We start from the raw sequence: 288,358 nt of genomic DNA, 5'->3' as shown, positions 1-288,358 counted from the left end.
GGTGTGTATCCATTTATATTTAGCCAAAGAAGTGGAACTATATACACCACACTCTTAATATTAGTTATTTCTGAAGAGTAGAATTACAGTATGGGAATTATGAATTTTTTATCATTTTAATTATACATCATAATAATCGTTTGTATTATTTGCCTTTCTATTATTTAAAAATGGCCTGTATCCTTTTATAATCTAAAACTCTAATAGACCAGGTGCAGTAGCTCATGCCTGTAATCTCAGCACTTTGGGAGGCCAAGGCAAGCAGATCATTTGAGGTCAGGAGTTCGAGACCAGCCTGACCAACATGGCAAAACCCTGTCTGTACTGAAAATACAAAAATTAGCTGGACATGGTGGCACATGCCTGTAGCCCTAGCTACTCGGGAGACTGAGGCACGAGGATTGCTTGAGCCTTAGAGGTGGAGATTGTAGTGAGCCAAGATCACACCGCTGTACTCCAGCCTGGGTAACACAGTGAGAGCTTATCTCAAAAAAATAAATAAATAAATATAAAAATCTAATAAAGTAAAAAGAATTTTTAATCAGATGGGAGGTAGTCAAAGAAGGCTTCCTGGAGTTCACTGAATAAAGAACCAGTAAGAGGGGTGTTCTCTGCAGAAAACAGTAAGAGCAAAGGCATGAGACTAGACAAAGTTTTCAGGAAATCACAAAAACCTGAGGACAACTCAAGCAAACATGGTATATGTGTCCATCATTACTAAATTCTGGCATCTCTGGGTGTACAAGGTGGTTCTAACCAAAGAGTCGCTAACAAATTCAGCACCCTGTTGGGGCTTTAGAGGCTGTAGACACACCCCTTTTATCCTCACAGAGTTCAGAACCAACTCTGTCCTTTGAAGGATAAGACATAGGGTTTAGGCAGATGGTGACTTTTGTCATGCCATTATGATGGAGAAAGCAATTGAAGGATATGGTTTAAATGTGCAGCCACAGTGGGCTTCCTAATCCTTCTTCATCCCAGCATTTACTTTTCCACTCAGTCATAGGAGGAGAGCTGGACACTGTAGAGCCTGCACGGGATGTTTACCACAGAGTGAACAACAAACCTGAAAGCCTGGTCTCTGCGGGGTGGCCCACCCAGCAGGCAGAGCCCAGAGGACTGGAACTGAGTATGCTCAGTTCCTTCCCCAGACGCTCCAGTGAGATCCGCCACTCCTCTCCCTGGACAGAGAAGCTGAGAGGATACTCCCTAACTTATTTTTCCTGGCAAGCATGTGGAAATTACCTCCCTGTAGAAGCTTGAGGAGGGCAGATAAGTGTTTGTTCTAATACTCTCCAGCTTTACGTTCTCACTTGACCCATTGGGCGTAACATTTAACTCCACAGTCAAACAGCACACGGTTGTCCCAGTGGGGCAAGACTCCTTGCAGTGATTTTAGATTTTAATTCATTTCCTCTGCTGACCTGAGAAGCATAAACCAATGAATGCCAGGCCCATACCACCTATCAAGCATAATGAATAAGGGCTAGGGAGAGATGAAAGGAGAACTCCTTCAATTTGAGACCCTTGCGAACAGGTGAGGCCAGAGGGAAATGGAGGCTCTCCTCAAAAGCAATGTGGTAATGCAAAGATCCTGACACACGGAATCAAATGCTATGGATGGAAAATTTAGGACAAATTAGTACCATGACAAGAACTTCCTTCAGTCTCTTGGAAATCATTTCCCCCAAAGAAATGAAACGTGGTCACTAGCTTCAAGGACGACCCTTTGAGATGGGTATTGTTTGAAACAAAAATATCTCATTTATCCATTACTAATGTTTTTTCTTTTCAATTCAGTCTGTTACTCTTAACAATATACCTTAGGTACTTTATCTCTAGAACTTACTTATTATTTCCTGCTCCATACCTAGCCTTGACCATAAAAAAGATTTTTTTCTGAGTAACAAAATAATTTCAGATTTCAAATAAGGTAATGATAATCTTATGGAAGGTCTGAGCTCAACCATTTGCTAGAAATCTTTTTTCTTGGAATGAAATACTACTGTCACCTGACCAGAAGGTTTGCTAAAATAGTACTTGAGAATTGTTAGTGTACAGAGAAACCTTTAGGTTGAAAAAAAAAAATTGTTAGGGCATTGCCTCCATAAATATTTGGGTTAAAATTTGGACAACTTGCTATTAAATTATTGGCTCTTTGTTAAACAGCTATACCATCACTAGGTGTCACTGTCTAAGAAAAATCCATCAGCATTCATTACCATTCGAGTATCTTTGTCTTTAAAAACAAAACGCTGGAGCTGCTTGTTCGATTTCCATGTAGTTTTGTGGTTTTGAGTGAGTTTCTTAATTCTGAGTTCTAATTTAATTGCGCTGTGGTCTGACAGACTGTTATGATTTCAGTTCTTTTGCATTTGCTGAGGAGTGTTTTACTTTCAATTATGTGATCAATTTTAGAGTAAGCGCCATGTGGTGCCAAAATGGGCAAAGGACACGAACAGACACTTCTCAAAATAAGACATTTATGCAGCCAACAAAAATATGCTAAAAAGCTCAACATCACTGATCATTAGAGAAATGCAAACCAAAACCACAATGAGATACCACATCACACCAATCAGAATGGCGATTATTAAAAAGTCAAGAAACAACAGATGCTGGTGAGGCTGCGGAGAGATAGGAATACTTTTACACTGTTGGTGGGAATGTAAATTAGTTCAACCATTGTGGAAGACAGTGTGGTAATTTCTCAAAGACCTAGAACCAGAAATACCATTTGACCCAGCAATCCCATTACTGGATATATATCCAAAGGAATATAAATCATTCTGTTATAAAGATATGTGCACGTGTATGTTCACTGCAGCACTATTCACAATAGTAAAGAAACAGAATCAACCCAAATGCCCATCAATGATAGACTGGATAAAGAAAATGTGGTATATATACACCATGGAAATACTATGCAGTTATAAAAAGGAACAAGATCATGTCCTTTGCAGGGACATGGATGGAGCTGGAAGCCATTATCCTCAGCCAATTAATGCAGGAACAGAAAATCAAACACTGCATGTTCTCACTCATAAGTGGGAGCTAAACAATGAGAACACATGGACACAGGGAGGGGAACAACACACACTGGGGCCTGTCTGGAAGGCCACACTGGGGAAGAGCAGGGAGGGAGAGCATCAGGAAAGATAGCTAAATCATGCAGGGCTTAATACCTAGGTGATGGATTGATAGGTGCAGCCAACCACCATGGCATACGTTTACCTATGTAACAGACCTGCACATCCTGCACATGTGCCCTGGAACTTATAATTTTTAAAAGGTTAAAAAAAAAAAACTCTGTAAAGAAAATGGTAATATAAACAGTAAAGAAAGCTATGTTTATATTTACTATCATACTGATTAATAGAATAAGATTTTTGAAGCTGGCCACAGTGGCTGACACCTGTAATCCCAGCACTTTGGGATGCTGAGGCAGGTAGATCACTTGAGGCCAGAAGTTCGAGACCAGCCTGGCCAACATGGCGAAAACCCATCTCTACAAAAAATACAAATATTGGCGGGGAATGGTAGTGGGCGGCTGTAGTCCCAGCTAATTGGGAGGCTGAGGTAGAAGGATCACCTGAGCCTGAAGTCAAGGCTACAGTGAGCTGTGATCTCGCCACTGCACTCCAGCCTGGGTGACACAGTGGGACCCTGTCTCAAAAAAAAAAAAATTTTTTTTGAAATATAACCCATGAATGACAATTGCATTCCTCACTAATCCCTATTGTTACCACTGTGTATCCAGTTTATCACTCTGCAAATTGGGGTAGACCTAACTCTAGAAATTTTGCAACAGTTTAAACTCTCTCCAGTAGTAGTGCACATATTTTTGCTAAACTGGGTTTATCATTAAAATGGTAAGCCAAAGCCAGGCACAGTGGCTCATGCCTGTAAACCCAGCACTTTGGGAGGCCAAGGCAGGTGCATCATGAGGTCAGGAGTTCAAGACTAGCCTGGCCAAGTTGGTGAAAGCCCGTCTCTACTAAAAATATTTTTTAAAAAATTAGCTGGGCGTGGTGGCGAGCACCTGTAATCCCAGCTACTCAGGAGACTGAGGCAGAGAATTGCTTGAACCCGGGAGGCAGAGGTTGCAGTGAGCCGAAATCGTGCCACTGTACTCCAGCTTGGGCAACAGAGTGAGACTCCATCAAAAAAAAAAAAAAAAAAAAGGTAAGCCAAAAAAAGGTAGTATCTATTTTTAAAATTTTATTGTGAGATATATATGAAATATATGTATATCTTTTTTTATTTTATACATATGTAAATTTACCACTTAAATAGTTTAAGCATACCATTTTGTGGGATTAATTACATTCACAATGTTGTGCAACCCTATCACTATTTCCAAAGCTTTTATCTCATTAAGCAATAACTCTCCATTCTCCCCTCTCCCAGACTTCCTGTTTACTTTGTCTGTATGAATTTGTCTATTCTAGATTGTTGATATGAGTGAAATCACACAATATTTGTTTTTGCGTGTCTGGTTTATTTCACTTAGCATAATGCTTTCAAGTCTCATCCATATGTATCCATTCATCTGTTATGATCAATTGGGTTGTTTCCACCTTTTGGTTATTGTGAATAATGCTGAACATTTGGCTATTGTGAATAATGCTGAATAATGTGAACATTCATGTACAAGCATCTGTTTGAGTCCCTGTTTTCAAATCCCTTGGATATATACTCAGGAGTAAAGGTGCTAGGTTATATGGTAATTCTTTTTTTTTTTGAGACAGAGTCTCACTCTGCTGTCCAGGCTGGAGTGCAGTGGTACTATCTTGGTTCACTGCAACCTCTGCCTCCCAGGTTCAAGCGATTCTCTTGCCTCAGCCTCTTGAGTAGCTGGGGAGTTGCCTTTGCTGAGGAGTATGCGTGCACCACCATGCCTGGCTGATTTTTGTGTTTTTAGTAGAGATAGGGTTTCGCCATGTTGGCCAGGCTGGTCTTGAACGCCTGACCTCAGGTGATCCAGTCTCCTCAGCCTCCCAAAGTGTTGGGATTATAGGCGTGAGCCATCGCACCCAGCTGCTGGGTTATATGGTAATTCTATGCTTAACTTTTTGAGGAACCACCAAACTTTGTTCCACAGTGGCTACACCATTCTACATTCCCATCAGCAATTCATGAGAGTTCCTGTTTCTCCATATCTTCACGAATACTTGCTATTTTTCTTTCTTTCTTTCTTTTCTTTTTGGCTTTTGGTTTTGGGGTAAATAATACCCACCCTAACTGGGTGTGAAGTGGTATCTTACTGGAGTTTGATTAGCGTTTCCCTAAAGAAGACTAATGATGAGGAACACCGTTTCACATGCATTTTGGCCATTTTGTATACCTTCTTTGGAGAACTGTCTAAATTCTTTGTCTATTTTTATTGGGTTGTTTGTCTTTTTGTGATTGAGTTGTAGGAGTTCTCTACATGTTCTGGATGTTAAACTTTTATCAGATACATTATTTTGTTTTCTCTTATTCTTTTTCTTTTCTTTAAAGACAGAGTCTTGCTCTGTCACCCAGCCTGGAGGGCAGTGGCACAATCATACCTCATGGTAACCTTGGGCTCACTATATAACTCTTGGGCTCAAGAGATCTTTCTGCCTCGGCCTCCTAAGTAGCTAGGACTACAGGTACACACAACCATGACCGGCAAATTTTTTAATCTTTTGTAGGGGTCTCGCTATGTTGCCCAGGCTGGTCTTGAACTCCTGGCCTCAAGTGATCCTCCCACCTCAGCCACCCAAAGTACTGGGATTACAGGCATAAACCACTGAGCCCAGCCCATTTTCTCCTATTCTATAGGTTGTCTTTTCACGTTTTTTATAATGTCCTTTGATGTGCAAAAGTTTTTCATTTTGACAAAGTGCAACTTATCTATTTTTTTGTTGTTGTTGCCTGTGCTTTTGGTGTCGTATCTAAGAATATAGTTCCAAATCCAAAGTTATGAAGGTTTCCCCATATGTTTTTTCTAAGAGCTTTATGGCTTTAACTCTTATACTTAGGTTATCAATCTATTTTGAGTTAATTTTCATATATAGAGTGTGGTAGGAATCCAACTTTATTCTTCTGCATGTGGTTATCCAGTTGTCCCAGCACAATTTGTTGAAGACTATTCCTCTGCCATTGAATGAACTTGGCATTCTTGTCAAAAATCAACTGGCTATAGATGTATGGGGTTTTTTTTGGGAGTCTCAATTATATTCCATTGGCTTATATGTCTATCCTTATGTTAGTATCACATTGTTTGATTAATGTATTTTTGTAGTAAGTTTTGAAATCAAGAAGTATGAGTCCTCTGATTTTGTTCTCCATCTCTGTTTTTGAGACAAGGTCTCAGTCTGTCACCCAGGCTGGAGTGCAATGATGCAATCATGGCTCACTGAAGCTTTGACTTCCTGGGCTCAAGCCTCAGCCTCCCGAATGCTGAGACTATAGGCATGTGCCACCATGCGTGGCTAATTTTTATTTTTATTTTTAATTTTTTTTGTAGAGATGAGGTCTCATTACGTTGCCCAGGCTGGTCTTGAACTCCCAGGCTTATGCAGTCCTCTACCTCAGCCTCCCAAAGTACTGGGATTACAGGCATAAACCACTGCTCCCAGCATTGTTTCTGAAGAATTATTTGGCTATCGTGGGAGGTGGGAGGGGGTCTCTTGCAATTGCATATGAATTGAATGTCCGTTTTTCCATTTCTGCAATAAAAGGCTGTTGGAATTTTGTAGGTATTGCAGAGAATCTTTCGATAACTTTGAGTAGTGTTGCTATCTTAACAATATTGTCTTCCAAGCTATGAACATGGTATTTCTTCATTTAATTAGGTCTCCTTTAATTTCTTTCAGCAATATTTTATAGTTTTCATTACAGGTAGAACCTATTTTAAGTGACTTTAAAATTTTTTTTCTGGAGATACTTGACTTTTTTCATATTTCTATTGACTATCTGATTTTATCTTCTATAATTACTTGTTTGAATTATTTGCCCTACTGCCTCTTGTGATGGCACTTTTTCCTTATTAATTTGCCTTCTCAGTCCTTCTCCTTCAAGTCATTTAATGTTTTGTCATCTGTGGGTTTCATATATGTATTGAGAATATTTCCTCCCATTCTGTGACTTTCCATTTTTAACAATTGTCTTTTGAAGAGCAAAAGCATTAAATTTTGGTAAGTCCAATTTACTGTGTTTTTGAAACCTATTTATAAATCTTTGCCAAATCCAAATTGCTAAGATTTTCTTCTATTTTTTTTCTTGCAGCTTTATAATGTTTGTTTTTACATTTAGGTAAAAAAATAGTCTAGGACCCATTTCAAGTTAAGTTTTATATGGTGTAGGAAGAGTTAAGGTTTATATTTTGCATTTGGCTATCCAACTGTTCCAGCATGATTTGTAGGGAAAACTATATATATATATATATTTAGACAGAGTCTCTGTCTCCCAGGCTAAAGTGCAATGGCACAATCTCGGCTCACTGCAACCTCTGCCTCCTGGGTTCAAGCAATTTCCCTGCCTCAGCCTCCCAAATAGCTGGGACTACAGGCACCTGCTACCACGCCCGGCTAATTTTTGTATTTTTAGTGCAGATGGGGTGTCACCATATTGGCCAGGCTGGTCTTGAACTCCTGACCTTGTGATCCACCCACCTCAGCCTCCCAAAGTGCTGGGATTACAGGCATCAGCCACCATGCCTGGCCTGGAAAAAATATTTCTTTCCATCTAATTGCTTTGGTAACTTCATGCCATAGCTGAAAGAAAGGTACTAAGGTCACCCTTCCCCAAACAGGTTGATGCCCAGCCTGACAACATTCCTGTAGATGTTATCTTAAATGCTCAGAGAAGTCCTAAGCACAGTTCCACTGACATGGTACCAGTGTGCCCTACAGTGTCCGGATCAGCCTCAAGGAGGTAGGGCTTGAGATGATCAGATCAATTTCATTCTTTACCACCAGCTAAATAATTTTCCCTTCCTTAATTCATTCTTTTTCTCCCTTTCTCATTCACTCTATCCCCAACATTGCCCTCCTTTTCCCCCAGGTGCTATGTGGCTGCACTGTGAACATCTGTACCGTAGATGGTCCAGTGATCCCTTGCATACAATGATGGCATGAAAAGGCTCCATAGGGAAGAGCTTCTTTTCCCCAGGATACCCACCCAGTGGGAAGACCTCACTGTGGAGTTTAGTTTACTTCCAGACAGATTAGCACTAAACATACAACAAAGCTGCTATAAACAGTTATATATAGGTTTTTGTATGAACATTTTGGATGGACATTTATTTTCTGTAAATGTCTAGGAGTAAGATCACTGGATCATATGTTAAGTGTTTGTTTCACTTCATAAGAAACTGCCAAACTGTTCTCCAATGTGGCTGTACCATTTTGCATTTCCACCAGCAATGTTTGCGCATTCTAGGTGTTCTGCATCCTTGCTAGTGCTTAGTATTGTCAGCTTTTTTATTTAATTTAATTTTATTTTTTGAGACAGGGTCTCCTGTCACCCAGGCTGGAGTGCAGCGGCACCACCATACCCAGCTAATTTTTTTGTTTGTTTGTTTTTATATTTTTAGTAGAGATGGAGCTTCACCATGTTGGCCAGGCTGGTCTCAAACTCCTGGCCTATGCAGTGATCTGCTTGCCTCTGCCTCCCAAAGTGCTGTGATTACAGGCATAAGCCACTACACCTGGCCATGATTACTGATATTTTAAAAATTGGTTGATTTCATAAGAGTACTGTAAGTTTCTACATTCTCTTAAAAAATCAAATTTCACAACCTTGGACTCCAATTCCTAAACGTCCTCAATCAGGTGGAGATGAGCAGTAGCTAGCCCTTTTAGAAGGTGCTTGAGATCTCCTATTTCCCATGGCCCGCACCACTCCCACATACTCAGCCCAACGTATTTCCCTCCGTGGACATATGAGTTTGTGACTCCTGGTTATGAAGCCATTCTCACAAGGTTAGCAAGAATCCTGGACAGAAATGTACTTTTAATTGTTAATCAGGCTGCACTTTGACCCACTTTTTAAAAACTAAAAGAACACTGGATACTGATCATTTGCATCCCCATTGTTCCTAGAGATAGGATTCCTGATGTTAGAATCATGAGGCTTTTAAGAATTACTTAAGATGTTCTTCAGATCCTGAATTCCAGTGAACAGCTGACACCAAGTTTGAAGATCCCCAGAGAGGAACCAAATCAGGATGAGAATACTGGTTCTTCATCTCCCTGTCCCATGACTTCACCCCGCACTTTTTGACCAGTCAATGATCTCCACACTCCAGCCCACTCCAAAATCCTAGCCCCAAAATTCCTTGAGGAGATGAATGTGAGGTTTCCTCCAGTCTCCTTATTTGGCAGTTTTATGATTAAACCTCTTTCTCTGTTGCAGCCCATATCTCAGCTTATAGATTTGCAATGCACAGAAGGCAATGGATTTATTACATTTACAGTGACATCAGTAATATATTACTACTTAATAATGCATCAACATTTGCAAATTACATTTTCTCCACACTAAAGCAGGTTCAGAGTTTTCCTGTCATAATAGCATTCTCATCCAGTTACATTACAATACATTTTTGACGCAGGATTTTTCTCAGTCGCTTTACTAGCCAGAGATCTCCAGCCAGTGACACCCCTGCCCAGGCCGTGCTTGGACCTTGGTCTGCCACAGGAGATGCTCCATTTGCTTGGCCACCTGGGCTGCACCTGACTTGCATTCCAGTGTGAATTCCATGGCTGCTACGACTGTGGGCTAAGCCCCTGGTGGGAGAGGGTGTGTGAGCAAGTTAAGTGCAGGATCCAGCCAGTCATTCCAAGTGCCCGCACAGGAGTGGGCTCTATGCAGAGCTTGAGGCTGGACCAGGCATGTTGCAAGCCACCTCCACGGTGGACTCCAGCATCCAGATGAGAGGAACACCCAGACAGGGATGCCAGCAACCCCAAAGCCATAGAGTGGATGTTACAGCATGCTAATAACCCTTTCAGTCTCACCATCCACAGCCCAACAGATGGTGGCATGTTAACAGCTGTCAGTTCTGTTGCCCCGCTCTGGCCCATGGCTCTGGGGCTGGCTCTGCCCCGCTGCTGCTTCCCATCACGTGGAGTGGCTGCCTTCTGCTGGCAGAGGGCAGAGGGTCACAGTGATACAGGCTTCTTTGTACCCATGTTCTGTGGGTCCCGAGCTCTTGTCTCATGTCAAAGAAGAATGAGGACAGGCTGACAATCGAAGGGTGAGGAGGGCAGAGAAGTTGTTTATTGAGTGACGAAACAGCTCTCAGCAGAGTGGGGATGTGAGGGTGGCCCCCTACCCAAAGTCAGTTGGTTTCTCCCTCAGTGTGGCTGGGTCCAGAGCTTTTATAGGCTCAGAATGGGGAGTGCATGCTGATTGGTTTGTGAGTTCCAAAAAAGGCTAAAACAAAGGCACCACTCAAAGATGGGCATGACAGTGTAAAAAAACAATTAGAGAAGGGTAGGTATATGTAAAATAGGTAAAGCAGGGGGATCAATCAGAGGAAAGCATGCCAAGTGGGAAGAGGCGTTCTCAATCCAGTCCACGGATTTATCCAAGACTTGTAGCTTGGCTTTCAGGCTTTAAACTGTCTTTGGTCTCACTGGGGGCCTGCCCCTGTCTGCCTCCTGCTGCTATCACTTTCTTAAGAAAGGACTTGAATCACAGCTATCAAACTGAGAGTTTTGCATAATCCTAGATATGCCCCAGATGTGTGTGTCTTCCAAGTGAAAACCATCTGTTAACAGTGTCATGGGAGGGGAAAGAATTTATCTTAACATGAAACAGAGCTCTCCCCTTGGGGCAATTTCCAGGAGAAGTAAGGAATAATGTGTTACCAAGCCTTCTGTAAGCCCGGAAAGCCTCTTGAAATATGTGACCTTTAGACAAGAGACCTTTAGCAGTCACCTCTTAACATCACTGTATGTATCATGCTTTAACAACATGATTGACACTGTCCCATGATACAGCAGAGGGGGCAAGGAGAAATAAATTGCCTGAAATGGCAAGATACGCTCCTCTCTATTGCCCAGAACCATATGGAAACTACACCAACTTCTTCCATATTTTGAGGAAGTAATCTGGTCTAGCTCATGGGTTTTGTAAACCAAAAAGTATCCAAGACAAGTCTCAATTAATTTAGAAAGTGGATTTTGCCAACGTTAAGGACATGACCATGACAGCCTCAAGAGGTCCTGAGGACATGTGCCCATGGTTGTCGGGTTACAGCTTGCTTTTATACATTTTAAAGAGACATAATACATCAATCAATATACGGAAGATTTACGTTGGTTTGATATGGAAAGACAGGACAACTCCAAGGGTAGGCTTCCAGGTATAGGTAAATTTAAACATATTCTGATTGGCAATTGGTTGAAATAGTTATTTTCAACAGGAAGGAAATATCTGGATTAGGAAGATGTTGTAGAGACCTAGGTTTTATCAAGCAGATGAAGTCTCCAAGTAGCAGGCTTTAGAGAGAAGACTGTAAATGTTTCTTATCAGACTGAAGGTCTGTGTTGATGTTAATGCTGGAGGGGAATAATGAGGCATGTCCAAACCACTACTTCCAGTCGTGGCCTGAATCAGCCTTTCAGGTGAAGTTTTAGAGTCCCCTGGCTGAGGAGGAAGTCCATTCAGATGGTTGCGGGGGCCTGCAAATTTTATTTTTGGTTTATGTTCTCTCTCTCTTCATAATATCAAGGGGAATTAAAGAAGTATCAAACAAGTAAGGCAGGCATCAAAAGGTGAATAGTGTTCTTACTGCAGTAATGACTGACCCTACCAGTATCTTTCATCTTCAAAGGACCCACAGGTAATAATTAACCCAAGCAATTATTCCCTAAAATTAGGCACCTGCAAAGTTGCTAGAAGGACTCAACTGCAAGGAGACAGTTTGAGGCAGGCCCAGGAAGGCTGTGTTAAGATTATTTTATCTGGAAAAAAAAAAAAAAACGGATTGGCAGCTTACCTTGAGTAAAAGAGGTTTTAGTTAAAAATATATATGTGTGGCCAGGCACAGTGGGTCACACCTGTAATCCCAGCAGTTTGGGAGGCCGAGGCGGGCGGATCACAAGGTCAAGAGATCAAGACCATCCTGGCTAACATGGTGAAACCCCGTCTCTACTAAAAATACAAAAAAGTGTAGTCCCAGCTACTCGGGAGGCTGACGCAGGAGAATGGCGTAAGCCCGGGAGGCGGAGCTTGCAGTGAGCTGAGATCCGGCCACTGCACTTCAGCCTGGGCGACAGATCGAGACTCCGTCTCAAAAAAAAAAAAAAAAAAAAAAAAAAAAAAAAAAAAAAAAAAAAATTAGCCAGGCATGGTGGCGCACACCTGCAGTTCCAGCTACTTGGGAGGCTGAGGCAGGATAATCGCTTGAACCCCGGAGGCAGAGGTTGCAGTGAGCTGAGATGGTGCCACTGCACTCCAGCCTGGGCGACAGAGTGAAACTCTGTCTCAAAATAATAATTATTATTTTATTTATATATGTGTGTGTGTGTGTGTGTGTGTGTGTGTTAATGAAGATGATGGAAATGTCAAAGAAATACAAGAATATCAGTATAATTTGGGCCTTTTATTGAGTTTGCTTGCTGGGAAGATTGTATCCAGCTCCAGAGATTCTCTTTGACAGAGGAACAAAGACAATTCAATGGAGGAAGGATTGTCTTTTCAGCACATGGTGCTGGGAAAATTGGATATCCAACTGTGAAAGTAATCCACCTAAACACATATCTCACACCTATACAAAAATTAAGTCAACATGGATCATAGGCCTATAAATAAAACTGTAAAACTTCTAGAAAAAAAACTTAGAAGAAAATCTGCATGGCCTTTGGTTTGGTGATAAGTTTTTAGATAAAAATCAAAAGTACAGTCCATGGAAAATATTGATAAGTTGGACTTTATCAAAATTTAAAGATTTTGCCCTGTGATTTACACTAAGAGAATGAAAAAACAAGCCAAAGCTTGGTTTCTAAATACGATTCTCCATTCTAAGGAATTCAGGGTGCCTTAAATAAATGACTAACTCTAGGGCTAGAGCAAGAAAAAAATACAAGATGAACCTGAGCATCCTATAGTGCCAGAAAGTACAGGCGTGCTCAAAATACAAAAGGATAATTGCACAACAATGTGAATATATTTAATACCACTTAACTGTACACGTAAAAATGATTAAGCTAGTAAATATTATGTATGTATATTTTACCACAATTTTATTTTATTTTTTAAAGAATGGTGGTCTGTCAAAGGGACACAAAAGCCAACCTGAAAAGCGCTTCCCATGGTCAAAGCCAGTACCATTTAGCAATAAAATGTTGCATTCCCACCAGCAATGAGAGACCCTATCTCAAACAACAACAACGAAAAACCAACAAAGGACAAAATACATATACATGAACCCATATTGATATATAAATGATTTAATAAATAAATAAATGGGAAGGGGCAAAAATCCTTATAGAATTCCAAATTATTTTTGTCATTGTTGTGTTTTTGTTTGTTTTGTTTTTGTTGTTGTTGCTGTTTTGAGACAGAGTCTTGCTGTGTCACCCAGGCTAGGGTGCAGTGGCGCGATCTCGGTTCACTGCAACCTTTGACTCCCAGGTTCAAGTGATTCTTCTGCCTCAGCCTCCCAAGTAGCTGGGACTACAGGTGTGCGCCACCATGCCCGGCTAATTTTTTTTTGTATTTTTTAGTAGAGACGGGGTTTCACTATGTTGGCCAGGCTGGATTTGAACTCTGGACCTCATGATCTGCCCACCTCAGCCTCCCAAAGTTGGTTTTTTGTTTTTTTTTTTTTGAGATTGGGTCTTACTCTGTTGCAGTTTAGAATGCAATGGCACTGGTCACCGCTCACTGCAGCCTCGATCTTCCAGGCTCAAGTGATCCTCCCACCTCAGCCTTCTGAGTAGCTGGGACTACAGGTGTGCACCACCATGCCAGGCTAATTTTTAAATTTTTTATAGAGACAGGGTCTTCCTATGTTGCCCAGGCTGGTCTCAAACTCCTGGCCTCAAGTGATCCTCTCTCCTCAGCCTCCCAAAGTGCTGGGATTACAGGTGTGTCACCACACTCCACCCCAAATTATTTGCATAGATAATCCCCTTCAGGAGGTGGAGCTTAATTCCCCTCCCCCAACACACACACACACACACACACACACACACACACACACACACTCTCTCAAGGATGCCTAGACACGGTGACTTGCTTCCATAGGAAGAAGGGGAACATAGTAACTTTACTATTAAAATGGACAGCATCTTAATGATCAAGGTTAAAATCACCATTAATAAGTCATGTTAATAGCACATACTCCTGATATGATCTGATAAGCATGGGCATTTCACCTCTGTGGTATTCCTCCCCAAAATCCATAACCCCGGTCTAATCATGACAACAGCATACCCAACAGGAGGTATATTCTTTAAAATACCTGGGCAGGGCCAGGCGCAGTGGCTCACGTTTGTAGTCTCTGCACTTTGGGAGGCCAAGGCAGGTGGATCACTTGAGGTCAGGAGTTTGAGACCAGCCTCACCAACATGGTGAAACCCCGCCTCTACTAAAAATTTAAAAATTAGTTGGGCACGGTGGCGCATGCTTGTAGTCCCAGCTACTCAGAAGCTGAGGCAGGAGAATCACTTGAACTCGGGAGGTGGAGATTGTAGTGAGCCGAGAGATTGCGCCCACTGCACTCCAGCCTGGGTGACAGAGGGAGACTCTGTCTCAAAAATAAGCAAACAAAGAAACAAAACCTGAGCAGTGCTCTTTGAAACTCTCAAGGTCATGAAAAACAGGAAAGATTGAGACACAGTCGCAAACCAGAGAAGACAAAGGAGACATGACAACTAATTGTGATGTAGGCCTGGATTGAATCCTGCAACAGAAAAAGAACATTAGTAGAAACACTTGTGAAATCTGAATAAAGTTTAGAGTTTAGCTAATAATGTACAAATGTTGGTTTCTTGGTTTTAACAAATATACTGTGGTTGATGTAAGATGTTAACAATAGGAGAAACTGGGTAAAGGGGACCTATGAGAACTCTCCGTACTGGCTGCAACTTTTCCTTAAATCTAAAATTATTCCAGGCTGGGGAAGGTGGCTCATGCCTGTAATCCCAGCATTTAGGGACACCAAAGCAGGAGGATCACTTGAGGCCAGGAGTTCAAGACCAGCCTGGGCAAACTAGCAAGATCCCTGTCTCTACCAAATTTTTTGTTTTATTTAAAATTATTCCAAAATCAAAATTTTGTCTAAAAAATAAAGACAAAGAAAAATTTGACAATAAAGGTGATGGAAACAACAAAGATATATAAGAAACTGAGCACAATTTGGGTCTTTGTGGCCAAGTCTGATTGTGAAGAGAATTCCTCCCAGCTGTAGAGATTCTTATTCATTATCTGATTACCCACAAAAAAGCAGAAGTTTATTAAACATTGCTCTAATGGGGAAGTTCCCAAACGTGTGTATCAGAATCACCTGGAAACTAATGACAAATACTGGGACCAGGGTCATCGAAGTAGACTAGCACTGGGACTTCTGTATTTTTACAGGTTCCCTGGTGAACCTGATATATACTCCAGCTTGAGAACCACTGGTCTAGTGCTTTTCTGTTGACATTGTCACAAGGTCCTTAGGGTGTTGCTTTGCCAGCTGGAAACCTCTGTGATCAGCAGCACCTCTGCTTGAGTTTTGCTTGCCCCCACTGGGCTTGTCCTGCCCTCTTGGCCTGGCAGGCTGCACTTACTTGTGCTGCCGGCCTGGATCCCACACCCGACAAGGGTGAGTCAGGTGTGAAGCAGTGAGGGGTATGTGAGAGAGCGAGCACAGGTTCTTGCCTCTTTGCACAGTCAGGCACACTGGCTGCTGTGGCAGGGTGGGCAGCTCCAAGCACTGGCACAGGCGCTGGCTCCATGCAAGGCTGCGGCTGGACCAGATATACCGCAAGTGGCTTCCACTGTGGGCACCAGCATCTAGGCGAGGGGAGTCTGGTGGCACCCAAAAGCTCAGAGATGCCAGGAACTGCAGAGCTCCAAAGAAGGTGTTACAGTGTGCCACAGCCCTGGTTCAGGGAGCCCAGAGGTCTGGGCATCCAGAAGGGCTGCAGCTCTTCTCTCCTTCTCATTGCCTGTAGCATGGTGAGTGGGGGGGCGTGTTTTGGGGGGCATGTTTCAGCCCATTTGTGTTACAGCTCTTTCAGTCCTGCTGCCACGCTCTGGCCCACGGCTCCTGGGCTAGCCCAGACCCACTGCTGCTTCCCATCACATGGGGCAGCTGTCTGGAGCCTGCGGAGGGTGGGAGGGCTATAGTGTTGCAGCCCCTTTAGCTCCCACCATAGCTCGGGGAGCCATCCAGGGAAGTGTTACAGCTCCTTTCACTCCTGCCATTTGGTGGGTCCCGAGTTCTTGTCCCATACCCAGGAAGAATGAGGTTGCATGGGCAACTGGAGGGTGATCAAGGCAGAGAAGAGCTTTATTGGGCAACCAAACAGCTCTCAGCAGAGAGGAGACCCAAAGGGGGTAGCTCCTATCCACAAGCAGGTAATCCTGATGAGTCTCTGAGTCTGGCTGAGTCTGGGGTTTTCATGAGCTGAAAAGGGAGGAAGTACATGCTGATTGGTTCATGGAAAAGTCACCATCCAACTGGCCAAAAGGCATCAAGGAAGTTCTCACTCTGGATCATGAACTCCACCTGGAACTGGCAGCCAGGCCCCCAGATTTTAGGCCTGGCCTGAAGATGGGGTTTCACCGGGGACCTGCCTCTTCCCACCTAGGAACCTGTCTGCCTCCTGCCACCATCAACAGGCCATTTGTGGTGCCCAGGCTGTCTGCAGGCCCATGTCAAGCCATCCTCAACACCCCAGCCTTCCTCCCGTGCTCACTGGTGCCCAAAGTCTGAAGGGAGCCGAGGTAGCAGAGGGCTGGTGTCTCAGTACTGTCCCGAGCATACACACACCTGGTTGGGTTGCAACAGTACCTGGGCTCGGCCACAACTGTGTTCCACACCAGAGTGGGTGCTGGGGATGTGGAGAGGCCAGGGAGTGGGAGCAGGCACTTCTGAGCTTGTGGGGGAAAGAGGCTTCCTGGGCCCCTGAGAGCATAGGGATGCCTGGGTCTGGAGCCATAACTGGGCAGCTGCAGCTGCACCGAGGAGTTGGTGGGCTCCCACCCCACCAACTCGGTAAGGCATGGGAGCTCCCACTGGGATCATCTGTTCCTGGCCCCCACGGGCCAACAAGTGCACAGCCCTGGCCACACTTCCCCCACTACAGTTGGCGTCCTTGCAATGGCCACTCCATACGTGTCACCACTGCCATCAACATAACTACTAACATGATCATTCACACATTCAACAGCCATTTATTGAGTAACTATTGTGTGCCAGCTCTTTGTTAGTACGAAGAGCACAGTAGTAGACACTCAGGCAAAGCCCATGCCCTAACGGAGCTTACATTCTAATATGCAAATAAATATACACTGATGGAGTCTCTCCTTGTATTTCCCAGTTCCAAGTCCCCAAAGTGAAAACCTGATTGGTGTAGCTAGTCACTACCATCCACTTGTGGGGGGAGAACCTTTTCTAAAGGCCACCTCATTCAGTGTGAGTGCTGACTGCCTGTATAACAGGGTTCCCCTCTAGTCCAGTCAGCTGTGACTGAGAGTGCATGGCATGTAACGTGGTCTCTCATGTGGTCTCATGTGGTTTGCTCTCTCAGCAAAACAGGCTAGGTTAGGAGATCCCCGTCTGCCCTATCCAATGTGGCCCTTATCCAAATATGGTTGGAACCAAACTTTCTCAGGGTAGTCTGAAGGCAAAAAGATAAGGCTGCACTAGCCAACACCAAGCTGAGTATCACTAATCTAAAAATCCAAAGTGCTCCAATTGGAAACTTTTTGAGTACTGACATAACACTCAAAGGAAATGCTCATTGGAGCACTTTGGATTTTGGATTTTTGGATTAGAGATTCTCAACCAGTAATGTTCCAAAATCCAAAATCCAAAACACTTCTGGTCTCAAGCATTTCAGATAAGGGATATTCAATGTGTATGATAAAAAATGATCCCCCCATCATGAACCACTTATTTACAAGAACTCAGAATTGGCCAGGTGTGGTGGCTCACACCTGTAATCCCAAAACTTTCGGAAGCTGAGATGGGCAGATTGCTTGAGGCCAGGGGTTTGAGACAAGCCTGGCCAACACGGCAAAACCCCGTCTCTACTAAATATATGAAAATCATCTGGGCATGGTGGCGCATGCCTGTAATCCTAGCTTCTTGGGACGCTGAGACACAAGAACTGCTTCAACCTGGGAGGTGGAGGTTGCAGCAAGTTGAAATTGCACCACTGCACTCCAGCCTGGGCAACAGAGCGAGACTCTGTCGGAAGGAAGGAAGGAAGGTGGGGGAGGGGAGGGGAGGAAAGGAAGGAAAGGAAGGACTCAGAATTAATGTTAATGGAACTCAGAACACACATAAAACTAAGTACTAGATACTTCTTCTGGAAGAATAGATTACTTGTGGTTTTTTAGCCTGTAGACATTTGCTTCTGTTGGACTTCGCTTTTCTGCTGCCTCTGATGTTTCAAAATACCAACCTGCCTGCAGCAGATTCTTACTCCAATTGAGGCTGACTTGACAATAATCTCCCACGTGTTCCCTCCATCATGTTATATTATTTATATTAGCTTTGGCAACATCCTTGAGATTTTACTCTTTGCCTTCTGTTGGAGCGTATTCTCCAACTAAAAGAGTAAAACAACTGGCACCAGGAAAAATGGGGCAATCATTCTCACATTTTTTTCAGTCCCAAACCAGGTGGGCCCTATACCTCACCCCCACACCCCCCACCAACTGCTGCTAAAGAAATAACATGAGATTTTACCATCACCCTGGGAATTAGGAAAAAAAAGAAAAAAGACCCACAGATTTTGATGAGACACAAATAGTAACCACAGAGGTAACTTATTAACTGATTCTGAAAAAGAAAAGGCTTTGAAGCTATTCATTACACACATTCAATTCAAATCAATAAACAGTACTACCATGTTCCCAATACTCAACCAGGAACTGGGGATCTAAAGATGAAAACACATGATCGGCTGGGCGTGTTGGCTCACACCTATAATCCCAGCACTTTGGCAGACTGAGGTGGGAGAATCATGTGAGCCCAGGAGTTCGAAATAAGCCTGGCAGCATAGTGAGACATTGTCTATGCAAAAAATCAAAAAAATTAGCTGGGTGTGGTAGCGCATGCCTGTAGTCTTAGCTACTCGGAAGACTGAGGTAGGGATGATTTTGAGCCCAGGAGGTGGAGGCTACAGTGAGCTGTGATCACACTCCTGCATTGCAGCCTGGGAGACAGAGTGAAACCCATCTCACAAGAAAGAAAGGAAAAAAGGAAGGAAGGAAGGAAGGAAGGAAGGAAGGAAGGAAGGAAGGAAGGAAGGAAAAAGAAAAAAGAAAAACATATGATCCTTGCTTTGAATGAATGGACCATAAATGGTAGAAGACAGACCTGTGATGATGACAGTGATGTTACAGAAATGAAGGAACTAACTGTTTCATGGCGAGGAGAGAGTCACGCTGACCTTAAGGATAAATAAGTAAGATTTGAGATGGGACTTAAAGGATTGGGATTTTTTCAAAGTTAGGATTTTTGTAAGTGGAAAATATAAGGAAAGGCATTTCAGAAGTAGAGAATAGCATGAATAAAATCAAGAAGGTAAGAAAGTAAATGGCTTGTGTGGAGAATAGCAAGCAGCCACTCATGAGGCTGAAACATACACTACAGCTCTAAGGAAGGCTAGACTTCCCCACGGACCACCAATGATCCACAGCCTGGGTTCTACAAGCCATGGCTACCATCAGACATATGGGAGACAACTGGTCCAAAAATTTTGACGACTGAACATGGCAACAGCTTCCATCATAAAGAGGGTTATAATTGCCAAGCAGAACGAGAACATTATAATTAGATCTAGTTCTTACATTTATTCTCTTGCACTAAATTTATTAAATTGTTGAATGAGCTGCTAGGCACTCTGGTAAATATCAAGAACATAAAGACAGCTCCACTGCAGACCCTGTCCTTGAGGAGCCTAATAACTGGAGATTTCATTTATGGATTTATGGATTTATTAGGCCTTCTAAAAACCTGCTATTCACTTGTTGATAGCAAAGAAAATTATTTTTAAATTTTAAATAATATTTTCTTATTACAAAAGTACTTCATGAACATCAAAGAATATGCAACCAGCCAAAACAAAAAATAAAACATCTCTGTCACCACCCAGAGATCACCACTGTAACCCTTGGTTCATATTCTCCTCCCACATCTTCATATGCATACATACGTATTAATCTGTATTTTGAGGACATGTTTTTCATATTGTCTACAGACACATCCCATCTTGTAACCAGCTTTTTAAAAAGACAATAATTTCCACGTTTCCATGTGAATAACTACTCTTCTAATACTCAGTACATATTCAAATTTCTCCAAATGAACCAAAAATGTTCTTTACGCTTATTTCTCCAAGTTGGCCCCCAACTCAAGCCCTTACAGTGTGTCTCTTGGTTATATTCTTCGTGTTCCTTTTAATCTGGCATAGGCCCTTTCATAGGACTCTGACTCAATAAAAAGAACTGGCCAGCTGTCCTGAAGGAAAGCCCACTTCCTGTATTTGCCTGATTCCCTGTGGTGTCATTTTACTTGCTCCTCAATTCCCCTTACATTCTGTAAACATCAAACTCAAGATGCCATAGAGGCAAGTTAACCACCTTGGGCTAGAATACATCATGGGTGATAGCACATACTTTACATTGCATCACATAGGAATCCACATAATACCTGGTTGACGCACCACTAGTCCAACTGACCACAAGGCAACTGGGAGTTTCAGAGGGAGTACATGTAAGGGGCAAAAGCAGCAAAGGAATACGACAACGGAATAAGCATGAATACGACCTGGCTACCTGAAGGAGGTGGGACGGGGAACCGAACAGCATCAGGTGGTGGAATGCCAGGGAAATCCAACCGTGCTTCCCACGCTGGCATCGCTCTGATTGTGACCAGTCCTCTAATCTTATTCTCACAATTACGGAGGCAGAAAAAAAAAAACCCAAACCAAAAAAGAAGTTGGTAGGTGACTCTGTGAGACTACTGTTTTATAAAGGGAGCGTTTCCTTTTATAAAATTTAGCTGAGCAGATGCAGTATGCTCTGCTCATACTGTGCAGTGGCCCCACAGGGGGCCACTATTCCCCTCAGCTGTATAGTCTGGGAAAATACCTGTACACCCGGAGAACAGAGAGCTTGCTGTGTGTGGAGTTCGCTCCTGTTTATCAGCAGCTCTTTCCCTGCCTCTGGCCACCAGGGGGACCTGCAACCTGTTCTTTCAGGCGAGCGGGAACGCGTCTGCATAAATCTGGCCCAATCCAGGGCCCCGTAGCAAGGCGCCAAAGCAGGGGGAAGCGCATTTCTGTTCTCTCGCGAGCACGACGAGGTACCTCCCAGCCCTTCTCCGGCCCTCCCTCTCCACCCTCCCGGCCCGCGCGCGCTCGGGCCCCTTCCAGTGGCTCGCGGCAGATGGCGCTGTCTGCGGCGTCGCAGCGGCCCGGGCCGCAGCGGAGACGATCTCCCGGCGGGCTGTGCGGCCCGGCTCTCCGGCGGCAGCGAGTGCCACGTCCCAAGTGCTACGCGGAGGAGCAGAGCGGGCGGTGCGCGGGGGGCGGGAGCAGCGCGGATCCCGGCTCGGCCACACAGATCGCCCGCCGCCATGGGCTCCTCGCAGAGCGTCGAGATCCCAGGCGGGGGCACCGAAGGCTACCACGTTCTACGGGTAAGGGCTCCGACGGCGGCCGCGGAGCTGCGGGCTGGAGGTGGGGCCGGCCGCGGGGAGGCGGAGGCCCCCATGGGCTCCTTCACGGGGCAGCCAGGCCCGATCCCGCGAAGGAGAGGCTGTCGCGGGCGCTGCCTTGGCCGAGGCTGGTTCCGGAGGCCGCTGGCATCCCGCCTCCGCGGAGCGCCCTGTGCACGGGGTCCGCGGCTGTGGGAAGACGGGCTGGAGCTGGAGGCAGCTGCCGGCGACTCGGCCGGGGGGCGGCCCTGGGAAGGGGGGACAACCTTGCTCTTTTTCCGCACGGCCTTCTCTCTCTTCCACCTACCCTCGTTTTTGGCTTCCAAAGTTAGGAAGGGCGCGGAGGGAACGTTTCCAAAGTAGTGACTGTGAAGGCAGCCTTTGCGCTTTCCTAGGAGAGGGATCCTGACCCGCAGTCCGGAGGCGGGGCCTGCGGCGGCAGGTGTTAAATCACCTCGGCGCTGGCTGAGTGATTTGAAAGGCCAGTGGGGAAGGAGACGGAGATCGAAATGACCTGGAAGTAGGTTCGACGGACTTAAACAGACTTGATTTCGACAAGACTTCTCCTTTCCCGTGCCACTCCTGACCCTCCCAAACCTCCTTCCCAAGATTTCCTGGAGTGGGAACTTCCGTTCTGTTCCGACTGCTGAGGGTGTGGTTTAGATTAAGGTTTAGATCCACAGTGGTAAAGAGGTAGTGCAGAGGAATGTTTTTTTTTTTAAATCTGAGTATATAAAGGAAAACAACCCTAGCTTAACTTCCAGGAGGCAGAGAAACATAATACCTCAAAAGGCGTCAGCTAAGCACCTACCTATGAACGGCCTGGGCCTGGGTGGTACAAAGCATGTGGTCTTTTCCTCATGGAACCGAGCAACTTTAGAAGTAGCGTTGATGGTTGTGTGCTGTGACACCTGTGTGAGTGTTAACGTGAAGAACTGTCAACAGAGTGGCCGCAGCGTGTAGCGCCATTTAAGGGTGTAATAGTGTCACTCAATATTAGCTCCTCACAGGCAAGAACGTTTTCACTGAAAGTAAGAGAATGCACTTCCTGGTGCTACCTTCATTTCCTGCCCTGGGTCCCATGTTTTAGGTGAGACAACATTCTTAAATTGCCCAGCTGTCTAGGTGATAGGGCTGAGACAGATCATCTTTCTGATCTTCAGGATTATCGTATCTATTGCCTTTCCATTACACTAAAAATCCCTCCTCTAGCCATACTCTTGGTAGTAAAGGGTGATTTTTTTCCCCCAGAAAGGAAAAGGGAGCCTATAAATAAGCCATATTATCTTCCTATCCCCTTCAGCTAACCAAACCCCCAAGAGCCATACTGAGAGAGGAAATGGAAGGAGAATTGTCAGTTCCCAAATGTGAGGTGAAAGCTGTGCTTTTCTTTGTGTTATCTGATCTGATTTTGAGTTCTCTACCCTGCGGTGTTACCCAGTATTACCAGCTGTTTCTCACAGTGTCCGATTGTGATCATGAATCCTTGGGGATTCGTGATGTTTTTATAATACATGCACTCAAGGAAACTCAATAAAACACATGAATGTTAATAAGCAAAAAAAAAGTCGAGTGTTTGAAAGAAAGCCATACACATCAAAAGGATTCCAACTTAATGATTACATTACAACATAAAACAAGTTTGTATTTTCTTTATGTAAGTGCAGTCAAATCAGCGTTCATACATATTCAGTAGTGCAGATGTGTTATTAATCTATAAATCTGATTTTTACAAACACTAGGGACAACCTTAGTTACCAGTCTGCATCTGGAGCATTAATGTTGCACATGATGAAATAATTCTTACTTAGTAAGTTAGAATAATTCTTACTTACTTACTTTATTAAAGAGAGCTTTAAAATAGTAATGATCTAGTTTAGGAGAATTTTGTGTCTGCGTTCCTAAGACCCTCTGCCCCTGATTCTGTAATTGGTTTCCTTATCTTTGTTTTTAGAGGGAAAAGTGCTGTGTTAAATCTTAACATACAAAAAGTCTTCCTTTCATTTGTTATTGCCTAGATGGACAGCGATATATTTCATTATTAGATTACCAAGCTTGTAAACTGGAGTAACTGTGGCAGGAAAATTTTGAATAAAATCACCCATATTCAACAAGTTCTAGAGTGATTTAATCAGAAGTTAGTTTTCTTGAATAACCAATTCCCTAGCCATTTCCTGGTTGTAGTAAAAACTTATATGATTGGGTTTTGAAATACCAATTATAATAACATTTATATCCACTGCTGTCTTTTGATTTTGTGAGTCCCTATAATTCAGATAGATTGAACTTTCCATTGTTTTCATTATTTTTCAATATCCATCTAAAAATCTGTAGGGGACAGCCTTGAAACGGATTCAGAAGTTCTGCTATGAGCAGTGTAGTTCCTTTTTATGTATTCTCTATGTATGAGTGCATATTTTCATGATTGGGATCATATTGTGTACCCAACTTCTTATCCCCACTCCAGAGGTAACCACTGTGGACAGTTTCTTATATAGCCTTTCAAATATATTTTATGCTTATAAAAAAGTCTCTTTGGCCGGGCGCAGTGGCTCACGCCTGTAATCCCCGCTTTGGAAGGCCGAGGTGGGCAGATAACCTGAGGTCAGGAGTTCGAGAACAGCCTGACCAACATGGTGAAACCCCATCTCTATTAAAAATATAAAAATTAGCCGGGCATGGCGGTGCACACCTGTAATCCTAGCTACTTGAGAGGCTGAGGCAGGAGAATCACTTGAACCTGGGAGGCAGATGTTGCAGTGAGCTGAGATCATGCCATTGCACTCCAGCCTGGGCAAAAAGAGTGAGACTTTGTTTCAAAAAACAGAGTCTCTTCTCACACCCTTCTCTCTTTGTTTCTTTTTGTTACCTTGGAATCTTGGAATCATATGATCCATGCTGTTGCACACCTCAGTCTTCACAGTTGATGACCTATCTTAACAGTCTTTCTGTAGTAGCAAGTCAAGATCTGCCTCATGCTTTCAGTTAGCTCATGGTAGTCTGTTGTACCATAGATTGGTTAAGGAGTACCTCCTGGTGTTGAACATTTGGTTTTCTGGTCTTCTTTTGTTATATGAACATATTTACAAACTTAAATCCTATGTTTTGTTTTCCCATAACATACATCCTTTTCCCCAATTACTGTATTGAATTTTAATGGTAGCTGTCTGTATAAATGTTGATTTTTCATGTTACTAAATGACTACATTGTTTTCTTATTATCAACATGTGTCCATTAGAGAACATTTGGGGCCGGGCGCGGTGGCTTAAGCCTGTAATCCCAGCACTTTGGGAGGCCGAGGCGGGCGGATCACGAGGTCAGGAGATCGAGACCATCCTGGCTGACACGGTGAAACCCCGTCTCTACTAAAAAATACAAAAAACTAGCCGGGCGAGGTGGCGGGCGCCTGTAGTCCCAGCTACTGGGGAGGCTGAGGCAGGAGAATTGCGTGAACCCGGGAGGCGGAGCCTGCGGTGAGCTGAGATCCGGCCACTGCACTCCAGCCTGGGCAGCAGAGCGAGACTCCGTCTCAAAAAAAAAAAAAAGAGAACATTTGGATATGGTAATAAAGGACAGCAAAGAACCTGAATTACCTGTAATCCCACCATCTAAAGGCAAATACTGTTGAAGTATTTTTCTTAGTCCCCTTTTTTTCGTGGGCCTAACATCGCCCCTTAGCCATGTTTCACAAAGATTTTGAATGATATGACGTATTCAAGGACTATATGGCCAAAAGTTATCTTAAGAGGTTAACATTACAACCAAAATATCCAACAGCTGAGAAATTATTAAACGAATCAGGGCCTAACCACAGATAGAGTGCTATACATTCGCTCAAAATTGTGTTTGAAACACCCTGTGTATGTGCAGGTACATTTGAGTGCTCAGGAAAATAAAGCTGAAAGATAATAAACCAGGTTGTCTAAAAAATTATTAGTGGATAGTGACCTTTTTTTTTTTAACTTTAATGTATTTTCGAGGATTTCTGAAGTGATCATTAAATACTTGTATAGTCACTCAAAGCGTAGATATGCAAAATTACTTTTTAAAAAGAAGTGGACTCCTAGTGGAGGATTTAAAATTTTGTGTAGAAGTCTTTTTTAAAAAAATAACATTTCAGATTCTCTTATACAGTGGGTCAGATTTGTGCTCACTATGAATGGCACTTTTATTTTGGTCCTCCAATCCTAATGTAAGGCGGGAAACATGTTAGGGCTTCTCAGTTTTTGAAGTTATTGTAAGTTACTCCCTACATGTGAACTATGTTTAATATCAAAATTTTGCCTACATTTTTCCATTAATTATCCAGTGAACGCAACAAGACCATTTTCAAAATTAAAATTTTGGAGTGACCTCACAGATGCCTGTTATAGGACCTGCTTCTAAATTAAAATATTCATATTCTGTTCCACACTTACAAACTCTGAGATAGGGGATATCTGAGGACATACTTTCTGGAGCAAGTATTCACACCAGTGTGGAGACATGGAAAATAGCATTTTCATTCTTTCTCATGCTTTCTTCTGGGAGAGATTTCAAGGTGATGGAAGAGTCATTGACATGTAGTGTGTCTCCAGTGTAATAACAGGTTTTTATCTTCTGAGCCATTTGCTGCAGACTGGGCAGCATTTAGGTGTTCTTAGAGAAGCAAGTGACTGCAAGTGGAATTACTTCTATAGAAAATGCAATGCCTAGACCGTACCTACTATCGTATGGAACTGCTCTTTTTAAATATTTTTTTCTGTTTTGTCAGAGATGAGGTCTCCCAAAGGAACTGCTCTCTCTCTTTTTTTTTTTTTTTTTTTTTTTTGAGACGGAGTCTCGCTCTGTCGCCCAGACTGGAGTGCAGTGGCGCGATCTCGGCTCACTGCAAGCTCCGCCTCCCGGGTTCACGCCATTCTCCTGCCTCAGCCTCCGGAGTAGCTGGGACTACAGGCGCCCGCCACCACGCCCGGCTAATTTCTTTTTGTATTTTTAGTAGAGACGGGGTTTCACCGTGTTAGCCAGGATGGTCTCGATCTCCTGACCTCGTGATCCGCCCGCCTCGGCCTCCCAAAGTGCTGGGATTACAGGCTTGAGCCACCGCGCCCGGCCAGGAACTGCTCTCTTTAAGTGGTGCCTAACTAACCTACACGCAATCCTGTTGCGATGGGATTTCAGTTTAGTACTTACTTTGAAAAAGTTAATTTCTAATACTCAATAGTCATTGTTTTCTTCTTTATTCTTCTAACATCGTCTTTCTCAAACTTTGAAACTCATGCCATCTTTTTGTTGTTGTTTTGAGATGGAGTTCCACTCTTGTTGCCCAGGCTGGAGTGCAATGGCGCGATCTTGGCTCACTGCAACCTCCCTAGTTCTCCTGCCTCGGGCCTCCCAAGTAGCTGGGATTACAGGCACCTGCCATCACGTCCAGCTAATTTTTGTATTTTTAGTAGAGTTGGGGTTTCATCATGTTGGCCAGGCTGTTCTTGAACTCCTGACCTCAAGTGATCCACCTGCCTCCACCTCCCAAAGTGCTGGGATTACAGGTGTGAGCCACCACGCCCAACCTCATGCCCTAACACAGAAATCTCACTCTGGCTCCTTTCTCACTCATTCTGGAAACAATGTGTAAAAAGAGAACAGTAGGTTTATTTAGTGTTGTTTTCTATATATAAAGTTATAATTGTGAAACCTGAAGAGTCTGACCCTGCCCCTAAAATTGATCTCTTTTTTTTTTTTTTTTTTTTTTTTTTTTTTTTGAGACAGAGTCTGGCTCTGTTGCCAAGGCTGGAGTGCAGTGGCACAATCTCGGCTCACTGCAACCTCCGCCTCCCAAGTCCAAGCAATTCTCCTGCCTCGGTCTCTCTAGTGGCTGGGATTACAGGTGCCCGCGGCACCATGCCCGGCTAATTTTTGTATTTTTAGTAGAGACGGGCTTTCACCATATTGATCAGGCTGGTGTCGAATTGCTGACCTCAGCTGATCCATAGGCCTCGGCCTCCCAAAGTGCTGGAATTATAGGCGTGAACCACTGCCCAGCCCAAAATTAATCTTTTCTAATAAAAGGCCCAGAAGTTGTTTAATAAATATTCTTTAAAATTGCTTTCAAATGTAGGAATCAGGATATCTCCGTTTATTAAAACCATGGAATACAATGTATATAAACCTTGGCATACTTTTAGGAATTACATCATTGAACATAAACTTTTTCTAATATTAATAGGCCTTGAACAAATTAGTAGTTTCATGTTGTGTATATACACTTTTTTTTTTTTTTGAGACAGAGTCTTGCTCTGTCATCCAGGCTGAAATGCAGTGGCACAATCTCAGCTCATTGCAACCTCCACCACTCCAGTTCAAGCGATTCTCCTGCCTCAGCCTCCCAAGTAGCTAGGATTACAGGCGCCCACCACCACCCCCAACTAATTTTTGTATTTTTAGTAGAGATGGGGTTTCACCCTGTTGGCCACGCTGGTCTAGAACTTCAGACCTCAAGTCATCTGCCCACCTCAGCCTCCCAAAATGTAGGGATTACAGGCGGGAGCCACTGCACCCGCAACGCCCCACCTTTTTTTTTTTTTTTTTTTTTGAGACAGGGTCTCACTCTAGGCTGGAATTTAGTAGCACAGTCTCCACTCACTGCAGCCTCCACCTCCGAGGCTCAAGTAATCCTCCCCCATCTCAGCCTCCCCAGTAGCTGTGACTACAGGCACACACCACCATGCCCAGCTAATTTTTTGTATTTTCGGTAGAGATGGGGTTTTGCCATGTTGCCCAGGCTGCTCTCGAACTCCTGAGTTCAAGCAATCCACCCACCTCAGCCTCACAAAGTGCTGGGATTACAGGCGTGAGACACCGCGCCCGGCCTTATATGCTTTCATACTTATGTGATGAGGTGTGTTTTAATGCCTGTACTATCATCCTCAGGATTCTCACTGGGGGAAATCTGCTGTTAGTAGTTAATTATGGTTTCAGTAAGTAGTAGAGTGTACAACACTGATTCTTCTGCCTTCTGGGTCAGATACTAGCAGGGGTTTTTAATAATTCCTCTACAAATTTTATAAAAATTGAGCTTAGAATAACCATTAACATCAGTGTGTTCATTTTGCTTACTTTAATATTCTACTGAAAGGATTATATATATTGATTGATTCACTAATAAAATATCAATGTAAACTAGGAAATACAAAGTTTGATATGTGCTTTAGAAACTGTGACTTTTTTTTTTTCTTTCTTTTTTTGAAACAGGGTCTCTCTCTGTAGGATCTCACTCTGTCGCTATGGCTGGAGTGCTGTGGTGTGGTCATGGCCCATGACAACCTTGAACTCCTGGGCTCAAGTAATCCTTTCATCTCAGCCTCCTGAGTAGCTTACAGGCATATGCTGCCATGCCCAGCTAACTTTTAAATTTTTTTGTAGAGCGATCTTTCTGTGTTTCCCAGACTGGTCTTGAACTCCTGGGCTCAAGCGATCCTCTCGTATTGGCTTCTCAAAGTGTTGGTATTACAGGTATGAGCCACCACACCTGGTCCTAAGTAGTTACTTTGAGAGACTGTACATTTCCCTGTTGGCATTGCAAATAAATTTACTGTAGCATGAAGATAATTATTCTGGGGTTTTGTTCTCTCTTTTAAGCACCAATGAGAGATGGCTCAAGCACATTGTCAGAAATAAGGAAGCTTGAGCCAGGCACAGTGGTGTGCATCTGTAATCCCAGCTACTCCAATCAGGAGACTGAGGTAAGGTGGGGGCCCAAGAGTTTAAGACCACCCTGAAAAACATAGTGAAATCCGGTCTCAATAAAAGCAAAATTGTCACTTGACCCAAAACTTTGAGGCTGCAGCAAGCTATCCTCATGCCACTGCACTCCAGCCTGGGTAACAGAGCAGCATCTCTAAAATTAATTAATTTGTTAATTTTTAAAAAAAAAATTTAAGGCTGGGTGTGGTGGCTCATGCCTGTAATCCCAGCACTTTGGGAGGCTGAGGTGGATGGATTACCTGAGGTCAGGAGTTCAAGACCAGTCTGGCCAACATGGTGAAACCCCCTCTCTACTAAAAATACAAAACTTAGACAGGTGTGTTGGCGCATTCCTGTAGTCCCAGCTACTTGGGAGGCTGAGGCAGGAGAATCGCTTGAACGCTGGAGGTGGAGGTTGCAGTGAGCTGAGATGGTACCACTGAACTCCAGCCTGGGTGACAGAGTGAGACTCCATCCCCCCAGAAAAAAAAAAAATTAGAGACCCAGTTTTGCTCTGTTGCCCAGGCTGGAGTGCAGTGTCACAGTCGCAGCTCACTGTGGCCTCGACTTCACAGGCTCAAGCAATTCTCCCTCCCTGGTCTTCCAAGTAGTTGGGACTACAGGTGCGTACCACCACGTCTGGCTGATTTTTTTGAAGGGACAAGGTCTCAAACTCCTGGGCTCAAATGATCCTCTTGCTTTAGCCTCCCAAAGTGCTGGGACTATAGCTGTGAGCCACATCCTTGCCCTAATTAGTTAATTAAAAGTAAAATCCAGGCTTTGTGGCATGTGCCTGTAGTCCCAGGACTCAGGAAGCTGAGGTGGGAGTATTGCTTGAGCTCAGGAGTTCAAGAGTAGCCTTAGCAAAATATTGAGAGCTTGAGAAAGAAAAAGAAAGAAAGAGAGAGGGAAGGAGTGAAGGGAAAGAGGGAATGAAGGGAGGGAGGGAAACAAAGGAGGAAGCACCTGGTACAGTGACTCTCATCTGTAATCCCCACACTTTGGGAGGCTGAGGCAGCGGATTGCTTGAAGCCAGGAGTTCGAGATCAGCCTGGACAGTAAAGTGAGACCCTGTCTCTAAAAAAAATAAAGACAGAAGGAAAGAATCTTGTTATCTTTGTGAACATGAGTACATTGAGAAACTATCATAGTCAACCACCAGAGACCACCTTTGGGAACTGGATTCTAGTGCCAGCTCTATCACTTCATTCTATTTCCTTGAGCAACCCTTTGAAATGCTTTGAAAAGCTTCAGTCTTTGTATCTGAAAAGTGTGGATAATAGCAGAGCCACTTCCACCTTTTCCACTGAAAAACACGTTAGATACTGTGTATGAAAATAATGAAAACAATTGAGCATTATTAAATCTCTTTCTTAACACTACCTCCTTGATTATCCTGTGGATTAAATGAGATATTTCATGTAAAGCACTTAACTTAGAATGTGGAATATAATAAGGATTCAAATGTTTGGTGATGCCTTTATTACTAGCATTTGCATTATTGTGTAGAACCAGTATTGTGGCAATACTAGCTAAAATATACTACTGTGGTTGTCAACATTTTTAGTATTTTTATTTAATTAAGCAACCGTTACTTTTTGTCTGTGTACCTAACCTGTACTTTGCTGCTGTTTAAAACATAAGTTTGAGGTCAAATCTGACCCATTAATTTTAGTCATCTAGGCACACACACAAATGGTGCCTGTTAATTTCCTCCTGTCCTCATTTTTAAGGAAATTATTTTTTAATTTTAAACGGGGAGTGCCAGTATCCCTTTCATTGCATTGCTACAGTGTTACTAGACACATTAATTAAAATGGCTGAAAGAGTCTGTGTAATTAAAATGATCTTGCTGTATTTTATTTTTTTCATTGTAGAACCTATAGATAGCTTAGCAACAGTTAGACTTATTTCGTGGTGGGTCATTCAGGCTTACAGATTACCTCCTTAGCCTCCTCATTTTTGCAGTTAAAGAAAAGAAGTGCAGACCTGTAATCCCAGCACTTTGGGAGGCCGAGGTGGTGATCACCTGAGGTCAGGAATTTGAGTCCAGCCTGGCCAACATGGTAAACCTCGTCTCTGCTAAGAAATACAGAAACTTAGCCAGGCATGTTGGTGGGTGCTGTAATCCCAGCTACTTGGGAGGCTGAGGCAGGAGAATCACTTGAACCCAGGAGGCAGAGATTGCTGTGAGCTGAGATTGCACCACTGCACTCCATCCTGGGCAACAAGAGGGAAACTCCATCTCAAAAAAAGAAAAGAAGCACAGAGAAGTTAATCTGATTTGCCCAAGGTCACACAGCAAGTTTTCTTTCCCTAGGAAACAAATCCCTAAGTTATTTGAAGAATATAAAATGCGTTAAGAAGTTGTCAGAGTTTTTGCTTCTTTTAGAGCAGAGTTCAATTTCTTCTAATGTTATTTTTCTAATATACAGATCTTTTCTGGAAAACCATTATGCAATAATGAGTTTTTATTTCCTTTTAGTTGCCATTACAATTTTATTTTAAACTGCTTGCATGTTAAAAATTATGTTAGGATTAGTGTCAGGAGAACATGCACTTTGCTTTGTTTGTGAAGAACGTGGGAAGACAATGTTTTAGCAGGTGAGGCTTGAACTCTCCTGCAAAGTTATTTACCACACATTTGTGTCAAGACCCAAATAAGGAAACTTACCCATTTGCAGACATAGAAAACAGTACTCTCTCCTTATCCACAGTTTGACTTTCTGTGGTTTCAGTTACCTTTGGTTAACTGAGGTCCAAAAACATCAGATGGAAAATTCCAGAAATAAACAGCTCATAAGTGGTAGATTGCTCTATTATTAGTTATTATTGTTAATCTCTTACTGTGCCTAGCTTATAAATTAAAGTTTATCATAAGTATTTGCATATGGAAATAGTATATGAAAATATATAGTACAGTATATGTAGGGTTTGGTACTCTGCAGTTTCAAGCATCCATGGGGGGTCCTGGAACATATCCCCTGCGGATAACGGGGACTACTATAGTTCCCTCACCCTTCCCTACTAAAAAAATGCCTATTATAACTCTGGAGGATTTAGGATTTCTTTTTATTATATCATATTCCCAGATCTTTTCCCATCATTTTGAACACCTGCGCACACATATAGTGCATGAGGATTTATGTTTATAGTTGAGGTGGGTCATCATTTAAGTATTGCTTGGATTGAATTTATTTTCTAGTCTTGTTTAACATCTCTACTGTTTTTAAAAGCGGTACAGGAGGGAGGGTGTTAGAGGAGATGATGGTATAGATAGTCATTCAGTGGGGCTTATCTACATTTTGTGTGTGGAAAAGGAATATATGCTGCAGTAATAAAAAGGAGACAGTTATACATTCTAGTAAGCCGATTTTATGATAACATTTTCATTGTTAGAAAACTTAAGGAAGATAATTTACATATCAGCCAGAAACGTGAATAAGTGTGTCTTTGTATATCATCTAGTGAAATATGTAGTCTGGTGATAGCCTGTATGCTGCAAGTTGCCTTGTGGTTTCCTTTCTTTGTTACTTTAAGGTAGAAGGTCTATATACCTCAGCTGAGAGTATGTAAGTCAATAGACCAATGCAGTTGGGAGAATGCCGCCTGACACCCAAGTCCACCCAAACACTTCTTCCCTCTTACTCTGCCATTCCTCCCTCCCCCAAGTGAAGAATTGAGAGAAAGAGGTTAATGTGAAATGATCCAAACCTAGCATAAGTAGTAGTATTTGAACACTCTTAATCCTGGAAGAAGAGATGGATGCTTCATTGGAAAGCAATAGTTAGGTCTGTGTGGTAAAAGAAAAGTTTAGGCTAAATCTGGTAAAACTTTTAATGATCTGGGATCAGAAGTGGAGGGAAAAGTCAAGAAGTTAATTGCCTTTTTTTTTTTTAAACCGGGAACTTGATGGAGCAAAAGTGTTAATGGTATCTTGTAGGACAGCTTTTCCTAACTTTATTTTTATTGTAGCTCAAAGCAAAAAATGTATTTTCCATTGCAACCAGTACATACTATATTTCATGAAGAATATAGGCCTTTATTATATCATGAATTTTTGACAAATTTTCTATTATGATACTGTGTTTTGATACTTGTCTTTTGTGACACACTAAATTGATTTCAGAACCTACTGAAATCATCCACTGTAGTTGAATGACACCACTTTAGGGATTATTTCTATAAAGTTGGTGATTAAAAAATCCAGCTTCTAATCATTGATGCCAATTTCTTTTTATGTAATAAAGATGCCCCTTTACTGTGCAGTTTCATCATAAACTTCTCATTTTTGCTTGTTGAGGGTAAAAACTGTCTAACAAATATCATCTTGTTTATTGCAGCTGTTTTTCTAGAGTGTTAGGAGAGAAGCATTTCTTTCACACTGCTGTGATTTTTATTTTGTAAGCTAACCTCAGAAGTTTGAACCTTACAACTGCCAGTTAGTGTGTTCATAATTTCTTCTACCTGTCCATGTTTTGGTAATATATCTTTTTATAATTATTATTTTGTAAGCATAATTGCTCTTTAGTATTTTCAGCTGCTTTATTATGTTTCTTAATTGAGCAAAGTAAATCATGTGGCCCTAAGAAGAATTGGAAAAAAGGGCATTGGAAAAAGGGCAACCTCAGTATACTGGTTTTGATACAGGGAGCATCTCTTAAGACTTTATATTAAAAGAGTACACACAAGTGTATAGCTTTGTGAATTTTCACAAACAACACACTTACTGTAACCAGCCTCTTATCCCTTTCCAGTGACATCCTGCACAACCCCCACCTCCACAGGATGAATACTATCCTGATTTCTAACAGCATAGGTTAGTTTGGGCTGTTGTTCTTTGTATAAGGGGAACCATGTGCTACGTACTCATTTGTGTCTGGCTTCTTTTGCTCAGATATTGCTTGTGAAATTTATTCATGTGTATTATTGTAGACCTTTCATGTCATTAATGTATTTGGTGCCATTGAGATAATATGCCAATATTTATTAACCTGTTGATGGGCATTTTTGTAGTTTTCAGTTTGGGACTTTTATAAATAGTAGTACTATGAACAGTATAGTGTATTTCTTTTAGAGAACATATGTATACCCATTTCTGTTGGGTATATACTTAAGGCTGGAATATACAGTCAAAAGATGTGCATATTTTCAATATTAATAGATATTGCCAAGTCATTTACTAGTTTGCATTCTAACCAGCAGTAATTGAGGTTTCTAAATGTCCTACATCCTCACTCACACTTAATATTTTTCATCTTTTTAATTTCGGTCATTCTGTTAGGTGTGTAGTAGCATTGTGGTTTTAATTTGCATTTCCTTGATGACCATTGAAGTTGAGCACATTTTCATATTTCTTTATTACTTCAGTATCCTATTTTGTTTAGTGTTTGCTAAAATCTTTCCCCCATTTCTCTATTGGGTTGTCTTTTTTCTGTTTTAAGCAACTTTATTGTGATAAAAGCTACATACCAGAAAGTTCAGACTTTTAAAGTATACAATTTGGTGGCTTTTTAATATGTTCGTAGAGTTGTACAACCATCACCACTGCCTAATTCCAGAAACTGTTTATTACTCCGGAAAGAAACCCATATGTATTAGTAGCCATTCCCCCATTCTTCCACCCACAACCCCTCATAACAACTAATCTGCTTTCTGTCTCTATAGATTTGTCTATTATGACATTTCATATTAATGGAATCAAACAATATGTAGTCTTCTGTGACTAACTTCTCTCACTTAGTGTTAATGTTTTCAAGATTTTTCCATGTCATAGCGTGCATTAGTACTTCATCCTTTCTTATGGATATACCACATCTTGTTTATCCATTTATCAGTTGGGGGACATTTGGGCTGTTTCTACATTAGGGATATTATGAATAATGCTGCTATGAAATTTGTGTACAGGTTTTTCATGGAGATATATTTTCATTTTGCTTGGTTGTTTGTATACCTGGAGTGGAATTGCTGGATCATTTGATAACTTTGTGTGTAACATTTTGAGGATCTGCCAAACTGTTTTTCACAGCGGCTACACCATTCCCACCAGCAAATGTATGAGTGTTCCATTTTTTCCACATCCTTGCCAATGCTTGTTACTTTCTTTTCAATTGTAGTCATTCCAGTGGAAAAGAAATTGTATCTTGTGGTTTTATCGTCCATCTTTCTTAATGCTTTACAGCAGTTCAAGATTTGTTCTGGATACAGATCCTTTGTTGGATATGTATTATATCTTTTTACTTTCTTAATTATACCTTTTGATGAGCAGAAGTTCTTAGTGTAGTTCACTTTATCAATTTATTTTAGTTTATGGTTAGTGCATTTTGTGTCCAGTTTATTAGGAAGCCTTGCAAACTTGAAGGTCTCAAAGATATTCTCTTCCGTTTTTCTCTACAGGGTTTATTGTTTTACCCTTGACCTTTAGATCTACCATCCATCTGGAATTGATTTGTGGGAGGCAACATTTGAAAAAATGGTTTGTCTCTCTTTCCTGCTAACATTTTTATAAGTCTTATTTTTTCTTTTTAAGAGTAAAAGGTATTTAATATGGTTGCAAAAATAATGATGTGTCCAGGAATTGGTTAGCTATAAAGATTTACCCTCAGATGGTGATTGCAGAGTTAGGAGGATGAGCTTAAGATTTCTTGGCCTTCTATCATAGGCTTGAGACTTAGCTAGGCATTTCATAAACTTAACTCATCGAATCTTTACGACATTCTTGTGAAGCAGATGGCGTTATCCCTTACTTGCAAATGAGAAAATTGAGGCCCAGAGTGGTAAATAAACTTTACCAAGCTCACACAGCTCATAAGTGGACAAAATCATGGCTTAAAACCAACTCAGTCTGGCTCTAAAAGTCTATTATTTTTTCACTGTATATAATCTTATAAAATCTTATGTATTTGTGAGATGGAGTCTTGCTCTATCGCCCAGGCTGGAGTGCGGTGGCGTGATCATGACTCACTGTAGTCTCGACCTCCTGGGCTCGAGCAATACTCCTGCCTTAGCTTCCTGAGTAGCTGGTACTACAGGCATGTGCCAGTAGGCCTGGCTAATTTTTAAAAAAATGCTTGTAGAGACAGTCTCACTTTGTTGCCCAAGCTGGTTTTGAACTCCTAGCCTCAGGAGATCCTCTTACCTCTGCCTCCCAAAGTGCTGGGATAACAAGTGTGAGGCGCCGTGCCTGGCCTTAATTATTAAATTTACAAATTTAACCTGTTCATCGTAAATTGCTTTGATATTTGGCCCAGTAATAAATGTTAAATGGTCTGTGGAGCCAAGTATATATAGACTTTTAGTTAAGATGACTTGAAGAAAGCAGAAGATAAATTAATAATCAGGAGCTCTCATAGGGGATAGAAAGTATTGAAGTGGTAATCTGATGCTTGAGAGATTAGGTGCCAGGAGATTCTTGTCAGTGGATAACACTGCAAGAGAAACTTTGTCAGTGTTTGGTTTGCTATGTTGTAGATCATATTTTCCATGCTACAAAATATAGGAAATTTCCTTTAGGTATATTAGGGTCAAGGAGAGCATTTTTCTAGGGCACCCTCTGCTGACTTCCTAGCAGTAATTAAGATACCTACCTGACGTAATTGTACAGATACTAATGATGTAAATAAATTAAGGAAAGAAGTTAATTTCAAGGGCCATTAGAAACAAAGGAAATCGATGTTAGTAACAAATGAAATAGAAAAATAGAGCTAGGGAAAGGATCAAGTTTATTTTAGAATTCAAAGTTAGCTATTGAATCCTTTTTGAATTATAGGAAAAATACTTCTGATATTGGAAAATTTCCATTTCAGACAAATAGTTTAAGCTTTATACTGTAAAGTTTATACTTTAAACTTTATAAGGGTGGCCTGATAAGAATCAGCACGTAGGGTCAGCTTTCTAAATGAGTGATTACGTTATAAAAGTGCTGTCTTTGGCCCTTTATAACTAAAAGGTAAACTTCTGGCAGTTTTAGTGGCAAAGTCTGAAATTGATCAGTGACCTAGTTGGGTTCTAGATAAAATGCTATTAATAGTTCTTTGGAAACATTCAGATTCAGAGAATTAGATGATTAGATGTGGACTTTATTAGATGAGAAACTCCACTCTGAGGAGGCGCCTAAGGATCTGTGCTGTTCATCCCCTTTCACACCTGAGGCCTTTCACATCTAATTGATAACCAACTAATAGGCATTTCACATCTGGTTAATCTGACTTTGTCCCAAATAGCTGTGACTTGACCTCACTTTTCTTGTGACTCCAGGCAGCCACTTCTTTACCTTTCAGAGTTGCCATTTGAGAAGAAATATGCTATTTTGAGCCCTAGCCATTTTATTTGATAACATGTAGAATATGAAATAACTCCCATAGAAAACTGAGTATACAGCAACTAAAAACTGGGTATGGTGACTTGCTTTGGGATCCTAGTGCTTTGGGAGGCTGAGATGGGAGGATCGCTTGAGACTAGGAGTTTGAGACCTGCCTTGGCAACATAGCAAGACCCCCATCTCTACAAAAAGTTAAAAAATTAGCTGAGCATGGTGGTGCACTAGAAAAAATTTAAAAATTAGCTGGGCATGGTGGTGCACACATGTAGTCCCAGCTACTTGGGAGGCCAGGAGTAAGCTATGAATGCACCAGTGCACTACAGCCTGAGCGACAGAGTGAGACCCTGTCTCAAAAAAAAGAAAAAGAAACTGAAGACATTTAATAAATACCTTTGATATTTAACTTACTTAATTTACAAAAATGATTTGGTCCCAAATTTGCAGGAAAACATAAAAACATGATCAAACAGTTTTAGGGAGTTAGACATTGAACTGTCTATATAGGGCAACTATTCTTTACTGTAACAAAAGAAGAATATCAAGTTTTACTTCTTCTGAGACAATACTATAATTTGGCTTAAAATAATAAAAGGTAACAACATTAAGAGGTAATGAACAATTCTGATTGACACTGGTATTAGAGGGATGTATTTTAGGAACAATCTGGGTTCCATTTTGAAAGTATTAAAATGACTTGTTACTGTATAAATAGCTGTAGCTTTGTGTATGGTTGAATGTATCTGTCATTTGCTGCTGTTATTTGCAAAACTGACTATAGAACTATTTGGACTATTATAGAAAATCAACCTATAAATATCAGTGCAAACTTTTGTTCTTGTAGAATAGGTTTTTTTTTTTTTTTTTTTTTTTCCTATTTTGTTTTGTTTTGAGACAGGGTTTCATCCTGTCGCCTATGCCGGAGTGCAGTGGTGCAACCTAGACTCACTCATCACAGCCTCAACCTCCTGGGTGCAAGTGATCCTCCCAGCTCAGCCTTCCAGGTAGCTGGGACTACAGAAGCACACCCTGATACCTGGCTAATTTTTTTGTAGAAACAGGGGTCTCCCTATATTACCCAGGCTGGTCTCAAACTCCTGGACTCCAATCCTCCTGCCTCAGCCTCCCAAAGTGGCTGGGATTATAGGCATGAGCCACTGTGCCTGGCCATGGAATAGTTTTGACAGCACTTAATAATATCAAGCAGAATAAAAATTCCTTAGGAAAATATTTTGGAAAAAAAATGCAGAATGGATTATATTTGTTTTTTGCTTTTTTGTCATGTTTCTGTTACTAGCTACTAACATTTTACTACTGTACATTTTGAAAATTTGACAGTCCATTATCAAATATGGGATGATAAACATTTGAGTTGTTGAGAAGCTAAGTAATCTTTTTCATTCTATGAACTTATGAATTATATTAAAAGTAATCTCACTCTTTCATTTAAAGGCCAATAAATGTAGCTCTACTCCTTCTTTCTAGCCTTCTGTTGGACTAATAGTTTCAGGATGGACTTTCGGCCGGGTGCAGTGGCTCACACCTGGAATCCCAACACACTGGGAGGCCGAGGCGGGCAGATCACTTGAGGCCAGGAGTTTGAGATCAACCTGGCCAACATGGTGAAACCCTGCCTCTACCAAAAAAAAAAAAATTAGGCTGGTGTGGTGGTGCCCACCTGTAATCCCAGCTACTTGGGAAGCTGAGGCACAAGGATCGCTTGAACCCGGGAGGTGGAGGTTGCAATGAGCCGAGATTGTGCCACTGCACTCCAGCCTGGACAGCAGAGTAAGACTCATGTCTCAAAAAATAAAAATGAAAAAGATGGATTTTTGAGTTTCACTTCCACCATTAGGCAGCTACGGAATCATAAGCAAGACACGGTATTTTTTTTTAACCTATCAAATGAAAGAATTGCACAAAATCCATGGTTTTTAAACCTTCTTGGAGTCATGGAGAAATCCTTTGAGAATCTAATGAAAGCCAGCAATATTAACACCCTGAAAACTGCTTATCCATATAAAAGATTGTGTGTAATTTCAGGAGCTGTAGTATTCCCTGAAGCCATCCACAGACCTCAATTTAAGATCCCTGGATTAGAGGATTTCTGGGTTAATCCTAGTTTTCAAAGTCTATAATTCTCTATTTCTGTCCACTACCCTGTCGTCTAGCTACACATGCTATGATCCTCATTCTTCAGACTCCTGCTTCAGGTGTTTGCTCATATTGTTTTGTCCATTTTCAGATGTCCTTCCTACCCCCTTGACTATCTTTACCTTTGAATGTTCTACCCTCTTTTTAAACCACAATTCATTGTCACTTTTTATGTCTGAAGCTTCTTCTTTCCCTTAGAACCTTATACCAAATAGCCCTTAGCCTGTTTGGTCTTACATTATAGTGATTAGAGGGCTGTGTATGCATTGCCCCTTCCTCTTCTCACCTATTCCTCAACAGATTATAAATGTCTTGACATAGGTGACTATGTGCCTATATTCACTTTGTAACTGAGTGGTGCCTTGCTACTAGTAGTCAAGGAATAATTGCTTGAATTTGTCACTTAATTGTAGTGACTGTCTGCTGTGTCCCCTAATTGCTGAGAGGATTAGCCCCTTTCTCCCCCAAAAAAGGAGAAAGTGGTATGGAAATAGAACCACAGAGGGAAAACCTCGTATAGAAGATGAACTAGGCCCGCTGCAGTGGCTCACGCCTGTAATCCCAGCACTTTGGGAGGTTGAGGCGGGTGGATCGCTGGAGCCCAGGAGTTCAAAACCAGCCTGGGCAATAAGGCGAAACCCTGTCTCTACAAAAAATACAAAAATTAGTCGGACATGGTGGTGTGCGCCTATAGTCATCCCAGGTACTCGGGAGGCTGAGGCACGAGAATCGCTTGAATCGGGAGGCAGAGTTGCAGTGAACCGAGATTGTGCCACTGCACTCCAGCCTGGGCAACACAGGTAGAGTCTATCTCAAAGAAATAAAATAAAAATATAAATAGAAGATGAACTTAAAGAAAGGGTAGAGTTTAGGGAGCTGGACAGGCATTATTGGGGAGAGATGAAGAGAAATAAGAGAAGTAGCGTATACTATATTTCATTATTAATGAAATTGGTCTATTTTTACTGAAAGGAGATACTCGGCTTACAATTTTCACCTAAGCTTTACATTTTTTATTTTTGTTGTTTTTGTTTCCGCAGGTACAAGAAAATTCCCCAGGACACAGAGCTGGATTGGAGCCTTTCTTTGATTTTATTGTTTCTATTAATGGTTCAAGATTAGTAAGTTCAACTTTTTGTAGTTTTGTCTATAGTATTTGTAATATCTCAAAAATGGAATTTTTTAGATGATCTGAGATGGGTGTTTATTAGTTACAATCATTCTATATAGTATGATGCCAGTTTATAGAAATAATCATGTATTAAAAACATTGAAATATCTAGAATATTATACCTTATGCTCCACTGATTATCTTAGGGAAGTCTCCAGAATCAGTGGAGTCTTTTATATGTTAAATATTTAATTTTCATAAGCAGAAAGAAATAAGATGTAAAAGATTGCTTTTTAAAGATGTCAGACTTCTGTTGGTTATTGACAAACGAATTAGTAGAAAGATTCATTCTCTCATCTCATTCTCTCAAATTGTCAGTTCTCTTGGTGCTAAGTTTCACAATATACAAATAATGTTATTAGAACCAGACAGAGAGACATGCTCCAAAGTACAAAATTAAAACCACTTTTTATACCTTTTTTAGAGTTTACCCATAATAAAGTTCTAAGATAAGGAAATTACATAATCTCAGCAAATTCTTAGGACAGTAGCCACTTGGTTTAATTTTTTATAACAGTCTGAAGTTTTTGTTCATTACTTATAACATCTCTGACATACAAATAAAGGCCAGATGTTGGCCTTTATTTATATGTCATCTGGCCTTTATTTATGAAATGAAATACTTAATATACTGTTTCTACTTTCTAAATAAAGTATGTAGTTAGAAATAGAGTCCAAAATTAAGGCCGGGCGCGGTGGCTCAAGCCTGTAATCCCAGCACTTTGGGAGGCTGAGACGGGCGGATCACGAGGTCAGGAGATCGAGACCATCCTGGCTAACACGGTGAAACCCCGTCTCTACTAAAAAAAAAATACAAAAAAAAAAAAAAAACAACAAAATTAAACGTTAACCCCAGTAAATGTTTTAGATTTTTATAATCAAAGTTATCACAACTTCGTTAGTAATGTGACTTTTTATGGCATATTTTGTTTTTACACATTGAAGCCCTAGATCATTCTAAATAATGTTGGGTTGCAAATTCCATAATCCATAGTGAGCTATTAGAAAAAAGTCAGTTTCAAGTTGTTGCTAACATAAGAGTTGTTCTTAATTTCGTGACATTCCTTTTACATAGGAAAATTTAAATGGTGAAACCTTTGTTGAATGTTTTATTTATGTTGATTATTAATATTACTCTTTTAGGGCTATAGGATGCTTAAGCTAACATTAAATTTTTATTTACTAAGGAATGTGATTTCTGTATGTTCACAGAATAAAGACAATGACACTCTTAAGGATCTGCTGAAAGCAAACGTTGAAAAGCCTGTAAAAATGCTTATCTATAGCAGCAAAACGTTGGAGCTGCGAGAGACCTCAGTCACACCAAGTAACCTGTGGGGCGGCCAGGGCTTATTGGGAGTGAGCATTCGTTTCTGCAGCTTTGATGGGGCAAATGAAAATGTTTGGCATGTGTTGGTAGGTATCAACTGTGAACTGTTACTGGAGGTTCATGAAGCAGTGTGGAAAGATGTTTTAACAATGGTTGTTTCTGGCTTAATAAGATTATAAGGATATTATTATTAGGCAATTTTTACCAAAAATCAGCATTCATTGCTTTTTAAATGTGGAACAATTTTTTTTTAAGTTGAGGAAGAGAAGGAAATGTAGAAGTTCAAGAACTTTTTCTAATGATTTATTCATCATGAGATGTGTTAGAGTAGATAGCTACAAAAATATTTTAAATATTAAATATTATGTAATTTTTTTGCTCAGAAGTTTAAAATATATTCTGTAGTTTCTGACATATGACACATCTCTAGCAAGATAGAAGTATACAGATTTTAAAAATCAATATAATTAAAAATTGTGACTAAACCTTGGAAGATTATATATGCTAATTTTAGGGTATGTGTTTGTGTCATTCTAGGAAGTGGAATCAAATTCTCCTGCAGCACTGGCAGGTCTTAGACCACACAGTGATTATATCATTGGAGCAGATACAGTCATGAATGAGGTAATTCGTGTGTTTATTCATAGTGAAAACTATAAAATTTTCTCATCGATGCTTGAGTTGGGAAAGATATTTGCATGCTTTGCATTTAGAGTTAAAGTTTCAGTCTTTGCCGATCAAGAATAACTTATGCCTCAGGGTGTTAAATGGAACATCTGGTAGGTGTCTTATTAGGTATAGCTGTGAGGGAAAACACATACTGTGTGGCAATTGCACAGATTTTGTGTGTAGTATACAGAAATCTCTGCATACCTCAAGTCTAAATCAAATTCTCATTTTCAATTGTTCATTGATTTCATTTGCTCTTCCCCTTTTTGTTCAGTGACAGCATTCGCGCAGCTATAGTAGATCCTTTTCCTTGTCTGTTAGCTAGCAGAAGTATACATTGCTAAATCAAAAATGAGAGAAAAGGCTGGGCACAGTGGCTCATGCTTGTCATCTCAGCACTTTGGGAGCCTGAGATGGGAGAATTACTTGAGCTCAGGAGTTCGAGACCAGTCTGGGACCTTGTAGTGAGACCTTGTCTCTACAACAAATACAAAAATTAGCCAGGCATGGTGGTGCATGCCTGTAGTCCCAGCTACCTGGGAGGCTGAGGTGGAAGGATCACTTGAGCCTGAGAGGTTGAGGCTGCAGTGAGCCAAAATCATGACACTGCATTCTAGCCCAGGCAACAGTTAGAGAGACCCTGTCTCCAAAAAAAAAAAAAGAGTGAGAAATAAGGTGCCCAGACAACCAGGTCTTAATGGGAAGTAAAAGCAGAATATGTAGAACTTGGGTATAAAAGAATTGTACTAAGAGTGCCAACTAGATCTTAAGGAACTGGCCATAAAGCCTTGTATGTAGTAAGTAGGCTTTGCTTGAATTAATATATTGAATTAAACGTGCTTGGTGTATTGCTTTTAAGAAGTGATTTTTATGTCTAGGGCAGGGCCCAGAATCCATATTTTTTTCTTAGGTTTCTCAGGTGATTCTGATAGTAGCCAGGTTTGAGACACACTGTTCCAAAGTACAGTAACATGAAACATTTTCCTCCTGTGACACTTTTGCAGTCTGAAGATCTATTCAGCCTTATTGAAACACATGAAGCAAAACCATTGAAACTTTATGTGTACAACACAGACACTGATAACTGTCGAGAAGTGATTATTACACCAAATTCTGCATGGGGTGGAGAAGGCAGGTAAGGTCATTTTTTAGACTAAGTTATTACTGCTTAAACATACCAGTCAGATATGTTGTAAACATTGTTTTTATTTTGAAAGAAGTTCCTGGTTTATTGTAAGACTCCTCTTAAAAAAGGGAAGAGCTAGTCTAGAATATTGAAATCAATTTTTTTAAAGTACCTATCTAAGGAACATAGTATACATACTATAGTCCTTTTCCTTACTGACCTAAGAGCTAACAGCATTTCTTTTTTAATTTGAGAAATTATTGAACATAAGCCATAATTATAGAAAAGCCTAGAATTTGGAAACTTTCCACATGTTTTCAAAAGTTCTAATCCCATGCTGGGAAAAGGATAACTTAGTTGCTGCAGGCAGGAAAAGCCTCCATTTGCTCACAGTATCTTTACGGACACTACCTGAGATTCTCCAGCTGAATGTTTTGCCACAAGTATTCTAACTTGTTGCAGTTTGAGAAAAGTAAGATAGATGTGTCATCCAAGAGTCTGGCCTATCTGGGGCAGTACTTGATCAAATTGTCATTGTCCATTGCCCAGGTTTGTAAATGCCCAGAAATATGATCTACTCAAGGCATTCAAAATTTATTCATTAGAAGAGGCACTTCCTCATATAAACTAAATTTGCAGAGAAGCTGCTGTATTTATTTGAATAGCAAATTTTCAGTTTGCAGTAGAAAAATACCCCCTCTCCAGTTAGAAGAATACTCAAGTCAGATTAGTACCACAGGAGTGCCTGGTAAGCATGGAATCAACTGGAGGAAGAGATTCTGTGGACAGTCAAGACCAACGGCAAAGAACTCACATATTCTTTCATTTTTAATTATGTTAACTAAATTTGGCTACATTCTTTGGAAGACTTTTTTCTTTTGATGTGTTTAATACTGTCAATTGGCCATTGCATTAGCTAGGCCCATACAGAACATTTTCCTCAGTCTGCCTCTGACCTTGCATCTGGTCTTTTTGTGCCTCTTTAATTCCTTCCTCAGAGGCTGACCACATTTCATTTATTAAATCTTATTTCTCTTAATTTCATTCTTAGGCTATCTTTACGTTTGGCCAGGATCTTGCTGTTGCCTCAAGTGCATTGTCTATTACCACTTAATTACTTTGATCAATAAGCACCTTGTTTTCAAATGTAGCTACCCCTGAAAGGCCATAATTGGTTAATATAAATTATTTAATCTAAATAATATAAATTATTTCTCTAAATCTATGTGAGATCCAGTCTAGTGAGAATTGCAGGGTTTTGTTTGTTTGGAGACAGGATCTTGCTGTCTCCGCTGGAGCACAATCATAGTTCACTGCAGCCTTTAACTCCTGGGCTCAAGCTGTCCTCCTGCCTCAGCTTCCTGAGTACCTGGGACTACAGGTGTACACACTGTACTCGTTTAATGTAGAAACTCTTTTTTAGAGATGGGGCCTTGCTTTGTTTCCCAGGCTAGTCTTGAACTCCTCACTTCAAGCAATCTTCCCACCTTGGCCTCCCAAAGTCCTGGGATTACAGGTGTGAGCCTCCATGCCTGGCTGAATTGCAGTTTTGATTATGAGAGAAGAAGGAACAAATAACCGTAAGATGAAGCATCATTGTGCACGTCAGACTGGTTAAAGAGGAGCTAGGCCTGGCATGGTGGCTCACGCCTGTAATGCTACCGCTTTGGGAGGCTGAGGCAGGTGGATCACTTGAACTCAGGAGTTCAGTACCAGCCTGGGCAACCTGATTAACCCTTGTCTCTACAAAAAATACAAAAATTAGCCGGACGTGGTGGCACGTGCCTGTAGTCCCAGCTACTCAGGAAGCTGAGGTGGGAGGATTGCTTGAGCCCAGGAGGCAGAGATTGCAGTGAGCCAAGATCATGCCACTGCACTACAGTCTGGGCAACAGAATAATAAATTGTCTTGTAAATAAATAAATCAATTAATTAATTAAAAAGAGCTGCAGTTGGCCACTGCCTGCTCACCCAGCCTTTGGTGGCAGTGGAGACAATAGATGGTGTGGCAGGAGAAAGGCACAGAGATATTCATGCATGGCCTACTCCGAAAGTGTCAAGTTGTTTGGGAAATAAAAGCCATCATGATGGAAACATAAGTCGAAACCTGATTGTAGAGAGCCTTAAATACCACGGTCAGGACTTCTGATATATTTTGAGCAGTTGAGGCTGTGATAATTGTATCAGTAGGGAGTTTTGGGTTCAAATGGTAAAAACCAGCTGTCACCATCATAAGCAGGTAACATACTTATTGATATGGATTAGCTCATATAATCAAGGAAACAGCTTAAGAACCAGATGTAGAAAGGACAGGACTCAGAAAACCTCTAGGGATTTAGATAGGAAGAAGTATTTGGCAATGTCATCAGCATTCATTCTACTAAAGCCATTTTTGTTTTTTCTCTGACTCCCAAGGTTTGCAGCCATGGGCAAGAGAAATTGGCCTGGCTTTGACCATGAGCCATGCCCTTGGTTTGGGCAGGGCAGACACTCTGATTGACAGTCCTACCAGCACTGCACACAACAGCAGAGAAGTAATTCCCCAAAGGGAGGAAAGAGAAAGGAATGTTGAGAAGACATCAGACTAGAAAGAAGCAATGTGATCACATCTTACTAGAAAAATGCCTCTGGTGGCAGTGGGAGGATGAAATAGAAGTATGTTCAATCTGGGTTGAACATACATGACTGATTTGTGTCAGGGTTCTGAAAGAGAACTATGGAATGTGTAAATGATGTCATCATGCAGAAGTGCTTAGAGCTCTTCAGTGGAAAGGCTGTATATATGTCATTCATTTAGCAAATAATCATCAAATGTCTGCCATGTGCCAGCAGCTATGGAGGCAGTTAACAGACAAGGTCTCTGTCCTTAAGGATCTTAACATTTTGTTGGGGGAGATAGATAGTAAATAAATATGCAGTGTGTTGGATGGTGATGAATGCTTGAAAAATAAAGGAGTAAGGGTGGTATCCACAGTGGAGGGAAGGGTGCTGTTTTCTGTGGGGTGGTCTGGGACCTCTGCTTAGATGACATTATCTAAAAGAATAGAAATTTGTTTTTATCTTAAAATCTCAAAGAAGGGAGTGCATGTTCAGGGCAACTTGAATCTATGCTCTTGGGTTACCCCCCCTAAAAAAAAAAAACACCTCAAAGAAATACAAGCTGTGATTGATAACAATGTTAAGAAAAAAATGTTTTTATAGCCTAGGATGTGGCATTGGATATGGTTATTTGCATCGAATACCTACACGCCCGTTTGAAGAAGGAAAGAAAATTTCTCTTCCAGGACAAATGGCTGGTACACCTATTACACCTCTTAAAGATGGGTTTACAGAGGTAAGGTCACATTCTTACCTGAATATATCATAAAGTTTTTACCAAAACAAGTCATGTGTTTAGTGTATATGGCAGTAGCACTATGAAATAGGGTAGACGATGAGTTAAGTATTGATTGTGTTAAATTTGAGGTTCCGGTAAGATACCTAGATAGAGGTGAGATACATGAGTCTGGGTTATAGGAAAAAGGACAGGGCTAGAGATGCAGATGTGGGAATCATCAGCAAAGAGAGGGTAATGTAACCCAGTGGCTGTTAGGACAGCTGTACAGCTAGGGACTGGGTCTGGGCGGGTCGCCATCTTGAAAATCTGGATGGGCAGAGATCTAGCAAAGGAACGTCAGCAGGAGGCCAGAGGGAAAACCAAGCTTCAAGAAATCGGACACAGTCGGCCATGTCAGGTACTACAGAGAAGTTAGGTGAAAGGAGTGAAAAAACCATGTCCTGGGCAAGAGCAATTTCAGAGACTTGCCAGGGGACAAATGCAAATTGCAGGTCAGCAGAGTGAATAGGTAAAAAGGTGCTGCTAGCTGTTGCTTATTGTTTCAAGAAACGATTGCGAAAACAAGGAGAGCTATGTGTGTGGGGGTCATGAGGGGAGTGAAGGGGCTATTATAGGATCAAAGTAAGACTTTTCAAGGAATAAGAGAGATTTGAACAGGCTTATAGGGTTTTTGAATGTTTCTTAAGGAGGCATCTCAGGGCAGTTAACTCTTGTCTGCATAACTAAATAAAAACCAAACACCCAAATAAGAAAATGCTGCTGTTGTAAAAACAGGGCTGCTGCCACTGTGGTTTTGTCTACATAGTTTGGCCATCTTCAATTCTAGAGGAAGGAAAGAAGAACTGCTGAGAAGTTTCACCTCCAACATTGGCTCATGGCCAGAGCCAATATGGTTACATGTTCAGACCCCAGCCACCATATCCACTGGCCCTAATCAGGGCTTTCCCAGTTGAACCTCTTTGGGTAGTCTGAGAAGATGAGAGAGTGACTAGCAGCTAGGCAAAGGGTGGGAATACAGGTTGTCTCGGAATGTATTGAAGGGCACTGGAGCTGCTGCAGACGGTGGATTATTCAGAAATGAAACCACCCATCTGTAGAGTCCATATAGACTCCTTTTTTTCTTCTCCTGAAAAGTGGAGATCTGCCTGCTACATTTATTCACTGATGAGAAGAATATTAAATGCACTCATGAGGTTGGAAATCTTGAGAAGTCTATCATGTATTAAGACTTCCAGCTGATTTCTTTCCTGAGCAGTGAAAGTTAAAACAAATAAACCAGCTGGGAATTCAGACAGAAGAGAAAAGCAGTGGTGGTTTAAAGGTTGAATAAAATGATTTCCAGGTGGTAAGGAAAGAGGAGAGAGTAGAATCTCTTCTAGTGTGGAAGTATCAAGAGCAGTGTGTGCAACTTGGGGTAGAAGCCATGTGTCCCAAGACTAGAAGTGACAGGACAGAGAGATGCTTACAGTACATGGGCCGTGACATGTACCAAAATTAGGAGGGAGGGTCTGGAGGCAGATGTGCCAAATGAAGCTTATGACAGCTCATATGTGAACCAAATATGTATCTGCAGGGCAGGTAAGAGCCAATATTTATATTTTCTTTTAAATAAACTTAAGTAATCTTCGTGTTTTTTTTCTCTCTTTTTGGAAGGTCCAGCTGTCCTCAGTTAATCCCCCGTCTTTGTCACCACCAGGAACTACAGGAATTGAACAGAGTCTGGCTGGACTTTCTATTAGCTCAACTCCACCAGCTGTCAGTAGTGTTCTCAGTACAGGTGTGCAGAAAAATATATTCTGTTTTGAGTCTATTTTATGTAATATTACTGCATAGAATTTTAAAAATTGACCAGACACAGTGGCTCACACCTGTAATCCCAGCACTTTTGGAGGCCAAGACTGGAGGATTGGTTGAGCTCAGGAATTCTAGACCAGCATGGGCAATACAGTGGAACCCTGTCTCTCCAAAAAAATTTTCTTTTTAATTAGCCGGTGTGGTGTGCACCTGTAGTCCCAGCTACTCGAGAGGCTGAGATGGGAGGATTGCTTGAGCCTCGGAGGTTGTGGCGGCAGTGAGCTGTGATTGTGCCACTGCATTCCAGCCTGGTTGACAGAGTGAGACCCTGTCTCAAAAAAAAGAATTTAAAAAATTAATGCCAGTGTACCTTGAAAACTACATATATACTCTGTGTTGCCAGGTACTGGCTGTGAAAGCTTGTTCTAAATCACCATGTGGATACACATGGGGCTTAAAAGTCTTCCCTGCATATTTTAGACCCTGAGCTTTCCTTAGATTCTACAACTTGTAAAGCCAGAACTCTTGAGTTGAAATTCTGTTTAACTGCTCTGGTTACTCAACACATTTGCGTGTTTCTGAAGTAGTAGGCACTGGGGATGCAAAAGTGAGTAGGAGCTCCTTTCTGAGGAGCTCAGTCTTGCTTAGGGGACATGTGCCTGTCTCCTTCCTTTTCTTTTTTTTTTTTTTTGAAACAGAGTTTCACTCTTTTTGCCCAGGCTGGAGTGCAATGGCATGGTCTTGGCTTACTGCAACCTCTGCCTCCCGGGTTCAAGCGATTCTTATGCCTCAGCCTCCCAAGTGTCAGGGATTACAGGCACGTGCCACCATACGGCGACCAATTTTTGTATTTTTAGTAGAGACAGGGTTCGCCACATTGCCCAGGCTGGTCTTGAACTCCTGATCTCAGGTGATCTGCCCTCCTCAGCCTCCCAAAGTGCTGGGATTACAAGCATGAGCCACTGTACCCAGCCTCTTTCCTTTTCTTCATCCCTTGTTCTACCTGATATAGTCCTTTTTGTTTATTTTGTGTTTTATTTATTTATTTATTTTTGATAGCTTTCTAAAGATAAAATGCATATTACCATACAATTCACCTGCTTAAAGTATACAATCCAGTATTTTTTTAGTGTATTTGTTGAGTTGTACAACCAATAACCTCAATCAGTTTCAGAATAATTTATCACATCAAAAGAAACTCTGTACCCATTATCAGTTTTTCTAAAGTTTTTAGTTTTCATGTTTTTGTAGGGATGGGGTCTCTCTGTTGCCCAGGCTGGTCTCTAAGTCCTGGCCTCAAGTGATCATCCTGCCTTGGCCTCCCAAATTGTTGGAATTACAGGTGCGAGCCATGGCTGCTAGCCTCATTATTACCTTTTGTTCCTGGGCTCTCTTAAATATTTATATTCACAATTTGTTTATATCCCACTTTGTTCTGTAATGGACTTAAAACAGCCTACCAAGATGCAGTAGTAAGGTTGACAGTTTGGTGTCTATAATTGGTCTCCTAGGTTCTCATCCCAGCTCTTTAGTCCTGGTTTTATTTCTCCAGATGAAATTTAAAATTTCAAACTTATACAAAAGAGCTGGAATTGTATAATGAACCCCATCACCCAATTTTATCAATTATCAATATTGGGATATACTTACCTTTGCCTTCTTTGCTGGTTTTCTTTTTTCCAGCTTTATCGATAAATAATTTGCATGCCATAAATTAATTCACAATAAGTAAATAATTTTTAGTATATTCATAGAATCGTGCAGTCATCACCACAATCCAGTTTTAGAATACTTCCTAGATGAAATTAAATATTAATGTCATCAGTCTCTAATCATAGAGTTGAAAGGGAATTTAGAGTTTATTTCATTCAAGCAGTATAAGTCCTCTTTATGATATTACAATTTTTTGCCTACATCTCATCACATAATTCTCTGGTTTATTCCTGAATAGACTTAGTAAGGGGTAGGGTAGTGTACTTCCCAAGGCAGCAGCCCATTCTGAGTCTGAATTACTCGTATTTGTTTTAGAGTAAGCGTGTTCCAGATGCTTTTTTTTTTTATTATTGTACTTTTTATTTTTTAGATAGAGTCTCACTCTGTTGCCCAGGCAGGCTGGAGTGCAGTGGCACTATCTTTGCCCACTGCAACCTCCGGCTCCCAGGTTCAAGCAGTTCTCCTGCCTCAGCCTCCCCAAGTAGCCATGATTGATTATAGGCATGTGCCACCACACCCAGCTAATTTTTGTATATTTAGTAGAGATGGGGTTTTGCTATGTTGGCCAGGCTGGTCTCAAACTCCTGACCCCAGGTGACCCACCCGCCTCTGCCTCCCAAAGTGCTGGGATTACAGGCATGAGCCACTGTGCCCGGCCCTTTTCTTTGAGGCAGAGTTTCGCTCTTGTTGCCCAGGCTGTAGCACAATGGCGCGATCTCAGCTCACTGCACCCTCTGCCTCCCGGGTTCAAGCAATTCTCCTGCCTCAGCCTCCCTGGTAGCTGGGACTACAGGCGTGCACCACCATGCCTGGCTAATTTTTTGTATTTTTAGTAGAGACGGCGTTTCACCATTTTGGGCTGGTCTCGAACTCCTGACCTTAGGTGATCCACCCGCCTCAGCCTCCCAAAGTGCTGGAATTACAGGCATGAGCCATTGCGCCTGGCCCCAGATACACTTCTGATTTTAGGAGATAGTTGTCATGTCTCTTCAAGCCCCAGTTTCTCTTTGACATTTTAAATCTTTTCTCATTACATTGTAGTTATACTTGTATTGTCTTTTAAGCACATGCACAGAGATCCCTGGCTTATGGCACTGCAGAGAAATGGCTGCTTGACGGTTAAAGACAAATGTAAATAAAGCATGAATTGCTCAAAAGAGACTGAAAGAAATTGACGTCATCACTTTTGAGTAAATAAATTTAAAAAGACTAAAATATTCTAGCATCATAACACGTGAGGAACAACTTTTTTATGGGCATTTTTCCATCTTCACTTTTCGTTACGTTGCTTGCAAATTAGCCCATACATTGTAACATAATGTAATATAATAGCCCATATAATGTAACTGTAGAGATATAAAAGTAACTGTAGAGAAATAAAAGTATATGTCTTTTTAAACTTTTTTGTGGATTTGAAGATTTCTGGATTATAAAATTTTTTAGAAAATGACTACGATTTTGAAGTGGCATTGATCATTGTGACCTGCTTGATTTTTCTGCAGTGTATCACCTTTTTCCTTTTTTTTTTTTTTTTTGAGACGGAGTCTTGCTCTGTCGCCCAGGCTGTAGTGCAGTGGCATGATCTTGGCTCACTGCAACCTCTACCTCCCGGGTTCAAGTGATTCTCCTGCCTCAGCCTCCCAAGTAGCTGGGATTACAGGTGCTCACCACCATGCCCAGTTAATTTTGTATTTTTAGTAGAGACAGGGTTTCACCATGTTGCCCAAGCTGATCTTGAACCACTGACCTCAGGTGACCCGCCTGCCTCACCTTCCCAAAGTGCTGGGATTACAGGCATGAACCACCGTGCCTGGCCCGAGTGTATCACCATTTTACATGCTATGTATTTTACTTATTTGATCTTTCTCCTTTCCTTTTCCTGCCCCTCATTAGAATGGAAATTTCCTGAAGGTTCTGATTTCTGTTTTCTTCATGTTGTAAAGTGCCTCAGTGCCTAGAACAATGTGTAACATACAGTAGGTGCCCCCCAAAAAACTTGAACGAATGACCACACTCAACTGTCCATTCAGCTCCTTTGAGAATCTGATGAAAGTAAAGAACCTGCCTTCCAAAAATTGTTGTATACAATTTTAGGAGCTTCACAGACCTTCTGAAGCCCGTTTATGGGCCCTAGATTTAGAATTCCTGGCTTAGATTTAGTCAGTTATTTTTGAGACTTGTGAATGTATCTATCCTTTGAGAATGAAAAGAGCTGGATGCAGTGGCTCACGCCTGTAATCCCAGCACTTTGGGAAGCCAACGCGGGCGGATCACGAGGTCAGGAAATCGAGACCATCCTGGCTAACATGGTGAAACCCCATCTCTACTAAAAATACAAAGTATTAGCCGGGCGTGCTGGCGGGCGCCTGTAGTCCCAGCTACTCGAGAGGCTGAGGCAGGAGAATGGCGTGAACCCGGGAGGCGGAGCTTGCAGTGAGCCGAGATTGTGCCACTGCACTCCAGCCTGGGTGACAGAGGGAGACTCCGTCTCAAACAAACAAACAAAAAAAAGAATGAAAGAAACTTACGTGAAAGATTTTATTGGGAAATAGAAGAAATTTGCTTAACCAATCCAAGCTGCTTTTATTTTCTTAAAACCGAGATTTCAAAACAAATATTAAAAAATTACAGCATTGCTATTGTGTTTGACCACTTACGAAGTGCACACTCACTAACACTTTGGTACAGACTAGAAAACAGCTTCTTATATTTGAGTGAAATTATACAGTCTGGGAGCTAATAGAGCATTTGCCAGTGTTTCAGTTAGACTTTTTTCTTATTTTTGCTTGCCTCTGAATTCCACAGAAAAGTAGATAAATGAATAAATAATAGACTGCCTGCATGGTTGGTTCATACTTTTAGGCACAATTTATTCCCGCTACCATATTTAAGCAGATCTGTAAGACAAAATCTGGAATCTGTGTGCTAGATAAGTGAAAATGAATGCTAAATAGGTGAAAGATGTGCTTTCATTTATTGTTTCGACATCAGCAAAACCTCGCACTGGGGTAGGTGGTAAACATGATTAGGTGGTATCCTAAGGCTTGTACATGAAGAACATAACCTCCTCAAGCTAACGTTAGTACACATGGAAATGTGTTAGACTTCGAAGGACTGTCCCAGAACCTAAGGTCAAAAGGAAATGGACATTCAGGAAGCCAAGTCATTCTCTTCATCCTAGAGGTTCATGTGCTCTTTTGTCTCTTTCAAGCCACCTATGTCATTCTCTTCTTTCACAGACCAGCATTCACTGTTTCACAGGGCACGTGGTCCCCCTGCAACCCCCGACTTAACATGGCATCTTAGTTTAGGAGCCCAGTTGAGATTGACTAGAATCCTTGTGTCCCATATACAAATGTCTAAGACAGTTTTCTAATCCAGCCCTGCTTGGGTCAGTTGTAAACCTCTTGTCCAGTGAGCTGGGCTGGGGTGGGACTGCACGGCCTCCTGCCCTCTTGTCACAGGCTCTGGTAACAGCCTTTGTTGAGAGCCATGGGCAGAGTTAGTGGATCTGCAGTAAAGGGTGGTGGACAGTCAGTTGCAGCTGGAAATCGGGACCAAATGAAGACCTGACCACAGGGCAAGAAGGGACTGCAGATTGTCCTAACGTGTTCTGTTCATTTTTTGTCAACTAAATTTGTTAGAGATGAAAAGATTGTGCTTTCTTTTTAGGTGTACCAACAGTACCGTTATTGCCACCACAAGTAAACCAGTCCCTCACTTCTGTGCCACCAATGAACCCAGCTACTACTTTACCAGGTAACCACCAGGGGACTAGAGATGTGGCTGTTGATAACAGTATTACTGATATTTGCATCTTTAGAACAATGAAAAATATTCTACCTATGTCATAACTTTTTATGTCTTTTAATCTCAATTTATCTCTGCAATAAGTTTGTGATAAATGAGAGCTAGGGCAGCTCTCCTTAGTAGACAGGCACATGCCACCACACCCAGCTAATTTTTGTATTTTTAGTAGAGATGGGGTTTTGCTATGTTGGCCAGGCTGGTCTCAAACTCCTGACCTCAGGTGACCCGCCCGCCTCTGCCTCCTAAAGTGCTAGGATTACAGGCATGAGCCACTATGCCCGGCCCTTTTTTTTGAGGCAGAGTTTCGCTCTTGTTGCCCAGGCTGGAGTGCAATGGCACAATCTCAGCTCACTGCACCCTCCGCCTCCCAGGTTCAAGCGATTCTCCTGCCTCAGCCTCCCTGGTAGCTGGGACTACAGGTGCGTGCCATTTACCAGCTAGTTAGCTGCCGAGCGTAGTGCTCCTTACCCTGGCCAGCGGCCACCTGCTGCCCCTGCAGTACCACAGTGCAGCATACGCCAGGAATAAGGAATCTGCAGAAGTCCATTCTCCATTGTCTCCTTAGTGAGGACTTCCTGACAGTCATTCGTGGGAGCCTAGAAGAGAAGGCTTCTTATTTGGTCTTTAGTAGCTCTAACATTAAATTAAATTTTTGTGTTTTTCTCTTCATATTCCCAGTGAAGACCAAGTTCCTTTATCCAGCCAATAATAATCAAATATTATTTTAGTGATCAAATATACTTTCATTGTGAGCGCTTTTAATGTATGACTAAAAGTGTCATTATCCAAGCATATTAAGCCATGAACCAAATATGTGCACACACAGAATGATGAAGCAAGTGTGCTGATACATGGACATGGGAATTTGGGTGAAAGGTGGATTCTTTTTACTACTTTTGCAACTGTAAGTCTGCAAATATTTTTCAGAATAAGAAATTTAAAAAGTCATAGAGACTGTAAACCTCAACCATCAAAGAAAAATTCAGTTTCATTGTCTTCTATATCTACTGAAACAAATCAGCCTTTTCTCCAAGTCACTCGGGCCATCATCATTCTTACTCCAGAGTGTTAAGAGTATTATTTATTTTCATCTTTACCCATTTAGCCACCTAATCTAATCACTTAGGTAGAGAAATATATTTCAGTTAAGTGAAATTTCGTTGCATTATGATTATGATACAAAACTGCTACACGTTAGGTGGACTTCTGGTACTGTCACTTAGAAGTGGCTGGGATTGTTTTTAATACACAAGGATTTATTTCTTCCCCAGGTCAAGTGATTTCCCTTTTTTTCTTTTCTGCCTTCTCTTCAGGTCTGATGCCTTTACCAGCAGGACTGCCCAACCTCCCCAGCCTCAACCTCAACCTCCCAGCACCACACATCATGCCAGGGGTTGGCTTACCCGAACTTGTAAACCCAGGTATGTTGCAGATCTCACCCTCCTAGGACTTTCTCTCATAAAAGTTTTATTCAGGAATGCCCATCCTCCTCAATTTTTTCTGAAAAGAGCAAATCAGTTTAACAGATTTCAGCTACTTCGAATAAATATTCATCTTTTTTGTTTAAAAAGCTTAAGAGGATCATGCCTGTAATCCCAGTACTTTGGGAGGCCGAGGTGAGTGGATCACCTGAGGTTAGGAGTTCAAGACCAGCCTGGCCAACATGGCAAAACCCCGTCTCTACTGAAAAAATATAAACATTAGCCGGGCATAGTGGCAAGTGCCTGTAGTCGCAGCTATGCAGGAGGTGGAGACAGAAGAATCACACTACTGCACTCCAGCCTGGGCAATAGAGCAAGACTTAATCTCAAAAAAAAAAAAAAGCTTAAGAGGAAAGAAGAATGTTTCTGAGTCCCTGCTGCCTCTCCTCCTCCTCCCGCTCCTCCTCCTATCTCTGCACCCTGATGGCTTAGCCTCAAAAGCCAGGGTAGCAATAAAGCACAGTGGCGTGGCCCTGCTGCATTGACTTTAATGAAGGTATGCAGGCTGCCTAGTGGAGGTGAGTGAATTCCCCGCCATTCTCTTCATATTTGGAGCCGCTGCCACTGGGGAAGTAGTGGAGCCTTTTGTGCGTAGCCCAAGCCCAGAAATTATGCCATAAAACATCTCCCCTGCTCAGCTGACTGGGCTTGTATTTTTTGTTTTGTGTAGTTTTTTCGAGATAGAGTCTTGCTTTATCACCCAGGCTGAAGTACAGTGGCACAATCTGGGCTCATTGCAATCTCTACCTCCCAGGATCAAGCCATCCTCTCACCTCATCCTCCCAAGTAGCTGGGACTACATGCACACACCACCACACCTGGCTAATTTTTTGTATTTTTGTAGAGACCGGGTTTCACCATGTTGCCCAGGCTGGTCTTGAACTCCTGGGCTCAGGCAATCTTCCTGCTTTGGCCTCCCAATGTGCCCAGCCAATATTCTTCTTTTTTTAAAAAATGTATATATATAAAAACAAAACAAACGTGAATATCTTCCATTATTTATAAATGCTTTTATACTTAAAACTATGGGAAATGTTAGCTGGATATGTCTAAGGTAGCAGATATTCCAAGTGTCTACACTCAGATTTTCTTTCTGAAAATGAAGGAGCAGCGTCCTACGAGTCCGTGTGGTTAATGATCACCCAGCATACCTTAAGCTTTGGGAGGCCTGACTTACTAGGCCATCTCAGTAGTTTGGCCCATCAGTGATGCCAGTGAGTGATCTTACAGCACCATGGTGTGCATCGTCACCGTCTTGTTTCTGTCTAGATGAGAATTACCCCTCTTGTAACACTCAACATCTGTATATATTCCTTAACCTACTTAGTTTTCAGGCCAAAGGTTTAAAAATGAAGTACTAGGCCAGGCACAGTGGCTCATGCCTATAATCCCAGCACTTTGGGAGGCCAAAGTGGGTAGATCACCTGAGGTCAGGAGTTCAAGACCAGCCTGACCAACATGGTGAAACCCTGTCTCTGTTAAAAATACAAAGAGTAGCTGGGCATGGTGGCAGGTGCCTGTAATCCCAGCTGGTCGGGAAGGTGAGGCAGGAGAATCGCTTGAACCCGGGAGGTGAAGGTTGTAGTGAGCTGAGATCGCACCACCACACTCCAGCCTGGGTGACAGAATGAGACTCTATCTCAAAATAAATAAATAAATAAAAATAAAAATGAAGTACCAGTAGTAGTCAAACTACCATTTACTGTCGCAGCGCTCACCCCACCTTTTGTGCCCTGTATTCTTGGCTCCTCCTCTGCCCCTTCCCTAAATTTGACAGACTCTGAGTAGTTTCACCAGCTGGTGGTTGCCCTGAACCTGTGCTTTATACCCTGCCTTTCCTTTGTTTCTTGAAATAATTCTCCTTTCCTTCATTATGCATTTTAATTTTTTTTTTTTTTTTTTTTTTTTTTGAGACAGAGTCTCACTTTGTTGTTCAGGCTGGAGTGCAGTGGTGTAATCTCATTTCACTGCACCCTCCACCTCCTGGGTTCAAGCAGTCCTCCCACCTCAGTGGCGTTGTAGTCTCTAGTAGCTGGGACCACAGATGTGTGCCACCATGCCCAGCTACTTTTTGTATTTTTTTTAGTAGAGACGAGGTTTTGCCGTGTTGCCTAGGCTGGTCGCCAACTCCTGGGCTCAAGTGATCCTCCCGCCTTGGCCTCCCAAAATGCTGGGGTTACAGGCGTGACCCACCACACCTGGCCTTGCATTTTAAAATCATCATAATGAGTCCACTGAGTGTAATAGTTATCAATCACAGGTTTTAAGCAAAGGCTGAGTATCCCTGTTGAGGACAGTGGAAAGGGCAAGAATCCAGGCCCCTCCCTTCTGCCTTTGCAAGAGGGTTGTGGCCTACCTCTCTCTGTTGTCTGTCAGGAATGCAGCTGTAACAGCTTGCAGCTGGCAGGGGTGAGCATGAGTCCCCCTGTCTGACATCCAGTGCAGCTGTGTCACCTGCTGCGTGGGCTGCTATCTGTTCTGACTGGAAGGATCCTATCTTTCTTCCCTGAGCCAGTTTCCCCCAGTGCTGGGCCAGGTCACATGGAGCCTAGAAGCTGAGAACCTATTCCTGCGGGCAGCCGCAATTGTAGGGAATAGTTAACCCTGCCAGCGCCTCTATCTGGAAATCAGACAAGGTTGTGATTTGTGTTACCTCCTCAGCTTCAGTTTCCTTAATGAAATGTAAATAAAAATAGCCCTTTGACGATGCCTGCTGCCCTTTCAGTGCTGGGAGGATGTATGATCTATGCCGTTTTTGTCCTAGGTCTGCCACCTCTTCCTTCCTTGCCTCCCCGAAACTTACCTGGCATTGCACCTCTCCCCCTGCCATCCGAGTTCCTCCCGTCATTCCCCTTGGTTCCAGAGAGCTCTTCTGCAGCAAGCTCAGGAGAGCTGCTGTCTTCCCTCCCGCCCACCGGCAACCCACCCTCCGACCCTGCCACAACTACTGCAAAGGCAGACGCTGCCTCCTCACTCACTGTGGATGTGACGCCCCCCACTGCCAAGGCCCCAGCCACGGTTGAGGACAGAGTCGGCGAGTCCACGCCAGTCAGCGAGAAGCCTGTTTCTGCGGCTGTGGATGCCAGTGCTTCTGAATCACCTTAACATTGAACCGTTCTTCAGAATTGGCGTGGTATATTTATTTAACCACGGGAGTGTGTCTGGAAATGCAAACTATCATTAATTTCATACTAGTTTGTACCGTATCTGTAGGCATCCTGTAAATAATTCCTACAGGGGATACTAAACGAGGACGTGGGTTGTTTCCTGCCAAGTTGAGTGGGGCTCACGCGCGAGGGCGAGATGTCAAAGTGCTTGTATTTTAAACAACCAAAAAGAATTGTAAGGGTGGCTTGCTGCCAGGCTTGCACTGCCGTTGCTGCGGGTGTGCATCTTCGGGAAAGGTGGTGACGGGGCGTCCACTAGGTTTCCTGTCCCCTGCTGCTCTTTCCGTAAGAAAATGAAATATTCTATGCCTAGTACTCACACGCAACATTTCTTGTACTTTGTAAGTCGTTTGCGAGACTGCAGACCACTTCACAAAACTAAACGGTAAAGAGATTTTACTTTTGGTCTCCGTGAGTTGCATCTCTATTAAGGTTTACACAGGAATTCCACCTGAAGACTTGTGTTAAAGTTCCACAGCGCTCACTGTTAATTGAACGTCTTTTTCTTCAGCCTATACACGGATCCTTGTTTTGAGCTCTCTGAATCACTCAGACAACATTTTGTAACTGCTGCTGTTGCTTTCTACGTCCACCTTATAAAGTGGCATTTCAAAAGAAATAAAGAAGGTGTCACAGTTTTAAACCAGAAGGTGGCACTCTGTGGCTCCTTGTAGTATTATAGCTATACTGGGAAAGCATAGATACAGCAATAAAGTACAGTAATTTTACTTTTTTTCTTGTGTTACATCTAAATTACAACCCTTAATTGCCACGTGTGCACTTAACTACTCTCCGGTATGTCTTACTACTCTCCAGTATGTCATGCATCTTTAACTTTTCATGTCCTATGTTTGCTTTCTCCCGTTTTTAAGAGATGGTAAGTTAACTGGAGTTGATTTACTGAATGAAATTAAATGCAGATATCCATGTTTTTGAAATAAGACAGAAGTGGTTCCTCTGTTATTGCCCTGGTATAAGTCTGTAGATGCTGATCCCCTGCAGGGAGGACATGGCTGAGGTGGCAGCACCCTCACATCACCCTCACGTCACTCACCCCTGACTGCCCTGCTGGACACTTGAAGTCAACGCCAGCCCAGCACTCTCCTAGGAGTCTCAGTGCCAGCCAGTTTTGGGGGTAGATCTGTTTCTGGGGCCAGGTTTGTACTTAAAACTGAATGATGAAAGAAGTCTCCAGCCCTAATCATAGCTGCTTCTGTTTACACTGTGTAAATGTTTCTAAAATATTTCAGTTAATCCCGTTTTTTGAAAAGGAGCTTATAACAGGTGAGGAAAGTATTCACAAGCACATTTAAATGTTATAATTTTTGGCTTTCCAGGATAGGAAAACTTGAGAAAGTTACTACTTTCTAAAAGAGTTCTTAAATATTAAGATCTCCTTAATATTTGTTGTTTTTACATTAAAAGACAAATATTAAGGAGATCCCTTAGTGGAAAGCGAGTGAGTAATTTTCAAGTTTTACAAAATGATTTTTTTTAATACATTTCTTCCAAGGCAATGCTTGTGAACTCTGGTGCAGTCACAGCTCTCATCTGGGAATGATGACAGGCTGGGCTCTCTTCCTGGGCAGATGAAGTAGCATAAATGAAACACTAATCTCTAGGGAGATTGAGGGACCTTTTTTTTTTTTCTTTTTTTTTGAAACAGGGTCTCACTCTGTCACCTTGGCTGGAGTGCAGTGGCTTGATCTTGGCTCACAGCAGCCTTGACCTCCTAGGGACTCAAGCAATCCTCCCACCTCAGCCTTCTGAATATCTGGGACCACAGGTGTGTGCCACCATGATAGTGAGGGACTCTTAACACTCACCTAACTAATGGACAGACACTCAGCCTAGATTGGCTTGTTGGATCTTCCCTGAGGTGGAAAATACTTCATTATTTTTTGCTGCCTTCAGACAAACCAGTTTCAGTCTTTAACAGTGGTAGATCTGGTGCCAGGCTCCAGAAACACGATGTAAGAGAGAGTTTCCCTGACAGTAGGCCACTTCCATGGCCTTGTAGGGAGACAGACCAGGGAATCAGTCCTTAGGGCCAAGGCAGAAGGATTGCTTGAGCCCAGGAGTTCAAGTCCAGCCTGGGCAACACAGACCCTGTCTCTACAAAAAATTTAAAAATTAGCTGGGCATGGTGGCATGTGCCTGGAGTTCCAGCTACTCAGGAGGCTGAGGTGGGAGGATCGCTTGAGCACAGGAAGTCAAGGCTGCAGTGAACTGTGAGGAAACTATGCAAGGCTAGGAAAAGTCTTGAGTGTTTGTGTGCATGGGGCTGGGTCTCGTGTGCTGGACTAGGGAGTTTGAGCTTTTGCTTAAATACGGTAGTCACGAAGGCTGGAGGGCAGCGCAGTGGGGTCCAGCCTCAGGAGGGACGCTCACCTGAACCTCCTTGGCTAGCTAAGTCTCTACTTTGAGTCTAGGATAATGACTGTGTTAGTCTGTTCTGACACTGCTATAAAAAAATACCCAAGACTGGGTAATTTTATAAAGGAAAGAGGTTTAATTGACTTAGTTTCACGTGGCTGGAGAGACTTCAGGAAACTTAAAATCATGGCAGAAGGCAAAGGGGAAGCAAGAACCTTCTTCACATGGCAGCAGAAGAGAGAAGCGCAAGCAGGGGAAATGCCAGAGGCTTATGAAACCATCAGATCTCGTGAGAACTCACTCTCACGATAACAGCAGTGGGGAAACCACCCCCATAGTCCAATCACTTCCCACCAGATCCCTCCCTCAACACATGGGGATTATGGGAACTACAAGAAGAGATTTGGGTGGGGACACAGCGAAACCATATCAATGATTTTACCTTTTCCCCTCCGATTTTTCTGTTTTATTTTTAGTTCATTACTAATTGTGCTTACCTGGGAGCAGTTTAACTTAGTTCATTTCCTGAAAATTCTGAAGACCTCGAAATTACCTTGTGGCCTCTTCCTCACCTGAGAGGCACCTACTAAAGCTCAAAGATGGCTCTACCTTGGATGTCCAAACATTTCTGCTTTTGACTATAGTGAAGATGAGAGACTGGTGGGCTGCTGGAGCTACGGTAGTGACATGGAAGCCCCGATCCCACTGTTAAGGAACCTGTGGTTTAGGTGGGAACATGAAGCAACTTCACGCAAACTGCAGCAAGTGAAGAGTCTCAGCTGAGCAGAGACCTGGAGAGTCTGGGTGAAGGGAACATTCTCTGGCAGCTGAAGAAGGCTTAGCCAGACCTACATTTTAGCAGGTCACAGTAGGAAAGCCATGGGCATTAAAGCCTTCAGCAGCAGTTGACTACAGGTGCATTTTATTAGAAAATTAAATACATCTTATTTAAATGATTGATTTGTGAAAAAGTTTTTTCTTCCAGAGTGGCCCTATTTTTTATCAGTAACTTGTGAAGGAAGGTTGGGCCTTCCCCCTGTGACCCTGAAGATGAAGTTCTTTAATTATCTGACTACCCAGCAAGGTTTCAACCCTGTCTTCAGATTAGAATTGCCTCAATTAGAATATTGATTCCTGGACTCTTGGCGTTTTAAAAAACTTCCCCAGGGAGGGTGGACCTGTAACTGCGGGAAGTAATAGGCGCATAGGAAGGTCATCGTTCTTGCTAGGTACCTACTTTTACCACTAAGCAAAGTGCACAGGTTAGAGGAGGGGTCCTTTTGTCACATACATACATATATATATACACACATATATATGTGTGTGTGTGTATATATATATATGTGTGTATATGGGTTTTTTGTTGGTTTTTTTTTTTTTTTTTGCATTAGATTTAGGAAGAACAATTTCCAGCTTGGCTAACCAAAGTGTTCCTTTATAGGCCTTTTGTGTATCAAGCCAGTTGATAAAATGGGGAATTAATGCCACAGCCAATTATTCAAGCACTAGAACAACAGTACGTGGAAGGGCAAGTGGGTCCCACTCCCAGCTGGGGGCTACAGGTGAGGGGAATAGGGAGGGGTGAGGAGAGTGAGAATGCGCCGCAAAAGAGCAGAGGAGTGAGGAGTGCAGACAAGTGCAGATGCCGCCCCACTGCCTCTCCAGGGAGTTACACAAACGTGAGTACTCTGGTCGCTTGACAGTTTAGAGAAAACGCCACACTCCAGCCATTGATGGAGGCGGGCCACAGATTTTCAGTGTTACCAGAGTTGAGGTTACAGTGTATTTCCTGGCAAGATACAAGTCCATGCTCCATGAAGGCTGCTGGGGCTTGGGATAATAACAGTAGCCAGCATTTATTAAGTGTTTCCTGTACATGGGGTGAATAATAAGAGTGCTCTGCCCAGCAGACAAGAGGAAGCAAACCGTTTCCCCCCAGGCATGTTTCCTTTGAACTCCTCTGTATATATTAAAATATGGATTAATTGCCAACATTTAAAAATCAGAAGGTTTCACATAAATCCAGATTTCTGGTTTCTCAAAGTCACAAGTTCTGGCAACAGATCAATCCTACAGGGAAATGAACGCCCCTTGGAGTCTGTGTCCTCCAGTCTCCAATTCCCACAGCCCCACCTGCGTACACCAGCCCCCACGCCCACCGCCCGCAGGTGTCTGAGTTTGCAGAGCTGTGTTATGCTGGTAGTAACACAGCTGAGTCTGGGGAGAGGGAAGGGATGGCTGAAACCGAGGTTTCCTTACAGTTAGCGGGGCCAGAACCCTTGGGGACCCAGGATCAGGAAACAAGGTCCTTCATGGATTTCATTATTTAGGATCCAATGAATCGTGCAGAATGGGCACTAAGGTTAGCAAAATTTGAAGCAGCCACTTAGACGGTAAACCTGAGGGAGAAAATGTCCCTGGACAATGACTGGGATAGTAACAACAATTTGAGTTTCACTAGTCTCTTTTCCTAAAGCCATATGCTGGGTTCCCAACCCATTGATTACCTTAACAACCAACTCTATTAGAATTGATCATCAAGTCTCTTTTCACAACCAAGAGTTGTGAATAAGAGTTCATGAATCCCTGACTGACTTTCTTACCCTCCACTCTCCATGGCCTTGCTTCCTGGGGAGGGTCCTGTTTGCCAAGCTGGCCTGGTTTGAGACCCACACTAAGAAGTCGGCCTGAGGTTCAGGGCAAGACTCTTCCAGAAGCACTTGAATTATGGTGGCTGGGAGTGGGGTTACAGGAACTTCTCATTTCTTATAAACTTGTGTATTGCCAGAATTTTTTAAAAACACAATTACTTTTTACTTTTTTTTTTTTTTTTTTTTTTTTTTTTTTTGAGATAGAGTCTTGCTTTGTCACCCAGGCTGGAGTGCAGTGGTGCAATCTCGGCTCACTGCAACCTCCCAGGTTCAAGCAATTCTCCTATCTCAGCCTCCTGAGTAGCTGGGATTACAGGCACGTGCCACCACGCCCGGCTAATTTTTGTATTTTTAGTAGAGATGGGGTTTCACGTGTTGGTTAAACTGGTCTTGAATCCCTGACCTCAGGTGATCCACCCTCCTCGGCTTCCCAAAGTGCTGGCATTACGGGCATGAGCCACCGTGCCAGGCTTTAAATTGCCTTTTTTTTTTTTTTTTTTTTTTTTTGAGACGGAGTCTCACTCTGTCACCCAGGCTGGAGTGCAGTGGCGCGAATTACTTTTTAATTACTAAAAACAATAGGGTTATTTTGATCTAGGGGGTGGATGAATGGGAGACTTACAGAGCCAGAAAAAGCCTTGTTCTGGGCCGGGCGCGGTGGCTCACGCCTGTAATCTCAGAACTTTGGGAGGCCGAGGCAGGCGCATCACGAAATCGGGAGATCGAGACCATCCTGGTCAACATGGTGAAACCCCGTCTACTAAAAATACAAAATTGGCCGGGCGTGGTGGCAGGTACCTGTAGTCCCAGATAGGAGGCTGAGGCAGGAGAAGCGCTTGAACCCTGCAGTGAGCCAAGATCGCGCCACTGCACTCCAGCCTGGCGAAAGAACGAGTCTCTGTCTCAAAAAAAAAAAAAAAAAAAAAAAAAAAAAAAAAAAAAAACAAAAAACGAAGCCTTGTTCCATCTCTTCTGAAGCCTTTCATTTCAGTCTGTCCAGGACGGCCCCTGCTGCAGGGCTGGGGAAGCGTTTTCCCCCAGCAGCGTTATGACTGATCAGACTAAGGGAGCTCTCTGCCAAAAAACCCCCAACACTGTCCCTAGGTTAGAATTATCCATGAAATTTCCCTGAATAGACTTGTGCTGTGACTGATTTGCAATGCTGTGTTGTGTTTGTAAATCAGTTTGGCCAGAACTGTGTAGCTCAGACAGCTATGCTGAAAGAGCCCGGAAACACAATGGCAAGAGTCCACGTTGTACCCAGGCGCTGTTTTGACCTCTAGAACTCTGGAAACAGTGTTACCATCAGGTAGTGAAGTATGCATGGTTCCAACACGTCCACTCGAGATCAATGGCTAAACAACCTGTGTGCTTCTTGGTGGTGAGGAACAGAACTGCTAGAGGAGCCTCATAAAATCAAGAAGAAACAGGTGCCTGTTGTATGAGTCCAGGAGCTCAAAGCTCATTCTGATTTCAATGAACGGTTACTTGCCTTGGTCTCTGTCAAGGTTTTGTTTTTAAAGGGCATGAAACTTTAGAGACTAATTCATTTTCCCAAATTCAGGTCTCTCTTAGGTAAGTAGTACAACCTGAGAAAAGAGGACAACCCTCTGGGATCTTTGGCACCGTGACGCTGCCATATTCCAGGAGGGGACAGGTGAGGGTTCACTGTGGCTGAATCGGAAGGAGACAGAAGAGGCAGGGAGGAGCTACCGGTCAGGCCTCAGGGCAGGTTCAGGTTCAGAACTTGATCGCGTGGACTGGTGTTACCCAGAGTGAAGAAAACTGTCTTTCCTCCTTTAATGCCTATGTATTTTATTTTAGCATATTTTGGGGAAAAAATAATAGTTGCATTGGATATGGCTAATTTTACAAATGAACTTCAGTGAGAAAAGGGGATGGTTTTAAAGAGAAGTGCTGGGTGAGGTATTGAGTTAATTCCCCCAGTCCCCAGGAAGCAGGTGCGCCTGGAGAGCTCAAACCGAGGCCCCCGCTTCGGGTAGGAGCTGAATCTACGTAGGTCTGTCCGGTCCCACGCCTCAGTTCTGTCCCCACACAGCAGGTTCCTGGAACGACATTCACCTTTGTTCAGGAACTCCGGTCTTACCGCCGCCCACGTGGAGTGGGATCCGAGCCAAAGGGGCCTCCTGAGCGGAGACCGCAGTGCGCACCACGGGCCACCAGGTGGCGCCGGGAGCCTGGGAAAACCGCGCCCCGCCAGCGGCCGCGGGGTCTCCGGGCCGGTCTCACAGGGCCCCTGGGCGGGGCCGGGGCGTCGCGGTGGGGCACTTTCTGTTCTTTGGAAGAAGGGCTTTGGTCACCCGCTTTCTTTCCATCGCCGACCCAGTGCGGATGCGTGGGGGATGAGCCTGGGCGCCTTCACCAAACGAAGCCCCCTTTAATCAGATGTGAAGGCAAATCTCTCCACCGGGGGACCCGTTGGGTGCGGCAGAGACACCCTTCGGTGGCTGAGATACCCTCAGACGCCGTAGAAGCACCAGGGGTCTGAGCGCCCAGTGCGGGAGGTGCGGGGCCGGCTTCCCTCCCCGGGGCTGGAGCCTTCAGGAGCACCGCCCCCACCCGGCTTCCTCCGAGGGCAGTGCTGGTCTCGGGCCTCGCCCCGGGCTGGTTGCTGCCCTTGGCCTCGTCCAACCCACACCCGCGGGCAGCGGAGGCTCCTGCTGTGCACAGGCCCGGGGGCGCCGGGGCGGGGAGGCTGAGTCTGGGCCCAGGTGTCCCGAATCCAAAAGCATCCCACTGGGCTACCTGTAAATTAGCCATTTCGGATCTAGTGATTGAGCGAGAGGACAGAATAGCCCAGAGGCTGGGTAACTAACATGTGCGGGATCAAGGAAGGCGTTCGCGGGCAGCTACTATTAGGGCACTGAAGGATGCATAGAGGTTCTCTTCGGTGGTCAAAGTGGAAGGAAGAGCTTCTCTTAGGCAGAGGGAACAGCTTCTGCAAGGACTCACAGGAATGTGGCACGTGGTGTGTCCCGGAACTACAAACAGCTCTGGTGGCTGGAATGTGAAAAGTATGGAGTGGTAGCAGTTGCCACAGAAGGGGGAGCGGGGCCAGATCGCCAAAGGCCTTGCATGCCACGCTCAGGGGCTTAGACTTCACTGCCCTGGGGAGTGTTTATAAGGGGGGTGTTTTTTGTTCTTGGCAGTGAAGTACCCAGGGAGCTTGCCCCTTACATAGGTCAGTGGTCTGAAAAACCTTTTTTAGCAAGCAGGGGCCTTTCGTTTAAAAAAAAAAAAAAAAAATTCATATGGAACATAGATTCAAAAGCCAGGCCAACGTGGAGCTGTCGGCAGTTTCCCTGTGAGCAGGAGGGAAAGGCGGAGCATCCCTAAGAAAGGAGCCATAGTCATTCCCAGCCTGATGGCGTGGGAGGAATCTCAGGAGTTCATTATCCCCAAAAACTAAAGTCCAGCAAAGTGCCGTGCCGCACCTCATCCCCCACCCTCCACCTGCCTGCTCTAGTTGTGACTGGAGGAGTAACTCACATTTTCCCTGGTCTTGTAGCGGACCTGGAAGAACCAAAAGCTGGATAGGGTGAGAGCGCGTCCTCTTTCTTCTTCAGCTCTTTAGCCAAAGGACTCTTTCAACCCTGAGCTCAGAAAAGCAACGATGGACGAGTACTTCTCAGCCCTGGTGGCTTTGAAAAACACTGATGCCTATGGATCAGGGCAGTAGTGTGGAGATCCTCCCTCTCGATTCCCTCATTTTATAGATGAAAACCGAGAAATCCAGAAAGGTTAAATGTCTCTCCAACACGCATATGGCTGGGGGTAGTAGAGTTGGGGCCATACCTAGTACCCAGGTGGAAATCGGAACCATCCAGGGATTCTTTCAGCAAGCCTGCGACCCGGGCAGGTGTGGGGCGGGGATGCTGGAGCAGAAACAGACCAAGGCTGCAACTGCAGGGCTGCATGGAGGACCTACCTGGGTGCAAGGTCCTTGGGCAGCTCGTGGGGGATTCTCAGAACTCAGCCCCCAGGGCTATTAGTATCTTCATTTTGATCAGAATTTAAAATAACAGTGGTTTAGGGTTTGTTTTACCCAACAAGGAGATGGTGTAGTCAGTGATCAGTCCTCGGTTGTGAAGCCAACTCGATTCAGCCTAGTCAAATGGCCGCCCGCTGCTGGGGGAGCTTGCACCACTGCAGGGGCCACACACCTGGCTTCAGCATTCTTCCTGGGCGCGGGCATCCTTCTGCCGCTGCAGACTGACAGCAGCAGAGGCACAGTGGACGGCTAGGGTGAGAAAGTGCTACAATGCGACCTGTGAGGAGGGGAGGTGGCCTCAGGGGTTACACCCATCTGTCTTCAAGCCTTGGTGTCAGGGACAAAGTCTGACTTAGTTCTCTCCAGCACCTAGCGCCCAGCGGGCATTCACCATATGCCGCATAAAGGCACAGGCAATGAGTGTAGCTCCATTGGGTGCTAGGTTAAGAGTCGAAGGGGTGGCAGTCAGTCCCTGGCATGTGGGCACTCAATGGGGTTCTCTGCCTGGGCCACTCCCTTCTCTGGACCCTGGACAGGGATTTGAGTGGGGAGGGGCCTGCCTTCCTGGGAGGAAGTTACGGAAAGGAGCACGGTGGGGAGGGGAGGAGGTTTCAAACCATTTCCCACCACCCCCCGGGGGGGGCATGGGCTATCTCTGGAGGTTTGCTGTGTATGTGACCCGGTGTGACAGAAAGGCAAGGGCTACTCTGCCTCTAACACCCAGGTCCCAGGCTCTGTATTCTTGAATTTGCCATCCAAAACCACAAAGTTGTTTTTAAAAAAATCCCCACTAAGTTGTTTAAAAGATACAATTTAGGCTGGGTGTGGTGGCTCATGCCTGTAATCACAGCATTTTGGGAGGATCACTTGAGCCCAGGGGTTGGAGACCAGCCTGAGCAACATAGTGAGATCTCCATCTCTACAAAAAATGAACAAAATCAGCTGGATGTGGCGGTTTGAGCCTCTAGTACTTGGAAGGCTGAGGTGGGAGGATTGCTTGAACCCAGGAAGTTGAGGCTGCAGTGAGCTGTGATTGCACCACTGAACTCCAGCCTGGGTGACAGCGCGAGACCCTGTCTCAAAAAAGAAAAACAAAAACTACATATACACACACACACACACACATCATTTGATCCTTAAAGAACAGAGCTGTCAGCCGGACGCGGTGGCTCACGCCTGTAATCCCAGCACTCTGGGAGGCTGAGGCAGGTGGATCACCTGAGGTCAGGAGTTCAAGACCAGCCTGACCAATATGATGAAACCCCGTCTCTACTAAAAATACAAAAAATTACCCAAGCATGGTGGCTTACGCCTGTAATCCCAGCTACTCAGGAGGCTGAGACAGGAGCATCGCTTGAACCCGGGAAGCAGAGGTTGCAGTGAGCCGAGATCCCGCCACTGCACCACAGTCTGGGCAACAAGAGTGAAACTCCGACTCGGAAAAAAAAGGGGGGGGGCAGGGCGGGGGGGGGGGAACAGAGCTGTCTTGCACCCTGACTACATTTACAGACTTCACTCAGAACCAGAGAACACTATTTATACTTTTCCCCAGGTGGGTCTTGAATCCAAAGTGTTTAAGCAAAAAACTGTTCAAAATTCCCCAATACAACTGCTTTTCTGTAAAGAAAATTAAGTATCTCATTAAATAACTATAAATCTCAAAAAGCTGTATCAAACACGATCCGTGGAAGTTAAATGTAATTTATTAGATATTGCACCATGGGCCAGGCCAACCAACATGGCGAAACCTCGTCTCCACTAAAAATACAAAAAAATTGGCCAGGCGTGGTGGTGCCCACCTGTAATCCCAGCTACTCGGGAGGCGGAGGCAGGAGAACTACTTGAACCTGGGAGGCGGAGGTTGCAGTGAGCTGAGATGGTGTCACTGCACTCCAGCCTGGGCAACACCGAGATACTAAAAAAAAAAAAAAAAAGATATTGCACCATGAATTGACTGAATACTCCGCCCTGCCATTTGGTCACTTCAAAGGTTTCTGCATAGTGTGTTGGGGATTTCAGACTCTCAAAACACAAGAACATTGTAAGAATATTTGACATTTAAAATGTATTCAGGCTCACTTTGTTACTTTTATTTTTTAAAAGATGCTGATGGATTATAGAATTAGTGATGTCTAATTCAGTTGAATTTTGGAGTCAGCCAGGCTCGAGTTAAATCCCATCCCTGCTATTTGAGCAAACAACTTAATCTCTCTCCAGTGCACCCCTCCCTTCTTCCACCTACAACATGGCATAATCATAGGGTTGTTTTTGGGGATTCAAGGAAATGTAGGTTACAGTGACTGGTATACCATAAGTGCTCGACAAATTGTCCTTGTTACTCTTTCCTTAAACACAAACCCCTGTTCAAGTGAAATGTTTATTTTCTCCATCTTTGTAATTCCAAGTCAAAGTCTGTGGTAGAGTTGTTGGAAAAGAGAATCTCAAATAATTAACTGAGTCTAAAATAATCCTGGCTTTTTTCTAGAATCTTTTTTTTTTTCACTTAAAAATGTCAATCTAAAATATTCTGTTTTTCTTCAATATCTACACAATAAACCAATCGAAATGAACCACCAGGCAGAGGGCACGGCGTTGAGCTGGTTTGCTCTTATTCTTGGGTATGGTTCTCAAGGTTTTCCCATCCGAGCCTCAGGCATCTGTAACCACCTCAGTGGATTCCTACCGACGAGAGGTTTTCAGCTAAGCTCTTCAGGTTCCTGTTCCACACAGCTCCCAAACTCTGGCAAAAGTCATGAACCACACACTAGCTATGTATGTATGTGAAGTAGAGATTCCCTTTAAAAGGTACAAGCAGGTTACACGTAAATCTGGATTGTCATACGCAAATTCTTGATGGTGACAGAGACATAGTACCTCCTGTGCAGCTGATTTGAGGCCACGACTCAGTTCTAGAAAGGAATGATAAATCTGGTCCAAAGCATTTAAGAACTAGGATGCTCCCTCCCTTCCTGCCTTCCTCTCCTGTAACTACAGATTGATGTGAATAGAACCATAAGATGCAAGCAGCCTGGGTGCCCCAGCCATCACCTGGAGAAGAATTGTCTTGTAAAGTTGCCTAGGAGAGTTATCAAGCTCACTGTGGATTTTGCATAACTGAGAAACAAACTTTGGGGGGGTTAATTTGTTACTGTAGCTTATCCTGTTTTCATTTCACACTTAGGTGCAGGGTGTGGGGCGTGGTGGTGGGGGGGGGACCATGAAGATTTCATAGTTTTGGAAACAATGAAACAAGAACACCACCTAATAACATGTTCATGATGCAGTCTAGGGAAGTAGTTGAGAAAGGTACACAGAAAGCTCCCATGTTTGGCTTTTTGTCAATTAAACAATATTTACTAAAATCTGTTAAATAACTTGTATATGGTACAGTATTAGTCTATCAGAAAAGGGTAAATGGACACAGAATAGTCATTATTTTTTGTAGAGACAGGGTCTGCCTATATTGCCCAGGCTGGTGTTTAAACTCCTGGGCTCAAGCGATCCTCCCACCAGCCTTCCAAAGTGCTGGGATTACAGGCACGTGAGCCACCTCGCCCAGGCCAGAAGAGTAATTGTAACCTATGAATATTTCTTGTAGAGACCAGGATCAGACTTTAATTTTAAATTGTGTGGTAATGGCAAACTACTAAAGCTGTCAGTGTTTCCATCACGATCTTATTCAACTCAGTGACCCAGTGAAGGAAACAGCTCTAGTGCCAAGATGGCTGATTTGTGAGAGGAAAAGAGCTTTTTGAAGTGTTTATATTACAAGTTCAAAACAAGTCACTTTGTTGCCACTTTTATTTTGCAGTGCCAGGCCAATAAATAAATGGGGAAGGCCGGGCGCAGTGGCTCACGCCTGTAATCCCAGCACTTTGGGAGACTGAGGCAGAGGGATCACGAGGTCAGGAGATTGAGACCATCCTGGCTAACATGGTGAAACCCTGTCTCTAGTAAAAAATACAACAAAAAATTAGCCGGACGCGGTGGTGTGCACCTGTAGTCCCAGCTACTGGGGAGGCTGAGGCAGGAGAATTGCGTGAACCTGGAAGGCGGAGCTTGTAGTGAGCCGAGATCTCGCCACAGCACTCCAGCCTGGGCCACAGAGCAAGACTCCGTCTCAAAAAAATAAATAAATAAAATAAAATATAAATAAATGGGGGAATGCTGTTCCTTCTAACGTGGCAATGAGAACTCTGCTTTTCGAAAATTGTGTCTCTGAATATAGTTTTTTACAGAGATGTGGGGAGGAGTAAACTTCATACAATGAATTTCCGTGGTGGAACAGCACTCCCCAACTTTTGTGGCGCCAGGGACTGGTTTCGTGGAAGACAATTTTTCCTCGGACGGGAGTTGAGGGCATCGTTTCGAGATGAAACTGTTCCACTTCAATCATCAGGCACTAGATTCTTATAAGGAGCGTACAGCCTTAGATCCCTTGCATACGCAGTTCACAGTAAGGTTTGTGCACCTATGAGAACCTAACGCTGCCTCTGATCTGACAGGCGGTGGAGCTCAGGCAGTAATGCTCACTCAACAGCCCATCACCTCTTGCTGTGCAGCCAGTTTGCTAACAAGTCACAGACCAGTACCAGTCTGTGGCTTGGGGTTTGGGGACCCTTGCAGAACATGAAACTTGGCTTAAGCAATTTCCATGGTCATTGGTGGAATGAACATCTTCCACAACCGCCACTGGAAAGTCTATCACCTGTCACTTCTTCTAAGTCTTGATCACAAATATGCCAATTTACAATTAAAGGTTACTACTTTCCTTATTGTGTAATTTTTTAAAAAATCAGCAAAGAAACATCTTAAACTGCACTTTAGCATAGCTTCATTCCCCTAAACGTTATTTCACCCCCCAAAACTACAAAGCACGTATTCTTCTAGTCAAATGTAAGGGTAAATATGTTTGAATATTAAAATGCTATTGACATAAGACAAATAACTCATGTTGCTTAAGTGTAAAGTTTCTCATACAAACTTGGTTGCTACATGGCTAATTCTGCATCTAGAAAAATACATGATCTCATTCTTCCAAGCTGAATTTCTTTTAAAGCTTTTTCACTAAAAGCTAGGTACATACATAGTCTATACTTCTGGGAAGGAAGCTCACAGAAATTAAACTTTAAAAATATTTCTACTATGGCCGGATGCGGTGGCTCACGCCTGTAGTCCCAGCACTTTGGGAGGCCGAGGTGGGTGGATCCTGAGGTCAGGAGTTCAAGACCAGCCTGGCCAAGACGGTGAAACCCCGTATCTACTGAAAATATAAAAATTAGCCTGGCATGGTGGCACATGCCTGTAATCCCAGCTACTCGGGAGGGTGAGGCAGGAGAATCACTTGTACCCGGGAGGCGGAGGTTGCAGTGAGCTGCCATTGTACTCCAGCAAAACTCCTTAAAATATATGTATGTATGTGTATATTCATTCCTACTAATGAAGTTAAAATTCATTGTCAAAGTATCAATAAATTTTGTTACATTAGTTCAGAAACCACAATAGTGTTGAATTTTCATAGTGGTTTCAACATAAACACTCTTGGGATCTAAACAGCATCCCCAAAGTGATGAAAACACAGACCAGTTGGGACCCCAACCTGCAGCAGTCCTGTTCCGCCTTGGTGGACATGCACACTTCCACAACAGCTGTGTGTACTGGAGTGGGGAAAGGAGGCATTAAAGAGCGTGCCACAGTCAAGAAGACAGGCAGGGCTCAGACTAAGCAGTTACGCACAGACATGGGTTAAATACAGAAAACTTCCAAGCCAGTAGGTAGGAGACTGCTGCCAGGTCTCCTGAGCAACTCCTCCTCACATCTCCCAACCATTCTCAGGTCCAACCCCCCAAAAATACAAAACACATAATGACCCTCTGATAGGGGCCTCTTGAATCTGTCTTCTGCGTCTGTGGCATTTGTTCCATTTTGTTGCAGCCCGTGCCATTATAAGCTGGGAAAACAACTGAGCCCCACTCGTAGTTCCCATGAGGCAGGTGCTATTGAAATAGTTTACAGACAAGGAAAATAAGACCCCAGAAAGGTTAGTGATTTCTGTAAGGTCACATGTTATTAAGTAACAAAGCTGGGAGGCAAAGCCAGGTCAGACTTCCAAACCCATGCTTTCTTCCACTTTCATCTTTCTAAATATCTCGAGAGGAAGCTATAAATTTGGCAAGTAGCGGACATAAAGAGATGCTCTTAGGATGCAATATGACGTAAGATCATTTGAAACACCGAAAACATGACTCATATTAGTGACAAATCAGTCATGCTCATTCTTTGGATCAGGTAATTTTAGTATCTGAGTTTGATGTCTGTCATATAATAGAAGTAAGACCTTAGTACCCTTGTGACATACCACACACCCAATCAAGAACAGGTGGGATGCTGGTTGTGCACATACACTATTTGACCCAAGGCATATAGTTCTGGGAACAATCTAAGGTCTTTCAGGTGAAAATGGATCACATAGAGAATCTTAAACATAATTACATACAGAAATTTTAAACCCAAGTAGAGTCACCTGATGCAATCAGAAGTACCCATTTGTGATCTTGGTGGTAGAACACCACACATAGGTAATTTCATCAGATTCAGAAGACTTCGAGATACAATGTTCAGGGGCCATATATTGGTGAACTGGCAATTAGTGAAATCTCTCTCCAAAGTTTCAGGACTTCCTTTAGAGGAGTTACTGACTTACTAGAGTCAGTTAAACTTTTTTTTTGGGGGGGGGGGGACGGAGTTTTGTTCTTGTTGCCCAGGCTGGAGTGCAATGGCATAATCTCAGCTCACCGCAACCTCTGCCTCCCGGGTTCAAGCGTTTCTCCCGCCTTAGCCACCTGAGTACCTGGGACTATAGGTATGCACCACCACGCCTGGCTAATTTTGTGTTTTTAGTAGAGACAGGGTTTCTCCATGTTGGTCAGGCTGGTCTCGAACTCCCGACCACTGGTGATCCACCCACCTCGGCCTGCCAAAGTTTCGGGATTACAGGCATGATCCACTGCGCCCGACTTTTTTTTTTTTTTTTTTTTTTTTAAACCAACTGGTACCACTGCAGGAAGAGGAGCCAGGTGTACTTTCTGTGCCTGTGACAGTGGGCAGAAGACCTCCGTGAGGTACTTTCTGTAAGACAGGTGGAATGGGGTAGCTCATCGATGGACCTGATCTTTGACTAAAAATGCAAGGGAAAAAGATGTAAGAACAGAAAAAGGTGCAACCCACTCTCCATCTTACCTAGAATGGGTCTGTGGCAGGGGTCTGCTCTCTAGTGACTCATTCTTCATCTAACACTGGAAACATTCGTAGGGCAGGCGTGTAATTCTAGCACTTTGAAGTGGGTGGATCACTTGGCCCAGGAGTTTGAGACCAGCCTGGGCAACACGGTGAGCCCCTGCAAAAAATACAAAAAAAGTAGCCAGATATGCTGGCATGAACCTGTAGCCCCAGCTACTTGGGAGGCTGAGGTGGGAGGATGGCTTGAGCCCGGGAGGTCAAGGCTGCAGTAAGCTGAGGCTGCATCACTGCACTCCAGCCTGAGTGACAGAGACCCTGTTTCAAAAAAAAAAAAAAAAAACCTTTAGATTTGCTTTTTTAAAAAGATGACAATAATGTTTGTAGCTATTTGGCTGTCACCTTTGAAGAGTCATGATGAGATTTAACTCACTAAGCCATGTTTACTATATACCAAGATGTTAACATAGTTAAGAACCTTGCTCCAAGGCTCCAAAAGCTGTGCTTACTAGTTATGCAGCTTTAGCAAGTTATTCCCCCCTCCAAATCTGTCTCCTCCTTTGTAAAACAGGGATACTGTCATCTGTCCTACCTCAATCAGCTGTTACTGGCAAGGAAACTCTGGAAAATATGACAGATATCTGTGAGGAAACAGCACCAATAGGGCATGGTCCTTTTGGCAATTAGTTCACACACACAGCTACTACTTTTTGTTTCAAATTGCTACATTTCCTCACCTTCCATTTCGGACAATCGAATCATCACTTGTTTGAAACCTCAGTCAAGCACTGTGAAAGTTATTTCTTAAAATAATTAAAATTACCACAGGAAGCAAAGCAGACTGAATTTTATAAATAGGGCTAACAGAATAATCTTGGAGTTTTAAAAAGGGATGACAATAGCAGCTTATCAGATACAGTACCTACTGTGAGCTGGGCAAGGTTGAGTGTGTTACATTCGTGAATTCACTTATTCCTTCCTTGCAGTCACTCTGCACGATGGGTAGTTATCACTCCTAATTTTCAGATGAGGAACCAGAAACACAGGTAGTAAATGTTAGTCAACATTTTAATCCAAAGACTCTGGTTCAAAAAAATTGATATCTTAACCTATTTTATTGCTCTTCTTAAAACAGTCATATGGCCCAGGCACTGTGGCTCACACCTGTAATCCCAGCACTTTAGGAGGCCCAGGCAGGTAGGTCACCTGAGCCCAGGAGTTCAAGACCAGCCTGGGCAACATGGTGACACCTCATCTCTACAAAAAGTACAAAATTAGCTGAGCGTGGTGGCACACGCCTGTAGTCCCAGCTTGAGCCCAGGAGGCAGAGGTTGCAGTGAGCCGAGATGGCGCCACTACACTCCAGCCTGGGTGACAGAGTGAAACCCTGCCTCAAATAAAAACAAAACCAGGCATACGTGTGTACATAATCCACATCCCTATTATTTTAGACAAATGAAGATTTCCAGGTGAAAGCCATGCATTTTTGTCCTAACTATAAATAACTCTTCCACCCCATTCTCTGGCTCTCTGCAAATAACTTTAAAGGTTGATTTAAACACATTTACTCAAATCTTTCCCTTTCAAAAATTATAGAATTCCCGGGGATGGAGTGGGGGAGGGAAGGTAGGGAATCCTCACAAAAGAGAAAAGGAATGAAGGGAAAGTAGGGGAAGGTAAATGGAGATGTTTTTGTTGTAGGAAATACATCTAATTTAAATTGAAAAACAAGTTATACAAATTCTAAAATTGCTGCAGAATGAACTGAAACACAGGAACTAGAATTTCAATTTAATTCTAAAACTAGCTGCTAAAAGTACTTTATTTATTTATTTATTTATTTTTGAGCCTGTCGCCCAGGCTGGAGTGCAGTAGTGTGATCTCAGCTCACTACAACCTGCACCTCTGGGGTTCAAGTAAAACTCCTGCCTCAGCCTCCTGAGTAGCTGAGATTACAGGTATACACCACCACGCCTGGCTAATTTTTTTGTACTTTTAGTAGAGATGGGGTTTCACCACGTTGGTCAGGCTGGTGGTCTCCAACTCCTGACCTCAAATGATTTACCTGCCTCGGCCTCCCAAAGTGCCGGGATTATAGGTATGAGCCATCACTGCCGGCCTAAAAGCACTTTTTGAATTAGATTAAATCTTCAGAACACTGAAATTTAGTATATATATGTAGAAGAAAAATCATCAGATAACAGGACAAAACGTAAGGCAGAGTTAGAGAAAGACCTGTCAATGGACTTTTAAATGTGTAAGTTAAAGTTATAACATTCACACAAAAATCAAACAGCAACGTAATTAAATTTTATGAGTACATTAACAATCTAGGTTGTAAACAGAAAAAAAAAAACAATCTAGGTGAACTGTACTGTTTACCACTAATACACAATGGCATGAGGGCAATCAACATTACTGCATTTAATAAGTAATGATGAACAGCAAAACAACACATTATACTCTTCATATGTTTCACTGAAGCTCTACACCATTTTGACTTCATGTAATGAGGTGTTTGTTCACATTTTATATGCCATTTAAACTGACAGAGTTGTTTTAGAAGGAGATGGCAGTGAGTGTTAAAAAGAAAAGGGGAAAAAAAGATTGAGTATTTTTGAAAAACTACCAAGTATCTCCAACTCCCCACTTACAAATTAGGGTGGTTTCTACACTTACTTCCTCTCAACATGTACACACTAAAGCAAATTCAAATCAAAGAAAGATTTTTTTAAATCATATGCAAAACCATAGATTTTACGCTGTATCAGTGCTGACTCTTAAAAGAGGCCTTGGCTCTTATCTTAGGGATGTAGGACACGTTTTAATTCTGAGGACAGACACCAGGAGACTAGAAAACAATCAAAGCCTAAAAAAACAGTAGTGTCAAAGACTGTCAGAGTGACCTTGAAATCATTTAGCAATAGATACCAACTTTCCATGTGAGGGTAAAAGTAAGTTATTCAATGTGGCTCAATTAGCCATCTTGGACCTGCTGGATCACTGGCATGTTATTCAAAATCTATAACATTTCTTTGGGAAACTTTTAGAAGGAAAACATGGGTCTGTAAGTTGATTCATCTCCTATACATCTTTGATTTAAAAATGATGACCTAAACCCAGGTCATGAAAGCAACTTCATTTCATGGCTTGTTCTTCCCCTTTCCTGCATTCTGACACTAGCAGTCGCTCTCACTCATTTGAAAGTAAAATGGTAAAGCAGTGATCTCTAGGTCTATACTATTAAACTGACTGAACCTCAAAGTTAGATTTACACATTAACTTCGTATCTCCCCAAAATTTTAAGCAAACTGGGCATTTTCTTTTAGTTCAGGAATTTAAATGTTACTTTATGAACACAGGACTTTATAATTCATAAAGATGAAAACTCCAACAACAAAACTGAAAACTTGCAGGCAGCACCTAAAGCACTCAATCAATGCTAAGATTTCATTACCGTGTAGTATTTTTTTAAATAGGATTTCTATCTGCTCTACAGAGGAATGGGTATAGCCGGCCCCTTAAACCACTCTTGATAGTTCTAAGTGTTACTTACCCAGGAGTTGCCTTGATAATGGTTATTAGGTTTAACTTTAACAGCTTGAAACAATTTACACTTGTCTTGAAGTATACTTAAGGAATTTATTCAGCTGATTTTTAAGGAGCTCAGTCAGTCAATATCCTACCATCTTGAAAGCTCCCTTCCAATGTCATTTTCATAGTCTTTACATTTTAACTGTCATTGTTTATTACTGTTTTGGCTATATTCTCTACAATTTCAGCAGCATTTTAAAGAGACAATGTGTCTATGTACAATGAAAAAACAAAATGGCTTGCAACATCAGAAATACAGTTTAACTGTACAATATTAAAGAGAATCCGTGGTAAGTATAACCTCCTTTTTCTGCAACATGAACAACTTACATGTAAGTATCAGCATTATGAATGTGACAATAAAGAAAAAGTCCTTACAGGAGTGAAATACAGCATCCTGAAAAATATGGTTTCTACCCTACAAGGCAGTTAGAAAATGTTCACATTTTAACAAATCTGTACAAACCACAAGAAATTTGTTTATGGGACCATCTTGCTGATAAGAACTTTCTAGAAATGCAGAATAACCATGAACAAATTATAAATCTAGTATCTATGTGCTCCACAGCCCTAGAACCCAATAAACTGATTTAAAAAACTCAATTATGTCCAACATGGATCACTTTTACGTCTTGATTAATGACTGTATGCTTTTTAATATCTCTCTATGATGTACAGTCAACTTGCACCTTCTAGGTCATTTAATTTTTTTAGCAAAGAAGCAACAACATTTAGCAGCAATTAGAGCGCCTTCAAGAAGACTTAAAAAAAATACAATATCCAATTAGAAAAGCCATATTTTAAACATTTGTACAAGAATAAGCTGCTGAAACTTAGTAATTGAAATATGACATCTGTACAACAATTTACAATAGAGCTAGAAGGGAATTTATCATTATCCTGCATAGAACTGGTCTGCATTTGGTTACATACTGTCACCTGTTTTGATGAACAAGGCCTGGTAACAAAAGAAAAATACCTGTTATCAATTCTAACATGTTGAAAACACTGGCAATATTATAATTTAGTGAATTCAACTGATTTCAAAACAAGCAGCTCATTTTGTCAAAAGTGTAAAGTATTTAGAAATAATAGCTCTCCCTTTAATATAACCAGTGAAAGAAAACGGACATGTGATCTCGAGGTACAACTTGGTAAAAGCCAGAATAGGCAAATGACAAAGCCTAACTTTGTCCAAAGATTCTAACTCTCACATTCTATTACTACAAAACACAACTGTCACTGTCATTCAGTTCTTACTTTGGTTTCAGCAGATTAACTGCCAAATGCTGAAGAATGTATCCAGGCACTATAGTTCGTATGTTAGAAATATGTCTCTTATTTTTCCATGTGTTTTTAAATAATGAAAAACTACCCTTCATATTAGAACTCTCTAGTAACAACCAAATGTATTTAAGTATTATAAACGTTATTTACAGTGTTCCCCCAAATAAACAAAAGTTTTTTCTTCTATCTTAACATGGTATTCCTGTTTCTTTGTAACAGGCAGTCATCGTTCACTGCTCAAAATTATAGTCAGAAGTGTGCATTTATTCATTGTCCATGATCCACTCTCATACAAATGATACTATGAGGAACTTCAGTTCACAAACAGTTCTTAACCATGTCTTGTGTAAAAAAAAAAAAACAAAAAAACAAAACAAAAAAACACTCAAATGCTCTCAAACTCAAGTGTGCATCTGGAAGCAATTCAAAGATATCATGCCAATCTTGGAGGAAAGTCAGTAAGTAATTATGCTTGAAGAAGGGGGCGTAGGGGATGCTGTCAGCCCAGCCATGTGTAGGTTTCCTGAAGAATTTGATCTTCTCATGTGTGGGAGAAGGTATGGGTCATTTGCCAGCTGGTGCACATCAAATCGATCTTCTTTTCGATATGCCAAACAGCGTCTTATAAAGGCCTCAAAAAGAGAAAGAAAAAGACAGCAATTAATGATCTTTTTCCCTTCTAAATATCAATCAACTGAATCAACAGAAGGATGGACACATTTAAGACATAAGTAGATCTCATTTTATTGGAAGTTCAAACCTGAAAAGAAAATTCTGCAGCAATAAAATTCTCACTCCAAATGCAACTCACCACTTGAAGTCCCTGCAGTGGTTCACTTTACAGTCTAAATTACTACTGCAACCATTTGAACTTATACTGGAAAGTTATTTCTGCTTACGAAATTCTGAAGACTTCCTTTTCTAGCATTTTTCTTCTGCTAAACAGTCCTCCCACCCTCATCCCATTTTGTTATCACTTCAGTTTAGCAAAGGGTAAGATGCCATTTTCAGCCATAATATTTTTTCCTACTGACATAAAGACTTTCTTTAGATGAAGAGACCACTGAAGTGACACTTCCATTAGGGATATTGTTTCCCAGGTTAACCCTATGCATCATTACACTCCTGGAAAAGCTAAATAAATGGAATATAATCACTTTTTTTTTTCTCAAACCAATTTTACTTAGTTTTTGAGAATAGCCTCTTACAAATAAAACCTTTCTTGAAGTGTAACACATTTTTAGAAATGCACACAAATCCTAAGTGCACAGCACAAAGTAAATACATCTATGTAACTGGCAACCAGATCAAGAAAAAGAACCTCTGAATCCCCCTCATGCTCACTTCCAGGCACTGGCTCTGTCCCCAGTCGAACCTGGGTAACCTTTATCTTGACTTCTAACACCACAGTTAAGTTTTGATTGTTTTGAATTTTATATAAATAGAATTACAAATTATGTTCTCCTTTGCCAGGCCTCTTTCACTTAATATTAAACTTTGAGGTTCATCCTTTTTTTGGGGGGGAGGTGACAACAGATAAAATATTCTCAGGAGGTAACTGGTAATTGTTTCCCTTTCTTATTGCTGACACTAGAAATTAATATCTACCACTAAACAGAAGTATAATCACATTAAAAAGTAACTATTTTGTACTTTCTTTGCTTTGAAATTCATTAGAAGTCTATTTTTCTCTAAAAATATACTAGCTATTCTAATTTTACCATAGCTTACTGTTTATCAGAAGTCAATCTGATCCCTTAGAGGTCTTATCTTTTTTATCTTTAACAAAATTTCAGAGATCACTCTGAAAAATGATTAAGAGGGAGAAAAAACATCAAGACTGATATGTTAGAGTTTGAGGGGTGGAAAGGCTATCAATAGCAAGGTTAAGATTAAGAAGTCTGCAACAAGTAATGTACTTAAAGATGCCCACACCAAGTCAGGAAACATACTCGGCAAAGGTATCTTCTGTAGGGATACAGAATATAGAGAGATTATATATTACATTAAAATATTATGATATATATTATATAACTGTATCTTATTAATATTATATCCCCCCAACAACCCCTTAACCCTTCCTGGATTCCAGATCTCAAAAAGGTGACTGTGGCACCTATAAAGAGCCTAAGAAGAGAACCAGGAATGGCTAAATGAGACTTTGCCTTTGGCAGCTCCATTCCTCCTGGCCTTTTTGGTCAGTATTAAAAAAACAGATCTTGGGTCAACTAAATTCATTTAATTTCTGTTCTCGATGAGGCTACAGACAGAAAATAAGACAAGATTTAGATGCTAGCACAGTTAAAGTATTTTTTAAAGCAGTCATGTTTATCTTACAAAAATAATTCATTTTGCTTTAAAATAAGAATATTTATCTCTTTTGTTTGTTTTTTTGAGACAGGGTCTTGCTCTGTCACCCATGCTGGAGTGCAGTGGTGCAATCTCACCTTACTGCAACCTCTACCTCTTAGTCTCAAGCGATCCTCCCAGCTCAGCATCCTCAGAAGCTGAAACTAAAGGCACAGGCCCCTACACCGTGCTAATTTTTGTATTTTTTTTTCTTTTTTTTGAGACGAAGTCTAGCTCAGTCATCCAGGCTGGAGTGCAGTGGCACGATCTCTGCTCACTGCAAGCTCTGCCTCCTGGGTTCATGCCATTCTCCTGCCTCAGCCTCCCAAGTAGCTGGGACCACAGGCGCCCGTGCTGCCACGCCCGGCTAATTTTTTGCATTTTTAGTAGAGACAGGGTTTCACTGTGTTAGCCAGGATGGTCTCGATCTCCTGACCTCGTGATCTGCCCACCTCGGCCTCCCAGAGTGCTGGGATTACAGGCGTGAGCCACCACGCCCAGCCAATTTTTGTAATTTTAGTAGAGATGGGGTTTCACCATTTCGCTCAGGCTGGTCTCGAACTCCTGGGCTCAGACAATCTGCCTGCCTAGGCCTCCCAAATTGCTGGGATTACAGGTGTGAGCCACTGCGCCTAGCCTATTTGTTTTTTTGAGACAGAGTCTTGCTCTGTCCCCCAGGTTGGAGTGCAGCAGTATCATCATGGCTCACTGCAGTCTTGACCTTCCTGAGCTCAGGTGATCCTCCCACCTCAGACTCCCAAGTAGCTGGGACTGTAGGTGTGTGCCACAATGCCTGGCTAATTTTTGTATTTTTGGTAGAGACCAGGTTTTGCCATGTTGGTCAGGCTGGTCTTGAACCCCAGGGCTCAAGCAACCACCTCTGCCTCCAGAGTGTTGAGATTATAGCATAAGCTACTAAGCCTAGCCCGCCCCCCCTTTTTTTTTAAGAGATGGGGTCTCCCTATGTTACAGCCCAGGCTGTTCCTGAACTCTTGGCCTCAAGTGATCATCTTGCCTTGTCCTCCCAAAGAGCTGGGATTACAAGTGTAAGCCACCATGCCTGGCCTATATTTATCTTTTTAATTGTCAAAATGTTCTAACCACCATTCACATAATTTACAAAAAACCAATAAAGACAGACAAAATGGAATGCTGGACAGTTCTAATAAACACAATCAGTGAGATTACACAAAACTCAGCATATTTTCAATTAGGTAGGTTACTACGACCCCAAACATCTCACAGTATGTATCTGCACTATGTAAGAATAAGAGAATATAGAAACTATATAGTGTTTGTTTATGAATTATTCTTATGGCCTGCACTATTCACACAAGAAAAAAATAGGAGCTTCTTGGGTTTGTCTTATGAATTTGACCAGGTTTAGAAAAGAGAAGCCTACAACAGCAAGTCACAGAGAAAAGAGCTTTGTGATGAATGCAACAGAGGAGTAATAAAAACACAAACACAAAAGGCCAATAGGATGAAGGCAGGAAGATACTGAACACCAAAAAAGTTTTGCTATTAATTAGAAATAGCTATTTCCTGTAATTTTATTATACAGACATATGGATTATACTGGATTAGCTCTCAAGAGCTAATACAGAGCAGCATAGAGGTCAAGGCTGTGGACTTTGGAGTCTGGAGGAGTAGATACTTGTGAGCCGCAGCTCTGCTGCCTCCTAGCTGGTATGATCCTGAACAAGGTCCTTTTGCCATGGCATGGCTGTTCTCCTCTTTTATAAAATGGGAATAACAAAAGTACCTACACCTCATAAGGCTGTTACAAGATAATGTATATAAAAGCACTAAAATAAATGGTATTTATTACTTTTTTTTTCTTTCTTTTTTGAGACGGAGTCTCGCTCTGTCACCCAGGCTGGAGTGCAATGGCATGATCTCAGCTCACTGTAACCTCCACCTCCCAGATTCAAGTGATTCTCCTGCCTCAGCCTCCCCAGTAGCTGGGATTACAGGCATGTGCCACCATGCCCAGCTACTTTTTGTAGTTTTAGTAGAGATGGGGTTTCACCATATTGGTCAGGCTGGTCTCAAACTCCTGACGGCAGATGATCTGCCCGCCTTGGCCTCTCAAAGTGCTGAGATTACAGGTGTGAGCTACCACGCCCGGCCCTATTATTACTTTTAATATTTCTTATATACTTATAATATCTCAGTATTAACATAAGCAGATAAATAATACATAAAAGGTAATGATGAGCCCAGATCTTGTGATTTTTCCCTAATTTTCAAAGTAGCAGCTGATGAGCACAGACAATCAGGGACCATATTTGGCTGCTTAAAAGATAAAAACTGTAGCAACCAGAGGCTGATGCAACTCCTTTTCTGAAAGTAAATCACCAGCTCCTGCTGGACAGATCCCCTGCAGCAGCGAGTCTTGTGACTTTACTTACTTTTGGAAAGTACTTACCTTGTTGTCAGCAAAACTGATGAAAGAAAAGTTACTTCACAAAACTCATTTACAAAAATTTAATACCTTGGCTTCACTGCTTACAACAGGTTTTACAGGGAACTGGACTTCTGTGGCTTTTAATATTGTATTTTCTTGAAGAATGTCTTGTTGAGACTGATTGTGACCAAATGGCTTAAAAAAAAAAAATTAAAGGTTGAGATATTTTTCTCACAAAATATTTAAACACAGATATCATTTCTGTCTAAGCGAATTCCCAAAATCCAAAATCCAAATATTTTGTGTTCCAAAATCTTCCTCAGTTATTTGAAACCTGAGATGAATTCTCATACAAACAAGGTATAATTGATAGCAGGCCAAGAAAGCCTATCTAATCAATCTTCAACATAGATTAAACGCTGTAAGAAGAAGAAAATAATGCTGTTGCAATATAAGATAAAAACATAAAAAGAAATTTAAAACTTTATTCTGAATGCTTAAACAATGAAGTTCAATTAGAGAAGAGATGAAGTAGTAATGAAAATACCTATGACAATTTCCAAAGATCAAATACTTTGTGTATCACAGGCGAATTTAAATGAAGGAGCTCTGGATGTGGAGTGAGGCGATCCCACATAAATCCCTTAACCTCTCTTCCCCTACTGATGAAGGGATGGGGCGGGACGTAGGCTAGATAATATCTATGGTAACCTGTACTTCCAACTTCAATATAAAAATGTTGGGAAATAATTAAGACTAACTTTGATGGTATCTCCCTGACAAGCAACGGGGGGAAACAGACCACCCAGGCCGAACTGTGTCTGTGGGTGGGGTGGGGGGTGTAAGAGGAGGTCAAGTGAATAGTGGACAATGAAAAGTATTGACTCCAGTATTCCCAATGGTAGACAAATATTAGCATGTTAACAGATAGTTACTTCTTTTCTTTAAAAAAGGGAAAGAAAGCAAAAAGCAGGTCAAGTAAACTGGTGTGACATTAAAATAAATTCTGATCCATGGAAATTTTAGGAAGAAATAGAGGAGAAGCCTGGCTTTCTTTAGAAGGATTTAAATTGACTTTGAGTTAGTGAAATTTTGCTTTTAGGAAGGAAAAATTCAACTTAATTTATCAATGTATAGCTGAAGGCTAGCAGAATTGAATTTACCTTTCTACCATAAAGACACTGAAAGAAGATGACTCCAACTGACCATACATCAACCTTGTTGGAAATCTTTGGTGGCTCTTTTCCAACTACAAAACACTCAGGAGGTAAATACCTATAAGTTTTGTGGGAGAGAAAAAAGGAAAGGTTACTACTGACAATCTGTAACTTAAAATCTTCTAAGTGTAAAATCTTAGCACACTAATTTTATCCATACATAAACTCTAGGACTCCCATCAGTGAAAATCATCAACTGAACTTCTGGAGCATTTACATTCTTTTATCATTTAACTCTAGAGCCAATACATACAACATTGTGATAAAGTTCACCTCTATCCTATATCTATCTATCTATCTATCTATCTATCTATCTATCTATCTATCTATCTATCTATCTATCTATCTATCTGTCTATCATCTATCTATCTATCTATCTATCTATCTATCTATCTATCTATCTATCTATCTATCTATCTATCTAATCTGCCTGCCTACCTACCTACCTACCTACCTACAGAAACAAAAACTTAAGAGAGATTACAATGGTCTAATTTGGAGTATCTAATAATAGAAGAAATCCTCTCCCATCCTCTTTAACTACTGTTCAAACTGTAGGCACTTCTCTCCCTAAAATATACACCAGATCATGTGGTTCTTTTGTTCAAACAACCTCGACAGCACTTACTGCCAACAAGACCTTGTATCTCTTGTTTGTAACACAAGACCCATGCTAATCTGGCAACAACATATATTTTCAAAATCTGCACACACTATTTTCCCCCACCCTAACCCGCCAAATTGGCTAATCAAAACCAATTCACTTGCGTCCTCACTCGGCTCTCCTTTATCCTCTGAGCTCTTGAATATCACAATCACTACTCCTTCCCTAATCACTCCAATTACTTAGCATCTTTTCTTCTTCAAGACCCACCCAATCCCCATAAGCCGTTTTTGCTTCTCCCCAGGTGGCTCTGCTTTTCTCCGTGTTACTGCAGAATGGTGCAATGCCTCTATTACGGCATTCAACTACAATCACACCAGACTGTGAGCAGCTCCAGGAACTTATTCACTGCGCAGTTTCAAGCACTAGCAGTGTCTGAAACACAATGGATATTCAAAATTACTATTTTAAAAATATCTATGTCCTATTTATAAATTCATAATTTTTTTTGATACAGGGTCCCACTCTGTCACCCAGGCTGGAGTACAGTGTTACGCTAATAGCTCACTGCAGCCTCACACTCCTGGGCTCACGTGATCCTCTCACCTTAGCCTCCGGAATGCTGGGACTACAGACGTGCACCAGCACACCCAGCTAATATTTTCTTCTTTGTAGTGGTAGTCTTGCACTGTTGACCAAGCTGGTGATCTGCCCGCCTTGGCCTCGCAAAGTGCTAGGACTACAGGCATGAGCCACCGCACTAAGCCAGTTCATAATTGTTAATAGATGAAGGGTAAAAATCAATCTGTCATCTCCAGTTATAAGTAAAGTAAAAGATCCATCAGGGATGCAAGCATCTCACAACTCAAAAAATTTAGATAAACTTAAAATTCTCAAAAGGAATAATGTTGCTAAATGGGAATTTACTCTATTTTTTTAAAATGCAGTTTTGTATTCACTATGCTAAAATCAGTAAGATTTCAGCAGGATGTTGACAGATCTCTTAAAAAACACATGAAACTTCCTTGAAGTAAAACGACCAAAGATAACCAATAACTCACTTGTAATGTAGTAAAAAGCTGGATTTATGTTATCAATAAAAGTGTGTATTTTATGCAGGTGTCTGTGTGTGTAACTGAAACAGGAATGGCTTGTAAACATTAAGCTATACTCTCTCCAGGCACGAGGTGTATGCATGCAAGGAGAGCAACCACAGAAATTGATATCAAAGTAACTTGGGAAAAGATGTCCACCAGAATTTGAGACCAGAGAGACAAAACTAAATATTTTAAGCTTGTGAGGATGAAAGGTAATTTATAAGAGCAATATTATATGTATATTCTAAAATACACGAGTATGTACAGTGCTATCCAAATATATCAAATACAGTTGACCCCTGAACAATATAAGGGTTGGAGGCACTGACCCATGCAGTTAAGAATCCATGTATGATTTTTATTTATTTATTTTTTTGAGACCGTGTCTCACTGTGTTGCCCAGGCTGGAGTGCAGTGGTGCGATCACAGCTCACTGCAGCCTCGATCTCCCAGGCTCAAGCGATTCTCCCACTTTAGCCTCCCAATTAGCTGGACCACAGGCACACACCACCATGCCTGGCTAATTTTTAAAAAAAATGTATACAGACAAGGTCTTGCTATGTTGCCCAGGCTGGTCTTCAACTCCTGGGCTCAAGTGGTCTTCCTGCTGGGATCAGAGGCGTGAGTCAGCCACCGTGCCTGGCCACATGTCTAACTTTTGACTCTCCCTAAAAAGTTAAAAAGTTAACTACTAGGCTGGGTGTGGTGGTTCAGGCCTGTAATCTCAGCACTTTGGGAGGCCGAGGCGGGTGGATCACGAGGTCAGCAGTTCAAGACTAGCCTGGCCAACATGGTGAGACCCTGTCTCTACAAAAAATACAAAAAAATTAGCCAGGCATGGTGGCGAGTGCCTGTAATCCCAGTTACTCGGGAGGCTGAGGCAGGAGAATTGCTTGAACCTGGGAGGCAGAGGTTGCAGTGAGCTGAGACCGTGCCACTGCACTCCAGCCTGGGTGACAGAGCAAGACTCCGTCAAAAAAAAAAAAAAAAAAAACGTTAACTACTAATAGCCCACTGTTGACTGGAAGTTGACTTACTGATAACATGAGCAGTTAATTAACACATATTTTCTATGCTGTAAGTATTATATACTAAATTCTTATAGTAAGCTAGAGGAAAAAAATTGCTATTAAGAAAAATCATAAGAGAAAATCACTACTCATTAAGTGAAAGTAGATTATGACAAAAGTTTTCATCCTTGTCATCTTTAGGTTGAGTAGACTGAGGAGGGGTTAGTTTTGCTGTCTCAGGGGTGGCAGAGGGGGAAGAGATGAAAGGGGAGACAGACACACTTAGTGCAACTTTACAGACATACATCATAATTTGTTTTGCTTTTTCATATAATATCAATCCTTCTTCCACCATTTGCTTTAGTTTCAGTGCCTGTATTATAGAAGGGTCCATGTCATAAAAGTCAAAAGCAATGTCTTGACTAATAGAAACCCTTCTGCCAGGCTGTCTAATGTCAACTTGTTTTCTGGTAGTGTCTCTTCTACTACTTCTTTCTCATCATCTGGTACCAGTTTGGAAGCACTCATCTCCATCAAGTCACCTTAACTCCTCTGGAGGGGTGTCTATTAGCTCTTGAATTTCTCCAAGATCCATATCTTGAAACCCTTCACCCCACCTTCTTTGCCATATCTATAGTCTCTTCCATGATTTCCTTGATTGCCTCTGTCATAAATCCTGTGAAGTCACACGCAACATCTGGACACGGTTTTCTCTTGCAGGAATGTACTCTTTCAGGCTTGATTGCTTTCATGGCTTTTTCTAAAACAATGACGACATCTTCGGTCGTGTAATCCTTGCAGACTTTCATGATGTTCTCTCTACTGGGGTCCTCTTTAACAGCACTGACAATCCTTTCCATAGAGTATCATGTGTAATGAGCCTTAAAGGTCCTTAAGACCTCTTGATCTAGAGGCTGAATTAGAGATATTGTTTTGTTTGAGAACAAGTAGATGGCTTCAATATCTTCAGTGTTAAACTCATGGGCTACTAGGTGGCCAGGGGCATTGTCCAGTATCAAAGAACTTTAAAAGGTGGTCCCTTATTGGCAAGGTACTTCCTGACTTCAGGGACAAAGCACTGATGGAACCAATCCAAAAAAAAGGGTTCTCACTGTCCAGGCCTCCTTGTTGTATAGGCAAAAGGCTGGCAGCTGGTATTTATCTTTTCTGTTTGAGGCTACAGAGTTAGCAGCTTTATAGATAAGGGCAGTGCTGATCATAAACCCAACTGCATTTGCATAAAACAGCAAAGTTAGCCTGTCCCTTCCTTATCAAATCAAATTTCTCTTCCTTACAAATATAAATGTCCTCTGTGACATTTTTATTTTCTAGAATAAGGCACTTCTGTCTGCATTAAATTATCTGTTCAGGCAGCTATCCTTTCTCCTCAATTATTTTTTCTTTTTCATTCATTCATTCACGAATGAGACCGAGTCTTGCTCTGTTGCCCAGGCTGGAGTGCAGTGGCGTGATCTCACTCACTACAACCTCTGCCTCCTGGGTTCAAGCAATTCTCCTGCCTCAGCCTCCCTAGTAGCTGAGACTACAGGCACGCGCCACCACACCCAGCTAATTTTTGTATTTTTAGTAGAGATGGGGTTTCACCATTGAGCAGGATGGTCTCGATCTCTTGACCTCGTGATCCGCCCGCCTCGGCCTCACAAAGTGCTGGGATTACAGGTGTGAGCCACTGCGCCCGGCCTCAATTGTTTTCTTAATAACATGTGGGAACTCTTGGGTGGCGGGAGCTGTTTCTCCTGTTATCTTGACATTTTTAAAGTCAAACCTCTTTCTAAAATTATTAAACCATCCTTTACTGGCATGAAATTCTCCAGCTTTAGATCCTTCACCTTCCTTTTGCTTTAAAATTGTCATATAATCTCTTTGTTTTTTCTAAACTCACATTACAGTCTATGGGTATCATGCACCCAAAAAGCTGCATTTCTTTGTCCTTTTCTTTTGAGACAGGTTCTCACTCTGTTACCCAGGCTGGAGTGCTGTGGTGCAATCTGGGCTTACTGCAATCTCCGCATCCCAGGCTCAAGCAATGATCCTCCTGTCTCAGCCTCCTGTGTAGCTGGGGCTACAGGCATGTGCCTGTAATTTTTTATGTTTGGCTAATTTTTGTATGTTTATGTAGAGATGGGCTTTCACCACGTTGCGCAGGCTGATCTTCATCTCTCAGGCTCAAGTGATCTGTCTGCCTCAGCCTCCCAAAAGTTCTGGGATTACAGGCATGAGTCACCATGCACAGCTTGCATTTTCAACTAGAGACAAAACGGTGTTTTGCAAGAAGTACAAGGTTTCTGTGCCTGCTGACATACCTGCAGACACAGCTTTACAAATTTCTTTTTTTTAAACAATGATCTTTTTGTTGAATTCATTTATCTTGGAACGGTGGGCAACTATTCCTCAATCCAAACTATATACCTCAATCTATGGTACATATCAAGCAATTCAACTTTTTCTTGTAATGTCATGATTTTTCTCTGCTCCTTAAGAGCACTTCCAGCATTACTGGTGTTATTCAAGGTTGACAATATTGCACTAAACATGATGAAAAATATTTGAGAATCACGAGAGATTACTTTTTACTCTGATAGGCCTTTTACTGGAGAGATTAATTGCTCACATGGAGGAGATTAGCATCACAATGTTTTAAACAGATACTCAAAACAGTTGAGCTCCTTACAATAGTAACAAGACATAGCTACAAAATTATTACAGTACACAGTATGGGTACAGTTAATTTTATGAAATTATGATTTAATACGGCATCTTTACTTTTGTTTACATTTCTCTCAACTGCAAATAGCACCAGGTACAGTCTGTGTTTGTATACATGTTTTGATAAATTTTAACTTCTTATAATAGATTTGTGTACATTTTACGGCAGTAAATGATAAAACAGACGAGTGTCTACATTAATTTAATGCCTTCATGACATATCTTTTTCTTAATTTTTTCTTTTTCTTTCTTTTTGAGACAGAGTCTTGCTCTGTCGCCCAGGCAGGAGTGCAGTGGTATGATCTTAGCTCACTGCAACCTCCGCCTCCCGGGTTTGAGCAATTCTCCTGCCTCAGCCTCCCGAGTAGCTGGGATTCCAGGCATGCGCCACCACGGCCAGCTAACTTTTGTACTTTCAGTATTTTTAGTAGAGACGAGGTTTCACCACGTTGGCCAGGCTGTTCTCAAACTCCTGACCTCAAGTGATCCGCCCACCTCAGTCTCCCAGAGTGCTGGGATTACAGGCGTGAGCCACCACCTCCAGCCAAATTTTTCAATATTTCTAGGCCACATGGTTCGTCAGTGAGATTTTTCAAATTGTTGCAAATCTCCAAAAAATTTTCCAATGTATTTATCGAAAAAAAAAAGCCACATAAAAGTGGACCCATGCATTTCAAATCCGTTTTATTCAAGGTCCGCTGTACATAGCTAAACAACTAATATGACTGTAGACATAAACCAATTTTTGGACCACAGATTTCCCTGAGAAATACATTCCATGTCCTTATATAACAATGCCATCATTGTATCTCCTTCCAGCACAGCCCCTAAAACATAAGGTCTTTGTCTCTTGACTATCTGTAAAAGGGAAATTTCCTTGTCCTTCCCTATACTAGTGAAGCCAGAGTGAGAGAGAAACAAATATTGAGAATGTCCTATAGAGGAAGAATAATTTATTATTTAGAACATGGTTTTCAAGCTATCTTCCATGGAATCTAAGAATCTACCAGGATGCTTTGTTTTTGTTGGTTTTGTTGATTAGAGTAAGATTTTGTTGTTAAAAAAAAAAAAGAGCCTTGTTGCTAAAAAAGTCCAAAGACTTTGAGAATATTGACTTTCAGGGGGTTAGCAGTTTGAATAGTTTTCTTAAAATATGAATAAAAAATTCATGACATTCTTATCTTATCCATGTTCCTAGGAAATGCCACAAGCCAAATTTAAAATTTTAAAGTGGCTTTAAAAGAATACACGAATATGACTAATCCCTGCTCATTAAAAGTGATATCTACACAGACCAGCGGCATCATGTGTAACTGGTTATGATGTGCTCAGGCTGTGTGAACACTGTTCTGGAAAACCTGAGGTCACATTTATGTTCGTAGTCACAATCCCGTTTCAATGAACTTGAACGCAGTTATCTTTCTTCCCGTTAAAATGTCACTGTTTATGCTAATTTTCTCTGAGAATTAAGTTTGTTTTGAAATTTTATAGTTTATGTTCTCCACTCTGGTGAATTCAACAAGTTTGAAAATTCACGCTGAAGCAGTTTTTGTGAACACGTAGGTATACTGAGGGGGATGACAGTCATTTAGATTTGTATCTATGAATCTGTGATTATATCTAAATTTAAATCTATACATACTAAGTCTTTAAAAGGGATTTCTGAAAGTCAAGTCCAAAGAATATGCCAAATTTATCTCCCATTCACAACCAACAAAACATCCATCTTCCACAAAAACCACCAGGCAGGTGCAGTGGCTCATGCCTCTAATCCAAGCACTTTGGGAGAGGCAGATCACTTGATACTAGGAGTTCAAGACCAGCCTGGGCAACAAATTAAGACCTTGTCTCTACAAAAAATTTAGATTAGCTGGGCATAGTGGTGCGTACCTGTGGTCTCAGTTACTCAAGAGTAAGTGGGCGGATTGCTTGAGCCTAGGAGTTTGAGGCTGCAGTGAACTAAGATTATACCACTGCACTCCAGCCTGGGTGATAGGGCAAGACCCTGTCTCAAAATAAAACGAAAATCCCTGCAACCATATAACCTCCACAGAGAGGGCTTGATGCTTGCAGTTTTTGCTTGCAATAGTTAAAATATTATATTAACGTACGTATTCATATTTATGATAAACATCACCTTAACATTGTAGAAGAAAACCCATGAATGAATTCTTCCTGTTAGGAGTTTCTGACTGGCAGGTACTGAAGTCACTTGTTAATGCCAAGTCATTCTCTCTCCAGTATGCTGTTATTTGCAGTAAGAACAGATGAGAAGAGGAATGACCACAGAAGTCTCCCTCTCAACTGAGAGTTTAATATCAGTACCTTTTACCACAGTAATCTTAATGGCCACATGGAAAAAAAAAAACCTAAATTTTATCATAAAAGCACTGGGCACTAATCTAGACATTCTGATGTTTTTAGTAATATACTTACCAGTAAGTGCCTGCCCCCTGAGAAGTTAGATCCATTCCATCTACACCATAGCTATCATCATCCATAATCTTGGACAGACCAAAATCAGTGATTTTGATTTCACCACATGCTGTTCCATCTACCAGTAGGATGTTTCCTAAGAATAAAATATAAGATTATTTTAATGATACATAGATGAAAAACATAACTTTAGTAACTTTAAATTTTACTAGTATTCTACTGATGTCTTAAAAGTGAAACCAAAAATCATGTTTTCAGATAACTTAATGACTTTAAAAAACTATACTCGTTTTAAAAAAAATTAGACAAATTTCATAATTACCTGGCTTAAGATCATAATGTATAATAGGGGGTTTGATCTCATTGAGATATCTTAGTGCATTTACAATCTGCATTACAATAGACCTAGCTTCTTTCTCTGACATTAACTTGTGTTGCTTCAGATAGAAATCCAAGTCATTGCCTTCACAGTATTCTAACACTGTACAAAACCTACAACAGAGAAGAGAAAAGAAATTAGACATAAGTATTATCCAAGAATTCAGAATCACAATGGGGAAATGGAGAGTATTTATATCATCAACACAGGATGGGGAAAGACAGAGTAAGCATATCCTTCCTTAAAAATTAAACCTTAATATTCACTTACGTATCTGTATCCAAGGAGAAATAATCATAGAGTTTAACTATTCTGGGGTGATCCAGTTCTTTATGTATTCTATACTCTCTGCAGGCATGTCTACGGGAAGACAGTGTATTAATTCTCCATGACCATTCAAAAAATATTCAATTAAAAAAAACCATAAAGTATTAGTATTTACTTGTGGTAGTTTTCTTTCTTCTCATCTCTCCAGCTTTTATTAAGCTGATGTATCTTCACAGCAGCATATCTTTGTTCATATAGGTCAAAAGCCTAGGATTTCAAGTCAAACACAATTAAGATGAAAGACCAATTGAATACCTGAAGAGATGTTTTTTATTTTGGTGATAATTTTTGCAATAATATGGAACTAGGACAAACCCTACAATTATTAATTATCTTCTCTGCTAAGACTATATATAGTTCAATGATACTTTTATTATCAGAAGACAAAAATTCCATGGTAATAAATCAGAAAAAACCTTAATGTGAATTTTCACATTAAATTTTATAAATGCCAATATACTGAATAGAAATAAAACAATAAAGCTATTATTGGTTTTTAATATGGATTTATTCCTCTATACTGGTAGTAAGCAGCCAGGAAAACAGACTGTACCACTTTTTTTTAGGTCGGATAAAACCTCTTAAATCTATCTTTTCCTAGCAATGCCCTACTTCTTTTTCACTTTTTAGAAAAATTAAATAGTTCCTAACAGTTATTTTTCCAACTGTTGAAAAAAAATTCTACAGTTTTTATAAAACTGTTCAAACATATACAAAAGTAGACTACTATAGTAGTCTACCACCCAGTTACGCCCCACCACCCAGTTTCAAAAATTATCAATATTTTGCCATTCTTGTTTCATCTATTCCCTACTATCCTTGCATCCCACCCCCTCAACCAGAGTATTATTAAAACAAATACATTATTTCCTCCTAGTAAACACATCAGTATTTAAATAAAAATAACCACATATCATTATCACACCTAACTACATCAGTAATAATTCCTTAATCTCGTCTAATACCTAACCTGTCTTCAATTTTCCCTGGTTGTCTCAAAAAGAATTTATACTTCATTTGTTCAAATCACCAGCCTATTTCTTAAATTAAAAACACAGAATGATCAGTGTTTTAACAGCTTTATATGAATTGTTTTTTTTTTTTTAAACAATGAATACTATTAAAGAGACATTTAATAATTTTGGTTCTATTGTGATTTATACAGAAAGGTGCCCCTTTCACTTAAAAGTTTACGTATTTATTAGAAAGAAGGTCCCCATTCCCTCCCATCAATTTAACCTAAACATAAACAGGAGGGGATAAACAGTAAAGTGACTACTTTGGTACAAAACTATAAAAGTATGAGATGAGATATAATACAGCATACAGTTGTTAAGAATATTCTCTTTGCAATCAGATTAGCTTATTAACTGAGTGACTCTGTGCTAATACCCTCTCTGAGCCCCAAAAGTTAGGGTTATTGAGAGGATTAAATGGGGTAAAACATATGAGGTGTTTAGAACAATACATGGTACAGCCAAGAAACATTAGCTAATTACATATTATTAACAAAGGTTAAGTGTAAAGAAACTAAAAAGAATAAAAATAAAATAAGTTTATGTAAGGGACAAGGCAGAACAAATCTATAAAGAATTAAATTCAAAGGCAATCATAATAAAGGATAATTGAAGAAAAAACTAAGTATATAACCAATAAAAAGTTATTATCAGAGTATACTGATTATAATAAATTATATATAACACATCATCCTCCCAAGATTTCAGTTGAGTAGAAGTAAACCTTTCCATAAGATTAATATGGCAATCACTCAGCAACTGACTCAACATCTCCCACCTTGGTATAAAATACAACTCTTTACTTCTTGACTTACAATCTGCTTTTTGTCTGGCTGTTTTCCAACAGACCTGGCAATCATGAAAGGGCTTTAAAGGGCTTAGAGAATGATGTCACTAGTATTTAGGTCAGTATAGAAAGTTCAAGTCACTGGGCCCCAATCTGCACTTTCTAATCTCTATGTAAGCCTCTTCTACAAAAGTCCTACCTATGAGGCTAAAATAGTTATTTAAAATACAACCAGGCAGTGGTAAAGGGCTGTTATGAAGGCTCATGGTAAGTTCATAAGCTCAACAACTTTTAGGCCACGCTAATGCTAACTGCACTTTTAGTGACTTTTAGATCCCAGCTGAACTATCATGATAATCTTTTCTACCTTATGTTAAGCCTACTTCACCCATTAAGTTCTTAAGGATAAACTATTATTAGAATCAGAGAAACAGGAATTGGAAGAGAGCTCAAAGATCACTTTTGATGAATGAGGAAGGTGAGGACCCTGACATGTAATGCTTATCTAAGTTAACAAAATAACAAAAAATAGTGCATGGTTGAACTGATACCAGAACTGAAGTTCTCTTAATCTAAATCCCATTTTTCCAACTCAGAACCAGAAGCGAGAAGGGCATAGTCTTTGACCCATGCAACAGTCAGGATTCCTTTTTTTTCTGAGAGAAAGTGTCTCCCTCTGTCCCCCAGCGTAGAGTGCAGTAGCACAATCTTGGCTCATTGCAACCTCCCACCTCTAAGGCTCAAGCAATTATCATGCCTCAGCCTCCAAGTAGCTGGGACTACAGGCATGTGCCATCATGCCGAGCTACTTTTTTTTGTATTTTTAGTAGAAACAGGGGTTCACCATGTTGCCCAGACTGGTCTCAAACTCCTGTGTTCAGGCAATCTGCCTGCCTTGGCCCCACAAAGTGCTAAGATTACAGGTATGAGCCATGGCCAACAGGCAAGATTTCTAATAATCTTATTAGCTTATCTTAGATGTTCTATGTGATTTACATGTGACAACTCAGTTAATCACTGCAACAACCCTATAATGTAGGTATTGTTACTATTCCCAGAAGGAGACATGAGACAGAGATTTAAATAAGAAGCCCAAATTAATAAAATTAGTCAATAGCAGTCAGGATTTAAACTTAGCTGTATGGCTTCAGAACCAAAGCTTTTAACCAACTATGCCAATATGTAATGAAGCACAAAGTATTACAAGGAATCTGTAATACTATCAAATACACCAAATCTATCTGAGAAGATGCAGAGGGTCAGGGAAGCTGTTTAGAGGAACTAAAGATGAGCATATACCCTTCACTAGGACTTCATTCTAAGAGCAAATGGGAAGCTACTGGCGCTTTTAAGTAGGACAGATGATCAGGTTGCCTTTTATTAAAAGTTTACTCTATTTGCAGTGTACAAAATGACTTGAGAAAAGCAACGCCCAAAAGAAGACAATCAGCTATGAGGTTCCGGAAGAAGCCTTGAGCTAAGAGACAGAAGGGAAGGGTCATGGCTGAATTAGGAGAACTTAATGACATTAATAATAGCAGGAACTAGGGACTTATAATATGTGAGGGCAAGGGAATAAGGGGAAAAGAAGAGCACACGATGGTTTTTGTGTTTTTTTCACTTGAGGGACCACACAGATGAATGGCAATGTTATATACTGAAGTCAGGGAAGTCAGAAGCAGTGTTAAAAGGCATTTTAAAGGAGAGGAAGACAACTTCTATTTCAAATGTGAGTTTCCAGTACCTACGAAGCACCCACATGAGGTAAGTCATGTATACAAACACACTTTGAGGTATTGAGCTCAGAAAGAAAGTGTGAGCTGTGTATCACCTGGGGGTGACACCAAATAGACAACCCAGTGAATGAGAGAGGATAAAAACCTTCTTAAGAGAGAATACAGAATGATAAAAGGGACCTTAGGAATCCAATATTTAAAGGTTACACTAAAAGATACAACGTAAAATACAAAAAAATAAAGAGAGAAAGGTATAAAATAGTGAACATGGGGAGTAAAAATGCCTACATTTATACATATGCATTTGAGAAACAGACTTGACATAGGTAGAAATTTGGATAAATTCAGGACATGTTAATACTTCAGACGTTTTTAAATTAAGGGGTACAATCTTTCTACAAGTGTACTGTATTAAATGGCTACCTGCCTATCTTGATTTAAATAGCTGCTACTCTTTGTATTGGACTGGTTAATGGTGACTAGGTATCAAATATCACAGGGACTGTGCAGATAGCAAACAGTCTTCGGATTCTGGAAAGAAGACAACAGAAGCCACAACAAACCCTTTTTTGTAATGAGGACATATAATCGATAAACAAAAGACAAGTACCTCTTTTTTTTTTTTTTTTTTGAGACAGGGTCTTGCTGTGTCACCTAGAGTGCAGTGGTGCAATCATAGCTTATTGTGGCCATGAATTTCTGGACTCTGAGATACTCCCACCTCAGCCTCCTGAGTAGCTGGGGCTACATGTGTGCGCCACCACACCTGGCTGATTTTTTTTTTTTCGTAGAGACGAGGTCTCACTATGTTGCCCAGGTTGGTCTCAAACTCCTGGCCTCAGGCACCCTCCCATCTCCCAAAGCCCTGGGGTTACATGTGTGAGCCACCATGCCCAGCCAACATAAGTACTTCTTAACCACATACTCCTATATCCTTGCTACATTAGTGTAAAAAAACAGAATAAAATTTACATTACCTTATATACTTCACTAAAGCCACCTCTACCAAGTAGATGAAGTAATAAATATCTTTCATTTAATGTTGGGTGATCTTTGAACCTTATGGGTGGGGGGAAAAAACAGACATATTAAAACACACACACAAAAATTCCTTCTACATTGAAGTTCTACTCTCTTATTCTACTCCTAGCTATTTATTTCTCAGTTACTCCACTGCTAATTTCAAATTTCATTCAATATTTCTTTTCATTCTCTACCAGTCTACCTGCACAACTACCACCCATCTTAAAGCTTTGGTGCTCACAAAACTTAACTTTTATAGCTCAATATTCAGGATCAATGACCAATTATAGCACTCTCACAAAGACCTAACAATTACTGCATTGCCAAGAGCTTCATAAAATCCTTTATGTACTCAGCATGAATCACTTCTCTGGAAAAAACAGACTTTTTATTGGGAGTTATAATTAATCAATATTTTACAGTATGGACATATGATTAAACACAATTATAAACTGGCCTTCATCATTAAATTTTACTGTCTTTGGACTTTTGTAAAATAAATTAACCACCAATTTTTAAAAAGATTTTTTAAAATTAAAAAAAAATCACTCATAGGTAATACTACCACTATTACTATTTAGTATTTATTGTACTTGCCGTATATAGGCTGAGTATCCCTTATTGAAATACCTGGAACCAGAAGTGTTTCCGATTTTGGATTTTTTTTTTTTAATTTTATTTTAGGATACTGCCAACTGAGTGTCCTTAATCTGAAAATCCAAAATCTGAAATGCTCCAATGAGCATTTCCTTTGTGCATGACCTTTGAATGTCATGTCAGTGCTCAAAAATTTTCAGATTTCAGAGCAGTTTACATTTCAGATTTCCAAAATTGGGATGTTCAACTTATGTGTTGTATGCTCTTACCTGTATTAACTCATTCAGTTTTCAACTTACTCTATCAGGTAGGTCTTATAACTATGTCTATTTTATCAATGAAGGTACTGCTGCAAAGAGAAGTTAAGTAACTTGCTTAACGGCTAATAAAAGGCAGGACTTAGCAGAAAATTATGGTTCCAAAATGTACACTTTAAAAAAAAAAAAAAACAAACCAATGTTAGCTTTACAATGCTAACACACTGCTTTTTTTGTTTGTTTGTTTTGAGACAGAGACTCGCTCTGGCTCATCTAGGCTCACTGCAGCCGCAGCCTCCCGGGTTAAAGCAATTCTTCTGCCTCAGCCTCCCGATTAGTTAGGACTACAGTAGGCATGTGCCACCATGCCCAGCTAATTTTTGTATTTTTAATAAAGACAGGGTTTCACCATATTGGCCAGGCTGGTCTCGAACTCCTGGCCTCGTGATCCCCCTGCCTCGGCCTCCCAAAGTGCTGCGATTACAGGCAGGAGCCAACACGCCCGGCCAAAATACAATGTATTTTATTTTTTTTTTTCAAAATCAATTGACTACAGATTAAGTAATTTAAGCTTTTTCTTGAGAAACTTGTAGATATAAGAAATTTCTGCTTTGTTTCAAGCCACACTGTAAAGCTGTAACAGTTGATTTTATTTTCATCAATGTAAGTCAGATCCACAAAATTTGAAATGTAATTTTCAGAACAGTTAGTCTTAAATTAGTTTTGTACCATATGCTCTATTAGATTTTCTTTTTTAGACAGAGTCTCACTTTTTTTTTTTGACAGAGTCTTGCTCTGTTGCCCAGGCTGGAGTGCCGTGGCGCAACCTCCGCCTCTTGGGTTCAAGTGATTCTCCTGCCTCAGCCCTCCCAACTAGCTGGGATTACAGGTGCCCACCACAATGCCCGGCTAGTTTTTTTTTAGTAGAGATGGGGTTTCACCATGTTGGCCAGGCTGGTCTCGAACTCCTAACCTCAAGTGATCCGCCCACCTCAGCCTCCCAAAGTGCTGGGATTACAGGCGTGAGCCACCACACCTGGCCCCTCGCCTTTTTTTTTTTTTTTTTTTTTTTTTTTGAGACAAAGTCTCACTTTATCACTCAGGCTGGAGTGCAATCTAGGCTCACTGCAGGCTCAACATCCCAGGCTTAGGCGATCCTCCCACCTCAGTCTGCCAAGTAGCTGCGACAACAGGTGCATGCCACCATTCCCTGCTAAGTTTTGTATTTTTTGTAGAGACAGGGTTTTTCCACCTTGCTCAGGCTCGTTTTCGACTCCTGGGCTCAAGTAATTTGCTTGCATTGGCCTCCCAAAGTGCAAGGATTACAGGTGTAAGCCAGCACATCTGGCTTTCATTAGAATTTTAATCTGACACAATTTAGGTTATTCCATAACTATATTATTTCTTTCCCTGCACACAATGGAATGATCTGTGTATTTCTGAATTACACACATACATAGACATCACAAGAAGGCCTTTCTAAGCAAGATTTTATTTCACTCAGAAATTGGCCACTTCCTATTCTGATACTTGTATTAACTCATGAAGCTTTAAACTACATGAATAGTCTTAAAGATGAAGTGTAAACAGAAACCTTTCCTCTCTTTTACATCAGCTAAATCCAAGTAGTACCTTGCTTAATTTCTACTTCTACGTCTTGCTCAATTTCTATCTTTTTCATGAAGCTCCCACAAGCCCACAGATATTTTCTTTTCTTTCAATTGCTTCAACATGTACTGTCTATGGCACTCATTCTGACAACCGATTAAGAATACAGACTGTAACTTCTACTTTTCCATTTCTCTCCCAATTCTTGCATAATGTGGGACACATGGCTTACTGAAATACTTTTGGTTGAAATAATTTCTCCTTCACTACTATAACATTAACTTTGGTATTCAAATATTTGTTAAGTGCCTGCCATATGTCAGGCACTGGTCTAGGCTTTATGGATACAGCAAGAACAAAATCAAGTCCTTGCACTCATGAAGCTTACATTCTAGAGGGAGGAGACAATAACTACAAAATAAATTTATAATTTCAGATAGTGATCAACATTGTGAAAATGTAAAGCAAGGTAACAATACTAAAAGAGGATATGAAGAGGCAGAGATTGGTTTTTTGTTTTTTTTTTTTTTTTTTAAAGAAATGGGGGTCTCACTATGTTGACGAGGCTGGTTTTGAACTCCTGGCCAAAGCAATCCTCCTACCTTAGCCTCCTGAGTAGCTAGAACTACAGGTGAGCAACACTGGGCCTGGCTAGGGACTACTATTTTAAATACGGTGGTCTAAGAATGGCCTTTCTAAAGAACATTTGGAGTGAGATAAGTAATTAAGCCAATTAGGTGTTTAGAGGAGGAACATCCAGGCGGAGGAAATGGTAAGCACAAAAGCGCACTGAGATGGGAATGCCCTTGACATGTTTAAGAGAAGTGAGGACAGTTAGGTGGCCCGGGACCAGATCATAAAAGGCCTTCCAAGCCATGGGAACGACTTTGGATCTTTTCTAAGTACGATGAGACAACCCAAGAAGGAAATATTGTGTTTACGCTCTCTACGGGGCGGGGAGGGGAGGAGGAGTTTTAATAATATAAAACTGTGAAATGCAAATAATGACTTACTGTGAATTATCTTCATTGTTTATTCTTTTCAGCTCACGTATGTGAAGATTTCTGACTCTTTCCAAACGTTCAAGTTCTGCCTGGATTTCTGCCTCTTCCTGAAAATGAAGAGAGGGGACTATAACAAGCTCAATTTATTTGCAATATAAAAAAGATATTTTTACCCATGCATCAATTTTTTACAGTGATGGGAAGAATAGTATATTATAGAGTTAAAAGACCAAAGTGCTCTTTTCAATGCCCAAAAGATGGAATGAGATAAGGCAAAAATCTATTTCAAGAAAACATCCTCCACATGAAAATCTATACCTAATCAGATGCTGGGTTGTATTCTGTACTACAAGAAATCTGTTTTTATAATGTGTATACTGTAAGGTAGTTGAAAACTGACATAACATAAAATGAGCTATTTCTAGTCCATGCAAATTTTAATTTAAGAAGGAATAATTTACTAGTAGAAAACAAATAAAATGAAAATATTTTATAATAGTTAAAAGAGGAAGAAAGAAAAAATCAGAATGATTCTTCCTACACCTTACAGCATTTGGAGTACAAATACATACACACACACACACACACACAAATTGACCACTCACTTGGATCTCACTGCAATCCTAAAGAGATATTACAACAAAAAATTTATAGATTGCTGTAGCAGACCCTAAGGTATCAGAGCAGAAGTAAATAAATCTTAAAGAAATTTAATAATCAATATAAATATTGTGACAAATACATTTTTGTCTTAAAATACACAACTTTTAGACTAGCCACCAAAACAAGTACACATATCACTCGTGTCATTCATTCACACACACACACACACACCCCTTTGTCAATACAAATTTGAATACTACTATAAAAATGGGTAAGACTAGAGCTGGGTGCACTGGCTCACACCTGTAATCCTAGCACTTTGGACTTTGGGAGGCCAAGGCGGGCGGATCACCTGAGGTCGGGAGTGCGAGACCAGCCTGACCAACATGGAGAAACCCCGTCTCTACTAAAAATACAAAATTAGCCAGGCATGGTGGCACATGCCTGTAATCCCAGCTGCTCGGGAGGCCGAGGCAGGAGAATTGCTTGAACCTGGGAGGCGGAGGTTGCAGTGAGCTGAGATCACATCATTGCACTTCAGCCTGGGCAACAAGAGGGAAACTCCATCCCCACTCTCCACCCCCCACCACTGGCCAGCAAAAAAAAAAAAAAAAAAAAGGATAAGCCTGTGCCAGGTTTCAGTGAAAATTTCTAGGCCAATTTCTTTCTTCACTCTGTCACCCAGCTGGAGCGCAGTGGCATGATCACAGCGCACCTTAGCCTTGACCTCCCAGGCTCAAGCAATCCTCCTGCCTCAGCCTCCCAAGTAGTTAGGACCACAGGCATGCACCACCACACCATTTTTTTTTTTTTTTTTTTTTTAGAGATGGGGTCTCACTATGTTGCCCAGGCTAGGGAACTCCTGAGTTCAAGGGATCCTCCTGTTTCAGCCTCCCAAAGTGTTGGGATTACAGGTTGAGCCACCATGCCCAGCTTAGAATATTTTTAGTACATAATTTTGAAGTAAAGAAATACAGATCACCTTGGCATAATGTGTACCCACTAGAATCGTAAATCTAGACCACATGGAACAGAAGTTTTTTCTGAATAATGCATTTAAATATTTCATCAGCTCCTTTGTTTTCTTTTAGTAATTTATCTTTTGATATAAAAAATTCTTTACCTCAAAATATAACTCTGAAATTTACTTTGAAAATATAAATATTATCATTTCATTCAAAGACAGATAGTAGAGGTATACAGCTTATTACAACGGTACCTAAGACAGAAATTCAGAGGAATATTTTAAGCATTAAGAGGAAAAAACAAATTATATCTCTATCTTAAGGTTACTTTTATTATTTTAAAATGAAATTCAACCACTACTTGTTGCAGAGACATTTAATGCACATTTGATATTACATGGCAAACAGAACATTTCAAAATAAATTCAAACGAAGATAAATCTTTTTAGAATTATTGGGAGATTTTCTAAAATAGGTACACTACATAGATTGTCTTAATTTAACTGAAATTTCCTCATTAATAGCTTCAGTCACATATATTTTTAATTTTAATTTTAAAAAATGATATCTTAGGAGATTCAATAAAGTTTCATTATAAAAACAGGAAGTAAATTTTAAAGCTTTGAGACAAAAAACTCAAAACATGGCTTAGTTATCATAGTTTAGCCATCTAAAATAGATAAGAAACTGGCCATATAGGTTTACCCAGGAGTATGAAAGAATTTAATTTACACTAGAAATCTAGAATCTAGATTCAGTTCTAATCTAGACTAGAATCTAGAAAGCAACGACTTTTCCCCTGCATATTACTAACATTTGCTGCTCAAGAACTTAATTTGACTGTCATACATGTAGGAAGCTACTCAACATTTGGTAGGCTGGTGAAAGTTTAAATAATCTGATAAAATTGTGAAAAGCCTATTAGAATAAATACTTGTTTTAACCTTTATTTGAAATTGTGGCATGGGGAGACTATCTCAATAGTGAATTTATAAAAGCTAAATTTTATTGAGTCATAAATGTATGTTACAAGATTCAAATAGGTTGCTGAGGAACAAAATTACATTTGTTTTATAACCTTCAGATGTCTATACAATGGTAGTAATCAATATTACAAAATAAATACTTGTTAAAGTAAAATGTATGTTTGTATCAGCAAATTAAAGCAAGCTTTTTTTTTTTTTTTGCCTCTAATAACATGACAAATACATCCCATAAAAATCTTACAAAATAAAAGCACAAGCAAGTTTTATTCCATTTGAATTGTTAAGTTTACTGGAAGAAAAACAAAATGTCAGTAGCACTAGAGAAAGAAAAAAAGATGGATTCTGGGTATTTAGAAGGAAATGTCAAGGGAAGAAACTATGTTTTATATAGATAGATATAAACCCACCATACTCAGTGAAATATATTTGTCTTTCATCTTGTAACTTAGTATATCGCAATATCTTAGACTTCAAGCAAACTGACACACTTCTGGGGGAAAGGTAACTCTGCTACTCTAAAAATTCCACTAAGAAAAAGTACATATATTGTGATGGGCTGAATGTCTGTGTTCCCCCAAAATTCATGTATTGAAGCCCTTATTCCCTAACAGGGCAGCATTTGAAGATGAGGCCTTTGGGAGGTACTCAGGGTTGGATTAGGTTATGGGGCCTTCATGATGGGATTAGTGGCCTTATGAGAAGAAAGGTCCCCCCACCCCCATCCAAGGAGCACAGAGAAAAGGCCATGTGAGGACAAAGTGGGAGGGTGGCTATCTGCAAGCCAGCAAGAGAGCCCTTACCCAAAACCAAACTCTGCCTGATCTTGTCATGGACTTCTAGAACAAATTTCTGTTGTTTAGGTGCCCAGTCTGGTATTTTGTTATGGCCAACACACATACTTGTAGGTAAATGCTAGGGCAGTACTACCTAGCACCTTGTCCTCAGAGAATGGGGCAAGGCCCAGTTTTGGTTTGGCCCAGGGTACAATAGTTTGAACAACTAACTTATCTTTGCTACAGATCATTTCCAAAGATCTATACAGTAGCCTACATTCTCCTTGCCTGAGACTGACATTAACCTCTGGGCCATCCTCAGAATTACTCTTTTTCCAAGGGTTCAGGAGAAGACAGGATTAACTAGGCTTACAATTGATCTGAATTCATCACAGAATAGAATCCTCAAACTCATAGCAAAACTAGGCCAGATGAGTAGACTGAAAGGAGACAATCCAATCAGCTAAGTTGTGCTTAGTAAGAACACCAAGTTTCAGTCCTGAATTCATACACTAGTTGAGCAGTTAATGAAAGCAGAGAAAATCTAGAAGAAACAAAGAGACAAATAGCATCTCCAGAAATGAACTGGTCTCTGTAGGCTATTACAATGAAGAGACATAAATAAGAACAGAGTGTATTAAAGAGAGAGGTAGGTTTGGCAATTAAATACACAATAAAAGGACATGGCTCTTTTCTGTTTAAACAAAAAATACAATGGAAAATTTAACAATACATACTATAGCTATTTTAACAGTATTTTAAAATAAAATCTAATACTCTCACATAAAAAGCCAAGTCAGACAGGTATACAACAGATCTCAACACTGTCTCATTGTTTAAGTAATCTGCAAAAAACACTACCTTCTAACAATTAAAATTAAAAAATAAATGTGTATGGATAAATCCCACAGCAACTTCACTAGAAGACTTTGTCCCTCACCAGATCTTCAGCATAGAAATGCTTTCTATTTGTAATCAAAGTCTCTTATGGCAACTTAATATTCCTCTGGCTCAAGTCTATAAGCCAAATGTAGGCTGCAGCAATGCAGAATTTCTGTAAAATTCCAGGTTAAAAATGATAGGTGGTTCCTATGTGAGGGAGATGTTTTTAAAAAAGAAAAGAAAATGGCAGATGAATCTGGAGTATTTTGGAACATTTCTCATAATGGCATTTTTTTTCAAAAGGCAATTATTAAAAAGTGAAATATGGTAGGCATTAAAACTATAAGGCTTAAAAAGTTATAAAACACATTTTTATATGTAAAGCCAATACATTTCCTGAAAAAATTAAACTTGCTAGTTTAAAGTTATTTAGCAAATCCTGAATACATGTTACATATTCTCTCTACCAAAAAACTCAATTTCTAAGAAATGCCTTCTCATAAAGCCAAGATAAAATAGGAAGTATATTGATGTATTATTCTCAGCGTGCCTATAACCTATGGGAGTTGGTAGAAGAATATAGCTTGGAACAGTCTAGTCACCATAACAACACTACTTGATTAAGAAAATCAGTTCAGAATGAGGTTTTAACACCAGCTAGGTGCGGTGGCTCACGCTTGTAATCCCGGCACTTTGGAAAACCGAGGCTGGTGGATCACCTGAGGTCATGAGTTCGAGACCAGCCTGGCCAACATGGCGAAACCCTTTCACTACTAAAAATACAAAGATTAGCTGGACATGATGGCGCTTGCCTGCAACCCCAGCTACTCGGGAGGATGAGGCACAAGAATCACTATAACCCAGGAGACCAAGGTTGCAGTGAGCCAAGATCACATCACTGCACTCCAGCCAGCCTGGATGACAGAGTGAGACTCCGTCTCAGAAAAAAAAAACAAAAACAAAAACACAATTTAACACCAAATTTACTTTAGTAATGTGAACAATATTAATCCCTTAAAAGTTAACATCTCTAAGTCCTAAAAAAATTAAATTTTAATTTCACAAACTATTTATAATGCCATTCTAAAAGTTTACCACCAAGAAAGCAAAAGGTGAGATTAACAAAAGGCACTATTAAAATCTAATTAAGGGCCGGGTGCAGTGGTTCATGCTTATAATCCCAGCACTTCAGGAGGCCGAGGTGGGCGGCTCACGAGGTCAGGAGTTTGAGACCAGCCTGGCCAACATAGTGAAACCACGTCTCTAGTAAAAATATATAAATCAGCCGGGCATGGTGGCAGGAGCCTGTAGTCCCAGGTACTTGGAAGGCTGAGGCAGGAGAATCGCTTGAACCCAGGAGTTGGAGGTTGCAGTGAGCCCAGATTGCGCCACTGCACTCCAGCCTTGGTGACACAGCGAGACTGATTTAAAAAAAAAAAAAAAAGCTAATTAAAAACAAAGGGCAGTGCAAAAAAACAATTGAGAAAATTAGCAATTTATTTCGAATTTATCCTTATTATGTCACCATATTATATGCTTTCCCATATCCTAAATATGAATGTGTGAGATATGAACCAATAAAAGTAAAAGCCAGCCAAACAACCAACCAACCAATCAAAATAACCACCTAGACAAAGCAGGTCTGAATTTTGAAACTATTGCACCATAATCATATTTTTGTTTGAGAATAATTGTGTAGACTGGGGAGAAGGGTAGGAGAATGAGAAAAGACAAAGATCATTAAATACTGGTGGCTTTCTTTCCTAATTATATAAGTGTTCCCTCCACTCCCATCCCCAATCACTAAAGTGGCTTGTTACTGATGAGAGCATACTGTATCACCTCAGGTGTGTTCAACTAGCTTAGAAAATTAGTACCTTTACTCAATGTTTTGCTCTCTACACACTTCATTTCCTGTTTTTCTGGGTGTGTGTGGAGGGGGTAATGGTTTATTCTCCCTTCAAATGCATAAATATGTACATTAATACCCATAACTTGGAATGACTGTTAAAATAGGCAGGTTTTAATTCTGTCAGTTCCTCTATTATAACAAAACAAAACAAAAACTACCTCCCCAGCATCAAATAAATGTTTAAGAATTCAACTGATTGGCAAAATTTAAATATCTAGCACACTTGTCTTAAAAATATTTACAGCTGCTGTATTATAGGAGTGAAATTCTGTAATGTTCCACACTAACCAAGGGGCTGACACCAAGCCTGAGCACACACTGGTGCGATGCCTTCGTGTAGTGTACTGCAGTCCTTCTTCCAGTTTTCGTTTCTGCTTCCCCGCCTCGACTTTTTTTTTTTTTTTTTTTGGTAGAGACAAGATTTCCAACTCCTGGGCTGAAGCGCTCCTCTGGCCTCTGCCTCCCAAAGTGCTGGGATTACAGGCATGAGCCACCACGCCTGGCTCTGCTTCCTTTTAAACCTAGTCTTCTACAGACTCATAATGCATATGGCATGGATTTACAGTTATGATTGGGAAGGGCTGGTAGCCAAGCAACTGTTTTCTCTTTTTTGTGAAAGTTATCTCTGAACTGAATTTACAGATCTGAATTACAAACCCTGCTGATGGCTAACATGATTTCTAAGATTCTTTCCAAAATGTTTTAAATTCCATTGCCTGTATAACAACAGGATTAATACTAAACACTGTGGGTCAGGCACGGTGACTCATGCCTGTAATCCCAACACTTTGGGAGGCTGAGGCGGGCAGATCACAAGGTCAGGAGTTCCAGACCAGCCTGACCAACATGGTGAAACCTCACCTCTACTAAAAAATACATATAAAAATTAGCCAGGCATGATAGCGCACACCTGTAATCCCAGCTATTCAGGAGGCTGAAGCAGGAGAATCGCTTGAAACTGGGAGGTGGAGGTTGCAGTAAGCCAAGATTGTGCCACCGCACTCCAGCCTGGGCGAAAACACACACACACACACACACACACACACACACACACACACACACACACACAAAGGGGAAGTAAAACACCTTTTACCTCTACATTTTCATTTTGGTAGCTGAACATTATCTACTACCAAGTTAAGGTTGTATGATTATAAATAGGGAAAAATAGAGCCAGGATAGTTTGTAGGTCCAAATGTGAGTAAGAGATAAGAACGTAAACACTAATGAGTTTTCCCATCTACAGCTATTTAATGTTCTCTCACCACAGTCATCTTTTTAGGACAACTACTCATTTTTAAATGGAAAATAGTAGTAAGGACAAATTGTAAAGTTAGAATTCCAGCACTCTTCTTGGCACCTTTCTTGCACACGTGCGCGCGCGCACACACACACACACAAGAAATCAGGAATCTTTCAACATTCTTCATGGGCTTAATCACGACTTTTTCTAGTATAGTGTACTTTTCCCAGAATTCCACTGAAAACTGCCTACACAAGCAGCATCCTGTGTCAGGTTCTATGGAAACATCATGTACAATGTAGTTGGCTTTAACTGAGAGAATTCCTAGAAGATTTCTTCCAGTCATGGCTATAAATATAAAGATGAACAATAGGTTTAAAGATTAAGCCCTCTAGCATTATACTGCTCATTATTTTCATTCAAACCTAAAGTGACAAAAAATGTCACATATGCAAACTTATTCTTTGTGGTCATACTAAGGGTTTGATAAGTCAGATGACAATGGTGTTCTAGAAAGAAAGACCAATGGGGACACCAAACTTCAAGAATATTTGGGGGTCAATTCACCTAAAGCCAACGCCCTGTATTCTCCACTGTTCAAAAGGCTTGTAGACAATCCATTGTCTTCCATTTCAACTAGTTGCATGGTCCACTGTGAAGGAGTGAGAAAAGAGCTGTGTACTTGTTCTTGACCTGTAAAGATTTCATCATGGAAGATTAATACTGATGCTGCTGCTGCCTGTTACTGGTTGTTTCTCTTTGCAGGTGCCAATATCGATCAGAGAACAGGATTTCAGTGGCAGAGTTGTTGCTATACTGTTATCTCTTCAGAACGGAGGCACAAGGAGAGATGAATGCCACATCGCAAGGAGCAAAGGAGAGAGAGAGAAAGAAATGGTGTCAGGTGGCATGTTGGATGTGATTTTTGTTTTAGTAGAGATTGAGATGACTGTAAATTGTTTAGCTGATTCCTTCGGTCTGCAAAGATACATTTGTGTTGGTGCTGATGATTCTTGACTAATCCTGTTTCAATTACAAATTGGTTATGTTTTTCAAATAAAACTCTGGCACTTATATTCAGGGCTCATAAGTCAAATGCACTCACACACACACACATACCAAAACACACACATTAAAGCCAATCCCTACTACACTATTTAATACTCCATACTGAGATGTCACACTTTCTAAACACATTCTCTCCAACTAATCAAATATTTAAAATCAAGAAGACAAAAAAATTTGAAGACAAGAAAATAAAGAGTAACATACCCACATGTTGTTCATATCACAAACTTGAGCTGCAGTAGTCTCAAGACATAGTTACTGAACCTAATAACTTTCAAAATTCTCATTTACTCATCAGTCTGGGGTATTATGACTAGTAACTTGTATCTTTTTAAAAATATGGACATTTCAAGGAATTTAATTTTGCAGGGATTGTATTTTATTTTTAGTTTTATGTGTTAATTTAGTGACAATCCTTGAAAGCAAATCCGTACCTTTTTCTTCAACTCCAGAATAAAGATCTGACTATATAATCAACCTAGCAGAGCTTCTGAATCACAAAGATAAATTGTTTCCCCATAATTTGAATTTATCAGAGATAGATATCAAAACCTGATCAACTATAAGAGCCAGCAGGTTTTTGGTTGGTTTCCTTGAACCCACAACTCCACATGGGCACAGGTAGATAAAATAGGATCATTAGAAGCTTTGCCTCAAATTAACAACTTTTTAAAGATAGGAAATTACTCTCTTCGCAACTACAAGCTTTTATTAATAACTAGGGAAGTCTGTATATAATTAATGATAACTAAAAAAGTTACTTGTTCCTTCTGAAATACTTTCAGGAATAATTTGTATAGTCTCCATATATTTTATTATACAGTTCTATTCTAAAAATTCTTTAAGATATATTTTAAAATTATTTGAGTTTTTATTAAAAAATGTTTTTTTTAAAAGGTCTTTGTTGACTGACCTTTAAAAATAAATTGAGTGAAAATCAATATATTAACTTAGTTAATAACAAAGAAATATTGTAGTTCATACAATGGTCACTAACATAATGCCCAAGGAAGAAAATATGTGAAAGAGAATGAAAAAGAATGTGTATGAAAAATAATTAACTTAAAACTGTTCTCCTTTATCTGTAATGAAAATGAAATAGTATGTTCACCCCCCAATACATCAAAAAAAAAACTTAGGGAAAAGCAAACAGTCCAGTACTTAACAGAGATGCAAGGAAAGCCACAATGAATTAATTTTTCTGAATACAATGAATCAACTTACTATCAGTCTACAACAAAATAATTCTAGGAATTAATCACATGGGTACAGTATTGAAATAGGACTGGGAATGGTTCAAGTTTTGGCTTTGTCACTCACTGGTGGTATTACTCCAGAGGAAGTATATATAGATCTGGGCATTCAAAAAGGTGTAATTAATGTTCACTCAAAAATGGTTAAAGCTTCAAAGTCTATAAAAAGTAATATGTAATTCCATTAAAATGGGAATTTGAATTATGCCTGTGTCAGGCAGAGTATGGCAGTAAGTCACTTAATAAATGGGTGAGCAACGACTGCATAAACTGGGAACAACTAAAACAATAAATATTAGATAAAAGAATTCTTGATACAGTTGAGGGGAAAAAAAAGTGATGCTCCACAGTGATTTCCCTAATCTCAGAAGAGAAAAATTAATAAGCCCGTAAGTAAGTTTACATTTACTTTTTGGTAGTAACTAGCAACACCTATTTATTTTAGCCAAGTACTTACTTTTGGAGGTTTCTGCCTGACTCTCATTCCTTACTCTATCACACTTTGGATAACAGACTAAGGCTATGTTTGGATTTATTATTTTTCTAACCCTGAAGAACAGTATAAAATATGAACTAAACTTTGTGATTTATTCAAAGGTAAACATACTTTTTCATATTTTAGTTTAGCTTTTCAATTATAGTGATTATCATTATGAAACACAATGCATGTCATAAATTATCCACTTCAAGAAAAAGTAAACAGGCCTGTCTATTCTCATATGTCCATATGCCATGGGTTTCCTCCATGAACTTTCGTCCTTCAGTGCTAAGAAAGTTAGTCTAATAATTAATTCTGCTTAATGTTAAGAATTTATTGAAGGGACAAAGAGCAAGAGAGTCACCTGTGCTAATGCAAAAGTATGCCAGGCTCCAAATCTAAACCACAAACTGACTGGTTATATTTCCTGTGCAGGATACAAGGGGCATCAAATATTCAGATCCAGCCTATGATAGAAGCTGTATACTTACAAGTTGGAGTACAGTTCATGTCTGCTTAATAAACCCAGAAGCTGATAAGACAGAAGTGATAATATCTTTTCTTTTGACTCAAGCCTGTCCTGTGTGTGTTAAAAGTCTGTTTAATCTTTTTTAGAAAACAGAATGACCTTTTTTCCCACTGTGCTTCAGAATACCAAATAACTTATTTGTATACATGTAACATTGCTTATTATTTTTTAATTGTATAACTCAAAAATTAATACTCAGTTCTAAGCAGGCAACTGCTATTTATGCTCTAAGGTGACATTACTTGCTTAATTTTGTTCCCTGTATGTACTACTGGCCACTTTCTTTATAATACACTCATTCTTCTCACCCAAAATAGTCTCTCAGAAGAAAATCTGGGTATTCATGACATGAGAGTATGTTTCAGCATTATTGTTAATCCATTTCCCCAAAATATTCCACGATGAAGGTCAAAGAAAAGAAAATTTATGTTGTAAATTAGTTAAAAAGAAGATAAAGTTAGAAATCTAAGACTGCTCAGTAAATCTGATAAAAGCTAGAAAAAAAAAAGCAGGAAAAAGATTATGGAAGGGATAGTTATAGGAAAGAGTAAGTAAATACGAAAAATATAGAAGTCAAACACTGGGAAAGAGGAGAATACGAAGGTTAGAAGGTTTAGTGTTCTACAACATTTTACAAATGTCTATATAATATTTGGACACTAAGTATACCTTACGTTAGAAAAGTGTTTTTCACAGAAACCAGTGTTTTCAAAGTACCAGGAAAGCTTTAAAACCAATCAACCAAAAACAAAAACAAACCCTCCTTTGAAGCCTTTTCAAAGTGTACTTTTTGTAATACAAATAGCTAATTCTGAATTTAACTGCTTTACAATTTCAGATTTTATAACAGATTTTCATAAAATAAGGTGCACATGTAAAATGTCATCATTTAGAAAGAGTAATCTGAAATTTGGTATTACATGTGAAAATAATAACCCTTCAGTAAAACTCTCAAGTACATCTTGGAATCACTAAGTATTCCTTTATCACCACAGGCTGGTTAGAAAATAACTGATAAATCTTTACATGAGACATCAAGCATAGGCCCTTATGAACTCATTATAAAAACAGTTTAGGTGGGCACACAGATACTTATGACTCATCCTGTACTAAAAATTCCCTTTTCCCTTCTATAGTTCCTTTACATGGTTCTATCATTATCATAGAACGATTACGATAGTTCTATAGCTCCATCTATTATAGAGAATAGACTGAAGTTGTCAACTAAGTCTCAAAGAGCAGGAAAAGCAGTCAATAATTGCAATAGAACAAAATAGAACTACTTAAAAAACAAAAAGACCAAAATAAATCATTTTTGAATTCACTGTTCAAGTAGTTTAGGTTGAAGCTTTCTGGGCAGTTGGCCTAGACAGATATAGCATATTAAAGGATACTAATGCAAATTATATATAATAATTTTCTATTCCCTATAATTAAATGGTAGGAGTCCCCAGCATATTAATAACATTTCCAAAACAAATTAGTATGCAGTGTAATAGTAGCTGTTATCAGAATGGGTTTCTCTGTCCTACCTCACCCGATCCCATGGAGACAACTTCACAGATACTATCTCCACTCATTCAATTTTACCTATAATTCAGCCTATTTAAAAAATTTAAAGAACCTGACAAGCAGAAAGCACAAAAAATTGGGTCAAAGAAATAGAATTTTATGTCTGTCGGTAACTTCATTTTGAGGGAAAAAAACCTACTCTGTTATTACTACTTCTCTGAAATCATTTGAACTAAAATTAAGACCTGTAAAAACAATAAACTGATTACAATTTCAGAGTTTACAAACAAGTAGAAAGATATACATTATTTAAAAGTTTGCAACAGTAACACATAGAAACGTGTTTTCTCAGTTTTATCCCTTTATACTAAGTGCTTTTTCCTATGTACACCTTCTAATCGAAACATCACACATGCAACAAATTAAAAGATAAGCCAAAGAAATAAGTTTGCTATTTATTTACAATTGCTATTTCATTATGAAATTAACATAATACAGAATTTTAGATTTCCTCTTTAAAATGAAGTATTTTTTACCAAAAGGTAGTACTTAAATAGAGTACTCTGAAGACTTTGGAGGTCTGTCCAAGAATTATTCCTCCACTACAAGGACATGGTATATCATCATCTCAAGATTTTTAAGTTGACACAGATAAAGGAATGTTATTTTAATATACTCAACATAAAAATGTAATTTTGGCCGGGCGTGACAGCTCATGCCTGTATTCCCAGCACTTTGGGAGGCCAAGACGGGCGTATCACATGAAGCCAGGAGTTTGAGACCAGCCTGGCCAACACAACGAAACCCTCACTCTACTGAAAATACAAAAATTAGCCAGGTGTGGTGGCACATGCCTGTAATCCCAGCTACTCAGTAGGCTGAAGCATGAAAATTGCTTGAACCAGGGAGGTGGAAGTTGCACTGAGCTTAGATTGTGCCACTGTACTCCAGACTGACAGCGAGACTGTTTCAAAGAACAAAAATAATAATAAATAAAATAACTTTAATGCATCTCTTTTTAATCTGAAATTTTTAATTTGAAATCTTACTCTCTTAAATTTTGGCTTTTAATATAACACAACTTCCCACAAATTCTGGTAGCAAATTGAACTAAAAATGCAGCATATGTTTCACATACCTTTTTGAGATGTCCTAGTCTAAGTTTGAAAATTTCTTCCTGTTCATGATATTCTGCCAAAGTCAACCTGTCAAAAATGAAATTTTAATTCTACATATTGAGATTAATACTTAGTTTATTAACAACTAGCAAAATATAAAAATCAAATGGAAATACTAAAATGTGGACAACTTTAAGCCCAAAATGTATGAGACAAAAATCCTTTGAGATATTCTTCAGAATATATTTAATACTTTTAGATGAAACAGTTAACTAATTCTACAATGATTTAATGAGTACCATTTATCAAGTGATGTTCTAGAATTTATATCCTAAGGATACAGTGAAAAACAAGACAATTTCTCCTTACATATTAGTATGAGCTTACACTCTGGAGGTAAGCAAGTATTAAAAAAACCCATGTGATGAAATAAATAAATTTAAGTAACAGTAAGTGTCATGAAGAAAGCAAAAAAGGATGGTATGGTAATGACTAATCGCATTACGTTAATTTGGACTGGGTGTTAGAGAGGTGACCTTCATCTAAATACAAAAAGACAACCACGAGAGGACTCTGGGGAGTATATTCTAGACATGAGTTATAGAAAGTTTAAAACTCTAAGATGAAAATAGTCTTGGCATATAAATAGAAGAGAAAAAATGGGAGTAAATTAGATGTAGTCAAAAAGGTTGTGAGTAGTAGGAGAAGCAACCTGGGGAGACATACTATGTATAGATTTGTAGGCAAAGTAAAGAATTTCAGTTTTACTCTAAGAGTAATGGGAAATCACTGCAAAGGGAGTCAGTTCAGTTTGGGCAGTTCTTAAAAAGAGGAAAAAAACAAAGACATTTTTCCTTTCCCTGCTTCAGTGTGTTGGGAGTAAATAGGAAAGATTTAAAAACTGCTAAAACTTTAGTCAAAGTACTGAATTCTGGCCAGGTGCAGTGGCTCACACCTATAATCCTAGCACTCTGGGAGGCTGAGGCAGGTGGATCACTGGAGCCCAGGAATTCCAGACCAGCTTGGGCAACATAGCAAAACCCTGTCTCAATCTCCCCTCACCCCCCAAAAAGCACTATATTCTTATACGCCAAACATAGAGATAGGGTCTTGCTTTGCTGTCCAGGTTGAATTTGAACTCCTGGGCTCAGGTGACTCTCCTGCCTCAGTGTCCCAAGTAGCTGGGAGTACAGGTGTATACCACCATGCCTACCTACTTCAAAATCTTAATAAAAATAGATACAGGACTTTAAGTCTTCAAAGTGCTTCATGGTTATCTTATTATCTCAAATATTCTTACCTAACTTTGAAAAATAATCAGTTTAATATATGCAGAACCATAATACGAACTTATTAGGGTCTCGCTCTGTTGCCCAGGCTGGAGTGCAGAAACCATGATCTCAGCTTACTGCACCTCCACCTCCCAAATTCAAGCAATTCTCCCACCTCAGCTTCCAGAGTAGCTGGGACTACAGGCATATGCCACCATGCCTAGCTAAGTTTTATATTTTTAGTAGAGATGGAGTTTTGTCACGTTGGCCAGGCTGGTCTTGAATGCCTGGCTTCAAGTGATCCACCCACCTCAGCCTCCCAAAGTGCTGGGATTACAAGTGTGAGCCACCACAACCGGCCCATACCCCAACTTGTAAAGAATAGCTCTAATCTATCATATTCAAGCCCTTGTTTAATTTACTTATGTGTTCTGAGGTTATTTCATTAAGCTCCTAACTCAGGTGTGATCTGTTTGGTTTCAGTCCCTCAGCAACATTTAGCATAAATGCTGTTTCCCTTTAGCTAGATGCTAATTATATTTACTAATTCTAAAAAAGGAGTATTCAAAGGAAATAAACAAAAACAAGAAATTCGGTTAGTATTCCACTCGCAACATCTTAAGAGCCAAAAAAAATTAAAATTTTAAATTAAATCTCTCTACCCAGTTTTAGGGTGACACAACTACTGGATTTTATTACACTGAATATAGCAATAGTTGATAGATGCAGCAGTTGCTTATAGTAAATTTAGAGAATTAAATGCTGGAGTGTGAATGTAGATGAAGTGAGAGAGGGAGGAGGAGGAATGTGATACTAAAGAAAATGAGGTTGAAAACTAAAATGTATCATATCTCAACTAATCTAGAAAAGATGTAGGAATGTTGGCAAAAAGCTTCTGGATATGGGTATAGGTTTACGCCACTAGAGGAAGTTTCCCTGTATAACAGGATCATAAATTCATATTCTTAAAGTATGGTTTTAGGCTCATAACTAATTTTTAAAAGATATTTAAATTTGTTTTGTTTCTATATAGAAATTCTATACTAAGATTTTTACTGAATTACAAAACAGCTAAAATTTGGCATATCTTAAACCAAAATTAGTACATGACTTGAGTTACTTGAAATTTTTGTCCTACCAAGAGGTCTGGCTATCAGATATAACTGCAAAGTTCCTACACATGCACATGGCTACACTTTGTGCAATTTGAGAGAAATGGTATTTTCTTGTTGTGTGTTGTTACGCTACTCACTTTCCAGGGCAGTGATTCTTACCATTTTACAATCACAGAGATCTTTAAAGACAAAACAAAACAAAAACAAAACAAAACAAAAAAATCTGAAGGAAGTTATAAATACTCTTCCCAGAAAATTTTACATATATATAATTTTGGGATTCACAAATCTCAGTAAGAGTTCCTCTGCCAGCGTCTTGTCTTGCCAATTAGAATGCAAACCCCCAAATGACAAAAGAGCCATTTCTTACATTTTCTCTCCATCTCCTACTAGGAAGTAGTAGGGATTATTAATATCTGACACATTGCAGCTTCTTCGATAATCTCTGTCCATTTGTATTAATAAAAAACGCTTTTAAAGAAATCTACGTATTTAGATAAAAGAAATTGGGAACAATCTTCTTTAAAGAAACAGGATTTTAGACACAGAATGAAAAGAGCTAAGCTAGGATAATGTTCACATCAGTGGCTTTTAATTATCAATACTTTTATGTGTGTAAGATGCTTTTAAAAAAACCTGCCCTCTCAAACAATTCAGTCGGTTAAATTACTTAGCAAATCTTTTATTCATAGATAAGGCAAAGATATAGTCCATCTCTTCCCATAGACTCACATCTGATGAGTTAAATTATTAATATTTTTATTATACACACACAAAAATATTTTTATTATGCACACATAACAATGTAATATTTTTATTATGCACACATAATATTTTAAAAGTTAACAAATTTAAACCCCAAACATAGGACTTGACTCCTGATAATCTTCCATACTAAGTCTGAGTAAATGAAAAATTTTTAAAGTGTTCTAAAAGAGTTCAACAGAAACGTGGGGTGACAGTATTTTAAAAAGTTAGTAGAAATACCAAAAAAACAGGGAATACTCATTTTAAACAAATTTGGTGTTAAATGTCTTAAAGACATTCTGTTTAAGCAAAGAATTAACCTGAAGCCTCAAAAAACACAAGCTATGGTAAACAGACTGTTAGAGGCACTTAAACAAAAATTAGCCAGATGTGGTGGTGCACACCTCTAGTCCCAGCTACTCAGGAGGCTGAGGCATAAGAATCACTTCAACCTGGGAGGCAGAGGTTGCAGTGAGCTGAGATTGTGTCACTGCACTCCAGCCTGGGCAACAGAGCAAGAAAAGAAAACAACAACAACAAAAAACCCAAGAAAACTAACATCATAGTTAATGGTGAAAATGGAAAGATTTTCTCCTAATATCAGGAAAAAGACAAGGACATCTACTTCCATCACTGGTATTCAATATTGCACTGGAAGTCCTACCAGAGCAGTCAGTAAGGAGAAGAAATAAAACACATCTAAATTGCAAGCTAAGAAATAAAACTGTATTTGCAGATGACATGCCTTTATCTTTAGAAAATCCCCAGAAAATGCACAAGAAAAAAATCACTAGAACAATAAATAAATTTGACAAAGCGGCAGGATAGGAGAGCAATACACAAAAATCAGTTACTTCTATATACCAGCAATGAACAACCTGAAAAGGATATTAAGGAAGCTATTACATTTACAATAGCATCCAAAAGAATATAATATCTAAGAATCAATTTAACCCAGGAGGTGAGAGACTTGCCTACTAAAAACTACAAAATATTGCTAAGGATTTCAAAAAGAGCTAATTAGATGAAAAGATATCCTATGTCCACAGATTGGAGACTTCCAAAAAGTATGGTACTGCCATAAGAATACACATATATACCTATGAAACAGATTTGAATTCAGAAACAAACCCAAAAATCTATGGCCAGTTGATTTCTGACAAGGGTACCAAGACCATTCAATGAGGAAAGAATAATCTCATCAACAAAAATGGGGGGACAACTAGAGAACCACATGCAAAATAATGGAGTAGGACCCCTACTTCACTCTGTGTACAAAAATTAACTGAAAATGAATGACCTAAATATGGGAACTAAAACTATTAGAAGATAACACAGGAGGCTGGGCACAGTGGCTCATGCCTGTAATGCCAGCACTTTCGGAGGCTGAGGCAGGTGGATCACTTGAGGCCAGGAGTTCAAAACCAGCCTAGCCAACATGGTGAAACTCTGTCTACTAAATATACAAAAATTAGCCAGGTGTGGTGGTGGGCACCTGTAATTCTAGATACTTGAGAGGCTGAGACGGGAGAATCACTTGAACCTGGGAGGCAGAGATTGCAGTGAGCTGAGATCGTGCCACTGCACTCCAGCCTGGGTGACAGAGCGAGATCCTGTCTCAAAACAAAACAAAACAAAGGGAAGATAACAGAGGGGTAAATCTTCATGACTATAAATTTGGCAATAAATTCTTAGGTTTGTCACCAAAAGCATAAGCAACAACAGTAACAAAAGTCAACAAAATACAATTCATAAAAATTAAAAACATTAAAAATTAAAACAATTGAATTCATGGAGATAGAGAGGATGACGGTTACTAGAGCCTGGAAAGGACTGTGGGAAGGGGGGCAAAAGGTGGGGTTGGTTAATGGGTGCAAAAACATAGAATGAGTAAGATCTAGTATTTGGTAACACAAGAGGATGACCACAGTCAACAAAACTATATTGCAAATTTAAAAATAACCAAAAGAGTATAATTGGAATGTTTATAACAAACAAATGATAAATGCTTGAGGTCATGGATACCCCATCTACCCTGATGTGATTATTACACATTGTATGCCTGTATCATAATATATCATATACCCCATATATTGGTTGGTGCAAAAGTAATTGTGGTTTTTGCCTACTTTCAGTGGCAAAAACCACAATTACTTTTGCACCAACCAAATACTATGTACCCATGAAAATAAAAAATAAAAAAACTCCTGTACATCAAAGGATATTATCAAAAAAGTAAAAGACAACTTACAGAATAGCAGAAAATATCTGCAAATCATGTATCTGGTAACAGTTTAGTATCCAGAATACAAAAAAAAAGAAAAAAATACCTCCCACAACAACAAAATAACAAACAGTCTCGTGAAAAAATGAGCAAAAGACTTGAACAGACATTTCTCCAAACAAGATATATAAAGTCCAGCAAACACATTAAAAGATGTTCAACAACATTAAGTCATTAGGGAAATGCAAATCAAAATCACTGTGGGATATCACTTTACACCCACCAGGATGGTTATGATTTTTAAAATGGGAAAGTAAAAAGTATTGTCAAGGATGTAGAAAAATAGGGATAACTGTCATGCTGGTGGGAATGTAAAACGGTGCCGACTGGAAAATAAGCAGTTCTTGAACAAGATAAGACATAGAATTACCATAATACCCAGTACTAGATAGATAAAACAAAACATAAGTCCACACAGAAACTTGTAGACAGGTGTTTATAGCAGAACTATTTATAATAACCTAAGGGTGGAAACAACCTAAAGGTCCATCAATGAATGAATGGATAAACAAATTGTGCATAATCACACAATGGAATATTGTTCAGCCATAAAAAGAATGAAGTACTGCTACATGCTACAATATGAATATACCTTGAAAACTTATACTAAGTAAAAGACACAAAAGGTCACATAAGGTATGAGTCATTTTATATAAAACATTCAGAAGCAGCAAATACACAGAGAAAGAAAACTGATTATTTGCTACTGGAGGTGAGAAGAGAAAGGGCTAGGGAGTGATTATTTAATGTGCACAGAGTGTTCCTCTGGGTTAAGGGAACAGTTTTGAAACTAGAGAGAAGTGATGGTACATAACACTGTGAATGTACTAAATGCCACTGAACTGTACATTTTAAAATGGTTATTTGTATGTTATATGAATTTAACCTCAATTTAAAAATGTTATCACTAGGAAAAAAAATAGGTGATTGTGGGAGGGATGAAACTAGTTTTCTTATGAAGAGTCCAAATGTTCACAACATAATAGAAATTGAATTGCAATTACTTACACTTCGTATAAGTATAATGGCTGATACGGTTTGGCTGTGTCCCCACCCAAATCTCATCTTGAATTCCCACATGTTGTGGGAGGGACCTGGTGGGAGGTAACTGAATCATGGGGGCAGGTCTTTCCCATGCTGTTCTCATGATAGTGAGTAAGTCTCACAAGATCTGATGGCTTTAAAAAGGGGAGTTTCCGGCTGGGCTTGGTGGCTCATGCCTGTAATCCCAGCACTTTGGGAGGCCGAGGCGGGCAGATCACCTGAGGTCAGGAGTTCCAGACCAATCTGCCCAACATGGCGAAACCTCGTCTCTACTAAAAATACAAAAAATCAGCCAGGCTTGGTGGCAGGCACCTGTAATCCCAGCTACTCAGGAGACTGAGGTGGGATAACTGCTTGAACCCGGGAGGCAGAGATTGCGGTGAGCCAAGATCATGCCACTGTACTCCAGCCTGGGCAAAGAGCAAAACTCCGTCTCAAAAAAAAAAAGGGCGGGGGGGAGTTCCCCTATACAAGCTCTCTTCTCTTGTCTGCCACCATGTGAGACATGCCTTTCACCTTCTGCGATGATTGTGAAGCCTCCCCAAACATGCGGAACTGTTAGGTCCATTACATCTCTTTCTTTTGTAATTTGCCCGGTCTCAGGTATGTCTTTATTAGCAGCGTGAAAGCGAACTAATACAATGACTTACACACCAAGTACCACTGTGATATGCAAAATAATGGCCAAAGATTTCCATATTCTAATCCTTGAGACATGTGAATATGTTAGGTTATAAATAAAAGGAAAATGAAAGGTACCAGGTGAAATTAAGGTTGCTTATCAGCTGACAGTAAAACAGGGAGTTATTCTGCATTACCCATGTGTGCCCAGAAGGAAGGGGCGGCAGTGTCAGAAACAGAGTAATGTGACAGGTGAGACATTTGACTGGCCGCAGCTAGCTATGAAGATAGAAGGGGATCATAAATCAAAAAATGTAGGCAGCTTTTAGAAGCTGGAAAAGGCAAGGAAATGGATTCTCTTCTAGAGTCTCTAGAAGTAACACAGCCCTGTTAACAACTTGATTTTAGCCCAAATGAAACCCATTTCAGATTTGTGATTGCTAAAACAGTAAGGTAATATTTCTGTTGGTTAAAGCTAGGTTTGTGTGATTTGTTACAGCAGCCATAAGAAATTACTGCAGATCTTCTTACCTGGAAGTAGAATGCTCCTTTAATAAATACCTAAAAACACAGAAATGGCTTTGGAATTGGGCAGGGGACAGAAGCTAGAATTTTAAGAAGCTTAATTTCTAAAGGCTGGGCACAGTGGCTCACACCTGTAATCCCAGCACTTTGCGAGGCCAAGACGGGTGAACTGCTTGAGGTCAGGAGTTCGAGACCAGCCTAACCAGCATGGTGAAACCCCGTTTCTATTAAAAATACAAAATTTAGCCTGGCATGGTGGTGGGTGCCTGTAAATCCCAGCTATTTGGGAGGCTGAGGCAGGAGAATCACTTGAACCCAGAGCGAGACTCTGTCTCAAAAAAAAAAAAAGGCATAATTTCTAAAAAGTTTAAACAGGTTGTTAGCAGGCTAAACGTTATCAAAAAGAAAGGATAACCTAGAGAACAGAACCCTGTGCCCAAAAGGCAGAAGCACAGAAGATCACCATAAAAGATTATTCTCAGACCTTGAAACCAAATGGAGTTTGGATGGATTTTGAAATTCCACAGGAATGTCCTTCCACTGCTTTGTGTTTTGAACATGAATGTCTATAAACTGTCATCAGATACCTGTCCCACCATCGTACTGTGGGAGGAGGTAACTTGCTTCTCGAGTATCAGTTTCACAGATGAAGAAAAACTGTGTCTCAAGGTGGATCATATCCCAAGTCCCACTCATATCTGATTTATTTGATGAGAACTGGAACTTTGAGCTTATGGGATTTAGATGCGACATTAGACTTTAAGCCAACACTGTAACGGGAATGTTGAAATAGGGTGAATATACTCTGCATGTGGAAAGGATGTGAATCTTTGGGGGTCAGGAGGCAGAATAATGGTTTTCCCAAAATGCCATATCCTAGTCTTTAAAAAAGCTAGATTTAAATGGGTTCAAGGTTGCTCATCAGCTGATTTTAAGATAATTACTTTGAATAATACAGCTATGCACACACAGAGGAAAGGGAAAAAAAAACATTTTATTTGCAGGAAACTAGTAAAAGTCACAGAAAAGGTAATATCTGAACTAAATTAAAAAGAAGCAACAGCAGGAGGACAGGAAGAAGAAATGGGGTATTAAGAGGCATGATGGGCCCGGCGCAGTGGCTCACGCTTGTAATCCAAGCACTTTGGGAGGCTGAGGTGGGCGGATCACCTGAGGTCGGGAGTTCAAGACCAGCCTGACCAAATGGAGCAACCCCATCTCTACTAAAGATACAAAATTAGCCAGGTGTAGTGGCGCATGCCTGTAGTCCCAGCTACTTGGGAGGCTGAGGCAGGAGAATCACTTGAACCCAGGAGGCAGAGGTTGCAGTGAGCCAAGATCCTGCCATTGTACTCCAGCCCGGGCAACAAGAGTGAAACTCCATCTCAAAACAAAACAAAACAAAACAAAAAAAAAACAGAGGCATGATGACCCAAGAGTACAGCATGGAGATACTCAAGCAAAAGTAAAAAGGAATGCAAACTGCAGATTAAGGAAATATCTTCTGCTTGTTTGCTAAGACTTTTAGTCACAGATCAATGTTAAATTTTATCTAATTTTTTAAAAATTTTTGTTATCTATTAAGATAATCATATGATTTTTCTGTTTATGTGAAAAATTACATATATTTTTCTAATCTATAACCAACCTTGCACATCCAACATAAACCCAACTTGGGGCCTTCATAAACTAGCATTTTTATATCTTATACGTTGTGTTTGTGTTACTATTTAAGATTTGTGCATTTATTTTTACAAGTGAGATTTGCCTGTAACTATCATTCTTGTACAGTCTTTGTTGAGTTTTGGCATCAAGACTATGTTGACCTCAGAAAACAAGCGGGAAGCATATCTACCTTTCCTGTTCTTCAGAACAGTTTGTAAAAGACTGGCACTATTTCATCCTTAAATCATTGATAGAATTCTTAGATGCAGTTATTTGGACCTGCAGTTTTTCTCTGAATAAATGTTTAAATTACAGATTCATTTTATTTAATAGTTACAGAACTATGTGGATTTTGTTTCTTCTACTGTCAGTTTTGGTTCCATTGCATTTTTCTGTAAATGGGTCAATTTCACAAAGATTTCAAATTTAAGCAATTTATAATGTGTTGTTTCCTTTAAATATCTAGAAACAGTAGTAAATATTCCTTTTTTCATTCCTGGGGATGGCTGTGGTTTTTAAAAATCAGTCATATTAGTTTTATTAGGTTTTTCCCCCTACAAAAATTTTAACACTATTTTTAAAAAACTGGTTTATTCTCTGTATTGTATGTGTGTTTCCTATACTAATTTCTGCTATCTTTTCCCTCTTCCTTCTTTGGTTAATTCTCTTGCTCATTTTCTTTCTAACTTATTGAAATAGATGCTTAGTTTGTAAAGTTTTAGTTTTTCTCCTTTTCTTACATACGTAACTAAAGCTGTAATTTTCTCTCTAGATACTGTTTCATATGCATTTTATCAATTTTGTTATGTAGCACTTTCACTAACATTCATTTCAAAATATTTTGAAATCTTTCATTTCAAAATTTTCCCTCATTTTCATTGGCACTTTTCCACTAGCTTTTAGTTACAGATTTCTAGCTAATTGCATTGTGGTCAGGGAACATATATAATGATTTCAATCATTTTCATCCCAGAGTTCTACCAAATGACTAAAGGAGAAAGAATACCACTCTTACATAAACTTTCAATCCTGTGAAATTTGCCGAGGCTTGCTTTATAACCAATTTTTTTTTATAGTCAATATTTTTAAAAGAACATGTATTCTGCAGATGTTGGGAGGTATTCTATATATGTCCATTGCTTCAAGTTTGCCAATCCCATTAAATCTTGCATGCACTGCGTGTTTTGTTTTGTAGTGCTTTATTTTTATCTACATGTTCTATTTCTAAGAAATGTGTTTAAATCTCCCATTATGATTTGTGGATCTATTATTATGTTTTTTATTTATCTTGAGGCCATGTTATCACATTTATATAAATTTAGAATTATTACAGCTTCCTAGTGATTTCAACCGTTTATAACAACCATTTCATTTCTAATAATTTTTTTTTTGCCTTAAATTTTACTGTGTCTGATTTAATATAGCTTTCTTTTGGTTGGTGTTTGCCTGAATATCCTCTCTAAACTGTTATTTCAATATGTCTTTTTTCCATCTGGCTGCTTAAGAATTTTTTTCTCTTTGCCTTAATTTTCTGAAATTTCACTATGATGTGTATAGATGAGTTTTCTCTTGTTTTTGAGACAGAGGTCTCGCTCTGTCACCCAGGCTGGAGTGCAATGGCATGAACATGGCTCACTGCAGCCCTGGCCTCCCAGGCTCAAGTGATCCTCCCACCTCAGTCCCCCAGGTAGCTGGGAGTACAGGCTCATGCCTGGCTAATTTTTGCATTTTTAGTAGACATGGGTTTTTGCCATGTTGTCAAGGGTGGTCTTCAACTCCTCAGCTCAAGCGATCCACCCACCTCGGCCTCCTAAAGTGGTAGGATTACAGGTGTGAGCCACCGCACCTGGCCTCGGTGAGTATTTCTTTTCATTCACACCCCCTGGAATTTGCTGGCCTTCATGAACCTGTAGACTGATCTTGTTCATCTGTTTCTGAAATACTCTTAGTTATCTCATCCTCAAATACTGCTTATGCTGCATATAGGATTGTTTCTCTAAAGACTATCAGCTACCTTGTCAATAGTAATAATGCAAGTCAGAAGACAGTAAAAATCATCTCTTCAAATAACTACCAACCCAAAATTATAAAACCAGTAAAGATATCCAAAGAATGAAGGCAAAATAATTTTCAGACAAACAAAAATTGGTCACTACCAACAGACCCCTCTGTAATGTTCCCTTACAAAGGAAAATCTGTAAAGGGTATTCTTGGCAGAAAGATCTTATGAGAGGTGTAGAAATAAGTAAAGAGCAAAAAATAAATATGTGGATAAAGTCCATATGAACATTGACTATGCAAGACAATAATGATGTCCTACAGGTAGACACATGTATATATGTGTGGTCTGAGTATAGAAACATGCTCATACTATAATAGAGAAAAAGAATAAAATAAAAACTGGTCAATGCAATAAAAGGTGAGAAAAAAAAAAAAAGAAAAAGGGATGGAGACTAGGTAGGATAAACAGAAGCATAAAGAAAGACCAAATTTAAGCCCCAATAAGTAATGACATGAATTGAAAAATAGATTAAATTCTCCAATGAAAGAAAGATTTTTCAGACAGGATTTTTAAAAAATCAGTTATACATTTGTCAAAACCCACAGAAGGTACAACATCAACAGTGAACTCTAATGTAACTATGGATGATAATGATATGTCTATGCAGGTAGCATATGTGCCACTGTGGTGTGGGATGTTGACAGTAGAAGTGAATGTACCTGTGTGGGGACAGGGGTTAGGTATATGGGAACTCTGTAGTTTCTGCTCAATTCTACTGTACTACTGCCCTACTACTACTGCCCTACTACTACTCTAAAAAATAAGTTTATTAATTTTAAAAAGAGATAAGTAGTCCACTAATAACGTTATATAAAACATATCCCTTTTTTTTGAGACAGGGTCTTCCTCTGTTACTCAGGCTGGAGGGGAGTGTAATCACAGCTCACTGCAGCCTTAACCTTCCGAGTTCAAGCAATTCTCCCACCTCAGCCTCCTGAGAAGCTGGGACTATAGGTACATACCACCACGTCCGGCTAATTTTTTATGTTTTGGTAAAGATGGGGTCCTGCTATGTTGCCCAGGCTCGTCTCAAACTCCTAGGTTCAAGTGATCCTCCCGCCACAGCCTCCCAAAATGCTCGGATTACAGGGCTGAGCCACCACACCCAGCCTAAAATACATTCTTAATTTAAAATTAAAGCTATAATGGAAAAGCAATGACCTCTAAAACTTCAATAATATAAAATATGAGGTAAAATATTACTTACTTTTAACTTTGCAGTCACCCTCTGTGAAACATGCAAGTCTAATAGATATAACCAAAGCTTAATTTGAAATATATTTTAAGTAAAAATCTTGGTTAAAATGTATTAGCAAAGAAAAATCAATGCAAGTGTCATCAGACTTTATCCAAAGACAGTATTAATAGTAAATCCAAACTATTTACTCTGAATAAAGTCTTTGCAACTAAAATTACTAGTTATCACCTAAAAAACTGACTCTTGCTAATAGTTAAAAATAAATTATAAACCAAAAACCATGCCAAGTATATGCATTACCTCCCACAGTCTTTTCAACAGTATAATGTAGATACTTTCACAAGAAAATGGAGACTCAAAGAAGTAAAATAACTTACTAAAAATAATCTGGGAGAGTTAAGTTTGGAATACACATCTGTCTGACTAGAGAACCTAAAGTCCTACCCACCACATCTGGATTCCCCACCCCTGGGCCACAGACCAGTACCATCCATGGCCTGTTAGGCCGCACAACAGGAGGTGGGCAGCAGGCCAGCAGGCATTACCACCTGAACTCCACTTCCTGTCAGACCAGCAGTGGCATTAGATTCTCATAGGAGCACAAATACTATTGTGAACTGCTCATGCAAGGGATCTAGGCTGTGTGCTCCTTATGAAAATCCAATGACTGATGATCTGAGCTGGAACAGTTTCATCCCAAAACCATCCCCGAGCCCCCACCCTGGTCCATGAAAAAACTGTCTTCCACAAAGCTGGTCCCTGGTGCCAAAAGGTTGGGGACTACTGTACTACATAACAGTAACTTCATTTTCTATGCTAATTTCTTGATAGATAATAGAACTAAAGATTCATAACTTGACTCCTAATTATACTAGATACTCTGCACACAAGCCAAAGCCATTTTCACTAAGCAGTGATTCAAAAGAAGTTTTAAAAGATAATTCGCCAAGTAGAGATGTGAAATTTAGTGTCAAAAAAGCATTATTCAAACTGCAGTATATATGAATCAAAGTGCTTCTGTGGCCTTTTGCCCTATTTAAACCTATAATCTGATTAAGAATGCAATCAAATTGCTGTGTAGTACCCATCACTTCATTTGCCACAGAGTTAGTTTTAGGTCAACATATGGAATAAAACGGGATAGAAATGAGAGAAGACTATGACTATTAGACTACAATTAAAGTTGCTAGCATCTTGGAAGACAAGTAGTAAACAAAATACCTGTGACAAACCAGAAAGATAATCTATCAAAAAAAAATTAAATTCAATAAAATGTGGTTTTGTTTTTTTTTTCCCTTGAGGCCGGGTCTCACTGTCACCCAGGCTGGAGTGCAGTGGAGTGATCACAGCTCACCGTAAACTCAAACTCCTGGGCTCAAGAGATCCCCCTGCCTCAGCCTCCTGAGTAGGTGGGACTACAGGGACATGCCACCACACTTGGCTAATTTTTATTTTTGTAGGGATAGGGTCTTGCTCTGTTGCCCAGGCTAGTCTCAAATTCCTGACCTCAACGATCTTTCCACCTTGGCCTTCCAAAGCACTGGATTACAGGCATGAGTCACTGCACCCAGCCTAAATGTTTATGTATTATAATTTAGTACTGACCACTTTCCATACACAAAACACTGTGGTAGGCATTGAGATTACAGAGATAAAACAGTGAAATAAATGCTACAATACACACAGGTATGCACAAAATATCATGGCACCTAGCTTGAGGGGCAATAGGAGAAACCGGTTTAAAAAAAAAAAAAAAAAAAGGTTAGAGAGAACTTCCTTTTGAAGAAAGCATTTAAAGCATCTGAGCCAAGTCTAAAAGGATAAATAGGAAATGAGACAAATGAAGAAAGGTAAGGAACAAGATAAAGTCACAGAAGCAAGAAAGCACAGTCCATTTAGAGAATTGAAAAAGTTTAACTTAAGATATACATAGGGCAAATGTTGGAAAATGAGGCTAAAGTGAGAAATAAGGTTTACATAAAGGGTCTTCATGTGGGTGAATTTTATCTAGAAAGTCACTGACAGAGGTTAAACACGGTGCAACATGAAAAACAGTAATCTAGGTTAATAAAAAACCAACGTCCTAAACTAAGACAGTGACCGTGAAAATGAAGAATGGAGCAAACACGAAAATGTTATGGAAACAGACACAGAGAATGAGGGAAAGGGAAACATTAAGATGACAGGCAAGTTCCTAGTATCATTACCTAAGTGGACACTGATGCTGTGACTGAAGAGATAGAGGGTACTTACTATGGTGATACCTCAAAGTAATAAGTAACTCCCATCTTTCATGTATTAAAGAAAAGCTTTCAGGAGGAAGCGATAACTACTGTGGGACTTAAAAGACTAACAGAAATTAAGACAATGGGTGAGAGTCTGAATGTTGACAGTGAAGTAGAAGTACTGAATGATGGCAACAATAAGGCCAGAGAAGGAAGAAGTAGCCACATCAAAAGTGCTTTATAAGCCATATTAGGACTTTTGGGTTATATCATTCAAGTATTGGAGAGCTTTGTTAGGGTTATAAGGAAGATAATGAAAGGATCACATTTTTATTTCAGAAAAATGACTGTACGACATGAAAATAGACTGCAAGAAGAAACCAAAATTGAAATGGGACGAGGGAGAGATTATAAAAATAACCCAAGTAAAAGATAGCATTAACTTGAGTTAGAATGAATGGTGTTAGTGGGAACTTACATAAAGGATGAGTGGATATATCTGCTATCTAGCAGGACTGGGTATCTACAGGGTAGAGTTAAAGCGAACACACACTTTCCTCTTTTTTTTCTTTTAAAGAAATAGAGACAAAGTCACACTACATTGAGAGGCTGGTCTCAAACTCCTGGACTCAAGCGATCCTCCCACTGCAGCCTTCCAAAGCACTGGGATGATGGTGTGAGACACCCTATCTTTCTTTTAATATAACCACCCACGAACCCAGTCATTCACCTGTGTTTTTGTTTTTTCTTAAACAAATATACTAACTTACAAAAAGTACAGTTCTTTTTAAAAATTAATGATAGTCAAAACGTTCTAATTGTAACTTACAACAGCTCAACAAAATTAAGAAAGGCTTTAAGAAGAAAGTACATTTTGAGATGAACTTTGAAAGATTAATATTATCACCATTTAATCACTAATGGATTAAGAAAAAATCAGCAAAATCTGGCCAGGTGCAGTGGCTCATGCCTGTGATCCCAGCACTTTGGGAAGCCAAGGCAAAGAGGACGGCTTGAGCCCAGGAGTTCAAGACAAGCCTGGACAACATGGGGAGACTCATCTCTTCAAAAAATAAAAAATAAAAATAAATAAAATCTGTACTTAAAATGTTAAAGGTGACAACTACAATTCTTACATGTGAGAGGATGGTAGTGTCACTCACAGAACACAGAAAAGGGGCAAGGTGTGCGTGTGTAAAGACAGACTGAATGGGAAAGATAACAGTAAATACAAGGTTTTGTTTGTTTTTAGTAAATATAGTTTTGAACAGGCTGCATTAGAAGTTCCTGTGAGACATTTAAGTACTGACAGCAACTAAGCAGGATATGATATTCAAGACTGAGAAAGAATTATCTGATACTCAACAGAGAAAAGTGGGCTTGAGATGGTAATTTTGATGTCAGCAGGATGTACTTGGTAACTGAAACCCTAAGAGTAGATACTACTCAAGGAGAATACGCAGAGTGAGAAATGTGATGGCCTAGGACATATCCCTACAAGTCATCTACATTTTACAGACTGGTAAGTAAACAATGCCCATAGAAAGATACTGAGAAGATGCAGCTGGATGAGTTAAAATGGAAACTGAGTATCTTAAAAACTAAAAGAGTCTTTTTGGAAAAAAATAAGTCAACAATATTCAATGCTGCCACGTAAGTTAAAGACCCAAATGTTACAACATTTAGCCTCAGGAAGATAATCAAGAACAATTTCAGTTAAGAAAGGGGGACTGGAAGACAAGGCAGAAGAGACTACAAGGACAGGCAACTCTTTCAAGAAGCCTAGTTATGAATAGGACAGACAGAATATAGAGACTAAAGGGATTTGTAATTGAGGGAGAGTTTTTTAATGGTTTTGCTTACATGTTTTCTGAACAGAAGTTAATAAGTAGAGCACAAAGGAGGTATCAACAGAAGAGGTTCCTGATACAGTTGCGGATGGGATTCAAAGCATGGATGACAGACCATCTTTCAATAGAGGAGAAACAAATATATGACACACAAGACATTAGAGGGTGTATGTATTTTCTCTTTTTTTGAGACAAAGTCTCACTCTTGTCCCCCAGGCTAAAGTGCAATGGCACTTTGGCTCACTGCAACCTCTGCCTCTCGGGTTCAAGCAATTCTCCTGCCTCAGCCTCCTGTGTAGCTGGACTTACAAGTGCCTGACACCATGCCCGGCTAATTTTTGTATTTTTAGTAGAGACGGGGTTTCGTCGTGTTGGCCAGGCTGGTCTCAGAACTCCTGACCTGAGGTGATCCACCCACCTCGGCCTCCCAAAGTGCTGGGATTACAGGCATGAGCCACCATGCCCAGCCTATGTATTTTCTACTCACATGAGTTTACATAAGTTCTTCTAGAACAGAAAATTTATATAAGTTTGGATACATCTGTATATTGAAATTTTAACAATGGTGTTCTCTGTGAAATGAGATCATAGTCTATATTATTTTATTATTTTTGTCCTATTTTCCAAATTTTCTAAAATAAGCATGTAACTTTTAAAAAATGTCTTTGTCCTTTAAGTTATAAAGCATAATTCATTAAGAAAGAAAATCCAGAAAATAAAGAAAAGCAGAAAGGGAAAAACAATACCTATAACCCACTAATGAACTGCTTTCACAGGTTGAGAAAATATATAAATGGCAGTTACATTACTTCATTCTCTCTGACAAAGGAATGTGAATGGAAACACTAAATTAGAATAATCCAAAACTTTCAATTGATTCTTAACTGATTCAGACACAGAGGAAAGGGTGAATTCTGGTAACCTCTTAGCTACCTAAGTCTCTGTTTTAAAAGAGAATTGTTAAATCTCTGCTTAAAAAGGTAGAATTCAGATATTTGGGGGTATTAATTTAGAGCTAAATTTTCAATACTGCCTTCCTTCCTGGTCATAATCAATTTTGCTATCTAAGTATTAATTATAAATAACACCCACTAGTAACATTCATGCTCAATGGCAACAATTTTAAAAAAGAAAAATTTTAAATGGAGGCTTACAGTTGTGGTAAATTTGGTCTAACAAAGGGATCATTCTCTGCTCCATTGACTGCTTTGTTTTTCCTTTGTTTTGGTTCAGAATTGGTAGAGGGTGCCTGAGAATTATTAGCTGTGGGAGGTTTGCGTTTGGCTAGAAGTTTCCTTTGCCTTTCAATATCTTCCCTTTGCTGATTCACCCATTCTTGTTGCCTGTGTAAAAATAAACAAATAAAACCATATTAACCTTCCATTACTTTTCATGGTTAAATTGGAAAAAAATGCATAAAAAACATGAAAAACCATATAATATACATTTGTAACCTTCTGGCTCCACTCTTGTGAACCGACTTGTACTTATTTTTCAGGTCTCATGTGAAAGAATTTTTTTAAGTGAGGTGTTCTCTAAACCCCTAGATTAGGGAAAGATGTGTTGCCATATATAATTTCATGGGACCTTCTATCTCCCCACCTCATCCTTTCTAATAAATATCATTCCTACAGATGCTCCATCAGAAAGTGTCCGGTTAGACGACATCACCCCCTAAGAACGGAGACGGTGTCTATTTATACAGTATCCTGTTGTATCCCTAGTACCTAGTGTAGTGATCAGCACTTACCTGTTGCTCAATAAATGTTTCCTGAATGAAATAAATAAATGAGCTAAAACAAGCCCCCAAACTATTAAAGTATGGGGTACATGTTACACATGCGTCTCACCACAGTATTTGCAAACAAATTTACAAAAGGCAAATATGAGTTTAATATGAAGAGAGTTATTTTCTAAATCTACTTTTGTTAAAAAAAAAAAAGAAATCGGAAATGAGAAGTTGGTGTTTTGAAATCAAACAGATTAACCTTAACATAAGAAATTTATGAGAAAAAAATTTTTCATAATTTAAGGGAAAAAAAGACAAAATAGCAAGAAAACTTAGCACAGCTCTGAAAAATGGGAAAGTAACAAAAATAAAATTAATGCTTACCATTCAAGAATCTGAAACAATTTTGCAAATAGCTCCCTAATTCTAAAAACTAATAGATACCATGTCGATTATTAAAATGTAGATTAGATATTTTAGCAGTTTGAGCAGAGCATTAAGTAGTTAACAGTGAAACTTTTAAAAACCACTTATCATACAACACCTTAAGCTTATTCTAACAGTAACCATGTTCTCTTTTAGGTCACCTCACTATGCCAATAAAAATTTTCAAATCCTATATGGTTACGATACTTAGAGCAAGTCAAATATTTCATGCCCTCCTCTCCCCAACCATTGACACCAGAACTAAAGGGCTCCTACTTTGCTAATGCAGAATTGACCTTACACACATCCCCTTCCCTATGGTTTTAGTGATGAAGTAGCAGAATATGACAGGAGTGAAAAAATCAAGAAGAACCTAGGTAGAAGATTAATAGAGAAAAATCTCAAGAATAGCAAAGTGAGAACAAGACTTTAATCCAGTTTTCATTTAGAGGCAGGAATAAATTTCAATTTTTAATAACTAAATCTTAAGGCTATTTTAGGGCACCATCAGGATGGTATAAATGCAAATAAGCAGTAATAATCCTAATGATTAAAATATTAATGGAAAGAATTACTGGAATAGATATTAACAGCTGATTATTCAGGGATGACTATACTGTTTAGAGATTTTTATTACTTTTTATTTATTTATTTCTCCTCTCATCTTCTAACCACTCTGGGTTATATCACCAATTATAAATGGCTTGATATAAACATAGTAGGTCCTCAATAAATGCTTATTAGTGAAAGTCAGGACATACAAGTAATTATTTTCTTTTTTGGTAGTTATTTTTTGAGACAGAATCTCACTCTGTCGCCCAGGCTGGAGGGCAGTGGCGTGATCTCAGCTCACTGCAGCCTCCACCTCCCAGGTTCAAGCGATTCTTGTGCCTCAGCCTCCCGAGCAGCGGGGATTACAGGCGCACACCACCACTCTTGGCTAATTTTTGTATTTTCAGTACAGACGGGGTTTCACCCTGCTGGCCAAGCTGTTATCGAACTCTCAACCTCAGGTGATCCTCCCAACTCAGCCTCCCAAAGTGCTGGGATTACAGGCATGAGCCACTGCACCTGGCCTCTTTTTTGACAGTTAAGTGGAGAAATTGGAACTACTGGTAGAATTTATATTTCAGAACATTCATATTGATTATATAACCGTCTCTTTTATTCATTGCAGGACAACTACAGGTCTGGGTTTAGTAGCAGAGCCTCTTGCTCATAAAACACTAAAAATTTACCTTCTCCTGCTTTCTACTTTACTGTTGATATGTTAGTTCATGCCTTAATCACCTTTCATCTGGATATCCCTCCATCTTAACTACCAATAACATTCATCTTCTTTCTAGTAATATTTTCACATTACCATCAATTATTCTACAACTATCACTGTAGATATCATTCTGATCACGTACACTATATGTAAACCTTTAACAAGTCCCATTATCTGCGGAATTGAAACCCAAACTCTCTAATATCACAAGTACTTTATCCTTTGTTTCACTGTGGTATAACTAGCACAGCTATGTTGAAGAAAAGTTGAATAAATCTGCTGAGAGAGAAGGCCATTCTGTGGCAAGTCTTAGGAGGCAGTGTTTGAACAGCAATGTTGGTGTGATAACAAGTGAAGAAAAAGTTTTGCCTCTATTTCAAATAACTGGATACTCTGGAAAAGCTGATGTTCATGCTAGCATTACTCCCGATTTTCAAGTTTAAAAACATTTTCCACCTCCCATCCCCAAAAAAGGAGTAGCATATTTAGCACTCCTTAACACATAAACAGCCAATCAATCCTTATCTACCACCATCTGAACTCAAGAAAATATGGTAACTATAATTTCTCTGTTTTAAAGTTTGATCTGAAATGCAACAGAAAACCAAACACCACATGTTCTCATGTATAAGTGGGAGCTAAACATTGGAGACACATGGACATAAAGATGAGAATGATAGAAACTGGGGGCCACAAAGATGAAGAAGGCAGAGACAGGGGCAAGGATCGAAAAACTATTGGGTACTATGCTCACTACCTAAGTGATGGGTTCAATTGTACCCCAAACTTCAGTATCAGGCAATATACCCTGTAACAACCTGCATATATATCCCCTGAATCTAAAAGTTGAAATTAAAATAAATAAATAATAAATAGAGTTTACCTCAGAAATGCTAAAGCCACATGTTCAGTTTAACTGATAAATGATTTACTATATCTGAGGCAAAAGAGAAGTTTTTTTCCTTAGGAATAGAGAGCAGGCAAGTGCTGAATATTAACACGTAAGGAATGGGGAATGGGCAAAAACTAAGTAGGAAAATCCTAGGAGATAAACACACACACACATCTTCCAGTGAAATTAAATTTTCAACAATTTCCCTCTCAAAATATCATCTGTAAAGCTAAAGGTTCAGTTAATATGTCGGAAAATCAGAGTTAGAATAACATATTATATTCCATAGACGAATGCTAATTAATCAAGAAATCACTAAGCTAAAACTATAATACTCTTGGTTTCATATCCCTTTCAAATGTACTAAATTCTATGATTTCAGAGTAGTGAGGAACTGGAGAGCACAATTACAAATCTATAATCTTTTAAAGCAATGAAAACTCAAAGGAATACTAAAAACTTTTAAATGTTAAGAATGACTAACTTCACAAGATTCTGAAATGCAAAGCCATCTGTCCATTGTTCAGTAAATGAAGCGCCATGTCTAACTGTTGTAAAGTGCCCGAGGCGTAATCGATCTTGCATACTCTTCTCTCTGCTTGACAATTTTTCTTGTGTACTCTGAAAAAAGGAGAAAAAAAAATCGTCACTCAATTTTATTCATTAATTTATAAAAGCATACAAAGCAAAAACGGCTAATGAAGGGGAAGGGAAAATTTACTCAACTTTTAGCCTACCTTTTCAATAAGAAGTTTCTTGCTCATTGATATGCACTTATTTAATCGTTCTTTGTATTTTTCAAGTAATTTTTGTTGTTCATCTATTTGCCGTCTGAGATCACAGTTAGCCTATGACATAAGTAGAAAATGCAAAAGGTCTAGACTGGGGAATATGAAAAGCTTAGAAATATTATTAATGTTCTAAATAAATTGTATACAGATAGGAATAATAATATTAAATATCTGAGTATGATACAAGAAAAAAAAAAGCCTACTTAGCCATGAGATAATACTGTTAAATGTTACTTAAGTGTACAGTGGAAAGTACATACAGGGAAGTTTGTATCCATATCCATCGCATTCAAATCCATACTCTAAGGTTAACTTTGGCTAAGTTACAAGAACCTTAGTTCAGCTTTCTTATTTCTAAATAGAAGCAACACAATCTACCTCACTTTGTTAAAAATAACTAACATATGGTATATAAAGTATCTATCACTTAAAAATAAATGTGTTTTCCTCTATCTCATAATTAACAAATTAAATGTGAGTTTTCCTCTATCTCTTATAACAAAATATTTTCTCCACTGAACTTATAAATGACATACACAAGTTGCCTACCCAACAGCTGTCCTCACCACTCTTCCTTAGCAATAGGATACTAATTCTGTTCACTCTGTAGGTGGCCATATGCTCAGAAAAGAGGCCTCTCTCTAACATCAAAAGATAAGCCTGATTAGTACAGTGGCAAGAGAATAACCCATAGGGCTTGTTACAACAGATTACTGGGAACCATTCCCAGAGCTTCTGAATCGGGTCTCAGGAAGGACCTGAAAATTTCCATTTCTAGTAAGTTCTCCAGGAATGTTGATGCTCCTGGTCTGAGGATCACAGTTTGAGAATCAAAAGTCTAGGCCAACCATGGTAGAATCCACAAGACAAGGGCACAGTATCTTGAAAGTGCTGAGAGAAAATAATTGCCAACCTAAAATTAGATACCCAACACAATTGTTTTTCAAGGAGGAGGAAACAGAATTTAAAACCAATAGACCCTCAGCAATTCAAACAAAACCTCAACAATGTGTGTATGATGCATATGCAACTTGAAACCTGATTCTAAAATTTCTCTAAGACTGCAAAGGGCCAAAAATAGCCAAAATGAAGAAGAGGATGTATGTTTAACCATGTATCATGACTTAATATAAAGCTACATAATTATAATCACCCAAGCCCCCTTCTTCCTTAATAATGGAAATTTAATGTTTTATCCTGGATTGCTATCTGCCTAGCCAAAAGACTACAGTTCCCAGCTTCCCTTGCAGCGAAGGATGGTTAACAAGATGCAAGTAGAAGTTGTTCAATGAGACATCCAAGAAGGCTGCACACAGAATTGTGCTTCTTGTTCTCTGCTCCCATCCTCCCTCCTGTTATCTGCTTAGAAAGCAGACATCATAATTGTGACCCTAATAGATATATAGAATCTTGTTGTGACCTTTGAGATATAAGCCATGAACTAACAATGACAAGGTCCCATATGATACTGAGGAGTAATAATATCTGAGCTGCCCACTTCTGTTCTTCTCTTGAAAAATAAGCTTCTATCTCATTTGAAGGACTGTTATTTATGTTCACTGTTACGGCCAAAAACAATTGATAAAAATTGTTTTATCAACAATGATAAAAAGATGCTGCAGTACTTGTGTAGAGACACAAACAGAACAAGGAAACATGATACAGAACACAGAAATAGATACACTTGTATATTGGAAACAAGATTTTATGATGATAGAGCTGGCAGTGTGAGAATGAGCTTTTAATTAAATGGGGATGAACAACTGATTATCCATATAGAAAGAAACTGAAATGAAACATCATGCCATACCAAAAATCAATTTCAGTAAGACTAATAATTTATATTGAAAGATCAGCTGGGCATGGTGGCTCATGCCTGTAGTCCCAGCACTTTGGGAGGCCAAGGTGGGAGGATCACTTGAAGCCAGGAGTTCAATACCAGCCTGCAGACTCCCAGTTCCACAAAAAATAAAAAAAAAATCAGCCCGGAGTGATGGCACAAGCCTGTAGTCCTAGCTACTCAGGAGCCTGAGGGAGAAATATTGCTTAAACCCGGGAGTTTAAGGTTACAGTGAGCTATGATCCCCCACTGTGCTCTAGCCCGGGTGACAGAGTGTCACTTAGGGGGGAAAAAATGACCAGACTAAAAAACTTTGAGAAATAACTGCTATTACACAGTAAAATGGAAAATGCATACGCCCTGTACTCTGGCTATGTCTTTCCTAAACATATACCATAGAAAAATTCTTTCATATTTGCCCTGAAGACACGTACAAAGAATGTTCTTAGAACTGTTTATATTAGAAAAAGTAGAAATAAAATGTCAACTAAAAGCAGAAAAGATACAGAAATTATGGTATACTCAAAACTCCTTACAATACTGCAGTGAAATGAACAAACTACAGTTATACTCATCAAAGTGGACGACTCTCTGATATATAACGTTCAGTGAAAACAAGCTGGGCAAAAGGGTCCATACCGGAAAATTTCATTTAACGTTCAAAAACCAAATGAAATAATATATTGTTAAGAATGTAAGCACATATTTAATACAACCATAAAGAAACACCAAGGCATGACAAACACAAAATTTAAAATAGTGGCTAAATGGTAAATGGATGTGAGAAAGTAAGTATGACAGGATCAGGAAAAAGACACACTGGATGTTTTAAAGGTACTGACAAACACAGTAGGATCACAGGTGTTGGTTTTATTGAGTTTCTATACCAGTAGTTCTCAATTCTGGCTTACATTAGAATTATCCAGGAGAGCCTTTAAAACTACCAATGTCCAAGCCCACATCATGTCATCAACTTGATCAGAACCCCTCAGGGTAGAGTTCAGGCATTAGTTCTTTCACCCTTCCCAACTGGTGAGTCTAAGGAGCATCAAGGGTAAGAACTGCTGCTTTAAACCCTTACATTATAAGTATACTTCTAGATGTATTTTTAAATAAAGCTTCCATTAAAAATCCTTCAGAACTGCAGCAGTTACTTCATCCTATCGGTATCAGATGTCAGGCATATAGTAAAATCAAAAACTTTAACATGAAATGGCTGTTTGTGTTACGGTTGTTGGTCACATAAATGTTATTAACTTCCTTCCAGTTCTCCAACAGTTTCTCAATTCCCAATTTACTGAAGATCTAATAAAATATTTCACTTTAAAATTGGTATTTTCAATCACGTACTTAAATTAACAGAAAAAGCTTATTGAGTTCTAGTTACAGTATTTTTTTTTTCTGAGACAGTCTCACTCTGTCGCCAGGCAGGAGTGCAGTGATGCGATCTCAACTCACTGCAACCTCCACCCCCCAGGTTCAAGTGATTCTCTTGCCTCAGCCTCCCGAGTAGCTGGGACTACAGGCGTGCGCCACCACGCCCAGCTAATTTTTGTATTTTTAGTAGAGACGGGGTTTCACCATGTTGGCCAGGATGCTCTCGATCTCTTGACCTTGTGATCCGCCCACCTCGACCTCCCAAAGTGCTGGGATTACAGGCATGAGCCACCGCGCCCAGCCTAGCTACAGATTTTTTTTTTGCAATGCTAAGTATTTTCTGAACAGTTTGACTGTTGCCAAATAATTTATTCAATTTTTTCCCCTCTATGACTCATTACTTACCCTGAGCAAATCATCTATACGTCCCTCCTTCTTTTCCAGGTCCTGGATTTTATTACTTTCTAATGCTGCTAATTTCAGCATTGTGAGATCAGTCTAAATGAAAAAGTTATTTTATTATCTCCATTATATATGTTGTTTCAAGCAAACACAAAACCAGACTTTACTCCAAATTCAAAAGGTAAAGAAAAATATATTTGTGTGCATATGTAAAGTGAATCTCAAAAAGTTTTAGTGCAGTTTTAATAACTTCAAGTGTATAAACGCTACAGACTTACCAAGAAACATCTAGAAAGGTCAATTACTTAGAATATTGATGTCCCACATTACAATTCAATATATCCGCTGCTTTGTGCTATACGTTCCTCTAGCTGATTTTTTTGAATTTTGCAAAACCTGTTTTAAATTGATAAGTAAAAACCTATCTATTTACGGTATACAACACAATGTTTTGATATATGTTTACATTGTGGAATGGCTAAATCAAGTTATTTAACACATATCTTTTTTTCGTGGTGTGAACACTTAAAATCTACTCTCTTAGCAATTTTCATATACACAAAATACTGTTTTTAACTGTAGCCCCCATGATGTATAATAGTTCCCTTGAACTTATTCTTTCTAACTAAAATTTTATGTCCTTTGACCAACATCTCATGCAGCAAAACCTTTCATGATCTACTCAGTGGATGAAGGAATGTACTTGTAATCCTAGCCTCAGGATCATCCAAAGAAAGAGGTTTTGATACATGCACAACAGTTTGGATATGACCTCACAAATAAAATCTAATGGAAATAAACTGGCAAGCTGAGGTTGAAGAGTAATATTTACTCTACTCTTCCAAACCCCAGTCTGAGAAAGTGCCATTCAGAAACTACCACACGTAAAAAATTAAAATGAAGAACTTAGTCCTCAAAATTCATGAAACTAAGTGTAGAAAATATACAAATAATTCAAATAATTTTTATAGTTTGTCACATATATGTATTTACATACATACAGTCAAATGAGCGGCTTTAATGTACACTTACAAAAAATACAGCAGTTTCACAATATATCAATTACATATATTTGGAAATTAAGTTCAGAAAGAATCAGTAAACAGAAGTGACATGTTATGGTTGTTTAAAAAGCTGATAGTAAATTGTGTTTCAGTTTCTCACTCCTTCCTACAAATTCCGTTGTTTTTGTTTAGTAATTACTGTTATCTTTCTCGATGTGTAATTCTGCTTTATGACTACATATAAAACAAACAGACATCTCAGTTGTTAGTAAGTTAGTCAATGGTTTCTTAGAAGCCATGGGGAAAAAACATTTTAATTATCATTTACCTGAATAATTTTAAAGGATAACTGCTTTGGTTGTACAATAGGGTGGTCCCCAAATGCTAATGCAGTAGGAGAAGGGCTATTCGGTCGAACCTAAAAAAATTATTAAAAATTTTATATTAGCCAAAAAAAAAAAAAAAAAAAAAAAACAGGTTTCTAATTAGCAACAATTACTTAACATTTCTGCAGAAGTTTCTATCAGAATAATACCTACATTGAAACATAATTGACTTTTAGAAACCTTTAATCACCATTTATTCAACAAGCATTCATTAAGTACCTCCTACATAAGACCCAGTGAGAAATACAATATATTCCCTGCCCTCATGGAGCTTACATTCTAGTGCTATAAAAGAAATCTTAATGCTTTCGTACTGTTATAAAAAAAAAAAAAAAAGGCCAAATAAATTATTCTGGAAAATATTAAAAATTTATTAGGATAGTTCAAAAAACAAACTTAGTACTAGGGACAATAATACATGCCCTTATGTAGTTTAATATCAATTTATTAATGAATTTCATAGTTTATCTGGTCACTAGTTCAAAAATACACTCACTGAAAGCAGATTATAACATTGTATCAACGCTATCACTACAACTCTTAAAGTTACTGTTGAATCTTATGCCTTACTTTATACACAGCAATGTGATATCCTCAAAGGTACAAAATGAGTAAGACACAACCAAGTATGTCTAAAGACAAGGACAAGGAGGGGACACAAGAAATAAAAACAAGGTGCTTGAATAAATAAGTGAAACTCTGATTCTTTAAATTACTGAAAACCAATATTGTTTTCCTAGTTAGATACTGAACTTTCACACAATGAAAGTAAATTTAAAAATGAAATCCAATATGCAAAACAATGCATATAAAAGAACTATATCTAAAACGTTAGCAATAAACCAAAAAGTTTAAGATAATTTTAAGTCCATGATTCTTTATCTATACTAAACTACATATCCTGCCTTTTTCTTTTTTTTATTTTTTTTTTATTTTTTTATTTTATTTTATTTTTTTTTTTTTTTTTTTTTTTTTTTTTTTAATTTATTTATTATTATTATACTTTAAGTTGTAGGGTACATGTGCATAACATGCAGGTTTGTTACATATGTATACTTGTGCCATGTTGCTGTGCTGCACCCATCAACTCGTCATTTACATCAGGTATAACTCCCAATGCAATCCCTCCCCCCTCCCCCCTCCGCATGGTAGGCCCCGGTGTGTGATGTTCCCCTTCCTGAGTCCGAGTGATCTCATTGTTCAGTTCCCACCTATGAGTGAGAACATGCGGTGTTTGGTTTTCTGTTCTTGTGATAGTTTGCTAAGAATGATGGATTCCAGCTGCATCCAAGTCCCTACAAAGGACTCAAACTCATCCTTTTTTATGGCTGCATAGTATTCCATGGTGTATATGTGCCACATTTTCTTAATCCAATCTGTCACTGATGGACATTTGGGTTGATTCCAAGTCTTTGCTATTGTGAATAGTGCTGCAATAAACATACGTGTGCATGTGTCTTTATAGCAGCATAATTTATAATCCTTTGGGTATATACCCAGTAATGGGATGGCTGGGTCATATGGTACATCTAGTTCTAGATCCTTGAGGAATCGCCATACTGTTTTCCATAATGGTTGAACTAGCTTACAATCCCACCAACAGTGTAAAAGTGTTCCTATTTCTCCACATCCTCTCCAGCACCTGTTGTTTCCTGACTTTTTAATGATTGCCATTCTAACTGGTGTGAGATGATATCTCATTGTGGTTTTGATTTGCATTTCTCTGATGGCCAGTGATGATGAGCATTTTTTCATGTGTCTGTTGGCTGTATGAATGTCTTCTTTTGAGAAATGTCTGTTCATATCCTTTGCCCACTTTTTGATGGGGTTGTTTGTTTTTTTCTTGTAAATTTGTTTGAGTTCTTTGTAGGTTCTGGATATTAGCCTATCCTGCCTTTTTCTTAAGGATTCCCAGAAAGGAATTATGCTATAATTTTAGTGGTTAAGAAATTCAATTGTTAAGAAAATTATAAATTAGGAATCAACAACTGAATACAGACTGATACAAGAGTACTCATGTTAGTCCCACAGACTCAACAGGCATTCTTTTAACAGAAACAATGCTTCTTGGATATAATTAATTCAGAAAATCTTTAAGAGGCTCACTTCCAGAAATAAAATTCCAATAGCACCAGATAATTTAAAAGGATTTAATTCATGCCACAGAAATAATGTATTAAAAGATAAATGCTAACTTATTTAAGTTCTCAATAAAAAACAACAAATTATAAAACTTATTCAATATACATAACCTCCCAAAGACTATGCCTGAAAAACTTGAAAGATGACTTACAGATGAGGAAGGAGTGGAATGTGAATGTGAATTTTGAGGAGAACGGATTGCAGGAGGTATGCCTCTTACTGGACTTGAGCCATTTCCACCCTGGTACTGAGTGAAAGAAAAAGGAAACATTATTATTTACCAAAGCAGGCTCAGACAGTTGTTATTTCAGATATGACATTAAGAATTAATCTAAATATACCTAATTTTAAAATAAGCAGTCATTTAAATGGATCCAGAACAAAAAAAAAACTAAGGTCAGCCAAGTCCTAAAAGACTGAGAGACTACTGATCACAAGAACATGACAAGGATTATTACTCTATATTCTTACTATAATCTCGTATTTTGGTCAACTCAAAGACAAATAAATTCCTCCAAAGCAATAAACATATTTTGTTTTCCTCCCAAATCTTAGCACAGGTTCCCTACAAATGTTTATTGAGCCATATAGTCCCTAATCCCAAGAAATTCCAAAATGTCTACACATAGACCTTAGTGAACATCATCAACTATTTTAAACAGAATATCGGTCTCAAGATATCCAAGTGTTCATGGCACTATATAAAAAGAATTATAATAGGTCCCTTCCCTCTAACAGCACAAAATCCTTAAAAAATCAATTCTTCTGTACAAAGTGCATGACTTAGCTGCATATGAAGGGAAGTCAACTGATCTGTTCCATAGCTACCTTTTCTCCTATTTCAAGTTTCCATACGAAGGATGGGAAAAGAAAATAACTTGCTGCTGCCAAGGTCCTCTGGGGGTGTAGATTACTGTCCACTTCATCATTTCCTGTTTAATTACTTACATGAACAGCACAGATGGGGACTTCCTAGCATGTTCATTAAACAACTTCCTACAACCTAGGGATTTTGCCTTATTTATTTTACCAATAGAGCCTAGCATAAAATTTAGCACACAGTAGGCATTCAAGAGACATTTGTTTATTTGAATTGATCATACCTTTGGCAAAGGTTCTTAATTAATGATATCAGTAAGTGACTGACCTCAACCAAAAAGCAAGGTATCTCATGGTCAGCAACTGCTTTACTTTAGATTTTACAAACCCAAGAAAGCAAGCAGTGGTGGATTTTAAAAAATCAGCCCTTCCCTTAATCAGCCAATTCTGCTCTCTCAAGTAAATATAAATATTTTTCAATTGAGTAGACCATGTTTGTTTTAATAATTACACTTAAAAAATTTTCTAATTTAAAACGGTAGCCAAAAGTGTTTCTATATAGAAGCAAGGCAACATTCCAGATTGGTAAGAATCTAAATTTATTGTTTTCGCATTCTCTTAGATTCAAGCCTCTATCAAATACTTAATCTCCATCCACAGGACTCAAATGTTGTTGTAATGTGATGAAGTCGGTATTGATAGTAGAGAGAATTCTGAGCTAGAGAGCCAGGGAACTTTAAGTTCTATTCTTTACTCCTCAATTCAGAATTTGCCTTAAATGGGTTAACCCATCTATGCCTAGTGTTCTATTATTGCTCACACTGTTGCCAAGGTCTGACAGAAAAATTCAAAAAATTACAATGTAGGCTACTTTACATTTCTGGGCTTCAGTTTCATCATCTGTAAACTGAAACACTAATATGTATTTTGCCTATCTTACAGGTTATTATAAACAACTATGTGAGAAAGTATTTAGAAAACAATGAATGGCATCCCAATGTAAATGTAAATATAATTTTCCTAGAAAGAAAAGATACCACATAGTAATAAAGCTCTGCTCTAATCAAGCAAGTAATCAAAAGGTGACCTGTGCTGCTAAGAAAATATTTTTAGCTCACAGCAGAATAGTACTGAATTAGGAAAAGGAGATAATCCTCAATGAACTTACTTCAAAATAGTCGCTAATTTTGTGGCCACGTCCCCCAATACTTTTTCCTAAAATATAAGAAGCGCATGTTAGTAGGGTACTGATGGGCATCAAAAAAATATTAAAGAGTCCACAGGACATCAGCTATCAATTTCACAAATATGAAAATCAAGTGACATTTCAATAGAGACATGCCAATTTTTAAAAGTTCCAGTTATTGGAGAATCATACAAATAAATGATGTAAGTGATATCCTGTTTTAAAACTACATTATTAATACTGCTTAATAACTACTAATTTCAGAAAGGCAAATCAGTAAATAAAAAAGTAGCAATTGCATCACTGACAAACTAACCATTACCTGTAAAATAAAACAGCTTTAATTATATAAACCATAACATGATTCCTGTCAAACTGACAGTAACACGCTTCAATAGGAATGTTATTTTGTAATTGTATTTTGATTTTCTAAAAACCATTCCCAAATTAAATACAATGTTTTTTAAAAACTAGATTGTAAATATTGCTTATATGACCATACTGACAAAGTGAACTAGCTCATTAGAGATCATGCTATTTTTTAAATATTTTGCTCTAAAATGGATTCTTCATCAGTCCTTTAAGTCTTAATTTAAGAACATGCTAAGAAATACGGTGTTTACAGATGCTTTCTTAGGGGAGAAGTAGCCATCCTTGACTGGAACTATACAGAATACACGATTTCTTCAAGTTACAACTAGTTATATCACAAAGTCAAAAGCTTTCCTTAATATAAACATACATATATTTATCAATTCAATGCTGACTTACTTCATGCATTCATTTATTTTATTTAACAAATATTTCTTAAGTGGTTACTATGTGCCAGCCATTACTAAGATGAAAAACAGTATTCTTAAAAGTTCAACAACTTTAAATTTCTTCTTGGAACAAGGTGGGGGGAATTTTTAAAAACTAAACAAGTATTCAGGACTACCAATGCTACCTAGAAATTTTGAACATTAGTTCTGCACAGATTTATTTAGAGGTCAGAGATGACTGTAAAGGTCTTATGCTAAAGGAACTTCCCTTCTGTCTATAATAATTTCTCCGTAGACTGTAAAGAGGTGCTATATTTTAATGAAGACAGATGGTTTTGGTTGCCTACTCCAGAGGCTATTTCCCCAATTCTTTTTCCTTAGCTGAATGAAAATTTTGTTCTGTTAACACCCTTCACCCTACGTGGCACATGTAACTTCAGAGGAAGCTGACTCCTATACAACTTCCACTTCCAGGTCCCCTTCTCTCCTTATTAGAAATCCAATTTTGTTCAAGTATCATCCCTTCTCAATACAGGCTGTATGTTTAAGAACTTAACTCCATTTCCAGTTTCAAAGATGGGCCTGATTTTTTTTCTTTTTTTAAATTTCTGACACTATCCACCTAGAGATGGCCTCATTTTTTTAAGGCAATACTACCTCTGTTGGTCATACTAGTTTTGGAATGGACATATGACCAATCTAGTCCATAAGATCAGTAGTTCCCCACCTTTTTGGTACCAGGGACCACTTTTGTGGAAGACAATTTATCCAAAGACCGCGGGCAGTAGGGAAGATGGTTTTGGGATGAAACTGTTCCACCTCAGATTATCAGGCATTAGATTCTCATAAAGGAGTGCATAACTTGGATCCCTTGCATGTGCAGTTCACAATAGGGCTCACACTCCTATGAGAATCTAATGCCGCTGCTGATCTGACAGGAAGCAGAGCTCAGGCGGTAATGCTCACTGGCCTGCTGCTCATCTCCTGCTGTACGACCTGGTTCCCAATAGGCCAAGGACTATAAGACCGGGAGTTTGGGGAACCCTGCAGAAGATGAGAGGAGAGGTCTGCTTTGGACTTGAAGTCAAGTTTACTCCAAAGGAAGGGGGGAAAAAACACTGAAAGCCAGACTAAAGCAAATATAAGTAAGGAAGGTGAAATGAGAAAAAACAATTTAGGCAACCATCCTAAAAACAAAAATAATCAGACAATTCTGCAGATGGCACACCACAAAGGGAAAAAACATGGTTAAACCAATCCAGAAGCCTCATCTTATTTGGGGGCTTGTTTTTGAGTTTTCAGAAGTTGAAATCGTAGTAATTATTATATCTTTACAATAAAAAAAGCTCAAAGTCCACTAACTACAACTTGGGGGAGCTACACTAAGACCAAAAAGGAGCTCAGTATAAACTGAGATATAAAATACAATACACCTCAGAAAAGGCACTAAAATGACTTACCCCTTCCTTCCACAAAGACAGTTGCTGCAAATATATGCCTTGCTTCCAGTGTGCCCTATATACACCAGTAATTCATGGGTTCACAGCTATAGATCTTATGGCTAAAGATTAGCTCCAACACATGTAACATTATGTATAAAGTCATCATTATACATGATTTTAGAGCCTAATTTATTATATTTAATTTTTAGTGCTCAAATTAAATGACAGTACTGTTTTTCTACTCATTATAAGACATTTAGTTTAATGAAAATAATTTTCTTAGCTCATATCACAAAAGGTAGGTATGCAAGAAAGGATGGAAAGAAAAACAGATGCTTTAACTAGAGTCTCTCATAATTATTTTTATAGCCTTTTTTTTTAAATAAAAAGGAGAAGTTTAAGTAGTTCTGTTAAAGTGAGATTGAAGCTTTTAATTCAAAAACAAGTCATTTCAAACAATACATACAAAGAATGAAAAATGAAAAGTCATAAGTTAATGCTTGCCAGATTTGGATATGATACTTGTCTTTCTAGGACCCAAATGAAAACAATAAGGGCAACTTTGAAAAGCCTCAAAGCAATAATCATACACTAACTACCTGTGCACACACCAAGATTTACAACTTCATATTATTTTACAACTAGAATATTAACTGGTTAAAAATTAAAACAATTAATTTTAAGTGTCTACTAGGCTCTGAAGGAAGATGTTGTGTGCTTACCCTGACTACTTTCATTCTGGTTTTCTGCTTTTCTCTTTCTTCCCCTGGATGATTCCGATTGTTTCTTCTCTGGTGTCTACAGAAAACAAGATAACAGATTTTTAAATGACAGTTTTAATATACAAAATTATCACAGTCAATATAAAACCACGTTTCAAGACCAAAAAAATAGCATTCAGTAGTGCGCAAGAGATGTTAATATACTGTTATTTATACACAATTTATTTAAAAGATAAAATTTCCTACTGTATAAATTTTTAAATTCCAAGTAAAGAAGATCTTGTACATATTATCTGATATTCAGTTACAGAATTTGACATGAAGCGGATGAAAAATCCTAGAGTAATTAGCCTTGACAAGATGACCTTCCAATGCTTAACTGGATGAGGGGGGAAAAAGTCACCCTAGTGTTTCCTATTAGTTCCTATTAAGTTTTTCCTTAGTTTCCTCTACTCAAACATACTTAGTGTATAAAAGTAAACTTGGATGAGAAAAAAAGGGGCAGAACACAAACCTGATACACACAATCCCTACTAAAAAGGACCATTCACTTAAATGCCTGGCAATTATCCAACAATTATAGCCAATTCACAGATTATGCCCTAGATAACGTATCAGTAAACTATGACCTGTGGGCCTAATCAGTTTGGTCACCTGTTTTGTATGATCGAACCAGTTTTTACACTTTTAAATGTTTGAAATTTTAAAAATTGAAAACAAAAAGATTATTTTGTGGTGTGAGAATTATAAGAAATTCAAGTTTCAGTATCCCTAATAAAATTTTATTGGAACACAGCCACACTCTTTCATTTAGGTATTGTCCATAGCTGCTTTTACATACAACGGCAGAGCTGAGTAGCCACAACAGAGTCGGAATGGCCCATAAAGTCACAAATATCTGGCCTTGTACAAAAAAAGTTAAGAGATCCCTGCTCTAGATGGTGGCTCTGGTTCCAAATGACACGTGTGTTCCTATAACAGATAGCAAGTATTTTCATTAGACTAATACAAGTAATTTTTCTAGAGTTTGACGAACTTTCCTGCTTAGTCAAAAATTAAAACCAAGAGCAAAAGCACAAGGCAATGGCACCAGGCCTTCAAATTCTAGAAACTTGTAAGTACCTCTGGTGCCAGAAAAATTCCTGAACTTCACAGGAGCTCCATTAATATTTGATTGAATGAATGAATCTTACTAAACAACTTAAAATAAATCTCTTAAAGCATCATGGTCCCCCAACAAGGAAGGGATTTAATACATATTTTTATGTCTCTGAGTGTGCCTACAATTAAAAATATGAATAACAATACACAGCCTAATTCTTACTGAACACATATTGTTCCTCTAAGTACCATCTTGAGTATTTAAAGTTTTCTCACCTCTATTTTGCCAACAAGATAACAGATTCAGAGAAGTTGCACCGAATGTTCATAGCCTCTGAATTCTTTAAAAACAGATGTTACATCTTCTCCCTACCTCACCCTCTTTCCCCACTCCTAGCATACAGTTATTACTTGATAAATACATGAATGAATATTAACTAACTTACTCAAGGTAACACTACCAGTGTAGCAGAGCCAGGATTCAAATCAAATTCAGCTCTGTATAATTCTAAGACCTAAATGCTCTTTATTTTTTCTATGATATCCTACATCAAGAACTAACTAATCTACTATATAAAAATATTTCAAAATTTTAGTGTTTGTAAATAAAACTCAATATGTCCAATGAAATGCTGGTATGTTTTCACTTCACAAACCAGAAGTCTTAGAAAAATCCACCCTAACTGGCAATCTACTCAGGAGGTAGACTGATGCACCAGCAATTTTGGGTAGGCAGTTTACTACTTTCCTTTCATTGTCAAAATTACCAAACTCAAACAATAATCAATCTTCTGTTTTCCCAGATATAAAAGTATCACTACATTAAAAATTATTTTAAGTTAACATTTATTAAAGAACCCTAAATCGGCCAGGCGCAGTGACTCACACCTGCAATCTCAGCACTTTGGGAGGCCGAGGCGGGCAAATCACGCGAGGTCAGGAGTTTGAGACCAGCCTGGCCAACATGGTGAAACCCTGTCTCTACTAAAAATATAAAACTTGGCCGGGCATCGTGGTGCGTGCCTGTAGTCCCAGCTACTCGGGAGGCTGAAGTGCAAGAATTGCTTGAACACAGGAGGTAGGGGTTGCAGTGAGCCAAGATCACACCACTGCACTCCAGTTTGGGTGATACAGTGAGACTCCATCTCAAAAACAAAAGAACCCCAAATCTATGTTAAAATAAAAGATCCCCAAATAATAATTTATTCATATCCTTGCTAACTTAATTTATATTAAAAAATGGAGTCAAGAAAACATAATTTTTCAGAATACTTTAAGGTTAATCTAATTTTTTAAGCATGGCAGGATCCTATTTGAATTCCATCTTACATTTTGACTAGGTACTCTTGAACAGGCAAAAATGGGGGGGGGGGGAACCCATACAAAATGTTGTAATTCTGAAACAGTTATATTGGAAACAGCATTTTCTAGCTAGTAAACAAAATAAAATGTAAAGTTCAAAATGGTTCTGTACCATTTTCTAAAGTATATCCTAAGGAACTAGTGTTCAATGACTGGTTAAGAAGGCTATATTCTAAATGGGGGTGAAAGGGGGTGAGTTCAAATGGGGTAAACAAAATCAGATTTCAAAATGCTAACATGCATTGGCTATCTCCAAAAAAGGGATGAGGTGGGAAGATACAACAAATTTTCAAAACTTATTTGAGATAACATTCGTTAAATACTTCACTGGATATGCACTTTAGGATATTTAAGGTTGTTTGTTATTTAACATATAGATTACTTAGTGTTTTGTTGTTTAACATATAGATTACTTAGTGAAGGTTTTTTCCTCTGAGGCAGAATTTCCCAGTGTGGAGGTATGGGACAGTCCATTGGGAAAAATGTCTTTTCGTTAAACCAACCAAAAAGCAAACGAATGCATTATAATTATAGTAAAGAAAGCAACAAGTTTACCTCCTTTAAACCAGAGAAGAATTTATAGATGGAGAAGAAAAAGGATAACAGGACTAAAATTAATTTTAAGACTGCTGTGCCCCAGAAGTTATTAAAGGGGAAGGAGAAGGGAAGGAAATGAGTGGCTGAATTAAGGCTCTAGCCTACCAGAGACATATTCTATGTTACCTCTACCATGAATCTGCAAACACAGCATCTCCTATTTTAATATTGAGATTCCAGATGAGATTTCCTTCGAAAAAATAGTTCAGCAGCTTTAAAAAAATACTACTGATCATGACCAATGATTTCCTTGAGGAAATCCAAAGGACATCAACCAGGCCACGTATGTATTTGCTATATATACAATGTGCACATATCAAACATTTTATATAGAACATTTTCAAGATTGCTCTTGCTAATAATGCTGTCACTTCTTTCTTTTATTCTCTATTTTTTCTTAACTATCCTACTATAAATAGACCACTAAAGAAAAGATTAATATGGAAGGCAAAATAATAGGTTTGGCTTTGAAGTGAAGATGAAAAGAATGCAGTAATTATAAAAGGCCAAAGACCTCCAATATACAGTGAAACAGTCATTAGGAGATAATGAAGAAAGGAGAGCCTAGTACACTTTAAATCAAGTTAGTTGTGTAAATGTTAGATTTGTAATCATATCAAAACCTGAATGACTACTCTGGCATTTAGACACTCCAAGATATTAGTGTGAATTTACACAGTATTTTCTACCAGTTGAACGTTTGTTGAAAAAACACAAAGACAAATTTAAAGGACTCAAGAGGTGTAGTGATATAATTTAACTAATCCTCCAATTTTATTTGGAACTTAGGTCAGTGATTATTAATCAAAGTTTTTATATCTAATCATGTGGCCTGCTGGTTTTATCTTATAATAAAATATGAATGAGTCTTTCTTCAATGTAAATAAGACTAAACATAAGAACACAGGAATCTCAATGCTGTTACAGAATGAGGGACAGAAGTCAACATGAATTATTCCACGGAAACAGATAACCACATGTATTAAGCCTCAAACTAGAGAGATATTTAAAATTACGGAAATAAATGCATTACAGAAAATTTAACAGTATACAAAAAGATATTTTAACAACAACAAAAAAAGAGGGTGGATATTAAAGTCTGTTCTTCATTGGGCCTAACTGAATAAACAACAAAAATCAGATATCATTTCTAATAAAATCACTATAGTTAATAGACAGAATATTTCAATACTTTTTGTTAAACAAGAAAATACTTTAAAACAGAAAAAAAAGTTACTCTAATATTAAACAGTATCCTTACAAAATATTCAATCTTCAATCCTAACGGAATGAATTTTTTTCTGATAGATCCATTCGGCCAAAGACTGGTTTCAAAACTGCAACTCACTGGCTATTCTAATGATTCATACTTGGGTATCAAATTCAAAGCTATTATAATTTGAACAAATGGCATGACAAAACCTTTTTGCTGGCAGCTGGTAAAACAATGTTCAATTTTTATCCACATTTCTAGGCAAAACTTTTTGAACTAGATGTGAGACAGGAAAATGCTTGCTGCTTTGTATCCTATTTACATTTAAATAAAACGTGTTCATGAAATATGCACATCCGAATTCAAGGATGATTTTGAGCTGGTATGACCTGAAATTCACATAGTCTGTCTCTGTCCCAGAGTTAAAACTTTAATATTGATAACTATTATCTGTAAATATTTACTTGAACCTTTGACCTCTAAAAGAAGATCTCTATTATAATGCTGATTTTAATATTTAGTATAAAAAATTTATGTATGCAAAATTTTGGAATCCTATCATCAAATAAAAGCATTTCCTTGTAGTTCTAAGTAAATCAAAATCATCGCGTCAGCAATTTGGAGTTTAGTGTATTTTCTGCTGTACTGCCTTTATTGTTTAATAACGTGTAATATAAAAGATGGTAGAACACCAAGAAGAAGAAATTGGGTAACCACCCAACTAAATAAAACATGTGCTGTCTTACAGGTATACTTAAAGTATGCCAGCTCATACATTTTTGTAAAATTTTTGTAAACGCTGAAGGACTCTATTTACACATGCACAGCATTCACAACCGTTATCAGTACTCCAAAGAAATGTAATATTAAAACAATTACTTTTACGCTTAATTTTTAACAACTACCTAACTTAACATCCTCACATTGTGACTTCTGAAACTCCCATCACTTGGACCCACTGCATTCATACATGTTTAAAGGAGTATACTAAGTTTTTAATATTGATGAAAATGATTTTGTCTGTTATTTTCTTATCACTTACGTAGTCTATTTCTTGGCATTTTCCCTTCTCCGGCTATCCCTTTAAGGCTTTATTTGTTAAATACTATATACTATAAAATTAGAATAAAGTTGAACTTTCTCCCCTACTCAAATTACCTTGCCAGTAGTTTTCAAATCATACAAGAATAAAACAGCCATTTAGAACAACTGCTGAAGGGTGGGGGGTTGGGAAGTAACATTTTCAGATAATTTATTCTGGAAATGTTTGCATTTTGAGAGTGCTTATAATAGTCAAATTCAGAGCTGTGCTCTCATAACTTTTGACCCATTGTGACGCTCACAATGGAGTAACATACTCCTGTATCATACCCCTACAATTCCTTTGAACATGACTCCCTAGGTCTGTACAATTATTTCTCTGGTATACATACTTTTAAATGTAAATGCTGTATCGCAAAATATGTACACTTAGATTTTTAAAGATAATGCCAAATTGCACATTCAAAGCCAATATCAATTGACATGTTTACATTAACACTGTATAAGACTACTCAACAATCCTTTAAGATCTGCTGGGTCAAAAAGTGTTACTATTTTCTCTACACCAATACAACATTTTTTTATTATTATTATACTTTTAAGTTCTGAGGTACATGTGCAGAACATACAGGCTTGTTACATAGGTATGAATGTGCCATGGTGGTTTGCTGTACCTATCAACCTGTCGTCTACATTAGGTATTTCTCCTAATGCTATCCTTCCCCCATCCCCACCCCCGACAGGCCCTGTTATGTGATGCCTCCCCCCACCCCACCCCACCCCGTGTCCGTGTGTTCATTGTTCAACCCCCACTTAAGAGAGAGAACATGTGGTGTTTGGTTTTCTGTTCTTCTGTTAGTTTGCTGAGAATGATGGTTTCCAGCTTCATCCATGTCCCTGCAAAGGACATGAACTCATCCTTTTTTATGGCTCCATAGTATTCCATGGTGCCAGTACAACATTTCTAATCAGAAAAAAAAGTGATCTTTTTTTTTTTCTTTTTCTTTTTATTTCAAGAGACAGGGTGGGCCGGGAGTGGTGGCTCAAGCCTGAATTCCAGCATTTTGGGAGGCCAAGGTGGGTGGATTACCTGAAGTCAGGAGTTTGAAACCAGCCTGGGCAACATGGCGAAACCCCACCTCTACTAAAAATACAAAAAAATTAGACGGATGTGCTGGTGAGCACCTGTAGTCCCAGCTACTCGGGAGATTGAGGCAGGAGAATCGCTTGTATCCGGGAGGCAGAGGTTGCAGTGAGCTGAGATTGTGCCATAGAACTCCAGCCTGGGCAACAAGAGCAAAACTCTGTCTCAAAAACAAACAAAAAACCAAACCAAAACAAAACAAAAAAACAACAAAAAAGAAAGATGGGGTCTCGCTTTGTTGCCCAGGCTGGACTGTAACTCCTAGGTTCAAGTGATCCTCCTGCCGCAGGCTCCCAAGTACCTGAGACTACAGACATGTGACCATACCCAGCTTCTTTGTCCTTTTCTTAAATTGCTCTATCATATCTTTATTAGTATTGATTCTTAAGGCTGACTATACATCCATCATTTATAAAGCTTTTATTTAAAGCTCATGCTGGAATCTCCAGTCCAAATTTAACCATCTCTGGAAAAAGACCAAAGGAATCATTATTTTTAAAAAGGTCCAGAAGTGATGTTATGTATCATCAGGATTAGGAACAGTCTGTCTGTCTATCTAGGTTTATATATAAAATAATAAGTTGTATAGTTCCCACATATTCCACTTTACAGAATCTCTAAAATTAAGAATGTTATTCCTTACAATCTTCCATATTAAAGACCAAAATTATTACATATAGCAGAAAACTAATTAGGTTATAAAAAGTCAAATGGGTTGTCATGGTTACTTGGTTATTTTAGAAAAATGAGACTCTTAAAGAAAATTAGTAGAACATTCACTGTGTTCTACTGACATAAAAATACATCTTTCTAATATTTTTTAAACTAAAGAATAAAATTCTGAAACAAAATTTGTCAGTAATGTCAACTTGTGGTCAATGCTTTAAAAATCCAGTCTAAAAGCAACATTTATCAGATTAAACATTTGTGAAGTGCTGTTAGCTGAGGTATATCTTAGATTGGCAAATTTGATAATTACTGTAAGTTATCTGAAACCTAAATATTTCCAAAGAGTACCATTTTTGTCCAAAACTTATCAGGGTAATTTATATAACAAGTTATATATTAGTTATATGGAAAGATTATAATAGCACAGTAGTTGAGCGCATCACTTTGAAATAAGGCATACTTTGGGATTCAAATTCTGACTCTGTTAACTTGTATCTGTGTGACTATGGACAAATTACTTACTCTGACCACCTGTTTCTAAATTTAGACATGTTAAACTTATGAAGTGGCAATCTAGCTCCATGGGTAACATGCTAAAAACTCTCTTTTTTCTCCTTCCATTAATGAGTTGGCTCTCAACCAGGCGAGATGGTATTTGGCAATATAGAGGCATTTTTGGTTGACACACTGGGGATGAGGGTAACGAGGCTGTAGATATCTAATGTGCAGAGGCAGAGATGCTGCTAAACATCCTACACTGCATGGGACAGGAACCCCACCCCCCAAAATTTATCCAGTGCAAAATGTCAATAACGTTAAGGGTGAGAAACCTTGCTTTGATGAATACATTAAGAATCATTTGTAGTTGCTACATAAAACTAACTGTATGATGTGCTTTTTTACTTTCATTCTGAGTTTACAGTGAAAATTACCAGAGGCTATATGACATGTGATGACAACTCACTGGATGATTTATGGATTATGTATTTGTGTATTCTAGGATTAAAACATTTTGTTTGAAATCCTAAAATGGTAAATACCAAATAGTTGTAACCAACATAAACAAAAGCTCTTTAGGGTCCTTGAATTTTTAAAGTTATAGAGCAGTCCTGACACCCAAAATTTGAAAACTGCTTTTGTAGATACACACATCCTGATCATAATACTAGGAAACGCTAGCAAGTGAGATGAGTATGCTAGAGGAAAAGTAGTAGCCTATTAAGGAGGTGGGTAGACAGTGATGTTACCCTGTCATGTTACCAGTCAACAACTATTTACTGAGCACCTATTATGGTAAAGCACTATACTGGGTTCCACTTTAAAAGAATGTCTTCACTCTTACAGTAATAGGCTGTTTTTCTCTTCCAATCTCGTTTCCACCAATCAGCTTAGAAGGTTCCTTTAAAAAAAAATTTTTTTTTAAATCATTGTGGGTACACAGTAGGTGTATATATTTATGGGGTACATCAACTGTAACACAAAGGTGTTACACAATCCAATTATACTCTTTTAGTTTTTTTTAATATACAATTAAATTATTTTTGACTATACACACTCTGTTGTCCTAGCTAATACTAGGTCTTATTAATTCTTTCTATTTTTGAACCCATTAACCATTCCCCCTCCCCACCACCACCACTCTTCCCAGACTCTAATAACCATCTTTCTACCCTCTATCCCTATAAGTTGCATTGTCTTAATTTTTTGCTCCCACAAATAAGTGAGAACATGTGAAGTTTGTCTGTCTGTGCCTGGCTTATTTCACTTAACGAAATGACCTCCAGTTCCACCCATGTTGTTGCAAATGACAGGATCGCATTCTTTCTTATGGTTGAATAGTACTCCACTGTGTATATGTACCATATTTTCTTCATCCATTCATCTGTTGATAGATACTTGGGTTGCTTACAAATCTTGGCTATTGTGAATAGTGCTGCAATAAACATGAGAGTGCAGATATCTCTTGGATATATCAATTTATTTTCTTTTGGGTATATATCTAGCAGTGGAATTGCTGGATCGCATGGTAGCTCTATTTTTAGCCTTTTGAGGAAGCTCCGAATTGTTCTCCATAGTGGTTGTACTAATCTACACTTCCACCAACAGTGTATGAGGGTTCCCTTTTCTCCACATCCTTGCCAGCATTTGTCATTGCCTGCCTTTTGGATAAAAGCCATTTTAAACGGGGAGAGATGATATCTCATTGTAGTTTCGATTTGCATGTCTTAGAAACAATAATATTGGGCACCTTTTCATCAACTTGTTTGCCACTTGTATGTCTTCTTTTGAGAAATGTCTCTTCAAATCTTTTGCCCATTTTTAGATCGGATTATTATATGTTTTCCTACAGAGTTGTTTGAACTCCTCATATATCCTAGTTATTTATTCCTTGTCAGATGGATAGTTTGCAAATATTTTCTCCCACTCTGTGGGTTATCTCTTCGCTTTGCTGATATTGTTTCCTTTGTTGTACAGAAGCTTTTTAATTCGATGTGATCCCGTTTATCCTTTTTTTTTTTTTTCTTTGACATGGGTCTCCCTCTGTCACCCAGGCTGGAGTGCAGTGGCCTGATCTCGGCTCACTGCAAGTTCCAACTCCTGGGTTCACGCCATTCTCCTGCCTCAGCCTCCCGAGTAGCTGGGACTACAGGTGCCTGCCATCACGTCCAGCTAATTTTTTGTATTTTTAGTAGAGACGGGGTTTCACTGTGTTAGCCAGGATGGTCTTGATCTCCTGACCTAGTGATCCGCCCGCCACGGCCTCCGAAAGTGCTGGGATTACAGGCATGAGCCACCGTGCCCGGCCCCATTTGTCCATTTTTAGCTTTGGCTGCCTGTGCTTGTTGGGTATTACTTAAGAAATCTTTGCCCAGACCAATGTCCTGGAGAATTTCCCCAGTGTTTTCTTGTAGTAGTTTCATAGTTTGAGGTCTTAAAGATTTTAGTCTTCAATCCATTTTGATTTTTGTATATGGTGAGAGATAGGGGTCTAGTTTCATTCTTCTGCATATGAACATCCAGTTTTTCCTACACCATTTATTGAAGAGGCTGTCCTTTCCCCAATGTTTGTTCTTGGCACCTTTGTCAAAAATAACTTCACTGTAGATATATGGATTTCTATCTGGGTTCTCTGTTCTGTTCCACTGGTCTATGTGTTTCACTGATCTATGTGTCTGTTTTTATACTAGTACAATGCTGTTTTGATTACTATAGCTCTGTAGTATAATTTGAAGTCACGTAATGTGATTCCTCCGGTTTTGCTCTTTGCTCAAAATAGCTTTGGTTATTCTGGGTCTTTTGTGGTTCTATACAAATTTTAGAATTATTTTTTCTATTTCTGTGAAGAATGCCATTGGTATTTTGACAGGGATTACATTAAACCTATAGATTGCTCTGGGTACAATGGACATTTTAACAGTATTGATGCTTTCATTCCATGACCATGGAATATGCTTCCATTTTTTTGCATACACTTCAATTTCTTGCATCAATGTTTCATAGTTTTTAGTGTAGAAATCTTTTACTACTTTGATTAAGTTAATGTCTAAAAGCCGGGCGCAGTGCCTCACGTCCGTAATCTCAGCACTTTGGGAGGCCAAGGGGGGCAGATCACTTGAGGTCAGAAGTTCAACCAGCCTGGCCAACATGGTGAAACCCCGTTTCTACTAAAAATACATTTTTAAAAAAAAACTGGCCAAGCTTGGTGGTGGGCACCTGTAATCCCAGCTACTCGGGAGGCTGAGTCAGGAGAATTGCTTGAGCTCAGGAGGCAGAGGGTGCAGTGAGCTGAGATCGCGCCATTATACTCCAGCCTGGGCAACAAAGCAAAAACTCCATCTTAAAGAAAAATAAAATGTTGGGTGTGGTGGTTCGCACCTGTAATCCCAGTTACTCGGAAGGCTGAGGCAGGAGAATTGCTTGAACAGGGGAGGTGGTGGCTGCAGTGAGCCGAGATGATGCCACTGCACTCCAGCCTGGGCAACAGAGCAAGACTTTGTCTCAGAAAAAAAAAAGGTTAATGTCTACATACTTCGTATTATTTATAGCTATCGTAAATGGGATTACTTTATTGGTTTCTTTTTCAGATTGTTCGCTGTTAGCATATAGAAATGCTATTTTTTTTCTAATACTGATTTTGTATCCTGCAACTTTACTGAATTTATCAGTCCTAATAATTTTTTGGTAGTCTTTAGGTTTTTTCAAATGTAAGATTATATCATCTGCAAGCAAGGATAATTTGACTTCTTCCTTTCCAATTTGGATGTCCTTTATTTCTTTCTCTTGTCTGACTGCTCTAGCAAGGACTTCCCGTTCTATACTGAGTTACAGTGGTGAAGGTGGGCATCCTTGTTGTGTTCCCTTAGAAATTCCTTGCTGTAAAAAACAAACACTGAACCACATCAAATATACTTTTCTAAAGGGTAATACTTAACAGCTGTTTGTTTGCTTGCTAAATAGCTTACAAAACCATTTCAAGATTTCATGACCTACAAGAACTCAACTAGACAGAATATATCGTAATTTCCAATTGGCTACTTAAACATTAAAAAAAGCTTCCTGAAGAATTCTGATATACATATTCTTCTACCTTTATGGAAACAGATGTACAAAGCCAGGATGAGCCTCACATTTGGTTTCCAGTCCACTTTTCCTTCCAAGACACTAATAAGCATGAACATGTTCAAGCAGGACTCACATCTTTTGCTATGAACCTGGTTAATACAATATATTTTAGTGTCAGATACTCTAATTTCTGCCTGAATATAGGTCTCTAAAATAGTGTGTCCTTTAATATATAGTGGTGAATTAAATACTATTTTCTCTTTAAAAAAAAAAAAAAGTTACAAAGTAATTTCAGGTGTTTCACAGGAACTATTAAGTCTAATAACTCATGTTTATTTGTCTTAATAACAGAGAAGAGAACAAATTTAACATTCCCCTGCTCCCCTGCTTTTTTTTCTTTCTTTTTCTTGAGACAGAGTCTTGCTCTGTCATTCAGGCTGGAGTGCAGTGGTGCAATCTTGGCTCACTGCAACCTCCGCCTCCTACGTTCAAGTGATTCTCCTGTCTCAGCCTCCTGAGTAGCTGGGATTACAGGCATGTGCCACCACGACCAGCTAACTTTTGTATTTTTAGTAGAGATGGGGTTTCGCCCTGTTGGCCAGGCTGGTCTCGAACTCCTGACCTCAAGTGATCTGCTTGCCTCAGTCTTCTAAATGCTGGGATTACAGGCATGAGCCGCCCCTCCTGGCCACATTCCCCATTTTTTATGTTACAAAATAATACCATTTTCCATGTATACAAAGAGTACTTGCTTTCAAGACATCATTACTGTACATACTGTTCATTGTATATAGCAACATTGTTGCGTATCATGCCTCAGTAAAAACAATGACATAGGCCAGAGGTGCGGTGGCTCACGCCTGTAATGCCAGCACTTCCGGAGGCCAACGCAGGCAGATTATTTGAGGTCAGGAGTTTGAAACCAGCCTGGTCAATGTGGTGAAACCTTGTCTCTATTGAAAAAACAAAAACTAGCCAGGCATGGTAGTGGGTGCCTACAATCCCAGCTACTCGGGAGGCTGAGGCCGGAGAACCACTGAGCCCAGAAGGCGGCGGATGCAGGGAGCAGAGATCGTGCCATCGCACTCCAGCCTGGGTGACAGAGCGAGGCAAGGACAGAGGGCAGGGGAGGGGAGGGGAGGGGAGGGGAGGGGAGGGGGAGGGGAGGGGAGGGGAGGGGAGGGGAGGGGGGGGGGGGAGGGGAGGGGAGGGGAGGGAAGGGAAGGGAAGGGAAGGGAAGGGAAGGGAGAGGAGAGGAGAGGAAAGGAAAGGAGAGGAAAGGAGAGGAAAGGAGAGGAAAGGAGAGGAAAGGAGAAAGGAGAGGAAAGGAGAAAGGAAAGGAAAGGAAAGGAGAAAGGAAAGGAAAGGAAAGGAGAAAGGAAGGGAGAAAGGAAAGGAGAAAGGAAAGGAGAAAGGAAGGGAAAGGAAGGGAAAGGAAGGGAAAAGAGAAAAGAAAAAAGGAAAGGAAAGGAGAAAGAAAAGAGAAAAGAGAAAGAAACGAGAAAGAAAGAGAAAGGAAGGAAGAAAGAAATGACATAAAAAAAGTAAGATTTTTGGTAAGAACAAAGTGATAAAATACTAGCAGAGAGATAAAAGATAGAGGTCGTCATTAAGTAGAACACCACAAACATCATTTATTACACTAACATATTTTAGAAAATAATTTAGGAAGCAAGACAGAATATTTCTTAAAATTTATGATAGGTGTCGAACATCTTAAGAAGCAGAACAGATTTAAACAGAGTAAGTCAAAAGCAAGGTAATTTATTCAGGGGCAAAAGTCCTAAAAATGTAACTTTCAGAGATACTTATCCCATCCATCAGTAAATCAATTTTTAAAGTCTCTTCTTTCTTACTAGGTACTCAGAGTAAGGCATTAAAAAAAAAAAAGATTTCTCCAGGTTACAGCAAATAAATATAGATAAATTAAAATTTAATGAAAATGTTAACAAAACTTAAGGCCAGTATTACCTCTATTTTCAAATAGAATCATAGCTAAGCACTAGTGCTTAGAATCACACTAAGCACTAGCTAAGCACTAAGCACTATTAAAAGGGTAAAAAAGAATGTATGAGAAAGTGGAGGTGGGTATGTATATAAAACAAGGTTAAATCAGGAAATGCTCTAGATGCAACAACTGTCTCAGCTTCCATATATCCATAATTTAAAATTCATAACTCAAAAATCCAAAAATATACTTTGATGAAAAATACACAGTAATTTAAGGTCAGCGGATAAAGGCTTAAGATTTGGTAGTTACCCAGGAAAATGGGGGGAAAACCACTTTGGTTATAAAGATAGTATATATTTTAACTTGTTCAAATCTGATTTAGATTATACAAAAGTATTCCAAAAGATGAATATTAAGGATTAAATTGAGAAAAATAATTTGATATATGTCTGCTTTATAAACACGAATATTATGGAGTATATTGTATATAAGCACACATGTATAAACAGACATAACTGTGCTTCTCCGACATTATTAAAAATGATGTAATTAAATGATATATTTAGTCACAAATATCCCAACTTCAGTAATAAATAAATAAAGCAGATAAATGTATCCCAGATGGAGGAAAAATGGTTATGGTTTTAATAATCATTATGAATACCAAATGAGCTAAAAGATGCATAATCTAACTTAGCATCTTGGGCTTAGGTAGAGACAGCAACTGTACAGAACCTGAAGGTGCTACGGTTTGACTATGTGCCCTGAAGTTCAACGTAGAAACTTACTCCGTATAGTAAGAATATTAAGAGGTTGGGGGGATGCAGGCGCAGTGGCTCATGCCTGTAAACCCAGAACTTTGGGAGGATGAAGTGGGCGGATAGCTTGAGGTCAGGAGTTTGAGACCAGCCTGGCTAACATGGTGAAACCCTGTCTCTACTAAAAATATAAAACTTAGCCAGCCATGGTGGCAGGCGCCTGTAATCCCAGCTACTCAGGAGGCTGAAGCAGGAGATTCCCTTGAACCCAGAAGGCAGAGGTTGCAGTGAGCCAAGATCGTGACACTGCACTCCAGCCTGAGCAACAGAGCAAAACTCGGTCTCGGCAGGGTAGAAGAAAAGAAAAAGAGGTAGGGGCCTCATGAGTGGATTAATGCCATTATTGTAGGGATGGGTTCATTATTGACAGAGCAGGTTCCTGATTAAAAGGATGAGTTGAGCCCAATTCTCCCTCTCTGTCTCACACACTCACTTCTGCCTTCCATCTTCTACCATGCGGTGATCCTCATTCGATGCTTGACACCATGCTCTTGGACTTCCTATCCTCTGGACCCAAGAGCCAAATAAACTTCTGTTCATTATAAATTACCCAGTCTGTGATATTCTGTTAGAGCGGCAGAAAATGAAGACACAAGATCATTGTGTTTGGATAGTGAAAGTGCTACAAGGAGAAGTGCAAATAGGTGGATCATGGCATGTTTCAAAACTTAGAAAACACTGAGCAGGGCACAGTGGATCACACCTGTAATCCCAGCACTTTGGGAGGCCGAGGCGGGTGGATCATGAGGTCAGGAGATCGAGACCATCCTGGCTAACACAATGAAAGCCCGTCTCTATTAAAAAAATACAAAAAATTAGCCAGGCATGGTGGTGGGCACCTGTAGTCCCAGCTAGTCAGGAGGCTGAGGCAGGAGAATGGTGTGAACCCGGGAGGCGGAGCTTGCAGTGAGCCAAGATCGGGCCACTGTACTCCAGTCTGGGCAACAGAGCAAGACTCTGTCTCAAGAGAAAAAAAAAAAAAACTTTCAAAACACTGGTACTCAAGAAACATGGGCTCTTATCCTCATAAAAGAATGTGGGCTCTTAGCCAGCAGGTTAGGTACATGACCATATTTCTAACTCCTTCAGGTATTCTAAAACATTTAAATAAAGGATGAGTGGCCCTGGTACACTCTCTTCTCTGGTCCTCCCATAAAATTTTTCAGTCCTCAAATCCACAACCCACTCATGCTTCTTTCCTTTCAGCAGATAACCTATTTTCACTGTTAAGTAAGAGAAAGGGTTATGAGATATGCAAGTTCATCTACCCCAATTCAGGGGAAAGATGTTCCTAGTCCTGTCTATGAATAACCCTGCCCACCCAGGGTCTGGATTTCACCCATTCGTTCCTCCTCCAGGAAAAGATGTTTGGTTTTATTTCTCTGTTCCTCTCTCTTCAGCACTTTGTCTCCAATACAGCTCTGCTATGACTCTTTCCTTAGCACATGATTTGTCAAGCCTGTTTGACTCTAGATATTGTCTCCTTTCCTTCACAGTCAAGGTTCTGCCAAAAGCAGTCAATATTTGCTGTCGCTATTTCATTTTCCAATTTCTCCTCAATTAACTACAATCTGGCATTTTGTTCCCATTAATCTACTAAAATTAAGTCTAAGTGTAAAATTCTTAGTCACTTTTTACAATCACTATCTTAACTGACTTCTATGACATTTAATTCTACTTACTATTACTTTCGGGTCTCAGGACCCCTCTATAACTTTTAAAAAATTGTTAAGGACCCCAAAGAGGTTTTATTTACATGTGTATAACTATAGATCTTTAACCATTTTAGGATTTTAAACAAAAACATTATAACACTAGAATATACTAGTGTAAAAGAATAAAAATGAATAAATCAGAGTGATATCACACGTTAAACAGCTTCTGGAAATTTTCATTGTGAATTCATGAGATAATGAAAGTTAAAAAGTCAAATAATGTGTTAGCACTTTTATAAAAAACACTTGACTTTGTTGACTCCTTGGAAGAATCGCAGGGGACCCCTAGGAATCCTCAAACCACACTCTAAGATCTGCTTATCTACAACCAAGCCTTTTTAATTAACACCTATGCCAAAGACCCCTAGGTCTTCTTGTCTAGCCTGATCTCCTTCCTGAGTTCCAGATAGCTTCTACTATACCATCTACACTTGTTATCTTCCTTCTGTGATGCCTATCTCAAAGGCACTCTAGCTAGATCCCTTTAAATCATCTTAGGCTCCTCCCTTTCCTTCTTTATGCTAATTCCAAGTCACCAAACCCTACTGATTCTACTTTTTAAAAGCCTAATGAAGTCTGGGCTCAAGGGCTCACACCTGTAATCCCAGCACTCTGGGAGGCCAAGGCAGGCAGATCATGAGGTCAGGAGTTCGAGACCAGCCTGGCCAACACAAACCCCATCTCTACTAAAAATATAAAAATTAGCAGGGCACGGCGGCGCATGCCTGTAGTCTCAGCTACTTGGGAGGCTGAGGCAGGAGAATTGCTTGAACCTGGGAGGCGGAGGTTGTGGTAAGCTGAGATCATGCTACTGCACTCCAACCCAGGGAACAGGCGAGACTCCAGCTCAAAAAGAAAAAACAAAAACAAAAAATCTAATGAAATCTAGAAGCTTGTTAGAAATGCAAAATTCTACCCCAGACCTACTGTCATAAACATTAAGTGATGCATTCGCACAGAACAGTTTGAGAACCACAGCCTTAGGTGGTGATAGTCTCAGTACCCAAAGTTAGAGAATCCGAAGAAGGCAGAGCCCAAACAGCAAACTTGAAAATACTAGTTAGAAGTCCTTTTATCTCAAGTTTTTCCTCCTAATATTAAACCTTGAAGGTTTTAAAGTTTTATAAAGGAGGCAGTATTCCTTAACAAAGTGATCTTCCTAACTTGGGTTTCATGTCCCTCCAATCCAATCCTCTACATTGCTATCTGCCTTTTACCTCTACTTTGTCTTTTGTTTCCCCTGTTTCAATGGCTCTCTACCTGAAGTCCAAATTCCTTACTATGAAATACAAGGGTCTTCAAAACCTGACCCCTGCCTACCTTTCCCCATTTCTGCATATACTCTCTCTATCAGAAGTCTGAAAACCAGGGGAATCACCGAAGCAGCTGGGTATTTTTTAAAGCTTTTCGGGAGATCTAAAGAGCAGTAGCGGCTAGAATCACTGTCCTCTCTTAAACTAAACTATCTGTCATACTCCCATGTAAAAGCAAACACAGATCCTAGTCCCTCTGTATACCTTCTTTTCATACCTCGCTCTGTCTTATGGGATGAATTCACGGCCTCTCTTAAAAACTCAATGATCATCTCTTCTTTGAAGGAAGACTTCTTTCCTTCCTTTCCCCTACAGGCAAATGAAATTGGTGTTTCTTGCACTTTGCTTCCATAGTATCTTGTGCTTGTATCTGTTACAGCACAGCCTACATTGTTCATGAAGCAGACTGTCTAAATGTTTGTTCTACTAAACACTGATTTCATTTGAAGGCAGGGATTGTATCCTATTCATCTTTATACTCTCTGTGATTAGGCAGAGACTATAAGTTAATAGATATGCAATAAATGTTTACTGAAAATACCCTGAGTTTTCTGGAGACTGCTGAATGGACCAGGAGTGATGTAAAATAAAACAAAATCAAAACAATACCTTCCTACCTACCATCTTCTTTCATTTACAAGAGGAAAAACTTTTTCATTCTATTTAATTCCACATTTACAAACAAAAGTCAGATTCATATATAAAATAAACCGCATACAAACTGAAATAAAAATTTCACTTGAAGTAGATTAATCAACCTAACAATGACAATTGGATGCTTTCCAGTTTTAATAGTAAGGGTAGAAGAAAACAAGAGGATTCTGGATGTCTGAAAGAGAGGATGTCTGAAAGGAGGAAACAAAGTACAGAAAAGGGATTGTAGTGAGTTAAAACCATCACAAATCCTAAGAAGGATTCAACAGAAAAAGTCCAATTGGTGAACTACAATAGGCTATGCATATTAATTATATTAAAATATGGATACAAATTTCAGGAATCCAGGGTGGGGTAAGGGTGGTAGGAGACAGCAGTTTAAAAAAAAAAAAAAGTAATAAACTGGCTGGGTACGGTGGCTTACGCCTGTAATCCCAGCTACTCAGGAGGCTGAGGCAGGAGAATCGCTTGAACCTGGGAGACAGAGGTTGTTGCAGTAAGCCGAGATCACGCCACTACACTCCAGCCTGGGCGACAGAGCGAGACTCTGTCTCCAAAAAAAAAAAAAAAAAAAAAAAAAAGTAATAAACCTTCCAGTACTATTTGCTCCCAAAACCAAAAACTACTATTTTAAAAAATGTAGTAAATCAGAGAATGGATTACCAAAATAGTGACATCAGAAGACAATGAAATACTTCATAAACTTTACTACTAGGAGTACTAGGAAAAACCAAAGTACTTCTATCCTGCAATTGCAACTGTTTCTTCTCATGTTTACTTAATGATCTATAAATATCTGTATTTTGATATGTATAAAATTTCATCCCAAAGGAATTTATTAAGGTATCAACTATACAGATAAAACCTGGGAAACATTTTCCAGATAAGCAACTTCTTAAATGGAAAGATACACTAAAATAATAATAATAATAATAATAATGGTAATAGTAATTATTTCTTTGAATCTTAAGGACAATGTATAATCTGTAGTCATTTCTGTGCCACTAGACTTAACCATTAATTTGTAAAAATCCAAGACAGAGAATACAGAACAGCAAAAGCCAAAACATCTTTCTTTCTTTTTTTTTCTTAAGACAGGGTTTCACTCTGTCGCCCAGGCTGGAGTGCAGTAGCACAATCATGGCTCATTGCAGCTTCGACTTCCTAGGCTCAGGTTATCGTCCCATCTCAGCCTCTGGAGTAGCTGGGACTACAGGCACATGGCACCATACCCGACTAATTTTTTGTGTTTTTTGTAGAAACGGGGCTTTGCCATGTTGCCCAGGCTGGTCTCGAACTCCTGGTCTCAAGCAATCCTGCCTCAGCCTCCCAACATGCTGGGATTACAAGTGTGAGCCCCCGTACATGGCCCAAAAGATTTTTCAAGATTTTCTATTGCTGCCCCAAATGTCAAAACTTCAATACAGATAAAGCTAAGTATATCTAATGATTAACCAAATTGTGTTTCATTGCAAATGCCAGTATGGTCTTTTAAGAAACAAAAACATGTTTTAACTAAAAATATAGCCAAAAGTGATCCTTGGACTCTTTAAAGGGAAGTTGAATTCTCTTATGGACTAATTCCTCTGAAAAAATCCAAATACTAAATCTATAACTTATATTTGGAATATGGGTACCTATAAAGAACATGTAACTGTGATAAGTGATCTAACTTCCACCATGTTTTGCTTTTTAAAAAAATCTATCAAAAATATCATATTTAGTAAACAGAAAAGAGAAGTATCTAAAATTATTTTATTGCTCTTCAGAACACAAATGCCTATGAAAGAGGAGGCAGGTGAAATTACTAAATATTTCCAATTCTGGGAAAATATCAAGAAATGTTCCAAAGTCCAGGAAATATAAAGTGAGAACATTCTTGATATAGTTTTAAAAAAAACTTTGACTAGAGCTAAACCTACAATTTTCAAAGACTTAGTATTATGTTAATTTTTTAAAAGCTAAACTGATAATCTGATGCTACAGGGGCTACTAACGCTTACCTCAAGGGAACCTACTGCAGATAAAGTCCCGTCACTTGCACAGTCCTTTCAGCTGCCTGCCAGTTGTTTCTGTGGAAGGGAAAGCCTGATGAGTGAGAGCCCTATGCCATACTCCTTTGGAGTGTCAGGGTGCCTGCACAGAACTGCACGCAACTGTCTACCTAGAGATTTCTAGATGCTTTCAATAACACAGAGCTAAAAAGATGCCACCTTTGAAGTTCCCTTTCTTCTGAACAGTGAAACAAAATGCCTAAGAGTCTCTGAGTGCTAATGAACTACTGGTATTATCAAGGTGATAGGTCTATACTAACCAAGTAGAAAAAAGACAAAAATGGATCAAGTAGAAATAAGATTGACAGGGAAAATACACACACACACACGTGACAGAACCGTATCATCCAAGGAGAGAAAAGGCTATATCCACAAGAGTCAAGCTGTAACATCAACAAATGAATGCTAAAACCCACGGAACTTCCTGTCACCCATTTTTAAAATATGTCAAGTATATCATGCTCAGAGTAAATTATACCATGGATCCAAATGCCCGCTTGTAAAATCCCAGATATTTTCTTGGTGGGATCAGTAAATGGGTAAAAGGGGGAGGGATTAAGAGGGGAGGGAATTCTTCAGATTTTTTAAAATACAAAAAGTGAAAAGCGGCAGCATGATTCCATAAGAAATTCTAAAAAGAGGGAAAAAATGTGTATCTGTATCTCAGAAAGTACATAAACTCTTACTAAGGATCAAACTAAAAGGGAAGAATAAAGAGAAATAATAGAAAACTGGGAAACCCAACATACTTAAGAACCACCTTCCTCTCACAGAATTATGAATGGCTAATAACTGTCTTCAGTAAGAATATATATTCATCATTCATTTACAAGTTCAGCTACATAACCAAAGAAACTGTATTTTCTTTCTAACGCCAAATGCAATCTTCAATCTGAATGTTGTGCTTCGTAAGGCAGAACAAAACATTCCTATAAGAAACTTTAAAAGCATTAACCTTTAGCAAAAGAACTGATGAAGAAACAAAAAACTAATTAAAACGGTGATTCCAGCTTTTACTTTAATAGCACGATATTTAAACTGAAATTACTTACCTCTGATTCTTTGTCACTTAAAGATCCCAAGCTTCCAAAACTGTGATTAGAGCTTTCGTTATTTGTTGAGGCCTGTTAAAGATTTTTTAAAAAGTAAAAATTAGGAGTAATTTTTTAAAGCACTGGAAGTAATTTTAAACAAACATATTACAAAGTACATAATCTATCTTCATAAATAAAGTATAATTCCTTTAAACAAGGAAGCCAAATGAGGTAAAAATAAATACTAAATTCTTAACACTACAAATACTCTGAAAAGTTTTATCAAGTCAATAAACTTCCGCTGTGTTTTAGGAACTGACTTCTATTAGCTGGTTTTTAAAATCCCAGTTCAAAAGCAAAGGAATTGAGCCATTGTTAGAATGACAAGATCCCTAAAATTATTACCCAATGTATTAAAACCTAATGCTACCTTTGGCTGAAAGTATTATTTGGGCTCTTCAGGTCCCTTGACAATTATCAAATTCCATCACGTTTGAAACACACCTCTTTGCCTTTCTCCGTATTAACAAACTGTCTTTTTTTTTTTTTTAAATTTGTTTTAACTCGATCTCTTCAAAAAAATCTTTGACCATCTTGACCATTTTAATTAATTGCTTTGCTCAAGAACTTCTCCATTTCCTTGACAGTATTTTTGAACTGTAACCAAGAAAAAAGAGCTAACATTCTGTAGCATGATGTCTGCTTTGTTTCCAATATGCTTCTATGATGCTTCTATGCTTCTGTGACTTTTTTGTACCATCAGTACATCAGATCAAAGTCTTCCAGAAATGCTTAGACAAGGAGGCTGACAGATTATGGCATATATGTCAAAGATGAGGCAAGAATTAACATTACATACAGGCAAGCCAATTGATATCCTCATGTTTCACCTCCACTTGTAACAGGAGTGGCTGCTAATCCTACTATTAACAGGTTGCAAGTTGGACTATAATTATATAATTGAAATTAGATTAATTTCCAAAGTGACAACTCTGAGCCACTGCATACATGCCCAGTACTATGCTGGATACTGTAAAAGCTGCTGTCAACAAAGGAGAGCACTTGAACTAATTACAATTCAAGTAGTACTGGGAATAAGTTATAATCTAATTATGGCAAGATTATCAAATTTGAAACCGCAACAATTAAGAAGTAACATATTAGAAAGATTCTAGGACAATAAGGGCAGTGGCAAAGTGTTTGAGCATCTGTAAATACCCACCAAAATAATGTATAAAACTAAATAGTAAACCAAAAACCCATGGGCAACATTTACAACAAAACTAGATGACAAGAATCTCCATGAATCCCCCTCAAAACAGCAGATTTAAACAAGTCAACAACAACCATAGATAATGTATGGTATCATTATCAATATGGGAGGAAACAGAAAGAAACAGATGTCTGATAACCGAAAACAAAAGACATCTAAAACAGCCAACAAGTAGGTACAGAAGCTAGGTTAACTTAAGTACAGAAGGGTTTTGCACTTTCAATTAGTGACTTAAGAGGGAGGAGTCCACGGTTACGTCTAAGAAGTGAGAGCAGTCTGGCCTCTACGAATCCTTGAAACTGATCTTTACATAACAGGGTGGTACAATGAGTATAAATTACTGGGTGTGGAATGAAAATTGAGTACTAGATAGGTACAATTACAATAATGGAAAGAGAATATTCAGATAAAGCAGGGAGGGAAGGTCACCTGGCAAACTCAGAAAGCAAATGCCACAGTTTTGAAGCATGCCTAAAAACAGCAGTAGAGAAAGCCCTGTAAGAAAAGCCATCCTGAACCACACCTGCTCCACTTAAGTAAAGTAGGCAAAAGAAAATTATGTAGGTCATAAAGGTATAAGAAAAAAGAAAGTAAGATACAGAATAACATCCAGATAATAAAAGCATATCAGAAACACACATCCACAAAATAGGTAAAAACTGTAACCTACTATTTTAAAATGAGCTAAAAGATATTACGAAAATGACTCAAGACATGAAGCAACTATATAAATCGGATTTCAAAAAACCGGAAATAAGGTAGCAGAACTCAAGAAAGCATTAAAAATAAAAGAAAAAGTTTCAGAAATAAAAAGTAAATCTGAATGAACCCAAGAGCAAATATATACAGTAGATAATGCTCTAAAAGATAACTAGAAGGCGAAAAACAGCAACATTTTTGAAATCAAAAGAAATGAAGAGATAAAAAGGATTTGAGAGTAAGCAACAGCTGATGAAGCAACAAAGATCAATATACAGATAACAGAAGACCCTAAAAACTACTAAAGCCAGAAAACAGTAAAAACTGTAATTCAAGAAAATGTTTCTGATGGCTGGGCACGGTGGCTCATGCCTGGAATCCCAGCACTTTGGGAGGCCGAAGTGGGCGGATCACCTGAAGTCAGGAGTTCGAGACCAGCCTGACCAACATGGTGAAACCCTATCTCTACTAAATATACAAAATTAGCCAGGCATGATGGTGCACACCTGTAATTCCCAGCTACCTGGGAAGCTGAGGCAGGATAATCACTTGAATCTGGGAGGCAGAGGCTGCAGTGAGCCAAGATCACACCACTGCACTCCAGCCTGGGCAACAAGAACAAAACTCCATCTCAAAATAAAAAGAAAATAAATGTCTCTGACATTTTCAGTTGTCAGGCTCTTGTTGTCAGTTGTTGTTCTTTAAATGTTCAATTAAAAAAACTGAAATTACTGACAGAGCACCATGCACACCTAAGAATAACAACCCAGAAAGCGAACATCAAAGGCAAACACTTTATGCGAGAAGAAAATGGAGTGACATAAGCTATTCAAGGAAAGAAAACAAAAGCAAAGTGTTTTATATTTAGTAAAATCTATTTTAAGCACATGGAAAGCATAGATAAACGGTTACCAAAACTGCAAGCAATTAGGGAATCCTGCTCCCATGAGCCTTTCCTAAAGAATCTACTATAGAACAAGCTTAAGACAACCAAAATGAATAGTTTATCAGTCTAAGAACTGAAGGCAAGCAATAATATGACCTATTGTTGATCAAGATTAAATGATAATGACAAGGGAGAGGATATAATAGTTAACGACTAAATGCATACAGTATTCTTAAAACTAGGGGATGGAAAGCATATACAAAATAACTGTTTTCAGTACCCACTTTGTTCATTGTGCTAATGTTATTTTGAGACCACTATGTGTGTGAAATACAGAATAAGGTAAAATAATTGAGGGATATCCAATTCTATCCTCTGCTTTATATCTTCGAGAATCATAATTCATAGTATAAAGATGCATATGAAAAAAACCTTATAATCCTGAGTTTGAACTGGAAATATCAATAAAAATTCAGGAAATATTTTTATCTTTTAAAACAAACAACAAAAATACAAGTAGGTAGGTAGATGAATAACATTCCACCACCAGTAAAAACAGAATACCTTATTTTCTACAGATAACTACAAATTCTGGAAAAAAAAGATTTAAAAAAACCACCACCCAAACCAAAAGTAGGCAGAATCTAAGTACAAGACAACACTTAGAAGAAGGGAACAGAGGCCGGGTGCAGTGCCTCACGCCTGTAATCCCAGCATTTTGGGATGCTGAGATGGGCAGACTTCTTGAGGTCATGAGTTCAAAACCAGCCGGGCCAACATGGTGAAACTCATCTCTACTAAAAATACAAAAAATAGCCGGGTGTCGTGATGCATGCCTGTAATCCCTGCTACTAGGGAGTCTGAGGCAGAACTGCTTGAACCTGGGAGACAGAGGTTGCAGTGAGTAGAGATCGCACCACCATATTCCAGCCTGGGCAACACAGCAAGACTCTGTCTTTAAAAAAACAAAAAAAAAAAAAAAAAAAAAAAAGGAAGAAGAGGAAGAGGAAGAAGAAGGGAATAGATCTAGGTAGGTTTCCTGTTTTTACAGCTTTTGCTGAGGGGAAGGTCCCAGAGATCAAAGCTGCACAGACAGCAGTTGAAACCAAGATCAAAATCTGTAGTCTTACTGGCTTGAAAAACAAGTTTCGAGCTTCCAAAGAGGCTGCAAAGTAAGGAGGGATATGCTGGAAAATAAAGACCACAAAGGGAGAGTCCCAAATTCTGCATATTAACTCTGCCTACTTCTCTGGCTGGTCAGTGATCTATGAAAAAACGGAGCAGACGATAAGCAGCCTAGATAAAACAACTAACAGGGATGTCAGTGCTGCCCTCTGCAGGGAAACATAGTTTAAATTTCAGTCTAGCCAAGTTAACTGCCTCCTAACACAAAGAAAAATAAAAAACAGTCTCCAAAGTCACTGTAATGTGTCATTCACAGTGTGCAGGATATAATAAAAATTTGTAACCATATGAAGAAACAAGAAAAAGTTACCCACACTCAAGAGGAAAAACAATCAATAGATACTAACCATGAAGTAACACAGATTTGGAACCAGCAAATAAATACCATAAAGCAGCTAATGTAAGTAGTTCAAACGACAAGAGTGGAAATTTCAGCAGAAAAATAAAAACTGTAAAAAGAGCTGAATGTAAATTCTACAACTGAAAATTTCACTCTCTAAAACAGAAAACTTACTGAATGGACTTAACAGAAGAATGGAAAAAGACAGTACTGAAGATAGGTCAAGAGAAATTACTCAAACTAAAGAACAGAGAAAAAAATACTGAAAAATACTGTCTGTTGGACACCATGAAGCAGTCTAATACACATGTAACTGGAATCATAAAATGAGAAAAAGCAGCAGAAAAAAAAAATTTTTGAAGAAATGACAGCCAGAAAAATCCCAAAATTTGGCAAAGATATTAATTTATAGATTGAAGAGCTCACTCAATCTCCCAAGCAGGATAAGTACAAAGAAAACCACACCTAGGCACATCACAGTCAACTGCTGAAAACCAAAGATAAAGAAAACAGTTCTTGAAAGCAGCTGGAGAAAGGACACATGAGAACAAAAAGGGATAAAAGTAACTGCTGACTTGTCATCATAAATGCTGGAGGCCAACTTTACTATCTGGAAATAGTGAGCTAGAAGAACTCCGTACTAAGATGCATAAGGCACAGCTGAGAAAACAGAGAAGGTTAAGTAGAAAGTCTACATTAAAGAGACCCTTAGGCCCCTTTCTTGTTCTCAATTCTAAAAAGTTAGCAGCCAAGCTTTTACTCCACAGGTATGAAATGATAAAATCTCTCTCTGAGAGATTTTATAAATCCCTCATAAGTCCTTCAGAGAAATGACCTAACTAGATCATCCTACAGCGAAATCCATCTATGGCTGGGTATGGTGGCTCACACCTATAATCCCAGCACTTTGCAGGGCTGAGGTAGATGGATGGCTTAAGCCCAGGAGTTTGAGACCAGCCTGGGCAACATGGGAAACCCTGTCTCTACAGAGGAAAAAAAAAAATTAGCCAGATGTGGTAGCAGGTACCAGTAGTCCCAGCTACTCAGGAGGCGAAGGTAGGATGATCACTTGAGCCCAGGAGGTAGAGGCTGCAGTGAGCTGTGATAGTGCCACTGCACTCCAGCCTGGGGGAGTGAGACCCTGTATCAAAAACACCCCAAAAAACAAAACCAATCCATCAGTCAGTAAACTCTGCCTAGTTACACAAAGTTTCCAGTAAGTGTTTAAGGGCTTAATGCATAGATGTGAACAAATTCCAACATCACTCAAAAAATTCTTCCAGAACTGGAAAGCATGTTTCTGGATTAGAAAGACACATTTTTAAAAAAATCAAGCACAATGGCTTAAAGAAAACCAAACCAAGATACATCAGAATAAATAATTTTAAATTCTAGAGACAAACACAAGCTCCTAAATAAAAGCTTCCAGGGAAGAACAAATAGAGTATTTACAAAGAATCAGGAATCAGAATGGTATTGGAGTGTGCAACAGTAACATTGGAAGCTAAAAGACAATGGAACGATGCCTTCAAAATTCGGAGAAAATGATTTCCAACCTAGAATCCTATCCGTCAGATACACTAAAAACAAAGGGGGAGGAGGAAAACATGCAAGGTCTCAAAAATTTCACTACCCATATATCTTTCCTCAAGAAGCAACCAGGGAATCTGCTCCATGAAAAACAAATAAATAAACCAAGAAAGAGAAGACATGGAATACAGGAAATAGCTCAAACACAAGACAGACACAAAAGTCTCCCTGATCCTATGATGATCTTGGCTCCCTGCAAACTCCACTTCCCAGGCTCAAGTGATTCTGCCTCAGCCTTCTGAGTAGCTGGGATTACAGACATGTGCCACCATGCCCAGCTACTTTTTGTACTTTTGGTAGAGACATGGTTTCGCCGTGTTGGCCAGGCTGATCTCAAACTCCTGGCCTCCCAAAGTGTTGGGATTACAGGAGTAAGACACCACATCTGGCCTGGCTTTTGAAATTATGAACATGAATGCTGTGTCTTTCCTTCTTGATTTCCAGGAATTCTTTCCATATGTGGGACACGAATCTATGGTTTGCCTTTTCACACTTTACCGTGTCATTTCAACGTAGTTACATTTATCAAATGTTTTTCTTCTTGGCTACTGCCTTTTGGAACCTATTTACGAAATCTCTGCCAATCCAAAGTCATGAAGATAGTCTATTCATTTTATTAAAGTTTTATTGTTTTACCTTTCCCATTTAAATCTACAATTTACCTGAAATTGACTTTTGTATCATGGTAAGAGTTCAAAGTGAAGAGTTATTTATTTTCCCTTATAGATATCCAATGGATACAGCACATCTGTTGTAACAATCAACTGTTTCCCACTGCACTGCAATATCACCTTTGTCATAGATCAAGTTACTATTTACAGATGGGTCTACTGCTGGACTTTATTCTCTTTCATTGGTCTATTTTTCTATTCATGTCAATATCATACTGACTTAATGACTAACTTTCTCTTTATTTTTTAAGACACCAGGTCTTCCTCTGTCACTCAGGCTGGAGTGCAGTGCAGTGGCATGATCATAGTTCACTGCACCCTCGAACTCCTGGGCTCACATGATCCTCCCGTTCAGCCTCTTAAGTAGCTGGGAGTACAGGCACAAGCCACCATGCCTGGTTTAATTTTACCAATAATATCAAGAAATATTCTTGATATATAGTAGCATAATTCCCCCAGCTCTGTTATTGTCCTTTAAGGCTGCCTGGACCATTCTTGGTCTTTACATTTTTATATAATTTTGGAATCAGCTTGTTAATTTCCACCCTCCCCAAAATCCTGCTGGGATTTTAATTGGTATTGCAGTGAAGCTATAAATCGATTTAGTAAGAACTAACAGCTTTATAACACTGAGTCTTCCAATTTTTGAATATTGCATCTCATTTAATAAGGCCTTCTTTGACTTCACTGTTTTAGTTTTCAGTGAAGATATCTTGAGTATCTTTTGTCAGATTTATTTCAATTTATATTTTTATTGTAAATATTTAATAACATTTATATTAGCAATTTTTAATATTGTTGTATATGGTATCTCTCTAAAACTTCATTTTCTACTTTCTACTTATTTGTTGTTGATATGCAGAAATATAACTGATTTTAATATATGATTTATAATCAATGACCTTAACTAATTTACTTATTAGTTTTAATTATTTGTAGATTCCTTGTGATTTTTCTCTAGGTCATAATCATGTTATAGGGATAATCTTACATCACTGTGTTCAGTTTGTGAACATTCACTGAGTATACTTATGATTTGTGATTATCCTAAATATACTGAGGAAGAGAACTACTTATCGCCTATGCTATTTATTTGAATGGTTTCTTTGCTACAAAGTCATCAAACCCTTGGGATTGTCCTAGGTATTCATTTTTTTAAATCATGTATTTAAATAGGTTAAATCTCAGTATTAATTCTTGGGAGACTAAAGCTAGTAATATTTCCCCACAGATAAGCACTCATTTATTCTTAACGCTTTTTACGCCAGAATTCATTCTCTATCAATAAAAAATATCTTTCCTAGCTCCACTGTAAGTTCTTTTATAAGGCTTTTATTGGTAATGTTGCCAAAAGTTTGGTAAAAAGAACAATATTTAAACTAGCAAACACAATAGTTTTTTACTAAGAAACTATTAAAATTAAATTGAAAATTAATTTCCTCAGTTGCACCAGCCATATTTTAAGTCCTCAGTAGCCACATGTGGCCAGTGGCTACATATTAGGCCACACAGATGTAAAAGATGGCCATCATATCAGAAACTTCTATTGGACAGAGTTGCTATAAGATAGGGGGTCAGCAAACTATGGCCCTCTGCCTGGTTTTTATATAAAGTTTTACTGGAACAAAGCCATACTCACTTGATTACATATGGTATATGTCTGCTTTAGTACTAATATGGCAGAGCTGAGTTGAGTAGTTTTGATAGAGATCACATGACCTATAGATATTTAGCTACCTGGCACTTTACAGAAAAAGTTTGCCAACCTCTGCCACAGACCATACGAAAATCACAAAAACCAGTGCTTGAGTTCAATGCTTGAGAGGAGCTAAATGCGTTAAGAGGGAATATTATATTTCATCAATAGATGCCCCCATCTAACCAGACATAATCTAGTATAAACATTCCTTGTGGCCGGGCGCGGTGGCTCAAACCTGTAATCCCAGCACTTTGGGAGGCCGAGACGGGCAGATCACTAGGTCAGGAGATCGAGACCATCCTGGCTAACACGGTGAAACCCCGTCTCTACTAAAAAGTACAAAAAACTAGCCAGGTGAGGTGGTGGGTGCCTGTAGTCCCAGCTACTTGGGAGGCTGAGGCAGGAGAATGGCGTAAACCTGGGAGGTGGAGCTTGCAGTGAGCTGAGATCTGGCCACTGCACTCCAGCCTGGGCGACAGAGCAAGACTCCGTCTCAAAAAAACAAAACAAGAAACAAACAAACAAAACAAACAAACAAAAAAACAAACAAAAAAAATTCCTTGTATCCCTAAAAAGCATTAACTGTCTTAAATTTGGGGTTTGAAAATCAAGTCTTATGATTCAGAACACAGTAAACATTTCCCATTTTAGGTATTCAACCTCCATTCCAATTTCATGACAGCAACACAGTTTCTTTTTTGACAACCATCCTGTCCTTGTATTTTTGGTAGGACTGGAAATCAACCTGCCCAGCAACTATAGAAATTCTAAGGAGGGTCCCCTTCTCCCATACATAATCTTTACTCATAATCAAGAAACAAAGGGGAAAATCGATCAACTCTCTTCTCCAGAAGTTTGAATCTCAAAGGAATGATATAATAAGCATGGGATGGGGGTGGGAGTGTCTTTTTTTTTTTTTTTTTTTTTAATCCACTGGAGATCCCACAATGAAAAGGATGGGCAGTTCCTGCTGCTTAGTCACCCAAGGTTGCCCTGGTTCCTGTACAACTGTGGTTTTCCAGGCCTCCAAATTCCATTCTGTGAATTGCCTGATACTCGATCAATAACTTCCCTTCTTTGCTTAACGTAGCTAGAGAGCTGGGGTTTTTTTCTGCCAAAGAAAAAAAAAATCCAAATTATTCTGGCAAAAAATCTGGGGTGGACAAAAGTAGAAAACGAACTCAAACATCTTAAAGAAGACTGGTCCATCAATGACATTCACTTTCACACTACATATTTTGACTATGACCAGCTATAGGCAAAACTGTAAAACGGAAGTTTTGGTTACCATCCATATTCTTATCAGCACCACCACTAATGGTTCTCTGTAGTTGTCAATTAATTCTAAATATTAATCAAAGTGTTCAGATTTTAGCTTGTAGCTGCCATCTCCCCAAATATCTCTTTAGTTAACTAATATCCCAAAATATCCATTTGCTATGCCAATAGATTTAATTAGAATGCTTCCTATTTTAACATGTTTTTTGAAATGTGGGTTTAACCTGCAAACTGTTAAGACCACCCTCCTACCCCCATGGACAAAATGATGAATATGTCCACCCAGAAGTTCCCAAACTATGCTTGCTCTTCTGTGGTTACTACTGGAACAGACTAAAAGCATCTGAGGGCAAGGATTTTGTCCTCTGTCTACAAACCAAGGACCCTAAATGGAACCTTACACACAAGTACTTTAAAATATATGCTGAGGAAATGAAGCAACTAGATGGGTATATTATTTTTCATGTGATGTTAACAGGTTAGAAGTTAGGAAAATTAGTAAAATAAACAGATACTGGCCTTATTTTCAGTTCCAAAGAGCTTGCTGATACTGGGCAGTGCTAAGAAGATAATATTAAAGCAAGTCCAGATGAACCACATGACTCCATGTAAACTCTTAAATGCAATTCAAAAATTTCCCCTAGTACTTTTAAAAATATATGCCAGTCTCAAAATTAGCCTCCTACTGCCTGACTCTCCAGATTTTCTGAATCAGGATACACTGTTTTGATTTCTTATAGTAGAAGTATTTCATTCCCCCAAAATTGAGCACATAACTACACAGAAGACACAGAGCTAAGTGCTGAGATCACTAAAATATGCCACACAGTCCTTTGTCCTCAAGAGCTTAATAGTCAAGTAAGAAACAAATAATTAAAATATGATGGGAAAAATTTTGTCTAGGTACACATAGGTGTTGAAGAGGGACACAGGAGGTCCACCAGATTTGGATTTGGGCAATCAGATGGAAAGAGGTAATCAGAGAAACATCCTTAAAGTGATACCTGATCTGACCTTGACATTCAAATAGTGATGCATCTGATGAAAAGAAAGGGCATACGGGTATGTTCAAAGGAAAGATGTGAAAAACCATATCCATTTAGGGAACCACAAATAGGTTGTTATGAGCAAAGTACAATGTGAAGAAAAGATGGAAGGTGGGGCATGAAATTGGGCTACAGTGGTAAGGCAGGAATCAGAAAAATGTCAGGTAATTCGAACTTCAACTTAAAAACTACGTGAAACCATTAAAAAAAATTCTAAGCAACACCTTCTTAATACCACTGTTAACAAGGCTAGGAGAATCAATAATTTAGAGTAGGTAAGTAAGATCAGGCCTGCTTTTCTGGTCAAATCTATGGTGAAGAATGTCCATAGGGCTACATAAAGGTAGATCTGACAGAGACTTAAGTTGATCACTTCTGCATAACGAGAAGACTCCCCTTATCCACCTGTCCCATGCTGCTCTAGATGCCACCTGATTGTAGCCAACACCAGGAGTAAGAGAAAGGAACACCTGTAAACCTCACCACCAACCAATCTACCACTACCGAGAAGACCACCAGCCTAACCAGAATGGATGCTGTGGCAAGAAAACCTTACAGGTAATTTAAGGAGCCTAACTAGCTTGCAAGGGAAAGCCCCAGTCAAACACAGAATAGGTGGCTCAACTGGAGGAGAAATTAAGGTCAAGCAGAAATAGATCTTTAATAAGTATATTATTTGAATTTTAAAGTAAATATAATTAGAAATAAGAGAGTTGACAGTGAAACACAATTGCAAAAATTTAAATTCAGTAAAGAGTAGGGGCAGAAACACTGCTAGAAATGAAATTAGTAAACTAGAAAATGAACTAGAATCATCCCATAACATCAAAATACGAAGAAATTAAAATAATGAGTTAAAACAATAGATACAAAGGACATATCTATGGGATCTACCATGAAAATAACTGGTTTTCAGAAGGGAGGAAACAAATTAAGAAAAAAAATCAAATATTAAAAAGAAAACTTCTCTGAGCTGAAGAAAAATTAAAAACTAGAAGACATCAAAAATGGTATCTATAAACTACTGAGATACTATGAGAAAGCAAAAGAAAGACATTTTCAAACACACAAACTCAAAACATGGCAGCATGTATTCAAGAATGCTTAAAAGATTGACACTGTAAGGGCAAGCAATACCCTCAAACTAAATTTTCTTTTTTTCTTTTTTTTCGAGACAGAGTTTTGCTCTTGTTGCCCAGGCTGGAGTGCAATGGCACGATCTGGGCTCACTGCAACCTCCAACTCCCGGGTTCAAGCAGAGGCTCATTACAACCTCCAACTTCCAGGTTCAAGCGATTTTCCTGCCTCAGCCTCCAGAGTAACTGCGATTACAGGCATGCACCACCACGCTCGGCTAATTTTGTATTTTTAGTAGACAGGGTTTCACCATGTTGGTCAGGCTGGTCTTGTACTCCTGACCTCAGGTGATCCACCCGCCTCAGCCTCCCAAAGTGCTGGGATTACAGGCATGAGCCACCACGCCTGGCCTCAAACTAAATTTTCTAAAGGGGGTGAAGAGGGTAGCAGATACAGGTTTATGTATGACTGTCATAAAGACTTGCTACAAATGACAAATATGTAGAAATTAAACAACACTCCTAAATAACCAATAGGCCAAAGGATAAATCTCAAGAGAAACTAGAAAAAAACTTTGAGATGAATGAAAACAAAACCACTGCATATCAAAACATATGAGATATAGTTAAAGTAGTGCTTAGAGGGAAAATTGTCTACATTCAAAAAGAGATCGCGAATCAATAACCCAACCGTCTACCCAAAAAACACTAGAAAAAAGAAAAGCAAACTAAAACCAAAGCAAGGAAAAATATATATCACAGCAGAAACAAATGAAACAGAGAAAAGAAAAACAATAGAAAAAAAAATCAATGAAACCAAAAGTTGGATCCTTGAAAACAAAATTGACAAATCTTTAGCAAGTCCTACCAAGACCAAAAGATGGAAGACTCAAATTACTACAATCAGAAATGAAAGAGCTCATGTTATTACTGATTTACAGAAATAAGAATTACAAGAGAATATAATGAAAAGTTTCATGCCAACAAATCATATAACCAAGATGATATGGACAAATTCCTAGAAAGACACAAGCTACCAAAAATGATTCTAGAAGATATAAATATCCTCAACAAAACACTAGCAAACCAAATTCAACACCACATTAACAGGATCATCATACACCAAGATCAAATGAAACTTATTCTTGAGATGCAAGGGTGGTTCAACATACATAGTCAATAAATATGACACACCACATTAACAGAATGAAGAATAAAAATCATATCATCATCTCAGTAGATACAGAAAATGCATCTGACAAAATTCAACATCCTTTCATGATTAAAAAAAAAACCTTTCAACATCCTTTTGTGATTAAACTCTCAATAAACTAGGTATAGAAGAACTGCACCCAACATAATAAAGGCAATAAATGATAAGCCCACAGCTAATTTCATACTCAAGGATGAAAAGCTGATAGCTTTTCCTCTAAGATCTGGACAAGACAAGTAAGTAAGCCCATTCTCACCACTTCTATTCAATATAGTACTGGAAATCCTACCCAGAGCAATCAGGCTAAAGAAAAAAAAAGAATACAAGCCATCCAAGTCAGAAAATAAATAAAATTATCTCTTTTTGCAGATAACATAATTGTGTATATGGATAACCCTGAAGATTCCAACAAGAAACTATTAGAGTTAGCTAAACTAATTCAGTGAAGTTGCAAGATACAAAATCAATATACAAAAATCAGTTGTGGAAGGGCATGGTGGCTCATGCCTGTAATACAAGCATTTTGGGAGGCCAAGCTGGGAGGACTGCTTCGGGCCAGGAGTTCAAGACCAGCCTGATCAACATAGCGAGACCCCATGTCTATAAAAAATAAAATAAACTTACACTTCCATTTATAATACCATATAAAAACCTAACAAAAATTTCAGAATAAATTTAATCAGCCCAGATGCGGTAGCTCATGCCTGTAATCCCAGCACTTTGGGAGGTCAAGGCAGGTGGCTCATTTGAGGCCAGGAGTTCGAGACCAGCCTGGCCAACACAGTGAAACTCCATCTCTACCAAAAAATACAAAAATTAGCCAGGCGTGGTGGCAGGCGTCTGTAGTCCCAGCTACTCAGGAGGCTGAAGCGGGAGAACTGCTTGAACTCAGGAGGCAGAGGTTGCAGTGAACCAACATGGCACCACTGCACTCCAGCCTGGGTGACAGAGCAAGACCCTGCCTTAAAAAAAAAAAAAAAACAAAAAAAAAACCAAGGAGGTGAAAGATCTATAAAATAAAAACTATAAAGCTGTTGAAAGAAATTGAGGACAATACAAACAGAAAGATATCCTGTTTTCATGAATTGAAAGAATTAATACTGTTTAAATGTCTATGCCATCCAAAGTGATCTAGAGATTCAGTGTAATCCTAATAAAATTCCAATGGCATTTTTCACAGCAATAGAAAAAACAACCCTAAATTTATGTGTAACCTCAAAAGAACCCAAAGAGCCAAAGCAAAACTGAGTAAGAACAAAGCTGGAGGCATCACAGTACCTGATTTCAAAATATACTACAAAGTAATAATAATCAAAACAGTATGGTACAGGCATAAGAATTTTTTTTGAAATTTGGTCCAAAGTGTGGCAGTGTGGGAAGTAAGGTCTAGTGAAAGGTGCTTGCATTATATCTCCCTCATGAACGGCCTGGTGCGACTCTTGCAGTAATGAGTGAGTTCTTACTCTGGCAAGACTGGATTTAGTTCCAGCAAGAGCACGTTGTTACAAAGTAAGGTTCCCCCTCTCCAGTCCCTCTTCACACATACCCACTTCCCCTCTGGCCTTCTGTAATATGAGGCAGTATAAAACCCCTCACCAGAAGCCAAGACCATGCCCTTGAACCTCTCAGCCTGCAGAGCCAAGAGCTAAATAAATCTCTTTCTTTATAAACTGCCCAGTCTCTGGCATTCTGTTATGGCAACACAAGCAGACCAATACAGGCTATAATTTAAAAAGACAATAATAAGTGTTGACAGGGATGTGGAAAAAGTGGAACTCTTATGCATTGCTGGATTGCTGGTAGGAATATAAAACGGTGTGGCTATTTTGAAAAGGAGTTTGACAGTTCCTCAAAACATTAAACATAGAGTTAATATAGAATCAGCAATTTCACTCCTATCTATACACCTAAGAGAACCTAAAAAATATGTCTACACAGAAGTTTCTAAGAGTATTCATAACAGTTCATAACATTTATATCAAAAAAATGGAAACAACCACTCAAATGTCCAACAACTCACAAAAGAACAAACAATATGTGGCACATCCATATAATGGAACATTCTGTCATATAATGGAATGAGTACAATACATAGTATAACATCTGTGAACCACGAGAACATTATGCTAGGTTTTAAAAGCCAGGCAAAGGCCAGGCGCAGTGGCTCACACCTGTAATCCCAGCACTTTGGGAGGCTAAGGTAGGTGGATCACGAGGTCAGGAGTTTGAGACTAGACTGACCAACACGGTGAGACCTTGTCTCTACTAAAAATACAAAAATTAGCCAGGCTCGGTGGTATGCACCTGTAATCCCAGCTACTCAGGAGGCTGGGGCAGGAGAATTGCTTGAACCCAGCAGATGGAGGTTGCAGTGAGTCAAGATAGCACCATTGCACTCCAGCCTAGGCAACAAGAGTGAAACTCTGTCTCAAAAAAAAAAAAAAAAAAAAAAAAAACCCCAGGCACAAAATATCTCATTTGTATCACTCCATTTATATAAAATGTCCAGAAAAGGCAAATCCAGAGATACAGAAAGTAGACTGGTGGTTGCCACGTGATGCAGTGTAGGATAGGGAAGAAGGAAAGTTGCTGCTAATGTTTGTGTGTTTCAGTTTTGGGGTAATAAAAATGTTTTAGTTTGACAGTGGTGATGGTTGCATAAAAAAGTGAATACATTAAAAAGCATTAAATATGTTAAATGAGTCATTTTTATGGTATGTTAATTACATCTCAATAAAAGTGATTCTAAAAGTTCACATTAGTGGAGGGAAATCAGAAGGAAAAAAGCTCAACAAAATACAGTATATAATCATTCATACAAACAGTATGACTGCGAGCACACATACACAGACTTGAAGTCTTCAAAAGAATAGATTTTTTTTTAAAACACCCATGAGACATTGTTTTAAGATATATAAAAGCAACACAGGCACATAAGAAGAATTTCAATCATTACAGAAAGATAATTTCTCCTTCCCACATCAGTCCCACCACTGAGAGGAATGACTTGTTTAAAAAATGTTTTTAATTAATTTTTGAATAGGCAATGTAAACAGGCTACTGTGGTTTCTTTCTTACTGTCTTCCTAGAGTCTCTATTTCTATACAAGCAAATTAAATATATATTCTTTGGTTCCTCCCTTCTTACTCAAAGATAACATTATACAGACTGCATTGCATATTTTTCTCTTAATATATCTTGGAGACATTTCCAAATCAAAACATAGATAGTGTCTTCGTTCCTTTTTTTCTTTACTTCCTTTCTTTCAAACAGGTGCAGAGTAATCTACTGTATGTACCAGAATCCAGAAAATCCTCAATTGACCCTGCCATGGAAAATGAAGAATTTATCTAGCATCACAGTTTCTCCTTCTTTCTGACACATTTAGTTATATTTTTTATTTTTAATTCTTCAAATGGTTGCCTTACCTTAGAGTAATATATTTTTTTCTTTAAGTTCAAACTGTGTGTAATGACTCCTCATTATGTAAAATAAGAAAATATATCCTTAACTTCTCCCAACATGACAACTACACAATAAGTTTACATCATTACAGTTTTTAACATTTACCCTTCTTTCCATCCGAGAGTCACAAATTCATATGCTAGCAGGGTCTGGCAAGTAAATAAACAGGTGAAACAGGCTTAGGGTAAAACAACAGTCAAAATCTAAAAGAATTATTTAAAATTCCTCATTCTAACTGTGTTTTAATAAATTCACTATGTTATTTCTAGAACAGTTTGATACATAAAAATTTTAACTGCCTTATCTTCTTTGTGGAGACTTAGTCCTTAAAAAACATCTATCATTATACCATTCAAGGTTTTTGCCTTTGAAAAATGCTTTATTTGCTATTCATTCATGCATTCAAAAATATTCATTGAGGGCCTTGGTTCTGTTGTAGATGCTAGGGATACAGCAGTGAAAAAAACAGACTCAAGTCCAAGTGCTCATGGAGTTTCCATTACGAGAAGGGAAAGAGAATATAAACAAACATATAAATTTTAGTATTACCTACACAATCAGTAAGTTGTAGTATTACAGAAAAGAAGTGGAAAAACTAAGGGGCAGTGACAAAAGTATTATCTCACATAGAAGGGTGAGATAAGGCCTCTTTGAAGAGGGGAAATTTGAATGAAGTCAGCGAGAAGTGTGTTTGAGGCAAGTGGCAAATAAGCCAGTGTGGGTGCCATGGTGGGGCAGTTGTTAGCCTAAGGCCAGATCAAAAGGCCTCTTGATTTAGACGAAGGCCTTCTGATCTATGCAGAGCACAGTGAAGACACTGAAGTTTATTTGAAATGCAATGGGAAGTTTGGGGAAGGTTCTGAGTTAAGAAAAAAATTGATCTCAAATTTATATTTATATATATGTATATACATGTGTGTGCTTGTGTATTTTATATATATACATTATATATATATTTGAAACAGAAGTCATACTCTGCCACCCAGGCTAGAGTGCAGTGGCGCAATCTTGGGCAATCTTGGCTCACTGTAATCTCTGCCGCCTCCTGGGTTCAAGCAATTCTCCTGCCTCAGCTTCCCAAGTACGTGGGATTGCCGGTGCATCCCACCATGTCCGGCTAATTTTTTGAGAATGGGGTTTCTCCATTTTGGCCAGGCTAGTCTTGAACTCCTGGCCTCAAGTGATCCACCTGCCTCGGCCTCCCAAAGTGGTGGGATTACAGGCGTGAGCCACTGCAGCTGGCCTCAAATTTATATTTAATTGTACTTTATTTTTCTTCGTGATTATCTGAGATATTTTCTTTCCAGGTATTTCCAATGTTCATCATTTTTTAAGGGATGTTTCTTGTTAATAGCTTATAGATGGAGTCTCATTTATTGTGTTAATACATACCTGGCTTTATTGCTTCCATCTTATATAACAGCAGATAAAAATGAAATATTTTCTTTTTTCCTCTTTCTCCTTCTCTTTTGTTGAATTACATTTCTTTATATTCCTCCTTCTACATTCTATTCCAGCAATTTAAAAGTTCTATGTATAGCAGATGACATGAATTCATATATAGAAAACCTTAAAAGCTTCACCAAAAAGCTGTGAGAACTGATAAATTCAGTAAAGCTGCAGAATACAAAATCAACATACACAAATTAGTAGCATTTCTATACACCAACAATGAACTAGCAGAAAAAGAAATCAAGAAAGGAATCCCTGGCTGGGAGCAGTGGCTCACGCCTGTAATCCCAGCACTTTGGGAGGATCACTTGAGGCCAGGAGTTGGAGACCAGCCTGGCCAACATGGTGAAATGCCGTCTCTACTAAAACTACAAAAATTACTTGGGCATGGTGGTGGGCACCTGCAGGCTGAGGAACGAGAACTGCTTGAACCTAGGAGGCAGAGGTTGCAGTGAGCCGAGATTGTACTTACTGCACTCCAGCCTGGGTCATAGAGTGAGATTTGTCTCCAAAAAAAAAAAAAAAAAGAAAAAAAAATTCCATTTATAAGAACTATGGGCCGGGCGCGGTGGCTCAAGCCTGTAATCCCAGCACTTTGGGAGGCCGAGACGGGCGGATCACGAGGTCAGGAGATCGAGACCAGCCTGGCTAACACAGTGAACCCCCATCTCTACCAAAAAAAATACAAAAAACTAGCCGGGCGAGGTGGCGGGCGCCTGTAGTCCCAGCTACTCGGGAGGCTGAGGCAGGAGAATGGCATAGACCCAGGAGGCGGAGCTTGCAATGAGCTGAGATCCGGCCACTGCACTCCAGCCTGGGCCACAGAGCGAGACTCCGACTCAAAAAAAAAAAAAAAAAAAAAAAAAAGAACTATGAACAAACAAACAAAAATAGAAATAAAAGTAACCAATGAGGTAAAGGATTTCTACGAGGAAAATTATAAAACACTGAAGAAAAAAATTAAAGAGGACATAAAAAAATACAAAGACACCGCATGTTCATGAATTGGAAGAATACTCTGAAAATGACATACTACCAAAAGTGATCTACAGATTCAACGCAATTCCTATCAAAATATCAATGACATTCTTCACAGAAAGAGAAAAAGCATTCTAAAATTCATATAAAACCACAAAAGACTCTGAATAGCCAAAGCAATACTGAGCTAAAAGAATAAAACTGGCGGCATCACACTACTGAACTTCAAAATATACTACAATGTTACAGTAAGCAAAAGAGCATGCTACTGCCATAAAAACAGACATAGATCAATGGAACAGAATAGAAGCCAGAAATAAATCTATGCATTTATGGCCGACTAATCTTCGACAAAGGCACTAGAAACATTAAAAACTGGATATCCATATGCAGAAAAATGAAACTAGCCCCTATCTTTCACTGTATACAAAACTCAACTCAAAATGGGTTAAAGATTTAAATATAAGATCCAAAACTAAGAAATTACTAGAAAAAACCTTAGAGGAAACACTTCAGGGCATTGATCTAGGTTAAGATTTTATGAAGAAGATCTCAAAAGCACAGGCAACAAAAGCAAAAATAGACAAATGGTATTTTCTCAGACTAAAAAGCTTCTTCACAGGAAAGGAAACAATCATAAAGTGAAGAGACAACCTGCAGAATGGAAGAAAGTGATTGGTAAACTATTCATCTGAGAAGGGAATAATATCCAGAATTTACAGGGAACTCAAACAACTCAACAGCAAAACAATAAATAATCCAATCTAAAAATGGGCAAAGACATTTCTTGAAAGAAGAACCACACAAAAACCATACAAATTTTAACAGGTATATTAAAAAATGCTTGGCTGTGCACAGTGGCTCATGCCTGTAATCCCAGTGCTTTGGGAGGCCGAGGCGGGCAGACCACTTGAGGTTAGGAGCTTGAGACCAGCCTGGCCAACACGGTGAAATGCCATCTCTACCAAAAATACAAAAATTAGCTGGGCGTGGTGGCGTGCGTACTCAGGAGGCTGAGGCAAGAGAATCACTTGAAACCAGGGGCGGAGGTCGCAGTGAGCCCCGAGACTGTGCACTCCAGCCTGACAACAGAGCGAGACTCCGTCTCAAAAAAGAAAAAAAAAGACAAAAAATAACAAATACTAGCAAGGATGCAGAGAAAGGGAAACCCTCCTACATTGTTGATGGAAGTGCGAATTAGTATAGCCATTATGGAAAAAAATACGGAGGTTCCTTAAAAACAAGATAGAACTACCAGATCCAGCAATCCTACTACTGGGTATACCCAAAGGAAAGGAAATCAATATGCTGAAGAGATACCTGCATTCCCATGTTTACTGTAACATGATTCATAATAGCTGAAGTATGGAATCAATCCAAGTGTCCATCAACAGACAAATGGATAAAGAAAATCTGGTATACATACACAATGGAATACTATCTCATCATTAAAAAAATTTCTCTCATTCACAGCAACATTGATGAGCTTGGAGGACATTGTTAAGTGAAATTAGCCAGGCACAGAAAGATAAATACTGCATGTTCTCACTCATATGCAGAAACCAAAAAGGCTGATCTTATAAGTAGAGAACAGAATAGAGGTAGGGAAGAGTAGGCGGGAGGGGACAGCCAACAGTTGATTAATGAATATAAAAGTACAGCTGGAAAGCAAGAGTAAGTCCTAGTGTTCTATAGCACTATAGGAAGACTATAATTAACAACAATTTATTGTATATCTTCAAATAGCTGGAAGAGCAGATTTTGAATGTTCCCATCACAAAGAAATGATAAATGTTTGAAGTGATGACAGATATGCTTGTTACCCTGATCTGATCATTACACATTGTCTATACATGTAATACCACACTGTACTCCATAAATATGTAAAATTACTCTATCAATTAAAAACAATAAAAGCAGAAAAACAAAAAACGAAGCTTCTATGTACAGTATCTGTTGCTTGTGCTCACTTTCTTGCTTTCAGCAAATATACTGCTCTAATTTTCTCTATGGATAAATCAATACTCCTAGATAAGGTATTTACCTTTCTCCCTGCCCCTCTCTCCTAGAGCACCGTGGCTACCAGCAATTTGATCCTTAGATTCTAGTTTTTACTTCCAAATTACAAACTCTTGATTATTAAAATCTATTATTAAAATTTGCCTAATAATACTGCATCTCACAAGCACATTATCATCATCACTCTAAACATTACAGGAGTCATTGGTCACAACTGTCATACATTCTGTAGCTTCACCCATATTTGCTCTTAAATCAATTTTTAAAATTACAACTTACCCAAAAGACAAAAGAGTAAAACCAACATTAATTCAGTATCTTCATCCAACATACACCTATACTCGAATTTCCCCTATTGTCACAAAAATGTCCTTTATAACTGTTTTCCCCCAGTCCGGGAGCAAATCAGGATTCAGATTCACACACTACATCTGATTGCTATGTCTCTTTAGCCTCATTCAATCTACAATTCCATTTACCTCTCTTTGTTCTTTAAGGCACTGAATACTTTAATGAGTCCAGGCCAGTTGTCTAGCAGTGTCCCAGGAGTGTTGTCTCATAATTAAATTCAAATCAAATATTTCCAGCATTAAAAACAGAGGTGATTTGTGTAACTCCTACCGCACCACCTTAGGAGGCACATACAATGTCAGATTCTCTGAGATAATATGCCAATGAAAAGTCTGATCTTGATTATTATGGTGGTGAGAAATGGTGTCCATTTTAAACACATTTCTCTTTTGTAATAACTAATCTATGGGGTAAAACATTAGGACTTTGTAAGTATACTGCTCTTGAAAACATTTTACTAAATGGTATTAGCATCCATTGATGATCCTTGCCTTAATAATTACATTGGGGATGCCAAATGATGAGTGTTCTGATTCTATATTGGCTGGCATTCTTCTAAGAGACTATTATGTATTATAACAACAAGCATAACTAGCACCTAGATGTTGGTTCCTAAGTACCATTATTCACTAAAATGAACCAGGAATCCTTGGAGAATGTCTGCTCATATTCAACGCAGAAATGGATGAGGTAAGCCAGAAATGTCTTGTGTCTGAAAACCAAAGACTGATAAAAGATCTCTAAAGTGACCATGTGAAGGAGTTTCCACTGGCCAAATTTGGGACAATCTGAGTTTCAAAGACAATAATGAATTATAACAACTGAATTTAAAAAAGGAGCTGGTCAGGCACAGAGGCTTATGCCTGTAATCCCAGCATTCTGGGAGGCCAAGGTGGGCAGACTGCTTGAGCCCAGGAGTTAAATGCCAGCCTGGGCAACATAGTGAGACTCATCTCTAAAAAAAATACAAAAAACTTAGCCAGGCATGGTGGCACTTGCCTATTGTCCAAGCTACTCAGGAGGCTTAGGCAAGAGGATCACTTGAGCCTGGGAGGCAGAGGCTGCAGTGAGCCAAGATTGTGTCACCACACTCCAGCCTGGGTGACAGAGTGAGACCCCTGTCTCAAAGAAAAAAAAAAAACAAAAAAAACAAAAAAAACAGCAGCGGCCAGGAGACCACAGCAATACCAGAGAAAGATGGTAAAGATGTATATGAACACAAATTAAGCAAAACTGTTTACATCTTTTAAATCTAGATAAAGAATATGATGGCATTCTTTATACTACATTTTCAACTTATCTATAGGTATAGATTATTTTCAAAGTAAAAAGTAGTAAAAAAAAATCTTAAAGGGAAAAAACCCACAGGAATGCAGTTTGAAAGAGCATTTTTGGTGTTACAATGACACTCTACACTCATATACTATACTGAGTATACTGTCATAATACTACAAATAGAATATGTAACTTTAAAACATCAAGAAAAAAAATTCACATTTGTCCAATGGAAAACGCATAAAGTACAAGAAGACGACATTAGGCAACAGATAGCAGAACCGAGTCAGAAAATAATAATTACAAAAAATGTAATAAACAAAACTCACCATTTAAGAGAGTTGAATGCTCCTATTGTATCGAAAAACGTATGATGTCTACAAGAAATACATGTTTTTTTTTTTTTTTTTAATGAGACAGGGTCTCACTCTGTCGTCCAAGCTGGAGTGAAGTAGCATGATCTCAGCTCACTGCAGTCTCAACCTCCTGAGCTCAAGTAATCCTCCCAACTCAGCCTCCCAAGAAGCCGGGACCACAGGTGCGCACCACCACGCCTGGCTAATGTTTTGAAGAGATAGGGTTTCATCATGTTGCCCAGGCTGGTCTTGAACTCCTGGGCTCAAGTGATCCACCTGCCTCGGCCTCCCAAAGTGCTGGGACTACAGGCATGAGCCACTACTCCCAGCCCCAAGAAACACATTTAAAGAGAGCAAAAATAAAATAGAAAATTATATACCTAAAACAAATATCCAAAAGAAAGCTAAAGTTAACAGTAAGTAGTGTACAGTCATAAAAAGAATAGAACAAGAGATACACATGTAAAAATACTGCCTCAAAATGTATCAAGCAAAAACAAATGAATGGCAAGTAGATATACATGAATCATCAGTTAAATATTTTAACATACCTCCTTCAGAAAAAGATACACCAAGTTGACAACACAAGGAGATGTCTTAAGATCTGAACAAATACAATTAAGAGCTATCAGACATGAAATGTTTCTAAAATGAGGCACATTCAGGGACTGATGTCATACAAACTACTTTCCAACTGTAATGCAACAGATTGAAAATCCATAACAAAAGATAGCTCAAAATATCCTATATTAATAACCCTTGTGTTAAAAAGGAAACAAAGGTAATTATGAAATATACAGATCTGAACATTAATTAAAATAGCACCCATCAAAACTTACGGAACAGTTACAACAGCAGTTCTTGGAGGGATAGCATTAATCAAGAAACAAGAAAAGTTAAAATAAACGAGCTGATATTACTTCACACCCACTACACTAAAATGAAAAAGAATCACAACAAAATGTCAGGGAGGATGCAGAACAAAGTTTTTATACAGGTACAAACACTTTGGAAATCTGGCAGTTTCTTATCAAGTTAAATATACATCTATCCAGCTAAGTATCTTCCCAAGAGAAATGAAAACATGTTACCAAAACATTTGTACCAAAATGTTTATCGTAATCTTACTTATAACAGGCAAAATGAAAACATCCAAATACCACTCTACTAAATGCATAACTGTGGTATATTCACACAATGGAATTCTATTCATCAACAAAAAGAATTAACTACTAAAACAGCAACAACGTGGATAAATCTCAAAAATACTATGTTAAATAAAGGATGCCAGACACAAAAGAATATACTACATACTTTTATTTACTGTATATGGAATCCAAGTACAGGCAGTGTAGCGACAAAAATTAGATAAGAGCTGGGGGAAAGGGTTTGACAAGAGGGAACTGACTGGAAAGGGGCAGAAGAAAACTCTGGAGGGATGGAAGTGTTCTATATTTTGTTTTTTGTATTACTTACACTAAACAATTTCCAAATCTAAGGGCAACATGATGAAACCCCTATCTCTTCAAAACATTAGCCAGGCGTGGTGGTGCACACCTGTGGTCCCAGCTTCTTGGGAGGCTGAGTTGGGAGGATTACTTGAGCTCAGGAGGTTGAATACGCAAATGGTTACAATACCTTTATTCCTAATTATCAAAACACTGGAAACAACACAAATGTTCCTCATCTAGAAAACGGACTAAAAAGGCCAGGCGCGATGGCTCATGCCTATAATGCCAGCACTTTGGGGAAGCCAAGGCAGGTGGATTACTTGAGGTCAGGAGTTGAGACCAGCCTGACCAACAGGGTGAACCCCTTCTCTACTAAAAATACAAAAATTAGCTGGGCATGGGGGAACACGCCTGTAATCCCAGCTACTCAGGAGGCTGAGGCACAAGAATCACTTGAACCCGGGAAGTGGAGGTTGCAGTGAGCCAAGATTGTGCCACTGCACTCCAGTTGGGCGACAGAGCAAGACTGTCTCAAAAAATAAACAGAAAATGGACTACAAAGAAGTGTTTATCTTCATACAGCAGAATACTATTTAGTATTCAAAAGGGTCCAACATCCAACAACATGGATCAATCTCAAATGAAGGCATTATGCTAAGTTAAAAGAAGCCATACTCAAAAATGTACATATTGCAATATGTACCCATTTATATAACATTTCTTAAAAACCTAAACAAAAAAAACAGAAAACAGATCAGTGGTTGCCAGAGGCAACCTAGAGGAGTTGACTACAAAGGGGTATGGGAAAATATTTTGGTGAAATAAACTATTTAATATCTTAATTGTGATGGTGGTTATGCAATTATATACATTTGTCAAATCTTACAACAGAACTATACAGTAAAAAAAAGGGTAATTTTACTAATTGATAATTATACCTTAATAAAAACCGTGGGGAGAAAGTTCCACAACCAAACACATAAGAGCTACGTATTTTACTGTATGTTAATTATGTCTATATACAAGTAAATAAACTAAATATTCAATTCAATAGCTGGAAGAAGAGCCACAGAAGCAAATCCAAAATAACAAGTAAATTATGAAGGCAGAAATCACTGGGGAAAAGGGAGAAGAAAAAAAGTGAAAAACATTAAAACAAAAATTTGTTTATTTGAAATATTCATTAAACAAAGTTCTGGCAAGAATGAACAGAAAAGGAGAATATGAAGAAAGAAAGTAACAAAGGAGGTTTTTAAAAGTATTATAAATATATACTAATAAGTTTAAAAGCTTACATGAAATGAATTAATGAACTAAATATTAAAGAAATTAGGCCGGGTGCGGTGGCTCACGCCTGTAATCCCAGCACTTTGGGAGGCGGAGGCGGGCGGATCACGAGGCCAGGAGATCAAGACCACCCTGGCTAACACGGTGAAACCCTGTCTCTACTAAAAATACAAAAAAAATTAGGCAGGCGTGGTGGCGGGTGCCTGCAGTCCCAGCTACTCGGGAGGCTGAGGCAGGAGAATGGCGTGAACCTGGGAGATGGAGGTTGCAGTGAACCCAGATCGCGCCACTGCACTCCAGTCTGGGCGACAGAGCGAGACTCCGTCTCAAAAAAAAAAAAAAGAAATTAAAATGACAGTAAAAGATCTCCCTGGCTGAGCACAGTGGCTCACACCTATAATCCCAGCACGTTGAGAGGCCAAGACAGGTGGATCGCTTCAGTCAAGAGTTTGAGATAAGTCTGGGTACGTGATAAAACCTGGTCTCTACAAAAAAAAGTCCGCAACAACAAAAAACTAGCCGAGTGTCGTGGTGCAAGCGCCTGTAGTCCCAGCTACTTGGAGGGACTGTTTGAGCCTGGGAAGCATAAGTTGCAGTGAGCCAAGATCACACCCCTGCACTCCAGCCTGGGTGACAAGTGAGCCCCTGTATTCAAAAAAAAAAAAAAAAAAGTCTCCATTCTAAACAAACTCCAGGCCAAGATAGTTTTACAAGTGTCTACTCATATTCTCATGAACATTTCCTATCATATACAGGATGCTGAAAAAACCAAAAATAATGAAAGGGGCCCAGTTCATTTTGTGAGGCTAATGTGATAGTGAATTATAAACCAGATATGGTAGGGTAATGAAAATGTTCTGTATCTTCAGAGGAATGTAGATTACACAAGTGTATACATTTGTCAAAACTCACTGAACTACATTCTTCCAGTTGGCACATTCATTTCTCTCAAAGCATATATGTAAAAATCCTAAATAATTAATCATGTATTAAATCCAATAAATGGTGGGGTTTTCTTTGGTTGGTTGGTTGGTTGGTTGGTTTTGGTTTATTTTGAGACAGTCTCGCTCTGTGGCCCAGGCTGGAGTGCAGTGGCACGATCTTGGCTCACCGCAACCTCCGCCTGCCGGGTTCAGGCAATTCTCCTGCCTCAGCCTCCCGAGTAGTTGGGCCCCCAGGTGAACACCACCATGCCCAGCTAATTCTTGTATTTTTAGTAGAGACAGGGTTTCACCATATTGGCCAGGTTGGTCTCAAACTCCTGACCTCGTGATCTGCCCACCTCGGCCTCCCAAAGTGCTGGGATTACAGGTGTGAGCCACCACGCCTGGCCTGATAAGTGTTTTTTAAATAGTACATCATATCAAGTATGGTTTATCCCAGAAATGCAAACAAGGTTCAACATTTTAAGAATCTATTAGATTATCATATTAATAATCCAAAGGAGAAAAACCTGAGTCTTTTAATCAACACTGAAAATAGACTTTCCTAAGTTCAAAACTATTTATAATTTTTAAAACAAACAAAATCTCCTTAACTAACCAGGAATAAAAAAGCTCTTCTTTAATTTGGGCATAGTTACATAATTGAAACCTAGAGCAAACATTACGCTTAATGAAGAAACTTCAGACAATTCCTCTTTCAAGGCAAGAACAAGACACAGCATTCAAGGTCATGACCAAGATAAGGAAAAAATACATATTTAAGGTATAAGAGATTAAACTATCATTTTTGGAAGATAATTATTTCTCTTAAATCTACAGAACCAACAAACCATTACAAACAATAAAAGAGAACAGCAAAACTGCCAGATACAAGACCAAACTATAAAAATTAAAAGCATCCTAAGCCAGCAATAATCAACTAGAAAATATAATTAAAAACAGATTAACAACAAACTTTAAAGGATCTAATAGCCAAAAATTCCTAAGAAGTCTATGGGGAGAACTGAATAAACAGGGAGACATTTCACGTACTTAAATAGGATAACCTAATCTTACAAAGATGCTAGTAGTCTCTAAAGTAATGTACAAACTGAATGCATTCAAAATTAGAATTACATTCGAATATTTTAAGGAAAAAGACAAAAAAGCTACAATAGAAGAATTCGCAAATGCTATCAAGAATATAGAGATGCTTAAATTTTATGAAAGACTAAAGATCCATAAAGAACAAAGTCAACCCTAGAAAATGAGTAAACAAGAGATTTTACTCTACCATATAAAAAAGACATACCAAAATATGATAGTATTTTTAACGTGATATTGGAGCACAAGAACACAGACCACTGGGACATCAGAGACATTTCAGAGACAAACGTATATCCTATATATACATGGCAACCACATATACTTTCTTTTTTTCTTTTTTTGAGATGGAGTCTCATTCTCGTCACCCAGGATGGAGTGCAATGGCGCGATCTCAGCTCACTGCAACCTCCATCTCCTGGGTTCAAGCAATTTTCCTGCCTCAGCCTCCCGAGTAGCTGGAATTACAGGCATCTGCTACCATGCACAGCTAATTTTTTATATTTTTTAGTAGAGATGGGGTTTCACCATATTCACCAGGTTAGTCTTGAACTCCCGATCTCGAGTGATCCACCGGCCTCGGCCTCCCAAAGTGCTGGGATTATAGGCATGAGCCACCACACCCGGCCCACATACACTTTCAAATATATGTAAATCATATGTGTTAATTATGTAAGTCATATGTATGATAAAGATGGCATCACAAATCACTAAAAAAAAAAAGATGATTTAAGAAGCACTGTGGAGAAAACTTGTTCACTAGATGGAGAAAAATAAAACTGGATCACTACCAATACTATATAAAAGGTGGACCCTAGATGGATTACAGAGCAAGTATGACAGTAAACCTACAAAATTAATAACAGAAACTGTAGAATATCTTTATGGCCCAGGGATGGAGAAGCAGTTTTTAACAATTAGAATACCATCAAGGTCTATGAGATCAATTTTTAGTTTTTGAATTTCTTTTTTGAGCCATTCTAAGTATTTGTAAAGACTGATATTTGAGGACTTTTATTCTTAGGGATCACCCAAAAAACAAAAATTATATTTATTGTTAATAGAATAAAACTCATTCTATCTTGCAAGTATCAGATGTCAAATGGACCCTTTCATAAATCTAAAATATATTATGGAATCTCACAGATCTTATTTTTCCTATATTTTGAATTTATCACATACTAGGAATTACTTCATCATTACTTATTATTTTCATCAATTATTCCCAACTATACTAAAAAACAAAATAAAAAATCAAAGAAAAAAATGAAGAATGATGGTGTATGGTAGGCAGAATAATTTCCCCAATGATACACACGCCCTAAATCCCAGAGCCTGTGACTATATTACCTTAACATGGCAAAAAAAGGACTCTGCAGAAGTGACTAAGGGTAAGGCTTTTGAGTTGGGGAAGATTATCCCAGATTATCCGGGTTGGTCTACTCTAATCACATCAGTACATAAAAGTAGAGACCCAACCATTCCAGACTGTTGTCAGAGATGTGACTTTAGAAGAATGGTCAAGGAGATGGGCTGTTGTTGGCTTTGAAACTGGAGGAATAGCCAAGCCAAAGAACACAGCAGCCTCTAGAAACCAAAAAAGGTGGCCAGGTGCAGTGGCTCACAGCTGTATTCCAACACTTTGGGAGGCCGAGGTGGGCAAATCACCTGAGCCCAGGTGTTCAAGACCAGCCTGGGTAACAAGGTGAAACCTCTTCACTACTAAAAATACAAAAATTAGCTGGGCATGGTGGCACATACCTGTAGTGGCAGCTACTGGGGAGGCTAAGGTGGGAGAATCACCTGACCCCAGGAGGCAGAAGGTGCAGTGAGCCGAGATCACCCCACTGCACTCCAGCCTGAGTGACAGAGCCAGACCCTGTCTCAGAGGGGGAAAAAAAAAGAAGAAATTTAAAAAGGCAAGGAAACTGACCCTCCCCTTGAGCCTCCACAAAGGATTACAGACCTATAAACACCTTGATTTTAGCCCATAAAACTAGTAATAGACTTCTAACCTACAAAACTATAGTAAATTTGTGTTGTTTTAAACACCTAAGTTTACTTCGTTTGCTATGGAAACAACAGAAAAATACAGATTTAATAACCTACAAGGATGGTGCAATAGTAAAATAAATCATCTTTCAATTTTCTTCTTGCCTTCCATTATCTTTCAAGTACTGCATCATCTTTCACCATGCTTCATCTTTTAAGAATATTTTTGAAAGACTAGAATACCATCTTTGTAGTCTAATCTTGGCTTTCACTGACTCCACCAAAGAATTCAAAAATTTTCATTTTCCACCCACGATGGCTAAGAGAAGAAAATGACAGAGGAATACATCTTACAATTATTAGATGAATCAGAAAATAAACACCAACAGTACCATGTCTAGACTCTGAAGCTGATGGTGGTGATACTATTTGTAAAATCCCAGATAATCAGATAACATAAACCTAGACGAATTTTCTCAAATTCAAGAATCAATGAATTGAACAATATATTTATAAGGAAAAAAAGAAAACGCAATAAGGACTGCATCATATAATATTCTGCAACCATATTCTGGACCACCTCATTATGCTCAAAGGACGTATCACAGTATTCTTTCATCTTTTATGTTTGTGAGCCAAAATTTACTTGATACAAAGAGGTGTGCAATGTAATTCTTATTAAAATATCTAATAAAGTTGTTTTTCATAATACTTTTATTCCTGTGTCTATAAATTAGTAGTAAAATAACTTATAAATATAAAAATACAAAATGGTCCATTTGACCCAAATGGTTAATGGTGATGTTTATTTTTGTTAAATACCAAGGGTTAGTCAAAACTTCGGAGGTATAAACCGTAAGGCAAAAAATTGGTGAGACTGATTACAACAAATTTAGAAAGTTCAATGTGCTATGAATTCACACAACTCCAGTTCAACAGAGACCATGAACAAAGTAAGAGACATATGACAAAGTGGGAGAAGTTACTTATGATGCATGAAGTCAACAAGAAATCAACATGTAGAATATACATGGAACATGGAAAAATCAGTTCAAAAAAGAAAGTAATACTAATATAAAAACAGACAAAGAATTAAAATAATTTCTAAGACTCCCAACAAGTTAACAAGCATACAAAGAAATACTCAAAATAGGCCGAGCGTGGTGGCTCACACCTGTAAGGCCAGCACTTTGGGAGGCCGAGGTGAGTGGGGATCACCTGAGGTCAGGAGTTCAAGACCAGCCTGGCCAGCATGGTGAAACCCCGTCTCTACTAAAAATTAGCTAGGCATGGGGGTGGGCACCTGTAATCTCAGCTATTTGGGAGGCTGAGGCAGGAGAATCACAATCACTTGAACCTGGGAGGCGGAGGTTGCAGTGAGATGAGATCGTGCCACTGCACTCCAGCCTGGGCGACAGAGTGAGACTCCCTCAAAAAAAAAAAAAAAAGAAGACGACGACGACGAAGACGAAGAAGAAGACGAAGAAGAAGACGAAGAAGAAGAAGAAGAAGAAGAAGACGAAGAAGAAGAAGAAGAAGAAGACGAAGAAGAAGAAGATGAAGAAGACGAAGACGAAGAAGACGAAGAAGACGAAGATGAAGAAGAAGAAGACGAAGACAAAGAGGAAGAAGACGAAGAAGACGAAGACGAAGACGACGACGAAGACGAAGACGACGAAGACGAAGACGACGACGACGAAGACGAAGACGAAGAAGAAGAAGAAGAAGAAGAAGAAATTCTCAAAATAATTGATGGTACAAGTAAAACAAAAAGATATTTTATACTTAAATGATGAGGAATGTGGATGGTGTCAAGTGTCTCTGCGATATGGAAATACAGAAATACTCATGCACTCCGCTGAAAATGCAGATTAGTACAACTGTTCTGAACAGCAACCTTCTATTTATCCAATTTTAGTCGATACATACCCTATGATCTAGCAATTGTGCTCTTGGGAATACATTCTACATAAATGGCCACAAAGGTCCGTAAGAGCCCAAGTACATGAAAACTCATCACAGTTTGAGGTAGACAGTCTGGGTCTATCACTGAAAGGCTGAACACAAAGATACCGAACCTTTTTGGCACCCAGGATCAATTTCGTGGAAGACAATTTTTCAATGAAAAATAGGGGGTGGGGTGGGGTGGGGAATGGTTTAGAGATGAAACTATTCCACCTCAGATCAGGCATTAGATTCTCATAAGGAGTGCACAACCTGGATCCCTCGCATGTGCGCAATTCACAATAGAGTTCATGCTCCTATGAGAACCTAACACCACCAAATCTAACAGGAGGTGGAGCTCAGGCAGTACTGCTCACTCTCCTGCCGCTCACCTCCTGCTGTGCGGCCAGGTTCCTAACAGGACTAGCACTGGTCCTCGGCCCAGGGTTGAGGACTCCTGGCCTAAAAGATATACGCTATTAAAGTTTTATGCAGCAATTAGAAACAGTGGATTAGATGTACAGATAGGACCATGGATAATAAGGGCAGGTAGGGTAAGGAAGTACATTGTGGGAGACCGGCAGTACAATCTACCGATCTCCTTTTTATCCCTGAAACATATTATGCTGTATTATAACATAATGCCTAATGCCCCTGAAATATGGTATACTATATTCAAAACAGGTTTATGAACACTGATCTTATTCTATACATTATAAAAGTTACATTTGCTGTTAAGCACATATGTAGGAATCCTTTACATACTATTTTAGACCATTTAATACAAAGAAAGACTGTCAAATAAAGATGAAAATTTTGCTCACTTTAGCTCCAACACTGCAACTGCCCGTACTCCCAGTGCTCCCACTTGCAACTCCAGTAAATCTAGCTTCCAATAACTCTTGCCTTCTTGGATCCAGACTATGAAGCTCATCCATTGCACCTATTAAGAAAAAAAATATACATATGTACACATATATATGTATGTGTGTATACTTTATACTTACACAAATATATATATGTGATTAGTTAAGACGTTAAAAATTTAGGAATGCTACAAGCAGATGAAATTGAGAGACTTTATTTTTAAATGCACACATCAACTTATCAAAACATCCTACAATGGATTTCCAACACTTTTGGCTGCAACTCACAGAAAGAAATGTATTTTCCATCTAATTCATACACAGTTACAAACATTCATATATTTTAAAGTTTCACAGAATACCTAATCTTACTGCAATGCAGTAGTAAGAGTCCTGTACAACAACTATTTTCTAGTCTATTCCAGTCCATTTAAAAAAGGGTGGGGTGACAGTAGTAAATAGCAATTAAATTGATTTCATAAACCAATAATGGACCATAGTTTAAAAAATACTACTCTCCTAATGTAACCTCCCTATTCTAAGCATACCCAGAATTGTAACTATGTGACATTATCACTTAATCATTTTATGTATATCTTATATAACTACATTTTAAACTATAAAGAACTGTTTTATTACTGTCACAATCCTTAAGATTTTTTGTATGGTTGAGTTTTAGGTTTCCATCAGGTAAATGAAACACAGACACGTTTATCATACATACAGATGACTGAAGTAACACTTATTATTAAACAACCACCGTGAAAATTAAGGGGAAAAATTTAACACCCTGATGTTACTGTTATTACGCAGACTAAAGCATTCCAAATTCTAGATAAAGTTCAAACAAATTCTTAAAAATTACTTTATCTAAGTCTGCTAATTCTGACAAAAACCCTAGAAGCAACATAAATGAATGGCTCTCAAAGAGAGCAGGTAAGGATATTGCCAGAATCCGGAATGACTTGGGGAACATTTTTGAACTATACTAGCCCCCTTCCACACATCCTGACATTCCTCTCCTAAAGGTTAACAACTATTCCTATAGATCTTATCTTTTGAAATTGCCTTTCTTACTTTTTATCCTCACCTGGACAAAGGACTAGATGGATGGTGGCCACTCTTTCATGCTTATTTGGATCCCTGTACCTGAAAATATACCTTCCCCTGTCTACTTCCTCTAGCTCAAAAAAAGAAGTAAATCCCTCTAAAAAGCTAAAGCCTTTAACACTTGCTTTTGACCTCATTCCTTCTTGACATCTAAGAAATCTTGTATTCACAAGTACCCTACCTCTCTGGCATGTGCTCACTCCTTGTCTCCTTCTGCCCTCGCTTATGTCTTTTTAGAAGTCTACCATAGCTTCAATTTTATTGTGCTATCATTTAATTCTTCCCTTAAACTGGTTTATAACCACATCATCCTTAGTATCATCAATGCTTCCATTTTTTCTCTTCTTGCTATTACATCAGAAACTGTATATTATTCCTTTATTGAGAGGAAAAACCAAAGCAAAAACATAAACAGTTCTAGTTTTCATAATTCAGCTACACCTGTTCCCCTCATCACCTTCTTGTTCTCTCTTAACTGCAAATATTCCCCATGGCCTTCTGTTTTCTTTTCAGACCTCCTTTGGCTTCAAACATGATTCTCAAATCAAACACCTATTATATGCCAGGTCTGTCAAGTCTTAAGCTTGGCACTGAAACTTACAATCTATTGAAGTTTTGCTTTATAAAAAACTATCAATCCTTCCCTGGCACAGGACTATTTTGAAAACATTAAATCACATTTAAAAAATAAGAATATGGTACTGGCATAAAGATAGACATACATACATACATAGATCAATGGGATAAAACAGAGAGACCAGAAAACAAACCCTCACGTGAAATGATTTTCAGTAAGAACACCAATACCATTCAGTGGGGAAAGATCAGTTTTTTCAACAAATGGTGCAGGGAAAACTGGATATCCACAAGCAAACAAACTGAGTTGGATCCTTACTTTAACCGTATACAAAAATTAACTCAAAACGGATCAAATGCCTGAATATAAGACCTAAAACTTTCTAACTCTTAGAAGAAAACATATGGAGAAAGTTTCGTGGCATTCAATTTAGCACTGGTTTCTTTGATCTAGCACCAAAAGCACAGGCAACTAAAGAAAAATAGGGCCAACTGCAGAGGCTCATGCCTGAAATCCCAGCATTTTGGGAGGCCAAGGCCAGCAGATCACTTGAGGTCAGCAGTTCAAGACCAGCCTGGCCAACATGGCGAAACCCCGTCTCTACTAAAAATACAAAAAAATTAGCCGAGCATGGTGGTGTGTGCCTGTAATCTCAGTTACTCAGGAGGCTGAGGCAAGACTCACTTGAACCTGGGAGGCAAAGGCTGCAGTGAACCAAGGTCGCACCACTGCACTCCAGCCTGGGTGACAGGGAGGGAGGGAGGGAGGAAGGAAGGAATAAAAATGGGTAAGTTGGACTTAATCAAAATTAAAAACTTTTGCACCTAAAGGGCATAATCAACAGAGTGAGATGGCAACCCACAGAATGGAAATCTGAAAATTACGTATCTGACAAAGGATTCACACCCAGAATATATAAAGAACTTCTACAACTCAGTAACAAAAAACCCAACCAAAAAATGGACAAAAGACTGGAATAGAAATTTTTCCAAAGAAGGTGTGCAAACGACCAATAAGCAGATGAAAAGATGGTCAACATTAATCATGAGGGAAATGCCAATCAAAATCACAGTGAGATACCACTTCATACCCATTAGGATGGCTGTTATCAAAAACTAAAACCCAAATATACAAGTGCTAGTGAGGATGTGGAGAAATTGGAATCCTTGTGCATTGCTGCTGAGAACATAAAATGGTGCAGCCACTGTGCAAAACAGTATAGCAGTTCCTCAAAAAATGAAACACTGAATTACCATATGATCCGGCAATTTCACTTCTGAGTATATAACCAATACAAGCAAAAGCAATGGCTAAAACAGGTATTTGTACAAACATGTTTACAGCAGCACTATTCACATTAGCCTAAAGGTAGAGGCAATCCAAGTGGCTATCAACAGATGAATGGATAAACAAAATGTGGTATCTACATACAATGGAATATTATTCAGCCGGAAAAATGAAGAAAATGTGGGGGCATGCTACAACAGGAGAACTCTGAAGATACTATGCTAAGTAAAATAAGTCAGTCACAAAAGGTGGTTGCCAGGGGCTGGTGGGTGTGGTGGAATGGGAAGTTAGTATTTAATGGGTACAGAGTTTCAGCTGGGGAAGACGGAAAATTTCTACAGATGAAGAGTGGTGATGGTAGCACAACAATGTGAATGTACTTAATACCACTGAACTTTACATTTAAAAATAGTTAACATGGTAAATTTTACATTTTGCCACAATTAAAAAAAAAAATAATTACAGGCTGGGTGTGTTAGCACCCAGCCTGTAATCCTAGCACTTTGGGAGGCCAAGGCAAGAGAACCACTTGAGTCCAGGAGTTCAAGATCAGCCTGCGCAACATGGCAAAACCCCATCTCTACAAAAAATACAAAAATTAGCTGGGTGTGGCAGTGCGCATCTGTAGTTCTAGCTACTAAGGAGCTGACTGCTTAAGCCAAGGAGGTCGAGGCTGCAGTGAGCCAAGATTACGCCACTGCACTCCAGGCTGGGGGACACAGCAAGAACCTGTCTCAAATAATAATTTCAAGTTCTTAATTCAATAAATTGGACTTCGTCAAAAATTTAAAATGGTGCCAGTTCAAAAGAACATGGTTACAAAATGAAAAGGCAAACAACAGATTGGAAGAAAATATTTATAAAGTATGTATGTGCTATATACTATGCCTACTCTTTGACTTGATAACTGGTTGATGGCACACTGAAATTTACCATGGAAGATGAGGGCATCAGGCCCTGCTTTTGATCTGGATCAGTAAATAATAATATATTTTGTTTCCTATTGTTTTTCTCAGATGTATAGCTTCCTCTAGGACCTCAACCCTCTTCCATGAAGTCTTACAGGAAATTATGCACCCAAGCATCAATGGGTTTCTAACCAAAAACTCTTAAAAGCACAATCTTTCCTGAATTCTTAACATCTTCTAATTAGTTTTTTCTTGTTTTTTTGTTTTTTTTTTCTTTTTTAGATGGAGTCTCACTCTGTCACCAGGCTGGAGTGTAGTGACGCGATCTCGGCTCACTGCAACCTCCGCCCCCTGGGTTCAAACGATTCTCCTGCCTCAGCCTCCTGAGTGACTGGGACTACAGGTGCGCACCACCACGCCCAGCTAATTTTTGTATTTTCAGTAAAGACGGGGTTTCACCATGTTGGCCAGGATGCACCATGTTGACCAGAATGGTCTCGATCTCTTGACCTCGTGATCTGCCCACCTCAGCCTCCCAAAGTGCTGGGATTACAGGCGTGACCCACCGTGCCCGGCCCTAATAAGATATTTTAAAGAGGCAATATACGCAAGAGCCCCTGGTGTAATTCCTGGCACATAATAGGTGCTCAGCAAATGCTAATCCTAAACAGTAGAGCTTTGCTACTCAAACTACAGTGCATGAGCCAGCAGCAACTGTATCATCAAGATACTTATTAAGAAATGCAAAATCATGGGTTCCTCCAGAAACCAACCAAACCAGAATCTGCATCTTAACAAGATCCCCAGTAATTACTACATACATTCATGTTTCAAAAGTACTTCTGTAGAATACGGATCTGTAATTTTTTCTGTAAAGGGCCCAGTCACAAATATTTTAGTCTTTGCAGGCCAATAGGCAAAATCATATAGATACTTACATAACAAGACAGAAACAATTTTTTTTTTTTTGAGACACTCTGTCAACCAGGCTGGATACAGAAACAATTTCTACAAACTTTTTATTGACAAAATTCAAGATACAATAATGAGTATAATATTTTATAATAGGCCAGGTGCAGTGGCTCACATCTATAATCCCAGCACGTTGGGAGGCTGAGGGTGGATCACTTGAGGTCAGGAGTTCAAGACCAGCCTGGCCAACATGGTGAAAACCCATCTCTACTAAAAATACAAAAATTAGCTGGGCGTGGTGGTGGGTGCCTGTAATCCTAGTTACTTAGGAGGTTGAGGCACAAGAATCACTTGAACCCGGGAGGTAGAGGTTTCAGTGAGCCGAGATCACACAACTTCACTCCAGCCTGGGTGACAAGAGAAGACCATGTATGACAAAATAAATAAATAAATACACACACACACACACACACACACACACACACACACACACACAATTTTTTTAAATAAAAGTCTGCTAAGAAAAGAAGGAAATTCTTTTTGAGAAGACAGCACCTCAACAAATAACCTCACTTAATTGGAGTTTCCTATCATCAAAATCTATTACAAATACTCATCTGTTAAATTTTGTTTTGAGACGGAGTCTTGCTCTGTTGCCCAGCCTGGAGTGCAGTGGCACGATCTAGGCTCACTGCAACCTCCGCCTCCCGGGTTGAAGAGATTCTCCCACCTCAGCCTCCCAAGTTGCTGGGATTACAGACACACGCCACTACACCTGGCTAATTTTTGTATTTTTTTTTTTTTTAGTAGAAACGGGGTTTCAACATGTTGGCCAGGCTGTTTTTTAACTCCTAATCTCAAGTGATCAGCCCACCTGTGCCTTCTAAAGTGCTGGGATTACAAGCATGAGCCACGACGCCTGGCCTCATCTGTTAATATTGATCTGTAGGCTAAACGCAGTGGCTCACATCTGTAATCACAACACTTTGGGAGGCCAAGAGAGGTGGATTGTTTGAGCCCAAGAGTTCAAGACCAGCCTGGGCAACATAGGGAGACCCTGTCTCTACAAAAATAAAAAAAATAATAAAACCTAAGGTGTGGTGGTATGTACCTATGGTCCCAGCTACTCAGAAGGCTGAGGTAGGAGGAGCACTTGGGCCTGGGACTTACAGGTTTGCAGTGAGTCATGATTGTGCCACTGTACTCCAGCCTGGGTGCAGAATGAGAGCACTTTTTCTTTTAAAAAAAAAAAAAAAAATGGCTGGGCGCGGTGGCTCAAGCCTGTAATCCCAGCACTTTGGGAGGCCGACGGGTGGATCACGAGGTCAGGAGATCGAGACCATCCTGGCTACCACGGCGAAACCCCGTCTCTACTAAAAAATACAAAAAACTAGCCGGGCGAGGTGGCGGGCGCCTGTAGTCCCAGCTACTCGGGAGGCTGAGCCAGGAGAATGGCGTGAATCCAGGAGGCGGGGCTTGCAGTGAGCTGAGATCCTGCCACTGCACTCCAGCCTGGGCGACAGAGCCAGACTCTGAAACTAGGCCTCATAAAACTTAGAAACCAGGCCTCATATAGAAAAAAAATTAACACCAGGTGGCTCTGGATAGAGTCCCACCCTGCCTCGATAAGGACCCACCCTGATAGGGTCCCACCCTGCCAATTCCCGGGAAACCTCATGGGGTCCCACCCTGCCAATTCTGGGGGTCCCACCCTGCCTCAAAGTTCCCGGAATCAACAACTCCAGGAAAAAAACCTGATAAGGTCCTGCTCTAACCAATTAGCATAAGACACCTTGCTCAGGCCATAGCTAGACCCAATCATTCTGCGCCTTAAGCTTTGTTTGAATTTCGCGCCATAAGCTGTGTTTGAACTTGTGTTTGCCTATATAAACAGCCTGTAACAAGCAGTCGGGGTCCCAGGGCCAACTTAGAGCTTGGGACCCTAGCGCGCTAGTAATAAATAACTCTCTGCTGTGAATCTCGTGTCGGTGATCCTTCGCGGCGACCCCTGCCCAGGAGGGAATCGACAGTTCGGTTCCAACATTTGGTGCGTTGGCCGGGAAGTGGGGTCGTCCGAGGACCCCCGACCCATCCGGCGGAGACCTATCTGGCCCGGGCCACGGACTGCTGACTGAATGGACCCACCAGGTACTTTCGTTTTGTTCTGTCTGTCTTGCCGGCTAACTCTGAACTCTGGGGAGTACTCCTTCTGAATTAAGTGGGGAAGGGGGACAGACGTGTCCAGCACCTTCCCACTTACGCCCCGGGGGACGCCCTGGCGGTAGTCTGGGAGAAGGCTGAGGACTCAGTCAGCCTCTTCAAATCTGTAGGCAGGCCGCCCCTGCCGTCTGAATATTTTGTGATCTTGTGGCGCCACTCTCTGGCCTCGCAGCTTCTCCTTACTTGTCTGGTCTTTATTTTTGTTACTTTCGTTTTGTCCTTGTTATATGTGGACGAAATGGGACAGACGTTGACGACTCCTTTGTCTCTAACCCTGACTCACTTCCCTGACGTCCGGGCTCGAGCCCACCACCTCTCTGTAGAAGTCCGTAAGGGATGATGGAAAACATTCTGCTCATCCGAATGGCCAAGCCTCCATGGGGAATGGCCCCGGGACGGAACATTTAACCTCTCAATTATCTTGCAGGTTAAAGCAAAAGTGATGGATCCTGGGCCACTCGGACACCAGGACCAGGTGGCCTACATAATTATTTGGGAGGATCTGGTCCGAAATCCTCCCTCTTGGGTGAAACCCTTCCTCCATTCCCCTTCCCCATCTCAATCTACCCTCCTTGCCTTAGAAGCCCCAAAGAATCGGAATCCGGACCCGCCTAAGCCAGTCCTCCCAGAAGAACCCGAGAGGGATCTCCTCCTTCTTGACCCCCTGCCTCCTCCACCTCAGAACCCCCTTCTGGGACCTCCACCTTACGCTTCACCCTTGCCCCCTGTCTTGTCCCCAGCTCTTTCCTCTACCGCCTCGGCCCCTACCCTTTCTCCAACTTCTCCCTCAGCCCCTCCCTCCACCCCGTCTCCTTCTCCAGCCCCGCCCAAGCTCACCCCTCGGACGCCGCCGCCAACACCTCCACGTCTCCGCTTGCGGCGGACTGAGGACCCAGATGGCCCTTCCACTTGGCAATCCTCCCTTTTTCCCCTCCGTACTGTCAATCGCACGGTCCAGTACTGGCCCTTCTCTGCCTCTGACCTCTACAACTGGAAAACCCATAACCCTTCCTTTTCCCAAGACCCCCAGGCCCTAACCTCGTTGATAGAATCCATCCTCCTCACTCACCAGCCCACTTGGGATGATTGCCAGCAACTCTTGCAGGTCCTCCTAACCACTGAAGAAAGGCAGCGAGTCCTCCTGGAGGCCCGGAAAAATGTGCCAGGACCAGGAGGCCTCCCAACCCAACTTCCCAATGAAACAGACGAGGGATTTCCCCTCATCCGCCCAGACTGGGACTATGAAACGGCACCAGGTAGGGAGAGTCTCCGAATCTATCGCCAGGCTCTGTTGGCGGGTCTCAAAGGGGCAGGAAAGCGCCCCACAAATTTGGCCAAGGTAAGGACCATAACTCAGGAAAGGGACGAAAGCCCGGCAGCCTTCATGGAAAGGCTTCTGGAAGGGTTCCGAATGTATACCCCATTCGATCCAGAGGCCCTAGAACATAAGGCTACCGTAGCTATGGCATTCATAGACCAAGCTGCATTAGATATAAAAGGAAAACTCCAAAGGCTAGATGGAATCCAAACCTATGGATTACAGGAATTGGTTAGGGAGGCAGAAAAAGTGTATAATAAGAGAGAAACCCCTGAGGAAAAGGAAGCCAGGTTAGCAAAGGAACAGATGGAGCGAGAGGATCGTAGGGACCGAGTGAGGGATAAGCATTTAACAAAAATCCTGGCGGCAGTTGTAAGAGAGAAAGGACCAGGGAGAGAGGGAGAGAAGCGGAGGCGGCGGCCAAAAGTGGAAAAAGACCAGTGTGCCTACTGCAAAGAACGGGGACATTGGATTAAAGATTGCCCCAAGCGTCCTAAAGACCAAAAGAAACCTGCCGCTGTCCTCACCCTAGGTGAAGATAGCGAATAGGGGTGTCAAGGCTCTGGAGCCCCCCCCCCCGAGCCCCGGCTAACTCTCTCTGTAGGGGGGCATCCCACCACCTTCTTGGTGGACACAGGGGCCCAACATTCAGTTTTGACAAAGGCAGACGGGCCCCTGTCTTCCCGCACATCCTGGGTGCAGGGGGCAACAGGGGGAAAATTGCACAAGTGGACTAACCACCGGACAGTTAATCTTGGACAAGGAATGGTGACACATTCCTTCTTGGTGGTACCTGAATGCCCCTACCCCCTCCTAGGGCGAGATCTTCTGACCAAGCTCGGAGCCCAAATCCACTTCTCCGAGACTGGGGCCCAAGTATTAGATCGGGACGGTCAGCCCATCCAAATTTTAACTGTGTCTCTGCAAGATGAGCATCGGCTTTTCGACGCTCCGGTCATCACTAGCCTCCCCGATGTTTGGTTGCAAGACTTTCCCCAAGCTTGGGCAGAAACGGGAGGACTCGGGCTAGCTAAGTATCAAGCCCCAATCATAATTGATTTAAAGCCCACGGCGGTGCCCGTGTCTATCAAGCAATATCCCATGAGCCGAGAGGCTCATATAGGAATTCGGCAGCACATTAACAAATTTCTAGAACTCGGAGTGTTGCGACCTTGTCACTCACCCTGGAACACTCCTCTTCTGCCAGTAAAAAAGCCTGGTACTCAGGATTACAGGCCTGTCCAAGACTTGAGAGAAATTAACAAAAGAACCATGGACATCCATCCCACGGTTCCCAATCCTTACAACTTACTCAGCACCTTAAAACCAGGCTATAACTGGTATACAGTATTAGATTTAAAAGATGCTTTCTTCTGTTTACCTCTGGCCCCCCAAAGCCAAGAACTCTTTGCCTTTGAGTGGAAGGATCCTGAGAAAGGAATTTCGGGCCAATTGACCTGGACCCGGCTTCCCCAAGGATTCAAGAACTCTCCCACTCTCTTCGATGAGGCTCTTCATCGAGACCTGACCGACTTCCGGACCCAAAATCCAGAAGTGACTCTATTCCAGTATGTGGATGACCTCCTCTTGGCTGCTCTTACAAAGGAAATCTGTATACAAGGTACCAGGCATCTACTCCAGGCACTGGGTGAAAAAGGATACCGGGCATCCGCCAAAAAGGCACAGCTCTGTCAGACCAAGGTAACATATCTGGGGTATATCCTGAGTGAAGGGAAAAGGTGGCTCACCCCTGGGCGCATAGAGACAGTGGCTCGCCTTCCACCACCACGAAATCCCAGGGAGGTACGTGAATTCTTAGGAACTGCTGGGTTCTGTCGCTTGTGGATACCCGGTTTTGCTGAACTGGCCGCCCCCCTTTATGCACTCACCAAGGAGAGCACCCCTTTCACCTGGCAGACAGAGCATCAATTGGCTTTCGAGGCACTAAAACAAGCACTCCTATCTGCCCCGGCCCTTGGGTTACCGGACACCTCAAAGCCCTTTACCCTCTTCCTGGACGAGAGGCAAGGGATTGCCAAAGAGGTCTTGACCCAAAAATTAGGGCCTTGGAAAAGACCGGTAGCATACCTGTCTAAAAAGCTGGACCCTGTGGCGGCCGGCTGGCCCCCGTGTCTTCATATCATGGCAGCCACCGCTATGCTGGTCAAGGACTCTGCTAAGTTAACCCTTGGGCAGCCACTGACTGTTATTACCCCACATGCTCTAGAGGCCATAGTGCGGCAGCCCCTGGACCGGTGGATAACCAATGCACGCCTAACCCACTACCAGGCCCTCCTACTGGACACGGACCGCGTCCAGTTTGGCCCTCCGGTCACCCTAAACCCTGCTACTCTGCTGCCGGTACCGGAAGACCAACCAAGCCCACACGATTGTCGGCAAGTACTGGCTGAGACCCATGGAACACGGGAAGACCTTAAAGACCAAGAACTCCCAGACGCGGATCACACCTGGTACACAGACGGCAGCAGTTACCTTGACTCAGGTACCCGGAGGGCGGGAGCGGCGGTAGTAGATGGCCACAACACCATTTGGGCACAATCACTACCTCCTGGCACGTCTGCACAGAAGGCTGAGTTAATAGCACTAACCAAGGCCCTAGAGCTGTCCAAGGGAAAGAAAGCTAACATTTATACTGATAGCCGGTATGCCTTTGCAACGGCTCATACTCATGGAAGTATCTATGAAAGAAGAGGTCTCCTAACCTCAGAAGGAAAGGAAATCAAGAACAAAGTTGAAATAATTGCCTTATTAAAAGCCCTTTTTCTTCCTCAAAAAGTGGCTATAATTCACTGCCCCGGGCATCAGAAAGGACAGGATCCAGTCGCAGTAGGAAACAGACAGGCTGACCAAGTAGCCAGGCAAGCCGCCATGGCGGAAGTACTGACCCTAGCCACAGAACCTGACGAAACCAGCCACATAACTATTGAACATACTTATACCCCAGAAGACCAGGAAGAAGCAAAGGCCATAGGGGCTATAGAAAACAAAGACACTAAAAACTGGGAAAAAGGAGGAAAAATAGTCCTTCCCCAAAAGGAGGCCCTGGCAATGATCCAGCAGATGCATGCCTGGACACACTTGAGTAATCGAAAGCTAAAATTACTGATTGAAAAAACTGACTTTCTAATCCCAAAGGCAAGTACCCTCGTAGAACAAGTGACATCTGCCTGTAAGGTCTGTCAGCAGGTAAACGCTGGGGCTACCCGAGTGCCAGAAGGGAAACGAACTCGTGGTAACCGCCCAGGAGTCTATTGGGAAATAGACTTCACGGAAGTAAAACCTCACTATGCTGGATATAAGTACTTACTGGTGTTTGTAGATACCTTTTCAGGATGGGTAGAAGCCTACCCCACCCGGCAAGAAACGGCACACATAGTAGCCAAGAAAATTTTGGAAGAAATCTTTCCTAGATTCGGACTTCCCAAGGTAATTGGGTCAGATAACGGGCCGGCCTTCGTTTCTCAGGTAAGTCAGGGGCTCGCCAGGATATTGGGGATTAATTGGAAATTACATTGTGCCTATAGACCCCAGAGCTCAGGACAGGTAGAAAGAATGAATAGAACAATAAAAGAGACCCTTACAAAATTGACCTTAGAGACTGGTTTAAAAGATTAGAGACGCCTCCTATCCTTAGCTCTGTTAAGGGCCCGGCATACGCCTAACCGCTTTGGGCTCACTCCATATGAAATCCTCTACGGAGGACCTCCCCCTTTGTCAACCTTGCTTAATTCCTTCTCCCCCTCCGATCCTAAGACTGACCTACAGGCCCGGCTAAAAGGACTCCAAGCAGTACAGGCCCAAATCTGGGCCCCCTTGGCAGAACTGTACCAACCAGGACATCCACAGACCAGTCACCCCTTCCAGGTGGGAGACTCTGTCTACGTTAGACGGCATTGCACTCAAGGACTAGAGCCTCGGTGGAAAGGACCCTACATTGTTCTCCTGACCACGCCCACAGCCATAAAGGTTGACGGAATCTCCACTTGGATCCACGCATCCCACGCCAAGGCTGCTCCAGAGACGCCCGGACCAACTCCACCTAAGACATGGAGACTCCGACGCTCCGAGGACCCGCTCAAGATAAGACTCTCTCGTATCTAGCCCCTTGCTTATTACTAGCCCTCCTTCCCTGCGTCGCTGACAGTAATAACCCCCACTGGCCATATAACCTGACCTGGCAGGTAATTGATTTTAGTACTCATGAAGTCTTAGATAAAACCTCAAAAATTGCTCCTATGGGGACTTGGTTCCCTGACCTCCATTTCAACCTAGACAAAATAGCAAAGATAGATAACATGGAAGGAGGAGAATGGAGAAAACAGGCTAGAAGGGTGTCCGTAAGCCGGAACGGGTTCTATGCCTGTCCCGGATTCAGGACAGGAGAAATGAGAAAAACTTGTGGAGAAATAGATGCCCTGTTTTGCGCTAGTTGGTCCTGTATAACTACTAATGATGGAGAATGGAAATGGGCCACGAAACCCTGGTACATAACCATGTCCTTTGTCCAGCGCTGCACCAGAACCCAATATTCAAAAACTTGCAATCTGGTCCGCATCAAGTTTGAAGATGCAGCAAAATCTGATAACCGTTGGATATCCGGGTTAATATGGGGCCTATATTTATACCAAAAGCCACTGTATGGAATCCCTATCCAAATCAAATTAATAGTCAACCCTATCACAGCCCCTGTCGCAGTAGGACCAAACCAAGTTTTATCAGAAACAAGGAAGCCCCTGGTTCCTGCACCGAGAGAGCCCCAACCAAGAGCTCCTAAAAGCACTTCCCCGCCTCTAATCTCCACCTCCTCTAAATACACACCCTCAGCCCAAAACGTCACCCGCGGGCCCCTTGACCTGGGAATAGGTGACAGGCTCCTAAATCTCATAAAGGGCTCCTACTTCGCTTTAAACCAGACAAAGCCAGAATTTACATCCTCTTGCTGGCTATGTCTGGCAACAGGTCCCCCTTACTATGAAGGCATTGCCTCCACTAATAATTTCACTAACTCCGCCAATCCTACTGGATGCGCATGGGAACAACAAAGAAAACTAACCCTGGCTGAAGTTTCTGGGTCAGGAACCTGCATAGGCCAGGTGCCCCCTAGTCATCAGCATCTTTGTAATGTAACCTTGACAGTACCCAGCTCCAATCACTATTTGGTCCCCTCCAAGACGGACTGGTGGGCTTGCAACACTGGGCTCACCCGCTGTGTATCCACAGCCATTTTTAGCAGTGGCACCCACTATTGCGTGTTGGTACAAGTTGTTCCCCGAGTATACTATCACTCTGGAGACTCCTTTGATCTCCGGTATGAGCAAAAAACTCATACTAGACCAAAGAGAGAACCTATCTCCCTCACCCTCGCCGTAATGTTAGGAATTGGGGTAGCGGCTGGAGTTGGGACCGGGACAGCAGCCCTAGTGCATGGTAACCATCATCTGCAACAACTTAGAGTAGCCATAGATGAAGACCTTAGAGCCATAGAACAATCCATCACAAAACTTGAAGAGTCCTTGACTTCTCTGTCTGAAGTTGTATTACAAAACCGACGAGGACTAGAAATTGTCTTTCTGAAAGAGGGCGGGCTCTGTGCAGCCCTGAAAGAGCAATGTTGTTTTTATGCAGATCATTCAGGAGTAGTTAAAGATTTTATGGCAAAACTGAGAGAAAGATTAGACAAGAGAAAAAAAGAGAGAGAATCTCAGCAAAATTGGTTTGAAAATTGGTACAACCAATCCCCTTGGCTTAGCACCCTAATCTCCACCATCTTAGGACCCCTCATCCTGCTCACGCTCATCCTGACTTTCGGGCCATGCATACTCAACCGCTTACTCACCCTTATTAAAAATAGATTAAACATAGTACATGCTATGGTTCTGACCCAACAATACCAGACCCTCAGGACTGAAGAAGAGGCTCAAGATTGAGCCTCTGACACAAAAAGAGGAGGGAATGAAACTAGGCCTCATAAAACTTAGAAACCAGGCCTCATATAGAAAAAAAATTAACACCAGGTGGCTCTGGATAGAGTCCCACCCTGCCTCGATAAGGACCCACCCTGATAGGGTCCCACCCTGCCAATTCCAGGAAACAACCTCATGGGGTCCCACCCTGCCAATTCTGGGGGTCCCACCCTGCCTCAAAGTTCCCGGAATCAACAACTCCAGGAAAAAAACCTGATAAGGTCCTGCTCTAACCAATTAGCATAAGACACCTTGCTCAGGCCATAGCTAGACCCAATCATTCTGCGCCTTAAGCTTTGTTTGAATTTCGCGCCATAAGCTGTGTTTGAACTTGTGTTTGCCTATATAAACAGCCTGTAACAAGCAGTCGGGGTCCCAGGGCCAACTTAGAGCTTGGGACCCTAGCGCGCTAGTAATAAATAACTCTCTGCTGTGAATCTCGTGTCGGTGATCCTTCGCGGCGACCCCTGCCCAGGAGGGAATCGACAGTTCGGTTCCAACAACTCCATCTCAAAAAAAAAAAAAAAAAATTGATCTGTAATGAGATTGTATGTATTTGTCTTTGAAAATGTCTTTTAACAGAAACAGATATTGCCAAATATTGATATTAACCCACAATCATGATTTTAATTAAGCATATTCATTACCGGGAAGGCAGTTATCTATTGGTTCTTCATCTGATATTTGCTTTTCAGTATGTCATCACAGTGCTGATTAACTACTTCCAACTGAAGGTTAGGTAGAAAGTTTCTCCACTGCAAAATCAAACAAATTTTTGAAATATGAAACTTTCTGTGCATTTGTGTCAACTTCTGAAAAATGCTGTGGGAACCATAGTTTGAGACTAGAAAATGCGTCCACTCATATTCATGTGGGAATGACGATCTAACTTCTTTGACGGCTTGAGAAGTATATAAAGCAGCCTGAAATTATTTGGGATTTGAGTATCAGTTGCCACTGAAATGACTTTACCACAGTCTTTCACATATAAGCACTATTTTGCCTTGAAATCTTAGGTTAAATTCATTTTAAAAACATTACCCAATCTTCAGAAAAAGCTGATTTCCAAAGTTAATTAGTATTTAATAGCAGTTGAGGGCAGTTCTCTTTGTTCAAAAAAATTTCAATCTCAGCCTTTAGCTCAAACAATTGCGAAAAAAATACTTTACCACTTCTAAGCCAGTCAGGATATTCGTCCTCTAACAAAAATTCATGCAGCTGATGCTAGTTAAGTCCAAAAGAGCAAACTGACTTCACAGTTGACAATTCAGTAACACACATGGATAGATGGAAATATTTTCTGCAAAGTATCTGCCAATGAATAACAACGAATAACCATAAACTATGAACTCCTCAGTTTTACAAGCTTTGTAAATTAGTCCAACTAAGCCTTTCTCTGATCCGTATGTATTTTATCACCATCAGTTGCAGCACATCCTAGCAGATTCCACTTCAGATTGTACTTAGTGTTTTCTCAGCTTTGAAAATATTCTTGCCTGTAGTTGTTCTGCACAGACTATTCAGAGGCCAACTTTTCTGCCACTTCAAACTTGGCACTGACTCCTTGAATAAAGAACAACTGAATTGTATCAATAACATCTGCCGGCTCATCAAGAGCCAAGAAAAACCACTCCAAATCATTTGCCTTGTTTTTTAATTGACTAGTGATGTTGCTTCAAATGTCCTCAACTCTTAAATCAACTGTTCTTGCCAAAAAGCTAACAGCCTAAAACAAGTTTATTTTCTATGGATGTAATTTTTTTGACTGCTTCAATAAAATACAATTTAATTAACTCAACATCAGTAAATGGCTTTCCTTGCTTGGCAAACAAGCCACTTGGAAACTTATTTTGGAGGTAGCCTCATTTTCATTTTTATGAAGAAATTATGCTGTGATGAGATACTCCATTTTTAAGTTTTGTAATTTTTCTATTGCTTTCCTGAGAGTTGGACATAGTGTAGTATACGATTAAGGTATATTGTATTCTTCTATTGCAGCTCTAGTGTCACTTCATAATAAGAGCAATGTTTTGCTATTAAATTCAGTAACAAAATAACCCACACTCCAGTGTGCCTTAAAAGCATGCCACTCAGAGTCTATATTTTTCTTTTCTTTCCCTGTTTTGACAAGATGGATACACAGTGGTAATAAATAAATAAATAAAATTAAAAATTCCAATCTGGTCACAGACGTGGCACTCAAAACACTGTCAAGTGATAATGGCAGCACTGAAATTTGTGGTACACCAAACAGTAGCTTGAAGTAATGAGAATGCCATATACAGTTTCTGTCAAAACTCCTCAGCTCTGCCATTATAAAGCAAAACCAGCTGTGTTCCAGTAACACTTTATTTAAATGAAGAGACAATGAAATTCAAATTTCACATGTCACAAAGAATTACTTATTTTTTATTTCAATAGGTTTTGGGGGAACAAGTAGTGACTGGTTACATGAATAAGTTCTTCAGTGGTGATTTCTGAGATTCTGGTGTACCCATCACCTGAAAGAATTATTTTTTTTGATGTTTTTAGTCATGTAAAAAAGGTAGTTTACTTACTTCTGTTCTAGAAAACACATTTCAAAGATTTCAATATTTTATGGACTCAAACTGTCATTTTTGACCCTTAACCAAAAATTCTGTCCTCAAGAGAGAAATTTTCTGGGAAAAAAAACTAATTTCACTATAATCCATCAAATTCTTTATTACAATAAACGTTTATACTTTTGAAAAAGAAGAAATTACAAAAGCCACTATAAAGATCATACCATTCTTAAAGACTATCCCACTTCAAAACACAACCACCTTTTAATTATGCTACTCTTCTTACTGAACTGTTTCCCAAAATTTACAAATGTAAATCCAAAACATTACATAAAACATATAACAAGGGATGTCACTACCCAAATTAGAGATCAACCACATTCAATATAATGAAGAAAAATTTTAGGGAACACAAAGAACACAATCTGACCCATTAGTTTGTCATGTTTCATTTTAATAAACATGTTTTCTCTCTCTCCCTGTGTCTTTAACACACATACTTATAAACTCAATAAATGCTGGTTATTGTAGAAGTATGTGCTCCCAAGGATTCAAGGGTGATATATTAGAACATATTACTAGTTCTGGTTAGTCAACATCACTTTATATCATAGTTATATCACCTATATTTATGACAAGGAATCATTTTTTCATTATATAATTTTTTAGTTGCCTTAAGTCTTCATCTTGCTTGATGACAGTCGTAACAAAATCAAATGCCTAGAACGCAGGTTTTTAAAAGGTTAATACCAGTTACCAAAAAGGTAAAAAAAGAGTTTTTTCACTAAAAGCCTTCTAATAGTAGATTTAATTGCTGCTGAGCCATGACCTTAGTTTTAAATTTAAAACTTCCTGAAGTCTAAAAGCATTTTAATTCATTCCAGATTTTAACTGCTACTTTTCATATTATACCTGATAAGCTGATTTATGCAGAACAGTTAAAGCTTTTCTTATATTAATACTTTCCATATTATACTAGATAAGGCAGAGGTTCTTTTATTAAAAATAAACACTATGATAAAGAAATTATTTCTCCAAGATAAAATATTCCACTTAAATAATTCCTTTTCATTAGTTTTTTTAATGCACTCGAAAGTATAGGAAGCAAAAGAATTCAAAAGTCTGGGCTGGGCACAGTGGCTCACACCTGTAATCCTAGCACTTTGGGAGGCTGAGGTGAGCGGATCACCTGAGGTCAGGAGATCAAGACCAGCCTGGTCAACACAGTGAAATCCCAATTCTACTAAAAAATACAAAAATTAGCTGGGCATGGTGGTGCGCACCTGTGATCCCAGCTACTCAGGAGGCTAAGGCATGAGAATCACTTGAACCCGGTGGGGCGGAGGCTGCACACTCCAGTCTGGTCAACAGAGTGAGACTCCATCTCAAAAAAAAAAGAAAGAAAAAGAATTCAAGAAGTCTATATTGTATAACACTGTAATTACTTCTGAATCTTGTCTTGAAACATCCATTTTAACATGGTTAATAAATAGAACATACCTATTTTCATTGACAATATTTTGTATCACATATTTAAAGAACTTAGCTATAATTTTTGTTGGCTATACTACATTTCATTGTTTATTCCACAGTTTGATTCCCTACTTTAAAAGCAAATACTCTAATTTTTTGGCAGTTAAATGAACATGTTGGTTAAATGAGCTATTACAAAACCAGCCCAATTTCTTTTTCTAACCCCTCTCTCACATGTATTCAATAAACACATTTCCTACTTTTTCTAATGATTTGAGATATTAACATTTAGAACATTAATCCATTTAGAATTATATACAGATATATAATACATCTAGAATTTTTTCTAAAGGAAAATGTCTCAATTTCTCACTAATTCAACCTTTTCCCACTGATTTAAAATATCTCTCTGGTTATCACATTCCATAAACATGGGTCTGTTTTGTACTTTATTCACTAAACTATTTATCTGTTTCTGAGTCACATTACCTATCCATCTATCTACATATATAGATACATATGTATTGCACATACACGTATAAACACATACACTTCCCAAAGATTTCACCCAAATGTCTGACAACAGTAAGTATAGAAAGCCAGGTCCCTGAATCTAGGTCTACATGTTCAATTATATAAGCCTGTGGTAGAGAAGACAGGTCTCATCTAGAATCATTCCAAGTCAGAGTAATGCTTCACCTAATCTTTTTAATATACTTGGTCTTTTTAAACACTTTTGTTGCAACCCTTACAGCAAATAATTCAAATACTCTGAGACCAAATAATTCACATAAGAAGATAGGCTTACATCAGAGGTAAACCATAGGGTTTCTGCTTCTCTCTACTGCCATGACCTTAAAAAATGAAAACAATTTAAATTTCAATTTTACTCTTACTAATAAAAAATAATCTCTGATAACTAATTTTTCTTTCATCAAAAACGTACATAGGTCGATAAGCTGTGTAAAGTTTAGTCAAGTTCTTTAACCTCTATTTTAGCTTCCTTAATATAGAAAATGGAGATAATAAAGTACATTCCTTACAGAGTTGTTAAAATAAAATAAGTTTATATGGTTTTGAACTAAATCTGTCACTTAGAAAGCATTCAATAAATGTGAACATATATGTTTGCTAAAATAAAAGTGCTCAATAAATATTAGCATACATAATGTAATAAGTCCCCTTCCAGCTTTCTTCCTGGGGTTAGAAGTTCCCGGTAAGTATAATAGGATGACATATACTTCCATGCCTAATTTCTTTATGCTAATATAGCAGTAACATAACTAACCAAGTTCCTCTTCCTCTAGCCTCAAACTTGTAGCAGTCTGCTATTTTTAAAATCAATCTCTCTCACACTGTATATACACACATACATACAAATGCATACACATACTCACATATAGATGTATTTTATACTAGACTGCATTTCTACATTAACATATAGTCCTGATTTTAAAAATAGAGAAATTGAGACACTGAAAGGTTAAGTTATACTGCCTTTTGTTACAGTTTATATCCACTCAGTTAAGCATCTCTGTCCCAAAAGAAGAAGGGTCCAGAGGAAGAGTATGGGTGTGTGTGTATGTGTGTGTGCACGTGTCCATGTCAGAGACAGACAAAGACACAGAGAAAAAAAGAGCATGTACTTGATCCTGCGGTAAGAAGGAATGTTCTCTAAGAAAACTCCAAAACAGGAATCTGATAAAACTTGAGCTGGTGATTACTCTCTCCTCACTACCAGAAAGTAAACTGGTATCTTGTCTCTAATCTAAGTACTCAAGACTCTTTTTTGGTTTCATGCCTGTCCCCCATTACCAAGTAATAGGTGCTCGCTGAAATAAATACAAAAATATAAAAGTAAAAAGTCCCAATACTTCCTTGTCTTCTAAAATCCCACTCCTGAGAGGTAACCAATTGTTATGAACCTTAAAAAGGACAGTGATGATTTACTGCTCCACAGTACTCCTTCTTGGTCTATTCTTCTATCCCAATAATATAGGGTGAAAGAAGGGCCACAGAACAGTTTTTCTTTCTTTCTTTCTTTTTTTTTTGGAGATGGAGTCTGGCTCTGTCGCCCAGGCTGGAGTGCAGTGGCCGGATCTCAGCTCACTGCAAGCTCCGCCTCCTGGGTTCACGCCATTCTCCTGCCTCAGCCTCCCCAGTAGCTGGGACTACAGGCACCCGCCACCTCACCCGGCTAGTTTTTTGTATTTTTTAGTAGAGACGGGGTTTCACCGTGTTGGTCAGGATGGTCTCAATCTCCTGACCTCGTGATTCGCCCGTCTCAGTCTCCCAAAGTGCTGGGATTACAGGCGTGAGCCACCGCGCCCGGCCCAGTTTTTCTTTCTTAAAGTCCCTCTACAGCAGGTAAGTAAATCTCTGACCAGAAAGGAGGCTGCAAGTACTTTTTGTAAGAAGTCCAAGTTGAATACTAGCTACATATTAAAGCACAACTGAAAACAATGAATGAAAATCAATAAGGGGCCAGGAGTGGTGTCTCACACCTGTAATCCCAGCACTTTGAAGGCCAAGGCAAGCAGGTCCTTTGTGCCCAGGAGTTCGAGACCAGTCTGGGCAACCTGAAGAGACCCCATCTCTACAAAAAATTTAAAAAATTATCTGCGCATGGTAGTCCGCACCTCTAGTCCCAGGCTGAGGTGGGAAGATCACTTGAGCCCAGGAGGTAGAGGCTGCAGTGAGCTGTGAGACGCCACCACCACACTCCACCCTGGGCTATAGATAGGTTATTAAATAATATAACATAACATAACATACCTGGGTAAAATTCTAAATATTCTAAATATTCATGCAGTGATTTCAACCTATTATTTCATCAACATCATCTTTACTGTATCCTTGTAAGATTCCTAAAATGGATTTCTGTGGACATTTATTGTAACAATAGAGCCAGCTGTAACATTAAGAACATGGGCTCTGTGGCCAGACTGCCTGAGTTCAAATCCCAGCTTTGCCACGTAGTGACCCTGTTATTATAAAATCTTGGTAATAATGGCTGGATACAGTGGATCATGCCTGTAATCCCAGCACTTTGGGAGGCTGAGGTGGGCAGATCACAAGGTCAGGGGTTCAAGATCAGCCTGGCCAACATGGTGAAACCCCATCTCCACTAGAAATAGAAAAATTAGCTGGGGGGGGTGGCATGTGCCTGTACTCTCAGCTACTCAGGAGGCTGAGGTAGGAGAATTGCTTGAACCCAGGAGAGGGAGGTTGCAGTGAGCCGAGATCGCACCACTGCACTCCAACCTGGGCAACAGAGCAAGACTCTGTCTTGGGGGGGAAAAAAATCTTCGTAATAACTATGTCCATCACAGTGTTGTTCACAGGCAGGACACAGGGTTAATTCATAAGGTGAGTTCAATGAGATAATACATGTAAAGTTTTGGCAGGTTCCTGGACCATACAGCCTAGATGATTTTTACTTATTAAGTCCCGGAAAAATAAGCAACTTGACCAAAAATGTATGCAAAGTAAATTACATGAGAAGAGAAAGCAACAGAAGGAACATATTAGCATTCCAATTTACTCACTTTCTACTCGCCTAGCCTAAACCTTCAAATAAGGAAGAAAAAAAATTAAATTTTATCCACCAGATTTCCAATAAAACAGGGTAGCCTACGTGGGATAGGGCTCCTACCTGCTCTACACGTCCATGAAGACGTGTTTAACACAAGTTATCCTGCTTGATGAAAATTAAAACAATCTTTAACCATCACTCCCAACTCTAATGTGCTATCAGACTCCAGGGAATGCCAACTTTGGGATCCAGATACATAAATTGGCACATAATCCACATTAAGGTCATAATAGTCCTCTAGAAAGACATATTTCCAATGACTAAATCACCCCAAAATCAAAATTTTAAGATTCTAATAATAATTTCTTTTATCTGCAACCTTAATGGACACACTCACCTATAAATTTAGATAAGATACCTATATATCTCTGTGTCTATATATATATAGATCTGTATCAATCTATATATAGTATATACATATTATATATATTATACATACATAATACAAGCTAAGTAAATCAAATTTGAATGAAGAATGAAAAAGTACTATTTTTAACAGGTTAAATCATAGGAAGTTACAGACACTCAACCATTTTTAATCTATAAAACAGGTTCCTATGGTTCAACCTAATACTCAATGACCAAAATGGCCTATGATATAATCAGATTTCCTAGTGTCCTCACAAATTACTGTAACTGCCATTTTTGGACAGTATTTAGTGATTCAAATAAATTGTGGGTCACATCATTCTCATGTCTTTTTTGTATTACTCTAAAAGTTGCCAAAACAGAGTGGCAGATGCAAAGTCCTAAAGTTACATGCCTGGTTGGCCTCAGATTAACACCACAGTTTTCCAGCAAACAGTCACTTAAAAATACTGACTTATACCAAGACTTCTTTCAATTATAATATTTCTGACTTCATATTTCTTCACATTTCTTCCCCAAGACAATTTATTTGCCTTATGAACAAAAGGATATTTTCCTTAAAAACTGTCAGGAAAGAAGCAATTTCACTTCTTTTCCTTTTTACCCTTAGTCATGAACGCATGGTAAAGAAAAATGGAAAAATGCAAAAAATTAGAGCCAAAAAAATCCAACTCATATTCTTACTACCCAAAGATAACCAATGTCAACATTTTGGCTTATTTTCCAGTCTTTTTTTCCACATACCTTTTTTTTTTTTTCTTTTTTTGTTCAACAATTGAGATTACATTTTATACAGTGGTAGCCCCTGGCATTCAAAGATGTTTTTACATTTACAATTACGAAAAGTTTTACAAAATCCTGAAAGTTCATCACGTGATATATTTATCCCTACCTGACATATTGCTAAATGAAAAATCTTACATAAAATCTCCATCCATCCAATTCTCAGTTTGGGTTTAGTTTTCTTTACCATTGTATTAGAGTCCGTTCTCACACTGCTATGAAGAAATACCTGAGACTGGGTAATTATAAAGAAAAGAGGTTTAATTGACTCACAGTTCTTCGTGGCTGAGCAAGCCTCAGGAAACTTACAATCATGGCCAAAGGCACCTCTTCATAGGGCAGCAGGAGAGAGCGTGAGTGCAAGCAGGAGAAATGCCACACACTTATAATAAACCATTACATCTTATGAGAACTCACTATCGGGAGGAGACTCGGCATGCAGGAAAGTGCCCCCATGATGCAGTCGCTTCCCACCAGGTCCCTGCCATGAAACATGGAGATTATGGGAACAACAATTCAAGATGAGATTTGGATGGGGACACGGCTAAACCATATCAACAGTAGTCATATATCCAGAAACTTATAAAGTTACACTTACCCACCCCAACACAAGTTTCAGATAAATTATAAACTTACGTATTTGTGTAAGTTCATTGCATGTTAATGTTAGTACTCTAATAATACAGCGTAGTGGTATTTCAGTAAAAGTTCTTTCAATTTCTTTACAAATAGCTGTTTTCTAAGATAATTAAAAGCCTAAAAGGGACACTTAAACTTTTGTGATTAATACTGATGGCTGTCAGCCAGGTGCTACGGCTTCTGAGTTCAAGATCAGCTTGGGCCACATAGTAAGACCTCATCTCAACAAAACATCAAAAAAGTAGCTGGGTGTGGTGATCCCAACTACTGGAGAGATTGAGGCGGGAGGATCGCTTGAGCCCAGAGATCAAGGCTGCAGTGAGCTATGAACACACCACTGCATTCCAGCCTAGGGAACAGTGAGACACTGTCTCAAAAAACAAAACAAAACACTAAATCTAAATCTCAACTCCACCACACAGTTAACTCTCAGGAACCATTTCTTTATTTGTAAAATGAGAATAAATGTCTAACTTACTGGTGTGAAGATTAACACAACTCTAAATATGGATTAAACTCCTCTTACAGATCTTATTTAAAAACGAAGGAACTATAATTTCTTGGAGTTCAATATGTAAAACTACATAATAATAAAAATAAAAGGGATACAAGCTGAGCTACTTTAGTCAAGTTGAAAATTAAACACAGTTACTTGTGAAGTACTATAGCTTCTGCTTTTTTGCCTAACAGTAGATTCCAGAGGGGATACATGGAGACATGTTAGGCAGCCATCCAGGTTAAGAGAAAACAGGAGCCTAAACTAGAGCAGTGACAGATCAGAAAAATATCTAAGAGACAAAAAACAAGATTTGGTGACAGACTGAATTCAGGCGCAGGCTCATGTCTGTAATCTCAGCACTTTGGGAGGCCGAGGCGGGTGGATCACGTGAGGTCAGGAGTTCCAGAGCAGCCTGGCCAACATGGGGAAACCCTGTCTCTACTAAAAATACAAAAAATTAGCCAGGCGTGGTGGCGGGTGCCTGTAATCCCAGCTATTCAGAAGGCTGAGGCACAAGAACCGCCTGAACCCAGGAGGCAGAGGTTGTAGTGAGCTGAGATGGCACCACTGCACTTCAGCCTGGGAGACAGAGTAAGACCCTATCTAAATTAAAATAAAATAAAATAAGCTTTTTTTAAAAAAAGAAAAGGGAATGGTTGTTTTCTGGCTTAGACACTGATAGTTCATAGTGTCTAACTATGAACAATGATGAATACAGGTTGAGTAGCCCTTATCCAAAATGCCTGGGAGCAACATGTTTTAGACTTCTGATTTTTTTTTTATATATACATTTGTGTGTACATAATGAGGTATCTGGGGAATGGGACCCAAGTTTAAACATAAAATTTATTTATGTTTCATATACACTGTGATGGTGTCAGGCTGTCACCCAGGTTGGAGTGCAGTGGCATGATCGCAGCTTACTGCAGCCTCAATCTCCAGCTCAAGCAATCCTCCCACCTTCTCCCAAGTAGCTGGGGACTACAGAGATGCGCCACCATACCTGGCTGATTTTTTTATTCATAAAATTCATTGTTATGTGCCCAGCCAAAATCATTTCAAGTTTTTTTCTTACTCACCATGTACACCTAAATGCCATGCACCGTAACAGTTCTCTAAACTTATCTGCTTAACAATTTGATTATAATATATAGGCAAGGTGTGATTAATTCTATATGACACATAAAAATCAATCCCATATCTTTTTTAGTCACATTATATATATATTTCATCCTCTCAGATTGCTGTTCATGTACTTTAAAAACAATTATGGAATGGTCAGCTTCTCTACTAGACTGGCATTTAGCAATTCAGAAATTCCCCTTACTGTTCCCCTCATTCTTGCAATATATTACCTTTGTAAGTAAGGATTAAACTATGCTAATTTCTTATTTATTCGTACTTGTGACACACTGCGAGAGAGAAAAGAAAGTATTATTAAAATATAGTTGGCTAACAATTTGACTAACAATTGGGCAAAGAATGCGAACAGACATTTCTCCAGAGATGAAATACAAATGGCCAAGAAATGAAAAGATGCTCACATCCAGCAATCCCATTTCTATATATCCAAAGAAACTGAAATCAATATGTCAAGGAGATATCTGCACTCCCATGTTCACTGCATCACTATTCACAATAGCCAAGATACAGAATCAACCTAAATGTCCATCAACAGACGAATAGGAAAAAAAATGTGGTATATATACAATGTAATATTTGGCTTTTTCTTTTTTTGAGACAGGGTCTTGCTCTGTCATCCAGGTTGGAGAGCAGTAGTGCCATCACAGCTCACACCTCAAGGGGTGCTTGAGGTGGAGCTCTAGCAATCCTTCCACCTGAGCCTCCCAAAGTGGTAGGATTACAGGACAGGCATGTGCCACTGAGCCAGGCCTATTCAGCCTTAAAAAAGAAGGAAATCCTGTCATTTGAAACAACATGGATGAACTCAGAGGACAAAGTAAAATAAGCCAGGCACAGAAAGACAAATAACACATGATCTCACATACATGTAGAAACTAAAAAATTTGAACTCACAAAAGCAGAAAGTAGAATAGCAGTTACCAGGGGCTGGGAGAAATGAGGAAAAGTTGGTCAAAGGATACAAAGTTTGAGTTAGAAAGAAAAAATAAATTTTTGAGATCCATTGCACAGCAAGGTGACTATAGTTAATGACGTATTACACATATTTCAAAATAGCTAAGAGAATACATTTCAAATGTCTTGCTGGAAAAATTAAAGGAGGTGACAGATATGTTCATTAGCTTGGTTTAATCATTCCACATCGCATGCGCGTGTGTGTGTGTGTGTATGTATACATATATATCAAAACATGACACTGTACCCCATAAATGTATACAATTATGATTTGTCAATTAAAAATATTAATTGAGCTAGGCATAGTGTCTGGAGGCTGAGGTGGGAGGATCATTTGAGCTCAGGAGTTTGGGGCCAGCTTGGGCAATGTAACAAGATCCTGTCTCTTAAAAAAGAAAAAGATGGCCGGGCACGGTGGGTCATGCCTGTAATCCCAGCACTTTGGGAAGCCGAGGAGGGTGGATCACCTGAGGTCAGGAGTTCGAGACCAGCATGGCCAACATGGTGAAACCCTATCTCTACTAAAAATGTAAAAAACTAGCCAGGTGTGGTGGTGGGCACCTGTTATCCCAGCTACTCCAGAGGCTGAGGCAGGAGAATCACTTGAACCCGGGAGGCGGAGGCTGCAGTGAGCTAAGGTTGTGCCACTGCACTCCAGCGTGGGCAACAAGAAAACAAGAAAAAGATGCTCAACACCACTAATTATTAGGAAAATGTAAATAAAAAAAATACAATGAGATATCACCTCATACCTACTAGAATGGCTACCATCAAAAACATTGAAAAAAAGTCTTGTCAAGGATTATGGAAAAATGGGAGCCCTTGTGTACTGTCAGTAGGAATGTAAAATGGTACAATTAGATAGAAAATAGCATGATCTCAAAGAAATAGCTGCACACCCATGTTCATAGCAGCACTACTCACAATATGCAAGAAGTGGGAAGCAATCCATGTCCAATCAAAAGATGAATGGATAAACAAAATGTGGTACACACATACTATGGAATATTACTCAGTCTTAAAAAGGAAGGAAACACTGAAACATCATACAATAAGGATGAACCTTGAAGACATTATGTTGAGGGAAATAAGTCAGACACAAAATGACAAATACAAGATTCCAGTTGTGTGAGGTATCTAGAGTAGTGAAACTTACAGAAACAGAAAGTAGAATAGTGGTTGCTGGGGCCTAGGGGCAGAGGGGAATTAGAAAGTTGTTTAATGGGTGTAAAGTTACAGTTTGACAAAATGAAAACATTCTGGAGATTAGTTGTACAACAATAGGAATACACGTAACACTACTGACTTAGAAATGGCTAAAATGGAGGCAGGCATGGTGGCACATGCTTATAATCCAAACTTCTCCAGAGGCTGAGGCAAGTGAACCTGGGAGGCGGAGGCTGCACCACTGCACTCCAGCCTGGGTGACAGAGGGAGACCCTGTCTCAAAAAAGGACAGGACAGGACAGGACAGGACAGGAAAGGAAAAGAAAAGGCTAAGATGGTAAATTTTATGTCTCGTGTTTTTTAACCACAATTACAATTTTGAAAACAAAAAATGGCTAAGATGTTTGCATATGTACAGAGCTAACAATTTTCATCCCTGACTTTTCTTGATCTATGAAAAGTCAGAGAAACATCTGCTCTTTAATTCAAAACCTTCAAAAACTACCTGGATAGTTGGGTAACTAGAAGGGTTGAACTTCCTCAAGGGAAGTTACTTTATACAGGGATGGGCAGCAGTGACTACCATGTTAAACATTAGAAGGTAAAAAAATCAAAAGACTACTTTGCGATTAGTAAAATCAATATGAAATTCAAATATCAGTGTCCATAGTAAGGTTTTAATGAACACAGCCATTCCACTTGTTAGCATATTGTCTATGGCTGCACTTTACCACACAAACACAAGGAGTTGTCATAGTTGTGACAATTCTTTTAAAAACAGTTTAGGATAGGTGTGGTGGCTCACACTTGTAATCCCAGCACTTTGGGAAGCCAAGACCAGTGGATTTCTTGAGCTCAGGCATTCAAAAACAGTCTAACATGGTGAAACTTATCTCTACAAAAAATACAAAAATTAGCCAGGCGAGGTGACAGGATTGCTTAAGCCTTGGAGGTCAAGGCTGCAATGAGCTGAGATCATGCCACTGTACTCCAGGCTGGGTGACAGAGTGAGACCCTGTCTCAAAAAAAAAAAAAAAAAGTTTGCTGACTCATGCTCTATATATTATCCCAAAATAAGGAATTATATGCAGAGCAGAAATAAAATGAAGTAAATTCAAAAAAGAATATCAACAAATTAAAATGTTGATTCAATGAAGTGATTTTTTTAAAAATAAAAAGCCATAGTGTTTTCTGTGGCTTTCGATTTTATTTCTACCCCCAAGCCATCTACACAGACACCCAGGCACATGCACACATGTCTTATGTGTAATATCTTCAGTATCTGAAGTAAGCCTCAGTTTTAAGATAAACTTTCAGCCAGGCGCAGTGGCTCAAGCCTGTAATCCCAACACTTTGGGAGGCTAAGGCGGGTGGACTGCCTGAGCTCAGGAGTTTGCGACCAACCTGGGCAACACAATGAAACCCCGTTTCTACTAAAATACAAAAAATAAGGTGGGTGTGGCAGCGTGCGCCTGTAGTCCCAGCTACTCGGGAGGCTGAGGCAGGAGAATTGCTTGAACCCAGGAGGTGAAGGTTGCAGTGAGCCGAGATCACGCCACTGCACTACAGCCTGAGTGACAGAGTGAGACTCTGTCTCAAAAAAAAAAAAAGATAAACTTTCATTAGTTATTAAGCTCTTTGGGCACTCTTAATAAACATAGGATTTATACCACTATTCAGTTATACAGCTTTGTCTTCTCAAATAACTGGACTGAAAGTTATTTTTACTTCATACAAATTTAGAAAAGGCATTCTATAAAAGTCAATACAATGAAATTATTGAGAACTAATGATAATAAAAAGTTCGCATCACTTTTATCACTTTCTTAAAAACAAGCTCAATGGGGTAGACATAGAGGTTGTAATTTATTGTGTGAGCTTTCAAAGACAACTAAAATGCTTGCTTATATCAAGAAGTTTTAGACAGTGTTCTAACTGGCCATGTATGTTTGTTTCAGCCAGTTAACTTATTAACATAAAATTTAAGGAAAAACAGAATTTGTTAAATACTAATATACTTAAAACGACATAATTAATATATTTATTTTGGCTTTATAATAGCAAATAGAGAGTAGATAACTACTATAAATTGATCTTCACTGAAGACCTTCAAATTTCAGATGCCAGCATTTGGAGGACAGTATGAAATAACGTAACCCCTCTGAAAAATTCCAATCATTTTTTTCTCAAGGTAGAGAAGAAAATTAGTCCAAAGAAACTTAAGTAATCTTAACATAAAAACAATCACACTCCTTGTAGTTAGTAAATACTATAGTAAGCCTTGGCAGTAATGAGCAGGAGTAACAAGTCCAAGATGAGATTTAAGACTGTTTTAATTTTTAAAACAAGTCACAAATAGAAACAGTAATAAAGATGTGGAAAACTGCTTAATCTCTTGATAATCAAATATATGTAGTAAGTAAAATAACATGTAATACCATCCCTACTTAACAAGCCACACACTTCCTAAAACTACCATGAGAGCAGTAATGTTTCCATTAAACTGGTTCATATGTATGTGTTGCTAGTGGCACTCTAAAGTTACAACTCGTACAATACAGTAACATCCCTAAAGACATTCATATTTTTTGACTAAATAACTCAATCAACAACTTGAAACAGTAACTACAATACTGTAAGATGAAATTTTCTAAAGGGATAAAGGGTATGTTATACTGTAAGCAACTCTAAAAGTCTGTTTTGAAAGCTAAAACATTTTTTATATTAAATTACTGCTCAAAGGGTAATAATTTAAAAGAAGCAAAGTGACTAAAGATGTGTATCACATTTTTACTTATAGGACAAAGAATTGAGTACAGAGCTGAGAAAATACCCAGCATTAAATAGGATACACACACACACACACACACACAAAATGTGATTTCATGAAGAGCTGTCTTTTAAAAATATATTGTAATGCTTTGAAGATTTTATCTGAATCCAAATGTAACTTACATTGGTACTAGCCAGTTGCCAAAAAAAGACTTTTAAAATAACAGTAATCTGTCTGGGCATGGTGGCTTACGCCTGTAAACCCAGCACTTTGGGAGGCAGTGGCGGGCGGATCACTCGAGGTCACGAGTTTGAGACCAGGTTGGACAACAAGGCGAAACCCTGTCTTTACTAAAAATTCAAAAATTAGCTAGGCGTGGTAGCACGCGCCTGTAGTCCCAGCTAACTTGGGAGGCTGAGGCAGGAGAATAGCCTGAATCCAGGAGGCAGAGGTTGCAGTGAACCGAGATCCCACCACTGCACTCCAGCCTGGGCAACAGAGTGAGACTCTGTCTCAAAAACAAACAAACAACAACAACAACAACACAAAAACCAGCTGTCTTCAAGGCATCAAAGGCAAAGATAGTTCTGCTTCCAATTAAACCTACAACTCCAGATGGCTAACTGCTCCACAAGTTGGTCCTATTCAAACTCTGTATATAACCCAGTGGTCCCCAACTTTTTTGGCACCAGTGGCCAGTTTTGTGGAAGACAATTTTTCCATGGACCAGGGGTGGGGTGGGGTGGGGTGGGGTGGGGTGCAGTGGAGATGGTTTCAGATGAAACTGTTACACCTCAAATCATCAGGCATTAGTTCGATTCTCATAAGGAGCGAGCAACCTAGATCCCTTGCATGTGCAGTTCACAACAGGGTCCGTGCTCCTCTGAGAATCTAACGTGGTGGATGATCTGACAGGAAGTGGAGCTCAGGTGGGAATGCTCACTGGCCTGCTGCTCACCTCCCGCTGCGTGGCTGGTTCCTCACAGGCCAGCGACCAGTATGGGTCTGCAGCCCTGGTGTTGCAGACCCCTGATATAACCAATTGATAATTTAAACAAAAGGACGATAAAGAGGCTGAGAGAAGAAGAGCATGGTTAAGAGGAGAAAAAGATTCAAATGCACCCAAAATTTCAAAACCAAGTAAAGTATTAAAAATAAGAGCAAACAAGGACTTTCTACTTCCAGTAATGGTGATCAGGTCATCAAACCAATCTCTGGCTGAAGAAACTTGAAAAGTTGAACTAAGTTTAAAAAAAGAAAAGTCTGCTTCTAGAGATCAGGCAGTAAAGAAATGGGGCCCGAATTCACCAAGCTCCCAGAGGTGAGTCTGGTATACCGTTTCTTCTCCCCTACAGGCATCTGCTGATTTAAGCAGTGACTGTGAGGCTGGGAAGCTAAGGAAAACATCTGACAGCCTCACTGGGCTAGCCAGACAAAAATGAGACCCTGAGCCTCCCTCAAACTCTGGGTTGGAATCTCAACCTCAGAGCAAAAGGAATACAATTAAAGCCCAGCTTCAAATAATCTCAATCCTTAAAAGTGAATTAAGAAAAGCAGATTTATAGGGTCCCTATATTTCTGTCAAAATTAGATGTAAATTTTATGTCATGGAAGACTACCATTATTCTAAGCCTCAAATTACTTCTATAGTTTTTCACATCAAATGTCTCATACACAATAAAAAACAATCAGAAATCCAAGAAAATAACACAAATGAAATGCAAATGAAACATGGAACAAGACCCAAAGGGATCTAGATAATTAAGTTATCAGACACGGACTGTCAAATAAGTATGCTGAGTAGCAAGACTGAAACTTTAGCAGAAAACCTGCAACTAAAGAGAATAAAACTGAAATTCTAGAAATAAAAAGTAAAATAAACTAAATTAAAGAACTCAGTGTATGAGTCTGATGGCATATTAGACACAGCCTAAGAGAAATAATGAACTGGAAGATTGGTCAGAAAAATATATCTTTAAAAATGCACACAAGAATAAAAAGATAAAACATACAAAAAAGGATGTAAGAAACATAGGGCAAATTTAAGAATGTCTAATACATGTATAACTGGAGTACCAGGAGGAAAAAAGATGACAAGACAGGAGCACTATCTGAAGTGACACGGTCTGAGAATTTTCCAAAACTGATGAACACACTCGTCAGTCCTGTACAACACAACTTTCTATTCTACTGATAGAATGATGCAACAGAACTTTCTATTCTATTGATAGAACGATGGAAACCTTCTCCATCTGCCAATACAGTAACTAACCGAAACATTTGGCTACTGAGAACTTAAAACGTGAGGAATTGAATTTATAACTTTTTAAATGTTAATTGGTATCAATAGTTACATGCAGCTAGTGGCTGGCACTGGGCAGTGCAGTCCTAAGTCACAGATATAAGAAGTCCTACAAACACCAAGCTGAACAAGTAAAAGACAACTAGACATATCACAGTAAAACTGCTGAAAACTAAAAATAAACACCCCCACTGCAACAAAAACAAAAAGTGACCAGAGATCTACAAGCTAGAGTACAGTCAAAGGAGCAACAATAAGACTGAGAGTTGATTTCTCAACAGAAACTGTGGAAACCAGGTCTCAAGGGCACTGTGCATAGCTGCAACATGACAAATGAAAATAACTGCCAACCAAGACTTCTATACCCAGCTCCCTCCCCACAAAAAATCCCTTCAAGAATAAAAAATGAAAAAAAAAAAGGGATTATCAGATAAGCAAAAAAGAATTCCTCAACAGATAGGCCCAAACAGAGAGAGAGAAAAAAAAGAGGGAGTATTTTCAGAGAGAGAAAATCAACCCAGCTAGAAGCCTGGAAATGCACTGAAGATTGAAGGAAAAAAACTGAGTATATAAACAAATTTAAATGTATAATTACTGAATAAAACACTAATGATAATATCTTGTGGGGAGTTAAAATATCAGAGAACTATCTGGCAATAGTATATAATTCTGGAGAGGGAAATGTACAATTAATGTTTTCTAACGTTGCTGCACTGACCAGAAAGAGAAAAAAGTGCTAACTTACATCACACTTTAACACAGAAAGGAAGCATATTGTAATCTCTAGGATAAACATTAAAAACAAATTTAAAAAAAGATGGTCTAACTATTAAGCCAAGTTAGTGAGTGGGGGGTATTTGGAACAAAAAATAATAATAATCCCAAAAGCAGCAGAAAATAATAAGAGAAAGTTCAAACAGGATAAATAGAAATCATTTATTAGGAGTATCAATTTAAACCTAAATATATCAGCAAGCATATTAAATGTAAATGTACTAAATGTTCCAATTAAAGAACAAACATGGTCAAACTAGTTTTTTTTAACTAATATATGCAACTTACAAGATATAACTAAAACTCGAAAGCTGAAAGAATGGGAAAAGCTGTATCATGCAAATACCAAATGAAAGTGTATCTGTCTTAACACTAGATACGAATACTACAAGGTAAAATGCAATACTGAGATAAAGAGGGACACAATAAGAAGTTTGATTCACCAGGTAGCTTTTAAAAAGCCTTGACTTGTCGGCACTTATTTACCTAACCAAAATACATAAAACAAAAACTGACAAATCAAACACACAAACAGACAAATGTTATAATCATTTGGGGATATTTTAACAAACCTTTGTCTGAATAGGAGCAAACAAATGCAAAAGCAGTAACAATCTGAAACAGAAACAAACTTGATAGGACATATTATACCACATCTAACAACTATAGCCTATAAATATTTTGTTGTTGTACACAAGGAAGGTTTACCCAAAAAGACCGTATGTTGAACCATAAAGCAAGTCTCATATTTCCAAGAACTGAAGTCCTGGGATTTAAATTTACTGGAGTGGAGTCAAATTAGAAATCAGGGCTGAGCATGGTGGCTCACATCTGTAATCCCAGCTACCAGGGAGGCAGGCTGAGGCACAAGAATCACTTGAACCCAGGTTGCCGTGAGCCAAGATCACGCCACCACTCCAGCCGGGGCAACAAAGCAAGACTCCATCTCTAAATAAATAAATAAATAAATAAATGCATGAATGGACAAAGGGGTCAGTAGTGACAAACTTTACTGAAAGTAAGGAAATGACATCAAATGGTAAATGAATAGACAAGTAAGGTTAGTACAACAAACTATAAAATGTATGTCTTTTCCTTATCTCAGTTTCATCAAAAGATATATCTGGGAGGCCAAGGTGGGAGGATCACTTGAGGTCAGGAATTCAAGGTCAGCCCAGTCAATACAGTGAAACCCCATCTCTAGTAAAATACAAAAAATTAGCTGGGTGTGGTGGCACGTGCCTGTAATCCCAGTTACTCAAGAGACTGAGGCATGAGAATTGTTTGAACCCAGGAGACAGAGGTTGCAGTGAGACAGGATCACATGACTGCACTCCACACGACTGGGCAGAAAAGCGGAACTCTATCTGCCCCCCGCACCCCCCAAACAAAGGGTGATGGAATAGAGCTATACAGGACTAAAGTTTCTATATATTGCTGCAATTAAAGTAACTATGAAGTCGACCCTGATAAGCTACGATATATAAATGTAAGCCCTACTGTAATCACTAGTAATTCAAATACAGTTTTAAAATGATTAAAGAAATTAAAATGTTACACTGGGAAATACTCATGTAATACAAAAAACAGCAGTAGAGGAGGGAAAGAGGACAAAAGATAAATGAGACATATAGAAAACAAAACAGAGAAGTGGCAGACAAATTTAATCCTACCAGTAACACTAAATGTGAATGGATTAAATAACACACTCAAGAGGCAGAGATTACCAGATGGGGTTTTAAAAGAATAAGATTCAATTAAATGCTGTCTACTTAAGACATATTTTAGATTCAAAAATGCAAACAGGACAGGGTAAGATGTAAATGGATGAAAAAAACATACCATACAAAAGAGCTGGCATGAATATACTAATATCAGACAAACTTTTAAAAACTGTTTAATGTTTTGAGAGGTAAAGAGAAACATTTTAAAACAATTATGGGTCAATTTATTAGGAAGATAGAACAATTATAATCATTTGCACTTCATGACAGAGCCCCAAATTACATGAAACAAAACTGACAGAATTAAAGGGAAAAATAGACAAGTCAAGAATAATAGTTGGAAGAATAATCCACTTTCAATAATGAATAGAACAACTAGGCAGAAGATCAATAAGGAAACAGAAAACAAACACTATAATCAACTAGATGGAAAAGACATCTAAGAACATTCTGCCCAACAACACAATACACATTTTTCTAAAAAAGCACACATGGAACATTCTCCAGGATAGATGATCTATGCTAGACCATAAAACAAGCATCAAAAAACTGAAAAGGAAAGAAAGGATACAAAGTATGTTCTCTGACCACAACAGAATTAAATTAGAACTCAGTAACAGAAAAAAAATCAGGAAATTCACAAATATGTAGAAATTAACATATTCCTAAATAACGAATGGGTCAAATGAAATAAAAAGAAAAATTAGAAAATACTTGAGATGAATAAAAACAAAAATGCAACATATCAAAACTTATGGAATGAACTAAATCAGTACTTACAGGTAAATTTACAGCTATAATGCCTGATTTAAAAACAGAAAATATAGGAAAACATTTTTATGCACTTGAGATAAGAAAAGTCTCCTTAAATACCATAAAGAAAAGACAAAAGCAGGCCACAGAATAGGGGGAAAAAGTTTTAATAAAAAATAAGACTTCTCATCCAAAATACAAAAAGAATGCCTTCAAATATGGTTTTCAAAAGACAAACACAAAAGACAAATGAACAAAAGATTTGAACAAGCACTTCACAAAGGATAACCAAAAGGCCAACAAACTTCATGAAAAAGTGGTAAACATCCTTAGTCATCAAGGAAACAAAAATTAAAACCACAGAGACACCATCTTACAGTCAGGCATGGTGGCTCACACCTATAATCCCAGCACTTTGGGAGGCCACGATGGGCAGATCACTTGAGGCCTTGAGTTCGAGACCAGCCTGGCCAACATGGTGAAACCCCGTCTCTACCAAAAATACAAAACTTAGCCAGGCGTGGAGATGCACGCATGTAGTCCCAGCTACTGGGAAGGCTGAGGCAGGAGAATCATTTGAACCCAGGAGGCGGAAGTTGCAGTGAGCCGAGATTGTGCCACAGCACTCCAGCCTGGGCAACAGTGTGAGACTCTGTCTCAAAAAAAACAAAACAAAACAAAACAAAAAAACAAAAAAATATAATGTATGAAGAGACAGGTATAAACGTGTTCATAATACCATTATTAATATTTTGTCAAGTAGAAACAATCCAAATGTCAATCAACAAAGTATAAAATGTAGTACATTCACACAAAGTAATATTATAGTGCAATGAAAATTGCAGTTTCAGAAAATAATGTGGATGAATCTTACAAATAATACGTGGGGCAAAAGTAGATACAAAATATATACTGTGTGGATCCATTTACATAAAACTCAAAAACAGGAATAACTAAATCAGAATAATGGTTACTTTGGGGAGCACGGAGAAGGTAGTGACTGATGGGGAAGGAGAGTTTCTGAAGTGCCGGCAATATTCTATTTCTTGTCTCAATGGTCATTACATAGGTCAGAGTTTACAATAACTTACTGAGCACTACTCTGTGTGCCTTTTCTGTATGTGTTATGCTTCAATATGAAAGATAAAATACCATATAAAATTTAGAAATAAAATCAGTTGAATCACACTAAAATTAGAGTACTTGAACTTCAGAAAGCAGTAACTTTTAAAGACTTATACTCATTAAAGTATCATAAAGAGCCAGGCATGGTGAAGTGTGCCTGCAGTCCTAGCTATTTAGGAGGCGGAGGTGGGAGAATCACTTGAGCCCAGGAGTTCAAGGCTGCAGTGAGCTATGATTGCACCACTATACTCCAGCCGGGACAACAGAGTGAGACTCTGTAAGAATGGGATCCTTTTGTAGTTCGTAAGTGTGATGACTGGGTGCTCACACACGAGAGGTGCCTCTCTCAAACCTTGTTATGACATCAGCATATGACCCATCTGACAAGAAAATAAATAAATAAAATATAAAGAAAAACTGGCATTGAATTCAATAAAAGCATAAAAGTTTATACAATGGAAAATATTCAAAAGTATAAAAGAAAAAATATGATGGTGGAAATAGTTTCATCAAATGTAACAAGAATTAACATCACTACCATCTATTCTCATGTCTAAGATACAGACGTCAAGAAAAATTGGCTTTGGGCTTTTGATAAAAATATTAAGTTCAATCTCACTACCAATCAAGACATACCAACTGAAACAAGATACCATTTAACAGCAGTTAAACTGGAGGAAAACTGTGTAACTCCCTTCTCTAGGGAGTACTTTGTTCATAACCTCTGTGGCAGAAATACAATTTCCTTCCTTCCCACTTCTCCCTTTTAGAAAACTTTATTTCACAGCACTGGAAACAGTTGCTCAATGATCCACAAGAGAACAATGCTACTGTGATTCCTGAATTTCCAGTTCCTACTTCAGTCTCCTTAAGGCCTAATTGGGGTCTAAGGGATATCCAGCTCTATAACCTTCTACTACTATAAATCTGTTTTGCTTAAGTTAATTTCTAGCAACCAAATGGCCAATGAATATAACACCTTGATATAGCTTATCTCAGAAGCTGAAAAGTGGCAACTTGGGTTGTTTTATCTAACCCACAAGGTGTTCTTCAAAAGTATAAATTAAATGTTAGAAATTATCCTTCCTCACTAGACTGTGACTAAGCTCCTAGTAGGCAAGGACTAACTTCATCATATCTGTCTTTGTTTCCTTATTACTGGACTTCAGGTCCAAAAATACTTGCTGAATGAACAAACTATGCCAATAAGGTTTCTATAAAATTCTACAACTCTGACAACTGATTCATCTCAGAGAACAATAGACTAAAATCCTAGTTATCCCACTGAGAAAACAACAGTGACAATATAGATTAAATGACATAAAAATACTCACCCCCTTTGCCCAGTAAGCCAAATCTTTGAAATGTAAAAATCAAAAAGTAATTTACAGTTGTGATCACAGCACAGTATGGCCTTGAACTTCTGGGCTCAAATGATCCTCCTGCCTCAGCCTCCCAAGTAGTTGGGACTATAGGCATGCTCCACTGCACCTGGCTTATGTTTTAACTATTACTATTACGTGTGGATATAATGATACTTTAGAATTTAAATGTTTTCCTCTCTGTTTATGTGGCAAAGAATAGGGAACAAGTACTATCTGAATAAATGTTCCTTATAGCCATAGCATGCTTGACTTTGATGGTTTATTTCTCCAGCCCGTTGAAGAATTGTAGCTCACAGATGGAGATTTCGAATGATGTCCTAAATTGCTGCTTTCATCATCTTAGTGCCTGTAATTTTCTGTGGCTTTAGAATTGATCACATGTATAAGACACGGTTACACCATTTAAGTGTCAAGCACTAGATTTGGATTAGCAGTGTTTATACATTATATTGGTATGCAGTCATTTCTTTTTTTTTTTTTTTTTTTTTTGAGATGGAGTCTCATTCTGTCACCCAGATGGGAGTGCAGTGGCACTATCTTGGCTCACTGCAACATTCACTGCCCAGGTTCAAGCGATTCTCCTGCCTCAGTTTCCTGAGTAGCTGGGATTTCAGGTGCGTGCCACCACATCCGGCTAATTTTTTGTAGTTTTACTTGAGACGCGGTTTCACCGTGTTAGTCTGGATGGTCTCGATCTCCTGACCTCGTGATCCACCCACCTCAGCCTCTCAAAGTGCTGAGATTACAGGCATGAGCCACTGTGCCCAGCAGCAGTTGTATACTTTAAAGCATTATATTGCAAATTTTAAAAGGGGCCTACACTGTGTTTTTTGTGTGTTCTTACTAGTACCAAGGAGAGAGAGTACTTTATGTGCACTAGGTGCCTAATAATGTGTGTTTACCAGTGGGAATACAGGCAGTGTGGTATAGGGATTAGGACTGTGGACTTGGGTTGGCAACCTTTTTTCAATCACTTCTCATCTGTGTGACTTTGGGCATGTTGTTTGTCATTGTTGCTCTTGGTGGTGAATTTTTTCTTTTGAGAGAAAGGCGAGACAAAAAACAAGCTAATATTATGGAGTCATTGAAAAGTAACTTTTAGACTATGTTTGGTCATTTGTACATGTTCCCATATTGCACAGTTTTCCTAATTATCTTTTAATTAGGAATGTATACAAGGCTGGGCGCAGTGGCTCACGCCTGGAATCCCAGCACTTTGGGAGGACAAGAAGGGTAGATTACCTCAGGTCAGGCATTCAAGACCAGTCTGGCCAACATGGTGAAACCCCGTCTCTACCAAAAATACAAAAATTAGCCAGGCGTGGTGGTGCGTAGTAGTCCCAGGTACTCAGGAGGCTGACGTGTGAGAATTGTTTGAACCCTGGAGGCAGAGGTTGCAGTGAGCCAAGATCGTGCCACTATACTTCAGCCTGGGTAACAGGGCGAGACTCTGTCTTTAACAACAACAACAACAACAACAAAAATATATATATATATATATATAAATGTATATAAAACATTTAGTTGATATACATACCAAAACTTAATCGCAGTTGTTGGTCTCATTTCTTCTCACTATATAATACTGTGGTAAATATTATGCACATAGTCATTTTCCATCCTTTGAATTGCTTTTTTTTTTTTTTTTTTTTTTTTACATTTCTAAGATTTGCCTTACTGGGAGTAAATAAATTATATTTCTCTCCAGCCTGGACAACAGAGAAAGATCCTGTCTCTAAAAAAAAGGGGGGCGGGGGCGGGGGGCGGGCAGGGAGAAGCAGCAGCAGGAGAAGAAGAAAAGAAATGAAAAAATCCATAGTGAGTTGTTAAAGTGCCATGCATTTCTCATTTAATTTCACAACCTTGTGACATAGTTACTATTACTATCCCACCCTATCAAAAATAAAATCTACAGATAAGGCATTGAGAGGTTAAGTAACTTAGTATAATTAAGTGGCAAAACCCTTGAAACTATTATGTTATATTAACTTGTTATGCAATAATGTATTTTACACATGCTACCAACATCCAAAAAGTATAATGCTGCCAACTAGGTCAGAGAAGTAGGAGACACTGGGAGGAAAAATAAAGGAGGGGCAGGAGCTTGCAAAGTGGTACCATTTATTAGCCTTTTGGTTTTGTTGTTTAAAACTATACAACAGACTGGGCACAATGGCTAATGCCTGTAATCCCAACCCTTAGAAAGGCAGAGGCAGGAGGACTGGCTGAGCCCAGGGGTTCAAGACCAGCCCTGGCAACATAGGGAGACCATCTCTCCACAAAAAGTTAAAAAAATCAGCAGGATGTGGTGGCATGCACCTGTAGTCCCAGCTACTTGGGAGGCTGAGATGAAGGGGTGTGCTTGAGGACAGGAGTTGGAGGTTGCAGTGAGCCGTGATCATGTCACTGCGCTCCAGCCTGGGTGGCAGAGTATGACCTTGTCTCAAAAAAAAAGACAAAGAAAAAGAAAGAAAGAAAGAAAGAAAACTGCATAATAAAAATTTTTTAATAATGAGAATTAAAAATATCCAGAGAAAATATGAAACATTTGATAAACTGCATTAGATATTTACTCAGTGTCAAGTTTGCAACCCTTTGATTAAGTGCAAGGCATGTGTTAATATTTAAGCCCAATACAGTATTTCTAAGATGAGCTGAACCCTACCTGGTTCAAAAGTACACGCTCATCTCATGCATGCTGTTGGTATATGAGCTAAGCACATGTATCTTTCAAAAAAATAATCTGGCAACATTTATCAAAAGCCCTAAAATTGTTTTATACTCTGCTCTGGTAATCCCATCACTGAAAATCTAGTATTTAAAAAAAGAGGCTTTTACTGAGTTACTATATCATTATCTATGATAGTCATAAAATTAAAATTAAAAAGACATAAACTAAATGATTCACTATAGTTGTTTTTTTCTCACCATCATCCCTTCCTCAGGAAAACTACACCTCATCCAATTCACGTCATCTCAAGGAGACTGTCAATCATGGCTTTCTGTGGGTTCCCCAACTGACCCTAACCACAGCTACCAAAGTGGCTGCCCTTGCTGTAGCTCATCTCCCAGGTTCCAATGATTGGTTAAGGAACTGACAATCAGAATTGATTACCAACAACCCAGAACTGACACATGTGGACATCAGGAAAGAGAAGCTGTCTTTCAAGTGTGGTTGCTAAGTTAAAGGTATATGTCTGGGGCTCCAGAAGCAAGAGGCTAGAAAAACCCAAAAAGGAGACAAAGAAACCCAGTGACATTACTTGCAACCTTGGATCTAGCTGTTTCCAAAGCCATTCCATCATCCTCCACATACAATTCCCACTATGTGAACCAATACACTCATTTTTTAACTTAACAAAGTTGTGTTGTTATCACGTGTAACCAAAAGATTCATGACTAACATCCTACCTAAAGAAGAACAGTTAACCAATTATAGTGCATCCATTCAAGGAAATAACACTGACAGAACAGTGTAACTGTTAAGAGCATGCACTCAGCCCAGTCTGAATCCTGGCTCTGCTAAATATTCTCTGTCTGTGCCTGGGTACATTATTGCTTTTTGGTTTTTTTTTTTTTTTTTTTAAGGCAAGGTCTCCCTCTGCTGCCCTGGCTGGAGTGTAGTGGCGTAATCATGGCTCACTGCAACCTCAACCTCCTGGGCTCAGGCGATCCACCTCAGCTTCCCAACTAGCTGCGACTACAGGCGTGCACCACAACACCCGGCTAATTTTTGTATATTTTGTAGAGACAGGGTTTCACCATGTTGTCCAGGCTGGTCTCGAACTCCTGCGCTCAAGCCATCTGCCCCCCTCAGTCTCCTTAAATGATGGGATTACTGGCACGAGCCACTGTGCCTGGCCCTTGGGTACATTACTTAACTTCTCTATGCCTCGATTTCCTCATCTGTAAAGTAGGGATACTAACAGGACTTCATATGATTGTTAGGAGAAGCAAATGAGTTACTATTTACAAATGCCTGGAGAGTGTCCAGCATTAATAAATATGTGTATCTTTAAGTAAATGAAATAAGTATCAGAGTAGTATACAAAGTCGAGCTAAACTATATACTTACACAGATGTTTAAAAGAAATCCGCAAGGAAAAGGGAAAACTTGTATTTTTTATGAGGCAAATATACAGTATCAAAAAAGGAAAAAACTAAAACATGTCTCTGGTCTCAGGAGACAGGATGAATATGATTAGCCTCACACAAACCCCTCTGACCTTCCCCAGAGGAACTACATTCATCCTCAGATAGGAAGCACTTACCTAAGTGTCCAGTGGGGAATCATGAAGTCACACAAGGTATCATATTAACAGCAGAATTTAAAACTAGTAGTTTACTTCCACCAGCTAATTAGTTTTCAAGGAAAGGCACAAATTTATGAGTATAACCAATTATTAACAATCCATATAGATGAAAAAGAAAAAATATTTTAAGTCATCCCCCAAAAACACTTATATTTGGCTAATGAATCTATGTAGAATATAATCACTTTTATTTAACAACAGGTAAAATTGCCTTCTTGAAATTCATTAAATTTCAGACCTAATGATGAAGCCACATTGGGAAAATTTAATTCAAGTTTGACAACCTACCACCTGGATCTGCTCTGTTCTGCATATCTTTCCACTCCGTGACTAACGAATTCCTATCAGTCCACTCAAATCCTGCCTCTCAATTAGGTTTGCTACATAATACATGCTACCAAAGGTTCTGTTGTTGTTGTTGTTGTTAGCAATAAAAGAACTAAAACTAAATATGTTGTAAAATACTTTTTTATAGATTAGCTAGACTGCACATCAAGTCTCTTCCCCCTGCCCATATTGAATACTATTAAGACAGTCAAAGATCTGCCGCTAAAACATTATAATTTAATTTAAAGCCTTGTCCATCAGGTTATAAAGCCTCCACAATAAATAGACTGCTCACAATAAATAGACTCCACAATTAATAGACAGTGGGAAATTTTTTGTTCAAATTCTAATATTTACTTGTTATGGCTCCAGTGGGCTTATGAGGCCAAAATATTAAGATAAATGGAATTACAAATTAGATTACCTAACATGGAAATAAAATTTTTCATTGATGTATCTCTAACATTTTCCATGAATGGACAAAACTTATCTTAAAAAAAGGAAATGTAAGATTTGCACAGCTGGTACAGCTTTCTAAATTGGGTTGTTTGGTTGGGGTTTTTGTATTTTTTTAAAAATCTTATCTTCACACGTATATAAAAACTCATGCAAAAAAAGTTAACAAAAGTTTAGAGGTAAACTGAATAAGCCTGGAAGACTGATCAGTAAGTTAAAATTTGCTTAGAAAAACTACTAAAATACTAAAAGCCACATTTTCGTATTTTAGGCAATATATCCCAGTGATTAAAATACACCAACTTGGTTCAAATTCCCATTATGTACTACTCTAGGTCACACTGGTAAGTCACTTTACTTCTCAGTGCTTCAGTTTTTTCATCTGAAAATGGGAATAACAACTGTATACATCTTAGAGCTATGAAATACAAGAATTAACGTGCGAACACAATAAACTTTAGCTATTACTGTTACTGTTATCCATATCACCCTCTAAAATATAATTCACTTTTATTTACAATTACTAAAATAAGCATCTTCCTGGGTCTGAAATATGTGCATACAACAATACAGAGAGATGACGTATGTGAAACAGTCCTTCGACAAAACTTGTAGTTGAGTGCCAACTCTGTAGAGGATGTCCCACTGTGCACTGAAAATATGGAAATTAACAAAATAGTCTCTGAATTCAAGACCTTTCTGTCTAGTAGACAATATAAATAAAACTATAATAAAAGTAGCATGATGCAGATGCTATGCAAACAGACAATCCTATGAGACACTAAACAACACAGGCACTTAACTAGGGGCAAACACAGGGGTCTCAGATGAAATAAACTCCAGAAATATTTTCTGAGGAACAATCACCTACTTATTTCACTTCCAGGTATCACATTGTTTGTTTATGCAATTTATATCGTTAACATATTAATAAGTGTTTTCAAAAAAACAAGACTACCTATTACACTACTTACCATGCTCATAAACATAAACACCCTTTGGTAATAATGAAGATATTTTCTTTTTTTTTTTTTTTTTTTTTTTTTTTGAGATGGGGGGTCACTGTGTTGCCCAGGCTGGAGTGCAGTGGCATGATCATATGCCACCATACCCAGCTAATTTTTTTTTTTTTTTGAGACGGGGTCAGGCTGGTCTCAAACTCCTGGGCTCAAGCAATCCTCCTGCCTTGGTCTACCAAAGCTGGGATTACAGGCCTGAGACACAGCACCTGGCCTGATGATATTCTCTTAAAAAAACAAAATATAGCCTTGCAAAGGTTATACTGCCTCTTCAAGAAACATTTCCTTCAGCAATAAATAAAAGCTACAAACTTTCCCCTGCTAAATTATATTAGGACTAATGTCACAGGAATGACAATATTTTTGAGCTGGAAGAGACCTTTGAGAGCCTCTAATCCAATGCTCTCATTTTACAGATGAAAAGAGGCTGTAAAGTATCATGGAAAAAAAAAAAACCAACCTGAAAGTCAGAAAACTGAATTTTGGGCCCAACTGTCTTACAGCGAAAGCCTGTGCAAATTATCTGTTTCCTCATCTGTAAAATGAGAGGTTTGTACTAGATTGCTTCCAAGATCTGTTTCAGCTCTGTAATTCTTGGTTTATGGAACTGAAGCAGAGATAAGCAACTTGCCCAAGGTCACACAGCTAGTTAATAGCAAAGTAAAGACAACCCTCAGATTCCAACTACAATCACTTTCTCCCCTATACCATACTGCTTCTCCTACTTCATAACAATATTCCTGTAATTTATTCTAAGATTCTTGAAAATCATTAATAAGCATGAAGGAGTTTATGAAACTAAATGACTGATTTCTACAGCTCTTCTAGAGAAAATGAGCTTTAAATCCAAATGCAACAAGTACATGAGGTCTCAAGCTGGGTATTATTACTTACTACACTTATTAATATTAAATTGACCTCAAGAAAGTTGTCAGAATTTATGCTTAAATTCTCACCATCTAAAAATCCAACTCACAGAAGAGATTACGTGCCATGCAAAATTAAAATATGAATTGTTGTAAGTAATGATAAATATTATAGGTATAATTCTAGGAATAAGATGGGAATTTAAATTCTTCCATTTATGTTCTAGTTATATTTAATATGCATTTTTAAATTCAAAAGAGATCAATTTAAACACTTTTCTTCTTTCCTCTTTTCAGACTCTCTAGGTTTAAAAATATTAGAATAGCTTAAGCATATTACTTCTGAAATCATGTAACAATTACAAATAAAAGACTATATAAACTATGCTCATAGTTTCTCTTACAAAATTGAAAATCAGCCCCCATAGTATTCTAAAATTCTGTGCTGAAATATATTACAACTCTACTAAATTGTATCATAAACAGCATTTGGTTCTCTAAAATGTCTGAAGCTTATTATATTTCACAGGGAATTTAGCAAGATTTCATGAAGACTGATCTTGCTGACACCAGAAAATACAGGAAAATCCTCAGAGGAAAAGCACAATAAAAATGCAAAATAGTAATAAAGTCAACAATAGTTTCATACTACAGACTTGAAAGAACATTCAAAAACGTTAATGAATCTATAAGTATAGCTTAACTATATTTAGGGATTTTTAAAGAAACACAGAATGTTTACATTTTTAAATTGGACGAAGCCTTAAGTCACTAATCCAATAGCACTCATCATAAGAATCTACAGAATTTATCTCTACCTCCCCAAAAAACATGTAAAGTGTACTGTAGTACACTTTAAACTCTCAAAACTAACTACTACTTTCCATTGTTGTTAGTTGTTGCGAGTTCCATTGTAGCTCCACTGTTCCACTGTTTGAAGTCTAGTCATACAGTTCTTACATTCTTGTAAAAAAATTAGACTGACTTCAATCTACGTCTTCCTAATTTTCACCAGTTGGTCTGCCTTCTAAAGCAGGAGAATGGATCTATTCTCCCTCCTACTTATTAAAATTAACAGGTTTTTACAGCCTATTTACTGAAATCCAGGTTTCTTAAATACCTGAAGACAGCTATCATGTCTCCCACCCGTTAGTCTCTTCTGTAAATATATGTTCCTAGACTTCCTGTAGATCCTAGAGACATTTCTGGAATACAGTGCACTTTCACATTGTAAGTAACTTTAAAAAAAAAAAACAAAAAACTGCCACTTGTTGAATTTTGATGTAATACCAAAGAATACTCACTCCTTCCTTTTCCAATCATGTATCTACATGAAGCTGGATTCTCTTCACATATCTCAACCAAAACATCACAACAGAAGGCAGACACAAAATCTAGCTGTCTTCTCCTAGTAAGCCAGAAATCAAGGTGATTTGCAAAAATATAAAACACCACCACTGGTCTAGTTTCTTTGGTTTTAGTACATATTTATTCTTCATAAAAATTCTATTTACAACACACTTTACTTTTAAATTAAATATATTTGAAATTGTCATTTAATTTCTAAAATAGAAAATATTAGTAGACATAGCCACATAAACCTAAATCTCCTTGGGGTCTTCAATAATTGTTCAGCGAGTAAAGAGGCTCTGAGGTCAAAAGGCGAAAGCATAGTCTATTTCGCATAAGATTTTCAAACCTCCATTCTGGTTTCTCTCTTTTCTCTCTCCTCTAATGTGTAAATGTACCATTGTAAAGGAGACATCTGTCACATATCTATTCATAAGCTAGAATCCTTAAACATATAACCCTGTCTTCCTCCAGCTAGCGATTTCAAAAAATTAAAGGTCTACAGGGCCATCTGGTACACCTTCATTTTTAACATCTCATTACTAAATCATCTGAAGTCAAATACTTTAATTCTTCTAAGGAATGCAGTCTTTAAATATGGAAACAGAGCAAGTTTACAGTTTAATCATACTATCATGCCATCTTTTTTTGAGAGAGTGCCTCACTCTGTCACCCAGGCTGGAATGCAATGACGCTATCTAGGCTCACCACAGCCTTCACCTCCCAGGCTCAAGCAATCCTCCCAACTCAGCCTCCCGAACCACGCCCAGCTAATTTTTCTATTTTTTGTAGAGACAGGGTTTCACCGTGTTGTCCAGGCTGGTCTTGAACTCCTGAACTCAAGCAATCCACCCGCCTAGGCTGCCCAAAGTGCTGGGATTACAGGCTTGAGCCACCACTCCCGACCCATACCAACCTTTTGGCCAAGTTTTCACTATTTACAAAAAAAAAAAAAAAAATCAAATTATTTATAATTGGCAGGAGCAGGAAAGAAAATGCAAGTGTTCTGTATAACCAATCATTCGATTCTCAGCAATAACCCACTCAAAAGTACCCATGTACTGATATGCAAAAAACCCAACTACTTATCTAGCCATTATGACACTAGGTTCCTAGGCTTCAACAAAGCAAAACTGGGCTTTACTTGAAAACCTTTTTAACTCCTCACTCCCTTAATCACAGGATTATAGAAGACAAAATGGGATGGAGATTATAGGTTTAAAAGATTCAACAGAAAATCTAGAGCTACATTACTGAACACCTCAAACAGAACCACAAGATTGGTAAGGTAAAAAGCTTTGAGACCCAGGGAAAAGAAATCTACACTATATTTATCATATAATTTCCTAAATTCTAATAGATTCCCAAATCTTAAAGAGCTGTATTGTGTTTGTAATAAAACTATATGAATATGATAATGGTAATAAGGTAAAAAGAGAGAAAGAAAACCACAACATACAGCATCAAAAATAATCGGTTTATAATCTTAGATTTTTGGTTTCCAACGTCAAAACTTCAAAATAAGTAACTTTTACAGATGCTTATGGCATATCTTTAAAAGTAACCCATTTTCAAAGTTAAATTTGCCTAAAAGGAGTTCATCACATAGAATATTTAAGTTCATATACATGTTCATCTCTTTGAAGTTTCAATTCTTCTATTACTCTATGTTAAACTGGCTCCACTTTTCAAGAAACAAAGTTAGTTCTCTTCTTGACACATACAATACATTCAAGTTCCATTAATATCAATGGTTCTTACTAGCAGTAACTAGCCGTCAAAAAGCTTTCTAAAACTTCATCAATTTATATAATGTAGTAACATGTATACCTGAAAAAAGTGCTAAACACTTGTTAAAATAAAAACTGAGATTTCGCTTAATAGAAAACATCTCCATTTTGATACTCAGGGCTTCATATTCCTGTTAGCGTTAGTGAAATCTGAGAACACATCGCCAAACTTCAAAATGAATATAACCCTAGAGAGGATTAATAGTTTTAACCTGCATGCTGGTTGGTCAAAAAGAAATATCCCTCTGTAGCTATACAGGTACTTGGCATGAAGTGTAACTTTCACAAAAGCCTGTCCTATGATATCACGAATTAACAGAAACTCACTACTTCAGGTTACATAAAAACCCACTGTAATCTAAACTGCCAGAAAAAATTTATGATTATCTGGAAGCTCAAGCTAAACGATTCCAACCCCTCCAAATTTTCAAACATCAGGAAAAGTGCAGAATGTTTTTAAGTTGAAGTAACCTCAGAAACTCACAATCTAGATATTTTGTCTCCCAAATTCCCAATACTGATAACAGATGTCAACAGATAAACAATTCAATACTATGTCCTCAGTATGTAGTTCACGGACTGGCTCACAGTAATGGCTCAATAAATATTCGAGAAACGAATGAATGAACGAATGAATGATGATATAGTCTTAAATTAAGAAACGATAAAATGGTCTTTTTAAACTCACAACACTAACACAAAACATCTTAATGAAACTACAAACAAAAGTAAAAGCATGCTAAAAGCACCAACTTCTCTATGAAATACATTTTAAACCGTTCATTTGGAAATTTTCAAGTGCAAAAGAATCATCAGATATATTAAATTTTTAGTCATTTAATACTTTTATATTCTAATAATGAAAGCTCAGCGTTGGGATAAGATGAAAGGGAGAAACGTCAGTCAATGTATTCCGCCTGTTTAATGGATCCCATAAATCAAAGCTTTCCGTGAATTTTCTAGAGCATATTCATGCCAATCTTTTAAGCCTATTGTCACTTTCACACATGCTCACAGGAACAAAATGACAAAGAATGCTATGCCTGAACCACTGGATTCAGGACACAAAACACTTGATTAACAATTGTCAAGGCTCTGAATAGTAAATATCGACAGACATTTTCAAAATAAAGTACTCCCACCGATTCCTACATAAATCGAAGCTCTTGATTTCTTTAAAACATTCACTAGACTGCTGAACTTCCAGACGTTTGAAAATATGCCTACAATCTCCTCGTGTGCGACAACTGGGAGTGAACAACCCGTTTATCAATTGCGGATGAACATCGCTAAGCGTTTTCCAGACAAAAGAGCGTTAAAAGACATTCCATGCACATTTATTCATCACCCATAAATGTGTTTTCTCCCAAATTTCATTTTATGTCGTATACTTAAAGTTAAATACAGCAAGTTGAAATTTTAGTCAAAAGCACGCCGGTGCCTTACAAGCTGTCTAACTGCTACATCTGGTGGCAGCACACTTGCTTGCAAGAAGCCAGAAAACTTAGAAAACAATTGTAACCGATCCGGTGCATGTTTGCAATAACCTTTACGCAGATATTTCCCACAAAACCCACGACCCTGTCAGAGAAGAACAGTAGCCTACTTGCAGCAGAGAATATAACGCACAAACACGCAGGAGGCAACGGCGGAGGAGAGAAAGTTGCAACCATCTGGAGGGGCGGTTTTAAAAGCCTGCCCACGAGTCAGTCTGTCGTTTAAATTGCTCTAGGGGGCCACACAGGGGATCAAAGTCTGCCTAGGTAATTTCAGTGTCTCTCCCCAAATGAGAGACCCTGCAAGCGAGGGGCATCCTCCAGGTCTGGGGCAGCAAAGCTCGCAGAGCGGGGACCGCCTCTATGGGAGGAGTGCGCGGGGGAAGGGGAGGGGGCTCGAGGACGAAGGCTCCAGCGGGAGGGAAAACCCACCAGAGACCGGAGGCCAGGAGGTTAAGAGTACTGAGTGTGCTGGCAAATGGAGCAGAAAGGGGCTCGCGTCCGGGGGGAGGCTTCCCACCCTCGCAGAACTGGCTCCCTGGAACCCCAGGCGAGTCTGTGCGCCTCGCCCCGTCCCCACCAGCGCGCACCCCCTCGTCCGTCTCTACCGCCACCCGCGAACCACCACCCACAGCCAGGGCAATACCTCCCCAGGGCCGGGGAGCCAGGCGGCCTCGCGTCCACCTCGCCACCATCCCCCACCCGGGGTCTGGCGGAGGAGCCCCGGGGGGGCGCGGGGGTCCGCGGCACGGGAAGGGAGGCCCGCGAGCGGGCGCGGGCGCGGCAGTGCTTACCTTCCCTGGGCCTCCCGGATGGCGGCGTGTGATTCAGCAGGGACCTGGCCGCCGCCGCCGCCGAGCCCGGGGTTGGAGACGTGGAGAGCTGGGACCAAGATGGCGGCCCCTCCAAACTTCCACTGCTACTTTGGACACTCATCAAGCTACTTTCTGGGAACCCGACTCCCCCCCTGCGACGGCAGCGGCGGCAACGGCACCGGCACCCGCCTCCGTCATGGCGGGGGCCGCGCTAAGGGCGAGCTAAAGAGCGAGGGCTGGGAGGGGAGAGTCAAGGGGATGGGGGAGGAAACCGAGAAGAGGGGCGGTGGGGAGGAAAGAGGTGAGGGAAGGAGAGGGGACAGGGAGGAGGGAAAGGGGGAGAAGCGAGGGAGCGGGCGGGCGCGCCGGAGAAGAGGCGGAGGGAAGGAGCGCGGCGGCGGAGGCGTCGAGGGGGTGCCCTGGGGCCGGGGTCGGAGCGCGGGCGGAGCGCGGGCTGCGCCGGCCGAGGAGACTTCCGCGGGCGGAACCTGCCGGCACCTCTGCAGTGCGTCGGCCCCCGGCGTCGCCCGGGAGGCGGCGGCGGCGGGCGGTGGGTGGCGGCTGAGGCGGCGGGGTAACCTCTGCATCAGTTACAGGCGGCGGCGGCGTCACGCGCCGCCTGTGCAAACACTATCGCGAGGCTCCTGCGCCTCCGGTAGCGGCGGCGGCGGCAGCGGCGGCCGCGGGAGCAGGCTTGGGGGAGGGACCTGCCAGAGACTGGGCGGGGGGGTGGGGGCATGGGGAGGGAGCGAGCGCGCGAGGGAAGAGACGAGAGCGTCGGGGCGACCCTGCCGCACCCGCTGATCGCCGCGCGGCGCGGGAGCCCGGGGTTGCCGGACTCGCGTGCGCGGGGGCAGCGTCCCCGCGCCGGCCGGAGGGAGGCGCGCCCCCGCCGCGCCACTCGGGCTCGGGCGCTGCTGCCACCTGACTCCCCCTCTATTCCCGCGGAAGCGCGCCTGGCTCCTGACCCACACCCAACCCGGGGAGAAATGCTGCTGCTCTCGCTCAGCTGCCGCTTCTCGGGAGTTCAATGTGATCGTTTCTGAAAATGGAACTGAAAAGTTGAAAGTTCCTTCTTTCTTGTCCCTCTGTACTATGCAGAAAAACGTATGTGCGCCTCCCCGTCTGCAGAATGGGAATAATGACTGAATAAAAGAGCTCTGAAATGGGTAGTGGGAGAGTTGGGAAATAAAACTTTCTCGTGTTTTCTAAAAAAGAGTGAAGGAATCTTTAATGAAGAAATTGAAAATTACCGGTTTCGTAGACTGTATGGTATAGCAATTCTTTGTTTTAAAACAGTAAGTGGAAAATCTAAATGAAAAATGTGATTACTGAATTCACATATTTAGGAAAACAGCGTTCATCTTGTAGAAGGTATGGTTTCTAGAAATTTCTAATTTGTTTCTAGTATCTCCGCTGAGTCCCGACTACAAAAATCCCAAAACAAATGACAGCATTTGCTAAAATGTATAGATACAGTGTAGCTTTCTACAGACCCACACAAGTACACTCACACCAGGGAGTGGGCTTCTTGTACATAAAAGAGCAGTCTAGTTCAGGAAAAGTACAACAAGGTTATTTCTCTCTAAAAAAACCAAATTGCATAGAGCACTAAAAAGATTATAACATAACGCTACTGCACAGACATGAGGAAATGGCATGATTACCAGGGGGACAAAAATGTCGTTTCTATTTTTTATTTTTATGACTTTGCATTTCTCATAGTAATGTTTTGTTCAGATAAACTATCATACTAGAAAAGAACCTTGATTGTCAGTTATCTCCAAAAGTAATTGTAGTTGCCTTGTGCTTTAGATACTTCAGTGAGTTTTTAGTCTTGTCTGCTTTTCAAACTTAAGAGGGACATCTCACAACTTTATTGGGGTATGATTGACAAAATAAACTGCACATATTTAAAGTGTACAATTTCTGGCCGGGCGCGATGGCTCACACCAGTAACCCCAGCACTTTGGGAGGCTGAGGCGGGCGGATCATGAAGTCAGGAATTTGAGAACAGCCTGGCCAATATGGTGAAACCCCGTCTCTACTAAAAATACAAAAATTAGCCGGGTGTGGTGGCACGTGCCTGAGTCCCAGCTACTGGGGAGGCTGAGGTAGGAGAATGGCTTGAACCTGGGAGGCGGAGGTTGCGGTGAGCCAAGATCGCGCCATTGCACTCCAGCCTGGACGACAGAGCGAGACTCCTAGACTCCGTCTCAAAAAAAAAAAATAAAAATAAAGTGTACAATTTGATAAGTTTTGATATATATACATCCCTGAAGCCACTTCTACAAGGAAAGTGGTGAATGTATCTATCACCCTCCAAAGTTTCCTCTATCCCTTTGTGGTTCCTCCTCCACTCTACTTCCATTCTCTCTAACCACAGATCTTCTTTCTGTCATATGGGTAGCTTTACATTTCATAGAATTTTAGATAAATGTTGGCCATACAGTCAATTTGTACTCTTGTCTGCCTTTTTTTTTTTTTTTTTTTTTTTTTTTTTTTTTTTTTTTGAGACAGAGTCTTACTCTGTTTTGCCCAGGCTGGAGTACCATCTTAGCTCACTGCAGCCTCTGCCTCCCAGGTTCAAATGATTCTCCTGCCTCAACCTCCTGAGTAGCTGGAATTACAGGCATGTGCCACTACACCCAGCTAATTGTGTATTTTTAGTAGAGACAGGGTTTCACCATGTTGGCCAGGCTGGCCTCCATCACCTGACCTCAGGTGATCCGCCCAGTTTGGCCTCCCAAAGTGCTGGGATTACAGGCATGAGCCACTGTGCCCAGCCTTGTCTGACTTCTTTCACTCAACATCATTATTTTGAGAGATTCGTCCACATTGTTGCATTATCAATAGTTTTTATTTTTAAGTAGCGTTCCAGTGAATGAGTATACCACACTTGTTTATCCATTAAACTATTGATGGACATTTGCATTGTTTTCACTTTTTGGCTATTATGAATAATGGTGCTAAGAACATTCATGTACAAGTCTTCCTGTGGACATAGATTTTCCTTTCCCTTGGATACATACCCAAGATCTTGCCATTCGATTTTTATACCTGAGTACATGCACTATAAGAGGAACAGAGTTTCTGTAATGACATGTTGATAAATGTATGCTCTTTCTGTATTTTTAAGAGTAGGCTTAGTCAGCAGATTGTGGTGAAAAGCATATGGGACAGGAAGGAAGTTAAGAGACCTGAGTATTAGTCTCAGCAGGTAACTTGATTCAATTTCTTCATCTACAAGAAAGAGGTTAGAGTCACTGAGTGATTTTTAAAGCTCCTACCTGAGACTATACAGAGCTCAGTTCCTCTCAAAAATGGTAAATAAAGCCCAACCAAACAGGTTTGATGATGGTAGGTTATCTCTCCCAACCTTCTCCAGAGCTTCAAGCTTTTCAGTTGCCCTTATACCAATTCATATTTTTTTTTTTTCAGTTGTCACCCAGGCTGGAGTGCAGTGGTGCAATCTCAGCTTACTGCAACCTCTGCTTCCCAGATTCAAACAAGTCTCATGCCTCAGCCTCTTCAGTAGCTGAAACTGCAGGTGCCCGTCACAATGCCTGGCTAATTTTTTGTATTTTAGTGGAGATGGGGTTTCACCATGTTGCCTAGGGTGGTCTCAAACTCCTGAGCTCAGGCAGTACACCCACCTTGGCCTCTTAAAGTGCTAGGGTTACAGGCATGAGCCACCACATCCAGGCTAACTCATGTTACATTTAATGCAGATTGGCTACGTTTATTTTTAATGATAACTAGACGATTACAGCATATACATGATCAAGTTACTTTCATTATATTTTTGTTGTGAATACTTCCTTAAAAGGACAATTAAATGTTTGATTCCTGTCTTCATGTAGTTTTTGATAAGAGTACTCACCAACCTTAAAGATAAAGGCCCCTACTGGCAATAGGGAGTTATTTAAACAAACTGTGGCTTAGCCTGAAAATGGAATGTCATGCCATTATTTAAAATCATGTCTTCAAAGAATACCAAAGAAGATAACATTTTCACACTATAGTAAGTGAAAAAATGGATATGATCTGGATTTATTCCTAAGTATGCATCAAAAACAACTGGAAGTACTCAGGAGGCCAAGGTGGGAGGATCACTTGAACACAAGAGTTCAAGACTAGCCTGGGCAACATGATGAGACCCCATCTCTTCAAAAAAAAGAAAAACTGGAGGGATGTGCCCCCAAAAGTTAATAATAACTAGCATTGGGCTTTGAGATTACATAGTTATTATTTCTTCATGTATGCTTTTCCATATTTTGTGAAACAAATCATGTATTTCTTTTTACATTCAGAAAAAGTTCAATAAATACTTTTGAAGTAATTGAAGCATAAAGAAGGCCTCTGGACATAAGTTGTGCAAATACATAATTTTATAAAATGATTATGTCAAATAGATGAAAACTTTTAAATGGCAAGTAGAGGCTTCTCCACACCTTGACATTTGCTAGGATATGGGCATTCAAAAAATGTCTGATAAAAAATAGATCAAGGCTGGGAATGGTGCCTCACACCTGTAATCCCAGCACTTTGGGAGGCTGAGGCAGGAGGATCACTTGAGCCTAGGAGTTGAAGACCAGCCTGGGCAACAGAGTAAGACCCCATCTCTATTTTAAAAAAAGAAAAAGATTAGATGGTTACAGTGATAGATTACACAATAGGAAAAAATATAGAAAAGTCAGAAGAGTCCAGATTCAGACAGAAAGAGACACCTGCCACTCTGTAGGGAAGAAGAAATCTCAAGAGCAAGAAGAGATCATTGGAAGCTTTCTGGCAATCTTCCATGGAGGAATATTCCCAGAGGGAAAGCCAGCTTGAGAACACAAAAATGAACTGAGCAAGTAAAAGGTAGTAAACCTGCCTAGAAAGAATCAGGAAGAGACTGGAGAGAACGTTCTGAGTGCTCCATGGGGACAGGGCCTTAAGCCTCTAGTATAGACCAAGGGCTCTGTCAGTGTTGTGGAATTAATGAATGATGACGATCAATGAGCTGGGATTCAGGTGAAAGGGCAATGCAGGAGAAGTCTTCAATGATGACTAGAGGATTACAGCATATACATGATCAAGTTACTTTAGTTATATTTTTGTTGTGAATACTTCCTTAGAAGGACAATTAAATGTTTGATTCCTGTCTTCATGTAGTCTCCTGATGGAAGGTCAGATGCAAAAGTGGAAGGTTTGAGCCCCGATCTGTAGAATGATCATAATTTACAATGATGTTTAGTAGACTCTTTACTATTTCTATACTATAGTAAAAATATTTACAAAGCATCCAATATTATAGACATACTAAAATGCATTTTATACTCTTAACATTTGATTACTTCTAAATTCAAGGAAAAGATTAATGTCTGAGCCACCTAAGCCCCTTTCCCCCAAACCAACAAGAAATGAGCCCAGAGGCCAGGCGCGATGGCTCATGCCTGTAATCCCAGCATTTTGGGAGGCCGAAGTGGGCGGATCACAAGGTCAGGAGTTCGAGACCAGCCTGACCAACATGGTGAAGCCCCGTCTCTACTAAAAATAGAAAAATTAGCCAGGCATGGTGGTGCACACCTGTAATCCCAGCTACTCAGGAAGCTGAGGCAGGAGAATTGCTTGAACCCAGGAGGCGGAGGTTGCAGTGAGCCGAGATTGTACCATTGACCTCCAGCCTGGGCAACAGAGGGAGACCCCGTCTCAAAAAAAAAAAAAGAAAAGAAATGAGCCCAGAGACTGGATGAGGTATCCTTTCTGAGTACTCCCATACAGTGGGATACTGGAGCCTGTTCGTAATGTCCTGGGAGATTATGTACATGGCTTCCCAACTCCACTTTCAGTAATGTTACATGTTACAATTGTAGCCTGAAGTCAGCCATGGTGAGAGTACTTATAACTCCTAGGTCAGCAAAAGCTACAAGTTAGAGCTGCTTCTCCACCTCAGAGCCAGTTATTAAGCACTCACCAGCACACCACTGCTCCCATCATACATTTGTCATTGCTGTACTGTTCTCTGTTCTCTTTTTCCCCCTCTTGGCTGAAAGCCTAGGGAGGTCAAGGACCCTTCTCTGTAATGTTTACAGTTGTATTAATACCCAACATCTAGCACCTGCCTGGCATACAGTTGTGGAGCCAACCAACTACCTACACAGCTGGTTAATAAGCACTGGAGTCCCCCGAGCTAACCTGCTCATAAACATCTGAGCTGGCCATCTAGCAGAGGAAGAATAGGCCAAATGCCCCACCATCCCCTCACACTCATCCTTCATTGCCCAATGTTTGTGGTTTGATAAAGTTCACTGACCTTGTCAGGGTTTTCAGATTAAACTATGAATATTGTGTAGGCCATATTTTTTTTTTTTTTTTTTTTTTTTTTTTTTTTTTTTTTGAGACGGAGTCTCGCTCTGGCACCCAGGCTGGAGTGCAGTGGCCGGATCTCAGCTCACTGCAAGCTCCGCCTCCCGGGTTCACGCCATTCTCCTGCCTCAGCCTCCGGAGTAGCTGGGACTACAGGCGCCCGCCACCTCGCCCGGCTAGTTTTTTGTATTTTTTTAGTAGAGACGGGGTTTCACCATGTTAGCTAGGATGGTCTTGATCTTGTGACCTCGTGATCCGCCCGTCTCGGCCTCCCAAAGTGCTGGGATTACAGGCTTGAGCCACCGCGCCCGGCGTGTAGGCCATATTTATCCTAAAAAGTTTTTTATTTATTTGAAATTCAAACTATCCGAGCATCCTGCATTTTAATTTGCTAAATCTGGCAACCCAAGCCCTTTTGAAGTAAGCAAAAAGATAGTTCGGAAGGTAGTATCTATGAAAGACGAAGATTTTGTGACCTGGCAGTTCCCTTCCAAAGAATATATCCTAGAGGAATTCTTGCTGCTATGCACCAGGAGATAGAACAAGAATGTCTGCGGCACTACTGTTTGTAGTAGTCAAAACCTGGAAACTACCCAAATGTCCATCAACAAGAGAATGGATAAATTAGAGATATGTATATTTATACAGTGGGATACTACATAATTAAAATGCTCACAAATATAATGCTCATTAAAAAGAACAAGTTACAGAAGAACAAAGTCAGTTTGATTCCTCCTAAAATATGCAGAGTCATTCAAAACTAAGTAATATATTGTTCAGGAATACATATGTGATTAAACTACAAGGAAAAAAATGGAAATGAGAAGCCAGGATCAGAGTGGTTACCTCCTTCAGGGAAAAGGGCACATGTGATCATGGGAACTCACAGGGACTTCAAAAACACTGCTAAAAGCACCACTTGTTAAGCTGGGTGGGAGTACAGAGGTATGTTTGTCCTATTCTTTCTCTTTAAACTACATGTATATATTAGATCTACTCTTACATGTATGAATTATTACATTACAAATGTTGAATTGAGGAGTACTGGGCCTTCTTCCGTCTTATCAGAGTGAATTGAAATGTCAACATGGCCTCCTCTGCCTGGACTCACCTCCAGATTTTTGTTTCCTTCTTTGTCCAAAGGTATGAATACAGATCAGAGCTTTTAAGATGCCTACCCTGCAATCTCAACACGTCCCCTCAATAGTTTTTTTGATGAGTTGCTTAGACAAATGGCTCCATTACATTAGATTATGAAGAATTCTCATTTCATTAAGTTGGTTCTATCTTCATTGTACAATTCACAAAACCACTGCTTGAAGGTTTTGGTTTCCAAATCCTGAAGAGATAGTTCCAAGCTTTTGTATATAATAGGTTAGATTACACTTCCTCTGCTCTCTCCAGTGATGGAAATGTTTTCTCTTAGATTTGTCAATCCATTTGAAAAAAAAGAAAACCTTGGTCCATACATAACAAAAACTGGAATTACTAGATTCTCAAACAAAAACTGGAATTACTAGATTTATTTCACCTGAGGTTAAAAAATTGTAACCAACTTCAGAACAATAATATCCCCTCCCCCAAAGTGCACTAGAAGCTATCCTCCAAGGACATGGTATTATGAAATGTTTACAAAAACAAAGTACAACAAGCAAACAGTGCTCATATTACAAATTTTGAATCAACAGTGTACCTCTTAATAAAGCAGGCAACTTTGAAAAGTAATTAAAAATATATAAATTATAATTTATAATTATAATCTAGTGTTACACTTTACTCATCCTAAATTTTACTGATTAAACCAAAATATAAATTTATCACATTAGAGGGAAAAACAAAAATGCCCAAAATCTTACTCTGGACATTGTTTCTGCAGCATAAATTTTTTCGTAGGCAAAAGAAATGGAAGTTTCTTTTCATAAAAAAAAATCAAACGTCTTTGATTTTTGACAATATCTTTCCCACTCCATAGTAAAGATTTTCAAAATTACTTAATGCCTTCCCAGAAAATAAAAACTAAATGCCAAATCTTTCTTAATTAGATACATGACAAAGGAGACATATATAACCTCATATGTATTTAGAAACTTTGAAACAATATGGGAATGTAAAATATTGATGAGAATTTCTTCCTCCTCTTCCTCAAAAAAAAAAAAAAAAAAAAAAGCAGTCAAAATGCCACCATGAAGTAAGAGCGGGGATTCTGAGCTGCAAGTGATTTTTTTGTTCCATGATCCAGGTGCTGATTAGAAGTGTGTGTTCAGGGTGCGGTGGCTCATGCCTGTAATCCCAGGACTTTAGGGGCAAATCAGGAACATTCTCCCATGGATTTGACATAATTCAATGAACCATGAATCACTGAATCATAAAAAGAATTCATAGTTTGGAAGATAGGGGTTGGAAAGAGCTGATGTCTAAAACAGACTCTAGCTATAGATACAAGATAATATAAACACCAATAATGGGAGATAAGTTGATGCTAAGTCTAAAATGTTAATAGAACTATCATAATATAGTTACATTGAGATTTTATGTATAAAGATGGGAGTTATTCTGGAAGTGTGTGCTCAGGGCACAGTGGCTCACGTCTGTAATCCTAGCACTTTGGGAAGCAGGGGCAGGTAGATCACTTGAGGTAAGGAGTTTGAGACTAGCCTGACCAACATGGTGAAACCTCGTCTCTACAACAAATACAAAAAGCTGGGCATGGTGGCATGTGCCTGTAATCCCAGCTACTTGGGAGGCTGAGGCAGGAGAATCGCTTGAACCTGGGAGGCAGAGGTTGCAGTGAGCCGAGATCTTGCCACTGCACACCAGCCTGGGCAACAGAGACCCTTTCTCAAAAAAAAAAATTATTTTTGATCCACTAATTTCATTCTGGGAATCTATCTGGAAGAAACAATCTTAAATTCGAAAAAATATGTCTGTGCTTTTTCTCTTTGTACATAAAGATAATTCTATTCAACATTATGTATAAAAACAATAAAATTGAAAATAACCTAAATGTACAATATTAAGCATATAGTAATAAATTATGGCTCATCTATCTTATAGAAGGCCATTAAAATGTTTGTGAAGATTTTATAATAACCAAAAGCAATAGTTTGCTTATAAGAGCATCTCAGTGAATAAAGCAACATAAAAATATATATACAATATAGTCTCGATCATATAAAAAGTGTATAACAAAAAGAAGGAGAGGAAATATATCAAAATATTTTTATTACCGGTTCTCACTATCTTGCCCAGGCTGGCCTTGAACTCCTGGGTCAAGGGATTCTTCCACATAATTGGAATCACAGGCATGCACCACCAGGCCCAGTTGAAAATATACCAAAGTATTACGAGTGGTTGTCTTGCTGTGGTAAAATAATGGCAGATTTTTGTTGCTGGCCTTTGTACTTTTCAATATTTTCCAAATGTTTTATAGGAACAGCAATTACTTTATGGGAAAACAAACGCTGTATTTTTTCAAATGACTGAGTTTACTACCCCAGATTAAATTAGCGAAGACCAAGAAAAAGAAGGATTAACAGGGGCTAGAAGAAAAACAAAATGTTTGGTGCCTTTTTTTCCACAGTTAAAAGCTATTGTTTGACTTTTTATTGATTCAATTAAGCCAAGGTAGATTTTAAAAGTATTTGTGGACAGCTTTCAGGAACCCACTAGCAGAATCAGAGGAATGGCCATCTTTGAAAATCACAGTAGAAAATAAGAGCAAACAAAACTAAGTCTGCAGAGCAAATGACAAAACTGAAAAGAAACAGGATGCACACATGAAAAGAAAGGCACAAAAACATAGCAGCAGTGAGACTAAGCATGATAAGTTATTAAATGTAGATTCCCTATTAATAGAAAAAGCCTCCCAGATTGTGTTAAAAATTAAAATCCAATACTTTACTGCTTATAAAAAAAATCTTAATAACACAAAAAGACTGCAAAGAAAAGGATAGGTAAATATGTAGTAAGCAAGCTTATAATAAATTAGAAAAAGCATTATTAGATTAAAATAGAATTCAAAGCTTAAAGGTTATTTTGATTTAATATAAATATGAGATACACAAAAAGATAAATGGCAATAGATACAACAATTCACAAAATTGAAAATAAATTCGTTAACTATGGGAGTGTTACAGAACCACTACCTCACTGTATCAGTTTTCCTCTTCTTCCTGGGCACATGGGAAAACTATAACTTCCAGTCCCCTTTCAGTGAGATGGGGCCACGTTATTGGGTATAGACAATGGAATGTAAGCAGACATCTGGTGTGTCTCTTCCAGGCAAAAGACTTAAGAGTCATTGCGCCACCATCACACTCTCTCTTCTCCTCTGGTAGGGATTATAGAGACCAGATAAGGATGTGAAGTCATAAGGTGAAAGTGCCCTGGATCTTCCAATCACTGCAGGGAGTGTAGCTGCCCCATAAGTTGGCACCAGACTTTGCACGTAGAGAAATAAACCTACGTTGTTTGGTGCTTTATTTGCTATTACAGCATAGCATATCCTGTCTTGATTAATGCAGTGGGCAAATGTCAAACCACCCAAATAGTCAAGAAATTTAAATTAAACAATGAAGTACTACTTTTCATCGATTAAACTAGAAAGAAAAACTTCGAATATTAATAGTCAGTGAAGTGGGGTAAAGAATAATCTTTTCAATAAATGAGGCTGGGTCAAACGGATATCCAGAGGGGAAAATATGTACTTTGACCCTTACCTCACACCAAACACAAAAATGTATTCCAAATTAATTGTAGCTGTAAATATGAAAATTAAAACAAAGCTCTTAAAATTAGAAAAATATTTTTATGATCTTAAGTTAGGCAAAGATTTCTTATACAGGACAGGACATGAAATGTGCTAACCATGTGGGATATATTTGATTGGTTAAACAATATTAAGATAAAGAACTTGTGATCATCAAAAAACTTGGTTTAAGACAGTGAAGGAGCTCGGTGCAGTGGCTCATGCCTGTAATCTCAGCACTTTGGGAGGTCAAGGCAGGTGGAGGGAGGTCAAAGCTACAGTGAACTGAGATCACACTGCTGCACTTCAGCTTGGATGACACAGCAAGACCCTGTCTGAAAAAAAAAAAAAAAAAAGACAGTGAAAGGATGCTGGGTGCAGTGGTATGCACCTGTAGGTAGTCCTAGCTGCTGAGGAGGCTGAGACGGGAAGATTGAAAGTTCAAGATCAGTCTGGGCAAAATAGGAGACTCTTACCCTGCCCGGATCTCAGAAAAAAAAAAAAAAAAAAGACAGTGAAGGCAACCACAGGGTGGAAAAAGATAGTTGCAATACATATATCTGACAAAGGACTCGTATTCAGAATATGTAAAAAACAAAACCTTTAAGAAAAAGACAGATAATATAGTAGAAACATAAACAAAAACTTGAATGGTTGTCTCACAAAAGAGAATAACCAAATGCAAAAAAAAAAAAATGCTAAATTTATTTAGTCAACAACAACAAAGCAAATAAGGCAAATGAGATACCACTCAACAGATAGGCTGAAATGAAAAATATGAAATGTCAATAAATATGTGCAACACTGGGAACTCCCACACACTGGTGAAAGTGGATATTGGTACCTGGTAGCAGTAACCATTAAAGTTGAAATGTCCATATCTGTGATCCATCAATTTCATTCCTAGGTATATACCCAACAAAAAGGCATTATATATATTCATCAAAAGCACATGGACAGGAATGTTCATAAAGCAGCACTGTTTGTAATAGCCTCAAACTAGAAATTACCTAAGCACTCATCAGAATAGATTGTGGAACATTCACATAATACAATACTATGCAGAAATGAGAATTAACAAATCACAACTAAACACAATGATGTAGATGAACTGTACAAAAATAATATTGGGCAAAGGAAGATAGACATGAAAGATTACATACTATGTGATTCCATTTATATAAAGTTTTAAAACAGGCAAATCATTCTGTAGGTTAAAAATCAGGACAGTGGTTACCCTTGAGAGGATAGGAGGGAGGCTTTTGAGTGACTGGTAATGTTCTGTTTCTTAGTTTAGGTTCAGGTTACACAGTACGTTTACTTTGTGGAAATTCATCAAGCTATACATTTAGATTTGTACACTTTGGTACATGTATGTTATACTTCAATAAAATGTTTAACATATACAATAAAAATATAGACACACTACACACACAATATAAAATTATGGGAAGTATCTAGTTAAACTAGTTGATATGGTTTGAATCTGTGTCCCTGCCCAAATCTCATGTAGGATTGTAATTCTCAGTATTGGAGGTGGGTCCTGGTGGGAGGTGATTGGATCATGGGGGTGAATTTCCTCCTCTGCACTGTTCTTGTGATAGGGAGTGAGATCTCATGAGACCTGGTCATTTAAAAGTGCCACCTTCCCTCATTTCTCTCTCTTGCTCTTATTCTGACCATGTAAGACATGCCTACTTCCCCTTCGCCTTCCGCCATGACTAAAAGTTACCTGAGGCCTCCCCAGAAGCCACACAGATGCCAGCATCATGCTTCCTATACAGCCTGCAGAACTGTGAGCCAATTAAACCTCTTTTCTGTATAAATTACCCAGTCTCAGGTATTTCTTTATAGCAGTGAGAGAGCAGACTAATACTCTAGTATTCTCATAGCTTGTTGGTAAACTGGTACAAACATTTTGGAAAGTGATTTGGATATATGTATAGTCCACTTTAACTGTGTAGCATACATATATTCCCATTTCTGAGAATCTTTCCTAAGAAAAAAATCCAAAATATGGAGAAATACTATGAATAAAAATGTTTATCACAGAGTCAAAGTCAATTATAACTATAGCATGTCCTGTTAGTATAGTTTTATTCAGCCAGTTGCGACTACTTTGAAAACTCTAGTGCAACATGACAAAAGCTTTTGATATAATGTAGGGTGAAAAAGGAAACAGAAAATTGTATGCTATTATTATAACTAAGGAAATATACCAGTTAGAATAGCATAACTAAAAAGGAAAACACACAAATGATATATATGCAACTTTCTTGCCCAATCTCATCTACTCTTGTGACTCATATGGATCACATATGTACAGAGCTAGACAGGATCTCACTCTGTTGCCCAGGCTGTAGTGCAGTGATGTCATCACATCTCACTGCAGCCCCAAACTCCTGGGCTCCAGGGATCCTCCCACCTCAGCTTCCAGAGTAGCTAGGACTACAGGTGTGCACCACCATACCCTGCTAATTTTTTTTCTCTTTTTCTTTTTTTGGAAGAGGCAGGGTCTCACTATGTTGCCCAGGCTGGTCTCAAACTCCTGGGCTCAAGGCATCCTCCCCCGTCGGCTTCCCAAAGCACTGGTATTATAGGTGTGAGCCATCACATCCAGCTTAATGATGACTCTTAAATTTGTATCTTCAGCCCACATCTTTCTCCTGAGCTCCAGGATGTTCAGAATCATCCCTATGCATCTCCCCTTGGATGTTCCACAGTTTTCTCAAATGTCTTCATCCTATATTCACTATCTTGGGTAGAAACAGGACCAGGAATAACAACCAAGACAAGAACCCAGTTAGTTATCCAAACAAGAGACCTGGGAGTCATTCTTGTTTCCCCGCAGCTCCCCATTTCCCATACTTCCATCCCTTACCACTCCCTAAGACTACAGTGTCTCTTAAACGGCCTTTTGAATCCATCTCCTCCCATTCATTCATCTATCCATCCATCCATCCTTCTTCCATTGTGTTAGTTCAAACTTTTATTATTTTTCCTCCTGGATTATTCCAAAAGCTTTCCAACTAGTCTTTCTAGCACTATGTGATTCTTTTTTATCTTTTTAATCTTGTTATCACCTGCCTATCTCCCCAGTTTTATATCTGGTTGCTGCCTCATGGGAATCCTACACTGCAGCCACACCAAAGTTATTACAGTGACCAAACAGGTTATACACTGTTTCACTTCCTTTGCCTTCTTGCAGCTTGGAATTTCCTTCTCCTACCTATTCTTTCCCATACCCTTTTCCTAATCTTATTTGCTTAACTCACCATTCAAGACACAGCCCAAGCCTCTCTCCTTGGCTGGAGAACCTTTGGGGAATCACATTTTTATATGATTGTAATCATGGGGTACACTGATTCTCCTTCTTGTTTTTATCACTAACATTAAAATGGAGCAATTTTTTAATTTGCCAAGGTGCTCTTCATAATTATTATTTAACATGCAATATTAAGCTATCTCCTTGCTCCCATAGTATACTAGTATAATTTTTATTATATCACTTATCACTTTGTTTTATAATTATTTTTGCATGTCCACCTCCTCCACTAGGCCCTGAGTTCCTTGAGGGCAAATACTTTGTCATATTCATTTCTATATCCTTAGCACAGAGCCTGCTGCAAAGTAGGAATTCACTAAATGAAAGTGAGTCAATGACTAAGTAATGGTTATTATGTTCACACAATAGTCTTTTGGGTAACATTTTTTTTCCTTTTCTCAATTCCCCAAATTTTCTGTGGCTATGTATTCTTTAGATTCACCATCTCTTTTTTTTTTTTTTAAAGGAGAAGATTAGAATGTAATTTTTAGTAATATTACCTTTAACATTTTAAATGATTTTTATTTATAAAATGCCTTATGACTCCCAACTTCACTTAATAAGTACAGTCCAGGCTGGGTGAAGTAGCTCATGCCTATAATCCCAACATGTTGGGAGGATTGCTTGAGGCTAGGAGTTTGAGACCAGCCTGGGCAACATGGCAAGGCCCTGTCTCTACACAAAATGGATAAAATCAGCCCCAGGTGCGGTGGTGCAAGCCTGTAGTCCCAGCTACTTTGGAGGCTGATGTGGGAGGATTGCTTGAGCCCAGGAGGTCAAGGCTGCCGTGAGCTATGATTGTGCCTCTGCGCTCCAGCCTGGACTACCGAGTGAGATTTTTCAAAAAAAAAAAAAAAAAAAAAAAAAAAAAGTACACTCAGCCCTCTGTGTTCATGGTATCTATATCCATAGATTTAATCAACTAAAGGCTTAAAATAAAATATTTGAAAAAAAAGAAATGGTAGTGGTTGCATTCTATACTGAACATGTACAAACTTTTCTTTTTTGTCATTATTCCCTAAACAATAGTGTGTAGCAACTATTTACAGAGCATTTACATTGCACTAGGTATCATAAGTAATCTAGAGATGATTTAAAGTTTATAAGTATGTAAATATGATACCGCTTTATAGAAGAGACTTGAGTATCCTTGAATTTTGGTATGGGAAGGTGGTCCTTAAACCAATCCCCTATGGATACCAAGGGACAACTGTACATACACAATGAAGAAAAACTAGAGGACCATTTGTTATCTCCCATTCTATCTGTAACACCCTTCATCATGCCTAATTAACAGTTACCTCTCAGTCATTGTCTAACTAGCCCTCCTAGCAGTATTTGATTCAGCTGATTGCTCCCTCCTTCTTAAACCTCTGTCTTTATTTGACCTCTGGGACACTGTCCTCCCACCTTGATGCCCGCACCTTCCTCCCGTGGACCCTGGTTCTCAACCTTGACTGCACATTAGACTCACCTGAGAAGCTTTTAAAAACAACAGATACCAAATCCAGGCCCCTTTTGTAACAGAATCTCTGGGGCTGGAGTCAGAATATCAAGGGTGGTAAAGCAGCCCAGATGATTCTAATTGGGACCAGTGTTGAGCAGCACACTGTGTGGGTTTAAAAACCATATCCATGCAGATTGATTCAGAATACACTTCTCCAGCCCTGACCACTCTCTGAGCTCCAACTTCGGCTAGCACGGCTTCTCTTGGGCTGTCTAATAACTCACATATCCAAAACGGAATTCTTGATTTTTGCCCCCAAACCTGTTCTTTCCCCAGTTTTCCCATCTCTGTAAATGGCCCCATTAGTTAGTAGTTGCTGAGGCTGAAATCCTAGGAGTTGTCTGATTCCACATTTCCCACATCCATGTAATTAAGTTCTGATCTGCTACGCATTAAAAGCACACTCTAATTTAGTTACCATTTCTCCTTTTCTCCATGGCTACCACTCTAGTCTAGGCTACCATCATCTCTTACTGAGCTAAAACAATAACCTCGTAGCTAGTTATTCCTGCCCTACATTGCCCTCTGCGTCCACAATGACTTGGCCTCTGTTCTAGAGCTTCAGCCTCCTCTCTGAGCATTCTCTGCCTTGCTCACTCTCTGCTTCATCTCATCGGCCTTTTTTTTTTGAGACATAATCTCCCTCTGTCACCCAGGCTGGAGTGCAGTGGCGCAATCTCGGCTCACTGCAACCTCCACCTCCTGGGTTCAAGCAATTTTCCTGCCTCACCCTACTGAGTGCCTGGGATTACAGGTGCCCGCCACCATGCCCAGTTAATCTTTGTATTTTTAGTAGAGATGGGGTTTTGCCATGTTGGCCAGGCTGGTCTTGAACTCCTGACCTAAAGTGATGTGTCTGCCTCTGCCTCCCAAAGTGCTGGGATTACAGGTATGAGCCAGTATACCTGACCCCTTTTTTCTTTTTTGAGGCAGGATCTCACTCTGTCACCCAGGCTGGAGTGCAGTGGCCCGATCACAGCTCACTGCCCGATCACAGTCACCCAGGCTGGAGTGCAGTGGACCTCCTAGGTTTAAGGGATCCTCCCACATCAGTCTCCAGAGTAGCTGGTACTACAGGCACACACCACCATGCTGGCTAATTTTTTGATTTTTTGTAGAGATGGTTTTTTTGCACCGTTGGGCAGGCTGGTCTCGAACGCCTAGGCTCAAGGGATCCATCTGCTTCAGCCTCCCAAAGTGCTGGGATTATAGGCGTTAGCCACCTCATTGGCCTTCTTAAAGCTATTTCTCAAACAGAACAAGTACTGCTACCTCAAGACAGAAAGCCCTTGTGAGAGACCTTGGCATACAGAATCCTAAGTGTCTTGAGGGGAGGGAAGGGCGTGGTTATTGGAAAGAGAAACCAAATTAGGAACAGAACTGGTCATCAAGGATATACTTTACCATTTTGAAAAGAACCTGTCTCTTTTCAACCACCAAAGTGACAGAAGTACAGCCATTTTTAGACTCAAGGTCCTTATTGAATAAGGCCCCCAAAAGGATATGGGAGCATCTCCTACCAAGACTATAGTGCATTTTTGAACAAAAAGTTTTTATATTAATAGCATCCATATTTTACTACCTAGCATTTTTTTTTTTTTTTAATTTTGAGACAGAGTTTTGCTCATGTTGCTCAGGCTGGAGTGCAATGGCGCGATCTTGGCTCACCGCAACCTCTGCCTCCCAGGTTTAAGCGATTCTCCTACCTCAGCCTTCTGAGTAGCTGGGATTACAGGCATGCGCCACCACACCTGGCTAATTTTGTATTTTTTAGTAGAGACGGGGTTTCTCCATGTTGGCCAGGCTGGTCCCGAGATCTCCCGACCTCAGGTGATCCGCCTGCCTTGGCCTCCCAAAGTGCTGGGATTACAGGCGTGAGCCACTGCGCCCGGCCTTGCATTTTTGAATGCTTACTATATGCTAGGTTCTATACAGAGTGTTTAAATGCATTATCTAATATGCTCCTATCAATGAACTCTATAAGATAGATAATATTGTTCTTCTCATTTTTGTAAGCAGGAAAACTCAGATTTAGAGGGATTAGGGAGCTTGTCCAACATCATGCAGATATTAAGGGAAGAAACCAGGATTGGAACCCAGGTCTGCTTGAGGCCAAGTCTGTGCTCTCAACTGTTCTGCATAGGCCTTTATTTCTTTCAGTTTCCACAGATACGCTTCTTGATTTCTGGATGGAATGTCATGGAACTTTCAGTTACAGACAGGAGCTTAAGGGAAGCTCTTTGGCTTCTCACCCTTTCTTCTCCTCCATCTTCTCTCTTCATTGACTCAATATAAGACAGATAGGCTTGGGTAAAGACACCTCATGACAACAATAGTAACCTCGGCTAGGGAGCAGGCAAAAACAGCAGTGGAAAAGTAACTCCAAGCCTGACAAAGCAGCGAAGACATATCAAGCAAAACATTAGTTGAAATGAACTGAGAATCAGTCAGCTTTATAAGGAAAACTACAGGGAAGCTTAAGATTTTTCTTGTCTAAATACAGTCAAACAAAGCTGCTGCAATATATATTGCTCTTATTCTTTTTGTCAAGCAGTTATAGACTTATTAAACAGAAGAAATTTAAATGTTAGTTTAGGCATTCTACCATTTTCCTGGTTTGGGGTATCAATTTAACTTAACATCAAAACAGTCTTAATTTTCAAGTATATGGCCTCTTACACTGATGACTATTAAATTTTATATATACTTTTTATTATGTTGGATAATTCAATGCATTTTTGGTGCTGTAATTTTGAATGACTCTTTCCAGGGTTCCGAGGTAGCTTGCACCTGCTCTAGTTAGTGCTTTTTATACCCCATCTAATGATGGGTTTGAAGACTATTCTAACATTTCTTGTTACACCAGAATGGGCCTTATATTCGATGTAAGAAGATATGGAATAACAATTACCAGCTGTATAGGGAAATTGGCAATGCTACTGTGATGACAAGTACAGTTGGAGTGGTGTGATTGATTTATTCATTTCCTTAATAATCCTCATCGTTGTAATGAGTCATCCCTGTCTCTTATTCTAAATTACAGGGCACCCTTTTATTCCCAAACAAAATAAATATACATGATGACATTTTTTTCTTTCTCATTCTCATTTCAAAGACCTAATTTTTCATAATCTAGCAGTTAAGAGAATCAGACAGACATGAAATGGAATCTTGGCTAAGAGGATAAAAATGTTAGAGAAGGTGTGGATTCCCCAATGCCCCCTATTTGTCTTCTAGAGATCTTTCAGAGGTTTTGAAACATGATAGGCTCTTTATTGCTATGAGTCTGACATTTAAGCAGTTAGCTCCTTCTATTCCTTTTATGAGGAGTAAGCGAAGAGGAGAAAAAGGAAGTAGTTTTTGGTCTGACAATCAAGCAGACCAGCTTGTTCTATTTATCAATTTCATTATTCATAAATAAGGAATAAGTAAAGGAGACATTAAGGAGCAGGAGCAGCCGGGTGCAGTGGCTCATACCTGTAATCCCAGCACTTTGGGAGGCCAAGGCTGGGCGATCACTTGAGGTCAGGGGTTCAAGACCAGCCTGGCCAACATGATAAAACCCTGTCTCTACTAAAAATACAAAAATTAGGCTAGGTGTGGTGGCTCACATCTGTAATCCCAATACTTTGAGAGGCCGAGGCTGGTGGATCACCTGAGGTCAGGAGTTCAAGACCAGCCCTGGCCAATATGGTGAAACCCCATTTCTACTAAAAACAAAAAAAAACTAGCCAGGTGTGGTGGTGCGTTACTGTAATCCCAGCTACTCGGGAGGCTGAAGCAGGAGAATCACTTGAACCTGGGAGCCAGAGGTTGCAGTGAGCCGAGATCTCGCGACTGCACTCCAGTCTGGGTGATAGAGTGAGATTCTGTCTTAAAAAAAAAAAATTAGCCTGGCATGGGGGTGGACGTCTGTAATCCCAGTTACTCAGGGCCACTCAACTCTGGCTCTGGCCTGGATGACAGAGTGAGAGCGAGACTTCGTCTCAAAAAAAAAAAAAAAAAATTGTGCCCCAGGTCCCTGTGTCTCAATAGGCAGTATTTGTCATCAAAATTCAGATCCTAAGCTGATAGGAAGGAACGCCTTAGCATATTAACAGTTGTTTTACCCATATTGATATCTGTTTGCTTGAGTATGAATAATCGAAATCATAGATTAGCAACATGGGAGTGCTACAAAGTAAGGAGACCAATTGTTTTCTCCTTACGATTCCTGGAAACAAAAGAGGAACTGTCAGAACCAAGAAGACTACAATATGTTATGGCCTTTTACACTGATGACTATTAAATTTTATATATACTTTTTATTGCATTGGATAATCCGGTGCATCTTCAGTGCCACAGGTTTGAATGACTCTTTCCAGAGTTCTGAACATCTGCTCTGTTTGAAGCTCTGCGCTGATGTTACACAGTTCCAGTGCTCCAGGAGGGTTTTCTGCACTGGCTTTAAAATGAGTGACTGTTACTGAGACACTGATTTGAGACTACGTTTTCAGTCATGTAAATGCTGCAAATGAATCACTTGACATGTTAGGACTATGTGGGCATACAAATAATGTTAAGAGGATGCTTTTTTTTTCTTTTTTTTTTTTCACTTTAGCATAATGTTCAAAGCTGGAGAAGATGACTCTTCATGAGAAGTAAGACTGTAGGTCTAATGCAAATGTTAAAAAGTTCGGAGACTTGGGGCTTTAAAATATGATTAACTCTGATAATGATGTTTGAGGAGTTAAAGTTAGAACAGATTCATTCTGTAAAAAGCTTTGAGCACAAGAAAGGTTCTGTTTGTATAATGAACAAAAACAATAAAGGTTTGCCATTTGTTCTGATCTTTCAACAAAAGCTAGAAGAATTAATGTCTCATTGAGAGAAACAGTAGCTGAAACAAAATTCCATGTTCCTTTAATGATCTTGAAGCAAAACTTCAAAGTTGGTAGTTGTAAAACACCATCACCGAGACCCCAAAATTGTCAGACTCACAAGTGAAATGGTGAAACTTGTTTCTTGACTTCAATCGGTATGAATCATTCCATGTGCTTAATCCATGAGGTGTCCATATAAAGACTCTGAAGCATCTGAGAAATCCAAAGTAAAAAATCAAGCCAGGACCCAAGTGCTCTAATTTTTTTGTACTTCCTAAAGCTTCCCTTCTCACATATTAGCATCAACGAGTTTCTACATCCTCATCTCAGTCCATTTTGTGTTGCTCTAAAGGAATGCCTGAGGGTGGGTAATTTATAAAGAAAAGAGGTTTATTTGGCTCCTGGTTCTGCAGGCCATACAAGAAGCATGGTGGCAGCATCTGCTTCTGGTGGGAGCCTCAGGCTGCTTCCACTCATGGTGGAAAGCGAAAGGGAACTGTTGTGTGCAGAGATCACGTGGCAAGAAAGGAAATAAGGAGAAGGAGAGGCACCTGGCTCTTTTTAATAGCCAGCTCTTAAGGGAACTAATAGAGCAATAACCTATTCCTCTCTAAATAGAGAGACAGCATTAATGTCTTCATGAGGGTTCCACTCCCATGACCCAAACACCTCCCATTAGACCCCACCTCCAACATTGGGGATCAGATTTCAATGTGAGATTCCAAGGGGTAGAGCATTCAAACTATGGCATTCCTTGTCTCTCTCCATCTCCTCCTAATCTGTCAGCTGCCTCTGGCTTTACTTCCTCCCTTATCCAGCTACGCCCCACAATCCATCTCTTCAACCCTACTCTTGCCAAGACAATTAACTTGTTTACTCCTTTGAGAGATCACTTACTGAACCTAGTCTGGATCAATCCATCCACTGGCTTTTCACTCCTATACCTGAGCATGTAGAGAAAAATCCCCATCAGACTATCAAAAAGGAATGCTAGTGATGACTATCTCTGGGAATAGGGCCATATGGAAATCACACTGTACTAACAAATGTAGATGGAATTAGAAAATCACTTTTTGGCAATCAGCATAATAAAAATACAGAAAAAGCCTCAATGGATGCTAATTTAGTGGGTGAAAGTAGAATGAGGAAGAGAATTTTACCCAATCTCAAAGTACTTTCCCCCAAATTCTTATTAATTACAAAGGAATACAAGAATAATTTCTCAGTCAGAAACCTGGCATATACCATCTTAATCAACTGATCAAATTAATACCACCAGAAATGGAACATATTGACATTATGGGCTACTTATTAGAATGCAGTAAGAACTTAGCTTCACTTCTATGATGTTCCAGCAGGATCTAGGTCAAATCAAAAGGACACTTCAGATAAGTCTAAACTGAGAGACATTCTACAATATTATTGGCCTGTAGTCTTTAAAAATATCAAGGCCTTGGAAGACAAGGAAATTGAAGAACTATTTCAGAGTAGGAGACTAGAGAGACATGATAACTGGGTACAATAGATGGAATGGATCCTTTTGCTTTATAGCAAAAAGAATATACTGAGGCCAGGCACAGTGGCTCACACCAGTAATCCCAACACTTTGGGGGACTGAGGCAGGAAGATTGCTTGAGCCCAGGAGTATGAGACCAGCCTGGACAACACAGTGAGACCCTATCGCTACAAAAAATTTAAAAATTAGCCAGGTGTGGTGGGGACATGCCTGTAGTCCCAGCTCATCCATAGGTTGAGGCAGGAAGATTTGCTCGAGCCCAGGAAGTCAAGGCTGCAGAGAGCTATGATTATGCCACCGTACTCCAGCCTGGGTGACAGATCAAAACCCTGTCTCAAAAAACAAAACAAAACATTGTGACGCTGGACAAACTTGAATAGGGTCTCAGGACAAAGAGTTTATGGGGGTTATTTGTACAATTCTTGCAGCTTTTCTGTAAGTTTGAAGTTGTTTCAAATAAGTTATCTAAAAATAAAGTTTAAAAACCTGTTTTTCCATATTAAAAATCATGATACATTACATATACAAAAAAGGATAAGTGTAATAAATATACAATAATGACATTTAAAAATAAAAATGAACATCTATGAATTTACTACTAAGTTTGAGAAATAGAGAATTTGTCAATAATGTTAAAGCTTCCAGTGTGTTCCTCTCCACCCACAGATAAGTCTAAACTGGATAAGATATATCCTGAATATATCTTATCATTTCCTTGCTTTTCTTTAAAGATTTACCACACATGTAGAAATTCCTAATACTCCCTAATAGTGAAAGAGGTTTAGCTTTCTTACTTTCTATTAGTTACTTTTATTTTTTCTTTTCTAAATCATCTGTTTTATCCTTTGTTTACTTTCCTATCTGGTTGGTTTTATTCTTCATTGATTTTTTGATACTCTTTATATACTATGGATATTATCTTTGTCTATTTTTTATATATATATATGTTGCAAATATTGTCTTCTAGTCTAGTGCTTGCCTGTTAACTTTGTAACTTTTTGTTTGTCTTTCATTGTATGGATGCTTTAAATAATTTAAATATTGGGCCAAGTCTGTCAATAGTTTAATTTATGACCATTGGATTTCTTATCCTATCCAGGAAAGTCTTCCTTATTTAAAGATATCCTCCTACATTTTTTTCATACTTCGTTAGTTTTGATGTTTAGATCTTTAATACATCAGTAATTTATTCTTCATTTATGTAATGAGGTAGGACTCTAAATTAACATTTTTTTTTTCATCTGTATTAGGCAGAATAATGGCTCCACAGAGCTGTCCATGCCGTAAACCCAAGACCTATGGGTATGTTACCTTACATAGCATAAGAGATGTTCCAGATATGGTTAGGACTGTAGAGATGAGAAGATTATCCCAGATTGTCTGTGTGGGTCCAATCTAATCACACAGGTCCTTCAAAGTAGAGAAACTTTCCTAGCTGTGGTCAGAGGGTGATGTGACTACAGAAGAATGGTTAGAGACGTGCGATGTTACAGGCTTTGGAGACCGAGGAGAAGGCCAAAAGCCAAGGAACAAGGGTGGCTTCTAGAAGCTAGAAAAGGCAGGGAACTAGGTTCTCACCTAGAGAATCCAAAAAGCAGAAAGCCCTGCTGACACCTTGATTTTAGCCCAGTGAGACTCATGTCAGGTTTTTGACCTACTGAACAGTAAGAAAATAAATGTAAATATATTATTTAAGCCATAAGGTTTTTGATAGTTTGATAATTAGAAAACTAGTGCCGGGTGTAGTGGCTCACGCCTGGGATCCCAGCACTTCGGGAGGCCGAGACAGGTGGATCACCTGAGGTCAGGAGTTCGAGACCAGCCTGACCAACATGCAGAAACCCTGTCTCTACTAAAAATACAAAATTAGCTGGGCGTGTTGGCACATGCCTGTAGTCCCAGCTACTAGGGAGGCTGGGGCAGGAGAATCACTTGAACCTGGGAGGCGGAGATTGCGGTGAGCCGAGATCATGCCATTGCACTCCAGCCTGGGCAACAAGAACGAAACTCCGTCTCAAAAAAAAAAAAAAAAAAGAAAGAAAGAAAGAAAAGAAAAAGAAACTAGTATATCTTTCTAACCAACATCTTTTAAAAAAATTCCATTCACTTCCTACTAAATTAAAATGTCATCCTTACTGTATGTATAATTCCTATTCAACATTGGTTTCTGAACTGTATCCTGATCCATTTATCAGAAAGGATCTCTTTTCACCATTTATAATTATGTTTTAATCACTGTTACTTTATATTTTTAAATGTATTGAATCTTCCCTCTCCATTTAATCCCCATCCTTGCCTCTTTATTTGGGATCTCATCATTTCTCCCATGTTTCCTAGCATCTTAACTGCTGTCTCTGGTTTTATCCTCCTCCAGTTCATTTTCCACTCTGTTCCTAGGATGATGTAAAAATGTAAGTATCATCAGATTTCTACCCTTTAAATCCTTCATAGTCACCCTTCATCTTCAATACAGAGTCCAAATTCGTTGGTATGGCAAATAAAAAGAGTATTGACACATGACACTGCCTATCTCACCAGTGTCATCTCCTAATAGATACCATCTGCTCCAGACACAAAAGAACTTGAAGCTCGCAGAGTGCACCACACTTTCAATCCTTTGTATCTTTGGATATGCTGCTGCTTCTGCCTAGAATATCTTCCATTCCTCCTTCAAGCCAATTAGCACTGCACATTCAAAACTCAGATAAAGCATCAACTTCCTGTGGCAAACTGTCCACATTGCTGTTAGATCGGGCTAGTGCCCTTCCTTTGTACTCCCATAGCAGCACAAATATACCTCTTCTAGCATACACTTTTACATTTTTATTGCAGTTATTGGTTTACTTATCTTTCTCTCTTGCTCTCTCCCTAGATAGTGAATTCCTTAATGGCAGGAATTGTTTTTCATTTCTATATCTGCAGTACCTAACAGAGTGCTAACAATCTCGTGATAATAAGAGTTTGAAAAATAATGAACTAAGTGGTAAATCTTATTAAAACCTGAACTAAGTGCTTTTCATAATTCACTAACTACTAAGTGCTGGCTCATAATTTTATGTTCTGTGAAACTGTTTTTAACTAAAAATAATATTGTCCAGCTTGTTCACTCATCTTACTCACAAGGCTTGGCTACAAGTGACTTTGGGATGCTTCCAAAGGAAGAAACTTTCTTCTGTTGAACAAATTCAAAAGAATATGACTCAGGCTCTAAAAGTAAACCCAGAGGGGAGGCTTTAAAATATTTTGAGTAGGAATGGCATTGTTGGATTATTTTGATAGGAATAATCCTCATCGAAATGCCTATAGGAAACACCAGATTCAGTGAGATACCTCTCCCTCTGTGCTCTCATAGCAATGAACACAAACATCTAGCCTCACACATACCATGTCACATGGAAGGGACGCATTTAAGAATCTCTTCCTGATTACCAGTGATTCTCAGTCAGGGAGATGACACAGTCCCCTCCCCTGGAGGGATGTTTGGGGAAATTTTTGTCATAATGATGGGAGGAAGTGCCCTTGTCATTTAGTGTCTAGGAGCCAGAGATACTAAATATCCTACAATGTGTGGGACAATCCTATATGACCAAGAATTATTCTCCCCAGAATTCCCACAGTGACTCAATTAAGAAGCAAACTTTATTTCTCATCCATTTCTCATTGGCTAGGAGAAGCCCAGCACTAAAAGTCACTCTGAACTGAAACTGCAAAGGAGTGTGGGCAGAACACCTCATCATGCTTTGTAGGTTGTGTGGGCTTAAATAATCACTTTGTAATCACTTTTCATAGTAACTTCCATATTAGTCTCTTATATAATTGATGAAAGATGAATGATAAAAGAATAAAGTCTTTAGGCCAGGCGTGATGGCTCATCCCTGTAATCTCAGTACTTTGGGAGGCCGAGACAGGTGGATCACGAGGTCAAGAGTTCGACCAACATGGTGAACATGGTGGCCAACATGGTGAAACCCTGTCTCTACTAAAAATACAAAAATTGGCTGGGCATGGTGGCGGGCACCTGTAATCCCAGCTACTCGGGAGGCTGAGGCAGAAGAATCATTTGAACCTGGGAGGCAGAGGCTGCAGTGAGCCGAGATCATGCCATTACACTCCAGCCTGGGTGACACAGCAAGACTCTGTCTCAAAAAAAAAAAAAAAAGAATAAAGTATTTAAATCCAGGCACTTCTTTTTATTTTTATTTTTTTGGTTGGTCCAGGTAAGAGTAATTCTAACAGAAAGAGCAAAATTCATCTTCATTACTTTCTTCCATCAATCCTCCCATCTCTAGGAGTCTCCTTTGAGTTTTGGCATCCACTCCTAGGAGCCTCATCAATTTAGCATCATCCTAGGAAACAGACATTCTAGCTGGAATATATACACTTGACACGTCATTCTTCAGGGTCCAAGGTCTTACTTGTTTGGCCTGATAACTCAGGTGACTCCCAGAGAATATTTCTAAACTATCTGCCTTCCAGTTTTAACATTCTATGACTCAATACCATTAAAAGTCTATGACAGTTTCAAAAGTCCTTCCTAAACTTACTTCTAACTCTAGCTATTAATGAGTACTTACAGTCTTTAAGGGAAGAATGTCAGATGCCATGAGCTGAAGTGTTAGAGAGAATTTTAAGAAGGGGGCACAACATCACCTCAGTCAAGTGAGAGGTATTTTTTGAGCTACTGGCTTTTGAGTTCCTCCAAACATGATTTTTTAGGAAGCCAGCTCTCCACCATTCCCTAGACCCATTCCTAGTTTTAAAATATTGTTTATTGTCTGCCTGGTTTTGATAGAATGTCAGCTTCATGAGAACAAGAACCTTGTTACCCTTATTTATACTACATCTCCACTGCCTAGAACTCTATCTGTTATATAGAGGCATTCATTAAATATTTGTTGAATGAATGAATGAATGAATAAGTAACTTACTATAAGTACAGATTTAATTATATACCAATAAAACAACAGAGTGGTATATTCTACAATAAAAAGAAACTTCATATTGAAGGAAGGGAGATAGTATGACAGATTATGAACTCTGGACTGAATTATAAAGTCATGGGAGGGGCAAGAAGCAGGAATCCACATGTATAACATGAAATATAAAAACAGATATAACTAAATCATAAGGAACACATGAGCATGGTTCAAAGGTCAAGTGAAATTCACTCATCCCTTATGTTAGATCTAGGTGAAAAATACCTGGTAAGCTTTTAGCAAAAACATGATCAATTCTAAAGCAGTACCCTGAAAATAGTCCAAAGTCTCTTAGCTTAAGCAATAATCCTGTTCACACTTAAAATCTTATTTTACAGGATCCTAATATGGGCATTAAGACCTAAGCAGGCTGGGTGCAGTGGCTCATGTCTATAATCCCAGCACTTTGGGAGGCCAAGGTGGGTGGATGACCTGAGGTCAGAAAATCAAGACCAGCCTGGCCAATATGGGGAAACACCATCTCTACTAAAAATACAAAAATTAGGCTGAGTGCGGTGGCTCATGCCTGTAATCCCAGCACTTTGGGAGGTCAAAGTGGGCAGATCACGAGGTCAGGAGTTCGAGACAAGTTTGGCCAACATAGTGAAACCCCATCTCTACTAAAAATACAAAAAATTAGCCAGGTATGTGGTGTGCACCTGTATTCCCAGCTAATAGGGAGGCTGAGGCAGGAGAATTGCGTGAACCTGGAAGGCGGAGGTTGGAGGCCATTACACTCCAACCCAGGAACAGTGCCAGACTCCGTCTCAAAAAAAAAAAAAAAACAAAAAAAACAAAAATTAGTAGGACATGGTGGCACGTGGTCCCAACTACTTGGGAGGCTGAGGCAGGAGAATCTCTTGAACCCAGGGAGATGGAGGTTGCAGTGAGCCAAGATCATGCCACTGTACTCCAGCCTAGGCGACAGAGCGAGATTCTGTGTCAAAAAAAAAAAAAAGAAAAAGATTCAAGCAAAATACCTCATAGGAGAATCATCTGATACATTATCCATGACATACAAAGACATTACAACAGACTCATTTACATCCTTTGTGCTTAATAAGAACTAGTAATTATTTTCATTTTACAAAAGGACAAAGTAAACATGTAAGAATTATAAGTCTGCTGTGAAAATCATCTTAAATCAATATCACATCTTAAGTGAAATATCCATGCAACCAGACTATAGAGAGGGAATTTAAATAACATCGAAAGATCAACTCAAATATTGATAGCACAGTTTTTTTTTTTGAGATGGAGTCTCACTTTGTCGCCCAGGCTAGAGTGCGATGGCGTGATCTCGGCTCACTACAGCCTCCACCTCCTGGGTTCAAGCGATTCTCCTGCCTCAGCCTCCTGAGTAGCTGGGATTAAAGGCACCCACCACCATGACTTGCTAATTTTTTGTACTTTTAGTAGAGACGGGTTTCACTGTGTTGGCCAGGCTGGTCTCGAACTCCTGACCTCGTGATCTGCCCTCCTTGGCCTCCCAAAGTGCTGGGATTATGATAGTACAATTTTAAGATTTCAAATATTTCCTGATTTTAAAATGTTCATAAGAGGTATGGGAAAGACTTGAGAAAACAACACACATTGTTTATTGCATAGGCCAACCGATTTTTAAAATGTTCAAAGTCCCACAGGGTGGCAAAAGAAATTCTGTTACCTATATCATTAATTCAAAATCACTATCATGGGAAGCAATTCAATTTGTGATTGCATTCATTAGCAAATAACAGGAAATATGATAGATATTTTTTGTGTACCAAGAAGTCTGAAGATAGGCCATGAAATCAGCTGGGAGCCTTCCATCTTTCTGTGCCTTTCCCTTTGTATATGGTTTTTGCCCTCATGTTGTCATTTTGTGGTCACAAGATGGCTGCTCCACCTCCAGCATTGTATTTGAATTCCAAGCAGGAAGAAAATCAAAAGGTCAGAAAGCAGTGAGCCAAAATCATGCTACTGCGCTCCAGCCTGGGCGACAGAGCAAGACCCTGTCTCAAAAGAAAAGAAAAAAAAAGGGCAGAAGGCATGTGCCAGCTAAAACACGGAAAGAGATCTATCAGACATCTCCATTCAGTGAGGAAGAGACCCTGGCAATATGTTCACAAGGTCATATATTTTTGTCAAATTTGCACAATTAAGATATTTTAGCTGCAATCATTAATATGAGTTTTCCATTTGAACTTCTCCATCCTCACAACACAAAGTAAGTGTTGTTGGAGTGGCATGGGTTTTTGGAAGATGAAGCTAAGGGGAAAATCAGTGGAATCTATTTAGGAGGTACACAGTCACTTTTGTGTATAGTTGAGTTAGTGCCAACCTTGGAGGTATAGGAATCATTTTCAGGAAAACTCCTGCTGCCCATGGTGCTAACTCGTCTGGCACCATGATGTGAGGGTACAGGGCTCAACATAAAGCTTACTCTCAAGCCACTACACTAGGACATTGATGACAAACTGTTAAATGAGTGTCTTCAATTCAAGGAGGAGTTGCATTAGTCACTCACAAGAAAATCTGAAATGCTCTCAAATCAGATACATGAAAGAGTCTAGGTAAAAGTTTTCCAAAGTTTGACAATAATTCTAAAATTTTACATGACATTTCCATGTTATGATGCTGAAAGAAAGTTTTCTAAATTACCAATTAAAAAAAAAATTCAAAGAAACTTGCTAGAGGAAAGCCTGGATTATCTTTCTATTCTATGTAAAATATTCTTTCAAAATGTGAAACCTTCATATAAAGAGGCAAACAACAAGCATGCAGCAAAAAATAGTTTTAAAAATTAAAGAATATGTCAGGCAGTTTATAAAATTGATATTGTCTTTCTTTGTGATTTTTAATGGTATTTATCAGTTTTTAAAATCTAATTTGTTGTGATTTCTTTCCTTATTTTAAATAGTCACTTTTGCCCTTAATTTTGTGTTCTTCTGGCTGGGCATGGTGGCTCACACCTGTAATCCCAGCACTTTGTGGGGTAGAGGCAGGTGGATCACTTGAGGTCAGGAGTTCAAGACTAGCCTGGCCAATATGGTGAAACCCCGTCTCTATTAAAATACAAAAATTAGCTGAGCGTGGTGGTGTGTGCCTATAATTCCAGCTAGTAGGAAGGCTGAGGCAGGAGAATTGCTTGAACCCAGGAGGTGGAGGTTGCAGTGAGCCGAGATCACGCCACTGCACTCCAGCCTGAGTGACACAGTGAGACTCTGTCTCAAAAAAAAAAAAAAAAAAAAAAAAAAAAAAAGTTTATGTTCTTCTTTTAAAGAAGTTCCCCCTAACTCCAAATTGGGGAACTTTCAAGTCCCATAAAATCAGGATCTGCCCTTATGCCTCAAGAACCCTACCAAGAAGCAATCTTAGCCAGGAGTGGTGGTTCATGCCTATAATCCCAACACTTTGAGAGGCCAAGGTGGAAGGTTCACTTGAGGCCAGGAGATTGAGACCAGCCTGGGCAACATGGTGGGACCCACCCCCCGACATCTCTAAAAAAATAAAAATAAAATTAGCCGCATGGTGGTGTGCGCCTACAGTCCCAGCTACTCCAGGGACTGCGGCAGTAGGATTGGTTGCGCCCAGAAGTCTCTCTCAAGTCAGAATTAGAACTGGCCAGAGATACCCACCCCTTTCTCCTGAGCCACACCCTGAATTCATTTCCTTCCTCAATGAAGGCCATCTTTAGGCATCTCACATCAGCCAGGAGAGGGCCTTGGGAGGAAACAAAGGGAAATTGAGTTTTAAATAATCTTACTTCTGCCACTGAAAACTAAAATCCCTGGTCCCACTGCCTTCCTAAGAACTTCTCTTTTTGTCATAGACCTATATTAGCAGTCTTTCTACCAAGACGTAAGAAGGGGTTTACCCAGCAAGGCCAACACACTTTCCTAAATGTGTGCTATAAACTGTAATCAGTTTAAAAACTCTGATCCTTTGATGTAATAAATTGAGGAGATGCTGAATACTGGAATCTTCTCTGAAGACTCCTAGTGCATAGTAGCATCTTCAAGGCTTTGAGAGGTTCAGATTTAATTCAGCATTTCCCAATCTAATTTGACCACAGAATCCTTTTTACCTCAGAATACATTTTGAAAATTTTTGCTCTAAATAGATGAACACACATTTATTATTATTATTATTTTGGAGAAAGAGTCTCACTCTGTTGCCTAGGCTGGAGTACAGTAGTGCGATCTTGGCTCACTGCAGCTTTGACCTCCCGGGCCCAGGTGATCCTCCCACCTCAGCCACTTTGGTAGCTGAGACTACAGGTGCACACTACCATGTTGGCTAACTTTTTTGTACTTTTTGTCAGACGGGGTTTTGCCATGTTATCCAAGCTGGTCTCAAACTCCTGGGCCCAAGTGATCTGCAGGCCTCAGCCTCCTAAAGTGCTGGAATTACAGGCGTGAGCCACTGTGACTGACGATTATTTTCATAATACAAGTGGCAACCCTCCAAAGGGCATTTGGATTTAGAAGTTATTGGTAACAGGGCCAGGTGCGGTGGCTCACGTCTGTAATCCCAGCACTTTGGGAGGCCGAGGCAGGTGGATCACGAGGTCAGGAGATCGAGACCATCCTGGCTAACATGGTGAAACCTCATCTCTACTAAAAACACAAAAAATTAGCCAGGCATGGTGGCATGTGCCTGTAATCCCAGCTACTTGGGAGGCTGAGGTGGGAGAATGGCTTGAACCTGGGAGGCAGAGGTTGCAGTGAGCCGCGATTACACCACTGCACTCCAGCCTGGGCGACAGAGAGACTCCATCTTGAAAAAAAGAAAAAAAGAAGTTATTGGTGACAAAAGAAATCAGTCTGAACCACTGGACTTTAAGGTGTCATGGCCAAAAGGTTAGAGATAGTTTAAGAGTTAGGGCCATCTGTACATGCTTCAAATTCCAGCATCTTGATGACTGTTCTAGTCATTCATAAGAAGGGTCTTGAACCTGTTCACAAGAGAGGATTATTTTGGAAAATGTTGTTACTTGATCATGTTTCCATGCTATTCTTCTCAGATTTGGAATTAGCTGCTAGTGGATCGATATATTTTAACATATGTACATTTTAGTTTTTAGTTACAGAATCTATTAAATGATTATGATGTAAAGCCTGCTAATTTTCCTTGGTTAACAATAAAGCTGGTGTAAATCACTACAAGAAATCTTGTTGAAATTAGCTCTTTAAAACCTTCTGCTCAGGTACAGACTTATATAGTATTGGTAACCACACATTTGGTAAAAGAAAGCAATCTGTGAGCTCAACCATATGCTGACATAAATCAAATACATGAGGCCAGCAGCCACACTTAGAAATATCAATACTGGGAGAGAATGAAAAGTCTACTTTAGGAGGAGTGAAAATCACCCCCGCTAGGGCTTCATAAACCTCACCAAAACCGTTGTTTCTTAGATGACATAAATATGTCTCCATAGTGACTATTAATATTTTTTTGTTTGTTTTCTGTTTTCTTTTATCACTTAGGGGTTTTTTTTATTGTTGTTGGTTTTTTTTGTTTTTTGAGACAGAGTCTCTCTTTGTGGCCCAGGCTGGAGTACAGTGGCGCGATCTCGGCTCACTGTAAGCTCCGCCTCCCGGGTTCACGCCATTCTCCTGCCTCAGCCTCCCGAGTAGCTGGGACTACAGGCGCCCGCCACCACGCCCGGCTAATTTTTTGTATTTGTTTTTCAGTAGAGACGGGGTTTCACCATGTTAGCCAGGAGAGTCTCGATCTCCTGACCTCGTGATCCACCGCCTCGGCCTTGCAAAGTGCTGGGATTACAGGCGTGAGCCACCGCGCCTGGACTTTTTTTTTTTTTTTTTTTTTTTTTTTTTTGGTGACAGGGTTTCGCTCTTGTTGCCTAGGTTTTTTTTGTTTGTTTGTTTTTGTTTTTTATTTTTTTGAGACGGAGTCTCTCTTTGTCGCCCAGGCTGCAGTGCAGTGGCGCAATCTCGGCTCATTGTAACCTTCACCTCCTGAGTTCAAGTGATTCTCATGCCTCAGCCTCCCAAGTAGCTGGGATTACAGGCACCGCCACCTCATGCCCAGCTAATTTTTGTATTTTTAGTAAAGACAGGGTTTCACCATGTTGGCCAGGCTGATCTTGAACTCCTGACCTCAGGTGATCCACCCGCCTTGGCCTCCCAAAATGCTGGGATTACAG

The 288,358-nt window shown here is 39.4% G+C and overlaps 3 protein-coding genes and 1 pseudogene across 5 annotated transcripts; 3 read left to right on the top strand and 1 right to left on the bottom strand.

Moving 5' to 3' along the window:
- The first annotated feature begins 21,473 nt into the window (after positions 1–21,473).
- Positions 21,474–60,390, top strand: GORASP2 (golgi reassembly stacking protein 2). Its single transcript, XM_050751353.1, has 10 exons — positions 21,474–21,853; positions 41,106–41,186; positions 42,449–42,652; positions 43,104–43,190; positions 44,240–44,370; positions 47,562–47,694; positions 49,351–49,474; positions 54,877–54,963; positions 56,328–56,435; positions 59,260–60,390. Exons 1-10 carry the CDS (start codon positions 21,791–21,793, stop codon positions 59,598–59,600), a joined length of 1,359 nt encoding a protein of 452 aa, XP_050607310.1. The 5' UTR covers positions 21,474–21,790; the 3' UTR covers positions 59,601–60,390.
- A 17,951-nt stretch (positions 60,391–78,341) lies between these two features.
- On the bottom strand, positions 78,342–255,526 carry TLK1 (tousled like kinase 1). Of its 3 annotated transcripts, none has more exons than XM_050751332.1 (21): positions 254,897–255,526; positions 204,127–204,245; positions 171,768–171,839; positions 150,521–150,596; positions 147,578–147,624; positions 145,742–145,837; positions 143,391–143,480; positions 142,062–142,154; positions 138,386–138,496; positions 138,133–138,269; positions 134,486–134,674; positions 116,745–116,811; positions 103,412–103,509; positions 99,891–99,972; positions 95,490–95,581; positions 95,318–95,407; positions 94,991–95,160; positions 94,669–94,804; positions 86,741–86,852; positions 85,665–85,772; positions 78,342–81,450 (listed from the first exon to the last, which is right to left on the bottom strand). In XM_050751332.1, exons 1-21 carry the CDS (start codon positions 255,036–255,038, stop codon positions 81,274–81,276), a joined length of 2,304 nt encoding a protein of 767 aa, XP_050607289.1. In that variant the 5' UTR covers positions 255,039–255,526; the 3' UTR covers positions 78,342–81,273. The 3 variants fall into 3 exon arrangements, with proteins under 3 accessions (XP_050607289.1, XP_050607290.1, XP_050607291.1); XM_050751333.1 differs by lacking the exon at positions 254,897–255,526 and adding an exon at positions 254,213–254,446; XM_050751334.1 differs by lacking the exon at positions 254,897–255,526 and adding an exon at positions 170,665–170,733 and having other exon boundaries at positions 204,127–204,141.
- Positions 214,557–216,672, top strand: LOC126932487 (uncharacterized). The gene is made up of 2 exons (XM_050751347.1): positions 214,557–215,986; positions 216,275–216,672. Exons 1-2 carry the CDS (start codon positions 214,643–214,645, stop codon positions 216,620–216,622), a joined length of 1,692 nt encoding a protein of 563 aa, XP_050607304.1. The 5' UTR covers positions 214,557–214,642; the 3' UTR covers positions 216,623–216,672.
- Positions 241,389–241,486, top strand: LOC126933305 (uncharacterized; annotated as a pseudogene).
- Positions 255,527–288,358: the final 32,832 nt, after the last annotated feature.

Source organism: Macaca thibetana, chromosome 12 (assembly GCF_024542745.1).
Source record: "Macaca thibetana thibetana isolate TM-01 chromosome 12, ASM2454274v1, whole genome shotgun sequence".
Taxonomy (NCBI): Eukaryota; Metazoa; Chordata; class Mammalia; order Primates; family Cercopithecidae; genus Macaca; species Macaca thibetana.
The sequence above is the reverse complement of the archived record's forward strand: the minus strand, read 5'-3'. Positions and strand labels throughout refer to the sequence as shown.

Bases quoted from the DNA above. Each gene is read 5' to 3' on its own strand.
- TLK1 (XM_050751332.1), bottom strand. From the start codon at position 255,038: ATGAGTGTCCAAAGTAGCAGTGGAAGTTTGGAGGGGCCGCCATCTTGG. The intron at 171,840-204,126 runs GTGAGCAAAATT...AATCTTTAACAG, and splicing joins GTTGCAGTGTTGGAGCTAAA to GCCTCAACAAATAACGAAAG. The intron at 150,597-171,767 runs GTAAGTAATTTC...TGTTTTCTGTAG, and splicing joins TAAGTGACAAAGAATCAGAG to ACACCAGAGAAGAAACAATC.
- GORASP2 (XM_050751353.1), top strand. From the start codon at position 21,791: ATGGGCTCCTCGCAGAGCGTCGAGATCCCAGGCGGGGGCACCGAAGGC. The intron at 21,854-41,105 runs GTAAGGGCTCCG...TTGTTTCCGCAG, and splicing joins AAGGCTACCACGTTCTACGG to GTACAAGAAAATTCCCCAGG. The intron at 43,191-44,239 runs GTAATTCGTGTG...ACACTTTTGCAG, and splicing joins CAGATACAGTCATGAATGAG to TCTGAAGATCTATTCAGCCT.
- LOC126932487 (XM_050751347.1), top strand. From the start codon at position 214,643: ATGGCAGCCACCGCTATGCTGGTCAAGGACTCTGCTAAGTTAACCCTT. The intron at 215,987-216,274 runs GTAAGTCAGGGG...TCCGATCCTAAG, and splicing joins GGCCGGCCTTCGTTTCTCAG to ACTGACCTACAGGCCCGGCT.